Source organism: Oncorhynchus mykiss, chromosome 22 (genome assembly GCF_057628025.1).
Source record: "Oncorhynchus mykiss isolate SJ-2025 chromosome 22, ASM5762802v1, whole genome shotgun sequence".
In the NCBI taxonomy this organism is placed as follows: Eukaryota; Metazoa; Chordata; class Actinopteri; order Salmoniformes; family Salmonidae; genus Oncorhynchus; species Oncorhynchus mykiss.
Genome location: NC_143043.1, coordinates 29,127,223 through 29,371,015, shown reverse-complemented (window position 1 = coordinate 29,371,015; position 243,793 = coordinate 29,127,223). Strand labels below are relative to the sequence as shown.

At 42.9% G+C, this 243,793-nt stretch overlaps 6 protein-coding genes and 1 long non-coding RNA gene across 29 annotated transcripts; 4 read left to right on the top strand and 3 right to left on the bottom strand.

Annotated features, from left to right (window-relative positions):
- Window positions 1-349: 349 nt before the first annotated feature.
- On the bottom strand, window positions 350-35,765 carry LOC110502017 (ankyrin repeat domain-containing protein 10). Of its 8 annotated transcripts, XR_016490584.1 has the most exons (7): window positions 34,643-35,765; window positions 30,135-30,287; window positions 27,315-27,406; window positions 26,116-26,217; window positions 8,997-9,265; window positions 7,293-7,388; window positions 4,016-5,062 (listed from the first exon to the last, which is right to left on the bottom strand). XR_016490584.1 is itself a non-coding variant. In XM_090215792.1 (6 exons), exons 1-6 carry the CDS (start codon window positions 34,838-34,840, stop codon window positions 438-440), a joined length of 1,050 nt encoding a protein of 349 aa, XP_090071918.1. In that variant the 5' UTR covers window positions 34,841-35,765; the 3' UTR covers window positions 350-437. The 8 variants fall into 8 exon arrangements, 6 of the variants coding, with proteins under 6 accessions (XP_090071918.1, XP_090071916.1, XP_021435594.2 ...); XM_090215792.1 differs by lacking the exons at window positions 7,293-7,388; window positions 26,116-26,217 and adding an exon at window positions 350-676 and having other exon boundaries at window positions 4,964-5,062; XR_016490583.1 differs by lacking the exon at window positions 7,293-7,388 and having other exon boundaries at window positions 1,676-5,062.
- A 10,834-nt stretch (window positions 35,766-46,599) lies between these two features.
- On the top strand, window positions 46,600-67,980 carry LOC110502071 (uncharacterized). Of its 2 annotated transcripts, XM_090215754.1 has the most exons (14): window positions 46,600-48,319; window positions 48,654-48,779; window positions 49,099-49,197; window positions 49,296-49,358; window positions 49,461-49,619; window positions 49,812-49,961; window positions 50,078-50,236; window positions 52,304-52,459; window positions 52,565-52,689; window positions 52,759-52,977; window positions 53,255-53,726; window positions 59,671-59,777; window positions 61,354-61,419; window positions 61,703-67,980. In XM_090215754.1, the coding sequence occupies exons 1-14, from the start codon at window positions 48,289-48,291 to the stop codon at window positions 66,332-66,334; spliced, it is 6,564 nt and encodes a 2,187-aa protein (XP_090071880.1). In that variant the 5' UTR covers window positions 46,600-48,288; the 3' UTR covers window positions 66,335-67,980. The 2 variants fall into 2 exon arrangements, with proteins under 2 accessions (XP_090071880.1, XP_090071881.1); XM_090215755.1 differs by lacking the exons at window positions 46,600-48,319; window positions 48,654-48,779; window positions 49,099-49,197; window positions 49,296-49,358 and having other exon boundaries at window positions 49,549-49,619; window positions 61,350-61,419.
- A 1,074-nt stretch (window positions 67,981-69,054) lies between these two features.
- On the top strand, window positions 69,055-97,516 carry LOC110502010 (sushi-repeat-containing protein SRPX). 6 transcript variants are annotated; one of them, XM_021579903.3, is made up of 10 exons: window positions 69,055-69,507; window positions 78,467-78,523; window positions 79,849-80,043; window positions 83,154-83,330; window positions 87,209-87,335; window positions 92,028-92,146; window positions 92,445-92,624; window positions 95,269-95,402; window positions 96,284-96,405; window positions 96,526-97,516. In XM_021579903.3, the coding sequence occupies exons 1-10, from the start codon at window positions 69,432-69,434 to the stop codon at window positions 96,704-96,706; spliced, it is 1,368 nt and encodes a 455-aa protein (XP_021435578.1). In that variant the 5' UTR covers window positions 69,055-69,431; the 3' UTR covers window positions 96,707-97,516. The 6 variants fall into 6 exon arrangements, with proteins under 6 accessions (XP_021435578.1, XP_021435579.1, XP_090071906.1 ...); XM_090215780.1 differs by having other exon boundaries at window positions 69,348-69,507; window positions 78,467-79,670; XM_021579906.3 differs by lacking the exon at window positions 69,055-69,507 and adding an exon at window positions 70,715-71,088.
- Window positions 97,517-97,688: 172 nt separating this feature from the next.
- On the bottom strand, window positions 97,689-163,274 carry LOC110502003 (synaptotagmin-like protein 5). 4 transcript variants are annotated; one of them, XM_021579888.3, is made up of 18 exons: window positions 163,117-163,266; window positions 121,622-121,762; window positions 120,746-121,161; window positions 119,882-120,097; window positions 119,382-119,624; window positions 117,331-117,492; window positions 112,423-112,540; window positions 111,927-112,071; window positions 111,129-111,226; window positions 106,785-106,880; window positions 102,671-102,739; window positions 101,960-102,138; window positions 101,345-101,447; window positions 100,863-101,024; window positions 100,672-100,780; window positions 100,417-100,552; window positions 99,849-100,057; window positions 97,689-99,711 (listed from the first exon to the last, which is right to left on the bottom strand). In XM_021579888.3, the coding sequence occupies exons 3-18, from the start codon at window positions 120,862-120,864 to the stop codon at window positions 99,569-99,571; spliced, it is 2,307 nt and encodes a 768-aa protein (XP_021435563.2). In that variant the 5' UTR covers window positions 120,865-121,161; window positions 121,622-121,762; window positions 163,117-163,266; the 3' UTR covers window positions 97,689-99,568. The 4 variants fall into 4 exon arrangements, with proteins under 4 accessions (XP_021435563.2, XP_021435562.2, XP_090071897.1 ...); XM_021579887.3 differs by lacking the exon at window positions 121,622-121,762 and having other exon boundaries at window positions 163,117-163,268; XM_090215771.1 differs by lacking the exon at window positions 102,671-102,739.
- A 933-nt stretch (window positions 163,275-164,207) lies between these two features.
- LOC110502070 (uncharacterized) lies at window positions 164,208-168,886 on the top strand. The gene is made up of 5 exons (XR_016490585.1): window positions 164,208-164,353; window positions 165,572-165,613; window positions 165,784-165,898; window positions 166,055-166,229; window positions 166,613-168,886. It is a non-coding gene; the product is annotated as an uncharacterized LOC110502070 (long non-coding RNA).
- A 12,054-nt stretch (window positions 168,887-180,940) lies between these two features.
- On the top strand, window positions 180,941-186,044 carry LOC110502014 (gastrin-releasing peptide receptor). Its single transcript, XM_021579917.3, has 3 exons — window positions 180,941-181,582; window positions 183,763-184,108; window positions 184,240-186,044. The coding sequence occupies exons 1-3, from the start codon at window positions 181,176-181,178 to the stop codon at window positions 184,627-184,629; spliced, it is 1,143 nt and encodes a 380-aa protein (XP_021435592.2). The 5' UTR covers window positions 180,941-181,175; the 3' UTR covers window positions 184,630-186,044.
- Window positions 186,045-215,553: 29,509 nt separating this feature from the next.
- On the bottom strand, window positions 215,554-225,443 carry LOC110502009 (phosphatidylinositol N-acetylglucosaminyltransferase subunit A). Of its 7 annotated transcripts, none has more exons than XM_036959556.2 (8): window positions 225,302-225,437; window positions 224,258-225,009; window positions 220,551-221,064; window positions 219,755-220,025; window positions 219,481-219,613; window positions 219,264-219,396; window positions 218,791-218,997; window positions 215,554-218,632 (listed from the first exon to the last, which is right to left on the bottom strand). In XM_036959556.2, exons 3-8 carry the CDS (start codon window positions 220,995-220,997, stop codon window positions 218,366-218,368), a joined length of 1,458 nt encoding a protein of 485 aa, XP_036815451.1. In that variant the 5' UTR covers window positions 220,998-221,064; window positions 224,258-225,009; window positions 225,302-225,437; the 3' UTR covers window positions 215,554-218,365. The 7 variants fall into 7 exon arrangements, with proteins under 7 accessions (XP_036815451.1, XP_090071902.1, XP_036815450.1 ...); XM_090215776.1 differs by having other exon boundaries at window positions 220,713-221,064; window positions 225,302-225,432; XM_036959555.2 differs by lacking the exon at window positions 224,258-225,009 and having other exon boundaries at window positions 225,302-225,443.
- Window positions 225,444-243,793: the final 18,350 nt, after the last annotated feature.

Below are 243,793 nucleotides of genomic sequence, written 5' to 3'. Positions count from 1 at the left end.
TTGAATTTACATTCAGACTAGTTTTAGCCCCAGAACAAGATCAATGGGTAAAATAAACAGTACATGACTAATTACAGGATAAATGAACAGTTTTTTTTAAGTATAAACATTAAGTTGAAAATCAAAAGATAATACATTATATGCATTTAATCTAGCGTTTTCTTTAATCACTCGAAATCAACTTTTCACATTAGAAAACTGTATCAAAAACAAGTTACTGTTTTACAGAACATTTCATATCCAAAAACTAAACATCCCCTTTAGAAGAGGGATAGGCCTTCCCTTTACATTAAAAATATATATAAAAAAATCACAATGACCATATGAAAAAGGAACCACTCACTCCATGGTTTTAAGGCATATGAATGCTTGTTTACATCAAGCATAAATGACAGGCAAACCGAGGGACGGCCTGACACCCGGGTCCTTCCAACTCCTTATGAGCCGTGGTAGAGGAGGATGATGCTGAACAGGGAATGGTTATACTGCTGATGGTAGTACTGCTGCTCTGCCTTCACCGACGTCTGGTGTTCCACCTGGCTGCCTGAGTTACCAGTAGCAACCATGTGCTCCGCTGTATCCCCGTAGACGTGGTGGTGTACGATGTCGGCGGGGGCGATGGTAGAGCCGCTCGACCGGGTCCCCTCACACCCTAAACCTGCTGCTAGAGGGTCACCTGCCATTGGAAATGGGACACCTGGTCAAATAATTTCAATGCTGGTTTTGCCAGTGCGGGGCCAAATCTTCCTGCTCACAGATGAGCAAAGATTTAATAATTGATTTTGCACAACTATTACTGATGGAGATGAACATTTCAGAAACGGAAAACCTGACTACAGATTGCCAAATAGGTTCCAGTAAACCTCACAATCTTGTGTTACATCACTGTACATCCTGGTTACATCGACACACAAACCCTGCTCGCGGCTGCACTAGGGATTTGTTCGTAGATTCATTCTGGAGCTATACGGTTCTGCCCGTTCGTAAATTCAGGGAGTTTTGCTCTCGGAGCGTTCAGAGCGAACAGTCTAAGATCTGGCAGATGAGTAGGGTTGACCCGAGCGTTCTGACTTAACATCTTTAGTTCCAAGCTAACTGGCTAACATCTCAAGCTTCCAAGCTAACTGGCTAATGTTGGCTAGCTACTTTCAGACACAAATGAGAGAACATCTCACTCCATTTTACTCGCACTAGCAGAGCTGGTTAGGCTGTTTCCATGTTATCCAGAGTGTTGGCGACTAACTGTGCTGCTGGCAACAACTTAATTGTGCTTTTTTGCAGACGTTTACTGACACCGGCCATAATCAACGGGTGTTGAGCGTTCGTAAATTCATAAATTATTCTGCACTCTGGCACACTCAGATGATAGTGCTCTGAAATCGGAGTAGATAGCCAGAGTGAATTTACGAACGCACCCCTAGTTCCACCCCCTTCCCGCTCCCATTGGAGCTGTCTATATGACAGCATAATCTTTAGAAATGAGACGGCACAATTGAGGGCCTGCACAGCCTTCTCAATATCACTAGAGGGCACCAAACTACTCAGATATTCAGGTGAACTATAGAAAATATGAAATAATATTGCTTCTGTGTTTTCAGACGATTGTAGATAATTTTGTGTGTGCATGAGAAAGTAACAAATTAAGAGAAAAATCATAGCCCCACCATCATAATTTTATTCAAAATAATTACCTTTTAATGAGTTTAAACCGTACAAAACTACTCCACACTGAGTGTCAGCTCTAATTTGCATCAATCTATGCCATCTACTCATTAACATTTGTGATTCTGTACAGACTGAATAGTACTGCTGAGCGGATTGCTCGACCGAAAAATTGTCATGAAGCAGATGTATGCAGGGAGGGATTTAAAGTTTGTGACCAATAGATTTATGAAGGTTCCTGTTTTTCCTTCTTAAAAAAATGCCTTGGGCAAGAGTAGCTTTGCCTTGCTTTATAAAAATTGTAGCACTACTAATCACGCTCATTTGTCATAGATCAACGTCTACATTTTGTCATTACTGCAGTTAGCAAAGCAATACAACAAAACACAAGCAAAATAAAGCTGCAAAAACTTAGAAAAACAGTCAAAATAAACTCACAATTTTCAACACCAGACACAATAGATAGGCTATACAGAAAAGCGTACAAAGTCCTTTCCTAGAAAAGTAGAATGAGAGAAGATGAGGGCACTAGGAGGGGTTAATCCAACCAAAGTCTCCAGTCTGCTAGCTAATAGGACAGGGTCAGGCCATATAGCACACCTTGGAAATACCTAAAAGCTCACATAATACAGAAAAGTTGCACAGTAAAGATTAACGTAAAGATATGCTTTGGCATAACAAGGGAGTTCTTGTATAAAAAAAATAGCTATGAGACAGAGTCACCACCAGAAATGTCCAAAAAGGTAGATTTTCTCAGGGGGAATAAAAGAAAAAGCAGATAAAACAAAATATGCTTTCCCTTATTTTTACTTTAAGGGCAGGAACATTCTCTAGTAGTCTCTTCATTCTGACATGATGGACAAATTATGTCTTTATCCCCTTATTGGCCAAAGTGGTGCAACAACATTACTACCACTAAATGCAGTACTGGATGTCTTAACTCAGTGGCCACCAAACGATGTTTAACACGCACTTATAAAACGGGACCTGTGGAATGCACATGGAATTTTTACTTTGGCGCACTAGAGTCGGTTATATAATTTGTATCACTTTACTTAGTCTGTGAAAACCATTAAAACAGGAAAGTCTGATTAAATTTAGCCGGAGTCACTGTGCTATAGAAACAAACAGAGCATGGCTTTGTGTCCTTGGTAGCACCTTTATAATGCAGAAACCCGCCTGTTTGTAGCGCAAACCGTTAAAAACTAAAATACATATTTAACCAGTGCTACATTTTGTTATTTCTGGTGCAGATTCGGGGACGCCCTTAAACCGGTAGAGGCCTTCACGGGTCAAAAAAGATGGATCCATTCTAAAATGGACCTGGGGTTTCCCATCCGGACCCGATATGCATAAATAAAATACAACTATATAGAGAGACCTGTTCTGAACAGAACCGAGGACAACTAGACCCGTTCGGTATAGACCTGATCGATACAGACCCGGTCCTGAAGCAACAGACAAGTACATTTTTAAGCTACTTTATTAACCGGAGCTGATAAAGCCCAAGGGAAGAGGTAGAGAGTAATGACGCTATAGCAGGGGCCATGCTGTGTGGTAGGCTACTGTGTGCGTGAATGAGCGACACAGGAACAGTGGCGGGAGAGACCGCAACCAACCAATCCGACTTGAGCTATAGTAGACTAATCGCTGCCATAGCTAGGTTATTTATCATCATATATGATTAAGTACTGGTACCTATATTGACTGCATCAAACCGGGAGAAGCTAGTTAAGAGCGCAAGCTACATTATTTGATGCTGCATACGCTTTCCCGTTCTAGTTACAAACAACTCCCAGAGCTGTAGTGAAGGAAGTTGTCAAGGAAGTCAGTTTGTGTTTATACAGGACCTCCCGCCCTCACCTAGTCAACCAATCAGTCAACGCGGCGCTATACGGAGACCTCCGCATTTGAGTGGCGCACGGCGATGCGGTACAGAGCTCAATTTGGCCTGTGCGTGCCCCCCGAGGCTCCGCAATTGTGTCACACCATCCATATCGTGCCTTGACCACATTTTCGGACCAAGCATACATTGGCTCTTATGATTGGCCAACAACAAGCTACACGTACCACTTTCATGAAAAACAAAGAGCAGCAGCAAAATTTATACAACTTCTCTGTCTCTCTCTACTGCAGCATTCGTGTTCGAATTTATGTGGGTCCTAGCAAGTCAGTTAAAAATTACACATACCCAAGGCAATCATATCAGAGCCGACCCAGACCCTTGATATTATTAAGAATTCTCGATCCGGACACGCTTGCATCCCAGATCTGGTCTCGGGGATTCGTGTACAGCTGGATTCACGAAGACCTCTAGTACACACACACAATGACAATCATGAGTAAGGAACTATTTCAAACAAACCATATTTAATGTATAAAAAACGTGTCACAGAAAATATATTTGCTGTATGGATCAGATAAAATAAAGAGGTCATTACCACTAAATAAATTAATAGTGAAATGCTATCCCATCAAGGTGTGCCACGGTTAAAAAACAGTTGGGAACCACTGGTCTATCTTCGTAAAGGTCAGAATTCCGCCATTGCATATTCATGATGCGGAGGGAAACTTCAGTGCAGCCTCTAGGATTTGAACTAACCAAAGTCTAACCTTCTCCCTATTCTTCTCCGGAAACCAAGTGAGGCTGGTTTCAGTAAGTTGTTCCCAAGGTGTGGGCGTTTCTACATCAAAGGAATGTAGATTAGAATTTTACAACATTATTACAGTTACCATTGGGCAATGTAGGGTGTGGAGGGATAATTGTGCAAAACAGAAGTCACTCATCGTAAGGGGCTTTGCCAAAAACACAAGACTATTTAACAAGAATTGTGTGGATCATTCAAAGAACCTGGTATAACAACAAAACATAAAACTAATGTTTCTCTATCAATTAAGTATGGTAGCAAGGCAATGGATTTCTTAACATGTATGTAGAATACAATAAATTAACTATTTATGCCTTTATTTCTAGAACCCGGGAAATATATCATTATCATGCCAAGAACCCAACAATGGCACTAAAATTAATTCCATCAGTGAGAGAACATGGCCAGAGAGGGCCTGATGGACATTCTACCAAGATACAATGACTAGGAGGGTCAACACTCAACACATGCACTCTAAGGTCTCTACAGGTAGGCATAGGAGTTAGTGCAGCGACAGGGGATCTGCATGGAGGCCACAGTGAAGATCTCCAGCTCCTTAGGGGCCGGTGTGGACACCTCCACTCCCCCCTGGTCCACCAGGCCTGGCACCGGCGCAGACCCATTCATCCCAAATGCCAAGGGTCCTGGCCCACCTGAGCTCACTGCCGGTGGCGCTGACTCCATGCTCTCCATCAGGAACTCTCCGACGCCGCAGACCGACCCATTCAGCATCCCCAGCGGCAGGCCCATACCTAGTTAGAGCAGTGGATGTAGTGGATGAGCATGTTGGGCTACCATCTAGAATACAACTAAATAAGAATACAATGACATACAGGTCAGAATACTCCACAGTCCCAAAGAGGCCATTCCATCATGCACAGGCTGTCTGGGCAGAAGGGGAGACACTGGTATTTAGCATTCTAGAATAATCAACCTTACTCAGCAAGTCCAACGTCCAATTTTAGGCTTTATCATTTAGCAATAAAAATTTTAAAAAATCAGCCACTGCCCCATTTTCTGATTCCCTACAGCCTTTATCAACTTCCTGGCAACAGCTCAAAACTCTGCTACAGAGTCTAATAAAACAAGCAGATGCTTTTACATGTCAACATCAGAGGCCTGGCAAACAGCAAAGGGTAAGTCCCCACCCTTCTTCCTCATACTGCTCGTTCTAACGCTGCACAATTAAGTAAACAATGTATTCTACCAGGTTCTCATATGGGCTAGGCCAGTTTAATCATGGTTTTACAACAGGATTTTAGAATCGGAAAGGTTTTATGACACTCTTTGCTTTATTACGCATAATTAGGTGAGGAGAACATTCAGTCAGGAATAGGGCTGCAAATGGATGCTATACTACGGGAAACTTTCAAAAGTTTACCAACATTTTGGTAACGTAAAGTATTTTATTTTATCAGGTGACATCTAGTGACCTTTTTTGGGTACTTCAGATTACCACAGGTGTCCATCTCTGGCCAACAAACATATATCAAATAAGATGATTTTCAAACAAAAAGGGTATGACAAAGCTGTAATCATTATCCTAAATATAACCCATCAACTTAATGAATACCATTGGTGTTAAATGAGGGCTTCAGCATGATATATCCATAATATACACATCCAGTTAAACGTTTGGACACACCTCTGGTGTGGGTTTTTCAAGGGGTTTTCTTTATTTGTAATATTTTCTACATTGTAGAATAGAGAATACTTTAAAACTATGAAATAACACAAAATGGAATCATGTAGTAACCAAAAAAAGTGTTAAGCTTTGCACACTCTTGGCATTCTCTTAACCAGCTTCACGAGGAACCATTTTCCAAAAGTCTTGGAGTTCCCAAATATGCTGAGCACTTGTTGGCTGCTTTTCCTTCACTCTGCGGTCCAACTCATCCCAAACCATCTCAATTGGGTTAAGGTTGGGTGATAGTGGAAGCCAGGTCATCTGATGCAGCACTCCATCACTCTCCTTGGCAAAATAGCCCTTACACAGCCTGGTGGTGTGTTTTGGGTCATTGTCCTGTTGAAAAACAAATGATAGTCCCACTATGTGCAAACCAGATGGGATGGCGTATCGCTGCAGAATGCTCATGTAGCCATGCTGGTTAAGTGTGCCTTGAATTCTAAATAAATCCCAGACAGTGTCACCAGCAAAGCACCCCCACACCACCTCCATGCTGCACGGTGGGAACCACACATGCAGAGATAATTCGTTCACCTACTCTGCGTCTCACAAAGACACGGAAGTTGGAACAAAAAACATCAAATCTGGACTCCAGATCAAAACGACAGATTTCCACCCGTCTAATGACCATTGATCGTGTCTTCTTATTATTGGTGTCCTTCAGTAGTGGTTTCTTTGCAGCAATTCGACCATGAAAGCCTGATAACAAACCTCCAGATGAGCTTCAATGACATACAACACTCCTTCGTGGCCTCCAACTGCTCTTAAATGCAAGCAAAACTAAATGCATGCTCTTCAACCGATCGTTGCCCGCACCCGCCCGCCCGTCTAGCATCACTATTCTGGACGGTTCTGACTTAAAATATGTGGACAACTACAAATACTGAGGTGTCTGGTTATACTGTAAACTGTCCTTCCAGACTCACATTAAGCATCTCCAATCCAAAATTAAATCTAGAATCGGCTTCTAATTTCGCAACAAAGCATCCTTCACTCATGCTGCCAAACATACCCTCGTAAAACTAACTATCCTACCAATCCCTGACTTCGAAGATGTCATTTACAAAATAGTCTCCAACACTCTACTCAGCAAACTGGATGAAGTCCATCACAGTGCCATCCAATTGTATCACCAAAGCCCCATATACTACCCACCACTGCAACCTGTATGCTCTCGTTGGCTGGCCCTCGCTACATATTCGTCGCCAAACCCACTGGCTCCAGGTCATCTATAAGACTTTGCTAGGTAAAGCCCCGCCTTATCTCAGCTCACTGTTTACCATTGCAGCACCCACCTGTAGCACGCGCTCCAGCGGGTATATTTCACTGGTCACCCCCAAAGCCAACTCCTCCTTTGGCCGCCTTTCCTTGCAGTTCTCTGCTGCCAATGACTGGAATGAATTGCAAAAAAAAAAAAAAAAATCACTGAAGCTGGAGACATATCTCCCTCACTAACTTTAAGCATCAGCTGTCAGAGCAGGTTACCGATCTTTGCATCTGTACATAGCCCATCTGTAAATAGCCCACCCAACTACCTCATCCCCATATTGTTTTTTAATAAAAAAAAATTAATTTGCACCCCAGTATCTCTACTTGCACATTAATCTTCTGCACATCTATCACTCCAGTGTTAATGCTAAATTGTAATTATTTCGCCACTACGGCCTATTTACTGCCTTACCTCCCTAATCTTACTACATTTGCACACACTGTATATCAATTTTTCTATTGTGCTATTAACTGTACGTTTGTTTATCCCTTGTGTAACTCAGTTGTTTGTGTTGCACTGCTTTGCTCTATTTTGGCCAGGTCGCAGTTGTAAATGAGAACTTGTCCTTAACTGGCCTACCTGGTTTAATAAAGGTGAAATAAAAAATAAATAAAAACTGTACACAGTGTCCTCTGAACAGTTGGTGTTTGGTCTGTTACTTGAACTCTGTGAAACATTCATTTGGGCTGCAAATCAGAGGTGCCGTTAACTCTAATGAACTTATCTTCTGCAGCAGAGGTAACTCTGGGTCTTCCTTTCCATTTGGCGGTCCTCATGAGAGCTAGTTTCATCATAGCGATTGATGGTTTTTGCAACTGCACTTGAAGAAACTTTCAAAGTTCTTGAAATGTTACGGATTGACTGACCTTCATGTCTTAAAGTAATGATGAATTGTTGTTTCTCTTTGCTTATTTGAGCTGTTTTTAGCATTAATATGGACTTGGTCTCTTACCAAATAGGGCTATCTTCTGTTTACCACCCCTACCTTGTCACAACACAACTTATTGGCTCAAACGTGTCAAATAAATCAATTCCACAAATGAACTTTTAACAAGGCACACCTGTTAATTGAAATGTATTCCAGGTCACCTCATGAATCTGGTTGAGAGAATACCAAGAGTGTTCAAAGGGTGGCTACATTGAAGAATATCAAATATATTTTGATTTGTTTAAACCTTTTTTGGTTACTACATGATTCTATGTAATTTCATAGTGTTGATGTATTCACTATTATTATACAATGTAGAAAATAGTACAAATTAAGAAAAAACCTTGAATGAGTAGGTGTCCAAACTTTTGACTGGTACTGTATATTTTACACACTTATTTTACTATGTCAATAAGTCTTTGTTGTAAACATTTTGGCTCCAAACTGGTGGTGAAAAAAGTAAATCAGTAGTTTATAGAATAAAACAAAATGTTCATTTTACCCAAACACATACCTATAAATAGTAAAACCAGAGTAACTGATCATGTTGCAGTGGTCTCAATTTTTTCCAGAGTTGAACATGAATACATTTTTTTAAAAGTATAAATTAGCAAAATGACCAGATTGCAGAAGATGCCGGTAACTTTGGTAAATGGCCAGTTCTCTTTGCAACCATAGTCAGGAGATTAATCACCCTAAAACTCTTGCTCATTTAAAAAAAAAAAAAACACTGGAATACGTTAATAATCCCTCGCAAATTGAAGTTATTTTTTACAGAGTATTAAAACTGCAAAAATCTACCGTCAGTTCTGGCCTTCTTGATTTGATTGGCTTCCATGTTATCAAACGATCTCTTTCTATTGGGTGCCCCGTTAAGGAGGCTCCGCCCTAGGATGAGAGGGTGGGAGTGGCCTCCGTTCTGGGTGGTACCGTTCAGACAGAAGCCGTTAAGCTGGGTCTGGGTCAGGTTCTGCTGCAGGTTCTGCGCATTGGAGAGCATCTCAGCACATTCGCGGAACCCCTGGGCATGGGCCAGGTCAGCGGCGGACAGCCCACTAGCGTTCCTCATACTGCGCAATAAGAGAAGAGAGCATTAGAGAAACCTACGCCCGGCCATAGCCAGGGATCTCACACACACACACACACACATACATCCCTGACTGCCTCTATTACACTAACCTTGCACATCTACACTACCATTATCTCTTTGAGGGAGAGATGACAACTGATCCTTTTAGATATTTTTTCCCTGAAATTAAATGCATCTGGAAATAAAAATCTCACATTTTTTTTAAATGAAAATGTAGAGCTGTCCACTGCAAGAGAACATGATAAATAACTATCAATATGCACACATTTAAAAAATGTCTGAATCAGGAGACCAAAGTCATTCCCACATCCCAGAAATGTTGATACATTTCAAAGATGCAAAACATTGAGTGGAAGAAATGCACATCCTTGGAGATAACGGACAAGTTCGTTCTGATTGACGGTGACCTCAAAGAAATATATAATAGTCAAAAAGAGGAAAAGTTACACAAGGTGGTGTTCTGAAAACAGCACTTGATTTTCAGGTACAGAGGTTGAACAGGGTCAAAATCATGGTATCAAGTCATCAAGTCCACCTTGCAGAAAATGTATGTGTGTGTATGAGACGTAAATGAGACGTAAATATGAGTGAGTGGGTGTGTGTGTGTGAAGCTAACAAAGTGTCTCTAAAAAAAAAGCTGAATAATAGTTAAATTCTTGCTAAAGTGAGTAGAGACTGGCAACAGAGGATCAAAGTTCTGCTTATTTGGTCCAAAGGCAGTCCTCAAGACAGGCTTCAGGGTCCTCCAACTCTTTCATCGGTCACAGGGAAAGCTAGTTTTTTTTTCAGTACATCCATGTTCATGATTTGATGCAGATGGAAGAAGAGACAGAAAGAAGACAGGGATAAAAATGGAAAAGCATAAGAGAGAAGAAAAGAGATTCAGCAGAGTAACCTTCAAGGAACAGGGATGATGAAAGGTGTCCTTTCTTCCAGGAGAGAAAAGCAGAAATTAGACAATATGTTGGAGCTCTACAGTGGCACTCACTGTTTAAGAAGAGGGAGAAAAAAGATTGTCTGTTTTCAATGTCAAAGCAGCCTGCATCCAATCAGAAGGAACCAATAAAGGTTATGAAAACAACAACCCTTCATGTTGGTATCACAGCAGACACCAAAAAGACCTATGGTTGATTTGGTCTCAGATTCAGGCGTGTGCATAACAGATAGTCTGTTTAGTCATTTCCTGTTGCCACTATAAACCTGTAATAAACCTACAGTAGGACTTTATGAATGAGCGAACAGCAATGCAGTGAGCATAGTTGATCATGATTTCTGATCACGATTTCCATAATGCTTATAGATATGCTAGAAAAAAGACAAGGATGTCACTGGGTGGGTAACAATTCAGAGCATCAGTGTTTGAGCTGTTTTCTGTGTCTGGACTTCTAAAATCAGTTGGGTAAAAAGTAAAAAAAGTGAGCATCAAAGCAAATTAGTCTAAAAAGATAGGACTACTCTAACCTGGCTACTAAGCCAAAATTGGCCATCTAAAGCGATCAGACAGGGCCAAACCAGTGACCTGCTTCCAAGCAGGTCATAAATAAAAACAGACACCAGGTAGAGAATTGCCTGGTCACTGTTCCTGTCCTGGCATGTGCTGTAGCAGACCAAAAAGATTCCCTTGTAAGAATTGAGGTCTGCTCTGCTCTGCCATGGAAATGGTTCAATTCATTTCCAGGAAGTATCTAAAAAAATACTCTAAGCTAACAGAGGCCCAAAACTTGACTGTTTGGATGCTAATCGCCAAACATTTCTGCTGGCTAATGGGAGAACCATTCTGCACTTGTTGTTCCGAGGCTAAACACCATTGGATTCCATGGCAAAATAATTTCCCAAGCTGAACAACCAGGTCTTTGTAAGGGGAAGAGGGCATTCGAGGCAGGTCCCCCGTATTGATTGAACTTGTTTTGTTGTATTATTTAGAAATGAGAAACACTTGACCTTGTGGGCAGTCTCTGCCTCATATAGATTGCAATGATGCACTAGGCAAATAACCTGCTACTGCAGTGTTGCTGTAAGGGGTTGTAGGACGTTAAAGACGTGTAATATACATACTTTCCAGACGTTGAAGTTGGGTTCAATTTAGGTTCTGTATGAAAGATGAAAATATGTATTTTCCGTATGTTGAAATCAGGCAATTTTTTGGTTCTAAATTAAAGTTGAAAATATGTAATTTATAGATGTCTATGATTGTTTCAGATTTTGGACTTTACAAAAAAAATAAAAAATAAAAAAAGAGACGACCAAAAAGGCATTAGTGTTGGTCCGTGCTTACTGACATATAGCCTACAGTTTTGCCTGAGATTTAAGTTTATGAATGCCCATCTATCTGTGTGGTAAGCCCACCACTTGTAAAACACACAAAAAAAAGACATTTTGTCCAGACAGGAACAAAGAGAGACGTTGGCTCGTGCTTACTGGGGTGTAGCCTGCCATGACAGCCACAATGGAATTGTATGAATGCCCATCAAGTTGTAGGCCCACCATTAGTAAAACAGGCCATTGCATAGGCTTTATTAGTCATAAATGCGCTGACTAATCAATTTGGCAATTTAAGCTCTGAATATCAGATATCCAACTTTATCAGGAGTTAGTGAGCCTATTTGCAATGTGTTTACACTGCGGGAAATGCAGAAGTATTTAATTTTTTGCTATAACCAGCTTGTCAAACATTGACGGATACAAACTTGAAACTACTGATCATGTCAGTGGGGTGAAACTCCTGGACAACAGTTGTACAGCTGTTTTTAGGATTGTTTGTTAACATGATAACGCATATTTTATTTGATTGGGTGTCATTTAGGTTAGGCTATTTGATAGGAGAGACCTGCATGTAAAAACTGTCAGTCTCATTACATTGTCATACATTTTATCTACAGCCTGTAGGCTACAGAAAAGACCATCTAACATATTCTATATTTACTACACGATTTAATTAAGTCAAAAATTGCCGTAATGTTGGTGCAACACCGCAGCGAGGGGTCTCTAGATGAGCACCCTGAAGAGGCACGCTTCAAATATGAGTTTTAAATGTGAATAAAGTGAAAGGTGTAGCAACCCAGTGACATCCATGAAGAAACATATACTCTCCAGTTTAGATACTGCTGTTCACTCATTCATAAACTCAGTGCTTTGTCTTTCTTACGATCCCTAGAACTATCTTAATGTGTACAAAGTCAAAACAATAAATTAAATCAAAATGCACTGTAATTAACGTGCTTAAGATCACATTCCTCTGTTGAATAAAATTTTTAAAAATCACACATGATTAACTTGCATACATATCCCATTCCCCCCATTCTGACTCAGGTTGAAAAAACACAAATTAACGCTTCCAAGAGATCCCACCTTAAAGCAAAAGCTTAGTTTATATAGAATTTGTGAGCATGTACTGTAGACTGACGGGTCTCACTAAGAGGAGTAACAATCCTTCAGGGTGCCAGAGAATCTAATACAACCAGTGTAGGGAACATTATGTGCACAAAGAACATGACACCAAAGTATTCTGCTCTGGCTTCTGAAAAATGGCCTATTTTTGTATTAGTTATCAGGTAACATTTCAACCCAACACTAAGTGAATTTGTTGAAGGGACAAACAAGATATACTGTAGTTTATTATCAACAAAACGTAATTATACTATGCGTATGTCATGTGTATTATATGTCTAAGTAGATCAAAGGCCCCATTGCCAAAAACCCAAACTATCCATTTAAAGTAAAGGGATTTTTTTTTTTTAAGAGAAAAAAAGGATAGCTAGCAACTCCATCTCCTTGAACTAGACTAATTTATTATGGATCAAATTAGACTGACTGAGATCCTTTTAAAAAAGGTTGCTTCTCTTTTTCTTAGAACAAACTGCAAAAGTGTTCTTCATTACAAGAAAAACAATTGGTTAGAAAAGTAGAAAACATGGGCTTGAAGAAGGAATCCTGGAAATAACATCCCGAAAAGATTAATGAAAGTGACTTTTGGTTGAACATAATCACACAGAATGTTTGCTAATTGTATGTTAGCAGATGCTGAAGTAACTGATAGGCTGGAGTGGCGCCCAAAAGTATCAATGTGACAGGTTAGAAGCTATTTTTAAGCCACACAACCACAACACTAATATAGGCTTAACCCATCAGTTTACTGGTTTTAAAGAACTAGAGAACTTAGTCCAATAAGTTAAAAGGACTGAAAATGTAAAAATAATAGCTCAAATATAAGAATTATATAATATTATGAATTACCAGTAGAACCACATGTTCCCATTCACTTAAATAATAAACACTTGTAAAAATCCTAATTATGTTATTACAATCAATTATCTCCATAATAAAGTTAAAGATTTGGATGCAACACATTAGATATAAAGACACAGTAAGAATCAAAATATTATGGATTTGTTTTATGTGGTGCCTTGTTCCTTTGTACACATAGTGCCCCTCATTAGATCTTTCATAGGGCTACAGTTTAAATCAGATTTCTGGCCAGACTTGATGCCAGTGTGTTTATGGTTTAACTCCTCATTTGTCAGTATCATGCCATGTTGTTTGGAATGACAACAACAATGCGAGTTGGATATGGCAGAAACAGACTGGCATCCAGTCTAGCTTCTGGCACCAAACATATGAAAAACTTCCAACATAGGCAATGGAGCCATTGTGAACAACCATTCAAGTAAAGTGTGCTTGAATCATGAACCCTCAAAGTGAATACCAGCATTCCGAAGATTAGTTTATGAAATCCTGCTGGACGATATGCTTTTAACACTACATACATGACCTCTAGCTACTGAAATACAACTGTAGAGACAAACCGAAAATATATCAAATGTCTCTTGAAAATTTGTGTCAATGTAGCAATTCATTATTACACTTGAATGAGTCTGTAGATTACGTTACAATCTTAGCATAATGGCCCTTTGACTCAAGCAGAGTTATGGACAGATGATCCATCCAGACGAAGCGATAATGTCTAAAACGGACCTTTGGAGCCTCAATAAGTTCAGCTGGATCAGATGTTTCATTTTAAATTCACCATTATTAGAGTAGATAAAAATCTTACATGTGTAGTTTTAAGCGTATGAAAATCTATACTATGCATTTCATAACAGAACACATGCTTATTTGTATGTTAACGAGAAATATCTTAAAATATAGGGGGGAAAATAAATAAATCAGCCACAAGAGCATTAGTGAGGTAGGGCACTGATGTTGGGTGATTAGGCAGTCGGCGTAACAATTCATCCCAAAGGTGTTCGATGGGGTTGAGGTCAGGGCTCTGTGCAGGCCAGTCGACTTCTTCCACACAGATCTAGACAAACAATTTCTGTGTGGACCTCGTTGTGCACAAGGGCATTGCCATGCTGAAACAAGAAAGGGCCTTCGCCAAACTTTTGCCACAAAGTTAGAAGCAGAGAATCGTATGGTGTAGCGTTAAGATTTCCCTTCACTGGGGCCATAGCCTGAACCATGAAAAACAGCCCCAGACCACTATTCCTCCTCCACAAAACTTTACATTTGGCACTATGCCGTCTCATTCAGGCAGGTAGCGTTCTCCTGGCATCCGCCAAACCCAGAGTTGTCCGTTGGACTGACAGATTGTGAAGCGTGAGTTTCCACTGCTTCCACTGAGCTTCACACCACTCCTGCCGACTTTTGGCATTGCGCATGGTGATCTTAGGATGGTGTGCGGCTGCTCGGCCATAGAAACCCATTTCATAAGACTCCCGACTAACAGTTCTTCTGCTGACGTTGCTTCAAGAGGCAGTTTTGAACCTTGGTAATGAGTTGCAACCGAGGACAGACGATTTTTACACTCTGCGCGCTTCAGCAATCCCGTTCTGTGAGCTTGTGTGGCCTACCACTTCACGGCTGAGCCGTTGTTGCTCCTAGGTTTCCACTTCACAATAAAAGCACTTTCAGTTGACCGGGGCAGCTCAAGTAGGGCAGAAATTTGACAAACTGACTTGTTGGAAAGGCGCCACATTGAAAGTCACTGAGCTCTTCAGTAAGACCATTCTACTGCCAATGTTTGTCTATGGAAATTGCATGGCGGTGTGCTCAATTTCATACATCTGTTAGCAATGGGTGTGGCTGAAATAGACAAATCCACAAATTTGAAGGGGTGTCCACATGCAAATACTTTTGTACTATATAGTGTAAGGGTCTCCATAGAAAACCCTCTATTTTGGGAACACTGTTCTGAGAGTTCTGTTAAAGCCTGAATGTAGCATTTCCCTTCACAGGATCAGAGCGGCACTGGAGAAACTCTATTTTAGTTGCTCTAACTGCATTTGTCATCTTGGCTTTAAACCGTCAATGGACAAAAGGAAATCCCCCTTCCCCCTGTGAATTATATTTGGAGACAGGTCCCACAATAATGGTAACCTGGTTTCTGGGATGAGTCAAAAACATCCAGTGGCCAAATTGATTAATATACCAACATATGTCAGGACATTTGATTTTGTGCATTTTAGTGGTTTTTCTTAAACTCAGATCTCACATCACGGAATGTTGTAAATGTGCCTACTAACGATGAATGTCCAATTGAAACGTAAAAACATACTCAGTTAAGCTAAGTGGGTTTTTGATCCTGCAGCTCTTATGAAGTTTTCAGCTATGGTTCTTAGTCTCTGGCGTAACTCATCACATAGCTCAGCACGGGAGCCAATCGAATGACGCCAGAGCTGACATGAACAACAATAGACTGATTGCAGTCTTGCTCAGGGCAAATCCCTTAGATAAGGGAGGCCTTGCATTCCCCCCACTCTTCCTGCCCCTGAATTCTAGCCAACTACATTCTATCTCCCACACTCTCCCATTTGGTTCCTGTAGTTACAAAGTGATCCATTTAGATTTTTTGTTTAACTGCAAAGTTTGACATAGTTCAGGTCGAGAAGAGTGGTAAATGAACACCAACTTTATTTGAAACACAATGATATCTACAATCACATTCATGTCCTGTTATTGAGACCCGTCATATGTGTGTGAATGCTAAAGGGTGATACAGTACCTTGAATAATCAGCCTGTTGGATTCTAAATGGTCTATAATTAAGCAATAAGGCCCGAGGTGGTGTGGTATATGGCCAATATACCACAGCTAAAGGCTGTTCTTATGCACAACGCAACGAGGAGTGCTAGAACACAGCCCTTAGCCGTGGTAGATTGGCCATATATCACAAACCCCTGAGGTGCCTTATTGCTATTATGAACTGATATCAACATAATTAGAGGAGTAAGAATAAATGTTGTGTCATACCCATGGTATTCGGTCTGATATACCACGGCTTTCAGCCAATCAGCATTTAGGGCTTGAACCACCCAGTTTATAATACAGGATGACCATGTCCAAAACTGAGTAGTAAGTAAGGAAGCGTTAATTTCTCTTTTAAATGCCTGGTATGCTTTGCTTTTCAGTTGTGAACACACAACCACTGCCTTCTGTTGCTAGCCTATCACCTTCGAGAGAGATCCTAAAACTCATGCTGACCTGTAACTTTACATAGGACTAATTAAAAGATCACTAATCATAAAATGGGTCCTATGGTTAGTTTACAAATAAAATACAGGGACAGGTAATATTAAGCAAAGCATGCAGGTCTAAACATGTCTAAAGAAATCAAACTATTTAAAAGATATTCATAATCATAAATGTCCTAGCATTAAAACCAATCACCGCATGAAATACCTCAACAGTTTGCCAGTTTGTAGATAGGAAGCGATAGTGAGAACACTCAATGCCACAACAGTACGGCTATCCCAGGGAACGGGGCAGACTCTGCAGTGTCTATTCTCCCCCTTTTCTAGGATTACTTGAAAAAATCAAGTCATTTCGAATTCAATGGCTGCAAAACATTGAGATGTGGAGGTTTCTGAGTCTTATTTGTTGACAGTACAAAAAAGAAGAGATCATACGTTTTTCTATTAAGTATTTTTTCTCTCTTCTCATTGCCACTTTCATAAGAGAAAATGTGACAGAATATCAGATAATCAAAACAGATCTTACGGTATATCATAGAAATGGGTTAATATTGAAGGTGACATTCAAAAACAGAACAGGTTCTTTTATACAAGCAAAATATTTATAGCATTATAATGTTAGCATTATATACAGTTAAATAGTATGACCCTGGTGACTGCTCTACTCTGGACTATTCTCTATCCACTACACTACCCAGAGTGATTCTCTATTCACTAATCTACTGAGCTTACCCCCTAGAGTAGCTCATTGTAAAACCCTAAAAGTGCTAGAGGCTCATGACAAGAAATTCAAAAGGAGAATCCAAAAAGTGAAATGAAATAAAGTTTGATGTTTTAGGTTCAAAACGATCTACGCATGTTTCTAGATATTTAAGGTTTTGATTGAGAATTATGCTATTTTTTCCCCACGTCAAAATCAAAATGGATAACTATTTGATTGAGTTTTGATTGAGAATTATGCTATTTTTTCCCCACGTCAAAATCAAAATGGATAACTATTTGAATGAGTTTTGATTGAGAATTATGCTATTTTTTCCCCACGTCAAAATCAAAATGGATAACTATTTGATTGAGTTTTGATTGAGAATTATGCTATTTTTTCCCCACGTCAAAATCAAAATGGATAACTATTTGAATGAAACAAACACTAATTCATATTCATTGCCCTATTATGATGGTGACGTAAAACCATACATTTAGGGTTCTACACCTGTATTGTTAAGCCGTGCTTCTACACCTGCATTGCTTGCTGTTTGGGGTTTTAGGCTGGGTTTCTGTACAGCCCTTTGAGATATCAGCTGATGTAAGAAGGGCTTTATAAATAAATTTGATTTATATATTATATATATTATATTGGAATAAACCAGAACGTTTGGCTTGAAATTCCCTAACAAGGAAGATACCACTTGCTGCTCCATGCATGTATTGTTGAAGAATATCTGTGAATAGTGATACCAAGAGATTTGGTTAATGATCTGGAAAGATCATGTAAACGTTGATGGGAGAAAAAAATAACTGAACCAACAATAGAAGACAACCAAGCTTCTGTGAGTAAGTACGCCAGCTGAAATATTCATGGTTTGTGCAGGATGATTCATCATGATCAGGTCACAAGAAAAGAACCTGTCCAGAATAAATGGGCCAAGGTCCTTGTCAATGTACTGCCACTGACAAACAACAAGAAAATAGGTCATCGTCTTAATACGTTGAACTTGAGTCTTGAGATGCAGAAAACACTATGATAGACGGTTGAACTATCATTTTTTTTATTTGAAAATGATCCTCTTTCAGATAGGCTATTCGAGGTGGTTCAGGGACAAACCCACAAACAAGGACATGCTCCATGGCTTCAGAGATTTCACAAGAAAATGAAAATATTTCATTAAAATCACACATATTGGGTGATAAGATGACGCAGACAGATATGGCAGCTCTGCTTCTAGCTCCTAAGCACAATCATTTTGCTACACCTACAATAACATTTGCTAAAAATGTGTACAGTGGGGCAAAAAAGTATTTAGTCAGCCACCAATTGTGCAAGTTCTCCCACTTAAAAAGAGGAGGCCTGTAATTTTCATCATAGGTACACTTCAACTATGACAGACAAAATGGAAAAAGAAATTCTCCAGAAAATCACATTGTAGGATTTTTTATGAATTTATTTGCAAATTATGGTGGAAAATAAGTATTTGGTCACCTACAAACAAGCAAGATTTCTGGCTCTCACAGACCTGTAACTTCTTCTTTAAGAGGCTCCTCTGTCCTCCACTCGTTACCTGTATTAATGGCACCTGTTTGAACTTGTTATCAGTATAAAAGACACCTGTCCACAACCTCAAACAGTCACACTCCAAACTCCACTATGGCCAAGACCAAAGAGCTGTCAAAGGACACCAGAAACAAAATTGTAGACCTGCACCAGGCTGGGAAGACTGAATCTGCAATAGGTAAGCAGCTTGGTTTGAAGAAATCAACTGTGGGAGCAATTGTTAGGAAATGGAAGACATACAAGACCACTGATAATCTCCCTCGATATGGGGCTCCACGCAAGATCTCACCCCGTGGGGTCAAAATGATCACAAGAACGGTGAGCAAAAATCCCAGAACCACACGGGGGGACCTAGTGAATGACCTGCAGAGAGCTGGGACCAAAGTAACAAAGTCTACCATCAGTAACACACTACACCGCCAGGGACTCAAATCCTGCAGTGACAGACGTGTCCCCCTGCTTTAGCCAGTACATGTCCAGGCCCATCTGAAGTTTGCTAGAGAGCATTTGGATGATCCAGAAGAAAATTGGGAGAATGTCATAAGGTCAGATGAAACCAAAATATAACTTTTTGGTAAAAACTCAACTCGTCGTGTTTGGAGGACAAAGAATGCTGAGTTGCATCCAAAGAACACCATACCTACCGTGAAGCATGGGGGTGGAAACATCATGCTTTGGGGCTGTTTTTCTGCAAAGGGACCAGGACAACTGATCCGTGTAAAGGAAAGAATGAATGGGGCCATGTATCGTGAGATTGAGTGAAAACCTCCTTCCATCAGCAAGGGCATTGAAGATGAAACGTGGCTGGGTCTTTCAGCATGACAATGATCCCAAACACACCACCCGGGCAACGAAGGAGTGGCTTCGTAAGAAGCATTTCAAGGTCCTGGAGTGGCCTAGTCAGTCTCCAGATCTCAACCCCATAGAAAATCTTTGGAGGGAGTTGAAAGTCCGTGTTGCCCAGCAACAGCCCCAAAACATCACTGCTCTAGAGGAGATCTGCATGGAGGAATGGGCCAAAATACCAGCAACAGTGTGTGAAAACCTTGTGAAGACTTACAGAAAACATTTGACCTCTGTCATTGCCAACAAAGGGTATATAACAAAGTATTGAGAACTTTTGTTATTGACCAAATACTTATTTTCCACCATAATTTGCAAATAAATTCATAAGAAAATCCTACAAATGTGATTTTCTGGATTTCTTTTCTCATTTTGTCTGTCATAGTTGAAGTGTACCTATGATGAAAATTACAGGCCTCTCCCATCTTTTTAAGTAGGAGAACTTGCGCAATTGGTGGCTGACTAAATACTTTTTTGCCCCACTGTATGTGACCAATGAAATTATATTTTATTTGATTTATATCAAGGTTATGGTCAACATACTTTGCTCTTTTTTCAGGTGAAGTCATTCTAGCTGCTCTTCATGTTGTGGAGGTTTGAGAAGCCTAATTTGCTTAGCCTCTGAAGAAAATCATGTAGCACATTAATGCAGCGGTACTGGTCAGTTAAATGGTAAAGGTCAGTCTGGGAGGGAGCAATGGGCAGCAGACAGGAGCTCAGATGTCCAAGGAGAAGGTCATTCTAAGTTTAGGTCACAGCGACGACCAGTAGTGACATAAAGCGGGAGGGAAAGAGTACTGGGGCAAAGTGACGAAGCAGAAAAAACCCAGCGCCACAGTCATGATGGCGACTTCTGTGATTGGTAAAGGTTGAAATGTCCTCTTCAGAAGTGAGAAAGAGCTCTGTTTATGACAGTGAGAGATATGATACTAGAACTGTGAATGATGTGTGCAGCAGCAGACACAGGGGGATGAGTTTGACCAAGGAATATCAGATCAAATCAGTTTGATTAAGAACAAAAGCAAGTTTTAGAGTATTTTAGTAATTTTGAAATAAATAGTGTTAGCACAATGACTGGAAGTCTATGGGATCTGGTAGCATTCTGGAGATGCTGTGGCTCAACGATTGTGAATGTCACAGTGAAGGGAAAGAGGATGGGCTGTTCATGTATAGACAAGGGAACATTCTCAGAATGGAATCATCCTTGTGGAACTGTGCCATGTAACACAGTGAGAGTGCCTCGCTAATGGTGGTGGTTGGTACGGGAGGCATCCATTACTAGAGCATCAAAGAATGTGTGTGCGCGCGCGTTTGTCTGACAGTCACACCAGACAGCAGCTTAGACAAAGTATTTTGAGAGTAGGATAACAGGTTTAAAATGGTTGGGTGCATTTAATAGTTCAATATTCTCCCTATTCTACAGAAAATTATTTTAAAAGGTAAACTTATAGTTGGTAACAGTGGGAAATTGCAATATTGCGGCATATGATTCATACAAATATTAATCTGCCTGGCACAGACATAACTTCCAGAATTCAAAGGAAGCAGCTGCGGAAACCTGGCACAAATGGCACCAGTCTGTATTGGAATGTCTGTGTGCAACTAAGAGCTATGTTTACAGTAGCTAGAGCTGGCTGGTCAACTACAGGCCCAGTAACAACCTTATGTTTGTAGAAGCTATTTAAAAGCTGAATGCATTTATGTAGCACTGTCATTTATATACCAGTAAGTAAACATCTGAACATAAAAAAATAAAAATAAGAGATTTAGTAATGTTATATTTCATAAAACCAATATGCACATTTTGTTAAGCCTTCTTTGCATACAACTGGCTGATGCTTCAATTACTATTAGGCTAGATTTACTCAAACTACAGCTGCCTTTAGCAGCATAGAAAACCCCAGTCAAATGTGTTTCCATTGCAGTTTTATCAGCTCCCTCTGGGTACTGAGAGCAGATAGGGAAGCAACCACTAAGCACAGGAGAAAATGGCTCTATTCAAAATAGTTTTTCGAAAGCAAAAAATAAAAGCTGGTTTCATATAGATTAGCCTATATTTTACAACTTGTTTGCTATTGGTCAAAACCTTTGGCCTTTTGAAGCACCATAGGGCAATAGAAGATTGCAGGGAACAAAAAAATGAAGACAACTAACAATAATACTTTTAAAGGCTTTAAATCATTTTAATTTCACCTATAATTTCTTAATACGTCACTGTTTAGAGGGCAATGTTTTTGAATTTGAGAATGTATAGTAAAGAAAAATGAAAATCTGTTGCCATGAGCCTCCTGTCTAGTTTGCCTTTTTCTTCCATACTCTAGAATAGTGGACCATCAGAATCAAACATGAGCTACAGCTGTCAAAGGAAACAACATTGTGACAAACAGTAACTCAAACAGCTGCACAATAGCATTTCTAGGACCTTTAGGGAAAAACAAACAGCTTTCAAAATTGTTCAGAGGCTAGCGACCATATGCACATTTCATCATAATGAATAGAATGAAAATAATCTAGAAGTGATTTTTTTCTCCCCACTGAAATTGTCACCAGTGATTATAAATGCCATAGACCACCAACCCAACCCAATACAAAGCGTTTTCCATTTTTTTACCTGGGTTAACAATATTACCATAACAATATAGTCTAAATCTGTTCTACAATGCTTGTTGGAATTTGGGTTTGTATGACTATAATTTATACTACGTTTGGTTAGGTCGCAACTCTACATGATGAGAATTGAGAATCCTAAAAATTGTCATAGCGCCTGCCAGAAATTAAAATACAATTCACCTCAATGAAGTATGGCATAACTCACGGTGTCAGCTGAAATAAGGAGTAGAGTACCCTATAGTCACCTGAAGATTACATTTCACTAGCTCAGGGATGTAGAACTCAAATTCTCAAGTGCTACAGTGTCATGCTGGTTTTTGTTTCTCCCTGGCAATAAAAGTAGTTTCTTCCTGATCAGAAAGGTTTTTGTAAAAGTTATATAGTAAACCCAGGTAGTGGTAGAAGTTAAAATATAAACATGGCATATAAACTCACTGGTGTTTCTGGTTTAAGGTGTGTGCGTTGGGGTTTTAACGGACAGATGAAAAAGGTATAGGCTACAGGTTGTCCCACAGATGACACGAAGAGGGTACTGTAACTAAAACACCTATTTCTGCCTTAAATGTTGAACTGTCCTTCAGGGTGAATCTTTCCAACACTTGCTAAGAATTTTGGGGAGCAAAAACATTCCCTTGAGTGAATCGGACTATGCGTGTTTGTGAGCAATTTGTCCTTGAGACAGATAAAAGGTATAATCAATTTAAACAGACAATGATTATCATTTAGTAACTAATTTAAAATATGCTGTGAAATAATTTAATCCCTGTTAAATTGAGGCAGTCTCTGCGGTCTGCTGTCAACAATGTGTCTTGCCTATGCTAACAGATGTGTATTTGTCAAAGTTTCAATACTGCTCTTGTAGAAGTTAATGGTTCTAGTATTTCTGTCGACCTAAACACGATGGCACTTGGTCATACAATGAGGAGCACCCTAAAACTGTTGGTAAAGCACTATTTGCAGGGCATGGTGGTGGCCTTGACTAAATGTATGCTCTAACATTCAGTACGTACAGTGCATTCAGACCCCTTGACTACTTCCACATTGTTACATTTAAGCCTTATTCTGAAATTGATTAAATAATTTTTTCCCCCTTATCAATCTACACACAATTTCTCATAATGACAAAGCAAAAACAACTTTAGGGAAAAAAAACGAAAATATTTAGACTCTTTACTCAGTACTTTGTTCAAACACCTTTGGCAGTGATTACAGCCTTGAGTCTTCTTGGGTATGACGCTACAAGCTTGGCACACCCGTCTTTGGGGAGGTTATTCCACTCTCCTTTGCAGATCCTCTCAAGCTCCGTGAGGTTGGATGGGGAGCATCGCTGCACAGCTATTTTCAGGTCTATCCAGAGATGTTTGATCGGGTTCAAGTCCGGGCTCTGGCTGGGCCACTCAAGCACATTCAGAGACTTGTTCTGAAGCCACTCCTGCATTATCTTGGCTGTGTGCTTAGGGTCATTGTCCTGTTGGAAAGTGAACCTTCGCCCCAGTCTGAGTTCCTGAGTGCTTTGGAGCAGGTTTTAATCAAAGATCGCTCTGTACTTTGCTCCGTTCATCTTTCCCTCGATCCTGACCAGTCTCCCAGTCCCTGACGCTGAAAAACATCCCCACAGAATGATGCTACCACCACCAAGCTTCACTGTCAGGATGGTGCCAGATTTCCTCCAGACGTGACGCTTGGCATTCAGGGCAAAGAGTTCTATTGTGTTTCTCATGGTCAGAGTCCTTCAGGTGCCTTTTGAACAAACTCCAAGCGGGCTGTTCCTTTTACTGAGGAGTGGCTTCCGTCTAGCCACTCTACCATAAAGGCCTGATTGGTGAAGTCCTGCAGAGATGGTTGTCCTTCTGGAAGGTTCTCCCATCTCCACAGAGGAAATCTGGAGCTCTGGCAGAGTGACCATCGGGTTCTTGGTCACCTCCCTGACCAAGGCCCTTCTCCCCCAATTGCTCAGTTTTGCTGGGCGGCCAGCTCTAGGAAGAGTCTTGGTGGTCGCAAACATCTTCCATTTAAGAATGATGGAGGCTTTTGCACTGACATGCCCTGTTAACTGTGGGACCTTATATAGACAGGTGTGTGCCTTTCCAAATCCTGTTCAATCAATTGAATTTACCAGAGGTGGACTCCAATCAAGTTGTAGAAACATCAAGGACGACCAATGGAAACCGGATGCACCTGAGCTCAATTGAGTCTCATAGCAAAAGGTCTGAAAACTTAGGTAAATAAGGTATTGTTTTTTTATTTGTAATAAATTAGCAAATTTCTAAAAAATGTTTTTTTTTGCTTTGTCATTATGGGGTATTATTTAGAAAAAGAATGTAACGTAAAAAAATGTGGAAAAAGTGAAGGGGTCTGAATACTTTCCGAATGCACCCAGAACTTCATTGAGCATCTGACCAATTACGCAAGACATTAGTTCTGGGTTAACTGAGATTAGGCAGCGTCTAACCCACAGAAGAGCAAATGTAGGCCTATATTAAAAATCCATCAGTGTTATACCATGCCTTCTAAAATAATCTCTCTCCTCTTTGAGACTGTTCATTTTACATCTGTCATTTGTGGGAAACTGCAGACATAGCCTCTAAAACTTTTGATTGGGCACTTTTGTTTCAGATCACAATATGAACCCATTTACTTGCAAGGAGATAAAGTAGCTGGCACGGAAAGCGTTTTTAGAAGCACATCCACATTATGGCAAGCAGAACTTCATCTGTATCTATTTTAATCATGTCAAACACAGACCTTTCAAGCCCTGCTAGTTGTGGGATTATGCAAGTATTGAGTCATAGTCCAATTCCTCTTAGGTATATCAAATGCACTCAATCAAAACACAAAACAGGACTGGCAGGTTGTATGTTTCTGTATTTGTCCATTTATTAGTCTCTCTGGAAAACATACTGAGGGGGTGAGAGATTAAGAACGGAGGGTGTTAACGATAATTATTTAATGGTTCTTTCTGGAGTTATGCTAACCTAACATATGGCTAAACTAAAAACACAGGACTTGGGTGAGGTGTGTAGTTCACGTCAGGTAAACGACTTATCAGCTTTCTGGAACTTTGGGCACCTGCGCTGAATGGCTGGAGTAGTTTATCTGTGTGTGGTCTGTTATCACCAAACAAGCCTTTTTCAAACGGCAACTTTGTTCGGATCATAGGAGCTGCTGCACAACATATTCTCTATTTCTATTAAGAAAGGTTGCACATTTCTCTTGGATTGTGCATTTAATGTTTCAACCAATCTGCTGACAAGAACAAATGGGGGTAATTAACACTACAGTGTTCATACTTTGTCAGTGTGTCCCTCTCCATATTTCTCGCTCACCATTTACCTGCATGCACTGCACCAGCCCTTTATAGTGATGGGAGACCAGGCTGGCTACATCCTGATATGATAAACAAATTCTCAACTAGATGTTTTTTTATTTATGACAAATGGTCAGAAAGGGACTGGACAGGTGAAACCAGTTTGTTATGTGGCGTTTCTGCCACATTGCCTAAAAGTTTAACCGATCCAATCCTTTCACATGGTTTGGTTCAACGAGGACAGAAACTCAATAAGGGGTTTTGGGACATCATTTGATGTGTTTTCAGTGTCATCTCCAAGCAAGTAAAAAAGATTTTAAAAACACATTTTACCTCCATTTTGTTCAAATCTACCAGGAATTGTCCGTTTCTCCTCTTCAGGTTCGTAATGAGGAAATGTGCATTTGGTCAGGCGCTACAGCTATAAGAAAAACACTTACCAAAGCAAACGTGAACAAAGAGACAGTAATGCTATATTAATTCTACAAATAATAATCTACAGTTTAAACATATCAAAATAATTTGCAGATGGTAAAGCTTATCAACCTGGGTCACATTTGCAGGAAATCTCCACCAAAAACAATAGAGGTATCACAAATATTTTTCTCTGAAAAGACACCGCTCCATGATCAGACTGACTAGTGCAGGAGGGAGAGATTCTCACACACCAGTTTATAGACTAAGGTATTCATCCCTGGCCCGGAAGAGCTACTGCGTATGTAGGCTTTTGTTCCAGCCCTGAACACACACATTCAGTTCAGGTAATCATCGTCCAAACAGAAGACCATGATTAATTGAGTCAGGTGTGTACAGGTCTGGAACAAAAGCCTGCACCTTCCCGTACCTCTCCAGGAATAGAGTTAGAATCCCTTGGAGTAGGGAGTGTTTTGACGTCAGATGGCCCAAATTGAGGAACAGCAGCGGATTGCGGAGCAACATGTTGGGATTCAGCATGAATTTATCAGGAATTGTATTATTGTTCTCCATTTATCTGGAAACATGCATCCTTCCAAAGACATGTTGTTCTGCTTTCCTTGTCTGGTTGCTACAGTAACAGGACTCACACGGAGGAGGAAATCTCAGCAACACATTACTTTTCATAGGCGTAATTTCAGGGTAACTACTAACTAAGGGTATAACTCCTGTAATTACCTTGTAACAAAGTCTAAGTACAGGCAGCTATATTTCTTACCTTTATTAATCTAGTTTTGAAACAAAAAAAATAAGTTCTAAACACAGCATATCTGCACATTAATAACTTGTTACAGGGTAAGAACATGTTATTCCACTGGTAGTCCCTGTGCAGTTATTCTACTTCATTATCTATCCAGAGAACCTAAGAACCATTCCCGAAAAATCCACACCAATTTTCACAGTTTGAACATGGAGCACAGTGTCAACTGTCCTAAAAAAAAAGCACAGCTTGTTTGGGTTTTGATGGAGTCCTCCTGTAAATGTGTAGGTATAGGAGATTTTGGGTGTTACAGTGAGGGGAAGACAGAGCACACAGGGGGTGCAGTAGCACGACTTACTCAGCTTTCGCCCCCTGAATCAGGAGAGCGTTGACACAGTCCAAACTGCCTGCACGGGCAGCCTTATGGATGGGTGTCTCACCCACATAGTCCTGAGAAAGAGGTTATAGAGAAAGAGAAGGAAAGAAATACATTACACACTGTATTTACACAAACTGAAGCAGTTGCTCACATTGGTTTCTTGTGCTGCAATAATATGCAGCAGGTTAGCCTCCCCCCTCTCATTTCCCTTAGAGCAGTGTCTGGTGAGGTCTGCCAGACACCAGGGTAAAGTTCTCCAGAGGCAGAGTGAACTCTTCACCCCAGCTGCACGGCGGGCCACACGGATGTAGAGTATCACGCATGAGAGAAAGAGAGAAGGCAGTAGAGAGAGAGGGAGAGAGATGTAGAAGGCTGTGGCAAGAGCGAGCATTGTTTTTATAAATAGATCCCTCCTCCATGAGAGAGAAAGTGAGGGAGGAGCTGAAAGAGTGGTAGAGAGAGAGAGAGATTGAGTGTTTTTCCAACATATCCCTCCTCCATACATAACCGCTGTTCTTCACATCCAGAGAATGTAGGCCATTTGACATGCTGTAGTGGTGACCCACCCTGCACCTCATCCCTGGGTGTCTCTATTCATTCCCATACAAGGGAGGGGTTAAAAGAGGGTGATGGGTTTAATGAAGGGGAAACTGTATGGCTATTTTTGAAATGGGTGTTGAATGTTTTAATGTAAGCTGTATTAAAGCTCTATTAGAAACAACAGTAACATTCTGCAGCAAGCCAAGAGTAGAGGTAGGAGTTATGCCATCATGACCTACTATTCAGATGTCTCTGAGTGGTGCAGTGAAGCGTCAGATGGTCAGTGAAAATGTGTGCACACAAGACAGGAGCGTAAACCAAATAACATGTCAGAAGAACAAACACCAATGACATCAAGTCTAAATAAAAACAATAGTCTATTCATATGTAGATAAGCGTACATGTGCACTCACACACACCGACTAGTGGTTTTCTGTCAGTCATTAATAGAACAGCGCGGAGATAAAAGCAGGCTAGCTGGGGCTCGTAACAAACACTGGGTTGAGGAGGTTTTATAGATGTAATAACCATGGCCACAAAACAGAATGGATATCTTTCCTCTTAAAATATACAGTACCAGTCAAAAATTGACACCAACTCCTTCAAGGATTTTTCTTTACTTTTACTTATTTCTACATTGTAGAATAATAGTGAAGACATCAAAACTATGAAATAATACATACGGAATCACGTAGCAACCAAAATAAAATGTATATTTGAGATAGAGGCAAACCCTTTGTCTTGATGACAGCTTGGCACACCCTTGGCATTCTCTCACCCAGCTTCATGGGGTAGTCACCTGCAATACACTTCAACTAACAGGTGTAACCTTGTTAAACATGACATGTGGAATTTCTTTCCTTCTTAATGCGTTTGAGCCAAACAGTTTGTTGTGACATGGGTGGTATACAGAAGATTTGATTAAAGACCAAGTCCATATTATGGCAAGAACAGCTGACATAAGCAAAGAGAAACGACAGTCCATCATTACTTTAAGACATGAAGGTCAGTCAATCCGGAACATTTCTAGAATTTCGAAAATGTCTTCAAGTGCAGTCGCAAAAAACAATCAAGTGCTATGATGGAACTGGCTCTCATAAGGACCGCCACAGAAAATACCCAGTTACCTCTGCTGCAGAGGATAAGTTCCTTAGTTCAGAAATTGCAGCCCAAACAAATGCCTCAGAGTTCAAGTAACAGACAGTCTCCTCTTGAGATGTGAGTCAGGCCTTCCTGGTTGAATTGCTGCAAAGAAACCACTACTGAAGGACACCAATAATAAGAAGAGACTTGCTTGGGCCAAAGAAACCCGAGCAATGGACATTCGACCGGTGGAAATCTGTCCTTTAGTCTGATGTGTCCAAATTTTAGATTTTTGGATTCCAACCGCCGTGTCTTTGTGAGATGCAGAGTAGGTGAACGGATGATCTCTGCATGTGTGGTTCCCACCGTGAAGCATGGAGGAGATGCTTTGCTGGTGACACTGTCTGTGATTTATTTAGAATTCAAGGCACACTTAACCAGCATGGCTATCACAGCATTCTGCAGCGATAAGCCATCCCATCTGGTTTGCACTTAGTGGACTATCATTTTTTCCCCAACAGGACAATGACGCAACATACCTCTAGGCTGTGTAAGGGCTATTTGACCAAGAAGGAGAGTGATGGAGTGCTGCATCAGATGACCTGGCATCCACAATCACCCAACCTCAACCCAATTGAGATGGTTTGGGATGAGCATTGGGGTTGGGACCCACAGAGTGAAGGAAAAACATATGTGGGTACTCATTTAAGACTGTTGGGAAAGCATTCCAGGTGAAGCTGGTTGAGAGAATGCCAAGAGTGTGCAAAGCTGTCATCAAGGCAAAGTGTGGCTACTTTGAAGAATGTCAAATATATTTGGATGTGTTTAACATTTTTATGCTTACTACATGATTCCATGTGTTATTTCATAGTTTTGATGTCTTCACTATTATTCTACAATGTAGAAAATAGTAAAAAATAAAGAAAAACCCTTGAATGAGTAGGTGTGTCCAAACTTTTGACTTGTAATGTACGTTCAATCTAAATGTGTAACTGGTACCAATTCAAATGGGTCAAGGGTCAGGTGGCCCAAAGACAGGATGATCCCTTTGATTGGATCAGTCTGAGCTCAGCCCCTCTCACAAACACTGGCTGCTGTCATTTTTACTAAGTCTGTTCCCCTTTTCCTACTGTGTGTGTGTGTTTTGGTAAGTGTATGCATCCATGTGCACTGTACCTGTCTGTTGATGTCGGCGCCAGCTTGCAGCAGCCACAGCAGGCATTCTGGGTGGCCCCCAAACGCAGCGATGTGAGTGGGTGTCTGAGCAAACCTTGTGGTCACCGCGTTGACCCCACAGCCCACCTGCACCAGACGCATCACACACTCCAACTGAGAAGAGACAGAAATATATAGTTGTACACACACACACACACACACACACACAGTTGAAGTCGGAAGTTTACATACACCTTAGCCAAATACATTTAAACTCAGTTTTTCACAATTCCTGACATTTAATCCTAGTACAAATTCCCGGTCTTAGGTCAGTTAGGATCACCACTTTATTTTAAGAATGTGAAATGTCAGAATAATAGTAGAGATAATTATTTAATTCAGCTTTTATTTCTTTCATCACATTCCCAGTGGGTCAGAAGTTTACATACACTCAATTAGTATTTGGTAGCATTGCCTTTAAATTGTTTAACTTGGGTCAAATGGTTCAGGTAGCCTTCCACAAGCTTCCCACAATACGTTGGGTGAATTTTGGCCTGTTCCTCCTGACAGAGCTGGTGTAACTGAGTCAGGTTTGTAGGCCTCCTTGCTCGCACAAGCTTTTTCCAATTCTGCCCACAAATATTCTATAGGATTGAGGTCAGGGCTTTGTGATGGCCACTCCAATACCCTGACTGTTGTCCTTAAGCCATTTTGCCACAACTTTGGAAGTATGCTTGGGGTCATTGTCCATTTGGAAAACCCATTTGTGACCAAGCTTTAACTTCCTGACGGATGTCTTGAGATAGTGCTTCAATATATTCAGATAATTTTCCCTCCTCATGATGCCATCTATTTTGTGAAGTGCATCCGTCCCTCCTGCAGCAAAGCACCCCATAACATGATGCTGCCAACCCGTGCTTCACACTTTGGATGGTGTTCTTTGGCTTGCAAGCCTCCCCCTTTTTCCTCCAAACATAACGATGGTCATTATGGCCAAACAGTTCTAATTTTGTTTCATCATACCAGAGGACATTTCTCCAAAAAGCACGATCTACATCCCCATGTGCAGTTGCAAACCATAGTCTGGCTTTTTTAATGGCGGTTTTGGAGCAGTGGCTTCTTTCTTGCTGAGCAGCCTTTCAGGTTGTCAATATAGGACTCGTTTTACTGTGGATGTAGATACATTTGTACCTGTTTCCTCCAGCATCTTCACAAGGTCCTTTGCTGTTGTTCTGAGATTGATTTGCACTTCTCTCACCAAAGTACATTATTCTATAGGAGACAGCACGCGTCTCCTTCCTGAGTGATATGGCGGCTGCGTGGTCCCATGGTGTTTATACTTGCGTACTATTGTTTGTACAGATGAACGTGGTACCTTCATGAGTTCAGAAATTGCTCCCAAGGATGAACCAGACTTGTAAAGGTCTAAAAAAAATAAAAAATGGATGTCTTGGCTGATTTTTTGATTTTCCCATGATGTCAAGCAAAGAGGCACTGAGTTTGAAGGTAGGCCTTGAAATACATCCACAGGTACACCTCCAATTGAGTCAAATGATGTCAATGAGCCTATCAGAAGTTTCTAAAGCCATGACATCATTTTCTAGAATTTTCCAGGCTGTTTAAAGGCACAGTCAACTTAGTGTATGTAAACTTCTGACCCACTGGAATTGTGATACAGTGAATTAGAAGTGAAATAAATCGGTTGGTAAACAATTGTTGGAAAAATGACTTGTGTCATGCACAAAGTAGATGTCCTAACCGACTTGCCAAAACTATAGTTTGTTAACAGGAAATTTGTGGAGTGGTTGAAAAACTAGTTTTAATGACTCCAACATAAGTGTATGTACATTTCCAATGCAGTGTGTCAAAGCCCCCTGCTGTGTCTGTCCTGCTATGAGGAAATCCACAGGCATCAAGCAAAACAGTATAGTGAAGAAATACAAAAGAAAAGGCCTACAGTATCAGTATTTCCTGCAATCAAATACCTCCCTGTGGTTATTTTACAACCGGTACACATCACACTAGGCTGGGGTGGTATCCAGATTGTCATACCGACCTTCAGCCATACATGGATATTTGGTAATACCACCACTGAACACAAGGGACGCTATTTTCAAACACCACTGAGCCTTTTTAATACGAAGGTTAGCAATGCTAACAAGTGCATGCAAGGCTCTTGATCCACGAGGCGATTTTCTGCTGTTACTGGCAAGCGAAGCTTGATTTTCAAAGACGCTAACCACTTAGCTAAATAGCTAACTAGCTACTAATTTAGCACACCAAATGCACAACTGCAGAGAATTTAGAACATTTTAGACAGTTAACTTAATAGTTATAAGAAATCTTAGCTGGCAAACATTTAGTTGTGAATTCCATTCTGTAACTAGATCACCTGGCTCGTGCTGCACAATGAGTCACAAGGCTCCGGTCTCTCATTGTTGTGTGCTTGTAAACAAACACCACGTGAACGGGTACTACCGGTAAGCTTCATAATGAAAAATTATGTGACCGGTGAAATGAAGAAGGCAATCTTCTTTATCTCCGAACATATTGCACAAGTTGGCTGCAGGTATTTACTTAAAAAGTAGCTTCAACATTCAAATGTATATCAAAATGTAAAAAATTGTTAACGGTATTGAAAAACAATTTGTAGTTATTTCCAAATACTCCGGTATATGGTATACCGCCAAAGCCTAAATCAGACCCAGTTAACCACCACCAGGGCAATATAATAATGCATCAATCCAAATAACTATACTATATTTACATTTGTGTAATGCATCTTATCCAGAGTGACTTACAGTACTGAGTACAAACATTTTTGTACTGGTCCCTCGTGGGAATCGAACCCACAACCCTAGTGTTGCAAGCACCATGCTCTACCAACAGCCTCATGGGACCTACCACCTCACTTGGTGTTAAACCAACCTATAAAAGGGTATTTTTAATGGTTTTATTTTTTTTATTCAAACTATTTGACATGTCAAATGCTGATTTCTGCAAGAGTGAGGTGTGATTTAAAGTGCCAATCCAGTCTTCTTTTCACCTCATTTAACACCTGATTTACTCACATCGCAATAGGTGGTGCAGGTAATTCATGGAGCAATTGGGGGGGATTTCCTTACCCCTATGCAAATACAGTCTGACCCTCCGTGGGAGTGGCTTGATCAAACATCTCTTTTTTGCAGCAATAGTAACAGTGCTGTAGCAGGACATTTATTAGACAAGGATGTAACCTGGAAGTTGGCCATGCTCCATTTTGTTTGTATATTGTGTTTGTGCAAGTTAGTTTTTTATGATCAACACAAGTAAGAAAACTATGCTTCTCACAACCACAAACTGCCTTGTGTTCAGTCATCGAGTCAGGCAGAACATGCCTCAGAGCAGGGTTTTACAAATAGCCCAACAGTAACAGGATACAGTAACAGTGTGAATACTAACTCAGTAGCACAGAGGAGAGTCAACAGCTAGCATACTGTCACTAACCAGGCAGGGACAGGGAAATAGAGAGGGCAGAATGTGTTGTTCTCAGTGTGTGCTGAAAATAGATTGACAATTTATACAGTGTAGCTATTGTACTTTCACTTCTCTCAAATCGATCAGCATCCAGTCAGTGATGAGGCTGATTTGTGCAGCAATAAGGCACTGCGTCCCAGTGCCAGAGGCGTCACTACAGACACCCTGGTTCGAATCCAGGCTGTATCACAACCGGCAGTGATTTGGAGTCCCATAGGGCGGCGCACAATTGGCCTAGAGTTGTCCGGGTTTGGGCGGTATTTTAAATAAGAATTTGTGCTTTAACTGACTTAGTTAAATAAATAAAAAACATGGATTTATAATGTTCCTCTTAGTTAAACAATCAGGTAGGCTGGACTGGGGCTCACCCCGTCCTTCGGTTGACTTGTTTACAATGTTTACGTATACACTTACACATGGGAAGGAGTCCTGTGTGCTTACAAACCGCCTTTTGACGCGTTACAGGTTATTGGTTTTCCAACGCAACCAATCGAGCCCGCCACACTGTAACCGGTGCACATATCAAAGAAACCACACTTACCGAGTTAAACTTACACACAGGTGTTCGGAGCATGCTAGATAGCTAATTAGTACAGGTGGTCGGTCACCTCTTGGCTTCCATCTGTTTTCCGTAAACAAGCGCTGTAACGTGGAGATATGCCCGTGTGGGAACACGTTATCAAGGTGTGTATCAAATTGTTATTTCTGGCTGATATGAATGATACGGTCCTTATGCTTCCAACCCCGTACCGCAAGAGACACATGTTAATGTTCAGACCGAACCGTGTCAGGGAGGGACCTTAACAAAACTCCCCCTGAAGACGCCTTCGTCCAATGACTTGTGTAATCTAATGGAACTAAAGAGTAATGATCAAGGGCTAGCTAGCGTTACCTAGATATTTATAATTCAGTCAGTCCGTCTTAAAATGGCAGCTGGAAACCTCGGCCAAAGATGGTTAGAAACTCTGTGCCTCGGCCTTTTCATTTCTTGGTAATAAAAAAAATCCCATTACCTTTCCAAAATGAGCAGCCCAATGTATGGGTGTCCAGCCATAGAAAGAGTCCTCCACGGCTAAATCCGCCGGGTTTGAGGTGCACTGAAGAAGCGAGCACAACGCACCGATATCTCCATCCCTGCACGCCCGGTGGAGTGGGAAGCGAACGTTCAGAACCTCTTCACTTGAAAATCCCGACTGAATGCCCACCGACATTATCAAACTAATATAAAATACTATTTTAGCAAGGTACCGGTAAACGCAGTCGCCTGTTTCCAAATGTAATTATTGTGGTAATGCTTCTTTGAGTGCCTTTTCAGTAAGGCACCGTCACCCTGCTTGCTTGCAACATTGAGCACACAGAGACAGTGATGAGGCTCGAGTTTCTTGTCCAATGCACCGAGAATAAAACTTGAAGCGACTTGCAAATTCAGGAATGGAGTTTTGTACGCATGACTCGGCACTAAATTCACACCTTATTATCTGATACATGTAATAGAAATACGGCCAATCTCTGCCTGTATCCTAGGCTATTATACCTGCAAAACGTCATGCATGGCTCTTTGCAATTAGATTGCACAAAAACATCTGCCTAAATAACTTTTTATTTCAACAATGAAACATAAGATTGGGTTACATACTGTAGTCTACGATTCACAAAATAAGCTCAGATAGTCTACTATTCAGTATGAACATTTTTTAAACAATGGATTGTAAGTAGCCTATATTCAGCTAAGGTAGGTCAAAACATCCACATATACCAGTTGGGCTATTTTGACTGTGATTTCTGTATGTGCATGGCTTATGCATAAATACGTGTAGCACTTCCTGCTAAGGAAAACTTTTATCCTACTTACTATTACTGTGCGAGGGGATAAGCAGTTTTCCTCTTGTCATGTCAGTCATTGCATACATTAGAGAGCTATTTATAACTTCTCAGAAATGTCCAGATCAACTAGCCCATGTCAGCAAACGTTATTTAGCTAGTTTTTTAGCCCATTGATTTTGTTGTAACGCTTGAGTCACTCAAATATAATGAAACATTGGGGGTCACCAGTTTACAAGGACACACGGGTGTCTAATCACGGCCAGATGTTTTCTTTTTTTAATCTTTATTAAACTAGGCAAGTTAAGAACAAATTATTATTTACAATGAAGGCCAAACCCTAACCCGAACGACCCTTGACCAATTGTGCGCCACCCACTCTAGCAGTGCCTTAGACCGCTGCGCCATTCGGGAGCCCACATGAACACATAAGACATGGCAAAATGTCTAGAATTGCAGGAAATTTGCTTTAAAATGGTGAAAAAAAGTATCCATCCTATGGCAAAATGTATTGAATTGCAGAAAATAAGCGTTAAACATGCTAAATGTTATCTCTACCAACGAGGTGTGTGAACAGTTACAAACAGACTTCTGCCCATAGAAGTAGACCTGGCGCGCGCGCAGAAGGGCGGGGCGCGGGATGTTCGCCAATGCTGGAATAGTGGCCTGAGTGAAAACGTTTGGGAACTCCTGGCCTACTACCAAAAATACTGGTGATTAACTATACCCTATTCTATTCAATTCAAGGGGCTTTATTGGCATGGGAAACATATGTTAACATTTCCGAAAGGAAGTATAGTATATGTGCTCATACTCAGTATTGTTGTGGATGAAGTAATGAGATACTGTCTCTCCTCCATATCTGGGGGTTGTATCCCACCCTGTGGTCGATGGTCTAATTGCAACATGTTTCACAGAGCGCAGAACACAAGCACAGTAAAACACACTCTTGTGATATCCGACAGACGTTTTAGATATTAAAAAGTCAATGTATAGGTAGGTGATTTCTATCGTGTTGCATGATTAATAGTTTTTCCACTGTTCTGTCCGCAACTGCGTTCATAAACGCCATGAAACCCTGAATTTCAAACACAGATTCAACCACAAAGATCGGGGAGGTTTTCCAAAGCAAGCTACACTGTGATTAGGGAGGATAGCCCTATTTCGCCTGCCCCCCGCAATTCTGGAAATATATTTCTCAAAACTATGGATCCGTTCTGCGCATGTATTATTTTACGCACACATTTTATTCTACGTAGCTTTTGCTGCTCACGCCACCTCCCTTCACTCACGTCCATCCTTTTCTGAATAATGATGATGTAGCCTATGTCTCTGCCTCATAACTGAACAAAAACTTCGCACAGATGTAGGCTAATCTTTGTAGTTGTTTTGGGCTTTGTTGGTATGCTTTCTAATGTTTGGCTATGTGTAAAATGGAATACACCTTTTTCAATTCAAAGAGTGCTGACCTTCTCTCTACTGATGATTTGAAGTCAATAGGCTACACCAGCTAACCATCTAAAAAATAATACTTTAATGATTCCTTACACAGGTGGTGTGTGTATACTCTAAAAGTTCAACAAAGGTTCTTCTAAAATCCTCAATGTTCTTTGAAGAACTTTAGGGTTCTTGGCACTGAAAATGACCCCCAAAAAGTTATTCCAAGTACACCATAGGAGGTAGGGTTCATAGAGAAACCTGCTTAGTTGGTGTGGGTTCTTGCAGGAACCTAACTGCCCCACTGAAACATGTGGGTTTGGATTTGAAAGGACAGCAGGTGAAGAACACATTTAAATTAATATCAATCAACAGAGGTAAGAGTATGTCAGCTATAAGAATATGTTGCAGGCTAGCTATTTTGGGTGCAGATGACTGAACTTTTCACTGTTGTGTCTGTGCAGGTATACAGACAAGGAGGCGTGCAAAGGTACGTCAATTGGTATGTTATGCAGATCACATTTACCATCCTCAAACCTTACATCTTCAACGAATATCCCATAGGCCTCTACATTATGGACAAGGTATGTGTATGAAAACAATTATCAATTTAAAAAAAAAATTGTTTTATTCACCTTCACCACAAAAACAAATGTATGAATACTGTTGTGTGCATGTTTTCTTCATCTGTATTTTTGGGGGGATTCAGACTTCACCCTCCCTACACCTCTGATTAATATAACAGGAAACCTGTTCAATCACCATGCACTGCAAAATCATTCTGGCTATGGATACGGAGAACATCAACACATTAACATCAACACACCAGAGGATAAACCCATTGTTCTTGGGGCTCTGCTGGGAGTTTACCTCATATTTTGATTTTTATATTCTGCTTTGACACTAAAACCATAATAAACACTGAAAACTAAAAGTGTGTTATTGTTTACCCCAAAAGGTTATGAGGATCCATTAAAAGGGGTTCTTCAAAGGACTTATAGGGGTTCCCCCACATTTTCAATTTGAAGAACCCCTAAAGGATACTCCAGGAATCTTTTATTTTTAGAGTGTATACCTGCAACTGAATTGTAATAGCTATCTACCCTGTTTCAGTCAGAGGTTGCCGTCAAGTCCCCTCACACGCCCGTCCGCAGGGTCAGGAGGGAAGACAGCCAGTATTAGAGAACCCATGCATGGGATACCAGAGAGGATGTACAATGTTATCTTTTGCCTATTTCTGCCAGCAGGAGGTGCCATTGTATAATTATAGAGTAAACAGTTTATACAGTAAACAGTTTGATCAAAGATTTGTATTACTAAATTAAGATTGAACACAGCCTGTCGTTTCCAATGGGAACAAATTAGTCATTGTGGGCAGAACAAGCAATGAGGTGGGCAGAGCCAAGCACGAGCTAGCGAGATACTATTGGCCCGTTCTGACATGCATCTGCATATTTACGTTAGAGACCGCCTACTGTGTGACGTGCGCAATAACTAAATTTGCCTTTGCACTCCTTCTAAACAACACAATTTAAAACAACTTTGCCAAAGGGTAAAAATCCATCACCGTCCATCTTCAACCACTGCCGGCCGCTATCATCCTAACCAACTTGCCCTCTAAATACACCGCTGCTGTTTTCAACCAAGATCTCAGCGATCACTGCCTCATTGCCTGCATCCGTAATGGGTCAGCGGTCAAACGACCTCCACTCATCACTATCAAATGCTCCCTGAAACACTTCAGCGAGCAGGCCTTTCTAATCGACCTGGCCCGGGTATCCTGGAAGGATATCAACCTCATCCTCATCAGGATGCCTGGTTATTTTTTTTAAATGCCTTCCTCACCATCTCAAATAAGCATGCCCCATTCAAGAAATTTAGAACCAGGAACAGATATAGACCTTGGTTCTCTCCACACCTGACTGCCCTTAACCAACACAAAAACATCCTGTGGGGTTCTGCATTAGCATCGAACAGCCCCCGTGAAATGCAACTATTTAGGGAAGTTAGAAACCAATATACACAGGCAGTTAGAAAAGCCAAGGCTAGCTTTTTCAAGCAGAAATTTGCTTCCTGCGACACAAACTCAAAAAAGTTCTGGGACATTGTAAAGTCCATGGAGAATAAGAGCACCGACTCCCAGCTGCCCACTGCACTGAGGATAGGAAACTGTCACCACCGATAAGTCCACTATAATTGAGAATTTCAATGTAAAAATTCTACCGGCTGGCCATGCTTTCCAACTGGCCACCCCTACCCTGGTCAACAGCAACTCGCCCAAGCCTTCCCCATTTCTCCTTCTCCCAAATCCAGTCTGCTGATGTTCTGAAAGAGTTGCAAAATCTGGACCCCCACAAATCAGCCGGGCTAGACAATCTGGACCCGCTCTTTCTAAAATTATCTGCCGAAAATGTTGCAACCCCTATTACTAACCTGTTCAACCTCTTTCGTGTCGTCTGAGATTCCCAAAGATTGGAAAGCAGCTGCGGTCACCCCCCTCTTCAAAGGGGGACACACGCTTGACCCAAACTGCTGCAGACCTATATATATCCCTGCCTTTCTAAGGTCTTCGAAAGCCAAGTTAACAAACAGATCACCAACCATTTCGAATCCCACCGTACCTTCTCCGCTATGCAATCTGGTCATGGGTGCACCTCAGCCACGCTCAAGGTTCTAAACGATATCTTATAACCGCCATCGAAAAGAAACAATACTATTCAGCCGTATTCATTGACCTGGCCAAGACTTTCGACTGTCAATCACCACATTCTCATCGGCAGACTCAACAACCTTGGTTTCTCAAATGATTGCCTCGCTTGGTTCACCAACTAATTCTCCGACAGAGTTCAGTGTGTCAAATCGGAGGACCTGTTGTCCAGGCCTCTGGCAGTCTCTATGGGGGTGCCACAGGGTTCAATTCTTGGGCCTACTCTCTTCTCTGTATATCAATGATGTCGCTCTTGCTGCTGGTGAGTCTCTGATCCACCTTTATGCAGCCAACATCACTCTGTATACTTCTGGCCCTTCTTTGGACACTGTGTTAACAACCCTCCAGATGAGCTTCAATGCCATACAACTCTCCTTACATGGCCTCCAACTGCTCTTAAATACAAGTAATACTAAATGCATTCTCTTCAACCGATCGCTGCCCACACCTGCCCACTCGTCCAGCATCACTACTCTGGACGGTTCTGACTTAGAATATGTGGACAACTACAAATACCTAGGTGTCTGGTTAGACTGTAAACTCTCCTTCCAGACTCACATAAAACATCTCCAATCGAAAGTTAAATCTAGAATTGTCTTCCTATTTCGCAACAAAGCATCCTTCACTCATGCTGCCGAACATACCCTCGTAAAACTGACCATCTTACCAATCCTCGACTTTGGCGATGTCATTTACAAAATAGCCTCCAACACCCTACTCAACAAATTGGATGCAGTCTATCACAGTGCCATCTATTTTGTCACCAAAGCCCCATATACTACCCACCACTGCGACCTGTATGCTCTCGTTGGCTGGCCCTCGCTTCATACTTGTCACCAAACCCACTGGCTCCAGGTCATCTACAAGACCCTGCTAGGTAAAGTCCCGCCTTATCTCTCCTCGCTGGTCACCATAGCTGCATCCACGCGTTCCAGCAGGTATATCTCACTTGTCATCCTCAAAGCCAATTCCTCCTTTGGCCGCCTCTTCTTCCAGTTCTCTGCTGCCAATGACTGGAACGAACTACAAAAATCTCTGAAACTGGAAACACATCTCCCTCACTAGCTTTAAGCACCAGCTGTCAGAGCAGCTCACAGATCACTGCACCTGCACATAGCCCATCTATAAATAGCCCAAACAACTACCTCTTCCCCTACTGTATTTATTTATTTATTTAGCTCCTTTGCACCCCAGTATTTCTACTTTGCACACTCATCTACTGTCAAATCTACCATTCCAGTGTTTTAATTGCTATATTGTAATTACTTTGCCACCATGGCCTATTTATTGCCTTTACCTCCCTTATCTCACCTCATTTGCTCACATTGTATATAGACTTATTTTTCTACTGTATTTTTGTTTGTTTACTCCATGTGTAACTCTGTGTTGTTATATGTGTCGAACTGCTTTGCTTTATCTTGGCCAGGTCGCAGTTGTAAATGAGAACTTGTTTTCAACTTGCCTACCTGGTTAAATAAAGGTGAAATAAAAAATAAATACAAAACTGCCGGCCGCTGAGCTTCCTCTCATTACCATATTTGGATGTTTCACATTTATACATCCGGTGAAATATCTGGTCTCATTGTTCTATCTGTGGTGTTGTCACATTTTATGCTTTAATTCATATGGAATTCAGGATTTGGGTCGTTGTCAATCAAGTATTTGACCCAGCTCTGCTTTGTAGTGTTGCAAATGCTCATAAAGCTGTAAACTAAGGACGCCCTTGGCAGGTAGTGCTAGAGTTAGAATCTTGGCAAGGGGATCTGGGGGGAGTAGTCAGTCAGCAGAGAGACCATCAGACCCTGGAGAGATAGAAAGCATGAGGCACAGATAAATAAGGGAAATGTTAGAATGTCTCCTTGAGAATAAGAACCTGGACACACCTACTCATTCCAGGGTTCTTCTCAATTTTTTACTATTTTCTACATTGTAGAATATTAGTGAAGATATCATCACAATGAATTAACACATATGGAATCATGTATTAACCAAAAAAGTGTTAAACAAATCCAAAAATATTTGATATGAGATTCTTCAAAGTATCCACCCCTAGCCTTTGACAACTTTGCACACGCTTGGCATTCTCTCAACCAGCTTCATGAAGTAGTCACCTGGAATGCATTTCAATTAACAGGTGTGCCTTGTTAAAAGTTACATTTGTGGAATTTCTTTCCTTAATGCATTTGAGCCAATTAGTTGTGTTGTGACAAGGTAGGGGGGTATACAGAATATATCCCTATTTGGAAAAAGACCAAGTCCATATTATGGCAAGAACAGCTCAAATAAGCAAAGAGAAACGACAGTCCGTTACTTTAAGACATGGTCAGTCAATTCGGAACATTTCAAGAACTTTGAAAGTTTCTTCAAGTGCAGTCGCAAAAACCATCAATTGCTATGATGAAACTGGCTCTCATGAGGACCGCCACAGGAAAGGAAGACCCAGACTACATGCTCTCTGCTGCAGAGGAGAAGTTCATTAGAGTTAACTGCACCACAGATTGCAGCCCAAATGAATGCTTCACAGAGTTCAAGTAAAAGACATATCTCAACATCAACTGTTCAGAGAAGACTGTGTGAATCAGGCTGTCATGGTCGAATTGCTGCAAAGAAACCACTACTAAAGAAACACCAATAAGAAGAAGAGTCTTGCTTGGGCCAAGAAGCACAAGCAATGGACATTAAACTGGTGGAAATCTGTCCTCTGGTCTGATGTGTTCAAATTTGAGATTTTTGGTTCCAACCGCCGTGTCTTTGTGTGACGCAGAGTAGGTGAACTAATTATCTCTGCATGTGTGGTTCCCACTGTGCAGCATGGAGGACGTGGCGTGACGGTGCTTTGCTGGTGACACTGTCTGATTTATTTAGAATTTAAGTCACACTTAACCAGCATTGCTACCACAGCATTTTGCAGCGATACGCTATCCCATCTGGTTTGGGTTTAGTGGGACTATCATTTGTTTTTCAACCTGACAACGACCCAAAACACACCTCCAGGCTGTGTAAGGGTTTTTTGACCAAGAAGGAGAGTGGTGGAGTGCTGCATCAGATGACCTCAACTCAATTGAGATGGTTTGGGATGAGTTGGACCGCAGAGTGAAGGAAAAGCAGCCAACAAGTGCTCAGCATATGTGGGAACTCCTTCAAGACTGTTGGAAAAGCATTCAAGGTGAAGCTGGTTGAGAGAATGCCAAGAGTGTGCAAAGCTGTCATCAAGGCAGCGTATTTGTTTATTTAAGCAATATGATATGGAATGGAGTTCCATGCAATAATGGCTCTATAAAATACTGTATGCTTTCTTGAATTTGTTCTGAATTTAGGGACTGTGAAAAGACCCCTGGAGGCATGTCTGGTGGGGTAAGTGTGTGTGTCAGAGCTGTGTGTAAGTTGACTATGCAAACAATTTGGGATTTTCAACACAATGTTTCTTATATATCAGCCCTCTGATTACAATGAAGAGCAAGACATGCCGCTCTGTTCTGGGCCAGATGCAGCTTAACTTGGTCTTTCCTTGCAGCACTGGACCACACGACTGGACAATAATCAAGATTAGACAAAACTAGAGTCTGCAAGCAGAGCATCTCTTTATTACGGACAGACCTCTCCCCATCTTTACAACCATTGAATATACAGTGGGGAGAACAACTATTTGATACACTGCCGATTTTGCAGGTTTTCCTACTTACAAAGCATGTAGAGGTCTGTAATTTGTATCATAGGTACACTTCAACTGTGAGAGACGGAATCTAAAAAAAAATCCCCAAAATCACATTGTATGATTTTTAAGTAATTAATTTGCATTTTATTGCATGACATAATTATTTGATCCATCAGAAAAGCAGAACTTAATATTTGGTACAGAAACCTTTGTTTGCAATTACAGAGATCATACGTTTCCTGTAGTTCTTGACCAGGTTTGCACACACTGCAGCAGGGATTTTGGCCCACTCCTCCATACAGACCTTCTCCAGATCCTTCAGGTTTCGGGGCTGTCGCTGGGCAATACGGACTTTCAGCTCCCTCCAAAGATGTTCTATTGGGTCAGGTCTGGAGACTGGCTAGGCCACTCCAGGACCTTGAGATGGACCTTCTTCTTACGGAGCAACTCCCTGGCTGTGTGTTTTGGGTCGTTGTCATGCTGGAAGACCCAGCCACGACCTATCTTCAATGCTCTTACTGAGGGAAGGAGGTTGTTGGGGCAAGACCTTGCGATACATGGCCCCATCCATCCTCCCCTCAATACGGTGCAGTCGTCCTGTCCCCTTTGCAGAAAAGCATCCCCAAAGAATGATGTTTCCACCTCCATGCTTAACGGTTGGGATGGTGTTCTTGGGGTTGTACTCATCCTTCTTCTTCCTCCAAACACGGAGAGTGGAGTTTAGACCAAAGAGCTCTATTTTTGTCTCATCAGACCACATAACCTTCTCCCATTCCTACTCTGGATCATCCAGATGGTCATTGGCAAACTTCAGACGGGCCTGGACATGCACTGGCTTGAGCAGGGGGACCTTGCGTGCGCTGCAGGATTTTAATCCATGACTGCGTAGTGTGTTACTAACGCTTTTCTTTGAGACTGTGGTCCCAGCTCTCTTCAGGTCATTGACCAGGTCCTGCCGTGTAGGTCTGGGCTGATCCCTCACCCTCCTTATTATCAATTTCTTTCAAACATCAGTAAATTGTGTCAGTGCAGTACACGTTGTGTGTCGTTCTCAATAAGCATGCTAAACGTCTTAATTTGTTTACAGAGAAATAGCATTATATTTGGTCTAACAATTTTTTACACAACAGTTTGCTAAGAGGTGGCAGCAGACTTATAGGTCTGCTGTTAGAACCAGTAAAAGGCTGGTTTACCACTCTTGGGTAGCGGAATTACTTTGGCTTCCCTCCAGACCTAAGGACAAAGACTCTCCTCTAGGCTCAGATTTAAGATATGACAGATAGGGGTGGCTATAGAGTCAGCTACCCCCCTTAGTAGCTTTCCATCTAAGTTGTCAATGCCAGGAGGTTTGTCATTATTGATCAATAACTATTTTTCCACCACTCCCACACTAACTTTACAAAATTCAAACTTGCAATGTTCTTCTTTCATTGTTATTTTTTTATGCTTGAATACGATGGCTCACTGTTCGCTGTTGGCATTTCCTGCCTAAGTTTTCCCACTTTGCCAAAGAAGGAATCATTAAATGGTTTTGTGATGAATAAGCCATCTGATTCGATGAAAGATGGTGTTGAATATGTCTTTCTGCCCATAATTTCCTTTAAAGTACTCAAGTTTTTTCCTATCATTCTTTATATCATTGATCTTGGCTTCATATCAGTTTCTTCTTCTTTTTGATGAGTTTAGTCACATAATGTCTCACATAATGTCTCAATAAGTCAGATGTGTAGCCAGACTTATTAGCCACTCCTTTTGCCCCATCTCATTCAACCAAACTGTTGTTCAATTCCTCAATCAATCCATGGACCCTTAAAAGTTCTAACAGTCAGTTTCTTAACAGGTGCATGTTCATCAATAATTGGAAGATGCAATGTCATAAGTGCAGCGTCTGGATGCTCCTCATTAATCACATCAGACCAACAAATATTTGTAACATCATCCACATAAAAATCACAGCAAAATCTTTTGTATGATCTCTTACACGCTATTTTAGGCCCAGCTGTTGGAACTTTGGCATTCCTGGATATATCCACTATATTGTGATCACTACGTCCGATGGGTATGGATACAGCTTTAGAACGAAGTTCTACAGTATTAGTAAAAATATAAAATCAAATTTTATTTGTCACATACACATGGTTAGCAGATGTTAATGCGAGTGTAGCTAAATGCTTGTGCTTCTAGTTCCGACAATGCAGTAATAACCAACGAGTAATCTAACCTAACAATTTCACAACAGCTACCTTATACACACGCAGTCGTGGGTGAACAGGGAGTACAGGAGAGGGCTCAGAACGCACCCTTGTGGGGCCCCAGTGTTGAGGATCAGCGGGGTGGAGATGTTGTTACCTACCCTCACCACCTTGGGGGCGGCCCGTCAGGAAGTCCAGTACCCAGTTGCACAGGGCGGGGTCGAGACCCAGGGTCTCGAGCTTGAGGACGAGTTTGGAGGGTACTATTGTGTCAAATGCTGAGCTGTAGTCGATGAACAGCATTCTCACATAGGTATTCCTCTTGTCCAGATGGGTTAGGTCAGTGTGCAGTGTGGTTACGATTGCGTCGTCTGTGGACCTATTGGGGCATTTTTTTGAATGGGGCATGCTTATTTAGGATTGCGAGGAAAGCACTTTTAAAGAACAACCAGGCATCCTCTACTGACGGGATATGGTCCATATGCTTCCAGGATACCCGGGCCAGGTCGATTAGAAAGGCCTGCTCGCAGAAGTGTTTTAGGGAGCGTTTGACAGTGATGAGGGGTGGTCGTTTGACCGCGGACCCATTACGGACACAGGCAATGAGACAGTGATCGCTGAGATCCTGGTTGAAAACAGCAGAGGTGTATTTAGAGTGCAAGTTGATCAGGATGATATCTATGATGGTGCCCATGCTTACGAATTTAGGATTGTACCTGGTAGGTTCCTTGAAATTTGTGTGAGATTGAGGGCATCTAGCTAAGATTGTAGGACGGCCGGGGTGTTAAGCATGTCCCGGTTTAGGTCACAAAACAGTACGAACTCTGAAGATAGATGAGGGGCAAACAATTCACATATGGTGTCCAGGGCACAGCTGGGGGCTGAGGGGGTCTATAACAAGTGGCAACGTTGAGAGACTCATTTCTGGAAAGGTGGATTTTTAAAAGTAGAATCTCAAATTGTTGGCACAGATCTGGATAGTATGACAGAACTCTGCAGGCTATCTCTGCAGTAGATTGCAACTCCGCCCCCTTTGGCAGTTCTATCTTGTCGGAAAATGTTGTAGTTGGGGATGGAAACTTCATAATTTTTGGTGGCCTTCTTAAGCCAGGATTCAGACACGGCTAGGACATCAGGGTTGGCGGAGTGTGCTAAAGCAGTGAATAAAACAAACTTAGGGACGAGGCTTCTGATGTTAACATGCGTGAAACCAAGGCTTTTACGGTTACAGAAGTCAACAAATGAGAGCGCCTTGGGAATGGGTGTGGTGCTGGGGGCTACAGGGCCTGGGTTAACCTCTACATTACCAGAGGAACAGAGGAGGAGTAGGACGGCTAAAGGCTATAATAACTGGTCGTCTACTGTAGTGCGTTGGGGACAAAGAATAAAAGGAGAAGATTTCTAGGCGTGGTAGAATAGACTCAGAGCATAATGTACAGACAAGGGTATGGTAGGATGTGAGTATAGTGGAAGAAAACCTAGGCATTGGGTGACGAGGGCTGTCGCGTCTCTTGAGGCACCAGTTCAGCCAGGTGAGGTCTCCGCATGTGTAGAGGGTGTGACAAAATAGCTATCGAAGGCATTTAGGGCGGGGCTTGGGGCTCTACAGTGAAATAAAACAATAATAACCAACCTAAACAGCAGTAGACAAGGCATATTGACATTAGGAAGTGGCATGTGTAGCCGAGTGATCATAGGGTCCAATGAGCAGCAATAGGTGAGTCGGAGCAGTTCGGTAGGTGCTACTACGCTACGCGAGCTGGAGCTAGCGGGCCATGGCCAGCAGATGGGTCTTCGGCGACGTCACAATGGAAAAGCCTGTTGAAACCACCTCGGATGATTACGTCGGCAGACCAGTCGTGATGGATCGGCGGGGCTCCGTGTCGCCAATAAAGGGTACAGGCCAATTGGCATAAGAGGTATTGTAGCCTAGGAATTAGCTGGTAGACCTCTTTGGCTAGCTGGAAAATGGGCCTAGCTCGAGGCTAGCTCAAGGCTAACTGCTGTTTGCTTCGGGACAGAGACAGGAGTAGCCACTCGGATTGCAGCTAGCTAGCTGCGATGATCCGGTGTAATGGTCCAGAGCTTACGCTAGGAATCCGGAGATGTGGTAGAGAAAAAAGCAGTCCGATATGCTCTGGGTTGATATCGCAGGCTGTGCAGACTGGCAGGTATTGACCGAACTGAGGCTGGCTGGTGTCCGAGTTAACTGTGAAGACCGCTAGCAGTGGCTAACTGACTAATGGGCCTAGCTCAAAAGCAAACAGATAGTAACAGATCCATACCATGTTGGGTGAGGCGGGTTGCAGGAGAGTATATTCAGTCCGTAGATGGAAAGTGGGATTAAAATATATACCAAATATATACGGGAGGAAAACTATTATTTACACGGGACAAGACAAAACACACGTCCGACTGCTACGCCATCTTGGGAAAAAATGAGCATGTGTAGGGCTGTGACTTCAATCAAATCAAATGTATTTATAAAGCCCTTCTTACATGTCATAAAGTGCTGTACAGAAACCCAGCCTGAAACCCCAAACAGCAAGCAATGCAGGTGTAGAAGCACAGTGGCTAGGACAAACTAGCCAAAGACTTGAATGGAATATGACTGAAGGAGTGGGATATTTATTTTTCATGTGTCTCTTTTTTAAATTTTGTATATCGTTTTTTCCCCTTTCCAACTATCGATATTTGTTCCATAGTTTACCATCCGTACAGTAGGTGGCGGCATGCATCTCTAACGATTATTTGCGGACCGCCATAATACCATAGAAGAAGAAGGTTATTTCGGTCGAGGAACGTCACCTGCGTCTGTCTGTAAGGTGTTCCGAAGCCAGGGAAGGGATGACCGGCGAGACGGAGGCTGATATACCTGGTAAGAAAACCTGTCAAGTGTCTGTATCTCGCTTTTTTAAGCATATGGCTGTTATTTAGATAGTGTAGCACCAGTAATGTGTGGTGGTGAGCATTCGCTAACCTGTTGCTATTTCTGGCTTGCTGCGACTTAACGTTTAAATAGGTAGCTGACAACCGCTTGGCATTAGGATTTACCTACTCCTGTAACGTTAGCCTAGTGAAATCAGGGTCATTTTAGTACAACCAGACCTTGTAGGCTATATTAGACCTGTTATATTCCTAAACCCCAATGAAATGTCATAGTCTCTCTCCTGTCTGAAGGTAGTTTTTTTTTTTTTTTTTTACCGTAACAGAAACGGGAGCAGTCTTCACCTTTGGGAAGAGCAAGTTTGCTGATAATATGCCCAGTAAATTCTGGCTGAAGAATGACCATCCAGAGGAAATCTCATGTGGGGGGGATCACACTGCTGTCATAACAGGTACTACTCAGTTTGTAGCCAACTCTCTCCCATGGGAGTGGGTGACTTGGAGATGCTGTATAAAACCATAAATTATCTGTCTGTTGTTTATAAAATGACTAAGTTATTATAAATAGTTATTAACAGTTTATTGATGCTATATTGAACCTGTAATTAGTTATTGCGATGAAAAAAGGTTTTATACTTCAAGACGTGTAGTATTTAGGCATTCAAATAAAAATAATGTTTTTACAAAAAATGCATAAAAACAGTGTAATTAAGAGTTTTTTTAATAGCAGTTTATGAAATATAAGTGTAATGCCTTTTCTCCTACCTGTAGGCCATGGCAGGCTGTTCATGTTTGGAAGTAATACCTGGGGTCAGCTAGGACTTGGGTCAGAGATCAATGTCAACATCAACAAGCCCACCGCTGTGAAAGGTCAGTCAGTCCATCATGTACTAGGATTATGTTTGACTCATGTTTTGTCGAAGTTTTGCTACGTTTTGTAATGTTAAAACCTATGTTTTTTCCTTTAGCGTTGAAGTCTGAAAAAGTTAAGTTTGCATCATGTGGGAGAGACCACACAATAGTGTGCACATGTAAGAGAACCATGTTATTTTACTCTGCATTACTTGAGAGGATGTTATGAATGAATATCTGCTGTTATCATTACTTATGAGTCTTTCCCCCATGATTGTCAGGGAGTGGGCGTGTTTATGGTGCTGGCAGTAACCAGGAGGGGCAGCTTGGTTTGGGACACTGTGACGACACAAACACCTTCCACCTGCTTCATCCTTTCTCCGACCATGCACCCATCAAAATGCTTGCTGCTGGCTGCAACACCTCAGCTGCCCTAACAGGTAAGGATGATGACAGATGGGTTGTTTACTGGCATCATCAGTGTAGAGCAGTCCTATCTGTCTATCTGTCTATCTGTCTATCTGTCTATCTGTCTGTCTGTCTGTCTGTCTGTCTGTCTGTCTGTCTGTCTGTCTGTCTGTCTGTCTGTCTATCTGATCTTTCACATGCCGTCTGTGTGCTGTATTGTTAAGAGGACGGCAGGCTGTTCATGTGGGGTGATAACTCTGTGGGCCAGATCGGTCTGGGCACAGAGAGCTACACCTCAGAGCCCAGAGATGTGATGGTGGGACAGCCAGTGGCCTGGGTGTCTTGTGGATACCACCACTCAGCGTTTGTCACAGGTACACTCACACGTGCATGGTTATTTTATATTGGGATCTTAACCTTATGCATACCACATCCTGTTGTTATATAATAACGCGGCTGGGTTATTGTTGTTGGTTTGGGCTTGTTCCAGTGGATGGGGACCTCTACACGTTTGGGGAGAGTGGGAGCGGAAGACTGGGGGTATTCCCAGACCAGCTAGCCAATCACAGAGTCCCTCAACGTGTGGAAAGCATCCAGGACCCGGTCATCCAAGTGTCCTGTGGAGGGGAGCACACAGTGGCACTCACAAGTAAATACCTCTGTGAAAGACTATTACTATTAACCTTTACACATGTGAGTTCCAAATATCTCTAACGGTCGCCCCAGTGTGAGATGTTTTAATGCGCGTGATGTCAGAATGCATCACTGTTCCAAAATATGATTGTTACGCAATAGGACAGTTAACCCGTGCTGCCCTCAAACCAAGGCAGACTGCCTGCTAATCTATAGGCTACGAATTGAGGTCTGTTCCGTCTCCTCGTTAATTCACATAAGAATTAGCCCATTTCACTGTTGCTGACAATTTATGTTTTAGGCTTTACTGAGCCGGACAAACTTCTCTCTTCGACAAGAGCCCAAGCACTTCCCCAGTGTTTCCCCCAAGTAGGCATCTCTAGTCAGAACAGGCCCTGCACAAACTTTTTCCCCCTGGCAAATTTTCTGACTGGCGGCCGCGTTGTATTCATTGTTGTTTTCCTTACAAATAATAACTTTGGACATGTGTGCATTCCTATCCAAGTAAGTGCCTTATTTTCTGTATATTGTGTTGTCATTTCTACTGTAACATATTGTATGTATGTATGGAGCAAAATATATTTACTGTATTCCGATTCTTGCATAGATTGTAATGGACACAAATGATGTGTGTAAAATACTTTTTTGAAGGTTGTACTGATTATGATGAGCTAATGCTAAGCTATTTTCCAGCTATTTGTGGTGCCATGTTTGTTGACACCATACAATGCATTCTGATTGTCACATAAAGATGTCAGACAAATATGCTATAAAAAACAAGGTGAAGGGATAGTTCACTCGACTGACTTATGGTGCTTTGAAGACAACTGAGAACTGAAAAATACGAGGTCAAATCATGATGTCAGTGATCTTTAGGTCGGAAAGAGGCCCGAGTTCCTGAGTTGGAATTCTGAGGTGGATGACCGTTCAAAAATATTTTTCCCAGTCGGAGCTCTTTTTTTCCCGAGTTCCCAGTTGTCTTGAACGAAATGAAGGCGGAAGTCAGAGATATCTAGTTGTTTGAACATCAGATTGTAACTATGGTATATCAGGGTTGCCAACTTAGACCTTTCCAGGGGTTTTATTTTTATTTAACGTATAAACTTCTCCTGTGTTTGCCCCCCATTTATTGATAAATCCCCCCATCGTAGTAATATTTCCTGCATGATATGCCCCCACGATACCTTCCCCCATTTCTTCCGCCCATAGACTTAAACTCCCCACAAATGAAATGAACCCCCGCAACAAACGGTTTCATCCCTGTTTAGCTTTCACACTATGGTTAGGCTAGGCAGTAGGCTTGTATTTGGGGTAATGATCTGTGAGGTGATAACATTTTATTTGCTTTGTGATTTGTCAAAAATGGTAAATTCATGTGCTCTGGTTATTGTATACACTGTAAAAAGTACATCAAAGATTTGTAATATGCTGAAAGTTCATATTTTTCACGCATTGGGCGCAGCCATCTTCGACTTTGACTTTGACTTCAAGCATAAACAAACCTGGCTGCCAGCATAAAGAATTTAGCTGCTGTTAGTTTAGCTCACACGCATCTATTTTCTAAACAATATTACATTTCTCCCTTCTGCTCACCAGATATGTGGTATATTGTAAACAAGTTTAGTTGTTAGGTCGCTAACTTATGTTAATTTTTTTGTCAGCACAACCTGTTATTTAGACTGGTTTATGGAATGAGTTTGGATGTGTTCTGTGTGATGTTTGGATGATGAAGTTTGCATTTATCTTTTACAATAAAAGACGAAATTGAGGAATTAAGTTGTGAAGACCTTTTATTTATCATCAGTACAAAAACATTGTTTAGATGCTTTTCAGACAACAATGCTGTTTAGACACGTTTGTTGCATCATACGTTCTGTTGCCACTGTTCCAATCACATATTTGCGAAGGTACTCTGCAGGGACCACTCAACAATGATCACAAATATGTGATCGTACGTGTCAAAGGGTTAATACTAACTAAAGATACAGTACTGTTAATGAAATAAAATAGTCTGTCTACTGTTCCTAGCTGGTAACTGTCTCATCTTCTTCTACACCTCTTTCTCTTCCTCTCCATGTTCCAGAGGACAATGTGTACGCATTTGGGCGGGGGCAGCATGGGCAGCTAGGCCATGGGACCTTCCTGTTCGAGGTACCTTTGCCAAAAGCACTGGACCACTTCCGGAATGGCAGAGTCAGTCACGTAACCTGTGGAGAGAACCACACTGCAGTGATCACAGGCAATCTTCCATACTATTCTACTAGTATACACTGTTGAATGGATGTTATTCAGAAATTTGAAGCCTGAGCATTTTTCCATTGAGACCTCATTTCTCTCACTCCAGACAGTGGGATTCTATACACCTTTGGGGACGGTCGCCAGGGTAAACTAGGACTGGGGGAAGAGAACTTCACCAACCAGTTCAGACCAACACTGTGCCCACGCTTCCTCAAATACAGTGTCCAGTCAGTAAGTCAAGTAGTGTCTGTGTCTGTGTCTATGTTCGTGCACCTGCTAATACTGTGTATGTGTGTTCAGGTGGCATGTGGCGGCTCTCACATGCTGGTGCTGGCTATGCCCAGACTCCCAGAGGTTGAGGAAGTGGTGATAGAGGAGGATGATGTTACAGAGAGCATTCTGGAGTCTCTGGAGACCTACACCGAGCTGCTCCTGATGGACCCCTCCTTCCTGATGCCCAACTCACAAACCACACCTCCTCTCTGGACCCTGTCTGCTAGGGCCCGCCGCAGGGAGAGGGTGAGTACTGCCAAAACATCTGACAGTTCCAGAAAGGAGATCTGAAGTGTTGATTACAAAGGGTGACGAGTTGTGGTGTTTTGGTTGCCTTCACTGGCGACCAGTGTTGCATCACATTGCTGCACCTCAGTAATGGTCATGTGTAGTAGCCGACTTTATATGAACCAGTCTAAGTAACTACTCTTTAATACTATTATTATGGTCTGAGGGAGCAATTTAGCCCTTATGAAGCCATTATTTAGTAGATGTATCTACTTTTCTGTGTTGTGTGTTTCAGGAGAGTTCTCCAGAGCAGTTTGGCCAGATGTTCCGTAACCTTCCGCCTCTGATGTCAGGCTTCCTCAACACCTCCCTGCCCCTGTCCAGAAATATCCGCATCTCCAGAACACCATCTGAAGACCTCTGCACCTCCTCACTGTCCTCCAATCCCTCCTCAAACGACCCCCCCAGCCCCTCACTCTCCCTTAAATCCAGATCCAAAACCCCATTAACACCGTCACCCAAGTTCATATTCCCAGACCCTCCTAGCCCTTCACTCTCCTCCAAGTTCTCCCCTAAGAAGAGGCTCAGCCCATCAAAATCCCCCAAATATGCATCTAAAGAACACCTCACCCCCCCACAGTCCTTTAAATCCACACATAAACTCATCCCCACCTCCTCAGTGTCCCCTAAACCCTCCTCTGTAAAGCCCACAGATGACAAACAATCCTCCAAAATGCTGTCTGAGGGTCCCACCACACCACAGACAGGTAGCTGAATCCTACAATGCTGTCTTTCCTTTTCACCACAGTACAGTGCCTTCGGAAAGTATTCAGACCACTTGAATACTTTTGTCTTAGAATTAATTTATTTTTTATCCATTCTAGAATAAGGCTTTAACGTAATGTGTAAAAAGTGGTCTGAATAAGGCACTGTATACAGGCATAACTGCTTCCCATATTCTATGACCTATCCAGACCTGGGTTCAAATACATGGATTTCAGTATCTGGTATTTCAAATACTTTTTCTGTGTATTTGTGTATTTTCAACTACACAGCCCAAAACAATCATTCATAAAACTTAAATTAATCGCAGTCTCAAATAGCCACCTATCCCTTTTAATAGCCAGGCAACTGCACACATTTCAGCAAATAACGCCTAATTCAAATAAATACAGGGCCTATGTGAATTTTTTATGAGGTAACCATGAATTACCATGACATTTACAAGGTTTAATATTTGAATTTGGTAAATAAAATAATTCAGTGATGACTTGAAAAAATTGTCAATCATCCGATTTTTATCGCCAGTAAGAAACTGCTAGCCAATGGCTACTAACAGCTGAGAGCTGCAACTAACTGGCAGGCACAAAAACCATCAACATTCTAGGGAGAACAGACCCCCAGAAATTGGCCGATCACATTCTAGTGGAGAAAGTAAAAACTGCCAAAAATGCACAGTCAAGAGGAGAATAATTATTCTGTCAATTAAACGTTTTTATTTTTCGAATAGAGGCATACTAAGACAAAACGTGACACAACGTGTAAATGATAACACATTAGTGCAGGAAATGAAGACATTTATTAAAATGCTGGAAGTGCATGCTGGAATTCAACAATTAACAATGCAAATGAGCAAACGTTGTGTTAATTATGGAAGTAGACGCCTGGCTCAAACAGAAGCCTTTCTCTAATAAACAGCTGTTGTGATCAGTGATTCAAGCAAATAAATGTCTGGGCTATTAATTGAAGTTTTACAGACTTTTATTTGTAAAAACCAAATAGTCTGCCAAATTGTATTTAACAGTATGTTCAAGTACTTATTTCAAATAGTATTTTCAAATACCTGGGTTAAAAGTATTTGAGTGTATTTGAGTCAGTGTATTTTAGTTTTCAAATACTTTCCAAGTGTATTTCCAAATGCATTATAATATTTTTTTAATAAAATACCAGTCAAAAGTTTGCGCTCAACAGTGCATCCCACTTGTAAAGCCATCCGAAACGGTGAATCCCACTTGTAAAGCCATCTTTAAGACTAAACTTTGGCTAGCCTATCCTTCCTCCTAGACTTTAATTGTTGCTTTTATATATTTGATTCTTGCCTTTATTTATTTATACATACACACACACACACACACACACACACACTACCATTTAAAACTTTGGGGTCACCTTGTTTTCCATGAAATATAGTCAAGACGTTGACAAGGTTATAAATAATGATTTTTAATTTAAATAATAATTGTGTCCTTTGCTTTCGTCAAATAATCCTCCATTTGCAGAAATTACAGCCTTGCAGATCTTTGGCATTCTAGTTGTCCATTTTTTTGAGGTAATCTGAAGAGATTTCACCCCATGCTTCCTGAAGCACCTCCCACAAATTGGATTGACTTGATGGGTATTTCTTACGTACCATACGGTCAAGTTGCTCCCACAACAGCTCAATAGGGTTGCGATCCAGTGACTGTGCTGGCTACTCCATTACAGACAGAATACCAGCTGACTGCTTCTTTCCTAAATAGTTATTGCATAGTTTGGAGCTGTGCTTTGGGTCATTGTCCTGTTGTAGGTGGAAATTGGCTTCAATTAAGCTCCGTCCACAGGGTATGACTTGGTGTTGCAAAATGTAGTGATAGTCTTCCTTCTTCAAGATCCCTTTTACCCTGTACAAATCTCCCACTTTACTGCCACCAAAGTACCCCCTGCTTGACAGATGGCGTCAAGCACTCCTCCACATATTTTACTTTTTTCTGCGTCTCACAAATGTTTTTCTTTGTGATCCGACACCTCAAACTTAGATTGGTCTGTCCATAACACTTTTTTACAATCTTTTTCTGTCCAGTGTCTGTGTTATTTTGCCCATCTGAATCTTTTCTTTATATTGGACATTCTGAGATAGGGCTTTTTCTTTGCAAATCGGCCTAGAAGGCCAGCATCCCGGAGTCGCCTCTTCGCTGTTTACGTTGAGACTGGTGTTTTGCGCGTACTATTTAATGAAGCTGCCAGTTAAGGACTTGTGAGGTGCCTGTTTCTCAAACTAGACAGTCTAATGTACTTGTCCTCTTGCTCAGTTGTGCACCGGGGCCTCCCACTCCTCTTTCTATTCTGGTTAGGGCCAGTTTGCGCTGTTCTGTGAAGGGAGTAGCACACAGCATTGTACGCTGTTTCTTGGCAATTTCTCGCATGGAATAGCCTTAATTACTCAGAACAAGAATAGACTGACGAGTTTCAGAAGAAAGTCTTTGTTTCTGGCCTTTTTGAGCCTGTAATCAAACCCACAAATGCTGATGCTCCAGATACGCAACTAGATATGCAACAGATACGCAAAAAACAAGGACATTTCTTAGTGACCCCAAACCTTTTAACGGTAGTGTATATATATATATATATATATATATATATATATATATATATATATATATATATATATATATATATATACAGTTGAAGTCAGAAGTTTACATACACTTAGGTTAGAGTCATTAAAATTAGTTTTTCAACCACTCCACACATTTCTTGTTAACAAACTATAGTTTTGGCATGTCGGTTAGGACATCTACTTTGTGCATGACACAAGTACTTTTTCCAACAATTGTTTACAGACAGATTATTACACTTATTCACTGTATCACAATTTCAGTGGGTCAGAAGTTTACATACACTAAGTAGACTGTGCCTTTAAACAGCATGACAAAATGATGTCATGGCTTTAGAAGCTTCTAATGGGCTAACTGACATAATTTGAGTCAATTGGAGGTGTACCTGTGGATGTATTTCAAGGCTTACCTTCAAACTCAATGCCTCGTTGCTCGACATCATGGGAAAATCATAAGAAATCAGCCAAGACCTCAGAAAAATATTGTAGTCCTCCACAAGTCTGGTTCATCCTTGGGAGCTATTTCCAAACGCCTGAAGGTACCACGTTCATCTGTACAAACAATATTACACAAGTATAAACACCATGGGACCACGCAGCCATCATACCGCTCAGGAAGGAGATGCATTCTGTCTCCTAGAGATGAACGTACTTTGGTGTGAAAAGTGCAAATCAATCCCAGAACAACAGCAAAGGACCTTGTGAAACTGCTGGAGGAAACAGGTACAAAAGTATCTATATCCACAGTAAAATGAGTCCAATATCGACATAACCTGAAAGGTCGCTCAGCAAGGAAGAAGCCACTGCTCCAAAACCGCCATTAAAAAGCCAGACTACAGTTTGCAACTGCACATGGGGATGTAGATTGTACTTTTTGGAGAAATGTCCTCTGGTCTGATGAAACAAAAATAGAACTGTTTGGCCATACTGACCATCGTTATGTTTGGAGGAAAAAATGGGGGGACTTGCAAGCCGAAGAACGCCATCCCAACCGTGAAGCACGGGGTGGCAGCATCATGTTGTGGGGGTGCAAGGCTGCAGGAGGGACTGATGCAATTCACAAAATGGATGGCTTTATTAGCAAGGAAAATTACATGGATATATTGAAGCAACATCTCAAGACATCAGTCAGGAACTTAAAGCTTGGTTGGAAATGGGTCTTCCAAATGGACAAGCATGTCAACTGTGTGTGTATATATATATATATATATATATATATATAAGAAAACCCTTGAATGAGTAGGTGTGCCCAAATGTTTGACTGGTACTTTATATGTAAGTTTGGACACACCTACTTTGGACTGGTACATATATATTATATGTGTATGTATGTATACAGTCCCAGTCAAAAGTTTGGACACACCTATTCATTCAAGGGTTTTTCTTTATTTTTACTATTTTGTACATTGTAGATTAATAGTGAAGACATCAAATGTGAAATAACACATATGGAATCATCTAGTAACCAAAAAAGTGTTAAACAAATCCAAATCTGTTTTACATTTTAGATTCTTCAAAGTAGCCACTTTGCCTTGATGACAGCTTTGCACACTCTTGGCTTTCTGTCAAACAAGTTCATGAGGAATGCTTTTCCAACTGTTTTGAAGGAGTTGCCACATTACCTGAGCACTTGTTGGCTGATTTTCCTTCACTCTGCGGTCCAACTCATCCCAAACCATCTCAATTGGGTTGAGGTCAGGTGATTGTGGAGGCCAGGTCATCTGATGCAGCACTCCATTACTCTCCTTCTTGGTCAAATGGCCCTAACCCAGCCTGGAGGTATGTTTTTGGGTCATTGTCCTGTTGAAAAACAAATGATAGTCCCACTAAGCGCAAACCAGATGGGATGGCGTATCGCTGCAGAATGCTGTGGTGCCATGCTGGTTAAGTGTTCCTTGAATTCTAAATAAATCATAGACAGTGTCACCAGCGAAACACCCCAACAATATCACACCTCCTCCTCCTCCATGCTGCACGGTGGGAACCACACATGCAGAGATCCTAGCATTCACATACTCTGCGTCTCACAAAGACACGGTGGTGGGAACCAAAAATTTGGACTCATCACACCAAAGGACAGATTTCTACCAGTCTAATGTCCATTGCTCGTGTTTCTTGGCCCAAGCAAGTCTCTTCTTATTATTGGTGTCCTTTAGTAGTGAATTCTTTGCAGCAATTTGACCACGAGGACCGGATTCACGCAGTCTCCTCTGAACAGTTTTTGTTTAGTGTTTGTGTCTTTTACTTGAACTTTGTGAAGCATTTATTTGGGCTGCAATCTGAGATGCCGTTAACTCTAATGAACTTACCTCTGTAGCAGAGGTAACTCTGGATCTTCCTTTCCTGTGGCGGTCCTCATGAGAGCCAGTTTCATCATAGCGCTTGATGGTTTTTGCGACTGCACTTGAAGAAACTTTCAAAGTTCTTGACATTTTCCGGATTGACTGACCTTCATGTCTTAAGATCGGTGTCCCTAAACCGGAACGGTTGTTGTTAATATGCGCTAATGTGACTAGAATGACATTGTAAATAGCAGCCAACTTTCCAGGACATATACAGTAGACATGTCTTATGTGGGCAGAAAGCTTATATTCTTGTTAATCTAACTGCACTGTCCAATTTACAGTCGCTATTAGAGTGAAAAAGACCATGCTATTGTTTAAGGAGAGTACTCAACAACAAAACACTTATCATGGCAACTGGTTTGATATATTCACCTCTGAAGGTAAATAATGTACTTACATTCAGTAATCTTGCTCTGATTTGTCATCCTGTCTTAATGTAATGATGGACTGTCGTTTCTCTTTGCGTATTTGAGCTGTTCTTGCCATAAAATGGACTTGGTCTTTTAACAAATAGCGATATCTTCTGTATACTACCCCTACCTTGTCACAACACAACTGATTGGATCAAACACATTGAGATGGAATGAAATTCCACAAATTAACGTTTAACAAGGCACACCTGTTAATTGAAATTCATTCCAGGTGACTACCTCCTGAATGCCAAGAGTGTGCAACGCTGTCATCAAGGCAAAGGGTGGCTACTTTGAAGAATCTCAAATATATTTTGATTTGTTTAACACTTTTTTGTTACTACATGATTCCATCTGTGTTATTTGATAGTTTTGATGTATTCACTATTATTCTACAATGTAGAACATAGTAAAAAATAAAGAAAAACCATTGAGTAGGTGTGTCTAAACTTTTGACTGGTACTGTATATCTGAATTCTTACATTGAATGTATGTGAAAGTAATTGAGATTTTTGAAATAGTATTTTAACCCAAGTCTGGACCTATCCCAGTGCAGCCATGTTCTCAGTATCTGTATTTACAGAGAGGACCAAGGACACTGTGATAGAAGCAACTGACAACCGGATGCTCATTGAGAATTTGGAGAAGAACATGGATGAAGAGGACAATAAAGACATGTTGCCAGACCTGGTGAGTACATTGGTTTTATTATAGAATATTACAATTTGTAGCATGTGTTATGTGTAGGTAGGTATGCTGTCTTGCTTTCTTCTGAGGTACAGTATGTGGGCTCCATGTCTTTGGCCTGGGATCATAATGATCTCTGTTCCCCTCTACGTTTGTCTGGGTTTTCTGTTCTCCTTTACTTTGGTCTGTGGCCTGGGTGCTCCAAGGCAGGAAACAGTGTTTGCAGGCAGTCTTTGAGTATTCCAGGAAAATGTGCATAGCTCAGCGTGTGTGTGTGTGTGTGTGTGTGTGTGTGTGTGTGTGTGTGTGTGTGTGTGTGTGTGTGTGTGTGTGTGTGTGTGTGTGTGTGTGTGTGTGTGTGTGTGTGTGTGTGTGTGTGTGTGTGTGTGTGTGTGTGTGAGATAGGGGGGGCATTTTCCATTTGGTGGAACACAGGGGGGAAACCCAAAACCATTCATTTTAATTGTACTTGTTTTGGGATCTCTCCATCTGTTTCTGTATCTGTCTTACGCTCATTTGCTTTTCCAAGAAAACATGTCATAAGTCTCCTCAAGGCAGCTTCAGTGCTACAGATGGCTCCTGCCAATAAACAAATGTGTTTGAGCTTAACCCATGTCCCTGCCACCATCTCTCCCATCACCATACACACACAGAACAAGTATACACATGCACACACACATACAGCACCTCCTTGTGTGTAGCTAATCCATAGTGTTGACTTGGCTGGGATGACGACACACTTCACGTCCATGTTTCCATGACTCCTGCTGAGGGAGACTGTGAGGGAGTCTCCTGTGTTCAGATGAGAAGCGTATTTAGCTACACATAGCCAAACACTGCCACAGAAGCTGGATGCTTTTAGTGATACAAGCACAATGTTTTTACCAACAATATCTTCATCACAGTCTTCATCAGACCATGCTTGTTGCAGCACACAATGACATCCAGCACTGTGAACAACAGACGTGGAGGAGAGAGAGCAGCTAGAGAAACACATGATATTGGGAAGACCAGGCTTTTCTTTTCGTTGTGCTTCCTCTCCCATGCATCTGAGGTCATTCTTTACACAGAGCCATTACAGTGTCTTGCGTGCTATGAGCCTGAGTGTATACTGTACAGGTTTTATCTAGTCCATGAGAGCCTCTGAGGTGTAGTATATGAGAAGTTATGAGATGGATGAGTTTGGCACACATTGATGAAGGTGCATATGTTAATGAATTGTATGGAAAATCTTCTAATAAAGGTTGCCTTGGCAATGAGCACCCTCTCATTATCTTAGATTATCATTTATTTCCAGCAGAGATGGGGAAAAAATAGAGGGATTGAATCGCCATGCGTCTTAGTTCTTCCTACCGGCCTCTAGTTATGTGGTTTGTAGGCTCATGCTTGCCTGCAGGAAAGCTGATTACACACACTTTGTTTACATTCCTGATGGAAAGAAGATTATAGCTTTTGTGTTGTAACCCTTTATAGTGGTTTCATTGTAAGAACTTCTATGTAAGTATTGCCGTATCTCTATATAGTTCAATGAGATGTTGAGTTTGGTTGTGAGACTTGTGTCCCGTTCTCTTTGAGGCAGGCATTACCATCAGGAGGAGATTTTGGCGATGAGACTGGGACTACATCTGCAGAACAGAAGGATAAGGTATGTTATTGTATTTACTGGAAGGGAGAGGAAATAGTCTTTCTCCTTTTGTCCTTTACTACACTCTACCTTTAGCTACTTTATTCTGCTTTACACTTTACTGTCTCCTCTTTATGTTTCAAATCCTTCTCTCTTTTTCTCTACTCTTTGAATATTCTCTCTTTTTGCAAAACCTTATCCTGTTTTCATCTAATTCTTCCTTTGCTCTCTTACTTTTATTTCTCTTTACAACTTTCTCTGTCTTTCTCTTTCTGTCTCCTTCACTCTTTCTCTATCGCTCCAGGAACATAAAAAGGGTCGGGCTCTGAGGAGAGCTGTTAAGGAGGCAGAAATGGAGGTTGAACAAGCCCGGGCCAACAGGAAGCCGCAGCTACTTTCTCATAAGGCCCTTCCCACCGAGCTTCTGAGAGGCTCCAGCTTGAGTTCATTAAAGGCAGAGGGCACGCCCCCAAAGAGCCCCAAATGCTTAATGAACCCTCAGACCCCAGCCAGCGGCAAGGAAAACATTGTCTTGACAGGAGAAAATTCTGGCATCAAAGTGAACACCAGTAAACTGACAGGTAGTAATCTGCAAAGCACAGGTAAAGCAGGGTCTAAACCAATTTCACCAGCAAAGAAACAAAGCAAGTTATCCGTATCGAAACCTAGCACTCCTACACACAGCCAGATCCAGATATCTGTGTCTAAACCCAGCGCTCCAAAACATGGTCAAAACAAACTGTCTGAATCTAAACCCAGCACTCCAAAACATGGTCAAAACAAACCTTCTGAATCTAAACCCAGCACTCCAAAACATGGTCAAAACAAACTGTCTGAATCTAAACCCAGCACTCCAAAACATGGTCAAAACAAACTGTCTGAATCTAAACCCAGCACTCCAAAACATGGTCAAAACAAACTGTCTGAATCTAAACCCAGCACTCCAAAACATGGTCAAAACAAACTGTCTGAATCTAAACCCAGCACTCCAAAACATGGTCAAAACAAACTGTCTGAATCTAAACCCAGCACTCCAAAACATGATCAAAACAAGCTGTCTGAGATGAATAAAGGTACAGAGATGAAAGGTAAAGGCCCTGTAAAAGTTCAAGGTAAAGAGGCTTTCAAAGACAAGAAATCTAAAATTACAGCAGAAGATACTAAAACAATTGAAGTTCAAAATAAACCACTTCAAGAGATCGTGTCCCCTCCAGTCAAAGTTAAAGGTAAACCTGTGGAAAAGGAAACAACTCCAATTAACGCTACTGCTGAAACCATTCCTTTGAAAGTAAAGAGCATTCCCAAGAAGATTGTAGATGATAACAAACCATCTGAATGTAAAGGCACTCCAATAAAAGCAAAAAAGAAGGCAAAAGAGGTGAATGAAGAGAAGATGGAAGAGTCTATTACTTTCAACGAGTCAGGGACAACAGTGGGGAACAAAATGGCAGTTAAAGATAAAGGCAAAGAAAAAGAAAGTGCACCCACCAAAACAAAAAATGTGCCCAAACCAAAAGATGTTGAAGCGAAACTAACTGAGTTAGAGGGAGCCCCAGTGAAACTGAAAAGCAAGCCAACAGAGGTTTCCAGCCAAGCAGTCTTAGTAGAACCTACCTCAAAGGCCAAATCACCAGTCACATCACTCTCATTATCAGATGCACTACCTCAAAATGCTGGAGATAAGAAGTCAACAAAGTCACTTGTTGTCTGTCAGGTCAGGGATAGAGTGGAGGTCCCAGGGGAAGATGCCTTTGATGAATCCCAGGAGGGGAAGCCTAGCTGGGGAGGATTTCTCAGCGATGCAGCCTCTCTCCTTCCAGATGTGGGGATGGCGGGGACAGCCATGGGGGTCCTGAGTGAGGCGGTGACCAGCGTGAGGGGGATTCAGTCGGAGAGTGACACAGACACTTCTATCCCTCCTCGGCGGTCCAGCCGGGTAGAGAGGTTCACCAAACAGAGCGCCATCACCCAGCCTTCCTCCACATCACCCTCTTCTTCAACATCAGATCCAAGCACAGCTGAGCAAAGCAAGAGGACTGACACCCGCATCGGCACCCTCAGGAATTCTGATCGGGAAGTGGGGAGCAGGATTTTTGAGAAGGACCCAGAAACCACAGAGGCTGCTAGCGAGAGGTCAGGAGGTCAGGCCAAGGTCGATTATGATGAGAACTCTAGTAGTCAAAGTTCGGGAGCTGAGGATGATGAAGATAAAGAGTCCACAAAGAGACATGGAGATGGGACAGAAATGGAGAGCACCAAACAAGAGGAAAAAGAGGATTACAGAAGTGTTAAGGGTCTGGAAGATAACAGTGAAGACAGTGATACTGTGGCCAGCGGAGAGGGAGAGGAGGGTAGAGAAGAAAAGAGTGAAGACAGCGAGGGCGCGGAAGAAGAAAAGAGTGAAGAGAGCGAGGGCGCAGAGGCAGAAGAAAAGAGTGAAGACAGCGAGGGCGCGGAAGAAGAAAAGAGTGAAGACAGCGAGGGCGCAGAGGCAGAAGAAAAGAATGAAGACAGCGAGGGCGCGGAAGAAGAAAAGAGTGAAGAGAGTGAGGGCGCGGAAGAAGAAAAGAATGAAGAGAGCGAGGGCGCGGAAGAAGAAAAGAGTGAAGAGGATGCGGAGGCGGAAGAAGAAGAAACGAGTGATAGTGTGGGGACAGGAGGGGGGGAGGAGGAAGACGAGAGGTGTGAGAGTGAGGGGACAGGAGGGGGGGAGGAGGAAGACGAGAGGTGTGAGAGTGAGGGGACAGGAGAGTGGGAACAGGGAGAGAAGAGTGATAGTGATGTGACTATAAAGGGGGAGGAGGAAGAAGAGAAAATTGATGAGGGCACAGTACAGGGGGAGGAGAAAGAAGAGAAGAGTGATAGTGAGGGGACAAGTGATGGGGAGGAGAGCAAAGAGAGTGATTCTGAGGCAAGCCTAGAGGAGGAGGGAGACGAGACGAGTGCACAGAGTGAGGGGGAAGGAGAAGAGGGCGAAAGTGGTTCTGGGACAAGTAGAGAGGAGGAGATGAGTGAAGAAGAGTCCAGTGATGAAGAGAGTGGGGATAAAGAGGAAGAGGAGGAGAGCAATTCGAGTGAGTATGAAAATGAGGAGAGTGGTGATGAATCCAGAAGTGAGGCTGAGAGCAAGAGTGAGGTATCAGCAGAAGAGAAAGAAGATAAACAAGCAGAAAGTAAAGCCACTGAGTCAGCAGAGGAGGAAGGAGAGAACCAAGAAGAGGAAGAGAGTGGAGCAGAGGAGGAAGGAGAGAACCAAGAAGACGAAGAGAGTGGAGCAGAGGAGGTAGGAGAGAACCAAGAAGAGGAAGAGAGTGGAGCAGAGGAGGAAGGAGAGAACCAAGAAGATGAAGAGAGTGGAGCAGAGGAGGAAGGAGAGAACCAAGAAGACGTAGGGAGTGGAGCAGAGGAGGAAGGAGAGAACCAAGAAGATGAAGGGAGTGGAGCAGAGGAGGAAGGAGAGAACCAAGAAGATGAAGAGAGTGGAGCAGAGGAGGAAGGAGAGAACCAAGAAGACGTAGGGAGTGGAGCAGAGGAGGAAGGAGAGAACCAAGAAGATGAAGAGAGTGGAGCAGAGGAGGAAGGAGAGAACCAAGAAGATGAAGAGAGTGGAGCAGAGGAGGAAGGAGAGAACCAAGAAGACGTAGGGAGTGGAGCAGAGGAGGAAGGAGAGAACCAAGAAGATGAAGAGAGTGGAGCAGAGGAGGAAGGAGAGAACCAAGAAGAGGAAGAGAGTGGAGCAGAGGAGGAAGGACAGAACCAAGAAGAGGAAGAGAGTGGAGCAGAGGAGGAAGGAGAGAACCAAGAAGAGGAAGAAAGTGGAGCAGAGGAGGAGGGAGAGGAGAAGGAAAGTAGTGAAAGTAAAGAAAATGAGGAGGAGGCAGGCGTAAGTGAGGAGGAGGGGGAGGAAGATGAAGAAAGTGGAGAAGGTGAGGATGATGCAGGAGAGGGGGAAGCAGTTGAGGGTGAGGATGAAAAGGAAGGTGAAAAGGATGAGAACAACGAAGTTGAAGAGGGTGAGGAGGGACGAGAAGATGATGAGAAAGAAGCCAGGGGAGAGGAAGAGGTTGAAGGTGGAAAAGGTGAGGAGGAGGAGGAAGAAGAAGAAGAAGAAGAAGAAGAAGAAGAGGGAGACAAAGAAGCAGAAGGAGAAAAGGAAGGAGAGGAAGAGGGAGAGGAGGAGGAAGAAGAAAGACAGCAAGGAGAGGGGGAGGATGAAGGAAAGGAAGAGGGTGAAGAAGAAGAGGAAATTAAGAATAGAGAAGATCAAGGAGAAGGAAAGGATGAGGATATGAAAGAAAGAGAAGAGAATAATGAGAAGAAAGGAGAGGATGAGAGTGAAAAGGGGGATGGTGAAAAACAGGAAGAGGAGAAAGAGGAAAGAAGAGTGCATGAAGAGAGAGATGAGGAAGCAAATAAACAAAAAGAGGAAAGGGAGTGGCAAGAGGAGGAAGATGAGGAAGTGAAGGGAAAAAACGGGGAGGGGGAGGAGAAGGGGGGAGGTAAAAAAGAAGGGAAAGAAAATAAGACAAGTGATTTGGAGGTAGAACAAGAGGAGGAAGAAGAGGGCGCATGTGAACAGAAAGGGGAGATGGATGAGGAGGAAACGGGAGAGGAGGAAGGGGAAGGAGAAGAAGAGGAAGAGGAGAAAGATAGTAAAGGAGAGGAAGAGGAGGAAGAGGGAGAGGAAGAAGAAGAGGGAGAGGGGGAGGAAGAAGAAGAGAGAAAATCACAGAAAGGGATAAAGAAAGGGTCACAGAGCGTACCACCTAAAGCAGCTCCCCCCAGCAGGAAAGGGAAGGAAGAGCCCCCAATGGAGAAACCCAAACCACCGGCCCGCACCAAGCTGAGGACCACAGGGGGAAAACAGGCCAATGGAACCCAAGAATCCCAACAGTTCTGGAACAATGTCTTACCCCAGTACCTGGAGCTGAAGTGAAATATACTGGACATCAATGGTTCCCAATTTTATTTGGGTCAGAACCCATAACCTGACTGTTAATAACAGCTGGAATGGGTCTGGACCTCAGAAAACTAAGCCAGGTGCTCAATATACAGCACGACCCTACGTAAACTCCTTGAATTTAATCAATATCTGCATACAATTTACACAATATGCCCACTGTACTGTAAGGTACTGAACTGAGTGTACTCATGCACTATACTGTACTGAATTGTAATATACAGTGCCTTGCGAAAGTATTCGGCCCCCTTGAACTTTGCGACCTTTTGCCACATTTCAGGCTTCAAACATAAAGATATAAAACTGTATTTTTTTGTGAAGAATCAACAACAAGTGGGACACAATCATGAAGTGACATTTATTGGATATTCTGATTTATTGGATCTCTGAATGATCCAATGTTGACCTAAATGACTAATGATGATAAATACAATCCACCTGTGTGTAATCAAGTCTCCGTATAAATGCACCTGCACTGTGATAGTCTCAGAGGTCCGTTAAAAGCGCAGAGAGCATCATGAAGAACAAGGAACACACCAGGCAGGTCCGAGATACTGTTGTGAAGAAGTTTAAAGGCGGATTTGGATACAAAAAGATTTCCCAAGCTTTAAACATCCCAAGGAGCACTGTGCAAGTGATAATATTGAAATGGAAGGAGTATCAGACCACTGCAAATCTACCAAGACCTGGCCGTCCCTCTAAACTTTCAGCTCATACAAGGAGAAGACTGATCAGAGATGCAGCCAAGAGGCCCATGATCACTCTGGATGAACTGCAGAGATCTACAGCTGAGGTGGGAGACTCTGTCCATAGGACAACAATCAGTCGTATATTGCACAAATCTGGCCTTTATGGAAGAGTGGCAAGAAGAAAGCCCTTTCTTAAAGATATCCATAAAAAGTGTTGTTTAAAGTTTGCCACAAGCCACCTGGGAGACACACCAAACATGTGGAAGAAGGTGCTCTGGTCAGATGAAACCAAAATTGAACTTTTTGGCAACAATGCAAAACGTTATGTTTGGCGTAAAAGCAACACAGCTGAACACACCATCCCCACTGTCAAACATGGTGGTGGCAGCATCATGGTTTGGGCCTGCTTTTCTTCAGCAGGGACAGGGAAGATGGTTAAAATTGATGAGAAGATGGATGGAGCCAAATACAGGACCATTCTGGAAGAAAACCTGATGGAGTCTGCAAAAGACCTGAGACTGGGACGGAGATTTGTCTTCCAACAAGACAATGATCCAAAACATAAAGCAAAATCTACAATGGAATGGTTCAAAAATAAACATATCCAGGTGTTAGAATGGCCAAGTCAAAGTCCAGACCTGAATCCAATCGAGAATCTGTGGAAAGAACTGAAAACTGCTGTTCACAAATGCTCTCCATCCAACCTCACTGAGCTCGAGCTGTTTTGCAAGGAGGAATGGGAAAAAAATGTCAGTCTCTCGATGTGCAAAACTGATAGAGACATACCCCAAGCGACTTACAGCTGTAATCGCAGCAAAAGGTGGCGCTACAAAGTATTAACTTAAGGGGGCTGAATAATTTTGCACGCCAAATTTTTCAGTTTTTGATTTGTTAAAAAAGTTTGAAATATCCAATAAATGTCGTTCCACTTCATGATTGTGTCCCACTTGTTGTTGATTCTTCACAAAAAAATACAGTTTTATATCTTTATGTTTGAAGCCTGACATGTGGCAAAAGGTTGCAAAGTTCAAGGGGGCCGAATACTTTCGCAAGGCACTGTACAGATATTTGTATTAAATAAAGAGAAATTGAGAATTTCACAGGACTGTCAGGAGCAAAGACTGTTTTTCTAGTAGATATAGTAAACATAGTTAAAGATGATTGTTCTGTCTCTATACCTAGGCGATAGGGTATCATTAACCCCTAGAGTTCAGTATACTGTAATTATAGATGAATGTACTATGACTGTCTGGAAGGGCACTTGGAGCCAGCAGAAGACATGGGATCCACTTCTAGAATCTAAAACATCCATTTCTGCAGTACATGTAGGAGAAACAAACACGTGCACAGTCACGCGCACACACATGCAGTTTTTTGTGTTTCAGCCTAGTTCAGTCTGGTTTGGTGTTATTGTTATTATAGTTCCTGAGAGGCTACTGCACAGAAGCTCTGTTTGACTCACACTACCCTCTCCTGTTTCCTGTGAAGACAAGGAGCACCTTAACACCTTCATGTGGAGACTCGCTCCTAAAGAGACCAGAGAGGAGAACTGGCAGGCAGGCAGCCAAAGGTGTGTGTGTGTGTGTGTGTGTGTGTGTGTGTGGTGGAGAGTCTTTCATCAGCTGTATACTTTCTCTCACCACTCATGTGCGAGTGTCTGTGTGAGATCTCTTTCTGTGTGTGTGGACGTGAATGGACATGTTTAACTATACTTGTGGGGACCAGAAGAATAGTAAACAAACCACATTTGACTAACTGGGGACATTTGACTAATTTTGTTAGTCCCCACGAGGTCAAATTCTATTTCTAGGGGGTTTAGGGTTAAGGTTAGAATTAGTGTTAGGATTAGATTTAGGGTTAGGATCTAGGGTTAGTTTGGGGGGTTAGGAGCTAGTGTTAGGGTAAGAGTATAGGTTAGGAAAATAGGATTGTGAATGGGACTGAATTGTGTGTGTGTGTGTGTGTGTGTGTGTGTGTGTGTGTGTGTGTGTGTGTGTGTGTGTGTGTGTGTGTGTGTGTGTGTGTGTCCAGCAATGATGTATCACTTTGGTGTTTGAGATGCCTTTATTTGGTTGTGCTTTTAGATTTTTTTCTTGGGGAATGTATTTCCCCAGCAGCCTTGGCAAGTGGCAACTAGACCTAAATGCGTAAGCTATTGTATGAAAACAAAGTCCCTTTGTTGCAGGTTAAAATGTCTACTATAATTTGTTAGAGTTGTTTGCAGTGTTTAGTTCAGTGTTGCTGCACTTAGCTGTGACGCGCGCGCCGTGGCTCAGGCCAGATTCGATTAGGATCCTGGTGGAGTATCCTCTCGTGTTTCTGGAGCAGGAGGCGGGTCTTTGGAAAGTTGGAATGCCTTGGAAGTTTTCCTGTACTTTACAAAGATGTTGAATATGGACACCTGGCTGGTAGTGTCCCTGTTCGTGTTTGTCCAGCTCTTCTTCAGTTTAGCGTATGAAGGTAAGGAATTGCAAATATTTATCCATCCCGCGGATCAGAGGGATTTAGTTAACCCACTAGTGTCCAAAATGACACCGTCCATTTTAATTTACATTTCTCAAATGTAACGTTTTTAGATATTTGCATAACATAGTTAGTGGTTGTTGCAATTTGTTCTGTTATTACGTATTCATTATCGGTTAGCCTATATCCCACCGCTACTTTTTGAGAGACACATTTTATGTTTACGTGGAGGGGGGTGAGGCTAGGGTAAAAGGGGGAATGCAGTGCGCATCTGGGGGACGTCTCCCGCAGAATTCATGAGAGACACTAAAGCCAGCATTATGTACATGGTGCCTGCTATAGCTTGTAAAAAAAAAACATTTATTAATTAAGTCCTTTGTTCAAGTTATTTTGCCATGCAAAGTAAGGACGCTATCCCACTGGGCACAGACGTCAATTCAACGCAGCTATTCCACGTTGGTTCAACGTAATGTCGTGGAAACAACATTGATTCAACCAGTGTGTCCAGTGGGTAATGAGTTTGACAGTTGTACATTCGTTTAACAAGGGGATATGTACGTTGAACGTGCCAAAATGTAACTAATCTTTACCTAGCTAATGGTCTATGATTTCAGTCAACAGAGTGGCGAATCACATCGAAGTTGTCAATAGCCTAGATAATTCCACGTCCCCAGTAAATATTTCCCGACTACAGTCCACCCCAGTGTGACCGGCATTGGAGCTCCGTGCTCTGCAATCAGAGCCCATAGCTCCGGGATGTCGGAGCCGTCACCGGCCACAAGCCACACAAGGGCTCCTGTGTTCGGACTAACTGCACATTTGCTCGGGCTGCCTCCTCCCATTTCCTAGCTTTCCTAGACCCACAGATCTGTGGAGTCAGTGTCTGTCCAGTGCTGGGTGGTTTTGTTTAATAAGATTGTAGGGTCTCTTTGGAGGGTGACAGGAGGACTGTACCAGTTGAATGGAACCGTCAACAGGCCATACCATTGATTTAAAGGTAGACAGACACCATGATGGGATAGAGAGACCATTATAGTTGTTTTATTTTTTGCTGGTCGATTGATTTGATTCCATGTGGTGTTCTCTCATCTTAGCTTGGTTACACAATAATTTCACACAAAGTCACACACACATATATGCAAGCACTTACACACACACACACACTGAGAGAGAGTTTTCCAGATGGCTGGGTGCCAACAGGGCAGGGACAGTATCCTGCAGAGGAACATTCACTGAAGAGTAATGAGAAGCTGAAATAAGTTCAAGACGAGATGGGACTGTATAATAGTTTGGATGCATGGGTGTATACGTGTGCGTTTATCATGGAGTGTATGTGCATGTGTATGTCTGTATCAAGGTTAGAGATGTAATGTGTGAGAGAGATTGTGTGGGTGTGTGTGCTTGAGGGTGTGTGAGGGTGTTGATTTGGAGATGTATGTGTCTTGTCCAGTGGCGGCGCGGCTCACCACTTCTGTCTGAGAAACAGGCTGAAACATGTGCATACGCTACTGGAGTTAGATTTACACTGACAGGGTAAACACAGCTTGTCAAACTGATGCTTATAGCTGGAGGTCACTGGTGAGTCTGTGTGCTTGTGAGTGTGTGTGTGTGTGTGTGTTTATGGGGGTTGATTTAACAGGGGTCTTTGTATTTATTTGCGGGTTGTTAGACTTTATGTGGCGTAATTTATGTGTGTGTGTGTGTGTGTGTGTGTGTGTTTTAAAGGGGGTTGAGAAGGGTGGATGGTTTGGGTTTTAAGTAGCCTTAGTAACCTTTCTTTGCTTTGGTGTTATAGAATGCATTGAGGTGTCTACTGAGAGACAGGCTGAGTGTTGTTACTTTACATGCATTGAGGTGTCTACTGAGAGACAGGCTGAGTGTTGTTACTTTACATGCATTGAGGTGTCTACTGAGAGACAGGCTGAGTGTTGATGCTACCTCCAGGGCATATGAAGATGGGTGGTAACTGGCAAGGGAAGGGTTTGATGGTTGTTTCTCTCCGGAACTCGGTATGTTTCTGTCTCGGCTGCTGTCTCAAAAAACAAGATGGTTGCCGCTGTCTCCTTTGTCCCGTCTCATTACTATTTTCTCTGTCAGCACAAGCAGACACTCACACAGACACACGTACACACTCAGTGACGCCTTCTCCTTTATTGCTCGCTCAGCATGCATTTCTACTTACAGTGAAACCCAGTCATAATGACTCTATGAATCATTCATATTCTACGAATGGACTGCTGTGCTGTTGGTCTATGGTAGGTGAGTGACCTTGTATGTATAGTTAATTGTCAGAAAGCTCAAACATGCCGTCTTGCCACTGGAGTAGCAGTAATAATGGTTCTTCTCATTTTCCATGGTGAGAGAGAAAGAGAGCATGACGGTAAGCGAGTCAGGGATTGATGCGTTAAGAAAGGTGTTGTGAGCATGTGATGTTGGAGAGAACACGAGTTAAAGTGGTTGGTTGAGGAAGAAATCTATTAAAGGGAAGTTGTGCACAGAGGCAGTGCGAAAAATATGGTCAAATCACTTCACTGTCTTTAGTCTGTGTGTTTCTAATGCCCAGATTAAATAACAGATGCCTGTACTGCCTGTTCAGTTCTCCTCCTGGCATGTTTCTACATTAACCCTGTCATGGATTCCTATTACGCACAGCTCAGCTGAATAAAGCTGACTGGAACCTCAGTTTGTGTTCCCTCTGGCCCTGTTGTTCTCATTGAGCTTGGCAGGAGAGCCTCTCTCTCGCTCTCTCTGTTTTATCAACACCGTGTTCTCTCTGACGTCTTCCCACCCTCTGAGGAGTCATTTTCACTGTGAGAGAGAGGAGAAAAGAAGAGAGAGGCTGTTAGGGATTCTGTCTGATTCCAAACCTCAGTGCACTGACAGAAAGACTGTTGGGACCGGGACCATGTTTATGTGGATGAATGACAACTTGTAGGTTTTCTCTTTCTTTGTTATTGAAAACTCTGGATCTGGCCTTCATTCACACACTGATGTTAAGCAAATAAGAAATAACTTTATACTGCCAAGTTGAGTGTCAACTTCTCAGCATATCAGCTTTTATTCAAGGCTGGCTCAATTTGATGATGTGGATGAGATCGTTTCAAGTTAATCATAGTGTTATTTTATCCCTGGCTGTTCTGGAGACCGCTTTGAGTGGAAAAGGAACAGTACTGCGGTATTCTAAGATCCCTCTAAGATCCCTTAGGAAAGGAGAGAGACAAGTCTATAATAATGTGTTATGCCCTCTGCTGCAGATTGCTGGATGGGATGTGAGTGTCAGTCTAACTGGCTGCCTTTGTCTCTAAGGATGTGTATGTGGAGAAGATGGACTAGCTCTGCATCTGGGAAATATCCCCTGCTATAGGCTATGAGGCTCTCTGCTGGTATGGTGTATGTCAGTAGAGCCCCCTAGGATTCAATTTATTACAGAATAACAAAACCAAAAAATCAGAGCAGAACTTTAGTTGTTGTAGCAGGATAGTAATCTGTAGAACAGTCTCGATAGAGAGAGAAAGGAAGGCCTACGTGTGTGTGTGTGTGTGTTAGATTTACTCTGTTGTCTGTTGTCTATTATGGCTCCATAACAAAGCCCAGTAGAGATGTGTGGTAAGTTCTCCATGTGCACTCTGGTGTTGGGCCATATAGCGGTAGTACTCTGTAGTCATATATAACCTCACTGTAGGCAGTGAATTGACTGCAAGCTTGTTATAGAACTGATCTGAAGCGGCAGCACACACCTGTGATTAGTTTCCCAGATATGTCTGTTTCCCTCTGATAGACTTCCTTGGCTGTGTGCCCGTGAGTTTTCCCCTCAGTCAGCCAAATCAGATTCAGGGTCTGTATAAGGATGTGCTCAGTAGCAGTGTGATCTGACTGCTAAAACCGCAGTGCACGTTAGGCATTTGGCTGACGTGTATGTACGCCCGCCGGGCTGGGAGCGTGTAGCTGTAGCAGGAGTGAAAGACTTCTCTGTCTGTTTTGTCCCTCATGGATCCTGAACAGAGAACACATTCACACTGGGTTGGAGTCCACAACATCCTCCTCTGGTAGCGATTGGGCCTATCTGAGCTCGCTCCTCACTCCTCTCCCATTTCACACCCCTTTCCTTCCCTCACCCATTCTCTCTCCCGCTCCCTTCACTATAATCCTCACCTTTTTCTCTCTCCCTCATGTCACTCCTTTATCTTGTATTGTGAATTGAAAGGTTATGTATCATTTTGAAGCAGAAGGCTCTAGATCATGCAGTAATTTTGCTGTGACAGCGAAGCATTGTCTGCCAGACAAGCAACGTCCCAATACTCATATCTGCTTTCCTTTTGACAACTGATATCAAATATATTGACAGATGAAAGCAATAAGCCAGATTTCTATTGGAAGGGACATTCTTTTTCTAGCTCTCTCACATAGAGGTCGACCGATTAATCGGAATGGCCGATTAATTAGGACCGATTTCAAGTTTTCATAACAATCGGAAATCGTTATTTTTGGCCCCCCGATTTGGCCGAATTCTTCTTTTTTTTGTACACCTTTTTAACTAGGAAAGTCAGTTAAGAACACATTCTTATTTTCAATGACGGCCTAGGAACGGTAGGTTGACTGCCTTGTTCAGGGGATTCAATCTTGCAACCTTACAGTTAACTAGTCCAACGCTCTAACCACCTGCTTTACATTGCACTCCACAAGGAGCCTGCCTGTTACGCGAATGCAGTAAGAAGCTAAGGTAAGTTGCTAGCTAGCATTAAACTTATCTTATAAAAAACAATCAATCAATCATAATCACTAGTTAACTACACATGGTTGATGATATTACTAGTTTATCTACCGTGTCCTGCGTTGTATATAATCGATGCGGTGCGGGAAAAGGACTGCCGTTGCTCCAACGTGTACCTAACCATAAAAATCAATGCCTTTCTTAAAATCAATACACAGAAGTATATATTTTTAAACCTGCATATTTAGCTAAAAGAAATCCAGGTTAGCAGGCAATATTAACCAGGTGAAATTGTCACTTTTTTTGCGTTCATTGCACGCAGAGTCAGGGTATATGCGATAATAATAAACGTTTTGTTTTCGAAATGATAGTTTCCGGATTCGACCATATTAATGACCAAAGGCTCGTATTTCTGTGTTATTATGTTAAGATTAAGTCAATGATTTGATATTTGAAAGAGCAGTCTGACTGAGCAATGGTAGGCAGCAGCAGGCTCGTAAGCATTCATTCAAACAGCACTTTCGTGATTTTGCCAGCAGCTCTTAGTAATGCTTCAAGCATTGCGCTGTTTATGACTTCAAGTTTATCAACTCCCGAGATTAGGCTGGTGTAACCGATGTGAAATGGCTAGCTAGTTAGCGCGCTAATAGCGTTTCAAACGTCACTCGCTTTGAGACTTGGAGTAGTTGTTCCCCTTGTTCTGCAAGGGTTGCGGATTTTGTGCAGCAAAGAGAAATGCTGCTTCAAATGGTGGCTGTTGTCGATGTGTTCCTGGTTCGAGCCCAGGTAGGAGCGAGGAGAGGGACGGAAACTATACTGTTACACTGGCAATACTAAAGTGCCTATAAGAACATCCAATAGTCAAAGTTATATGGAATACAAATGGTAAAGAGAGAAATAGTCCTATAAATATAATATTAACTACAACCTAAAACCTCTTACCTTGGAATATTGAAGTCTCATGTTAAATCTTCTTAGGGCTGCAATCCCGTTAACGGGATCGACATGACAACAGCCAGTGAAAGTGCAGGGTGCCAAATTCAAAACAACAGAAATCTCATAATTACAATTCCTCAAACATGCATGCATCTTATACCATTTTAAAGGTAATCTTGTTGTGAATCCCACCACAGTGTCCGATTTCAAATATGCTTTACAGCAAAAGCAACACAAACGATAATGTTAGGTCACCTCATAGCCACAGAAAAACACAGCCATTTTTCCAGCAAAAGATTTTCCAGCCAGTCACAAGAACCACAAATAGAGATTAATCACTTTGATCATCTTCATAAAATGACACTCATAGGACTTCATGTTACACAATACATGTATGTTTTGTTTGATAAAGTTCATATTTATCAAAATATGAGTTTACATTGGCGCGTTACATTCACTAGTTCCAAAAACATCCAGTGATTTTGCATACCCACATCATTCAACAGAAATACTCATAATAAATGTAGATGATAATACAAATTATACACATGGAATTATAGATATACCTCTCCTTAATGCAACCGCTGTGTCAGATTTCAAAAAAACTTTACGGAAAAAGAAACCCATGCAATAATCAGCGACGGTGCTCAGAAGTAAACGTCATAATAGCCGCAATGATGGCGTCAATATAAACAAGAAATTATATGATAAATATTCCCTTACCTTTGATGATCTACATCAGAAAGCACTCCAGGAATCCCAGGTCCACAATAAATGTTTGTTTTGTTCGATAATGTCCTTTATTTATGTCCAAATACCTTCTTTTGTTAGCGTGTTTGGTATACATAACCAAACGCTCATTCTTGTCAGCGTTACATCGGACAAAAACTTCAAAAAGTTATATTACAGGTCGAAGAAACATTTCAAACTAAGTACAGAATCAATCTTTAGGATGTTTTTAACATATAGCTTCAATAAAGTTCCAACCGGAGCATTCCTTCACGTCTTCATGAGCAATGGAACGCAAGTGAATACCATGAGAAATAAGCGTGATCAGAAAATGGCTGACTGCCAGACATCTGATAGATTCTGCTCTCATTCACTCCCACAACACCGTAGAAGTCTCATTCAAATTTCTATTGATGGTTGACATCTAGAATAACACCTGGAACCCCTAGGCAGTGCAACATCATTAATATCTCAAGGGGATTTCATTGGGGACTCTGGTGAATACATACAAAGCTCAGATTTCTCACTTCCTGTTTTGATTTCTCCTCAGGATTTTGCTTGTCATATGAGTTCTGTTATACTCACAGACATCTTTCAAACTGTGTTTTCTATCCAATACTAATAATAATATGCATATATTAGCAACGCAGACCGTTTACTTTGGGCAACTTATTCATCCAAGCTACTCAATACTGCCCCCCAGCCATAAGAAGTTAATGCAACCGCTGTGTCAGATTTCAAAAAAGCTTTACGGAAAGAGCAAACCATGCAAAAATCTGAGAATGGCGCTCAGAAATTATTATTTTTTATCCGCCATGTTGGAGTCAACAGAAATCAGAAATTACATTATAAATATTCCCTTACCTTTGATGATGTTCATCAGAATGCACTCCCAGAATCCTAGTTCCACAATTAATGTTTGATTTGTTCGATAATGTCCATTATTTATGTCCAAGTAGCTACTTTTGTTAGGGCATTTAGTACTCAAATCCAAACGCTCGTGCAGGTCCAGCCAAACGTCGGACGAAAAGTTCAAAAAGTTATATTACAGGTTGTAGAAACATTTCAATCTAAGTATAGAATCAATCATTAGGATGTTTTTATCATAAATCTTCAATAACGTTCCAACCAGAGAATTCCATTGTCTGTAGAAAAGCCATGGAACTCAGGTCGCTCTCATGTGAAATGCGCTGACCAGGACCAGGCTCTCTGCCAGACCACTGACTCAAAGAGCTCTCATTCAAGCTTCTAAAGACGATTGACATCTAGTCATCCCTAGGAAGTGCAACATGAACCATACCCCACTGTGTATTCGATAGGGCTGTTCAAAAACTACAAACCTCAGATTTCCCACTTCCTGTTTGGATATATTCTCAGGTTTTTGCCTGCCATATGAGTTCTGTTATACTCACAGACACCATTCAAACAGTTTTAGAAACTTCAGAGTGTTTTCTATCCACATGTACTAATAATATGCATATATTTGCAACTGGGACTGAGGAGCAGGCCGTTTACTCTGGGCACCTCTGGACACCTTATTCATCCAAGCTACTCAATACTGCCCCTGCAGCCATAAGAAGTATAAAAAGGAACCACCAGCTTTCATATGTTCTCATGTTCTGAGCAAGGAACTTAAACATTAGCTTTTTTTACATGGCACATATTGCACTTTTACTTTCTTCTCCAACACTTTGTTTTTGCATTATTTCAACCAAATTGAACATGTTTCATTATTTATTTGAGGCTAAATTGATTTTTATATATGTATTATATTAAGTTAAAATAAGTGTTCATTCAGTATTGTTGTAATTGTCATTATTACAAATAAATAAATAAAAAATTGTCCGATTTAATCGGCTTATTTTGGTCATCCAAATTATCGGTATCAGCGTTTGAAAAATCATAATCGGTCGACCTCTACTCTCATAGTGACCAAGAAGGAGAGAAGGAAAGGAAACCAATATTGGAGCACTAGTCACATATCACAGTAAGTATGTTGGTGACCTCACAACAAGACCCTGAGTCACATTTCAGCAAGAACAAGCAGGAGAAAACATTTTGGTATGGAGAAAAGGTTTAGGTAGTTCCTCCTCCGTTCCAAAACGTTTCCTTCAGTTTCATACTTACTGAATGTGACCCCAGTGTGAGGTTGCCATTGCACCACTGGTTTTAGAACAAGGTTGCAGTAAAAGTGATTTATTGTGCCAAAACCAGCTGGGGAGAAAGGCTCCCTTGGGGTTCTTCTTCTCTGCATGTGTTAAAGAGATTTCTCTCATTCCTCTTTGGAGGAATAGTTTAGCAACGTTTTCCAACAGTGATAATCTTGATTTAATAATGACCTCTTGCAAAACACTAGTAAAATCCAACCCAAATCTTTTGTTGAAGGATTAGGCCCACATCATGTTTTGAAACGTTGATAAACCCTTTCAATCAAATGTATTTATAAAGCCCTTTTTACATCAGCAGATGTCACAAAGTGCTATACAGAAACCAATGCAGCCCTACTCTTATCTTGAATGCAGCCTTGCTCTCTCCCTGCCTTGGTCACTAGCTGCTTTCTTCTCCCTCTTACTTTCTCAGGGTCGGGATACTATGGCTATGGAGATGATGAAGATGCATATGCTCGTAGAAACGGAGGTGAATGCTTTGACCAAGCTCTGCTGCCACACGCACGCACGCTTTTTACACACTCTGGCACTCGCTTTCAACACGCAGGAAAGTTTAGGGTTGAAATAAGCCTTTTAAACTCAAAGCATTGACTTCACTTTTTATCAACATTGAAAACATTTATTTTATTTGAAAAGCCAATCAAAGTTAGCTGTGTGTCTTTCACTTCAATGTGATGTACATAACTGTTATTTTCTTCTCCACAAGATAGCGATATGCTTCATCCCATGTTTTACAAACCTACACAATTATGTCAAACTAACTTTCAACTTTTCTTTGAGGTCAGTTAGACATGGAATTTTACCCTCTGGGCCAAACCAAACTCCTGGACTATTTCTCTTCTGTAGAGACTCAAATATAGTATTGTGTTATTTTACTCAATGACAGTGGAGACTGGAGTTACAGCCAACACACACACACAAACTGTCCAGCTCCTGTCCAGCTGGTGTAAGTTTGTGTGTGTGTGTGCGTGCGTGCGTGTTTGCGTGCGTGCGTGCTTACAAGAAAGTGTGTGTTCTGAGCCAGTGGGGAAAAGACTGCAGATTTTATTTCCCTGGAATACAAACCTGCTGGCCCCTCAAACTTGGCATTCCCAAAAGGAATCTTTAGGTAAGCTTTTGAGGGATGGATAGAGCCATCCAACTGGTCGAGGAAAGTTGGAGGCAACTTCAGTGTTCTTCTGACAAATCTTTATCCCTCATGCTGTAAATCAGCTCTAGATCATCATCCACTTCAGCCTCCATTCTGAAGGTTATATTTATTAATAGTTCTATTGATGGGGTTTAGTAGCTCTAATCAACAGTATGATTGAGTGATCCCGTTTAAATCCACTCTCAACCTCTATCTTTTCTTTACTCAAGCAAGTACTTCTTATTGTCAGTATGGATTATGGTAAGTGACAAAGCCATTGTATCATTCTACCTGTGATAAGATGATGGATGGGTTTACACCAGCACTCCAGATTTCATCTCTTTAGTCTGCTGTAAACACTGTGTCCTGTGGTAAATCAGTATGGATTATGTATGTTGCTATGGGAAACTCACTGCCTGACTTACACTCACAGCCTCTCTTCATTTTAGCAGTAAGGTGAGAAAACACATGGATGTCCAAAACACTGGTAAATAACCCCCGGCCCCCAATAGTTAATTTACATTGCGGCACAAACAGACAATGTCTATCTCTATCCTGTATAGGAAGATGTCTGTCCAGCATCTGAACCAGAAGGACATTTATTTCAATCTTTTATGTGAATGCTATAACTCTCCCTCTTATTCCCCACTCAACCCCATTTTTAGGGACCCCTTGGTGCGCGCCCATCAAGGTGAAGCATGGCGACGTGAGTTGTCGGAGTCCTGGGGGGCAGTATTATAAGAACGTGATGGGATCGCGCTGTAAGATCCGCTGTAAGAGGGGTTACGAGATGCAGCAGGGACACCCAGAGGTGGTGTGTATGGCCAGCAAACACTGGTCAGGAAACTACGCCTGCAGGGGTGAGACCACCACACACACACACACACAAACTCGCACACCTGGCCTACTGGCGAGACTCAAAATCACTGGACACCTTTACACCAAACATACAGTACCAGTCTGTACCAGTCAAGTTTGGACACACCTACTCATTCAAGGGTTTTTCTTTTTCTTTATTTGTAAATTTTTTTACATTATAGAAATAACACACGTTATAACCAATCATGTAGTAACCAAACAAGTGTTTTACAAATCTTTTACAAAATCTGGACCCCTACAAATAAACTGGGCTAGACAATCTGGACCCTCTCTTTCTGGACCCTCTCTTTCTGCGGCAATTGTTGCAACCCCTTTTACTAGCCTGTTCAACCTTTCTTCCCTTCTTTAAAGGGGGAGACACTCTAGACCCAAACTCTTATAGACCTATATCCATCCTGCCCTGCCTTGCTAAAGTCTTCGAAAGCCAAGTTAACAAACAGATCACCAACCGTTTTGAATCACACCGTACCTTCTCCGCTATGCAATCTGATTTTCGAGCCTCCTTCACTCATGCTGTCAAACATACCCTCGTAAAACTGACTATCCTACCAATCCTTGACTATGGCGATGTCATTTACAAAATAGCCTCCAACACTCTACTCATCAAATTAGATGTAGTCTATCACAGTGCCATCCGTTTTGTCACCAAAGCCCCATATACTACCCACCACTGCGACCTCTATGTTCTCGTTGACTGTCCCTCGCTTCATGTTTGTCGCCAAACCCACTGGCTCCTTGTCATCTATAAGTCTTTGCTATGTAAAGCCCCGTCTTATCTCAGCTCACTGTTCACCATTGCAACACCCACCTGTAGCTCGCGCTCCAGCAGGTATATTTCACTGGTCATCCCCAAAGCCAACTCCTTATTTGGCCGCCTTTCCTTCCAGTTCTCTGCTGCCAATGACTGGAACGAATTGCAAAAATCACTGAAGCTGGAGACACTCCCTCACTAACTTTAAGCATCAGCTGTCAGAGCAGCTTACCGATCACTGCACCTGCACACAGCCCATCTGTAAATAGCCCACCCAACTACCTCCTCCCCATATTGTTATTTATTTTTGCTCTTTTGCACACCAGCATCTACTTGCGCATCATCATCTGCACATCTATCACTCCAGTGTTAATGCTAAATTGTAATTATTTCGCCACTATGGCCTATTTATTGCCTTACCTCCCTAATCTTACTACATTTGCACACACTGTATATATATATATTTCTATTGTGTTATTGACTGTATGTTTGTTTATCCCATGTGTAACTCTATGTAGTTGTTTTTGTCGCACTGCTTTATCTTGGCCAGGTCGCAGTTGTAAATGAGAACTTGTTCTCAACTGGCCTACCTGGTTAAATACAGGTGAAATAAAATTTTAAAAATCCCAAACCATCTTAATTGGGTTGAGGTCGGGTGATTGTGGAGGCCAGGTCATCTGATGCAGCACCATCACTCTCCTTTTTGGTTAAATAGCCCTTCCACAGTCTGGAGGTGTGTTTTTGGGCCATTGTCCTGTTGAAAAACAAATGATAGTCCCACAAAGCGCAAACCAGATGGGATGGTGTATTGCTGCAGAGTGCTGTGGTAGCCATGCTGGTTCATTGTGCCTTGAATTCTAAATAAATCACTGACAGCGTCATCAGCAAAGCATTCCCACAACATCCCACCTCCTCCTCCATGCTTCACGGTGGGAACCACACATGCGGAGATCAAGCGTTCACCTACTCTGCATCTCACAAAGACATGGCACTCAAATTTGGATTCATCAGACCAAATGACAGATTCCTACAGGTTTAATGTCAATTGCTTGTGTTTCTTGGCCCAAGCAAGTCTCTTCTTTTTATTGCCGTCCTTTAGTAGTGGTTTCTTGCAGCAATTCAACCTTGAAGGCTTGAACAGTTGATGTTGAGATGTCTGTTACTTGAACTCTGTGAAGCATTTATTTGGGCTGCAATTTCTGAGGCTGGTAACTTTAATGAACTTATCCACTGCAGCAGAGGTAACTCTGGGTCTTCCTTTCCTGTGGCGGTTCTCATGAGAGCCAGTTTCATCATAGCGCTTGATGGTTTTAGCGACTGCATTTGAAGAAACTTTCAAAGTTCTTGATGTGTTCGGTATTGACTGACTTCATGTCTTAAGATCGGTGTCCCTAAACTGGAACGGTTGTTGTTAATATGCGCTAATGTGACTAGAATGACATTGTAAGTAACAGCCAACTTTCCAGGACATACAGTAGACATGTCTTATATGCGCAGAAAGCTTAACTTCTTGTTAATCTAACTGCACTGTCCAATTTACAGTAGCTATTACAGTGAAAAAAGACCACGTTATTGTCTGAGGAGAGTGCAAAACAACAACATGCTTTTATCAAGGCAACTGGTTTGATACATTCACCTCAGAAGGTAAATAATGTACTTACATTCAGTAATCTTGCTCTGATTTGTCATCCTGAGGGTCCCAGAGATAAAAGGTAGCATAGTTTTGTTTGATCAAATCCATTTTTATATTCAAATGTAAGAACTGGGTTCTACAGTTTGAACCCCTGCCGTCTCTGGCCCCACACCCACCCTGCCCGGCAATCTAGTTGCGAAAGTTGAAAAAGAGGCTGTGATACTTGCTTATTTAAGCTGTTCTTGCCATAATTTGTGTAAGACTAAGTCCATATTAACTTTTAACAAGGCACACCTGTTAATTTAAATGAATTCCAGGTGACTACCTCATGAAGCTGGTTGAGAGAATGCCAAGAGTGTGCAAAGTTGTCATCAAGGCAAAGAGTGGCTACTTTGAAGAATCTCAAGTATAAAATATATTTTTGATTTTGTTTAACACTTTTTTTGGTTACTACATGATTCCATATGTGTTATTTTATAGTTACGATGTCTTCACTGTTATTCTACAATGTAGAAATGTAGTACAAATAAAGAAAAACCCGTAAAAGAGTAGATGTGTCCAAACTTTTGACTGGTACTGTATGTAACCACTGAAGATACACACAACCAATAGTATCATTGTCAGATTCATCAGCTACCTGCTAATCATACACCCTCTTTGTGAAAATACATGTACATTTTTGGACTTGATTTGTGTTTCCCTGTCAGAGATCCGGTGTCCTAAGCTACAGATGCCTGCTAATGGTGGCTATAAGTGTTCAGATGGATCCTACTTTAACTCCCGCTGTGAGTTCTTCTGCTCCCTTGGATACACTCTGAAGGGGTCCAAGACTGTCACCTGCCAGTACCACAAGACCTGGACCTCAGGGGAGAGTGCCTGCATAGGTGAGTCAGAGAGTGCTTGTGTGGATGTGTGTGCGTGCGTGCGTGTGTGCATTTACCGATGTACAGTATGTGTATGGCGTTTGTGTGTGTGGTGTTTGTCTGTAGCTGTCAAATCAAATTGATTTTTTCAACAGTGAAATGCTTACAAGCCCTTAACCAACAATGCAGTTTTTTTTAAGTGTTTAGAAAATATTTACTAAATAAACTGAAGTAATCCATAAATAAATAAAAAGTAAAAAATAAGAAAATAGAAAAATAGCAATAATGAAAGAGCAACAATAAAATAACTGTAACAAGGCTATATACAGGGGGTACCGGTCCATGTGTGGGGGCACTGGTTAGTCGAGGTAATTGACGTAATATGTACAGTCGTGGCCAAAAGTTTAGAGAATGACACAAATATTAATTTTCACAGTCTGCTGCCTCAGTTTGTGTGATGGCAATTTGCATATACTCCAGAATGTTATGAAGAGTGATCAGATGAATTGCAATTAATTGCAAAGTCCCTCTTTGCCATGTAAATGAACTGAATCCCCCAAAAACATTTCCACTGCATTTCAGCCCTGCCACAAAAGGACCAGCTGACATCATGTCAGTGATTCTCTCGTTAACACAGGTGTGAGTGTTGACGAGGACAAGGCTGGAGATCACTCTGTCATGCTGATTGAGTTCGAATAACTTTTTTTTATTTTTTTATTTTACCTTTATTTAACCAGGCAAGTCAGTTAAGAACAAATTCTTATTTTCAATGACGGCCTGGGAACAGTGGGTTAACTGCCTGTTCAGGGGCAGAACGACAGATTTGTACCTTGTCAGCTCGGGGGTTTGAACTCACAACCTTCCGGTTACTAGTCCAACGCTCTAACCACTAGGCTACCCTGCCCTAACAGACTGGAAGCTTCAAAAGGAGGGTGGTGCTTGGAATCATTGTTCTTCCTCTGTCAACCATGGTTACCTGCAAGGAAACACATGCCATCATCATTGCTTTGCACGAAAAGAGCTTCACAGGCAAGGATATTGCTGCCAGTAAGATTGCACCATAATCAACCATTTATCGGATCATCAACAACTTCAAGGAGAGCGGTTCAATTGTTGTGAAGAAGGCTTCAGGGCCCCAAGAAAGTCCAGCAAGCACCAGGACCGTCTCCTAAAGTTGATTCAGCTGCGGGATCGGGGCACCACTAGCACACAGCTTGCTCAGGAATGGCAGCAGGCAGGTGTGAGTTCATCTGCACGCACAGTGAGGTGAAGACTTTTTGGAGGATGGCCTGGTGTCAAGAAGGGCAGCAAAGAAGCCACTTCTCTCCAGGAAAAACATCAGGGACAGACTGATATTCTGCAAAAGGTACAGGGATTGGACTGCTGTGGACTGGGGTAAAGTCATTTTCTCTGATGGATCCCCTTTCCGATTGTTTGGGGCATCCGGCAAAAAGGTTGTCTGGAGAAGACAAGGTGAGCGCTACCATCAGTCCTGTGTCATGCCGACAGTAAAGCATCCGGAGACCATTCATGTGTGGGGTTGCTTCTCAGCCAAGGGAGTGGACTCAATCACAATTTTACCTAAGAACACAGCCATGAATAAAGAATGGTGCCAACACATCTTCCGAGAGGAACTTCTCCCAACCATCCAGGAACAGTTTGGTGATGAACAATGCCTTTTCCAGCATGATGGAGCACCTTGCCATAAGGCAAAAGTGATAACCTAAGTGGCCATAAGGCAAGGTGGTCCATCAGTGATGGACCTAAGTGGCTTGGGGAACAAAACATCGATATTTTGGGTCCATGGCCAGGAAACTCCCCAGACCGTAATCCCATTGAGAATGTGTGGTCAATCCTCAAGAGGCGGGTGGACTAACAAAAACCTACAAATTCTGACAAACTCCAAGCATTGATTATGCAAGAATGGGCTGCCATCAGTCAGGATGTGGCCCAGAAGTTAATTGACAGCATACCAGGGTGGATTGCAGAGGTCTTGAAAAAGAAGGGTCAACACTGCAAGTATTGACTCTTTGCATCAACTTCATGTAATTGTCAATAAAAGCCTTTGACACTTATGAAATGCTTGTAATTATACTTCAGTATTCCATAGTAACATCTGACAAAAATATCTAAAGACACTGAAGCAGCAAACTTTGTGGAAATTAATATTTAGTGTCATTCTCAACTTTTGGCCACGTCTGTACATGTAGGTAAAAATGGGGGTTCACTGCAAATAGTCCAGGTAGCCATTTGCTTAGTTGTTCAGCAGTCTTATGGCTTGGGGGTAGAAGCTGTTAAGAAGCCTTTTGGACCTAGACTTGGTGCTCTGGTACTGCGGTAGCAGAGAGAAAGGTCTATTACTAGGGTGGCTGGAGTCTTTGGCAATTTTTAGGGCCTTCCTCTTACTGGTATATTTTTGTTTTATTTTTATTTAACCTTTACTTAACTAGGCAAGTCAGTTAAGAACAAATTCTTATTTACAATGACAGCCTAGGAACAGCGGTGTAACTGCCTTGTTCATGGGCAGAACGACATATTTTTTACCTTGTTCTTATTCGATCTAGCAACCTTACGTTTATTGGCCCAATGCTCTAACCACTAGGCTTCCTGCCATCCAGTATAGAGGTCCTGGATGGTAGGAAGCTTGGACCCACTGGTGTACTGGGCTGTACGCACTACCCTCTGTAGTGCCTTGCGGTCGGAGGCTGAGCAGTTGCCATACCAGGAGGTGATGCAACCAGGATGCTCTCAATGGTGCAGCTGTATAACTTTTTGAGGATCTGAGGACCCATGACAAATATTTTCAGTCTCCTGAGAGGGAATAGGCATTTTCGTGCCCTCTTCACGACTGTCATGGTGTGCTTGGACCATGACAATTCGTTGGTGATGTGGACACCAAGGAACTTGAAGCTCCCAACCTGTTCAATGACCTTGACTAACCGGTGCCCCCGCACATTGACTCTGTACCGCTACCCCCCGTATATAGCCTCGCTATTGTTATTTTAATGCTGCTCTATAATTAATTGTTATTTGAATTTTTTACTAAAGACTTATTTTTCTTAACTGCTTTGTTGGTTAACAGCTTGTAAGTTATCATTTCACTGTAAGGTCTACTACACCTGTTGTATTCGGCGCATGTGACAAATACAATTATATTTGATTTGTAAGCAGGAATCAGGAGGATAGAGTTATGGTCAGATTTTCCAAATGGAGGGTGAGCTTTGTATGCATCTCTGTGTGGAGTAAAGGTGGTCTAGAGTTTATTCCCTCTGGTTGCACATGTAACATGCTGAAGAAATGAGGTAAAATGGATTTAAGTTTCCCTACATTAAAGTTCCCGGCCACTGAGAGTGCCGCCTCTGGATGAGCATTTTCTTGTTTGATATGGCCTTATACGGGTCGTTGAGTGCGGTCTTAGTGCCAGCAACGATTTGTGGTGGTAAATAGACAGCTACAAAAAATATAGATAAACTCTCTTGGTAAATAGTGTTGTCTACGTGTTATCATGAGATACTCTACCTCAGGTGAGCAAAACCTTGAGACTTCATTAATATTAGATTTTGTGCACCAGCTGTTATTGACAAATAGACAGACCGCCACCACTTGTCTTACCAAAGGCAGCTGTTCTATCTTGCCGATGCATGGAAAACCCAGCCAGCTGTATGTTATCAATGTCGTCTTTCAGCCACGACTCGGCGAAACAGCACTCCATCACAGCAGCTTCTCTAGTCTAAAATCACCCCAATTACACAGACAGGACATAACATAACACAACATAACATGACAGAACAGAACAGGGAAAATCACATTCTGTTTCTCTCTTCCTGTTTCTCTTCCCTCCACATCTGCTGACCTTTTTAACCACTCTTTCCCCCATCTCCTCTCTCCTTCTCTGGTAGATGTGGATGCCCCAGTAATAAAGTGTCCTAACCTGAAGGACAAGATGGCAGAGCCTGGCAAGCTCACTGCCAGGGTTACCTGGGACACACCGGAGGGCAAGGACACGGCCGATGGCATCCTCACTGAGTCAGTCTGACCCCTGATCCTTAACCCCTAACTCCACTGAACCTTCATTTATAACATCTAGTGGCAGTTAGGCTTGGGCTGTATACCGTGTATTAGAGGTCGACCGATTATGATTTTTCAACACCGGTGCCGATTATTGGATGACCAAAAATGCCGATACCGAATAATCATCCTAGATCTGAATGAATGAAATATTCTTATTAAATACTTTTTTCTTTACATAGTTGAATGTGCTGACAACAAAATCACACAAAAATTATCAATGGAAATTACATTTATCAACCCATGGAGGTCTGGATTTGGAGTCACACTCAAAATGAAGGTGGAAAACCACACTACAGGCTGATCCAACTTTGATGTAATGTCCTTAAAACAAGTCAAAATGAGGCTCAGTAGTGTGTGTGGCCTCCATGTGCCTGTATGATCTCTCTACAACGCCTGGGCATGCTCCTGATGAGGTGGCGGATGGTCTCCTGAGGGATCTCCTCCCAGACCTGGACTAAAGCATCCGCCAACTCCTGGACAGTCTGGTGGTGCAACGTGGCGTTGGTGGATGGAGCGAAACATGATGTCCCAGATGTGCTCAATTGGATTCAGGTCTGGGGAATGGGCGGGCCAGTCCATAGCATCAATGCCTTCCTCTTGCAGGAACTGCTGACACACTCCAACCACATGAGGTCTAGCATTGTCTTGCATTAGGAGGAACCCAGGGCCAACCGCACCAGCATATGGTCTCACAAGGGGTCTGAGGATCTCATCTCAGTACCTAATGGCAGTCAGGCTACCTCTAGAGAGCACATGGAGGGCTGTGCGGCCCCCCAAAGAAATGCCACCCCACACCATGACTGACCCACCGCCAAACCGGTCATGCTGGAGGATGTTGCAGGCAGCAGAACGTTCTCCACAGCGTCTCCAGACTCTGTCACGTCTGTCACATGTGCTCAGTGTGAACCTGCTTTCATCTGTGAAGAGCACAGTGCGCCAGTGGCGAATTTGCCAATCTTGGTGTTCTCTGGCAAATGCCAAACATCCTGCATGGTGTTGGGCTGTAAGCACAACCCCCACCTGTGGACGTCGGGCCCTCATACCACCCTCATGGAATCTGTTTCTGACCGTTTGAGCAGACACATGCACATTTGTGGCCTGCTGGAGGTCATTTTGCAGGGTTCTGGCAATGGTCCTCCTGCTCCTCCTTGCACAAAGGCGGAGGTAGCGGTCCTGCTGCTGGGTTGTTGGCCTCCTCCACGTCTCCTGATGTACTGGCCTTTCTCCTGGTAGCGCCTCCATGCTCTGGACACTGCGCTGACAGACACGGTGTCCAGTCCGGAGCCTCCAGCGATGGTGTCCAGTCCGGAGCCTCCAGCGACGGTGTCCAGTCCGGAGCCTCCAGCGACGGTGTCCAGTCCGGAGCCTCCAGCGACGGTGTCCAGTCCGGAGCCTCCAGCGACGGTGTCCAGTCCGGAGCCTCCAGCGACGGTTTCCAGTCGGGAGCCTCCAGCGACGGTTTCCAGTCCGGAGCCTCCAGCGACGGTTTCTAGTCCGGAGCCTCCAGCGACGGTCCCCAGTCCGGAGCTTCCAGCGACGGTCCCCAGTCCGGAGCTTCCAGCGACGGTCCCCAGTCTGGGGCCTCCGGATGGCCTCCAGCGACGGTCCCCAGTCCGGGGCCTGCGGCGAGGGTCCCCAGTCCGGGGCCTCCGGATGGCCTCTAGCGACGGTCCCCAGTCCGGGGCCTGCGGCGAGGGTCCCCGCACCAGAGGCGCCACAAAAGTGCGTGGAGCCAGAGGTGGAGCGGGGTCTACACACCGAACCGAAGCCGCCGCCGCCAAGGGTAGATGCCCACCTGAACCCTCCCCTATAGGTTCAGGTTTGCGGCCGGGTGTCCACACCTTTGGTGTGGGGGGGGTACTGTCACTCCCTGACCTTGGAGAGACGTTTTATTTCTCTACTTGGTGAGGTCAGGGTGTGATGTGGGGTGGGCATTCTATGTTTTGTATTTCTTTGTGTTTGGCCGAGTGTGGTTCCCAATCAGAGGCAGCTGTCTATCATTGTCTCTGATTGGGAATCATACTTAGGTAGACTTTTTCCCACCTATGTTGTGGGATCTTGTTTTTGTACAGCTCTTGTAGCCTACGGAACGGTACGTTCATTTTGTTTTCACTTTGTTATTTTGGTGCTGGTTCTCATTGAAATAAATATGATGACGACAAATTACGCTGAGCCCTGGTCTCCTTCAAGCAAAGCACAGTCCGTGTAAAATGTACATGCCATGTAAGAAAGCTAACGTTTAAGTTCCTTGCTCAGACCATGAAAACATATGAAAGCTGGTGGTTCATTTTAACATGAGTCTTCAATATTCCCAGTTAAGACGTTTTAGGTTGTAGTTATTATAGGAATTATAGGATTATTTCTCTCTATACCATTTGTTTTTCAAATACCTTTGACTATTGGATGTTCTTATAGGCACTATAATATTGCCAGCCTAATCTCGGGAGTTGATAGGCTTGAAGTCATAAACAGCGCTATGCTTCAAGCTTTGTGAAGAGCTGCTGGCAAACGCAGGAAAGTGCTGTTTGAATGAATGCTTACGAGCCTTCTGCTGCCTACCACCGCTCAGTCAGACTGCTCCATCAAATCATAGACTTAATTATAATATAATAAACACACAGAAATATGAGCCTTAGGTCATTAATATGGTCAAATCCGGAAACGATCATTTCGAAAACAAAACGTTTATCACTGAAATACGGAACTGTTCCGTATTTTATCGAACGGGTGGCAACCCTAAGTCTAAATATTGCTGTTACATTGTACAACCTTCAATGTTATGTCATAATTATGTAAAATTCTGGCAAATTAATTACGGTCTTTGTTAGGAAGAAATGGTCTTCACACAGTTCGCAACGAGCCAGGCGGCCCAAACTGCTGCATATACCCTGACTCTGCTTACACTGAACGCAAGAGAAGTGACACAATTTCCCTAGTTAATATTGCCCGCTAAAATGATTATTTTTAACTAAATATGCAGGTTTTAAAAAATATACTTGTGTATTGATTTTAAGAAAGTCATTGATGTTTATGGTTAGGTACATTGGTGCTACGATTTTGCTTTTTTCGCAAATGCACTTTTGTTAAATCGGCACCCGTTTGGAAAAGTAGATCCCAAGTACTCACAAGTTACAATAGGTACCCTAGTTAGCGAGCTCGGTGAAACTTTAATACATCTTTATATTGTCCACATTGTGTAACATTACCACGGTTTATATTGAACAATTTCCGAGCCACGGACAACATACTTTGCTTGCCGAATGTCAGGCAAAAGAGAACAATAAGGGGGTATGGAAATACAGATAACCCTCGATGGGCCAAACCAAAATATGCAAAACTTTTACAATCACGTGTATGTACAATATAGATATGAAAAAACATTTGTACACCAACAACTAACATTAGCTATGCAGCTGTAATTAAGTTTAAAAAACACACTGAATTATTATTATTATCCCCTCTTGACCTGGCCTATTTTGAATTGGTCCTTGTGTGCAACTTGGTGCATAATCTAGGGGAACAACATGACACTGCTACACTAGCTAGAAACTTACCTTGGCTCCTTGCTGCACTTGCGTAACAGGTGACCAGCCTGCCGTACAGTCTCCTCGTGGATTGCAATGTAATCGGCCATAAACGGCGTACCAAAATGCAGATTACCGATTTGTTATGAAAACGTGAAATTGGCCCAAATTAATCAACCATGCAGATTAATCGGTCGACCTCTACCATGTGTATACCGGGATATTTGGAAATGGCCGCAGGATGTTTTTTCAATATCGTTTAAACTATTTATTTGAAGGTTTTGTATACATTTGAATATTTGTAGTTACTTTTTAAGTAAATACCTGCAGTCAGCTAGTGCAATATGATAGGCAATAAAGAAGATTGCGTTCTTTATTTTACCTGTCACATATTTTTTCTTACCGGTAGTCCTCCTTCACGTGGTGTTTGTTTACAAGCACACAACAACAAGAGACTTGTGAGTCACTCACTGTTGTGCAGCACACATCTAGTTACAGTATGGAATTCACAACAAAATGTTTGCCAGCTAGATATTTTATAGCTATTAATTTAACTGTCTAAAATGTGCTAAATGTTCTGCAGTTGTGTATTTGGTTTGCTAATTTAGTAGCTAGTTCGCTATCTAGCAAAGTGGTTAGCTTGGCTTAGTAACAGTAGAGAATCGCCTCCTGGATCAAGAGCCTTGCTGTCTAGTATTTGTTTTGTGCCTGCAGCAAACTGTTAAGTAGCTTTTTGAGTTACTTGTATAGCTTTATGAGCTGGGACGTTTGTCCTGGAAATAATTTAGATCAGAGGCTGTATAAAATATTTGCAAAGAACTTGTTAGCATTTAGTTTGCATTCTCTATGAGATTTTACATGTACTTGTTAGCATTGCTAACCTTAGGATTACAGAGGCTGTGGATTTAGAAAACAGCTCCCCTTGTGTTCAGTGCCGGCATTACCGAATATCACGGTATAGCACAAGGTTGGTATGAAGGTATTACCATCTGGATACCGCCCAAGTCTAGTGGCAGTAGCAGTAATAGTAGTAGTCATGGTAGCCTTAGTAGTACGGTAAGTCTTTAGTTAAGCTTCAGTACTATTGACACAGTGTAGTATTTGACTGAGGTTGTGTTTACAGTGTGATCCTGAAAGGGAAGCCTCCTGGACACTTCCCCGAGGGGCTCCATAAGATGTCCTACACCGTCTATGACCGCGCCGGGAACAAAGGCAGTTGCCGCTTCTCTGTCAGAGTACGAGGTGATCCCCCAACATTTTTACAGTGTTTCTAGTCAGACAGCAATGTTCTGACAACATTCGAAGGAACAAACACAGAACACTTACACATTTATGCCTGTTAGGCTGCTTTTACACAATCAGACAATTTTTATATTCCACTAATTGGTCTTTTGACCTATCACGTCAGATCTTTTCACATCAGATCTTTTTTAGAGCTGAAATGATTGGTCAAAATACAAAATTAACAAAAACAGTATCAGAATTGGGATGCATGAACACAGCCTTAGAGTGTGTGCCTGAATCTATTTTGTGCCACCAGTGCGTCGCTGCAGCCCCATCACCCCTCCAGAAAATGGCTATATGAAGTGTGACAGTGATGGAGATAACTACGGAGCCACCTGTGATTTCAAATGTACAGGAGGGTATGAACTCCAGGGCAGTGCTGCCAGGGTGTGCCAGTATGGACTCACCTGGTCAGGCACGGAAACCAACTGTGCAGGTACATATCTGTGCACACACACACACACACACACACACACACACACGTATGTATACACACACACATACACACATATTGTTCACATCACATAAGCACACCTCACAGACACACATACAGTACTTTACACTTCACATAAACCAATAGGGCTGGGATTTGCTAAGGACCTCCCGATACAATATCATCACGATACTTAGGTGTCGATACGATATGTATTGCGATTATCACGAATCTATATGTATTGCGATTCAATACTGTGTTTATATTGCGAATCGATGTTCCAAACATATTGCTCACCATCTGTCTGCTGCAGAGGGACAAGAGAGAGCCATGAGAAAGTGAGTTTTGATCAGACATGGAAATAAAAGTTCTGAAAAACAAATTGGCTCCCTATTTAAAAAGAAGAATGAGAACATGCAGGCACATCAAACCAGCACAATAATGATATTGTGATATTTTCAAAATGATACGATATATCGTCAAAAATAATATCCCGATATGTAACTATTGATTTTTCCCCCATCACTATAAACCACACACACATACAGTTGAAGTCGGAAGTTTACATACACCTTAGTCAAATACATTAAAACTCAGTTTTTCACAATTCCTGACATTTAATCCTAGTAAAAAGTCCCTGTCTTAGTTCAGTTAGGATCACCACTTTATCTTAAGAATGTGAAATGTCAGAATAATAGTAGAGAGAATGATTTATTTCAGCTTTCATTTATTTCATCACATTCCCAGTGGGTCAGAAGTTTACATACACTCAGTTAGTATTTGGTATCATTGCCTTTAAATTGTTTAACTTGGGTCAAATGTTTCAGGTAGCCTTCCACAAGCTTCCCACAATAAGTCAGGTGAATTTTGGCCCATTCCTCCTGACAGAGCTGGTGTAACTGAATCAGGTTTGTAGGCCTCGTTGCTCGTACATGCTTTTTCAGTTCTGTCTACAAATGTTCAATAGGATTGAGGTCAGGGCCTTGTGATGGCCACTCCAATACCTTGACTTGGTTGTCCTTAAGCCATTTTGCCACAACTTTGGAAGTATGCTTGTGGTCATTGTCCATTTGGAAGACCCATTTGCGACCAAGCTTTAACTTCCTGACTGATGCCTTGAGATGTTGCTTCAATATATCCAAATAATTTTCCCATCCTCATGATGCCATCTATTTTGTGAAGTGCACCAGTCCCTCCTGCAGCACAGCACCCCCACAACATGATGCTGCCACCTCCGTGCTTCACTGTTGGGATGGTGTTCTTCGGCTTGCAAGCCTCCCCCTTTTTTTTCTCCAAACATAACTAATGGTCATTATGGCCAAACAGTTCTATTTTTGTTTCATCAGACCAGAGGACATTTGTCCAAAAAGTACGATCTTTGTCCCCATGTGCAGTTGCAAACTGTAGTCTGGCTTTTTTATTGCAGTTTCGGAGCAGTGGCTTCTTCCTTGCTGATCGGCCTTTCAGGTTATGTCGATATAGGACTCGTTTTACTGTGGATATAGATACTTTTGTTCCTGCTTCCTCCAGCATCTTCACAAGGTCCTTTGCAGTTGTTCTGGGATTGATTTGCACTTTTCGCACACCAAAGTACGTTCATCTCTAGGAGACAGAACGTGTCTCCTTCCTGAGCGGTATGATGGCTGCGTGGTCCCATGATGTTTATACTTGCGTACTATTGTTTGTACAGATGAACGTGGTACCTTCAGGCATTTGGAAATTGCTCCCAAGGATGAACCAGAATTGTGGAGGTCTTGGCTGATTTCTTTAGATTTTACTATGATGTTATGCAAAGAGGCACTGAGTTTGAAGGTAGACCTTGAAATACATCCACAGGTACACCTCAAATTGACTCAAATTATGTAAATTAGCCTAATAGAAGCTTCTAAAGCCATGACATATTTTTCTGGAAATTTCCAAGCTGGTTAAAGGCAAAGTCAACTTAGTGTATGTAAACTTCTGACCCACTGGAATTGTGATACAGTGAATTATAAGTGAAATAATCTGTCTGTAAACAATTGTTGGAAAAATTACTTGTCATGCACAAAGTAGATGTCCTAACTGACTTGCCAAAACTATAGTTTGTTAACAAGACATTTGTGGAGTGGTTGAAAAACTAGTTTTATTGACTCCAACATAAGTGTATGTAAACGTTTGACTTCAACTGTACATTACACATCCACCATGCTGTGTGTTTAGCAGCATTGAAGTTGTGATCAGGGGTGCTGAGGGGTTCGCTGGAGGTGAAAACAGGGATGTCTCCCTCGGCCAGGGTGGGCTGTCGATCGATCACAGAGATCCAGCAGATCAATACCGCCTGCTCTGACATCGACCAGCACTGTCTGTGACACATACTTAAGTGGATTATTGTCTAATAGAAGAGACAGTATTATACTGCTATCATATTTTAAAATACAGTGACACTCCATATAGCACTTCTGATATATGCTGTGGAAGGAACAAGTCATAGCAAACTTTATAGCAACAAGACCAGTAAAGACAAGTAAAACAGAGCAATGAAATTAACATTTTGAGTTTTTTTGGGCAATTGCAAATCAAGTTACATTATTTGCTTTCATAGAATGTGATGATGTGATATGTTGCAATGATGTAGTGTTTTATTATGTCATAACATGTTTTGTCACAGCTATGAACATCAACGTGGGGGTGCGTACAGCCTCAGGTCTGCTGGACCAGTTCTATGAGAAACGACGCCTCCTCATCATTTCTGCTCCCACAGCTGCCAATCATTACTACAGGTTCCAAATGACTAATCTACAGGTGAGGGAGTAGGAGGGAAGGATGGAGGGAGGGAGAGGGAGGGGAGAAAGGCAGAGCGTGAGGAAAGAGAGAGACCGAGTGGTGGAGTAGGTCAAGTTGTCTGTGGTTCTGCTGATGGGGTGTGTAGTTTCTGGTAAACAGAGAAAATGTCACCGCGCAGCATAAACAATGCCGGTGTGCTCTGTAAATTCAGGCTATTCTGGGTTTGGATGATTTTCTGCCTGTCAAAAGATATTAAAAGGGAGCAGCCTTTAAAAAGCTTGACCTTTAAAGTGTCAGGAAAGAGGTGACTCTTGTCATACGCGGTGAGTCATTACAACCTCGCCTTTAAAGGTCCAATGCAGCCAATTTCATCTCGTTATCAAATCCTTTATGGGAAACAATTAAGTACCTTACTGTGATTGTTTTCAATTAAAATGGTCTAAAAGAGCAATTTCTAAAGCAAGAATAGTACGAGGACTGTCTGGGAGTGGTCTGAGTGGGGAAGGTAAAACTAGCTGTTAGCGAGAGGTTTGGAACTCTCTCTCTTATTGGTCTATTAACTAATTTACCGCCTGGTGATGTCACCAAAACTCAATCTCACTCAAGTAGGCTGAAATTTCAGGCAGTCTTTTCAAACACCTCTTACACTACAAGGGCATTTTCACAATTTCACAGTATTATTCCAACTTCATAGTGTGGAAATATATATAAAAAAACAGAATGTTTTTTCATGTTTTTTACTGCACTGGGCCTTTAACAGGCCAGGTGATGGATTCTGTGAACTTTGTTGACATTACTTGAATTTGTATGTGAGTGCATTTTCATGTTCTGTGCTTGTGTGTACAATGCTATTTGTGTGTTTTTGGTGTGGTTATAATGTAAATGTGTGTGTATTCCAGCATGCCCAGTGTGGTCTGGATCTCAGGCATGTGACGGTGATTGAGCTGGTCGGGATTTACCCGGCACAGATCGGCCGTATCAGCCACAGACTCATCCCCCCAGGGCTGGCTCTACAACTCCGGTACACACACACATACACACACCGTCATCATCATTCATAACAAACCTATAACTCATTCTTCAGACCTACCATTGTGTGTTCAGCCTTGACCTAATGGAAGTGTTGATGTATATTGCCTAGGTTACTGCTCCAGATCTCCCATAATAACTTCAACATGGTGATGATTGACAAGCAGGGGATGGACAAGGAGCGCTACACATATCCCATCACCTCAGCCCAGATCTTCACCACCATTGACACCTGGCAGGGACGCATGGATGAGATGGTGCTGCAGCAGGAGGCAGGCCACACCTGCCAGTAGTACAACGCCTCAACAACACCCCTCACTAACACCCCCACCCCAACACCATCTCCCCAAAAAAGCCCACCATTCCCAATTGTACTCCTCAACGCACCCTATTTCCTTCACCCTATGGACAGTCCTTCTCACCCCCTCAATATCCCTCCAAGTCAATAATTAAACCCTACCGTTGCTTAATATTACTTCCTGAACCCAACTCCCATCCTCCAGTTCCCCATAGCAGACCACAGCTAGTTAACGTATCCATCAATAAGTCATTGAACCCTCTATTTCCCACCAATGTGATGTCTTTCAGTTGAAGTGCCATTCTAATTGTAAGAAGACAGGGGGTTCAATAGTCACTACTAAGTATGAATCATTAGTATCGGAATGTCTGATTGGAGTTTGGAGCTGTGGAGCATTGGGACCAGGCTAATTAGAATGGAAATATAACTCACTTTCATCACTGCATCCTACAGCAGTTAGAGGTCCTGGGCAGAGTGGGTCATCACAATCATATTGATTCTTGTACTCGTCAGTCTTGTTTTTTGTTTGTTTTTTAAAGCTTGGACACATTTTACTATTATTATGATGTTTTGTATAATAACTATTTTCTTTTTTTTTAAGATATGAAACTGGAAAAATCCTTTAGCTGTTTTATATTTATGTTTCTCAATTCTGGTAGCAGTGTTTTAATTAGGACATTAATAATAAGCACTCGGGAATGTGTGTGTGTGTGTGATGTGACAGCCAGTGATGCTGGTCCATCAGTACACTGCTGTTCGTTCCCTTTGATTTCACACAACCATGATTAAATAGCCCTCTTAAAAAGAGTGACCTCGTCCTTCTGTTGTTACAGTTAGAACCAGAACTATGTTTTACGACAGTCTAGTTTAACGCTCAGGAGAGATGGCTGCTGTGTGAATGCCAACACACACACGTGCACACACACACACACTGACCCGGTCAGACACGCTCAGAAAGTCTGTTCTAAACATAGAGATCTGATCTGTGTGGTTTATTACTTCAAAATATTCTGATAACACATTGCAATCAAAAGAAGAGATGGATTCAGTCACATTCTAAAGTCAAATCAATCTAGTTTTGAAATGAGAGGACATTAAAACAGAGACCGTAACATGCTGTTAGACACGTCTTGTGTTTCTTCAGTAGCAGCAGGGTATTGCGCACAACTCATCTATACAGTAAATGCCATTTTAATAGTATCATTATTATTATGCACTTTTCAATGGTTGTTGAGCATAACAGAAACTTAGACAATGGCGAATGTGCAGACTTGTCATTCCACAGAAAGAATGGCACCACACTAGGATATGACTGTATACAGAGACATAGTCTGCGGTCAAATGGTACCCCATTCCATTTCCATTTATTTTCATTTAGCAGACGCTCTTATCCAGAGTAACTTACAGGAGCAATTAGGGTTAAGTGCCTTGCTCAAGGGGACATCGACAGATTTTTCACCTCAGCGATTCGAACCAGCGACCTTTGATTACTGGCCCATTCTCTTTATAGTGCTCTACAAGTGCACTTTAAAGGGAAAAGGTTACCATTTGGGACGCATGCCAAGACACCGGAACCCTTTACGGGGGGATACTAGAAGTGTTATTACTCATCCAGGGAGGTTACAAGGACCGAGGGGTCACAGTGGCCTGAGTTACAGGGACAGACACTCTGACAGATGTGCTTTATTCAATGAGTCACAGACAGAGGGTGGACTGGACACTGACTCATCGTGGAACATGCAATCCTCCTCCCATCTCCTCAAGGCTCCTGGGGCAAAACATTTCCAGTGTTGCAGATAGAACTGCCCTGACTCTCTATTCCACATTTGACACAATACATTTTGATCAGCAATTTGGTGCTGATAGATCTCTGGTTAGATTTCCGCCTTCATCTGTTTCCACACAAGTTAGGTCCAAAAACGTCTGTTGATGAAGTGAGTATTGTTTGTGCTGTTCTACTCTTAAAATGTGCTTTATCAAGACAACAGTAAAACTATTGGTGCGTTCAAGATCAGTTACAATGCAATTGTGCAACAATTTGAAACAGGTGATTATCAGTTCAGAATGTTGCATAATACAATTATTGCATGAAACATCTCAGTCTTGAACATACCCTAATTGTCATTGTACAGTATTCTATTGGAATGTTTAAATCTCCTCAGCAATGCAACAAACCCAAAGTGCCTTTGGAGTAGTTACCTTATGAGAGTAGGTAGAGGCTATCCTGAACCACTGATACAGGGTCAGATATGTTAACTTCCCACTAATGGTTATAGTTAGGAGCAGGTCAAGACAATCTGATCCTACATCTGGGAATAAGGACAACTTCTAACTCGTGGTCTCATCACAGGGAGAGGAGAGTGTTGTAAATAAACTACAGAGACAAGGACAGGTTCCCCCACACACCCATAATGTATGTGCATAGTGGAAACCAGGAGTCAGATCAGATCATACAATGGCACGTGCTTGTTCATTATGTTACATATATGTCAATGTACAGCGGTATTAGTAGTTGTTGTAGCAGTGCTTGGTCTTGGCTGGATGCTTTGGAGGGCAGGGTGTGTGTGTGTAAGGCATGACTGGTTGTCCACTTAACCAGGTAGAGGGCCACGAACCCCAGTGCAGGATCAGGGTGGCTCAGTGGTTTGGGTTCAAAGTTCAGGAAGTGGGGTGATGTCATCAGCTCTTTATTGCGGGGATAGAGCAAGGCCATGGAGCACTCTCAACCTCTGTCCCTCTCTTTTGTTCATTTTATTTCCCTCTTTCTTAACTTCCACTTTTTCTCCCCTCTCTGATACCTTTCTGTTTCCCCTCTGTCTTTCCAACTGCCTCTCTCCTTTTTCTCCCTCCCGCCATGTCATGTGTTGTGCTTGCACATGCTGGACCTCAGCATCAGTGTGCACTCCTGGGGGACCTCTGGGTTGTCAATCATGCGTTGCCATAGCCGCTGTTCCTCTCCGTATGAGTCCATCCAGTCCACCTGGTTCCCATAGCTCTGGTCTGGAGGGAGACAATAGGTCATCACTATCTGTTCCATACACTCCATATCCCTACAGCATTATGCTGACTGAATATGCTACAAATCACCCTAAACCTCTGAGAGGAGAAAGAGAAAATAATTGAAAAGACAGACAGACCTGTCCCTCCGTTGAGTCGGACTCCCCCCAGGAAGACGTTGCTGGCCAGAGCCTCCTTGTCCCAGACGGTGAGCTCCAGACACACATTGTTCAGGTCTCCGGCCTGTAGGCCACAGTAGGTAAAGGTGTGGTTCCACTGGGGGTTGACCGTGCGACGCAACACCGCCGTCTTGTGCTTGGTGGACTTACTGTTGTCAGGGAGCAGGTACCTGGACAGATGGGGAGACAGGAAACAAGAAATACAAAACTGTCAGAGGAATATTTAACTAGGCAAGTCAGATAAGAACAAATTCTTATTTACAATGACGGCCTACCCCGGCCAAACCTGGACGACGCTGGGCCAATTGTGCGGCGCCCTATGGGACTCCCAATCACAGCTGGTTGCGTTACAGCCTGGAATTTAACCAGGGTCTGTAGTGTACCTCTAGTGCTGAGATGCAGTGCCTTAGACTGCTGCGCCACTCGAGACCCATTGAATAGGAAGAAGGTAGATAGTAGGTCCTAGAAATGTAGGCTGATTGAAATAAATGGGTCTCCACATGAAACTAAATGGGTGCACCCGTCTCACCCTTTCACAAAGGGGTCCGAGGTGCCTCCAGACTTGACAGCGGTCAGGTTCTTGGCCTCCTTGACCAGCAGCTCCACCATTCCTCCTTTGGGCAGCTTGATGCTGGTCTTCTTTCCTTTCAGAAAGCCTTTCTTCACTGAGAGGAGGAGAGGACGAAAGGGTTCCGTTTAGCAACATCTTTAGTCAATTAGTTGAATCAGGTGTGTTAGTGCTGGGCTGGGGGCAGATAAAACAGAGGGGGTAATTGTGGAGTACCTTGGACCTGGTCCAGGGGTAGCATGAGGTTCTTCTCTGCAGGGATGTACTTAAGAACGACGGTTAGCTCCCCTTTATACTGGAGCGTGGAGTCCATTCTACTGTCCAGCTGCACATAGAACAAACATACTGTACTTACAGCATTTATGACTTACATACAGTATAAATCCACACATCTAAACACAGGATACCTTGGGTTGCAGAGAGTACCACTCCTCCATGTTAGTGTCAAACTCCCAGGAGTCAAAGGTCAGCTCCACCTCCCCAAGGAAGCTGTTGTGACCGAAGCGGTCGTGGTGCCACACAGACAGCTGCAATGTCCGCGTCTCCAACTGGGAGTGGCTGATCACATACTACACAGCACAGCACAGGTGAGAGAGACGGATGGAGAGTAGGACTGAGTACCAAAACTAATTTCCTGCCGATGCTCATACAGGAATACAACACGCACACCAGGGCCTTGATGTAGGCTGAAACACTAGGTATGGTGGTGCAGGTTAATGAAAGCTTCATTTCTTTAAATATGAACACCTGCTGCCTGTCACTAGTATTGACACACACTCTTTCTTCAGGCAACGATACACATTCTCATGACCACAAAAACAAACTCATTACATTTTACTGTCTCCCAAGACATACACATTTTCATACGTGCACACAAACACTTCCTTACCCTAAGGTTCTCATTGAACACAGGGTTGATTGTGTTGGTCTTGATGCTGGTCTTCCTCTTGCTCTGGCGAGACTTGTCTGGGAGAAGGTAAGCCTTCACATAGCTGCCAATGGAAGATACAGTCATTCAGCCACACTCCAGAGGAGGACATGCATGCAGGGATCCATATGATCACCCCAGGGCTTCACTAGGGTTACTCTATCATACCATGACTGTCACAGTCATTGTGGGTCATGGTGAGTTCACACTTCAGTCATGGATTGGTTCAAGTTGAGCTGATGGTCAGTGACTGTGATAATGTAGTGTTTGTGTAAGCATACACTCTTTAGAATAAGGTTTCCAAAAGGGTTCTGTGGCTGTCCCCATAGGATAACCTTTTTTGGTACCATGTAAGACTCTTTTTGGCTCTATTTGGTTCTATGTAGAACCATCTGTGGAAAGGAATCTACATGGAACCCAAAAGGGTTCTACTAGGAACCAAAAGGGTTCTACCTGGAACCAAAAAGGGTTCTTTAAAGGGTTCTCCTGTCGGGACAGCCAAAGAACCCTTTTTTGGTTCTAGATAGCACCTTTTCTTCTTAGAGTGTAGGTTCTTCAGTGTGTGTGTGCCCTTACGCGTCTGTGCGTTGCTTCCTCTCATCCCCAGTGGCCAGGTTGCGACACTCCTTCACCAGGACATTGAGAGCGCCTGTCTTATAGCTGTAGCTGATGTTCAACAGCAGCTCCCCACTCACATTGGCGTTGCCATAGTCACCGGTCTCACTGTACATACTCATCATACTGTTCAGACTGCTCTGTGAGGGGAAGAGGAGGGGAGAGGGGGCAAGAGAAGGGGAGAAAGGGTAGATAGAATAGAGAAGATGGGTAGTGAGAGAGCAAGTGAGGGGTACGAGACAGCAAAATTAGTACAATAGTGTAATAGAAGGGGGAAATGGGAGAGGAAAAGAACAGAATGGAGAAAAGAGAAGTAGAGGATTGGGGTAGAGAATCAGAACAGATGAGGGTGAGAGAAGAGGACAGTCAGAGCAGGGGGGAACTTTAAAAAGAAGTAGAGGGAAAAGGAGGAGAGAGTAAGACAGATGTAGGCCTAGATAGCCTTTAGTCTTTCTGAAGGTAAAAATGCAGAATGGACAGATTGCGTCATTTGATGTGAGATGTATCTGGCAGGTGAATGTAATATCCTAATGATGATCTAATTCATGTCATAGAAGGAGCCCGTATGAGTGGCAGCGATTGGAGCAGAGCGGCACAGCTTGGTGGAAATATATTCACAATAAGTGGGACGCACACATGCAAGCATGCACACACAAGGAGGCAAGGACTCACAGTCTCTGCGTCCGAGTCGCCAGGGAGACTGAGGTAGCCCCATTTCCTCTCTGATCCAGGAGTAGAAGACTAGCAGCCAGAAGAAGAATAGACCCAGAGCCAGCAGTGGGACGAGGAGACGGAGAGAGGAGGGAAGAGAGGTGATACATGTGAAAGTGTAAATAGGACAGAGACAAGAGGAAAGACCCTAAGTACAAGAGCAGAAACTCCAGACACCCCATCACCAGATGCTGTGACAAAACAGAATCTAGCAGGGTTGCCATGGTGTTTATCAGATGAAGTAGGAACTGATTTGATCTCCTCCGGGGATAACATGAATAAACAGGGATGGACAAAGCAGGCTGACAACACCAGTAAATATCAAAGGCAACTACAGGTGCTTGGCCCAAAGGAACAGGTCCAGGTAGAGCAGTGGATACAATGAGAAGCAGCCTTTCTGGGCCTCAGTTATGGTTTATTTATTTAACTAGGCAAGTCAGTTAAGAACATATTCTTATTCACAATGACAGCCTACCCCGGACAATACTGTGCCAATTGTGCACGGCCCTATGGGACTCCCAATCACAGCCAGAAGTGATGCAGCCTGGATTTGAACCAGGGACTACAGTGACACCACTTGCACTGAGATGCAGTGCCTTAGACCGCAGCGCCATTTCGGGCACATTATAGAAATAATTGTTGCTGTAGATATCTATTTTGTGTGTGTATGTGTGTGTGTTTCCCTCATCCACCCCGATCTATCCCTAGTACAGCCATCAAACATTGTGTTCTATTCATACATTTTCGAGTAGGGAGATTCACAGAAGCCAGTCACCATTCATCTGAATAATCTCCTTAATCATGGCTCTCCACCTCTGCTGTTATTGAGAGCAGATCCCACTGCCAGAATTAATGCTGTTAACCATGTCTGGGGTGAAATCATAAATGTCAGACAGGCAGGGGATGCGTGTCTCTTGTTAACATAGCAATGTCTCAGAATAACACTGAGGGGGTTTCAGTGGCGTAAATACGTAGATAAGCCAGCAATGACAGTACATAGATAATTGGTTAGTGTAACCTAGTGTTGATTTTTCAGTGTAACATTTATTGTGTTGATTCAGGTGTTAAATGAACTCTGTTATTGTTACATTAACACGTATTGGTGTAAAAGAACCCCAGTGTTGGTGTTAATAAGCAGTGTTAAACCAAATCTGGTTTACTTCAAATATCATCCAGTTTCATGAAAAACATTTTGATTGTGCATGACCTTCAACACTGAAAAGTGTGGACCTGTATAGACACTGGACCAGTGTTAAAAGTGACACTCTCTGTGTTGATCTAACACTGAAGAATTTGCTGTGTATGTCCTTATACTTTAAGTGATGTATATTAAGCCGGTATTGAAAAGAATCAACCAATCGTGTCCTTTATTATCTCGGTGGCAAAATGTGTTATGAGAAAATAAATGTAAATATTGTGAAGCCAGGCATACATACACTACCGGTCCAAAGTTTTAGAACATCTACTCGTTCAAGGGTTTTTATTTTTACGATTTTATACATTGTAGATTAATAATGAAGACATCAAAACTATGAAATAACACATGGAATCATGTAGTGACCAAGCAAGTGTTAAACAAATCAAAATATATTTTCTATTTGAGATTCTTCAAATAGCCACCCTTTGCCTTGATGAGAGCTTTGCAAACTCTTGGCATTCTCTCAAACAGCTTCACCTGGAATGCTTTTCCAACAGTCTTGAAGGAGCACTTGTTGGCTCTATTTCCTTCACTCTGCGGTCCGACTCATCCCAAATCATCTCAATTTGGTTGAGGTCAGGGGATTGTGGAGGCCAGGTCATCTGATGCAGCACTCAATCACTCTTCTTCTTGGTCAAATAGCCCTTACACATCCTGGAGGTGTGTTGGGTCATTGTCCTGATGAAAAACAAATAATAGTCCCACTAAGCCCAAACCAGATGGGATGGTGTATTGCTGAGATAGCCATGCTGGTTGTAACCTTTATTTACCTAGGCAAGTCAGTTAAGAACAAATTCTTATTTACAATGACAGCCTACTGGGGAACAGTGGGTTAACTGCATTGTTCAGGGGCAGAACGACAGATTTGTACCTTGCCAACACTCTAATCAATGGGCTACCTTGAATTCTAAATCAATCACAGCAAAGCACCCCCCACATCATAACACCTCCTCCTCCATGCTTTACAGTGGGAAATACACATGCGGAGATCAACCGTTCAACTATTCTGCGTCTCACAAAGACACATCGGTTGGAACCAAAAATCTCACATTTGGACTCCAGATCAGAGGACAGATTTCCACGAGTCTAATGTCCATTACTCGTGTTTCTTGGCCCAAGCAAGTCTCTTCTTCTCATAGGTGTCTTTTAGTAGTGGTTTCTTTGCAGCAAGTCGACCATGAAGACCTGATTCACACAGTCTCCTCTGAACAGTTGATGTTGAAATGTGTCTGTTACTTGAACTCTGAAGCATTTACTTGGGCTGCAATTTCTGAGGCTGGTAACTAATGAACTTATCCTCTGCAGCAGAGGTAACTCTGGGTCTTCCTTTCCTGTGGTGGTCCTCATGAGAGACAGTTTCATCATAGTGCTTGATGGTTTTTGCGACTGCACTTGAAGAAAATTTCAAAGTTCTTGAAATGTTCCATATTGACTGACCTTCATGTCTTAAAGTAATGATGGACTGTCGTTTCTCTTTGCTTATTTGAGCTGTTCTTGCCATAATATGGACTTGGTCTTTTACGGAATGGGGTGATCTTCTGTATACCCCTTTACCTTGTCACAACACAAGTGATTGGTTAAAATGCATTAAGAAGGAAATAAATTCCACAAATTAACTTTTAAGAAGGCACACCTGTTAATTGAAATACATCATACAAGCTGGTTGAGAGAATGCTAAGAGTGTGCAAAGCTGTCAAATCAAATCAAATTTTATTTGTCACATACACATGGTTAGCAGATGTTAATGCGAGTGTAGCGAAATGCTTGTGCTTCTAGTTCCGACAATGCAGTAATAACCAACAAGTAATCTAGCTAACAATTCCAAAACTACTACCTTATAGACACAAGTGTAAGGGGATAAAGAATATGTACATAAAGATATATGAATGAGTGATGGTACAGAGCGGCATAGGCAAGATACAGTAGATGGTATTGAGTACAGTATATACATATGAGATGAGTATGTAAACAAAGTGGCATAGTTAAAGTGGCTAGTGATACATGTATTACATAAAGATGCAGTAGATGATATAGAGTACAGTATATACGTATACATATGAGATGAGTAATGTAGGGTATGTAAACATTATATTAGGTAGCATTGTTTAAAGTGGCTAGTGATATATTTTACATAATTTCCCATCAATTCCCATTATTAAAGTGGCTGGAGTTGAGTCAGTGTCAGTGTGTTGGCAGCAGCCACTCAATGTTAGTGGTGGCTGTTTAACAGTCTGATGGCCTTGAGATAGAAGCTGTTTTTCAGTCTCTCGGTCCCAGCTTTGATGCACCTGTACTGACCTCGCCTTCTGGATGATAGCGGGGTGAACAGGCAGTGGCTCGGGTGGTTGTTGTTGTCCTTGATGATCTTTATCATCATCAAGGCAAAGGGTGGCTATTTGAGGAATGACTCTCAAATTTGATTTGGTTAACACTTTTTTTGGTTACTACATGATTCCACATGTGTTATTTCATAGTTTTGTATTCACTATTATTGTACAATGTAGAAAAGAGTCAAAATAAAGAAAAACCCTTGAATGAGTAGGTGTTCTAAAACGTTCGGCCGGTAGTGTACATATGCTATATATACAGTATATAACAAAAAACCTGTGAGTTCAGACTAATGGGCCTGGCTCCAACAAGTGCTGTGTCTTTATGTGAGCTCTGCTGTGAAGTGTGTTTGTGACACTGCTCTGCTGTTCCTCAGCCCACTGGCCCTTTGACACTGTTCACACTCATCCCTCTTCTTGGGCCCTTTCTGTGTGTGTGTGTGTGTGTGTGTGTGTGTGTGTGTGTGTGTGTGTGTGTGTGTGTGTGTGCCAGAGAAGGACAGAGTAATTGTTTTGAGTGTTGTGTGTTAATGATACCGCAGGGTATTACCGTGGACATAGCGTTGCTCACGCGTCGGCTGGTGGCCTTGCTGTGTGCCGACATCAGAGTATCGATGTCCTCGTCTTTCTCAGCATTATTCAACTCCTGTGGAACACATAAACTATCAGAGGAGACATCAGCCCATTAAATCTCCATGTACATTCTCAGTAAGGAGGCCACACAGTGTCAACCTATCGTATCAGTCTGTTTCCAGTGGCAACTTTAAATTCAATCAGACAGGTCAGGACAGAGTATGTTAATTAGATGACCCACTCATCGCACATGCTGTCTTTGAGATCTTTGCAAGTGTCCGTGCACGTGTGTGAGTGTGTGTACTCACACGTGTAAACAGATCAGACTGTTTATTCAAATGCACACTTACAGTAAATACAGAGGAGTAGTGACCCTAAGCCAGTGGTTAAAATCTTTACCTGCTTCACCACACAGCCTTCAGCCCTGCTCCCCAGCCCTGCTACTGAGCAGGTGTTGATGTGAGCCTACACTCACTAATTAACTCCTAATTGGGATCCTTATTGAAGCTCATATCTCATTCATACAGTTGTGTTAATCAGACCAGACTTGATATGGATAGGATGTATAGATTAGAGCAGGGTTTCCCAAACCCCCCTAGGTGCACGTTTTGGTTTTTGCACTAGCAAAATAACAAACTCATCGTCAAGATTTGATTATTGTAATCAGCTGTGTAGCACTAGGGCAAAACCCAAAATGTGCACCCAGGGGGGAGGGGGGGGGCAAGACCGAGTTTGGGAGACCCTGGATTAGAGGACGTCCACTGTACTGTGCTGTGCACTTTCTGTATGGAGCAAATTCTCCAGTGTTAAATCAACACTGTGAGGGTTAAATTTTGTGTTTTTCAGTGTTTTTTCAGTGTTTATACGGGTCCACACCTTTGAGTGTTAAATTACCACTGTGCTTAGTGCTGACACTGTTACACTTTGTCAGTGTTAGGGAATTAACACTTTCAGTGTTATGCGATAGCACCTCATATAGTATTTTAACACTAGGAAGTGTGTACAGTTTGCACCAATGGTGTTATTGCATAACACTGAATATGTTAATTCCCTAACACTGACAAATTATAACAGCGTCAGCAATAAGCACAGTGTTAATTTAACCCTCAAACGTGTGGGCATGTATAGACACTGACCCAGTGTTACATTTAACACTGTCAGAGTCAAAAATAAAATATTCCCAGTTTAGAGCGTTCTTGATTAATTCTTACTTTTTTTCCCCTATGTTTACTGAAACCGGTCATATTCAGCGAGTGTTGCGCTTTCCTAAATTCATCAGTTATTCTGCACTCTGGCACACAGACGAGAGTGCTCTGAAATCAGAGTAGACAGCCAGAGTGAATTTGCGAACGCAAGAGATATGCTAACTGGACCAAAGTCGTTCAAGTTCTTGCTAGCTAACCAAAAACAACTTTATAAGAGATTTTATTAAAATAGGTTACATTTGACTCAACATTCTGGCGGAACAGACTGATGCACTTCAGTGCATGATTAACATAATTCACCAATACATTTCTTGGTAGTTAAAAAAATATTGCTTCTAGGTGGTAAATAACAGCTGGCCTGGGACATTGTTTTCTGCCTCCATTCAGGATGCACTGTTTCAGTTTCAATGATTCAATATTTTGGACAAAAACGGACGAATGTAACTAAGGCTGGCAATGTCAACACAATCAAACTAGCAAGGGCAATGATCACAAATCAGCCATAACACGGCTCATAGGCTAGCGTATCTATTTATGTATCAAGCTAAAAACACGGAGCCTAATTTGAGCTAGATAGCTAGCTAGCTGCTAGGAGGATGTCATGTCATTGGAGAAGTGGGTGAAGGACTGACTTTTCCCCCTCATATTGTTTTTCGGTGGCTATATACAGCTTGAGATGCAGGTCTCATTTGGTTAGCTTGAATGACTTTTGTCCAGTTAGCATATCTCTTGCATTCACAAATTCACTCTGGCAAAATAACAGATTCATTTAGGAACGTGCAACACCTGCTGAATATGACCGGATTCAATAAATGTAGGTAAAGAAAGTAATAGTTCATCACGAACGCTTTAGATAACATGTAACAGCCTAACCAGCTCTGATAGGGGGACTCTAAAATGGTCAGAGTGAGGTGTTCTCTCATTTGTGTCTGGAAGCACACTGCATGGCTAAAAGTATGTGACAATTGCTCGTCGAACATCTCATTCCAAAATCTTGCTTCCATTCAGCCACAGGAGCATTAGTGAGGTTGGGCACTGATGTTGGGCGATTAGGCCTGGCTCGCAGTCAGCGTTCCAATTCATCCCAAAGGTGTTCGATGGGGTTGAGGTCAGGGCTCTGTGCAGGCCAGTCATGTTCTTCCACACCAATCTTGACAATCCATTTCTGTATGGACCTCACTTTGTGCACGGCGGCATTGTCATGTTGAAACAGGAAAGGGCCGTCCCCAAACTGTTGGCACAAAGTTGGAAGCACAGAATCGTCTAGAATGTCATTGTATGATGTAGCATTAATATTTCTCTTCACTGGAAATAAGGGGCCTAGCCCGAACCATGAAAAACAGCCCGGGCAGGTAGCATTCGGGCAGGTAGTGTTCTCCTGGTAGTGTTCTCCAAACCCAGATTTGTCCATCGGAGTGCCAGATGGTGAAGAGTGATTCATCACTCCAGAGAACCTCTTTCCACTGCTCCAGAGTTCAATGGCAGCGAGCTTTACACCACTCCAGCCGACGCTTGGCATTGCGCAAGGTGATCTTAGGCTTGTGTGTGGCTGCTCGGCCTTGGAAACCCATTTCATGAAGCTCCCAACAAACAGTTATTGTGCTGTCATTGCTTCCAGAAGCAGTTTGGAACTCAGTAGTGAGTGTTGCAACCGAGGACAGACAATTTTTACGCACTACGCGCTGCAGCACTCTGCGGTCCCGTTCTCCGAGCTTGTGTGGCTTAGCACTTCACGCGTTGTTGCTGCTAGACATTTCCACTTCACACTAACAGCACTTACAGTTCACCAGGGCAGCTCTAGCAGGGCAAAAATTTGACTAACTGACTTGTTGGAAAGGTGGCATCCTATGACGGTGCCACCTTGAAAGTCACAGCTCTTCAGTAAGGCCATTCTACTGCCAATGTTTGTCTATGGAGATGCATGGCTATGTGCTCGATTTTATACACCTGTCATCAACGGGTGTGTCTGACATAGCCGAGTCCACTAATTTGAAGTGGAGTCCACATACTTTTGTATATATAGTGTACCACGGCTGTCAGCCAATCAGCATTCAGGGCTTGAACCACCCAGTTTATAATCCTCATTATACAACGGGTGGGTCTAATCCTGGATGTTGATTGGTTAAAACCGCATTCCAGCCAGTATCTATTCCACAAGTTACCACAGGCTAAATCTATTATATTGAAATGGCTATTTACTCTTTTCCATCTTATGTATATATATATATATATATACAGTGGGGCAAAAAGTATTTAGTCAGCCACCAATTGTGCAGGTTCTCCCACTTAAAAAGATGAGAGAGGCCTGTAATTTTCATCATAGGTACACTTCAACTGTGACAGACAAAATGAGAAAAGAAATCACATTGTAGGATTTTTAATGAATTTATTTGCAAATTATGGTGGAAAATAAGTATTTGGTCAATAACAAAACTTTATCGCAATACTTTGTTATATACTCTTTGTTGGAAATGACAGAGGTCAAGCGTTTTCTGTAAGTCTTCACAAGGTTTTCACACACACTTGCTGGTATTTTGGCCCATTCCTCCATGCAGATCTCCTCTAGAGCAGTGATGTTTTGGGGCTGTTGCTGGGCAACACGGACTTTCAACTCCCTCCAAAGATTTTCTATGGGGTTGAGATCTGGAGACTGGCTAGTCCACTCCAGGACCTTGAAATGCTTCTTACGAAGCCACTCCTTCGTTGCCCGGGTGGTGTGTTTGTGATCATTGTCATGCTGAAAGACCCAGCCACGTTTCATCTTCAATGCCCTTGCTGATGGAAGGAGGTTTTCACTTAAAATCTCACGATACATGGCCCCATTCATTCTTTCCTTTACACGGATCAGTCGTCCTGGTCCCTTTGCAGAAAAACAGCCCCAAAGCATGATGTTTCCACCCCCATGCTTCACAGTAGGTATGGTGTTCTTTGGATGCAACTCTGCATTCTTTGTCCTCCAAACACGACGAGTTGTTTTTACCAAAAAGTTATATTTTGGTTTCATCTGACCATATGACATTCTCCCAATCTTCTTCTGGATCATCCAAATGCTGTCTGTCTGTCTGTCTGTCTGTCTGTCTGTCTGTCTGTCTGTCTGTCTGTACGTACGTACGTACCGGTTCATTGAGCCCAGGGACAGAGTGGCTCCTCAGACTGAGGGCCTCATCACTGGCAGAACCAGGAACAGACAGGTCCACCTCAGAACGACTACGATCTAGAGAAAGAGAGAGATGAGAGGAGGGAGTGACAAGGTATTACCTTCCCACAGCCACACATAGAAACAGTTCTCCTCAGTACTGTCACAGCCATGCTTAATGACACTAATTGGAGTTGTTATGAAATGCTAATATGTGACAGAGCGCCATATGCTGCTACAACAGCCGGCTGTTACTGGATGAGATGAGAAAGGTGTCTGAGTAGAGAAAGGGGGAAATAGAGAAAGGGAGGAGAGAGGAAACGTAGAGAGGGAGACAATGAGAAACAAGAAAAGGAGAGTGTGTGTGAGCGTAAAAGAGCAATCGAGAGAGAAAAAGAGGAAGAGAGGAGTGAGAGAGTGAGAGAAAGAGGAAGAGAGGAGTGCGAGAGAGAGAGAGAGAGAGAGAGAGAGAAAGAGAGAGAGAGAGAGAGAGTGAGAGCAACATAAAAGTGCTTACAACCCTCCCTGACGATCGAAGGACTTGGCTCCAAAGCTCCCAATCTAATAGAACACCTCCTAACCTTCTGAAACACCTCCATAAAAACTATGATATTAAAGGCTTCATCTTCATCTTCTTTATGCTCCCCTATCAGATTAAATCTCAGGAAACAAGTAATTTAATTTGTTATTTGGGGTTTGTGAAACAGAGAGATTCCTGTCTCTCTCTATAGGTGTTCACATACACACATGGTGGAGGACTGTGTTGTCATGATGATACCTGAAGACACGGAGGCCCTGGAGACAGCGATGGTGGGGGTGGCGGTACCAGGCTCCATCCTGCCATGCCTGGTGACGGTTTCGGCCATCTTGTCAAAGACGCTGTCGCTGGAGTGGAAACTAGCCACGCTCTCTGCTCCGTCCGGCTACACACACATATACAGACACACACACAGAGGTGTGTTAAAAATCACATATTCTATGAGCGTGTTTGTGTTTATTTAACCTATATTTAACTAGGCAAGTCAGTTAAGAACCAATTCTTATTTATAATGACGGTCTACCCTGGCCAAACCCTAACCCGGAAGACACTGGGCCAATTGTGCTCCGCCCTATGGGACTCCCAATCATGGCCGGTTGTGATACAGCCTGGAATCAAACCAGGGTCTGTAGTGATGCCTCTAGCAGTGAGATGCAGTGCCTTAGACCGCTGCACCACTCGGGAGCCTATGAGAGCATGAAACTGTGTTATTGTGTGTATTTGTTGGGTTGCTGACCCTGACCCTCCTGGTCTTGCTGCTGGGTGTAGGGGACCTGTCCCTCTCCAGGGTTTGGGAGCGCAGGCTGTTGGGTACAGTAGGGAACCCTAAGGTCTCCAGAGCCACAGCACTGCCCCTGAGGAAAACACAGAATACAAACCATCACATTACACATCATACACACTGGAATAACACACATGAGATTCTGATGATTCGGGTTAGGTTTTGATCAGGGTGTGAACATGAAGCAAAGGTTTGGGTTTGGGTTATGGCTGGGGCTGTGGCCGTGGCGGACACAACATTTTGTTAGCCGGTGATTGTCAAGCAAATAACTTTTGGTCTCATGGTAATTGTCTGTTAATTAACATAAACATATTTAGCATCTCCTGGCTTCCATACATAGCCTACAAGCCACTGATGCAGACCTTTGGAACATCTATTTAAAAAGTCTAATAAATCCATGTAATATAGTCTACACCTTCACAATAAATCCATGATTTATTTTAGACAGGTCTAAAGCAGCATGATATGAAGGAAATGTAGTCCATTTCAGAAGAACAGAATAGCATACTGAGTTGTCCTTATGTTAGGTCCTGATCTGGCTATGCCAAATGGCTGTGGGCTACACTAGTTCATTTAGCAGACAAGATTTGCTTAGAATTCTGTGGCATTATTTTATATTATTTTATAGTATGAAGAATACAATTAAACAAAGCTGAATAAAATAGAAGGTATATTTTCTCTAAATAATATGAGGAATGTGCACATTCTGTGTTGAGCAATTAAGAAATAGGTACTCCTTATATGCTTAATTTAAAGGTAATGTAACTTTAGTTGTTCTACAAACTTGGGCTATATGTTTTGATTTTTAGTACATTGTAAGGCTGCATGATGTGACTAATGATGATTTGAAAAAAGTAGCTTGAAAGGCATGAGTTCTGCTTAGTTTTTTTGCACAGGCTGTCATTCACAATTTGAGAAGCAGTTGATTATGCCTGAAATTTACCAACGGCATCCCCTTTGTGTGGCCGTAATAAACCCTAAAAAAATCCATGCCTTTGGCAGCCAACCTCCCTGAGTGCTGTGTGATCCAAAGCACCGCTCACTCACAGGCTACAAGTGAAGACAGACACATCAGGGACGCAACTGCGCGCGCCAATATCCAATTCCGAGGTGCATATTGAAGAACTGACCACATTCACTTTGTCAGTAATCAAGATGAGTAGGCCTAATGAACAGCAAGAGCACTAGCCTATGTCAATCTACTATCCCCCATAGTACAACAGTTGACCTATTCTATTCTGTGCGAGAAATAAATATTCCAAACATAGTCTGGGACAATTGTGGGATGCGATCGATCCCAAATGAATACAACCACTAGCATCAAAAAATATTTTACACAATCAAGCTGACGCAACAGATTAGAACATAGCTTAAAATGTTGCTAAACTATTCGGTTATTTCTTCAAGTTATACACGCACCAATGAGCGCACGGCATTAGGCAATAAGCGTGAATGTTCCATTAGCGGGAAAACACCGTTATCAAAAGTGATCGCAAATACAATGTCAAGATCGTCGTCAGGGAAATGACCGGACCAAGGTGCAGCGTGGTGAGCGTACATTTCTTTTCCTTTATTAAGAATGCCACCAACAACCAAACAAGAACCACGACCATGCCACTTCCTCGGGCTATACAGGCCAGTAACAAAGACAACTACCCACAACTAAGGTGGCAAAACAGGCTGCCTAAGTATGATTCCCAATCAGAGACAACGATAGACATCTGCCTCTGATTGGGCACCACACTCGGCCAAACACACAGAAATACAAAACATAGAATGCCCACCCCACATCACACCCTGACCTAACCAAATAGAGAAATAAAACGTCTCTCTAAGGTCAGGGCGTGACATACGATTATGCATGCAATGTTTTTATTGTGAAAGTGCATTTAGGTGAACATTTTCTTCCCCAAACTTGAAACTCACACGCTGATTATATATGCCAGTTAGGCGCTACACCCCTTGTAAAGCAGATTAATGTGTCCCCGTGATAAACAAATTCTATTGACAGAAATCTGATTTTTGAGGTAAGAATAATTATTTTAACAAAATGTATTTTAGTGATGGCTTTGTAGTTCCATTCACCAAACTTATATCATGTTTATAATCAGTCTGTGTAGAGATATTTGATGCAAGTTAGCAATGCTAAAGTTTTAACATTTAGCTCAAATGGAAGCTAGCTAATGGCTGCAAGGGTCAGGGTTAGTTGTAACAACTTGTGAAAAAATGTTACAACTAACCCTGACTAAAACTGGATGTTTTGGTAAATGTTTTATTTTACTTTCAGCATGCCTAGATCATGGAAAAGTAAGACAGACAGGGGAGTACCTCTCCACACTTTGAAAAGAGCATCAAGTGATGTAACAGAGCAGGGGAAATCAATCCGATTGGTTGCAAAGTTGTATGGCATGTGTCATGTGACGCTGTGCAGATTCTGCAGAGAGAAATAGTAGCTGCTGGAGAAGGGGTTGAGCGAACTTGTAGGCTTCTGTAGTGGAGACAAAACATTTTTCTACCCTTCCCAAAAGAATGGCAAGAAGCAAGCCAAAACAAACCACACTGAACAACAACACATTTTTGACTGCCTTCATGACATGTGAACACTGGTGTGGAGGTAATACTTACTGCCTTTATTGTCCCCATGGGGAAATTTTGTTGCAGTGTGGAGGTAATACTTACTGCCTTTATTGTCCCCATGGGGAAATTTTGTTGCAGTGTGGAGGTAATACTTACTGCCTTTATTGTCCCCATGGGGAAATTTTGTTGCAGTGTCATGTACACATTTAAAGTGGCATTTAAATACAAAACAAAATTGACAATACAACTTTCATACCAATAAAAGAAATAAAACATTTTTTAAAGACTAGCCTGCTGGCCTTACGGAGTCAATAGGAATATTAGCCCGAGCTATTTAGGAGGGATACCACATCTGGCACGAATGATTGTCTCATTCTGTTTTTCCTGCTGAGGGGTGCCCTATACCTGCGCCCAGAGGGGAGCAGTTCAAATTCCAGGTACAGGGGGTTGCTTGGCTCTAAAATGATTTTGTGAGCCTTGCAGAGGGCCCTGAGATCTCATCCAGACCTGTCCGTTTGACTCCAAGTACCTTGCTTGCTGTGGTGATAATCCTCACCATATTTCTCTGGCTGACAGTGGCATTGCCAAACCAACAAACAATACAAAAAGTTAAAATACTCTCAATGAAAGATTTGTAAAACAGAGTCAGTATAGTACAATTAACATTAAAAGATCCCAGCTTTTTGAGAAAGTACAGTCTCTGTTGACTCTTTTCTTTAGATCAGGTCTGTGCATTTACTCCTCTGAAGCTTATTGTCCAAGAGGACACCCATACATGTTTATTCCTCTACAATTTCTATATTCTGACCTATGATAGATGTTGCAGAGGTAGGTGTACGCTTCCTGAAGTCTATGCACATCTCTTTGGTCTTAGCTACAATGCTGTTAGTCACGGCAATAGCCCTAGTTATGGCTAGGGTTACTGCTGTAAGTACAATGTATTGGGGTTAGAGTTAGGGAAGGGGTAAGGGTTAAGATTAGAGCTAGGGTTATTGATATAATTACAATGTAATGTAGTTTACGAAAGACCAATCAGGATGGCGGGTCTGAATGCTCGTTTAACTTCATCCAGTCAGCATAACAATTCACTTTGTTTACTATTTTACGGGCATTAGTGGGAGTGAAGACAAACGTATCGTCATCAGCATAACAATTCACTTTGTTTACTATTTTACGGGCATAGTGGGAGTGAAGACAAACGTATCATCATCAGCATAACAATTCACTTTGTTTACTATTTTACGGGCATAGTGGGAGTGAAGACAAACGTATCGTCATCAGCATAACAATTCACTTTGTTTACTATTTTACGGGCATAGTGGGAGTGAAGACAAACGTATCGTCATCAGCATAAAGTATTTCATTCTCCGCTTTCCTATTAGCCCTGTTCGAAATGCCAATCACCTATTTACCTAATAACCTATAAGCACGACAAAATATTGCTCATTCCTCACACTTGCTGTTTAACCTATGGGCTCCCTCTGGCAATTATCACATTCCTCTCTCTCAACCAATGGGAGAAGGCTGCAATTAGGGGCCTTTTCTGATAAAGGCGTTCCTTGATATCAAGCTACACCCATTGATGCTCGCCATTGGTCTGTGGCCTTTCTTTTGCATTGGGGACAACAGCTGTTGCATTGTAGCTAAGCCTAACCCTTTTCTTAACCTCAGTCTCCTAACCTGCGACGCAAATTCACCTAACCTGCTACGTTAATTATCCTAACCTGCTATGTAAACAATTTATGTGTCGAAAAACCATCAGTCTTATAACACCGAAACTGACCATTGACGGGTATCAATGGCCATTTCCTGATATCAGGGAACACCCACATCAAGAAACACCCCGAACTGCGTTCTGAAATTACACCATATTCACCAATGGGCGTAAATCTTTGGATTTATTCATGTCAACTACCTGCCATCACATTATCTGGCACAGAGGATCTTCCCACGGAGACGAGGCCATTCCCGAAACGATTTAATAAATTGTCATATTGCATTCCATCTTTGTTGTCCATTCAGTTAAGCCTGTGCTCAATTGAATTACCATTCAGGGTTAGTACTTTCAATTTAACCAGTGGTCATCAATCATCTAGTCACACCCAATCTCTACAGCTTTAGTTATTGCCTAAAACAGGTGTGCTGCTTTTACCTATCCTGTGACTTCAATTGAGCGTAAATGAAGAAGATGCTGACAATGGAGATGTGCCCAGTGTGCCGGTGTATGTGACAATAAAACCTTTTAAAACATTTTTTAATTGTATGGGTTTGGTGGTTTAGTCTCACCTGTGGGAGTGAGGTGTGGAGCGGGTTGTGGAGCGTGGTGCAGACCGGGCGCTGCGTACGCTGCATGGGTCTGTGTTGGGAACAGGAGGGGACACACTACCACCGTCCGCCTCGTTTTCTGGCTTCAGGCTGGGACGGCTGCCCCTCTTTTCCATCCGCATCCTGGGATTCAACACACAGCTGTTCATTTTACACATCAGCCTGTGGTGTGTGTGATACATCAGTGTGTGTGTGTGTGCACGCGTGTGTGTCGCAGGGTTGGGTACACTCTTAGAAAAAAGGGTTCTTAAGCTGTCCCCATAGGATAACTCTTTTTGGTTTCAGATTTAACATGGAACGAAAAAGGATTCTTCCAAAGGGTTTTTTATTTTTAGCTTTTTATTTCACCTTTATTTAACCAGGTAGGCTAGTTGACCAAGTTCTCATTTGCAACTGCGACTTGGCCAAGATAAAGCATAGCAATTCGACACACACAATAACAGAGTTACACATGAAATAAACATAACACAGTCAATAATACAGTAGAACAAAAGTCTATATCCAGTGAGTGCAAATGAGGTAAGATAAGGGAGTTAGGCAATAAATAGGCCATGGTGGCGACGTAATTACAATATAGCAATTAAAACACTGGAATGGTAATGTGCAAGTAGAGATACTGGGGTGCAAAGGAGCAAGATAAATAAATAAATACACTATGGGGATGAGGTAGGTAGATAGATGGGCTGTTTACAAATGGGCTGTTTACAGGTGCAGTGATCTGTGAGCTACTCTGACAGCTGGTGCTTAAAGCTAGTGAGGGAGATATGAGTCTCCAGCTTCAGAGATTTTTTTTTTTCGCTTTGTTGCGATAAAGGAAGCCAAGTCTAGATTTAATTTTGGATTGGAGATACTTAATGTCTGGAAGGAGAGTCTGGAAGGAGAGTTTACAGTCTAACCAGACACCTAGGTATTTGTAGTTGTCCACATACTGTATTCTAAGTCGGAGCCGTCCAGAGTAGTGATGCTGGACGGGCGAGCTGAATGCGGTCAGTGATCGGTTGAATAGCATACATTTCGTTTTACTTGCATTTAAGAGCATTTGGAGGCCACAGAAGGAGAGTTGTATGGCATTGAAGCTCGTCTGGAGTTTAGTTAACACAGTGTCCAAAGAGGGGCCAGAATGGTGTCGTCTGCATAGAGTTGGATCAGAGAATCACATTGCAAGAGCAACATCATTGATGTATACAGAGAAGAGTCGGCCCGAGGATTGAACCCTGTGGCACCCCCATAGAGACTGCCAGAGGTCCGGACAACAGGCCCTCCGATTTGACTCACTGAACTCTATCAGAGAAGTAGTTGGTGAACCAGGCGAGGCAATCATTTGAGAAACCAAGGCTGTCGAGTTTGCCAATAAGAATGTGGTGATTGACAGAGTCGAAAGCATTGGCCAGGTCGATGAATACGGCTGCACAGTAATGTCTCTTATCGTTTGCGGTTACGATGTCATTTAGGACCTTGAGCGTGGCTGAGGTGCACCCATGACCAGCTCTGAAACTAGATTGCATAGCGGAGAAGGTACAGTGGGATTCGAAATGGTCGGTAATCAGATTACACAAATTACGTAATCATTACGTAATCAGATTAGACAAATTAAGTAGCTGTAATCACCCCAGATGCTGATTACATTTTGGATTACTTAATCAAATATCAATATGATAATGTGATAAATATTTGTCTCCTTGAGAATATTTGTCTCATTGTTGAGTGGCCAGTGGGCCAGGTGTGTCCTGGAAGCCTACTAACCCAACCAGTCAGAATGCAATGGGAAACGCATTCTCTGATGTTGGACCATTCTCCACCTGCCTGTGTCGTGAACTAGTCATCGTATTAAATCTGTGCAGTGATCTTCTCCTGTGTCATTGGCAATTTAATCAATCTGTCATTTGCAACTTGAATTAATCCAGCTCAACCGTGTGTGTGTGTGTGTGTGTGTGTGTGTGTGTGTGTGTGTGTGTGTGTGTGTGTGTGTGTGTGTGTGTGTTTGTGTGTGTGTGTGTGTGTGTGTTTCTCACCCTTTCCCTTTCCTCTTGGCACCATCCACCAGGTTCCATACGGCGCTTCTTCCTGATTTGGACGTGTCAGGCCTCTCAGGTGTGTGGATTGTGTCGCCTGGCGCAGGAGACTTCCTGTGGGGGCTTCCAGCAGGGCTGCTCATGATAGACTGTTTGACAACGTCACTGCTGAGCACCGCACTCTGGTCAAACCGCTTGGACCGCTCCTCCAGGAACCACTCCCCGGTCACTACCTTCAGCTCTCTGTCAACCAGAGACACCATCAGACAAGAACCACTGACCCCTGTACAATAAACTAACCTCCCAACTTTAACCCTGGCTTTAACCGTCTCTAAAGGTGATGTCAAAACGCCCTGAAAAGGATGTCACAGAGCAAATGCAGAGTGATTAAAAACAAATAGGAGGCATCTGTCGCTCATTAAAAAAAACTCACACACTCACACAAAGCCATAACTGTTACTCATGCTAAACCATGGCCTGATGCCTTTGCCCAGACTCACGAGACTTTGGAGCAGATGGAGCACTTCCACTGCTTTCCTTTAGGGGGCATTACTCGGCAGTCGCTGCAGACACGCTGTAGGCACTCCTCACAGAGCTCCCCACGGTCGAAGATCAGGCCCAGGCCCTTCAGGCAGCGGGCACATTGACGCTCCCCAACCTCCTGGGGGCAGTGTGAACCCTTACGCCTGATCTCCACCAGCTCATTCTTCAGCTTCCTACAACAGGGAGAAACAGAGGAAGAACACTTAAGTTTGTCATTGTCACTAATGATTATGACCATGATTGTAGTAGTTGTGATGTTGTGGTCGTATTGTGATTGTAGCGGTAAAGAATAATCATCAGTGGCGACCCGTCATTCAGGACACGTGAGCCCCACCTGTTTTAGCTGGAAAAAAATACAAAAAATAATTTATATAATTTTTTGTTGTTACCTGTTTTGCATTAATACGTGTCACATATAATTTACATTAGAAATGCCCATCCAAAAAGGCTCAAGGTCATTGGCCACAGATAAAATGAAGTCAAATCATGTAATATCTACCGTAGCTTTGATTGGACTGGTCATGTCAACATCATACTTTCAAAATCTTAGCTAGTAAGCTAGACATCTTTAGGTAGGCCCTAACAGTTTGTTGTCACCGTTTGTCCCCGTTATAGTGCAATTAATGTATTGTTTAATGTTGTGTTGTGTAGTGGCTTTGCTGGCATGCATCAAAAAATAAATAACTGAGTAAGGCCACATCAAGACTTACATGCTAAAATTGCTACTGATCAACATCTTCATCAAGGAAGGTGTAGTAGATGTATTGTTGTAGTGTAGTGTATCCTATAATGATGATAATGATGACTTATTCTACCCTCACCGTATCCTCTTTTCCTCTCTCTTCCTCAGTTTCTCGTCCTTCTGCAGGACACTGAGGATCATCTCTCTCTCATGCTCCAGCAGGAACGAGAGGTTCAGCTCCTCAGCACTCTTCTCCATTGGTCCGTCACTCTATAAACCAGCCAATCAGAGAAGCCGAGGCGATGCAGGAAGAGTGGTCACATGCAGGGCGTTCCGAGTGCAGCTACATGACCTCGCTGAGTGTTCCGTTAAGATTCCGTTAACGTTTTGTTAGCATTCTCATGGTTTCTATGTGTGAAGCAAGACGTTCTCCACGTTCCCCAAGGTTTCTCTGTGTTCTTCTCCTTATCTTGTTTCTCTCTAGCGTCTAATACAAACCTCGAATCACACAGCAGTTACTCTATCCCCAGAGACTTGTCCACAGCCATTCTGATCCTGTGCAAAACACAACACAGCACAAACTGTTGTTAGGGAATATCTCTGAAGTGAGAGACTGTGGCTGACCCTTGATGTTAAGAGTCTGGTCTCACTTCCTATTGAGCTCATAGTTCATCTGCTGGTCTATTCACATTGCCACAGTGTTGAAGCTCTTATGAACAGACAGTTGATGTTGATTGTCAGCAGGATTACCATAATAACTTCTACAGTCTGACAGCCCCTGACCATCCCCGCATCACCCAGTCAGTCCATGCCTCACACCTCGGGCTTATCACACCATCACCTTAATACAGCAATCACGCTATACCAGTTAACCTTATCAAATCACCTGCCAAATAAGTCTAATAGTGGCTTATACTCATTTAAGACGGCCCTAATGGCTACACACATGCATTCAAGCCCCCATGCATGCACACACACACACACACACACGCACAAAGTGTTAATTTGCGTGCACCTGTCTTCTCCACTGATAATAAGTCCACTGGGTACTTGGCGTTCAGCGACGGTGCAAATGTCAGCCCATCCCCCTGTTGCAGTGCACCATGGGAATGCTAACTGGCTCATTACTGCATGCCACTGTCAACACTGAGTCCTGCTGTTATTTCAAAGACACACACACACACACACACACACACACACACACACACACACACACACACACACAGAGGATGGTCTTCTTTGATTGGTTCTAAAAGCAAAAGTATTCAGATGTTTTTGGCTATACAGCAGCTGTGCTATCTGTGTTGAGTCTGTAGTTGAGAAGAAACTGATTGCCTTTCCCAATTCGTTTCAGCAACATTCATCATACGTTTGTTGTCTAATCTATATGCACCCTCTATCCTGCTGGGGGGAGATAGATACGGAAAGGAATACGGTATAATGATTTTGTTTCAAATGTTACGTTCGTTTGATCGTTCTCTGAATTACAACGGAGAATAATTGTGACTGAAGTGTCATAGGTTTATCCTCTAATGATTCAGCTTTTCAAGGGCAGATGTTCTGTTTTTAAGTGGCTGACAGAGAGAGATGGAGAAGGTGATTGAGGAATAAAATAATACAGGACAGACGGGTCAGAGAAGAGGAGGAAGGACTGAGGGTGAAAAAGAGGGTGAAATTGATGTAGATAGAAGTGGAGGAATTAATCAGGGGGCAGACAGACTGAAAGGAGGGTGGGAGAGGGGAAAGATGGAGGAGAGATAACATGGGGAATAAAAAGGAATTAATCAGGGGGCAGACAGACTGAAAGGAGGGTGGGAGAGGGGAAAGATGGAGGAGAGACAGAGTGAGAGAATGGAAGACAACAAACAAGAGAGAGAGAAGTTGCAAAACGTAGAATGTCTTCTGTCTCTGCGAACTAGAGGGGTGTGAACAATTTGCGTCATGAACAGTTCTTGTGCCCATAGAAATAGACGTGGCGCAAGCGCAGGATGTTCCCCAATGCTGGAAGGGGCATCTGAGGGAAAAAGTTTAGGAACCCCTGCAATAAAGAACATTTCTTAATATGAAATGTTCTTTTGTAGATCCTTTTAATGAACCATAGAGTTTTTTTTATTCTGGTCAGCCGTATTATATTGTTCAAATTCTATAGGTGTTACTATTGCATCAATTAAAACGTTTAATCAAGTGAGCTACCTCTGGAACAGCTGGGGATTCCCAAGAAGAGTATTGCAAACCACTGAGTGATTTAGTCAACCATTCTCAATTAACACAAAGTCTTTCACAAGACACTGTCACTGGCCATAGATTTATGCGGGGGTGCGGACAATGACCTCGGGGTGTTTTGCGGGCCTGCCTGCTCTGCCCGGAGAAGAAGGGGGGGAGCAGATGGGCTGAGAATGGAGAGGAGAAAAAACAAGGAAATCAAGATAGCAGTGGCAGCTGTACAAATAACTAATCCAAAGGGTTTGCCTTCTCAAACACAGCAGAAAGCTAACACAATATGATGCCCCATCACCTTATTACAGTTTTTTTCGATTGCTAAACGACAGTGGACACAACTGGAGTCACATGTGCAAAACTCTAACTACAGTCTGCACAGCAGCTGTTCATGTGGACCAAACTCTAGTTCGTTTTTCATTGCTTGAACACAGTTTTCAAAACTCTACACACTTATCCCATGACTTTAACCACAACCTGCACAACACTGTGGATTTACAGCACTTTGTTCAAATGCTAACACACTGCTGTCAAAACTGTGAACCACACATTCAAAACGGAATAGATTTCAGCCTTGTGCCTTTCAAACACTGCTGATTGCAATTTCAGCTGAAAGGCTAAGCAGGTGTCTTGTTTTAGACTTGTTAGTGAACACACACACATATTACAGTATATATAGGTAGAGCTCAGAAAGACTTATTTTGGAAATGGAACAAGGAAGATGGGTTTGTGGAGGGAGAAGGGTGGCAGGGAGAGGGCGGATGCGTAGAGGAAGACAAAGAAGTTATTTCAGATGAAATAAGGGCTACACTTATAGACCATGTCGTGAACCATGGTCTCTCATTGAGAGAGGCAGGGTTGACCAATCTGCAAAGATCCACAGTGGCATCTGTAATGCGAATTTTCCACCATGCAAACAGGTGAGAGTTACATCCTTACAGTAAATGAAAACCTTACAGGAATCTATTTTGTATTGCAATTATAGAATATTTACACAGATATATATTACAGTAAGTTTGACTGTAAAGTATATTTTTACAACAGGACCCAAAGGCTGCCCCCAACAGGGGGAAGAGGAAAAATATTTTCAGATGCGCAGGAAAATGCCATTGTTGACATGGTTGTTGTCAACAATGCAATAAAACTGCGGGAGATTCAAGATAGAGTGCTGGCTGATAATGATATATTTGAAAATGTTAATTCTGTCAGCACAACAACTATTGCTTGAGTCCTAAAGAAACACCAAGTTACAATGAAACAGTTATACACTGTACCGTTCGAGAGAAACAGTGAACGGGTAAAAGAGCAAAGATACCAATATGTCCAGGTAAGACGTCTAAGACGTACACAGCTATACAAAATATTTACAGTAAAAAAAAACACTAGCATTTCTACAGTAAAACTGTGCACTTACTGTTTTTCAGAAAGTAATGGAGGTGGAAGCACTGGAAAGACCACATTCATTTGTATTTATCGATGAAGCTGGATTTAACCTTGCCAAAACACGGCGCAGAGGAAGGAATGTTATAGGTCAAAGGGCCACTGTGGAGGTTCCAGGCCAAAGGGGGGGAAATATCACCATGTGTGCTGCAATGGCCAATGATGGTTTGCTTCTCAACACACCACTCATTGGCCCATACAACACAGAAAGGCTTATAGCTTTCCTATAACAACTCTATGCTCAGCTAGTGCCAGCAGAACAGGGGGAGCCAGTAAGAAAACCCCAAGTTTTTGTCATAGTTTGCGATAACGTTGCTTTTCACCACTCTGCAGCTGTCACAGATTGGTTTGCAGCACATCACAGATTTATGGTTTTGTACCTGCCTGCATATTCACCCTTCCTCAACCCAATAGAGGAGTTTTTCTCTACCTGGAGGTGGAAAGTGTTTGGTCACCACCCACATGACCAAATGTCTCTTTTGGAAGCCATGCGTGCCGGATGTGAGGACACGAGTCCAGAGGACTGCCAGGGATGGATAAGGCACTCCAGAAGGTTCTTCCCCAGGTGCATGGCAAGAGAAAACATTAGATGTGATGTTGAAGAAAACCTGTGGCCTGATGCTAGAGAGAGGCAGGATTAGCCCCTCAATTATTTGTTTGAATTACAGTATGTACTTTTAGTTTCTACCTTTTTTTTCTCATTACTGTAATTCCGTAAATTACTACAGACTATTGAAGCAAACTGCTAATTTTCATTTACCTTAAAGAATTGTTATGTTCTAAAAATTTTAATAAATCATGTGAAAGAATGTCACTCTTTTCTTTGAAGAAAATATTTATTTGTATGAAGTCACTGAAATTGTTCAAACTGTAAAGATGAAAAGTTTGTATTTTCTGTATTGGTGTTTGATGCTAGTGTTTTTACTCTCAGTGTGTTCTGAGTGACAGTGTGTGTTATCTCAGTGAGGGTTGTGCATAGTGTTTGGCTGCACTGAGCGTGTTTTGAGCCATGTGTTAAGAGTTGTGTTGCTTGGAATGAGTTTTGCAGGTGATGTGAACTGTTTAGCTCAGGTGACTGTTGGTAGTGCAGACTGTAGTTAGAGTTTTGCACATGTGACTCCAGTTGTGCCCACTGTCGTTTAGCAATCGAAAAAAACTGTAATTCAGCCACTTAGATAGCAAGTTAAACTTAGAATTCTGCGTCTTTCTCGCAAAGAAATATTAAACACAGAAATAGCTTGCAGCGTTTTGTAAACGCAGATCTAATATGCTTCTTATTGTAATTTCTGCTTGGCATCAGACAAATGTTGTGCTTCAGTTGCACTTCTAAACCCGGATTGACAATTCACGAACAGGCATTCTGGAATTCTCCAGCAGGTATATATCTCTGGTCACCCCCAAAACCAATTCCTCCTTTGGCCGCCTCTCCTTCCAGTTCTCTGCTGCAAATGACTGGAACGAACTACAAAAATCTCTGAAAATGGAAACACTTATCTCCCTCACTAGCTTTAAGCACCAGCTGTCAGAGCAGCTCACAGATTACTGCACCTGTACATAGCCCATTTATAATTTAGCCCAAACAACTACCTCTTTCCCTACTGTATTTATTGTATTTATTTATTTTGCTCGTTTGCACCCCATTTTATTTCTACTTTGCACATTCTTCCACTACAAATCTACCATTCCAGTGTTTTACTTGCTATATTGTATTTACTTTGCCACCATGGCCTTTTTTTTGCCTTTACCTCCCTTATCTCACCTCATTTGCTCACATTGTATATAGACTTGTTTCTACTGTATTATTAACTGTATGTTTGTTTTACTCCATGTCTAACTCTGTGTTGTTGTATGTGTCGAACTGCTTTGCTTTATCTTAGCCAGGTCGCAATTGTAAATGAGAACATGTTCTCAACTTGCCTACCTGGTTAAATAAAGGTGAAATAAATAAATACAAATAAAATTCTATCAGCAGACAGCGCTCTGACTGATGTCTAGCTACTTTTCTCCGGTACTTTTCTCAGGTGTAGCCAGCCTATTTTTCTCTGGTAAAATGTAAGATTCAATTAAGTAAAACCCAAATGCGAACCCTTTCCATACACAGCTGGACTCACCTGCTCCCGCTTTCTCCTGTTGTGCTGTTTACAAACAAACACGGGACTGGCTTAACTGTTCTGGGTAACTACATAAGCTTCATAATGTGAAATAATGAGACGGGTGAAATAAAGACCGCAATCTGCTTTATCTCCTAACGTATGTTGACTGCAGGTATTCACTTCAAAAACAGCAACAAATGTTTAAATATACTGAAAAACTTCAAAGAAATTCTTTCAACGGTACTGACGGTTTTGAAAAACCATCACGTGGCTATTTCCAAATACCTTGGCATATGGTATATACCGTATAGGTATACCGCCAAAGCCTACATTGAACCGTCACCCTTCCCAAAGCACCCTTGAGGAACCCACATATTTTTGTGTGCAATGAAGACGCACAGCCACCTCCAGCAGATGTGTCTCAGCCCAGACACCGAGGTGCTTGTGATCAGCATATCAAGTGGCACTGCGCTGCACCTCCACAACAACTGATAGATGAATCAATAGTCTGACACTAAATGGCTGTTTGCTTGAGCGACAGACACTGAACATCAACGAGGTTTACCTTTGGTGTGAGTCGATCTAAGAATCCAACAGTACAATGAACTGAAGCATTTCTCCTGGATTCTAAAAACACACACACTTCACAGTGTACACCATGAGTTAGCATATCATGCTTCACTTGTGGGGAATTCTTTGAGTTACCCAGAAATGTTTTCCGCCAAGATTAGATCTGCAATGTCTTGTGTATTTAAACATGTGTGTGCAATGTATTCCAACTTTGTGAGATGAAGGGTGTGTATGGATGAGTGAGAGTGTGTGTGTGTGTGTATGTTTGTGTGTATGTATGTGTGTGTATGTGCACCAGTGTGTGTGCAGTCTGTGCACCCTCTTATACGGCAGGACTTATGGCACAAGCCAAGCAAATATAGTTAAGCAATAAGGCCCGAGGGTGTGTGGTATATGGCCAATGTACCGCTGCTAAGGGCTGTTCTTAAGCACAATGCAACGTGGAGTGCCTGGATACAGCCCTTAACCGTGGTACATTGGCCATATACCACAAACTCCCGAGGTGCCTTATTTCTAACGTAATTAAAGCAGTAAAAATAAATGTTTTGTCATACACAGGGTATACGGTCTGATATACAGTACACTACCAAAAGTATCTGGACACCTGCTCGTCAAACATCTCATTCCAAAATCATGGGCATTAATATTGAGTTGGTTCCCCCTTTGATGCTGTAACAGCTTCCACTCTTCTGGTAAGGCTTTCCACTAGATGTTGGAACATTGCTGCGGAGACTTGCTTCCAATCAGCCACAAGAGCATTAGTGAGGTCGGGCACTGATGTTGGGCGATTAGGCCTGGCTCACAGTCAGCGTTTCAATTCATCCCAAAGGTGTTCGATGGGGTTGAGGTCAGGACTCTGTGCAGGCCAGTCAAGTTCTTCCACACCGATCTCAACAACCATTTCTGTATGGACCTCGCTTTGTGCACGGGGGCATTGTCATGCTGAAACAGGAAAGGGCCTTCCCCAAACTGTTGCCACAAAGTTGGAAGCACAGAATTGTCTAGAATGTCATTGTATGCTGTAGCGTTAAGATTTCCCTTCAATGGAACTGGCGCAGGAGAAGAAGGCAGACGTTTTACGTGTCCCCAACTGATTGTGTTTTTTGGTTCGTTTATTTGCGTTGTTTGTAACTTATTTTATACTTGTTTTGTACATAATGTTGCCGCTACCATCTATTATGGCCTTAAATAACTTCTGGACATCAGGACTGCAATTACTCACCACGGACTGGCAGAATCCTTTTTCTTCTTTTAATGAGTCTGATGAGCCCGATGCGAATGATATACTGCTTTCTCGGTAACAGGCCAAGATCCCTGTGATTTGCGTGAAGAGGAGACGGAGAAAAAGGGTCCAGAGGGCAGGCTGCCTTCTGAGGATTCGTAGGCGATCGAATAAACCCCCACTTCCTTACATTCTGCTTGCAAACATGTCATCTTTGGAGAATAAAATGTATGACCTACACGCAAGATTAAACTACCAACGGGACATTCAAAACTAGAATATCTTATGCTTCACGGAGTCGTGGCTGAATGACGATACCATCAACATACAGCTTATTGGTTATTTGGTGTACCGGCAGGATAGAACAGCGGCGTCTGTTAAGACGAGGTGTGGCGGACTATGTATTTTTGTAAATAACAGCTGGTGCACGATCTAAGGAAGTCTCAAGCTATTGTTCGCCTGAGGAAGAGTATCTCATGATAAGCTGTAGACCACACTATCTACCTAGAGAGATTTCATCTGTATTTTTTGTAGCTGTTTACATACCACCACAGTCAGAGCCTGGCACTAAAGACAGCATTGAATTAGCTGTATTCGCCATAAGCAAACAAGAAAACGCTTACCAAGAGGCGGCACTTCTAATAGCCGGGGACTTTAATGCAGGGAACCTTAAAAACGTTTTACCAAATTTCTATCCGCATGTTAAATGTGCAACCAGAGGGGGAAAAAAACCTAGACCACCTTTACTCCACACAGAGACGCATACAAAGCTCTCCCTCACCCTCCATTCGGCAAATCTGACCATAATTCTATCCTCCTGATTCCTGCTTACAAGCAAAAATTAAAGCAGGAAGCTCCCGTGACTAGATCAATAAAAAAGTGGTCAGATGAAGCAGGACTGTTTTGCTAGCAGAGACTGGAATATGTTCCGGAATTCCTCCGATGGCATTGAGGAGTACACCACGTCAGTCATTGGCTTCATCAATAAGTGCATCGATGACGTCGCCTCCACAGTGACTGTATGTACATACCCCAACCAGAAGCCATGGATTACAGGCAACATCCACACTGAGCAAAAGGCTAGAGCTGCCACTTTCATGGAGAGGGACTCTAACCCAGAAGCTTATAAGAAATCCCGCTATGCCCTCCGAGAAACCATCAAACAGGCAAAGCATCAATACAGGACTAAGATTGAATCGTACTACACCAGCTCTGACGCTCATCAGAAGTGGCACGGCTTGCAAACCATTACAGACTGCAAAGGGAAGCACAGCCGAGAGCTGCCCAGTGACACAAGCGTACCAAACGAGCTAAACTACTTCTATGCTCGCTTCGAGGCATATAACACAAACATGTCTTCAATGACATTTTCAAACTCTCCCTGTCCGAGTATGTAATTCCAACATGTTTTAAGCAGACCACCATAGTGCCTGTGCCCAAGAACACTAAGGTAACCTGCCTAAATAACTACTGACCCTGTTCAAGGGCATTATCACTTAATTACACGCCTGCTCTGTATGAGTTTATGCTCAGACTTCACAACACACACACTGTCATGTATGTACATGTGATCATCTGTACTTGCACTTGACCCATGATATCAGATACACGTTCTTTTACCCCATCACTGCCTCATATTATACACACAGATGAACATGAGTACGCGCACACGTACACCCACTGATAAACATGATTACACACACACACACACTGATACACACACAAACATGCACTCACACAAACATACATTATGTCATCTATAGTAAGACACTCCAGACTACTTCACAACCTGGCAGCCATAGAAATCTATAGCGTATAAAATGTGACTCCAGTAAGAAGCCTAGAAGAACAACGATGTCTGTTGACTCAATACATTAATTAATTTGATTTGACCTTGTGCTATTAATTCTGTTATTGTGTCACACGACTGTGTCTACAGTACCTGTCTCTTTACGTTGCACCCCTAAATGTCACAAAAGCAGGTGTTGTGTTGTGTGGGAGTGGGAGCCCTCCTTCAGCACACTGCTAAACCGTAAACACACTAATAGCAAATACAACATCCAGGAATGTCCAAAATTCAGCCTCTAACATGAGGTACCGCACTCTGCACTAACATGCTGACTACACCGCTCGAGTTGCAAAATAAATTTAAACACACGTTATTCAATTATTACGACAACGAGCGTCTGCGTTGCCAAGTGCTAAAATAGGAGTCAGTTCTAATTGTGACGCTGATAACGGTGCAAGTCCTGCCTCTCCCATCTTCTCATGTTTATAGAAGTAGATACCCACGTGCCATCTCCTCATTGGTTATACCCACGTGGACGATTGAAAGGCAACTGAATTCGTTGGTTGTTGTGGTAATACAATGAAAGTTTAGATGACAATCGCCATTTAAAGTCCAAAGAAGAAAAAGCCTGGAAGGAGGAGAGATGACAAGAAATTATTTGGTTGACCGTTTTATGTGTGGATTAATTGTTGGAGTAGAGGACCTTGTGCATTTCAGGTAAAATAACAATTCAACTTTATATCCCAGGACAAATTAGATAGCAACTGCTAGCTAGCTAGCTAAATTGACATAAATGTTTAATGCTTTTCGACCTGTCCCCGAATTAATATAATTGGCTCAGAGTTTGTTTTGATATTTTAACCTGCTTGTCATGATCGCGTTTGGTGTGGGGGGACAAAATCAAGTTGTGCACGATGGCGCACCGGTTTGGATACGGTGTGCTGAACTCTTCATACTCATCCATTTTATAACACTTGATACTCGTAATCGGATTTACTTGTGATCGTAAAACCCCAAAGTGTGCTTTAAATGCCGATAAAGCCTATACCTCAAGTGCCTTTTACTGCGCTATCACTCAGAGTGACTTATGTTCCTTCACACACTGTTCAAAGGTAAACGATCCCGACAAATGAAGATGCACATGATTTACTTACTTAGTCCTATTCATTTGTCAACGAAATAGGCTGATACTACTGCCTGTATTTATTCCAGACACAGATTTAGATGAAGGTAGGCTAATTCGCTTGCCCCATGCTGTTTCATGTTTGAGAGGAGCATAACTTCTCTCCCGACACTTATGCGATAACATTTGCACAATTAAAATAAACAATCTACATTTGTCCTTTTATTTTCTAATGATCTGTCGCTCGGTAAACATGCCTGGACGAGAACAAATAATAATAGCAAGCGAGCGTGGGCTTGGATCACGAAATAACGACAGACGTCATCAGCAATTATATATGGACAGACAAAGTAACCTACTAAACAGCACCAAGTAGACAGACAAAAACAACCATATGGCCTCAGCAAAGTCGCCCGGAAATAACTAAATTTAACAACAATGACTAGTTACGGATTCTGATTTATACACAATAGTTGGAGAAGGGGAGACTTCTGCCCTGATACGAGTGAGTGAAACAACTCCGCTCGTGTCTGTTTGGGGAAATGAGAGCAGAGGGAGTGCGGTTTGTTCTAATCCAATCATTGCAGCAGGCTCAACCGCTACCCCGACCGTTTCTTTACTGACACAATAACTAAACAATAGTTGTTAGAGCACACAGCGCTTCACACTGTTTGAGTGCAAGAGAGATGTGTGCTGGCAGCTGAAAATTACTTTTTTCTTATCGCGGAGAACTACAAAAAATATGTGTCGTAATTGTATTCTGAAAATTCACCATATCCGTTACAATACTCATTTTGTCCGAGTACTCGGCACACCCCTAATCTGCTCTCAACCGATAAAGCCAGAGCTATGGCAAGTGCTTTTAAATCTGACACGAGTCCGCAGTGCTGTTGCTTTTGCAACTCTTCTATTATCTTTCTCCTTTCTACTTCAACTTTATCGTGATTCTGTTTCTCAAACTTCTGTCTCCAACACAGCAAATTCACCAGTGTTAAATCAACACTGAGAGTGTTACATTTAACACTGGTCCAGTGTCTATATGGGTCCACACTTTTCAGCATTAAATTAACAAAGTGTAAAGCCTTATTTGCACATTTCCCAGAATAACCATTACTGTATTTGTTAGTGGCAGAGAAATATGTGATTAGACCATTTTTATTATTTAATATAATACAACATATTTTTTAAGGCCTTATTTTGAGGTGTGCTGAAACTCATGCTTTACAGGCAAATTCAGACATATACTGTATGTCACATTATGCTGGCTTGCTAAGTGACGCGTAATTCCTATTGGAATCCAGACAGAGTGGGGCTATCCAACACTTTGAATGTTCATTCACCCACGACATGCATTCCGAATGATTGCTGGGTTGGGAAGGGTAAGATATGATACTACGTAAAGCGTCTAAACTTGAACAACCATTTCAGTAAAGGGAGCAATAAATACAAGTAACAGATTAGGTTAGTTATAAAAAATGTTATTTATATTTGAGTAGCATCATTTTAATTAATAAATTAACGTACATGCATAGATACATAGATATTGAAACAAACAATTCTAAAAAGCAACCTGCGCTAAACACGCTAGGAATTGTGATGATGAGCGTGGTTTTGGTTTAATACTAGTTATTAACACCAACACAGGGATTATTTTACACCAACAAGTGTTAATTTAACACCTGAATCAACACTAGAAATGTTATACTGAAAAATCAACACTAGGTAACAGGCCAATTTGCTGTGAATGGTTAACTAATTGATTCATGTCATTGATTTTTCCACTAATCTATTGTTCCAGGTCTAAATCAGTTCCTTACAAGAGGGGAAGGATAGAAACCAGCAGAGCAATGCTGCAGACCTGTAGGCCCAGATCTGAATACTCTGGGTCAAGACATAAAATAAATACTGAGATTTCTTGGTTTAGCGTGGGAGTAGCAGTGGAGGGAGTTTCCTACCCTTTTCTGCATTATGCGGTACAAGGCTACAGTTCATGGTCTGACTAATGGTTTATCAATAGCGTCCTTTCCACTGTGGGTAGGCAGAAAGGAATGAGTCACCAGAACATGTGTGACTTCTTGAATGGGGATCTATGCTAACAGAATTCAGAATATAGAAGCGAAGTATCCAGTGTCTCTTGTTTCATCATGTGGGACTACATTTACGTCAGAGAGGGAAAGGACTGTGCCGATATCTGGGTGACTAGCAGGTGATACCTGCTGATGAATTGGATTTATGTAGCTGTTTTCGAAGGGCTCAGTCATTTACAGGCGGGTCACCTCCTCCACTCCCAATGTGTAGCATCTGCCTAGGTGACGCAAGGCAGCCTTGTTAGCGTCAGACTACTCACCCACTACATACGTATCATCTATCAGCAGGGCCCATCTCTGGGCCCATCGCAGTGTGATTTTGAGCCAAGGGTATGGAGTTATTTTTGGTTCCATTATGTGGTTTAAAACTACATTCACTATCTGAGAGAATGGACTGTGGACACCTGGGAGACATTTTGTTTCACTGCAGCAGGTGCAAGTGCAGAAAGCTGCATCCATCTACCTATTACACACCACAGGAGTGTCAGAGTGACCATGCTCCAGTTGACAAGAAGCAGAAGAACCAGATTATATTTGGTGTAAAGTAGAGTAAAAACAATCCAACTATCAATGTGAACAGGAGATAACTTAGACATCCAGTACATTATGACACACATACACGAGCACACACACAATTAAAAACAAAATAAAAACTATGAAAACTTATTAAGATTGATTGTGTCTATATCCCATCAAATGTAATACACTTTTTAAAGAGCATTTCAACCCTTCCCCCTACCCCAGTTCTCTCTCTCCCCTTCCTACTTTTATTTTCCCTGCTTTTAGCCTTTGGGCATAGGCAGGGGAGGACTGGCCATCTGACATTTCGGGCAAATGCCAGATGGACTGTTCCAGTTTTAGCCTAGTGGACCTGTCTTACTTGTTAAAAAAAAAAAACTAAATTATAATTATCTGGCTAAAAATGTCGGTCTCAAGGAATAAAATAGGCCTGTGTGGGGGCCTCGAGGGAAAAAAATGGGCCGTTGTTTAAGAAATGCCCGAGCGGATTTCTGATCCCAGTCCGTCCCTGGGCACAGGGCTGTTGTGTAGAGAGCTCTGGTATTAGGATCAGTGTTACAGTGATACAGACAACAATAGCACACTATCCTCTATGTGCGTGTGTTTGTGTGATAGTACTGTGTATGTGTGCCAGTGTATGCATGTGTGCCCATAGTGTTAGTTTGTATGTGTCACTACTAACGTGTACGTACTGCTTTTGTGTGTGTGCGCACCTATGTGTTTGTGCATACGTGTGCATGTGCGTGTGTACTGTAAGTGTGGGCGTGTGTACTGTAAGTGTGTGCATGTGCGCAATGCGCATTTGTGCTTGTGTGTGTACCCTAAATGTGGGTATGTGGGTCACCCTGCGTCGTCTTCCCATGGATCCCATGGAAAACATAGCAGATCCCACCAAGGCATCAGCGTCTCAGCCTCATTATTTCAGCACAAATTTATCAGACTTTAGAGACTTTCTTTGGCCTTAAATCAGTGGGTTTTTCGTTCTAAATAAAATATATTTCAGCTCACAGATTTTTCCCCATTCATCAGCAGATCCAGCTTCAGAGAAGCAGATCTCTCTTACCAGATAATTTCATTGTGTTGACACACAGATGTATAATGTAATGCTCAAGGGTTTAAGGGTTTGTGAAGAGCTGCTTGAGGGTCATGGTGGTCTGTCTGTCTCATTAATATTTATCACACAGGAAAGCATTCTCTCCTTAATGCATAACTCAGTCCTTGAACAAGATTCTGCTTTTTCTTACTGTTCATGTTTTTGGTTTAATTCTGGCTATTAATACCAACGCTGGGGTTATTTTACACCATTACACCAAGCAACTCTAGGTAACACATGCCAATTTGCTGTATATTGTTATTAGCGTAGCCTATGTTCTAAATGTATAACTGGTCTAACTCTATTTTCATGGTAGTGTGTAAGAAATCATTTTCTGACTGTATGGCTGTACAGTCATGGCCAAAAGTTGAGAATGACACAAATATACATTTTCACAAAGTCTGCTGCCTCAGTTTGTATGATGGCAATTTGCATATACTCCAGAATGTTATGAAGAGTGATCAGATGAATTGAAATCAATTGCAAAGTCCCTCTTTACCATGCAAATGAACTGAATCCACAAAAAAACATTTCTACTGCATTTCAGCCCTGCCACAAAAGGACCAGCTGACATCATGTCAGTGATTCTCTCGCTAACACAGGTGTGAGTGTTGGCGAGGACAAGGCTGGAGATCACTCTGTCATGCTGATTGAGTTCGAATAACAGACTGGAAGCTTCAAAAGGAGGGTGGTGCTTGGAATCATTGTTCTTCCTCTGTCAACCATGGTTACCTGCAAGGAAACACGTGCCGTCATCATTGCTTCGGGGCGCCAAGAAGGTCCAGCAAGTGCCCGGACCATCTCCTAAAGTTGATTCAGCTGCGGGATCAGGGCACCACCAGCACAGAGCTTGCTCAGGAATGGCAGCAGGCAGGTGTGAGTTCATCTGCACGACAGCAAAGAAGCCACTTCTCTCCAGGAAAAACATCAGGGACAGACTGATATTCTGCAAAAGGTACAGGGATGGACTGCTGAGGACTGGGGTAAAGTAATTTTCTCTGATGGATCCCCTTTCCGATTGTTTGAGGCATCCGGCAAAAAGGTTGTCTGGAGAAGACAAGGTGAGCGCTACCATCAGTCCTGTGTCATGCCGACAGTAAAGCATCCGGAGACCATTCATGTGTGGGGTTGCTTCTCAGGCAAGAGAGTGGACTCAATCACAATTTTACCTAAGAACACAGCCATGAATAAAGAATGGTGCCAACACATCTTCCGAGAGGAACTTCTCCCAACCATCCAGGAACAGTTTGGTGTTGAACAATGCCTTTTCCAGCATGATGGAGCACCTTGCCATAAGGCAAAAGTGATAACCCAAGTGGCTCGGGGAACAAAACATTGATAGTTTGGGTCCATGGCCAGGAACCTCCCCAGACCTTAATCCCATTGAGAACTTGTGGTCAATCCTCAAGAGGCGGGTGGACTAAAAAAAAAACACAAATTCTGACAAACTCCAAGCATTGATTATACAGGAATGGGCTGCCATCAGTCAGGATGTGGCCCAGAAGTTTATTGACAGCATGCCAGGGCGGATTGCAGAGGTCTTGAAAAAGAAGGGTCAACACTGCAAATATTGACTCTTTGCATCAACTTCATGTAATTGTCAATAAAAGCCTTTGACACGTATGAAATGCTTGTAATTATACTTCAGTATTCCATAGTAACATCTGACAAAAATATCTAAAGACACTGAAGCAGCAAACTTTGAAAATTAATATTTGTATCATTCTCAAAACATTTGGCCATGACTGTAATGTGTTGAAGGTCTGAGCTATATGGCCAAAACATTATGTCAAACCCCAAAATAATGCTGTTATTTGACCGTTTCTGAATTCTAAACGTCTTAAAATGGCAAGTTTTATGAGTTGTGGATGACCCTAGGATTGCAAAAAATGAATTTAAGTAGTTTTAATGGTCTTTCTCCATTTTGATTGTTTTATACTCAACCAAAATAGGGCAAAACTGACAGTAAAGTAGTGAAATTGTAGAAGTTTTGATTTATTGAGCACTGCATCAAAATATCGTAATAGATGGTATTGTAAAGTGATGCATACCTCTATACTTTAATATACAATATGTCATCCATTTTACTGAGTTGTGTATTAAAATAATGTACTGCTCCGCTCCATTGCATTCTCTGCTGTTAATAAATTAATATACTATACATTCTCTGTGTGTGTGGTGAGAGTTTCCAGGCTGTGTCTCTCGCTGCAGTGGTTTCCTCCTAAATATTTAATGCCACTCTGACATGGACACAGATCGATGGTGAATGTCAGAGCATCTCAATCCAGTGGCAACACCAGGAGAGCACTAAACACTCCACTTAACCAACGTCACTACACTACTCATAAATCAGCATTCTGTACGGATGGAGTATACTTCAACAGTGGATGATATTACAGACCATTACACTCAGAGAGATTGTGGAATCAGGCGCAGTATTGGTTACGGTATGATTTAATTGTGCATCTTAACAATTTCCAACTCAACTATTTCTGGTCTAAGGATGAGGAGTGATGTCGAATATTCTAATTCTGTCAAAGTGCCAGAAAGCACACAATTTCAGTTCAGAGTAGTGAAAAAAATCACATTTCGAAGCCTGAAAAGGTGAACGTGTGTATATAGTTGTGACTATATACTACAGATATAATACTGTGGATAACGGTCACAGCCGTCGAAAGAAGTGGACCAAAGTGCAGCGTGGTGAGCGTACAGTTTCCTTTTATTTAAAATGTAACAAACGAAGAACAAATGTGAAGCTTACAGGGCTAATGTGCCACTAACAAAAGTCAACTACCCACACTGAAAGGAGGGAAAAAAAAAGGGCTACCTAAGTATCATTCCCAATCAGAGACAACGACAGACAGCTGTCCCTGATTGAGAACCATACGAGGCCAAAACATAGAAATAAAGAAACATAGAAAACAAAACATAGATTGCCCACATCACACCCTGACCTAACCAAATAGAGAAATAAAACGTCTCTCTAAGGTCAGGGTGTGACAATAACACTGCAGTGATCTACATCTTTGGGTCATTGCACACTGACACAGATTAAAAGAGACCTTGAATGAGTACCACACCACATCTCCCCTCTCTAACCACAGTGACTCAATGTACAGAACACAGGGGCTGGATTTAGTTATTGGAACAGAACACATAAAGCTCAGAAAGTTATTTGAGATGGGAGGCTGTGACACGGTGTCAACATGACTGAAATGGGCCTCTATGGGCAAGCCAGCCAGTCAGTGTGTTTTATGAATGGGTTACCACCATAAAAAGGCTGCTGTATGTGAAACTGACGGACATCGGATACTGTGTTGTAAACTCAGCAAAAAAAGAAACATCCACTCACTGCATTTATTTTCAGCAAACTTAACATGTGTAAATACTTGTATGAACATAACAAGATTCAACAACTGAGACATAAACGGAACAAGTTCCACAGATATGAGTAACAGAAATGGAATAATGTGTCCCTGAACAAAGGGGGGGTCAAAATCAAAAGTAACAGTCAGTATCTGGTGTGGCCACCAGCTGCATTAAGTACTGCCTTGCATCTCTTGCTCATGGACTGCACCAGATTTGCCAGTTCTTGCTGTGAGATGTTACCCCACTCTTCCAGCAAGGCATCTGCCAGTTCCCAGACATTTCTGGGGGGAATGGCCCTAGCCCTCACCCTCCGATCCAACAGGTTTCAGACGTGCTCAATGGGATTGAGATCAGGGCTCTTCGCTAGCCATGGCAGAGTACTGACATTCCTGTCTTGCAGGAAATCACGCACAGAACGAGCAGTATGGCTGGTGGCATTGTCATGCTGGAGGGTCATATCAGGATGAGCCTGCAGGAAGGGTACCACATGAGGGAGGAGGATGTCTGCCCTGTAATGCACAGCGTTGAGATTGCCTGCAATGACAACAAGCTCAGTCCGATGAAGCTGTGACACACCACCCCAGACCATGACGGACCCTCACCTCCAAATCGACTCTGCTCCAGAGTACAGGCGTCAGTGTAACGCTCATTCCTTCGGCAATAAACGCAAATCCGACCATCTCCCCCGGTGAGATAAACCGCGACTCGTCAGTGAAGAGCACTTTTTGCCAACCCTGTCTGGTCCAGCAACAGTGGGTTTGTGCCCATAGGCAACGTTGTTGCCGGTGATGTCTGGTGAGGACCTGCCTTACAACGGGCCTACAAGCCCTCAGTCCAGCCTCTCTCAGCTGATTGCGGACAGTCTGAGCACTGATGGAGGAATTGTGCGTTCCTGGTGTAACTCGGGCAGTTGTTGTTGCCATCCTGTACCTGTCCCGCAGGTGTGATGTTCGGATGTACCGATCCTGTGCAGGTGTTGCTACACGTGGTCTGCTACTACGAGGACGATCAGCAGTCCGTCCTTTCTCCCTGTAGCGCTGTCTTAGGCATCTCACAGTACGGACATTGCAGTTTACAATGAAGAGCTGTGAACTTATTTTGGATTTTTACGTCCTGAAAAGGGAAAAAAAATGTTTTTGCACACACGCACTTAATATTAACTTTATCTGAAATTTTTGGGTAAATGCACTGAATCTAATTTCTGCTGTCTATCTAACGGCATATAATCCACTTCCTGTAGATAGGATGTCAGTCTCTCTGCACAGCGAGGTGCAATCGATGGCCAGACAGCCTCTTTCCAGTCAGCCAGAGATAAGACCTTGCATGCTGAAGGGAAATTGGGAATGTTTGCGAGAAGACCGTCAACCTCTCTGCTAGTCCAACAATCAAGCTCCAAAATCAAAACAGACAAGATCTACTCCAACACACTGTGGAAAACTTTTCATATAAACTGTGAAAAGACCATTTTTATTTTTCCAATTGTATTTTTGTGTTGATCTTAATGATATTTGATTTGATCTGCTTAGTTTTGCTTTGATGTATTGATTTGATTGTTTATTTGTTTAAAAAAAAAGTTATTACTTTTTATTGAAATATTAGTTTGGATTGAATTATGTACAACCTAATAAAATTACCTAAAAACTCAGTGGTGTTAGGAACCTCCTGGTTTACAGGCCACATCAGGCCTGCAAATCACATTTATTCGCAATCTGTATTCAGCACGACTGTCAGGATTAGAAACATGGATAAATATCCATATCCATCAATATCCATATCCATCAATCTCACTCACTCCTTTGGTTAGACATGCATGCCAATACCTGTTGAGAAATACTGCTAATTATTATTTCATGGCAATCACAATCCAATTAAGCTTGACAATCACTGAAGATGTCTGAGAAAAATAGCCATGGTGCATGTGCTGTCCTAAGACAGAAGATGTGTGGGAAACCAATTATAAAAGACACAACATTCTAATTCAATTAGTAGAAAAATATTTTCAGTCATCATGTGACCTTCAGACATTCCAAAAACACACATTACACTTTTGCAGCTCATTTCATTTTGTGATGAAATAACTGCAAGTGGAGTAGGATAAAGTTTCCCCCTAGACACTGATCTCAGACCAGTCTTGAGTTTCCCTCCCTAATATTAAACATTATGATTGGGGAGAGTACACTGACTCTACATCTGCATGCTGGGACAGGTTCTACCCATCTCATTTATAGAGGGCACACCTACCCATAATTCCCAGCACTCTGTATACTGTCTGCAGCTCCAATTCATTAGACACACGCTGGGACAGGGGGCAGAATAAAGAGTTCCACAACACAAGCACATACTGTACACATACACACACTGGTCTGGATAGGGTTACTTGCACAACAAATATGTTATACGTATATAATAAAGCACACACAACAGCCGTAACGATACAACATCACTACCCTGCAGCAGTATCGCTACAACCCATCATACTGAGTCTGAGTAATCACCAAACCATGCCCAAGGCTGCTGCAACTTCCTGCGGGGCTCAATGGAGCAGAAAATGAGAAATAGATTCAACCATCTGAGCCTTTGTCTCTATAGACTTACCTCCCCCCTCCTTTCCACTTCTACCTGTTCTCTCAATTCCTCATCACGCCACTCCTCCTTTCCCCCTTTCCCTCTCAAACCTGTCCTTTCAATTCCTCATCACTCCACTCCTCCTTTCCCCTTTTCCCTCTCAAACCTGTCCTTTCAATTCCTCATCACTCCACTCCTCCTTTCCCCCTTTCCCTCTCAAACCTGCCCTTTCAATTCCTCATCACTCCACTCCTCCTTTCCCCCTTTCCCTCTCATCACCCCTGCTTCATCCCCCTGTTCCTCCTCTCCTGTTATCTGCTCTCCTCCTGCCCCTGAAGGAATGCATCTCCACGTCCATGCTGTTAATGACCTGCGTGTGTCTTTTGTCCTCTAAATGAGATATGCCACCATGCACAGGCCAAGATTAGCATGGAAACACAAAGCCCATCCACAGAGATGACAGTCCCCTTCAATAAAACACACCCACAGAGAGAGAGGGAGGAGGAAGTGAGGGATGGAGAGAGAGACGTGAGAGAAAAGAATGAAGGAATTACAAGAGTGGAGGAGGGAGGAGAGATCACCTTTGACCTTAAACGTTGATAGTATTGTTGTACGTGTCATATTCGGTGACATTGTGAATGCCAGGGAGAGATTGGTTAGGAATCCTTGAGAAGAAGCTTTCGCAATGATGACACAGAAATAAACCAAGCCATGCTGAGCGGAGGCAGGGGAACAAAACACAAAGAGATGATATCATTATCAAACAATGATTGCGTTTTCACTGCCGCTGTCATATCTATCATGACAGGTTGTTATACTCAATGAGTCATCATGATGGTTGAGTCACAATCAAAGAGAGATTGTGGTTTGAAGGGTTTATTCTACGCCTAAGACACTGTCATGACTGTCCACGAGAATCCAAATAGGTCAGATCAGGTTTGCAATGAATAACTTCAATCAGACCCCCTCTCACCCTAGAGGGGGAAGGAAAGAACTAGTGGGGGTTAACAACTCACGCCCTGTTGTAAATCAAGGGAGAAGAGTCAGGCCTGCGCTCTCAAGATTCACCAAAAGGAAAGTGCTTTGTTTCAACATACTTTTTCCTGCTGAAACTAACACGTTCAAAAGGGAATACTGGAACAATATTTCTAACATAGAACATGGGGAACGGTCAGAGGTGATCTATAGAACACTGTCGTTTTGTTTGTTATTTTGTGATGTCATAAAAATTGTTATACAGGAAATACTGTAACTTGGAAAGTATACCCACTACATACAGTGGCAAGAAAAAGTATGTGAACCTGGATTTTATCTGTATTTCTGCATATATTGGTCATATATTTTGATCTGATCTTCATCTAAGTCACAACAACAGACAAACACAGTCTGCTTAAACTAATAACACACAAATTCATGGATTTTTCATCTAAACATTCCCAGTGTATCTCTAAAAGCCTTGATGTTCATCAGTCCACGATAAGACAAATTGTCTATAAATGGAGAAAGTTCAGCAGTTGTTACTGTCCTTGGGAGTGGCCGTCCTGCAAAGATGACTGCAAGAGCACAGCACAGAATGCTCAATGAGGTTAAGAAGAATCCTAGAATGTCAGCTAAAGACTTACAGAAATCTCTGGAACATGCTAACATCTCTGTTGACGAGTCTCTGATCTCTGTTGGCGAGACACGTAAAACACTAAACAAGATAGGTGTTTACGGGAGGACACCACGGAAGCCACTGCTGTCCAAAATAAACATTGCTGCATGTCTGAAGTTCGCAAAACAGCATGCTGCATGTCTGAAGTTCGCAAAACAGCATCTGGATGTTCCACAGCGCTAGTGGCAAAATACTCTGAGGACAGATGAAACTAAAGCTGAGTTGTTTGGAAGGAACACACAACACTATGTGTGGAGAACAAAAGGCACAGCACACCAACATCAAAACCTTATCCTAACTGTAAAGTATGGTGAAGAGAGCATCATGGTTAGAAGCTGCTTTGCTGCCTCAGGGCCTGGACAGCTTGCTATCATCGACGGAAAAATGAATTCCCAAGTTTATCAAGACATTTTGCAGGAGAACATAAGGCTATCTGTCTGCCAATTGAAGCTCAACAGAAGTTGGGTGATGCAACAGGGCACAACAACCCAAAACAAAGAGGTAAATCAACAACAGAATGGCTTGAACAGAAGAAAATACGCCTTCTGGAGTGGCCCAGTCATAGTCCTGACCTCAACGTGATTGAGATGGTGTGGCATGACCTCAAGAGAGCGGTCCACACCAGACATCCCAAGAATATTGCTGAACTGTAAAGAGGAATGGTCCAAAATTCCTCCTGGCTGTTGTGCAGGTCAGATCTGCAACTACAGAAAACATTTGGTTGGGGTTATTGCTGCCAAAGGAGGGTCAATCAGTTATTAAATCCAAGGGTTCACATACTTTTCCCACCCTGCACTATGAATCTTTACACAATGTGTTTAATAAAGACATGAAAACATATAATTGTTTGTGTGTTATTAGTTTAAGCATATTGTGTTTATCTATTGTTGTGACTTAGATGAAGATCAGGTCAAATTGTATGCCCAATTTATGCAGAAATCCAGGTAATTCCAAGGGGTTCTCATACTTTTCCATACTCATACTGCATTCTACATGTAACATGAAAAATGATGAAAGTGTTTTTGTTAAGAGAGGGATGTGATTTGAGAAGTTATTTGAGATAATTGTTTTACCTAACTTTGCACAGTGAGTAGCCACCACCCGGAGTGAGGTCAGGGAGCATGCCAGCCTGCCGGAACTGCCCCTTTCGAGCAAACTAAATAAATTATGAGTTAAGAAAAAAACATCAGACCAGAAAAGCGTGAAGCTGTAGCTGTACGTTTAAAGTGGTTTGAACTTTGAATCTCAACATGAGGTGGAGACGATAAACTCACCTCCCGGACAATCACTGGTAATGCTGATTAGCTGTCCACAGTAAAGTATCTTTGAAAGCGAATTTAAGTAGGACCATCCTGTGTTACTCTCCTCAAACCACCGATATGGCTGGCTAGCCTATCTTCAAAAAAGCCTCTTCAAGAGTGAATGGAAGGAAAGTCAACTCTGTAGTTCTGTTCAGGACTCCACGACAAGTCACCCGGATACCGGACAACAGACTTCTTGGAACCATTTCGGACAATCAGAGCCTTACAAGCGTGTCGCAAAAAGGCCCAACCTTCTTTCCAAGGCTGCTCTGTTCACCAAGAGATTCCTCCGAACCCAGGCATTTCACGTAACTACATAAATTATTTCTTCCTCAAAGCGGGCAGCTGTTCGTGTGCAAAGTATATGGTTACTGTAGGTGAGAGTAGTTTCTGAATGTACTAATGTTAAGTGTATCTGTCCCTCTCTCCCCCTCTCTTCTTTAACAAGCATCCATGTTGTTGTCATTCCGCTAGGGACCTGTTTTCAGTGTATTACCTCTCTAGTCAATAACCGGTGCAGAGTGTGTATGTTTATCCTGTGTTCCCATTTAATTAGCTAGTAAATAAATAATTAAACCAATTTGTGTAGTACTGAATCATAAGTAAGGCTCGGGTTTTTGCAGATACAAGGAAGTTACGACTGTTCAGAATGATGATATGATACGAGGTTATGATTAATAAGTTTACAGTTTATAGATGTGATAGGTTTTAGAGTTTAATTTGGGAGATGGTAACTCTTTAAATAACCTCTCCCGTGGTGCCCCAGATCCTAATGAGTTAATTGTTACATGATAAAGTTAATCGGGTAATAATTAAACAGTTTGTTATTCATCGGATTAACTGTCTTCAGATTAATGTTAATCTTCTCTAGGGTAGGGGGCAGCATTTGGAATTTGGGATGAAAAGCGTGCCCAAATTAAATTGCCTTATACTCAGGCCCAGAAGATAGGATATGCATATAATTGGTAGATTTGGATAGAAAACACTCTAAAGTTTCCAAAACTGTTAAAATAGTGTCTGAGTATAATATATATTTTGGCAGGTGAAAACCTGAGAAAAATCCATTCAGGAAGTAGGAGTTCTTTTTTTTTTTTTTTTTTCTATTCAATGCCATTACCGTATCCATTGACTTAGGACTCAAATTGCAGTTCCTATGCTTTCCACTAGATGTCAACAGTCTTTAGAAATTGATTCAGGCTTGTATTCTGAAAAATGAGGGAGTAAGAGTAGTCTGAATGAGTGGACCCTGCCGTGTCACAGAGCTTTTTCATGCGCGCGACCGAAAGAGTGCCTTTCTTGTTTACCTTTTATATTGACGACGTTATTGTCCGGTTGAAATATTTTCGATTATTTAGGCTAAAAACAACCTGAGGATTGAATATAAACATTGTTTGACATGTTTCTATGAACTTTACGGATACAATTTGGATTTTTTTGTCTGCCTGTTGTGACTGCGTTTGAGCCTGTGGATTACTGAAGAAAACGCCAACCAAACGGAAGTTTTTGGATATAAAGAGAGACTTTATCAAACAAAAGGAACATTTATTGAATAAATGAATGTCTTCTCAGTGCAATCATATGAAGATCAAAGGTAAGTGATTAATTTTATCTCTATTTCTGACTTGTGTAACTCTTCTACTTGGCTGGTTACTGTTTGTAATGATTTGTCTGCTGGGCGATGTTCTCAAATAATCGTAAGGTATGCATTCGAAAGGAGAATGTTCTTAGTTAAGGCTGTATTGTTTCAATCTTTCCCCTCGGAGTCATGACAAGGAGTGATGAGGTCACTGTGACTGGAAATGGCTTTCTGGATCCGCTGGGTTCCGGAAATCTGTCATCTGTAGTCCAGAGGTGAGCGTAAATATTTATCGGTTTATCAAATTAAATCAAATGTTATTGGTCACATACACATATTTAGCAGATGTTATTGTGGGTGTAGTGAAATGCTTGTGTTCCTAGCTCCAACAGTGCAGTAGTATCTAACAATTCACACAAATCTAAAAGTAAAATAATGCAATTAAGAAATATATAAATATTTGATTGAGCAATGTACGAGTGGCATTGACTGAAATACAGTAGAATAGAATAGTATATAATAGTATACAGTATACATATGAGATGAGTAATTCAAAATATGTCAACATTATTAAAGTGACTAGTGTTCCATTATTAAACTGGCCAGTGATTCCAAGTATATAGGGCAGCAGCCTCTAAGGTGCAGGGTTGCGTAATCAGGTCTGATGGGATTGAGATAGAAGCTATTATTCAGTCTCTTGGTCACAGCTTTGATGCACCTGTACTGACTTCGCCTTCTGGATGATAGCGGGTGAACAGGCTGTGGCTCGGGTGGTTGATCTCCTTGATTATCTTTTTGACCTTCCTGTGACATCGAGTGGTGTAGGTGTCCTAGAGGGCAGGTAGTTTGCCCCCTGTGATGCGTTGGGCAGACCGCACCACCCTCTGGAGAGCCCTGCGGTTGCGTGCGGTGCAGTTGCCGTACCAGGCGGTGGTACAGCTGGACGGGATGCTCTCAATAGTGCATCTGTAAAAGTCTGTGAGGGTTTTAGGGGCCAAGCCACATTTCTTCAGCCTCCTGAGGTTGGGCGTTCTTCACCACACTGTCTGTGTGGGTGGACTATTTCAGATCGTCAGTGATGTGTATGCCGAGGAAATTGAAGCTTTCCATTTTCTTCACTAAGGTCCCGTCGATGTGGATAGGAGCATGCTCCCTCTGCTGTTTCCTGAAGTCCATTGAATGATGGACTTCAGTTGAAGTCATCAACCTTCACAACCAACAAACGGAGGAGAATAAGTACGTGCTTGCCAGAATTATAGCATGCATTAAATTGTGTGGCAATTGTGAGACAGCACTGAGGTGAAATAACGAGTCGGCTGACTCCTTGAACCCAGGCGTTTTCAGTGCTATTTTTGGGACCATGCATGGAGATTACAGACTACAAAAGCATTATGACAACCAACCAAGTTTTAAGGGTACATCGAGCACGATCCAAAACAAACTTTTGGATTGTATGTATGAAGTGTACAGAGAAGCTATACTGTAGTTAAGGAGGTGTCTGAGACTCCTTTTGCGTCTGTATAGGCAGACGAGACCACTGACGTCTCCTGCAAATCATAGATGGTAATAGTGCTGCACTACATGTTACCAGACAACAGTGTGTGTGAGAGGTTTTTGGAGTTCGTAGAGGTGAAGGACAAAACTGGTGTTGGCCACTCCAACACTATCAAACAAGTCCTAGCGCCACTGGATGTCAAGGAGAAGCTGGTTACACAAACCTACAACGGGGCAGCGGTGATGAGTGGTAATGTACGTGGTGTCCAAACGCTACTGAAGGAGACTTACCCAAACGCGCAATTGGTGCACTGTTACGTACACCAACAGAATCTAACACCAGAAACTTTGTACTGGGAGAGTGAGCATGCTTGAAGTGTTTTTTGCAGGCCTATCCTCATTTTCCACCTTTTTCACAGGCTCACCCAAAAGACTCTCCGCTATTGCGGAATCAACGAACAGACGGGTCCCCAAGCCACCGGGTACATGATGGAACTTCAAAAGCAGAACCGTCAATGCTGTGTTGGAGGACCGTAAGATACTGGCCCAGTGCATGGAAGACATCCGCACTCAGCCTGGATGGGATGAGATCACCATCAGCGAGGCATATGGCCTGTCCATGAAACTCAAGGATCCCACATTTCTGAATCTGCTCGAGTTCTTTTCCTAGGTCAATCCAAAGGTGGATGTTTTGTACAACATAATGCAGAAACGAACCATTGATGCAGTAGGAATCGCCGGAGCAATCAACAACTTCAAGGTGAACATTCCAAACATTTGCAAGCAAACTATTGCACTGGCCAATGGACATGTTGATGCCACTGAACAAAGAGAGAGATGAAGGAAGCATGCGACACAATCGCTGCTCATGTGCAAGAAAGGTTTTCTAAAAGTGACCACTTATTGCAGCAAAGTTGGTGGACAGCTCATTTTCCCCCCAGTATGTACATTCCTTTCTGATCGCAGCACTCCAGTGTGCTACCAAGCTATGGCCTGTGGGCAACCAGGAGAAGCTGAAAACGAAGCTGTCCACTCTCTACCTGTATCCTTAGCTGGACACTAGAAAGACCGCACATTCTTTATTGAAATCACTCTTTTTTGCATAATCAACTTATCCACAGCTCTGACACACACACTTATCCCACCAGACATGCCACCAGGGTTATTTTCATTGTCCCCAAATCTAAAACAAATGTACAGTATTATATAGAGCCCTTATTGCATGGAACTTCCTTCCATCTTATACTGCTCAAATAAACAGCATACCTGGTTTCAAAAAACAGATAAAGCAACACCTCACGGCACAACGCCTCTCCCTTATTTGACCTAGATTGTTTGTGTGTATGCATTGATATGTAGGCTACGTGTATGTAGATAAAAATGTATGTAGTTCTGTCCTTGAGCTGTTCTTGTCTAATGATGTTCTGTATTATGTAATTCTGTATTATTATGTTTCATGTTTTGTGTGGACCCCAGGAAGAGTAGCTGCTGCTTTTGCAACAGCTAATGGGTATCCTAATAAAATACCAAATACCAAATACAGTGCCTTGCGAAAGTATTCGGCCCCCTTGAACTTTGCGACCTTTTGCCACATTTCAGGCTTCAAACATAAAGACATAAAACTGTATTTTTTTGTGAAGAATCAGCAACAAGTGGGACACAATCATGAAGTGGAACGACATTTATTGGATATTTCAAACTTTTTTAACAAATCAAAAACTGAAAAATTGGGCGTGCAAAATTATTCAGCCCCTTTACTTTCAGTGCAGCAAACTCTCTCCAGAAGTTCAGTGAGGATCTCTGAATGATCCAATGTTGACCTAAATGACTAATGATGATAAATATAATCCACCTGTGTGTAATTAAGTCTCTGTATAAATGCACCTGCACTGTGATAGTCTCAGTGGTCCGTTAAAAGCACAGAGAGCATCATGAAGAACAAGGAACACACCAGGCAGGTCCGAGATACTGTTGTGAAGAAGTTTAAAGCCGGATTTGGATACAAAAAGATTTCCCAAGCTTTAAACATCCCAAGGAGCACTGTGCAAGCGATAATATTGAAATGGAAGGAGTATCAGACCACTGCAAATCTACCAAGACCTGGCCGTCCCTCTAAACTTTCAGCTCATACAAGGAGAAGACTGATCAGAGATGCAGCCAAGAGGCCCATGATCACTCTGGATGAACTGCAGAGATCTACAGCTGAGGTGGGAGACTCTGTCCATAGGACAACAATCAGTCGTATATTGCACAAATCTGGCCTTTATGGAAGAGTGGCAAGAAGAAAGCCCTTTCTTAAAGATATCCATAAAAAGTGTCGTTTAAAGTTTGCCACAAGCCACCTGGGAGACACACCAAACATGTGGAAGAAGGTGCTCTGGTCAGATGAAACCAAAATTGAACTTTTTGGCAACAATGCAAAACGTTATGTTTGGCGTAAAAGCAACACAGCTGAACACACCATCCCCACTGTCAAACATGCAGCATGCAGCATGGCAGTATCATGGTTTGGGCCTGCTTTTCTTCAGCAGGGACAGGGAAGATGGTTCAAATTGATGGGAAGATGGATGGAGCCAAATACAGGACCATTCTGGAAGAAAACCTGATGGAGTCTGCAAAAGACCTGAGACTGGGACGGAGATTTATCTTCCAACAAGACAATGATCCAAAACATAAAGCAAAATCTACAATGGAATGGTTCAAAAATAAACATATCCAGGTGTTAGAATGGCCAAGTCAAAGTCCAGACCTGAATCCAATCGAGAATCTGTGGAAAGAACTGAAAACTGCTGTTCACAAATGCTCTCCATCCAACCTCACTGAGCTCGAGCTGTTTTGCAAGGAGGAATGGGAAAAAATGTCAGTCTCTCGATGTGCAAAACTGATAGAGACATACCCCAAGCGACTTACAGCTGTAATCGCAGCAAAAGGTGGCGCTACAAAGTATTAACTTAAGGGGGCTGAATAATTTTGCACGCCCAATTTTTCAGTTTTTGATTTATTAAAAAAGTTTGAAATATCCAATAAATGTCGTTCCACTTCATGATTGTGTCCCACTTGTTGTTGATTCTTCACAAAAAAATACAGTTTTATATCTTTATGTTTGAAGCCTGAAATGTGGCAAAAGGTCGCAAAGTTCAAGGGGGCCGAATACTTTCGCAAGGCACTGTACCTGCAGGAGGCCTTGTCTGAGACGGTCTCTCTTCTCAAAATAATTATCACCACTCCAATGACAACCCGCCAAGTCAGAGAGACTTTTCCACCCTTAAAAGGATAAAAACCTTCACAAGCAATTCCATGGGCCAGAAAAGGTTAAATGCATTGGCCTTCATCCAGAGAATGCCAGACTTGGATGACAAAGTAATTGAGAAGTTTGCCCACAAGGACCACCCTGTCAAGTTACTGTTCAAGTGAGCACAGCACAACAATGGTGAGTCCATAAATATGTCTAGTATTATGCTGCGTAAGTGATGTAATATGTCAGGGAGATATGTATACTGTAGCTAAGAAAGTAATACTAAGTGTATGTTGTGTGGTAAGCAGTTATTAGCCTATGTGTCTCACCCTAAGAATGTGGTCCCTTTCCCTCTTAGAACTTATCCTACTGTTCTCAGTTGGTGGTGCGCATGTAGCCTATAGCCTGTTTTAGAGAAATGTCATCATCAAATATTATAACAGCTTTCATTGCCTGCTTACCTGCCCCCATTGCAAGAGCTTTCATCATCTGCACATGTGGTCTATAGCCTGTTTTCGAGAAATGTAATGATCGAATATTGTAAGTGCTTTCATTGTCTGCTTATGTGTCCCCATTATTTACCCTACGGTTCAGACTTGGTGTACAGGGAGAATACTGTAAGAACGGCCCATGTTCTGAATTATGTCGCTGTCAATTTCAAAAGTGCTGAACAAATAGGCGGCATATAGGCTACATCTGTCTCAGCTCGCTCATGTCTTAATCAAAATTACAGCTTGCCTCTTAACCGCTTATCGTCATATATGCCACAGTTTGTACATCTGCATTGTTATATTGCTTATACAGGTCTATTTCATCAGTATCTTACTAATAATTTTAGGAAATGTCAGAATGATGCATTTAATTGTTTTTCTTACTTTGTGTGTTGTAATTAGCTAGGCTGCTTTTCTCCACGAGGAGGGTGATAAGTTACAGACCCAACAACATTATATTGTAGTATCCCCTCCTCGTAACCATGTTTGCCAGTGACAGTCTCTTCCCATTCAAATATTTTTGTTCAACAAAAAGTTCAGTAATAGACCCATCTAATTCCAGTTCATATTTCGAGGGTTGTGGGTCAGTGTGTGTGTATATTGTCTATAAAAGCGGATCCTCGTGATTGTATTGACCTTTTTTAGATCAAATAGGCCGAATAAAATACTTTGAACAGTAGTCTAACCTCTAAGTCTCGGTCTCTCTCTCTCTGTGGTGACTTAAAGAAGAGTAAAGGCCTCAACATCTTGCTGAATTTATCTGAACTAACATCTGATTTTCTGTCGCTGTCCATTTCGAAATGCTGAACGAATAGGCCTACCTCCTCGCAACTCGTACAGAGCTAATTGTTAATTATATAAGAACAAACATTGTGAATTTACTGAACATAAATGTACTAATGTTTGTGTATGGTTCAAAAGTCACAACTCATGTCGACATTCATTATTATTGAAGGAGAATGAGTTCTTCTCCAGTTACACAAATCAACAAGGAGTCAATAGAGACCATATTAATTTAAGCAAGTCAGCCACAAGCTCCACTCTCGGGACAGCTTTATGTAGACCCTAAACGGCACCGTTTGTCACAGATATAGTGCATTTAATGTATTGTTTAGAGTTGTGTAGTGGCTTCGCTGGCATACATGTAAAAACAAATGCTTGTTTGCCCCATCAAGATTGGCATGCTAAAATCACGACTGATTAGTTGACCATTTGGTTGACCTCATTTGAATTGATTGCTTATTGTTTGAATGTTTTATTATTTAGAATTGTTTATTAATGATTGCATTTTAATTTACTTGACACATTGCCTTTAAATAATTTTTGGAACCAAATAAAATTACCTATAATATTAAGATGATTTATTATAATAAGGTACCTCCACATTATTATTGCCCAACAATGGGTTTTACATACACATTTAGGAATCTCCTATCTATCAGCGTCATTGACACTACATACATTTTCATGTTAGTCATTAAGACATGATAAGTATGCAACAGAACAAATGAACAGGAATGACATTTACTCTCAGTCTGGAAAGGGTTCCCAAGGGCTCCACTGAACCAGTCAGAGCCATATTGTCCAAATGGCGAAAGTTTGGTACAGAAGTGACTCTTCCCAGGAGTGGCCATCCTACCAAAATCTCTCCAAGAGCTAGGCATAAAATCGTCCAGGAAGTCATAAATAACTCTAGAAAAAACATTGCTCACGAAAAATAATATGTATGCTCATCTCAAGTTTGAGATGTTGTAGCAGGATCTGAAATTAGCAGTTTATGCTCGAAAACCCACAAATGTCACTGAGTTGAAGTAGTTCTGCATGGAGGTGCTGTGAGAGACTAATTGATAACTACAGGAAGTGTTTGGTGGCAGTTATTGCAGCTAAAGGTGGCATAACCAGTTGTTGTCTAAGGGGGTGATTACATTTTCACACAGGGGCATTGGGTGTTGCATTTCTTTCCTTAATAAATATGTACACATTTGTTGTGTTATTTGTTCACTCAGCGTCCCTTTAATAAAATACTTGTTTTTGGTCGAAGATATAACATCCAGTGTCAATAATGTGCAAAAGTGAACTAAATCTAACGGGGTAAATACTCTTTCACAACACTGTACAGCACATAGAGTACCAGTACCATATCAATGTGCAGAGGTATGACATATTTGAGGTAGATATGTACATGAAGGCAGGGTAAAGTGACTAGGGATCAGGACAGATAATATATAATAAGAATGAAATAAAGAACAGAGTAGCAGCAGCAAATTAGGAAAAGTGTGTGTAATGTGTCTGTGTGTGTGATTGTGATTGTGTTGTGTCGGTCTGCGTGTGTGTTAAGTGTGTGTGGGCGTATGTAGTGAATGTGTGTGGGTTTTGGTGTGGGAGTGTCAATGTAGTGTGTGTGACTGAGTTTGTGTATATGGTTTGTATGTACAGTCTAGTGACTGTGCGTAGGGTGAGTGCAAGATAAAGTCAGTGCAGATCGTTTGGGTACCATTAATTGTACTATTTAGCAGTCTTATGGCTTAGGGGTAGAAGCTATCTCGGAGCCTGTTGGTCCGAGAGCCGATATTCCGGTACCGTTTGCCAGACAGTAGCAGAGTGAACAATCTATGGCTTGGTTGGGTGGAGTCTTTGGCCATTTTTCTGAACTTCATCTGACAACCCCCTGATGTAGAGGTCCTGGATGGCTGGGAGCTCGGCCCAGTGATGTACTGGCCTGTCCGCATCACCCTCTGTTGTGCTTGTGTTGGAGTCGTGCGAGGCTAAGCAGATGGGGGTGAACAGGGAGTACAGGAGTGGACTAAGCACACAACCCTGAGTGGCCCTCATGTTAAGGGTCAGCATGGCAGAGGTTTTGTTGCCTACACTCACAGATGTTTTCGAAAGACCACTTTAGCGTGTGGAAATGTTGTATCATCACCTTCCGCTGTAAAAGAAAAACATGGAAATTAAAAACAAAAAAATATGTTTAAAGTGATAAGTAGGCATTGGTCTGAAGCAGGAAAAGGAAATTCATAAGTACCACAATGCCTACTCCACCCATGATCTAACAAGGTTTTCTAGCAAACAGCTTTGAGTAGCTATGAGTAGCTATGTTGTTCTTTTTTACTTCAAACAATATGTGTGCAGGTTGCTTAGGATTAAAACCTTCTTCAACAGCCTAATTCATACTCTTCTGAGGAATAATGGACTTCACAGAGTCCTGCTATTTAAATAATATATATACAGTACCAGTCAAAAGTTGACACAGCTCCTCATTCAAGGGTTTTTCTTTTTCTACATTGTAGAATAATAGTGAATACATCAAAACTACGACATAACACATATGGAATCATATAGTAACCACAAAAAAATTGTTAAATAAATCAAAATATATTTTATATTTGAGATGCTTTTCCAAAAGTCTTTGAAGGAGTTCACTCATATGCTGAGCACTTGTTTTCTGCTTTTCCTTCACTCTGCGGTCCAACTCATCCCAAACCATCTCAATTGGGTTGAGGTCGGGTGATTGTGGAGGCCAGGTCATCTGATGCAGCACTCCATCACTCTCCTTCTTGGTCAAATAGCCCTTACACAGCCTGGAGGTGTGTTGGGACATTGTCCTGTTTAAAAACAAATGATATCCCATCTGGTTCGGGCTTATGGGACTGGCGTATCGCTGCAGAATGCTGTGGTAGCCATGCTGTTTTTGCTTTGTCATTATGGGGTATTGTTTGTAGGTGAATGAGGAAATTGTTTTATTTAATACATTTTAGAATAAGGCTGTAATGTAACAAAATGTGTAAAAAAGTGAAGGGGTCTGAATACTTTCTGAATGCACTGTATATTACACTTCAAATTAGTGGATTCAGCTATTTCAGCCACAAAATCGAGACAGGTGTATAAAATCGAGCACACAGCCATGCAATCTCCATAGACCTCAGTGATTTTCAACGTGACACCTTCATAGCATGCCACATTTCCAACAAGTCAGTTCGTCAAATTTCTGCCATGCTAGAGTGTCCCCGGTGAACTGTAAGTGCTGTTATTGTGAAGTGGAAATGTCTAGGAGCCACAACAGCTCAGCCACAAAGTTGTAGGCCACACAAGCTCACAGAAGGAGACCGCCGATTGCTGAAGCGCATAGCACGTAAAAATGCTCTGTCCTCGGTTGCAAAACTCACTACCGAGTTTAATACTCTGACTACACCGCTCGCGTCGCAAAATAAATATAGGAATCTATGTTATTCAATTATTGCACCCACACTGGTCATGCGCGCCAAAGAGCGTCTGTGTTGCCAAGGGCTAAAATAGAAGTCATTCCTATTTCAAATCAAATCAAATCAAATTTTATTTGTCACATACACATGGTTAGCAGATGTTAATGCGAGTGTAGCGAAATGCTTGTGCTTCTAGTTCCGACAATGCAGTAATAACCAACAAGTAATCTAGCTAACAATTCCAAAACTACTACCTTATAGACAAAAGTGTAAGGGGATAAAGAATATGTACATAAAGATATATGAATGAGTGATGGTACAGAGCGGCATAGGCAAGATACAGTAGATGGTATTGGGTGCAGTTTATACATATGAGATGAGTATGTAAACAAAGTGGCATAGTTAAAGTGGCTAGTGATACATGTATTACATAAAGATGCAGTAGATGATATAGAGTACAGTATATACATATACATATGAGATTAATAATGTAGGGTATGTAAACATTATATTAGGTAGCATTGTTTAAAGTGGCTAGTGATATATTTTACATCATTTCCCATCAATTCCCATTATTAAAGTGGCTGGAGTTGAGTCAGTGTGTTGGCAGCAGCCACTCAATGTTAGTGGTGGCTGTTTAACAGTCTGATGGCCTTGAGATAGAAGCTGTTTTTCAGTCTCTCGGTCCCAGCTTTGATGCACCTGTACTGACCTCGCCTTCTGGATGATAGCGGGGTGAACAGGCAGTGGCTCGGGTGGTTGTTGTCCTTGATGATCTTTATGGCCTTCCTGTGACATCGGGTGGTGTATGTGTCCTGGAGGGTAGGTAGTTTTCCCCCGGTGATGCGTTGTGCTACCCTCTGGAGAGCCTTACGGTTGTGGGCGGAGCAGTTGCCGTACCAGGCGGTGATACAGCCCGACAGGATGCTCTCGATTGTGCATCTGTAGAAGTTTGTGAGTGCTTTTGGTGACAAGCCGAATTTCTTCAGCCTCCTGAGGTTGAAGAGGCGCTGCTGCGCCTTCTTCATGATGTTGTCTGTGTGGGTGGACCAATTCAGTTTGTCTGTGATGTGTACGCCGAGAAACTTAAAACTTACTACCCTCTCCACTACTGTTCCATCGATGTGGATAGGGGGGTGTTCCCTCTGCTGTTTCCTGAAGTCCACAATCATCTCCTTAGTTTTGTTGACGTTGAGTGTGAGGTTATTTTCCTGACACCACACTCCGAGGGCCCTCACCTCCTCCCTGTAGGCCGTCTCGTCGTTGTTGGTAATCAAGCCTACCACTGTTGTGTCGTCCGCAAACTTGATGATTGAGTTGGAGGCGTGTGTGGCCACGCAGTCGTGGGTGAACAGGGAGTACAGGAGAGGGCTCAGAACGCACCCTTGTGGGGCCCCAGTGTTGAGGATCAGCGGGGTGGAAATGTTGTTGCCTACACTCACCACCTAGGGGCGGCCCGTCAGGAAGTCCAGTACCCAGTTGCACAGGGCGGGGTCGAGACCCAGGGTCTCGAGCTTGATGACGAGCTTGGGGGGCACTATGGTGTTAAATGCCGAACTGTAGTCGATGAACAGCATTCACATAGGTATTCCTCTTGTCCAGATGGGTTAGGGCAGTGTGCAGTGTGGTTGAGATTGCATCGTCTGTGGACCTATTTGGGCGGTAAGCAAATTGGAGTGGGTCTAGGGTGTCAGGTAGGGTGGAGGTGATATGGTCCTTGACTAGTCTCTCAAAGCACTTCATGATGACGGAAGTGAGTGCTACGGGGCGGTAGTCGTTTAGCTCAGTTACCTTAGCTTTCTTGGGAACAGGAACAATGGTGGCCCTCTTGAAGCATGTGGGAACAACAGACTGGGATAGGGATTGATTGAATATGTCCGTAAACACACCAGCCAGCTGGTCTGCGCATGCTCTGAGGGCGCGGCTGGGGATGCCATCTGGGCCTGCAGCCTTGCAGCCTCACATATTTCTGACGCAGATCACGCTGCAAGTCCTGCCTCTCCCATCTCTTCATTGGTTTATAGAAGCAGGTACCCACGTGCCATCTCCTCATTGGTTATACCCACGTGGGTGATTGAAAGACTAACTGTTTTGCCAGTTGTCGTGGTAATACTATGAATGTGTAGATACCAATCACCATATAAGTTCAAAGATGAAAAAGCCTGGAAGGAGGAGAGAACTAGAAACTATTCGGTTGACCGTTTTATGTGTGGATTAATTATGTGTGGACCTTGTGCATTTCAGGTAAAATAACAACTCAATGTTTATATCCTAGGACAAATTAGCTAGCAACAGCAAGCTAGCTAAATAGGACAAATTAGATAGCAAGTGCAAGCTAACTAGCTAAATTGCCATACATGTTTAATGCTTTTCGACCTGTCCCCAAATTAATGTCATTGGTTCAGAGTGTGTTTTGATATTTTAACTTGCGTGTCGTGATCGCGTTTAGTGTCGGGGGACAAAATACATTTATACACGAGGGCAGCCGGTTTGGATTCCGTGTAACTGCCTCTGGAAGCAACGTCAGCACAAGAAATGTTCGTCGGGAGCTTCATGAAATGGGTTTCCATAGCCGAGCAGCCGCACACAAGCCTAAGATCATGTGCAATGCCAAGCGTCGGCTGGAGTGGTCTAAAGCTCGAAGCCATTGGACTCTGGAGTGATGAATCACGCTTCACCATCTGGCAATCTGGGTTTGGCAGATGCCAGGAGAACGCTACCTGCTTGAATGCATAGGGCCAACTGTAAAGTTTGGTGGAGGAAGAATTATGGTCTGGGGCTGTTTGTCATCGTTAAGGCTAGGCCCCTTAGTTCCAGTGAAGGGAAATCTTAACGTTCCAGCATTCTAGATGATTCTGTGCTTACATTCTTACATGTGCTTACGATTCTGTGCTTCTGTGCTTTGTGGCAACAGTTTGGGGAAGGCCCTTTCCTGAACTAGACTGGCCTGCACAGAGCCCTGACCTCAACCCCAATTGGAACGCCGACAGCGAGCAAGGCCTAATCGCCCAACATCAGTGCCCAACCTCCTAATGCTCTTGTGGCTGAATGGAAGCAAGTCCCTGCAGAAATGTTCCAACACCTAGTAGAAAGCCTTCCCAGAAGAGTGGAGGCTGTTATAGCAGCAAAGGGGGGACCAACTCCATATTCATGTCCATGATTTTGGAATGAGATGTTAGACAAGCATGTGTCCACATACTTTTGGCCATGTAGTGCCTATACATATATATAGCATTAAGCTCTATGTATTTTTAGATATAGGCCTATTGTAAATGTGGTATTGTAGCGTAATCATCTTTTCTGCAAAAATAAATACAAATACCCACAACTTTAAGCTACAAACTCATTTGACAGAGGTAATGAACTGCCCATTGTTCAGCACAGCAATTAATAAAACAGGACCATGTTTGCAAAACAAGTGTTTCTGAGCTTATGTCAATATTACACAGGTAAGCTAACGGTTACAGAAATCAGAATTTTACACAGGTTCTATATGAGTGACTGTGTCCAACAACACACCTGTTGTTATGTTGGGCACTTACTGAACAAAGAAATATGTTATGAAATGTATTTTTTTCTGAATTACATTTATTGCTAAAATAAAGGTTTAAGAAAATACAGGCAGGCATCACTTTACTACAAGACAAAACAGCTCAATCAAGGACGATGGTCTTGTAAGTATAAAAGCAGAAAGTATTCACACCCCTTGACCTTTTCCACATTTTGTTGTGTTAAATTGAGACTGAGATGTTTTGTCACTGGCCTACACACAATACTCCATAATGTCAAAGTGGAATTATGTTTTTTTATTTTTTACAAATTAATTAAAAAAATTCAAGCTGAAATGTCTTGTCAATAAGTTTAACCACTTTGTTATGGCAAGCCTACATAAGTTCAGGAGTAACTGTGCTTTCAAGTCACATAATAAATTGCATGGACTCTGTGTGCAATAATAGTGTTTAACATAATTTTTGAATGACTACCTCATCTCTGTACACCACACATACAATTATCTGTAAGCCGAGCAGTGAATTTCTAAAACAGATTCAACCACAAAGACCAGAGAGGTTTTCCAATGCCTCACAAAGAAGCCACCTATTTGTAGATGGGTAAAAAATAAAGCAGACATTGAACATTTTGAGCATTGTAAAGTTATTAATTAGACTTTGGATGATGTATCAATACACCCAGTCACTACAAAGATATACAGTGGGGGGAACAAATATTTGATACACTGCCGATTTTGCAGGTTTTCCCTACTTACAAAGCATGTAGAGGTCTATCATTTTTATCATAGGTACACTTCAACTGTGAGAGACGGAATCTAAAACAAAAATCCAGAAAATCACATTGTATGATTTTTAAGTAATTCATTTGCATACCAAAAGGCAGCGGCGTAGCGGCGAGACATACACACTTAATAGGGGGATTGGGGATCAAAGCCAGTGAGTGGGAGGGAGGGAAACCCAGCACAACACAACTACATAGCACATCACAGGCACAGCTCTATGCAGCATTTCACCACCAACTTGGTGTAGTAAGTGCAACATAACATTACTCCAGTCCACAGCTCCGAACAGCCTGTGCTGCAGTTCCACACTCTAAAAAACAACCCAATTTGGGTAAATATTGTACAGAACACATGTTGGGTTATTTTGACCCAGCCAGTTCTTTAAGTTGGGTTGTTGATGCTTGGTTATTGAGCTATGATACACCAGGTCAGATCGGGAGGATGGAGGCGTAGCTTAGTAGGGGCGTGGCTTTCAAATAGTTATTTTTTGGCCACCCATGAGAGAATTGTCATTCAGGTTAGCACTGACTCTTTTGTAGCTTTAATAAAGTTTCTACAAGTGTATGAGTTTTTACATTTGATTTATTTAACCTTTATTTGACTAGGTAGGTCAGTCAAGAACAAAGTCTTATTTACAATGACGGCCTAGGAACGGTTCCTTAAAAACATATCCCAATGTTGGGATAGTTACCACTTCGTTATCATAGTATTGTTATACATTTTATATAAGCCACACCCCTAATAGGCCACACATTTAGATTACCCAAACTTGGGTTAATTTAACCATCAGTTTAGTTTTTATTCAGTTTTATGCTGGGTTGACCCTGCAGGCATGGCATATTGGTAGCGTGGCTTTGAGATAGGTATTTTTGCCCACCCGTGAGAGTAAATGTAATTCCTGTTCAACTGCACTTGAACAATATAACTTTATGCAGGGTTGTATTGTGTAGGCCTTTGCATTTGTAATTCAAAACTTACTCACACAGCATGCCATCACTATTGTATTGATTAAATCCAGTCAATCATTTTGCATTGATAAGGTCTAGGTAGCCTAGCTACTCCAAGTTTGAATATAAACCAAATTTGAATACATTCACATTGTCTCCTGACACAAATAAATAATAATAATAATAAATAGGCCTATTTTAGGCTATAAATAAATGACTTTAGCCTGCAGCTGTGTTTGTTATCAGTAGTCTACAGTTGATCAGACTGAAGCACAGATTTATTGTGCATGAGGCAAATCAGAGGCAAATCAGTCTAAACAAATGTACTTTGTCCCTATTTTCGATGCTTGTGTGTCAATATTTTTTATCAAACCAAATGAAAAGTGTTGGGCCATATGCCAGCTTGCCACACATTTGCCGGTGACCCTGTTGTGTTGATGTCTGCAACATGGATAAATCAAAATCACCACATAATGCTACAAATGAAGAAACATATCCTATCCTGTTCTACTATCTTGAAACTTTGAACTTGAAACTCAATCATACTTTGGTCTGATTTCATCCAAATATCATCCAATCTAATCAAAAACGTGATGTTGACTGTTCATTACTATCATGCCCTAACCACAGAGAGCTTTTTATTCTCTATGTTGGTTAGGTCGGGGTGTGACATCTAGGTGATTATATTTCTATGTTGGCCTGGTATGGTTCCCAATCAGAGGCAGCTGTTTATCGTTGTCTCTGATTGGAGATCATATTTAGGCAGCCATTTCCCCTTTGTGGGATCTTGACTATGTATAGTTGCCTGTGAGCACTATAGCAGCCAGGAGTGGAGAACATCCTGGACGTGGGAAGAGATTATGGCAGGAGACAGAAGCCTGCCATGGAAGCAGGCGGAAGCAGCGAGGGAGCAACAACAATGACACCGGGGTTCGCGGCCACGACGGAAGCCTAAGAGGCAGCCTCAAAACGAGAGGCAGCCTTTTTTGGGGGAGGAGGCACACGGAGTGGTCGGCGACGCTGAGGGGTGAGTCAGAGACCGAGGAGGAATATTGGGACAGATTGAGCGAGGAGTGGGTGGCGAAAGTTGAGGGGAGTAAACCAGAGACTGTCAGTGAGTTGAGGGAGAATGTGGAGGAGAAAGAAATGAGAGAGTTATTGAATTGGTGGACGATGCACAACATTTGCCCTAAGGAGCGTGTTATCGATTTAAAGCCACCTGAGTCAGCTCTCTGTACTCATCCTGAGAAGTGTGTTAAAGTTCCGGTTCAAGTAATGCCGGTTATATTCACCAGGTCTCCAGTACGCATCCACAGTCCAGTATGTCCTGTGCCTCCTCCCCAAACTCGCCCTGAGGTGCGTGTCACTAGCCCGGTGCCACCTGTACCGGCCCCACGCATCAGGCCTCCACAGTCCAGCGCTTCCGACGACAGTTCCCAGTCCGGAGCTTCCGGCGATGGTCCGGAGCCTCCTGAGACGGTCGGCGGTCCGGAGCCTTCCGAGACGGCCCGGCTCATCCGGCGACGATCTGCGGTCCGGAGCTTCTGGCGACGATCCCCGCACCAGAGCCGCCATTGAGGATGACGTATCCACGAGCGGAGTGAGTACTTCGCCCCGCACCGGAGTTTCCCCCAACGGTAGATGCCCACCCGGACCCTCCCCTATTGAGTCAGGTTTTGCGGTCGGAGTCCGCACCTTATCGTTGTCTCTGATTGGGGATCATATTTAGGCAGCCATTTCCCCTTTGTGCTTTGTGGGATCTTGACTATGTATAGTTGCCTGTGAGCACTATAGCAGCTTCACGTTTGGTTTTGCATTTATTGTTTTCTTTGAGTTTCACTTCAAAATAAAGAGGATGGAACCATACCACGCTGCATCTTGGTCCACTTATTACGAACCAACGTGACAATTACCTTTAAGACAATCTAGTATTCATTAATATGCAATTGCCTGCAGCCAACCTGCTTCCTTTAATCACTTGTGATTACAGTAAAATACTATAGAAACAATTTTCTTAGATTTTAATAGTCACTTTTACTGTATTGTACTGTTTCATTGCTCTGGTATCAAGTTACCTTTAATAGTTCAGTATTGTATTGACACTATTCAGAAATAGGCAAAGATATCTTGTTATAATTTTAAAAAATTGGAAGACCAATGTATCCTTAACTACAACAACATTTTCAGTAAAGGTAACAAACGTTTTACTTGCTATGACTGTGATATGTCATTTGTTTAATCAACCTTGTAAGTTGCTAAGGACAAATGTGCCCACTAAATGACCAATATGTAAATGTGAAAAAAATGAAGTTGCAAAGAACACTGGGTGATATGTCACCATATAATGCTGCTATCTCAAAATGTCTCAATGTTGACATACATTTCTTCAAAATGTTGACTTACTTATCTCAAAATGTTGCCTTACTTATCTCAAAATGTTGACTTACTTATCTCAATGTTTTGATAGGTTTTAAAAACATTTTGGTGGCAGGAATGTGCTTCAATAAGCCTGTAACTTTGAAGCAGCATTAGTTTAAGACGTGCTAAGTGAATATGAAACATTTTGATGAGTTCAGTTCATGCTATTGCATTAAATCCAACATATGTCTCTGTGGCCATAGTCTACTAATTACTAAGTTAGTACATGCAAAATGTGTAAATTGTTTCACAGTATCCTAATAATAGCCCATTGAAATAATATTTTTTAGAATTAGCCTATATTTCACAGCTCTGTCTAGACAACAAAAACGGTCAGATAAATTGAACATCTTCGAACCAGTTTCTAGTGTTACATGCACGGAGAGCACAAAAAATGCCTTTTGCTGCATTGCACCTGTACAAACAAACGCTGCTAACTTTACATGCAGCTGTATGGTAGTTGAGACCTCACCTGAACAGAAACGTTTTATTTTATAATTACTCTACTGAATTATTTGTCCATAATACAATTATTTAGAAGGTTATGCAACAATACAAAATAAATGTTTAAAATCTATCGCAATTTTGCAAAAACAGCATGTAGCCTATGAGTTTTAAGAATTAGCTTATGATGATGGTTATTCGCTATGGAAATGGCTTACTGGTCTCTTGTCGCTTGTTACCTCCTCGTCGGGAATCTCCCTTTCAGAATCATTATGGGACATTCACCGCAGTTCATGTTTCACACAGATAGAACCACCAACATAAAATTACAATGGTTTCTCTTAAGATTGTAACAGAAAAGCCATCATACCTGAAAGCAACACTCCAGAAAGTGGTGGCTTGGTGACTCCTGAGAGTGGATGCTATGGGGGAGCTTGTGCAGTTAGTCCATCTCTTTGCGCGTCTCTCTGATCACAGCTGTAGTGTCAACTGCTCTGCTCCGCATAGCAGCCCAGTGCTCTCGTGTGTAAGGGGGCGTGGTCACATTTTCGGGAAAACAGCTGGGGCAGCTACTCTGCAGTCTATCTACGAACCCGATTTAGTAGGCTATTATTTATCCAGTGGCAATATACCGTGATACTGAAGATAGGCTAATAATTTCCTATTGACTCAATAAGTCATGCTGCAGTGGCAAAGAAGCAGTTTAGATGTCTTCCTGTGCGTCTCTCTCTTTCTGTGTTTCTCTGTTTTTTTCTTTGTGTGTGTTGTCCTTGAGTCCTAGAGTCAAATTGTGGTACCATACCCCAGATCTAACCTTAGCTGCTACGAGGATAAAATGACAGAATTACATAACACTGAATTACAAAACAATATCTGATCGTTTATTAGTGGTTATGATCAGTCCACTTCTTACACTTACTACCATACAATTCCTAATACCTCCCTCCGCAAGGAGGCAGGAAATAATCTACTGCTCTCATTTGCAGTCGTGGGTGTATCTTGCCTCGCTGAGTCTGTCACAGATGAGACAGACATTTCACCAGATGTATAAATGTGAAGCATCCGCTTGACGTTCCCCCTCGCAACCAAATTTGGTAGTGAGAAACCCAGTGCCGGCAATGGGGAGAGGATGGAATGAGATGGATTTTGGCCGAGATTCTGCACATTTTCTCATCGATTAAACATTTGATCTTAATACGGTTCTGTTCCCAAAACTACAATATGTTATGAACAGAGTGGACTAAGTTTTGTACACTTTGCCAAAGTTGTAAAAAAATCGCGTTGTTAGGAAGGAGTGCAAAGGCGAATTGAGTTATTGCACCACTTCAGAGTATGCGTTCCTTTATGCGAATATGCAGATATGTGCAAGAACAGGCCAATAGGATATCGCTAGCTCGCCCACCTCCTTGCTTGTTTTGCCAACTATGACTCATTTATTCACGTTGGGTGTGGTTTAGCTATAAAACAATTCAATTATCTCTGCCTTTGATCATCTCCGTCTCGTTGACAGCTAAACAGGAATAACAGCAGGGTCGGCGAAAAGGCCTTGTTTAAATAAGACATTCTTGCTTTTAAATCAAATGGTGGAGTACAATTCCGGAGAGGAGGTAGATTTAGCATTTAGCTATACATATCAGACTTCAAAGCATTTAGCCCAGTTAGCTAGCTAACATTTGCATGTACTGCATAGATGCTGTTTCGAAAACGTCACAAGCCAGTACTTGAGGGGGTTCGTTTATTTGGCACGGATTACCCCAGTGGGAGGAGTTTGATTCGGGAGAAAAGTGATTGTGTTGGTTTAGGAACCGGACTGCTTCACCGGCGTGAGCCAGGTGCCCAGCTCTGACCGACCACGAAATCGGCTCAAAACAAAAGTGTAATTAAGCACGGAGTGATTAATAGGAATCAGATTTTTTTCACATGCACACGTGATTGCTTTGGATAAAAACGCTGCCTTCCCAATGTAACCTATTTAAAAAATTAAATGAAAAAAACATGCTGTGTTTTTCTGGATGATGCACCATGCTGCCTTGTTGACAACATGACAGAGCGGGGCCGATTAATGTTTGATTTGAGATTTCGTCTGATGACTTGTGCATTTGCCCGGTTCAACGCGGGCCAGTGTAATATAGACCCTCCATTAGTATTTGAAAAGTCAAATGAAACTGACAAGATAATATAGACCTTCTTGTAAACATTTGTCAGGTAAATGTCATATCAATACATGTAGTTGTGTGGGGGATTTATCAGTTTAGCAGCTAGCCAATTTACTGGGTATGATCAAATCAACTGGGCTGAGCATCTGTCAAAAACAGCATAGCTAGCGAGCTTACAGTATTATGCAGTCGAAGTAACCCAGTGTATGAATGTAATGTTTCAGCTACTTCGAAATCTTCCAGAAATCACAATGCTCTTTCATACTTTAACAGGCTGCAATACCCATAATCTCAGTGCAAATTATTCTAAAGATCCTATGAACAGACTAATAGTTAGATAATGAATTATTGGTGCAGCAGCCCCCTTCTCCTCCCTGGGTTTGCCTGAAAGCAGCCTTTGATGTCCAGCCTCCACAGCACTAGTGTTGACATGACCTCTAAGATCTCAAAGTGGGGTGTTTGTCTATGTACCCTAGTTCGTTGTGAGAACAGCCGGGAAAATCTAGGTCCACACCAGCTCCTTTTGTTTTGTATGATTCCAAGCACACAACTGTGTGAATGAATGCCGAACACTCAACAACTTTTGTTTGACTTTACATTATAACTAAGTAATACCCTCTATTTTGTTCATGTTTTTCATAATGAGCCTTTTTTATATATATTTGGAAGGTGTCTTACAACGCAGAGGAGGCCAGTGTCTCTGTTAAAGAGGTAGGTAAGAGGATCTTGGAAACATGTTTTTCAACAGCCTTATTTGTTGGCTGGTAAAGATGGTCAAAACCACTGATTATCCCCTTCATAGTTGCTTGATTGTGTCGTTTCTCGTTGCAATCTCATCTCCTATGATATTATTGCTCTTACTGACTGTCTGTGTATCGAAGGTATCATTGGAGAAATAGGCTACAACCAGAACAAAGTGAACCAATGGACTGCCAGCATCGTGGAGCACTCTCTCACCCAGTTGGTCAAACAAGGGGAGACCATTCAAGTTCATAGGTGTGATGTTAAGATATTTTAACACAACTGAGCTATGGTATTACAAGAGTCAGTCACAAATTGGTCACGTCGAAGTAGCGAGAAAACATAGACACACGAAAAGTTGAAGTTGTTAGTATACCTTAAACCTCATTCTATCTTCTCCACCCTTAACAGGCTGGACGATGGGCCCTTTGTGACCGGGAGCAAGGCTCTGTGCATGACAGAATGCTTACAGCAGGAAATTCATCATCAACATGGTCTTGTGTTCCAGTGAACTGTGTCATCATGCAGAAGACTGGTGCTGGTCTCCACACGGCCAACTCTTGCTACTGGGACACTGCTACTGATGGTGAGATAAAGGAAAACACCACACTGAACTACTCTACTACTAACTGTACAAACCATTGAACAGTCATTTGCTTTATTGTGCTAATGAACAGTGTATCACCCTTTGGTTAAATCAGGAGGGTGTAACATGTAGAACTTTAAGATAGAAGTATATTGAATTTTACTGCCGTGATTTTCTGTGATATTCTGAGAACAGGGAATATTTCCCACTCTGTACATTGAGTTTCTATCTGTATATGTTTTTTGAACATTGCACTGCACTCAAGAAGCCGCGTGTGTGGAACTATATTTTACGAGTCTAAATTAGTTCTGATGTTGTGTTCCCTTTGATTGGTTGAGATCTTGTAGGTTGACCTGATTGGTTTTTGTGGTGTCCTCCCACAGGAAGCAGCACAGTCAGGTGGGAGAACCGCACCATGTACTGTGTGGTGTGTGTTTTCGCTGTGGCCGTGACCTGTTAACTTGGGACCCTCAATTTCCCTTCCCAAAACCCCCTCTCGAACACGGCCAGGCATGCACCAGGACTACCAAGCCTTGAAGATCCTATGCTGATTACCTATGAACAGAAATGTCTGTTGTACAAAAACACTTCTTAACCCCACAATTACAAACTGACCACCTACAATGGGAACCATAGGATGGGAATTCAGTGTTCTTGCTATATGTGGTGAATGTATAGTGTTGTTTAGTGTTGTCTGTGTGTAAATGTAAATACAGACCAATAGTTAGAGAGATATGCTCAGTATGGATTTAAGAAATGGCACTACCCATACTGGTAAATGTTCTTCTTTGAACAATCACATAATATCTTCAACTAGGCTATACATGTGTAATAATAGTATTAACTAAATCAATAAATCACAATTATAGTTACAACTGTAAACAACAGGCTTATCAATAGTGTGCCATCATTGTACCACAATCTAAAATGTTTTCCCTGAGGCTCATAGCAGAGGGACCAGGTTCAGTACATTCCTAACAGAGTTCAGAGAGAGACAGATTGGAGGTTCCATTGAGCATTGTAGTTTTATGAAGGTCTATGTTTAATTTAAGAATATGTTAAGACATAATAATTAAACATACTCCATTTATATTTATTTTCCATTTATATTTATTCTAAAACTATTTCTTGTAGATTTCTGAAATTGTAGCATTGTTTTTGTATTTATCAGGATCCACATTAGCTCTCCCCAATTAGCCCATTAGCTCTCCCCAATTAGCCCATTAGCCCATTAGCTCTCCCTGTTGGTCTAGTGGTTAGGATTTGGAGCTCTCACTACCGCAGCCCGGGTTCGATTCCGGGTCAGGGAATGCAGAGGTCTAATGCACTGCATCACAGTGCTAGAGGCGTCACTACAGACCCGGGTTTGATCCCAGGCTGTATCACAACTGGCCGTGATCAGGAGTCCCATAGGTTGGCGCACAATTGGCCCAGCGTCGTCTGGGTTAGGGGAGGGTTTGGCCATTGTAAATAAATAAGAATTTGTTCTTAACGGACTTGCATAGTGAAATAAAAAAGCTGCCAAGGCAGCAACTACTCTTCCTGGGTTCCAAACACATTAAGGCACATACACACACACATCACATATAAAACAAAAGATAAAACATTACAACATGTAACATTACTACACCACTACATATCTACAATAGAAAATGTATAATACCACCATACAACAATATTACAATGTGCGTGTGTGGAGAGTGTATGTGGTAGCGCTTGTGCGTATGAGTGTGTGTCTCTTCACTGTCTTCAGCTGTACTTTAATCTGTTTTTAAATCTGATTCTACTGCTTGTATCAGTTACCTGATGTGGAATAGAGTTTCATGTAGTCATGGCTCTATGTAGTACTGTGCGCCTCCCATAGTCTGTTCTGGACTTGTGGATTGCGAAGAGACCTCTGGTGGCATGTCTTGTGAGGTATACATGGGTGTCCGAGCTGTGTGCTAGTAGTTTAAACAGACAGCTCTGTACATTCAGCTTGTTAAAACTTCTTACAAAAACAAGTAGTGATTAATGAAAATGTCTGCACTCACTACTGTAAGTCGCTCTGGATAAGAGCGTCTGCTAAATGACTCAAATGAAAATGTATGTCAAATTCTCCTCTATTTTTAGCCATGAGATATTGACATGCTTATTATTAATGTTAGCTCTACGTGTACATTTAAGAGCTAGCCGCGCTGCCCTGTTCTCAGCCAGTTGTAATTTTCCCAAGTCCCTCTTTGTGTCACCTGACCGCACTACTGAACAGTAGTCCAGCTGCGACAAAACTAGGGCCTGTAGGACCTGCCTTGTTGATAGTGTTGTTAAGAAGAACTGCGCTTTATTATGGGCAGATTTCTCCCCATCTTAGCTACTGTTGTATCAATATGTTTTGACCATGACTTGCTCAATTTACATATTATTCATTACAAGATTTAGTTGTTTAGAGAAATGATTTGTCACAAATACAATGCTTTTAGTTTTTTTTTTTTACATTTAGGACTCATTTATTCCTTGCCACCCATTCTGAAAATAACTGTAGCTCTTTGTTAAGTGTCCTTGCAGTAGATGTAGGCTTTTTGTTTCAATTACTCATTATACTGTAAATATGACTTGTGAGCTGTGACTGACATCTTTGTCCATTGACATTTCAGTCATTAAATGCATTATTTAACTAACATCATCATTTTCTGGTGTTTATTTGAGACGTCTCACCTGTAAAGCAGGTTGACAGAATAGCTAGTGAGGTTTAGGATGGGGTGAATCTGCTAGTTTCCTACCTTGTACATAGGGGGATTGTGAGGTAGTAGTGGCGTTAGACAATTTGTGACAACGAAAGGTTATCCTATTTGCTGCATTGTTTGTTGTTCTAATCTAGGGCAAAGCCTTGTACAAGATGGCATTTTAAAAGAAGATCAGGTGGAATTAGATTGTATACAGACACAAGCTACATCATTGGTCTATGTAATTACAGATGTTTAAAGCGAATAGTGAAACTTGTAAGACTTTAATGCCTTTAAACATACACACACACCTCAACTATTAAAACTCATATGACAAGCGTGTCTCAAAGAGTTTATTACTTTTATATTTAGGCAAATGTTGAGTGTGAAAAGAGGCCAAAGTCAACACATGAGAATATATCTGTCCAAGTCTGATGAAGCAAGGCTATCCATAGCCTGAGAGTGAGTGACAGTTTATGGCTGGTGAAACTAGACATTTACATCAGAGAAGTTCTGAAAATGACTACCTTGGATGAATTTGTCCCTCTTTTTAGCATCCTTTTGTCCCTCACCTGAGTTAATTATTGATTGAAGCGGTTTCCATTCTATTCTATTCACCAACCAAGACTTAGTAGATCAATTACTTCAAGGTGAGAAGGACAAATAGTTTTTTAAAGAATTTTCTCCCAGCCTAACAAACTAGAGGAATATTCTTGGCTGGATTTCATTTCGAAAACTTCCTACCTCTCCTCTGTCCTAATCTGAAAATACTTGATAGGAAAAAGTCAAATGGTGAACATTTGAAAGGAAAGGGAGTTTGTAATCGTGTTGGAAACGAAGGGATAAAGAAAACCCGGAATCCTTCATCTCTCCTACAACACTGAATGCTCTCAAGGATTCATAGTCACATCTGCTTACATCAGGTTCACAGTCAAGGCTACAACATCTTTCTGTCATATTTTTTTGATTAATGGATGAAATTTACAGTCAGTTTCTATATTGTGCCACTAGAGGTCAGTATAATTCCATGGTCTGATTATGTTATAACACACAAAACACAATTACTCGATAAATCACATATAAATATACAAGTAATTCACATATTGTTTGAATTCCATCTTTAAAATACCACTTTTAATAATCATTTTCTCTGTGAGATTGATTCACAACACTGTGTTATTTACATTTGATTATTTTTATTACAAACATTCTGTTTGGCTTCAAAGACTGTTTGTATTTTTAATACAAAATATATGGAGCATTCATGTGACACTAAATTCTGTCAAGCCCTGTGCAACAGCATTGCAAAAGAAGAGCTAGTGTAAAAGAAACATACAACATTCCAAAACAATACATTTAAGGTTCAAGCTAAGGAAAGACTCTTCTCACCATTCCAAATATTTAATACTTTTCAAATAGATATTGTGCAAGTCTGTGCTTAGATTAACATATATAATAAATCACCAGAATTGAAGTGGCCAAAGAGACTCGGGGACACAATAGCACAACACACATCCAATCAAAGTATCTCACTGTGGCAACATAAACAACAACAGCTGCTGCTGACTGCTGCGCTTAGTTACAAAGCTGAACCAAAGTGACAGAAATCTTTCATAAACATGCAAAGGTGTGAGACAGAGTCTGTCGGTGGTCGTGGTCATGCGGTGGGTTCAGTACATACAGTTGTGTTTAGTAAGAGATATGATCTGTTTATTTCACCTTTATTTAACCAGGTAGGCCAGTTGAGAAAAAGTTCTCATTTACAACTGCGACCTGGCCAAGGTAAAACAAAGCAGTGCGACACAAGCAACACAGAGTCACACATGGAATAAACAAACGTACAGTCAATAACACAATAGAAAAAATAATCTATATACAGTGTGTGCAAATGAAGTAAGATTAGAGAGGTAAGGCAATAAATAGGCCGTAGTGGCGAAGTAATTACAATTTAGCAATTAAACACTGGAGTGATAGATGTGCAGAAGATGAATGTGCAAGTAGAGATACTGGGGTGCAAAGGAGAAAAAATAAAACAAACAATATGGGGGATGAGGTAGTTGGATGGGCTATTTACAGATGGGCTATGTACAGGTGCAGTGATCTGTGAGCTGCTCTGACAGTTGATGCTTAAATTTAGTGAGGGAGATATGAGTCTCCAGCTTCAGTGATTTTTGCAATTCATTCCAGTCATTGGCAGCAGAGAACTGGAAGGAAAGGTGGCCAAAGAAAGAATATGCTTTGGGGGTGACCAGTGAAATATACCTGCTGGAGTGCTTGCTATGGTAACCAGTGAGCTGAGAGAATGCGGGACTTAACCTAGCAAATACTTATAGATGACCTGGAGCAAGTGGGTTTGGCGATGAATATGAAGCGAGGGCCAGCCAACGAGAGCATACAGGTCGCATGTGTTACGGTGCGTGAATGAGGACCCAAAAGCGAATTAACTTAAACAGAGCTTCTTTAATTACCAAACATAGGTAGGCTCAGACGGACCGGCAGATTCCGACAGGACAAGACAAGGTTACAGCAAACATGACGACAGTCTGGTTCAGGCATGAAACACAACAAACAAGAATCCGACAAGGACAGGAACAAAAACAGAGAGAGATATAGGGACCTAATCAGAGGGAAAAAGGGAACAGGTGGGAAACGGGGTGAATGGGTAGTTAGGAGGAGACAAGGAACAGCTGGGGGAAAGCGGGGGAGAAAAGGTAACCTAAGACGACCAGCAGAGGGAGACAGGGTGAAAGGAAAGGACAGAGACAAGACACAACATGACAGTACATGACAGTACCCCCCCACTCACCGAGCGCCTCCTGGCGCACTCGAGGAGGAAACCTGGCGGCAACGGAGGAAATCCTCGATCAGCGCACGGTCCAGCACGTCCCGAGAGGGAACCCAACTCCTCTCCTCAGGACCGTACCCCTCCCAATCTACGAGGTACTGGTGACCACGGCCCCGAGGACGCATGTCCAAAATTCTACGGACCCTGTAGATGGGTGCGCCCTCGACAAGGATTGGGGGGGGGGGGGGAAGACGAGCGGGGGCGCGAAGGACGGGCTTGATGCAGGAGACATGGAAGACCGGGTGGACGCGACGAAGGTATCGCGGAAGAAGAAGTCGAACTGCGACAGGATTAATGACCCGAGAAATACGGAACGGACCAATGAACCGCGGGGTCAACTTGCGAGAAGCCGTCTTAAGGGGAAGGTTCTGAGTGGAGAGCCAAACTCTCTGACCGCGACAATATCTAGGACTCTTAGTTCTACGCTTATTAGCAGCCCTCACAGTCTGCGTCCTATAACGGCAAAGTGCAGACCTGACCCTCTTCCAGGTGCGCTCGCAACGTTGGACAAAAGCCTGAGCGGAGGGGACGCTGGACTCGGCGAACTGAGATGAGAACAGCGGAGGCTGGTACCCGAGGCTACTCTGAAAAGGAGATAGCCCGGTCGCAGACGAAGGAAGCGAGTTGTGGGCGTATTCTGCCCAGGGGAGCTGTTCTGACCAAGACGCAGGGTTACGAAAAGAAAGACTGCGTAAGATGCGACCAATAGTCTGATTGGCCCGTTCTGCTTGACCGTTAGACTGGGGGTGAAAGCCGGAAGAGAGACTGACGGAAGCCCCAATCAAACGGCAAAACTCCCTCCAAAATTGAGACGTGAATTGCGGACCTCTGTCCGAAACGACGTCTGACGGAAGGCCATGAATTCTGAAAACATTCTCGATGATGATTTGTGCCGTCTCTTTAGCAGAAGGAAGCTTAGCAAGGGGAATGAAATGAGCCGCCTTAGAGAACCTATCGACAACCGTAAGAATAACAGTCTTCCCCGCTGACGAAGGCAGTCCGGTGACAAAATCTAAGGCGATGTGAGACCACGGTCGAGAGGGAATAGGAAGCGGCCTGAGACGGCCGGCAGGAGGGGAGTTACCGGACTTAGTCTGCGCGCAGACCGAACAAGCAGCCACGAAACGACGCGTGTCATGCTCCCGGGTGGGCCACCAAAAACGCTGGCGAATGGAAGCAAGCGTACCCCGAACGCCAGGGTGGCCGGCTAACTTGGCAGAGTGAGCCCACTGAAGAACGGCCAGACGAGTAGGAACGGGAACGAAAAGAAGGTTCCTAGGACAAGCGCGCGGCGACGGAGTGTGAGTGAGCGCTTGTTTTACCTGCCTCTCAATTCCCCAGACAGTCAACCCGACAACACGCCCCTCAGGGAGAATCCCCTCGGGGTCAGTGGAGGCTACTGAAGAACTGAAGAGACGAGACAAAGCATCAGGCTTGGTGTTCTTAGAGCCCGGACGATAAGAAATCACGAACTCGAAACGAGCGAAAAACAGCGCCCAACGCGCCTGACGCGCATTAAGTCGTTTGGCAGAACGGATGTACTCAAGGTTCCTATGGTCAGTCCAAACGACAAAAGGAACGGTCGCCCCCTCCAACCACTGTCGCCATTCGCCTAGGGCTAACCGGATGGCGAGCAGTTCGCGGTTTCCCACATCATAGTTACGTTCCGACGGGGACAGGCGATGAGAAAAATACGCGCATGGGTGGACCTTGTCGTCAGAGAGGGAGCGCTGAGAAAGAATGGCTCCCACGCCCACCTCTGACGCGTCAACCTCGACAACGAACTGTCTAGAGACGTCAGGTGTAACAAGGATAGGAGCGGATGTAAAACGATTCTTGAGGAGATCAAAAGCTCCCTGGGCGGAAACGGACCACTTAAAGCACGTCTTGACAGAAGTAAGGGCTGTGAGAGAAGCTGCCACCTGACCGAAATTACGGATGAAACGACGATAGAAGTTCGCGAAGCCGAGAAAGCGCTGCAGCTCGACGCGTGACTTAGGGGCGGGCCAATCAATGACAGCTTGGACCTTAGCGGGATCCATCTTAATGCCTTCAGCGGAAATAACAGAACCGAGAAATGTGACGGAGGAGGCATGAAAAGTGCACTTCTCAGCCTTCACAAAAAGACAATTCTCTAAAAGGCGCTGGAGGACACGTCGAACGTGCTGAAGATGAATCTGGAGTGACGGTGAAAAAATCAGGATATCGTCAAGGTAAACGAAAACAAAGATGTTCAGCATGTCTCTCAGGACATCATTGACTAATGCCTGAAAGACAGCTGGAGCGTTAGCGAGGCCGAAAGGAAGAACCCGGTATTCAAAGTGCCCTAACGGAGTGTTAAACGCCGTCTTCCACTCGTCCCCCTCCCTGATGCGCACGAGATGGTAAGCGTTACGAAGGTCCAACTTAGTGAAAAACCTGGCTCCCTGCAGGATCTCGAAGGCTGAGGACATAAGAGGAAGCGGATAACGATTCTTAACTGTTATGTCATTCAGCCCTCGATAATCTATGCAGGGGCGCAGAGACCCGTCCTTCTTCTTGACAAAAAAAAACCCCGCTCCGGCGGGAGAGGAGGAGGGGACTATGGTACCTGCGTCAAGAGCTACAGACAAATAATCCTCGAGAGCCTTACGTTCGGGAGCCGACAGAGAGTATAGTCTACCCCGGGGGGGAGTGGTTCCCGGAAGGAGATCAATACTACAATCATACGACCGGTGTGGAGGAAGAGAGATGGCCCTGGACGGACTGAACACCGTGCGCAGATCGTGATATTCCTCCGGCACCCCTGTCAAATCACCAGGCTCCTCCTGTGAAGAAGAGACAGAGGAAACAGGAGGGATAGCAGACATTAAACATTTCACATGACAAGAAACGTTCCAGGAGAGGATAGAATTACTAGACCAATTAATGGAAGGATTATGACAAACTAGCCAGGGATGGCCCAAAACAACAGGTGTAAAAGGTGAACGAAAAATTAAAAAAGAAATGGTTTCGCTATGATTACCAGAAACAGTGAGGGTTAAAGGTAGCGTCTCACGCTGAATCCTGGGGAGAGGACTACCATCCAGGGCGAACAAGGCCGTGGACTCCCTTAACTGTCTGAGAGGAATGTCATGTTCCCGAGCCCAGGTCTCGTCCATAAAACAGCCCTCCGCCCCAGAGTCTATTAAGGCACTGCAGGAAGCTGACGAACCGGTCCAGCGTAGATGGACCGACAAGGTAGTGCAGGATCTTGAAGGAGAGACAGGAGTAGTAGCGCTCACCAGTAGCCCTCCGCTTACTGACGAGCTCTGGCCTTTTACTGGACATGAAGTGACAAAATGACCAGCGGAACCGCAATAGAGACAGAGGCGGTTGGTGATTCTCCGTTCCCTCTCCTTAGTCGAGATGCGGATACCTCCCAGCTGCATGGGCTCAGCACCCGAGCCGGCAGAGGAAGATGGTAGTGATGCGGAGAGGGGGGCGACGGAGAGCGCGAGCTCCTTTCCACGAGCTCGGTGACGAAGATCAACCCGTCGCTCAATGCGAATAGCGAGTTCAATCAAGGAATCCACGCTGGAAGGAACCTCCCGGGAGAGAATCTCATCCTTTACCTCTGCGCGGAGACCCTCCAGAAGACGAGCGAGCAAGGCCGGCTCGTTCCAGCCACTGGAGACAGCAAGAGTGCGAAACTCAATAGAGTAGTCTGTTATGGATCGATTGCCTTGACATAGGGAAGACAGGGCCCTGGAAGCCTCCTCCCCAAAAACAGATCGATCAAAAACCCGTATCATCTCCTCCTTAAAGTCCTGATACTGGTTAGTACACTCAGCCCTTGCCTCCCAGATTGCCGTGCCCCACTCACGAGCCCGTCCAATAAGGAGAGATATGACGTAGGCGACACGAGCGGTGCTCCTGGAGTAAGTGTTGGGCTGGAGAGAAAACACAATATCACACTGGGTGAGGAACGAGCGGCATTCAGTGGGCTCCCCAGAGTAACACGGCGGGTTATTGATTCTGGGCTCCGGAGATTTGAAAGCCCTGGAAGTGGCCGGTGGATCGAGGCGGAGATGGTGAACCTGTTCTGTGAGGTTGGAGACTTGGGTGGCCAGGGTCTCAACGGCATGTCGAGCAGCAGACACTTCCTGCTCGTGTCTGCCTAGCATCGCTCCCTGGATCCCGACGGCTGAGTGGAGAGGATCCGAAGTCGCTGGGTCCATTCTTGGTCGGATTCTTCTGTTACGGTGCGTGAATGAGGACCCAAAAGCGAATTAACTTAAACAGAGCTTCTTTAATTACCAAACATAGGTAGGCTCAGACGGACCGGCAGATTCCGACAGGACAAGACAAGGTTACAGCAAACATGACGACAGTCTGGTTCAGGCATGAAACACAACAAACAAGAATCCGACAAGGACAGGAACAAAAACAGAGAGAGATATAGGGACCTAATCAGAGGGAAAAAGGGAACAGGTGGGAAACGGGGTGAATGGGTAGTTAGGAGGAGACAAGGAACAGCTGGGGGAAAGCGGGGGAGAAAAGGTAACCTAAGACGACCAGCAGAGGGAGACAGGGTGAAAGGAAAGGACAGAGACAAGACACAACATGACAGTACATGACAGCATGGTGGGTAGTATATGGGGCTTTGGTGACCAAACGGATGGCACTGTGATAGACTGCATCCAATTTGCTGAGTAGAGTGTTGGAGGCTATTTTGTAAATTACATCGCTGAAGTCAAGGATCGGTAGGATAGTCAGTTTTACAAGGGTATGTTTGGCAGCATGAGTGAAGGATGCTATGTTGCGAAATAGAAAGCCGATTCTAGATTTAATTTTGGATTGGAGATGCTTAATGCGAGTCTGGAAGCAGAGTTTACAGTCTAGCCAGACACCTAGGTATTTGTAGTTTTCCACATATTCTAAGTCAGAACCGTCCAGAGTAGTGATGCTGGACAGGCGGGCAGGTGCAGGCAGCGATCGGTTGAAGAGCATGCATTTAGTTTTACTTGCATTTAAGAGCAGTTGGAGGCCACAGAAGGAGAGTTGTATGGCATTGAAGCTCGTCTGGAGGTTAGTTAACACAATGTCTAAAGAAGGGCCAGAAGTATACAGAATGGTGTAGTCTGCGTAGTGGTGGAACAGAGAATCACCAGCAGCAAGAGCGACATCATTGATGTATACAGAGAAAAGAGTCGGCCCAAGAATTTAACCCTGTGGCATCCCCATAGAGACTGCCAGAGGTCCGGACAACAGGCCCTCAGATTTGACACACTGAACTCTGTCTGAGAAGTAGTTGGTGAACCAGGCGAGGCAGTCATTTGAGAAACCAAGGCTGTTGAGTCTGCCGATAAGAATGTGGTGATTGACAAAGTCGAAAGCCTTGGCCAGGTCGATGAATAAGGCTGCACAGTATTGTATTTTACTGATGATGGTTATGATATCGTTTAGGACCTTGCGCGTAGCTGAGGTGCACCCATGACCAGCTCAGAAAACAGATTGCATAGTTGAGAAGGTACGGTGGGATTCTAAATGGTCAGTGATCTGTTTGTTAACTTGGTTTTCGAAGACTTTAGAAAAGGCAGGGCAGGATGGATATAGGTCTATTACAGTTTGGATCTAGATTGTCTCCACCTTTGAAGAAGGGATGACCGCGGTAGCGTTCCAATCTTTGGGGATCTCAGACGATACGAAAGAGAGGTTGAGCAGGCTCGTAATAGGGGTTGCAACAGTTGCGGCAGAATTTTAGAAAGAGAGGGTCCACATTGTCTAGCCCAGCTGATTTGTAGGGGTCTAGATTTTGCAACTCTTTCAGAACATCAGCTATCTGGATTTGGGTGAAGGAGAAATGGGGAAGGTTGGGCAAGTAGCTGTGGGGGGTGCAGGGCTGTTGACCCGGGGTAGTGGTAGCCAGGTGGAAAGCATGGCCAGCCGTAGAAAAATGCTTATTGAAATGATCAATTATCGTGGATTTATCGGTGGTGACAGTGTTTCCTAGCCTCAGTGCAGTGGGCAGCTGGGAGGAGATGCTCTTCTTTTCCATGAACTTTTCGGAGTTTGTGCTAAAGGATGCAAATTTCTGTTTGAAAAGCTAGCCTTAGCTTTCCTAACTGCCTGTGTATATTGGTTCCTAACTTCCCTGAAAAGTTGCATATCGCGGGGGCTATTCGATGTTAATGCAGTACGCCACAGGATGTTTTTGTGCTGGTCAAGGGCAGTCAGGTCTGGAGTGAACCAAGGGCTATATCTGTTCCTGGTTCAAAATGTTTTGAATGGGGCATGCTTATTTAAGATGGCGAGGAAAGCACTTTTAAAGAATAACCAGGCATCCTCTACTGACGGAATGAGGTCAATATCCTTCCAGGATCCCTTGGCCAGGTCGATTAGAAAGGCCTGCTCGCTGAATTGTTTTAGGGAGCATTTGACAGTGATGAGGGGTGGTCATTTGACCGCAGACCCATTACGGACGCAGGCAATGAGGCAGTGATCGCTGAGATCCTGGTTGACCACAGCAGAGGTGTATTTAGAGGGAAGGTTGGTCAGGATGATATCTATGAGGGTGCCTGTGTTTACAGATTTGTGGTTGTACCTGGTAGTTTCATTGATAATTTGTGTGAGATTGAGGGCATCATAGATTGTAGGACGGACGGGGTGTTAAGCATGTCCCAGTTTAGGTCACCTAACAGTACGAGCTCTGAAGATAGATGGGGGGAAATCAATTCACATATGGTGTCCAGGGCACAGCTGGGGGCAGAAGGTGGTCTATAACAAGCGGAAACAGTGAGAGACTTGTTTCTGGAAAGGTGGATTTTTAGAATTAGAAGCTTGAATTGTTTGGGCACAGACCTGGATAGTATGACAGAGCTCTGCAGGCTGTCTCTGCAGTATATTGCAACTCCGCCCTCTTTGGCAGTTCTATCTTGTCGGAAAATTTTATAGTTAGGGATGGAAATTTCAGGATTTTTGGTGGCCTTCCTAAGCCAGGATTCAGACACGGCTAGGACATCCGGGTTGGCAGAGTTTGCTAAAGCAGTGAGTAAAACAAACTTAGGGAGGAGGCTTCTAATGTTAACATGCATGAAACCAAGGCTTTTACGGTTACAGAAGTCAACAAATGAGAGCGATTGGGGAATGGGAGTGGAGCTAGGCACTGCAGGCCCTGGATTAACCTCTACATCACCAGAGGAACAGAGGAGGAACAGAGGAGGAGTAGGATAAGGGTACGGCTAAAGGCTATAAGAACTGGCCGCCTAGGGCGTTTGGAACAGAGAATAAAAGGAACAGGTTTCTGGGCGTGGAAGAATAGATTCAAGGCATACTGTACTAACAAGGGTATGGTAGGATGTGAATACAGTGGAGGTAAACCTAGGCATTGAGTGACGATGAGAGAGGTTTTGTCTCTAGAGACATCATTTAGACCAGGTGAGGTCACCGCATGTGTGGGAGGTGGAACAAAAGGGCTAGCTAAGGCATATTAAGCAGGGCTTGAGTCTCTACAGTAAAATAAGACAACCACTAACCAAAACAGCAATGGACAAGACATATTGACATTAGGGAGAGGCATGAATAGCCGAGTGATCATAGGGACCAGTGGGAGGCTAGGCGAGCTGGAGACACGGCGATTCAGACAGCTAGCTGGCCGGGGCTAGCAGAGGGGCCTTAGGGCGGGACGTCGCAACGGAAGAAGTCTGTTGTAGCCCCCTTGGACGGTTACGTCGGCAGACCAGTTGTGTTGGATTGGCAGGGCTCCATGTAGGCAGTAAAAGATGAGTCTCTTTACATATACACTAGTGCTGGCTTATAGATCAGTCACCAGGGCTGTAAATCAATAAAATATCTTTGGTAGCAAAACAATTTGGAACACAACATAAAATCTAGGATCACCAGAAAGCAGATTTGTATATTTATTGTTATAAAGCCTATATTGGGCCTATATGAATTCAAGCTACTTCTGAAGCACATATTGTGCCCTTGAAACTAATAACTCTTTAAAGCTGCAAATGGCTTAAGGACAACAAAGTCAAGGTATTGGAGTGGCCATCACAAAGCCCTGACCTCAATCCTATAGAACATTTGTGGGCAGAACTGAAAAAGCGTGTGCAAGCAAGGAGGCCTACAAACCTGATTCAGTTACACCAGCTCTGTCAGGAGGAATGGGCCAAAATTTACCCAACGTATTGTGGGAAGCTTGTGGAAGGCTACACGAAACGTTTGACCCAAGTTAAACAATTTAAAGGCAATGCTACCAAATACTAATTGAGTGTATGTAAACTTCTGACCCACTGGGAATGTGATGAAAGGAATAAAGGCTAAAATAAATTATTCTCTCTACTATTATTCTGACATTTCACATTCTTAAAATAAAGTGGTGATCCTAACTGACCTAAGACAGGGAATTTTTACTAGGATTAAATGGCAGGAATTGTGAAAAACAGAGTTTAAATGTACTTGGCTATGGTGTATGTAAACTTTTATTTTACTTCACTACATTACTAAAGAAAACAATGTACATTTTACTCCTTACATTTTCCCTGACACCCAACAGTATTTGTTACATTTCGAATGCTTAGCAGGACAAGAAATGGTCCAATTCACACATGTATCAAGAGAACATCCCTGGTCATCTCTACTGCATCTGATCTGGCGGACTCACTTAATAACACAACTGCTTCATTTGTAAATTATGTCTGAGTGTTGTGGTGTGCCCCTGGCTATCCATAAATAAAAAAACAAGAAAATTGTGCCATCTGGTTTGCTTAATATTAGGAATGTGAAATTATTTATATTTGTACTTTTACTTTTGATACTTAAGTATATTTTAGCAAATACATTTACTTTTGGTACTTCAGTATATTTAAAACCAAATACTTTAGACTTTTACTCAGGTAGTATTTTACTGGGTGACTTTTACTTTACGAGTCATTTTCTACTAAGGTATCTTTACTTTTACTCCAGTATGACCATTGGGTACTTTTTCCACCACTAAACCTATTGATGTTACATTTAATGGAATATGAATGACTGTCATCCAATATGCTGTAATAGAAATAAAGCCATGCTCATAAAAAAAAAATCGTCTTCCCTACAGCAACTGTGACTTCCACCAAATGGGGCAGGGAGTGAATGACGCATGCCATCAGTGATGCCATCATTTATAACACCCCCCCCCCCCCCCCCCCCCCCCCCCCTCACATTGACTCTGAATCAATGTACAATGAGGGGTGACGAGAGAAGCCTCAACATTGGCTAGCAGTGTGTCAAACGGCATCATAAAAATAAGCTTTTTATGATGGTTATTAGGCTATGCATAATTGGTTTTGGTAACAATACAATTATGAGCCACACCATTTAATTTAACAGGAAGCCATTGCAAGGGCTACTTTAAGAATATTTTTTTACAAACTTTCAAGAAAGACACCAACTATGTCTTTGGAGGACTCCTTAATTTTAAACCCCGATAACATATTGATGTTTAACTTGTCGCGGGCATCCGGTATCGAGACAGGGGTCCAGGAGCCCTACATTTGGCTGCCCGGTATCGTTATCGCCACCGTCTACGGACTTCTAATCATTATTGGAATTATCGGTAACGTCACGCTCATGAGAACGTTTATCGCCGTTAAATCCATGCGGACGGTGCCCAACCTATTAATGTCCAGCCTCGCGCTCGGTGACCTTCTGCTGCTTGTCACGTGCGCTCCGGTGGACGCAAGTCGGTACCTCGCTGAAGAGTGGCTCTTCGGCCGGGTGGGATGCAAACTCATCCCTTTCATCCAACTCACCTCCGTCGGGGTTTCTGTTTTCACACTCACTGCGCTCTCTGTAGATAGGTAAGGGTTGTATCATTGATTGTGTTGTTTTCTCGATCACTCTGATGGGAAGCGAATTATTATTATTATTTTTTTACCTATACATACATACATTTGTAAGTAAAAAAGTAACCTTTATTTAACTAGACAAGTACAGTTGAGAACAAAGTCTTATTTACAATGATGGCCTACCAGGGAACAGTGGGTTAACTGCCTTGTTCAGGGGCAGAATGACAGATTTAGTTTCTTGTCAGCTGGGGGATTCGATCCAGCTACCTTTAGGTTACTGCCCCAACGCTCTGACTATACTCAAACTAAACTTTGGCATGGTAGCATGAGCAGGCAGGTGTGTAATGATTACAGTACATGTTCAACCTGGTTGCAGATTATTTTCACCGCAGAAAATAACCCCACATAATATAAAAATGGATCCAGTTTAAGCATGAGAAATTCATTCTGTGTTATTGAAGTCCAACAGTTTCCTTTTCTATTTATTTCAATTCACTCCTGAAAAGTATGTTTTCCTAGCTGTTTCTGATGACAACAAACAATGTGTGTATGTGTTTTTTTAACCAGGCAAGTCAGTTAAGTACAAATTCTTATTTACAATGACTGCCTACACCAGGCAAACCCGAACAACTCTGGGCCAATTGTGCATTGCCCAATGCAACTCCCAATCACGGCCAGTTGTGATACAGCCTGGAATCGAACCAGAGTGTCTGTAGTGACACCTCTAGCAGTGAGATGCGGTGCCACTCAGGAGTCCAAGATGTGGCACCATTTGCGGCATTGATTGCACTAATAAATATATCATGACAGAAATGGTCCTTAAATTGACACTTTTGGCTCTTAGCAAGTGTCTTGTCAGGCCACACAGAACATCAGAATTGCCATCAGGAGATAAAGAAAACAGTTTTTGCCTTTGGTGAAGACAGTACACTAAATGGGTTTGACTGTTGAGCTGCCTGCAATACTGTGCTCTGTTCTATTATATTCCACTATTATCATCTCCTCTGTCTCTGTTCTGCAGGGTTCTTTCTCCATCAGAGTTACATATTACAGGTAGACTCAGAGAAACTATGTCACTAAGAGCAGCATGGCAGATATTGCGATGAGCGAGATGACAGACTTCACTCCCACACAGTCACACATATGCTGCGTTCAGGACATGTCGGAAACTCTGACATTTCCGATTTGCTAACCTAGGTAGAAGAGTCGGGTCCCGAGTTTCTGACTAGGGAGGTTTCAGAATCAAACAATAGGAAGATATACGCAACTAACTTCGGTTCATTTGAACTTGGAGGTCCCGAGTTTCCGACATGAATAAACGCAGCAACAGTAGCTGCAGATGTGCATGGGTTATCGTCACGCTGTTAGAGCGTTATTGGTACCGGACCAAAACAGCTGAGACGTTAATAAGCCTCGCACTTCAACGCTCTTAGTTGTTGCGGAAATTGACCCACTATGTTGTTAACTTTGTGCACCTACGTCATATCGCTGAGTCTATTGGAACCTTGAAAAGAGTTAAGAGGGTTATACGAAGGGTATTAGTCAGAGCTAAGAGAGAGAGAGCGTGAATGTGCCTTTAGTGAAGTGCCGACAGATCAGACTGGCCTACAGTATATAGGTTAAATAGCCACCAGAGAAGTCAATTCTGTTTCTTAATTTCTTATTGAACACAGATCCAGACAACCCACTAATACATTACACATTAAAACATATCTGTCACTGCAGTTCCCTGCCATGCTCACTCTTTTAAAAACACAATTTCAGGGAAATATCAATAATGTAACCAATCTGGGCAGATAGCTATTACTTTTACATTCGTCACACACCACCTGTTATTAAAGTTGAATAATTATTATCAGAGCTTTGATGTGCCATATAATCAATGGACTTTGATTCAGGGAATATATGTTTTCTTAGGAGAGTTGTTCGTTTCTGTTCACGACTGACCAAATTTCATACATTTCTAGCAGTCTTTGATGTTCCTGAAGTACCCTTATGTATGTTGTGTCCCTATTCTCTCATTATAGATATGATCAAACTCCATTAACCAACACCTGCTGCTTTCATTGAATTCTCTCGCTTTTTTCATCCTGATCCATTTGAGCCACTTGTTTCTTTAATGATAAAGGATCCTTAAAAAAGTCTGCTAAATGATGTAGCATCAGTGAATTTGAATGTTCTTCTCATCCCAGGTACAAGGCCATTGTCAAACCCATGGACATTCAGAGGTCCACAGCTAAGATCTCCTTCCGAGCAGCAGCCATCTGGCTGTTCTCCATGACCCTGGCCATTCCTGAGGCAATCTTCTCCGATCTTCACACCTTTAACATCGGCCAGACCAATGACACCTTTGTGACATGTGCCCCCTACCCCAACGCCGGGGAACTGCACCCTAAGATCCACTCCATTGCCTTCTTCCTCATCTTCTACATCATTCCACTCATCATTATCTCTGTGTACTACTGCCTCATCGCATGCAGCCTGATCCGGAGCGCCTCAGACATACCCGTGGAGGCACACTTACATATCCAGAAACAGGTTTGTGAATGTGTGTCTGGACACTGGACGGTTTCATTTAATGAAACATGGGGAATAGGTCAATTAAATATGTCTGTATTTCAGTGCTTCGGAATTCAAACTGAATGATGTTCTCTCTACCATCCCCACAGATTGAGTCTAGGAAACGTCTGGCTAAGACAGTGCTGGTGTTTGTGGTTCTGTTCGCTGTGTGCTGGCTCCCAAGTCACGTGATCTACCTGTACCGCTCCTACCACTACGGCCAGGTGGATACGTCCCTGGGTCACTTCATTGCCAGTGTGTGTGCCCGCGTCCTGGCCTTCATCAACTCCTGCATTAACCCTTTCGCCCTCTACCTGCTCAGCAACAGCTTCCACAAGCAGTTCGACAAGCAGCTCCGCTGCTGCCGCCGCCCACGAATCAGGTGTAACGCTCAGGGCACGAGGCGGACCAACATGCGACTGACTTCGGTCAAGAGCACCAATCACTCACTGGATAACTTCAGCCATGGGGCTCATGTTTGTCAGGAAGGCTGTGTGTAGCGACAATGCTCCAGACTTGTAAATGTCCCATTCCAACACTGACACACTGCTAGCAACATCATTTATGACTGTAACCCATATAGTGGGACTGTGTTTTATATCCCAGTGTTGATATTGAAGCATCATACATCATTCTAATTCTATGGTTGATATGTTGGTCTATATGCATCCAATGATCCATGATTGATACAAATCCGTGTTTTATTTTAAATTTAGAATGTATAATCTAAACAGCTGCCACGTATGTAAACCAATGTGGCAGAACTGGACTCTGTCCTCTGGAGATGCAGTTCTATTCTGGTTACTCATTTGAACCAAATTGATCCATGACAACCCAACCAGGTGTAAATGATGAGTTGGTAATGACGAGTGAGAGAAACAGACACCTACAGTATGAATGTACAGTGCCACCTACAGTGCCAACTGCCAATGTGTACACACTTCGACCCCTAAAGGACAGTTCTGTAGGGATAACTCCAGCTGATGTAAAAGACCAACAACTTTGGTGATTTGATAGATACTGTAGCCGACATTGAAGGATCAATTTCCTCAAGAACAGTTGCCCAGGAGTAGTCACCGCTGCCTCAAAGGCTTGGAAATGTTCTATCTACATACCCATATACATCTCAACACATAGACATATCAGCATTGGTGGAAGAGGAGATGTAAATATCTGTATACAGTTTATTGTACACATCAGAGTACAGTATCTGTTTGGGTCGAATGTTAAAATGGCCAAATACACTATTTACCATTCATTTCTATTGTGCACAACATAATCCGAAACACAAGAAAAACAAACTGCAAATGAGTGTAACAAGTTTGTAGTCACAAGCTTGATGTAGTTCATTGTGTGCTAGGAATATTGGACCAAAGACTAAATGTAATACACTATAAGTGCATTTGCCCAAATACTTATGATACCCTCTAATGGGGGGACTAGAAACACAAAGTGCTTTCATTTCTAAACAGTAAAACAGATATGCATGAAAGTACCCTCAAATAAAAGATGACATTCTGTACTGTCGCCTCATATAAAATATTTGATCTAAAATCAAAAATGCTGGAGTATAGAGCCAAATTAAAAGTTTCAGCTTCACTGTCCAAATAAATATGTAGGGGAGTATGTGTCCAAGAATAGTTCTATGTTGTCCAAAGTGATACATATGTTTCTCAGTGTTTGATAAACATAAAAAGTAATTCTCTATGGATTAATGGAACATTATGTTGTTGTTTGAGCATTTTCCGTCCTCTCAAATGGCCTAAATTGTTCCTTTATAGAACATGTTTATGTGCTGTCTCGTTCAATGAAAACGTTTTTATTGTGTTACAATTAAGTGGCTATATTTTTTTGCTGTAAAATTGTTTTTCAATGTATATTATGATGTTTATTGTTGATTAAAGGATTACAAGATGGTGGTGTGCGGTGTTTCAATGTGCTGCACCGCTGTCTTGTCCTCTTCCTCGGCACCTAGCATGTCCCTCCAGTGAACATGCAGTATTCACCATTCTAACCACTGGCTTTGTTCTGCATGCAGGACATCCTCCCTTAGGACTGGATTCAGGGCCATGCACAGACCTTTGGTGGGGCAGGTGCTTAAAGTGAAATAAGGGTTTTAACATTGTACTTCATTTTCTGACAAAACACTCACTGATCACACGTTAGGCTAAGCAAGCTAGAACCAAAGACGAAAGGAGTTAGTTAAGTACGGTATATTTGCTATAATGACTGCTGGGGTGGGCTATATCATCTGATCATCGCTAATGTAGGCTATATGAATCAGCTAGTTAGCTAGACTATGCTGTCAAAACAAGCTAACTAGTCTTTACTTTATTTAAATTGGTTCTGCTACAGACAAACAGTCAAACTGCATTTGCCCCTGCCCCTGTCCCTGACCGTGAGACAAGACTAGCAAGCAACTCCAAAGTAACCTACTATTGGCTGTATTAATTTCAAACTCACTGCTCAGCGCCGGTGGGTAACTTGTGCGTGCGAGGAGGACAAGCACAGCTGCAGCAACGCGCTGCAGTGCTTGTGGTGGCAAAATATTCATGAGTTTATGAGAAATTATCTAGTTTGATGGGCAATTCGTTTTTTTCTCTCTTTTCTCGTAACATTAAAAAAACACCCTTTTCTCATTGGAGGGCAAAGGGGCAGGTGCTCCAGCATACCTAGTGCTCTATCGGTGCATGTGCCTGACTGGACTGGAATAATACATTGAACAAGGGGCCACTGAAACATGGTTACAAGAGCAGAACACAATGTACAAAACCCCTTTAAGGCCAATCAATGAAGCTCTTGTTTAATTTGAATCAATTACCTTAGATGGCAGACACTAGCAATCACTGTCAGGTGCGTGAATGAGGACCCAAAAGCGAATTAACAAACAGAGTTTCTTTAATGATGAACACACGTGGGCTCAGATGGACAGGCAGATTCCGACAGGACAGGACAAGGTTGCAGCAAACACGATGATAGTCTGGTTCAGGCATGAGACACACAAACAAGAATCCGACAAGGACAGGAACAAAAACAGAGAGAGATATAGAGGACTAATCAGAGGGAAAAAGGGAACAGGTGGGAAAAGGGGTGACGAGGTAGTTAGGAGGAGACAAGGAACAGCTGGGGGAAAAGAGGGGGAGAAAAGGTAACCTAAAACGACCAGCAGGGGGAGACAGGGTGAAGAGAAAGGACAGAAACAAGACACAACATGACAATACATGACAGTACCCCCCCACTCACCGAGCGCCTCCTGGCGCACTCGAGGAGGAAACCTGGCGGCAACGGAGGAAATCCTCGATCAGCGCACGGTCCAGCACGTCCCGAGAGGGAACCCAACTCCTCTCCTCAGGACCGTACCCCTCCCAATCTACTAGGTACTGATGACCACGGCCCCGAGGACGCATGTCCAAAATCCTACGGACCCTGTAGATGGGTGCGCCCTCGACAAGGATGGGGGGGGGGGGGGGGGAGACGAGCGGGGGCGCGAAGAACGGGCTTGATACAGGAGACATGGAAGACCGGGTGGACGCGACGAAGGTATCGCGGAAGAAGAAGTCGAACTGCGACAGGATTAATGACCTGAGAAATACGGAACGGACCAATGAACCGCGGGGTCAACTTGCGAGAAGCCGTCTTAAGGGGAAGGTTCTGAGTGGAGAGCCAAACTCTCTGACCGCGACAATATCTAGGACTCTTAGTTCTACGCTTATTAGCAGCCCTCACAGTCTGCGTCCTATAACGGCAAAGTGCAGACCTGACCCTCTTCCAGGTGCGCTCGCAACGTTGGACAAAAGCCTGAGCGGAGGGGACGCTGGACTCGACGAACTGAGATGAGAACAGCGGAGGCTGGTACCCGAGGCTACTCTGAAAAGGAGATAGCCCGGTCGCAGACGAAGGAAGCGAGTTGTGGGCGTATTCTGCCCAGGGGAGCTGTTCTGACCAAGACGCAGGGTTGCGAAAAGAAAGACTGCGTAAGATGCGACCAATAGTCTGATTGGCCCGTTCTGCTTGACCGTTAGACTGGGGGTGAAAGCCGGAAGAGAGACTGACGGAAGCCCCAATCAAACGGCAAAACTCCCTCCAAAATTGAGACGTGAATTGCGGACCTCTGTCCGAAACGACGTCTGACGGAAGGCCATGAATTCTGAAAACATTCTCGATGATGATTTGTGCCGTCTCTTTAGCAGAAGGAAGCTTAGCAAGGGGAATAAAATGAGCCGCCTTAGAGAACCTGTCGACAACCGTAAGAATAACAGTCTTCCCCGCTGACGAAGGCAGTCCGGTGACAAAATCTAAGGCGATGTGAGACCACGGTCGAGAGGGAATGGGAAGCGGCCTGAGACGGCCGGCAGGAGGGGAGTTACCGGACTTAGTCTGCGCGCAGACCGAACAAGCAGCCACGAAGCGACGCGTGTCATGCTCCCGGGTGGGCCACCAAAAACGCTGGCGAATGGAAGCAAGCGTACCCCGAACGCCAGGGTGGCCGGCTAACTTGGCAGAGTGAGCCCACTGAAGAACGGCCAGACGAGTAGGAACGGGAACGAAAAGAAGGTTCCTAGGACAAGCGCGCGGCGACGGAGTTTGAGTGAGTGCTTGCTTTACCTGCCTCTCAATTCCCCAGACAGTCAACCCGACAACACGCCCCTCAGGGAGAATCCCCTCGGGGTCAGTGGAGGCTACTGAAGAACTGAAGAGACGAGATAAAGCATCAGGCTTGGTGTTCTTAGAGCCCGGACGATAAGAAATCACGAACTCGAAACGAGCGAAAAACAGCGCCCAGTGCGCCTGACGCGCATTAAGTCGTTTGGCAGAACGGATGTACTCAAGGTTCCTATGGTCAGTCCAAACGACAAAAGGAACGGTCGCCCCCTCCAACCACTGTCGCCATTCGCCTAGGGCTAAGCGGATGGCGAGCAGTTCGCGGTTTCCCACATCATAGTTACGTTCCGACGGCGACAGGCGATGAGAAAAATACGCGCAAGGGTGGACCTTGTCGTCAGAGAGGGAGCGCTGAGAAAGAATGGCTCCCACGCCCACCTCTGACGCGTCAACCTCGACAACGAACTGTCTAGTGACATCAGGTGTAACAAGGATAGGTGCGGATGTAAAACGATTCTTGAGGAGATCAAAAGCTCCCTGGGCGGAAACGGACCACTTAAAGCACGTCTTGACAGAAGTAAGGGCTGTGAGAGGGGCTGCCACCTGACCGAAATTACGGATGAAACGACGATAGAAGTTCGCGAAGCCGAGAAAGCGCTGCAGCTCGACGCGTGACCTAGGGACGGGCCAATCAATGACAGCTTGGACCTTAGCGGGATCCATCTTAATGCCTTCAGCGGAAATAACAGAACCGAGAAATGTGACGGAGGAGGCATGAAAAGAGCACTTCTCAGCCTTCACAAAAAGACAATTCTCTAAAAGGCGCTGGAGGACACATCGAACGTGCTGAACATGAATCTGGAGTGACGGTGAAAAAATCAGGATATCGTCAAGGTAAACGAAAACAAAGATGTTCAGCATGTCTCTCAGGACATCATTGACTAATGCCTGAAAGACAGCTGGAGCGTTAGCGAGGCCGAAAGGAAGAACCCGGTATTCAAAGTGCCCTAACGGAGTGTTAAACGCCGTCTTCCACTCGTCCCCCTCCCTGATGCGCACGAGATGGTAAGCGTTACGAAGGTCCAACTTAGTGAAAAACCTGGCTCCCTGCAGGATCTCGAAGGCTGAAGACATAAGAGGAAGCGGATAACGATTCTTCACTGTTATGTCATTCAGCCCTCGATAATCTATGCAGGGGCGCAGGGACCCGTCCTTCTTCTTAACAAAAAAAAACCCCGCTCCGGCGGGAGAGGAGGAGGGGACTATGGTACCGGCGGCAAGAGCTACAGACAAATAATCTTCGAGAGCCTTACGTTCGGGAGCCGACAGAGAGTATAGTCTACCCCGGGGGGGAGTGGTTCCCGGAAGGAGATCAATACTACAATCATACGACCGGTGTGGAGGAAGAGAGATGGCCCTGGACCGACTGAACACCGTGCGCAGATCGTGATATTCCTCCGGCACCCCTGTCAAATCACCAGGCTCCTCCTGTGAAGAAGAGACAGAGGAAACAGGAGGGATAGCAGACATTAAACATTTCACATGACAAGAAACGTTCCAGGAGAGGATAGAATTACTAGACCAATTAATGGAAGGATTATGACAAACTAGCCAGGGATGGCCCAAAACAACAGGTGTAAAAGGTGAACGAAAAATTAAAAAAGAAATGGTTTCGCTATGATTACCAGAAACAGTGAGGGTTAAAGGTAGCGTCTCACGCTGAATCCTGGGGAGAGGACTACCATCCAGGGCGAACAAGGCCGTGGACTCCCTTAACTGTCTGAGAGGAATGTCATGTTCCCGAGCCCAGGTCTCGTCCATAAAACAGCCCTCCGCCCCAGAGTCTATTAAGGCACTGCAGGAAGCTGACGAACCGGTCCAGCGTAGATGGACCGACAAGGTAGTGCAGGATCTTGAAGGAGAGACAGGAGTAGTAGCGCTCACCAGTAGCCCTCCGCTTACTGATGAGCTCTGGCTTTTACTGGACATGAAGTGACAAAATGACCAGCAGAACCGCAATAGAGACAGAGGCGGTTGGTGATTCTCCGTTCCCTCTCCTTAGTCGAGATGCGGATACCTCCCAGCTGCATAGGCTCAGCACCCGAGCCGGCAGAGGAAGATGGTAGTGATGCGGAGAGGGGGGCAACGGAGAACGCGAGCTCCTTTCCACGAGCTCGGTGACGAAGATCAACCCGTCGCTCAATGCGAATAGCGAGTTCAATCAAGGAATCCACGCTGGAAGGAACCTCCCGGGAGAGAATCTCATCCTTTACCTCTGCGCGGAGACCCTCCAGAAAACGAGCGAGCAAAGCCGGCTCGTTCCAGCCACTGGAGGCAGCAAGAGTGCGAAACTCAATAGAGTAGTCTGTTATGGATCGATTACCTTGACATAGGGAAGACAGGACCCTGGAAGCCTCCTCCCCAAAAACAGATCGATCAAAAACCCGTATCATCTCCTCCTTAAAGTCCTGATACTGGTTAGTACACTCAGCCCTTGCCTCCCAGATTGCCGTGCCCCACTCACGAGCCCGTCCAATAAGGAGAGATATGACGTAGGCGACACGAGCAGTGCTTCTGGAGTAAGTGTTGGGCTGGAGAGAAAACACAATATCACACTGGGTGAGGAACGAGCGGCATTCAGTGGGCTCCCCAGAGTAACACGGCGGGTTATTGATTCTGGGCTCCGGAGATTCGAAAGCCCTGGAAGTGGCCGGTGGATCGAGGCGGAGATGGTGAACCTGTTCTGTGAGGTTGGAGACTTGGGTGGCCAGGGTCTCAACGGCATGTCGAGCAGCAGACAATTCCTGCTCGTGTCTGCCTAGCATCGCTCCCTGGATCTCGACGGCTGAGTGGAGAGGATCCGAAGTCGCTGGGTCCATTCTTGGTTGGATTCTTCTGTCAGGTGCGTGAATGAGGACCCAAAAGCGAATTAACAAACAGAGTTTCTTTAATGATGAACACACGTGGGCTCAGATGGACAGGCAGATTCCGACAGGACAGGACAAGGTTGCAGCAAACACGATGATAGTCTGGTTCAGGCATGAGACACACAAACAAGAATCCGACAAGGACAGGAACAAAAACAGAGAGAGATATAGAGGACTAATCAGAGGGAAAAAGGGAACAGGTGGGAAAAGGGGTGACGAGGTAGTTAGGAGGAGACAAGGAACAGCTGGGGGAAAAGAGGGGGAGAAAAGGTAACCTAAAACGACCAGCAGGGGGAGACAGGGTGAAGAGAAAGGACAGAAACAAGACACAACATGACAATACATGACAATCACACAGTTCTTCTGGTGTATATGCAGGCATGGTGCTTAGACGTGCATAGCCTATTATCATTTTACATCGATCGTTTCAATAGTAGCTGTGTGTTCTTTAGTATTGTGTGCCTTCCAATGGTTGTTTTCACTTTTCGTGCAGCGTAACCTTCTGTCTTTAAGGCTGGACACAGCCCTATGTAGGTCTATTCATTCGCCATTTAAATTCCCTATTTTCCATTCTTTTTTTCTCAAATTCCAATGTGGTGATAGAGTGAAGATGTGATTCCATCAACTCTTACTAATTATTTTCTGTTATTCAGCACTTTGATTGTCAAATCGATTTAAACTTGCTCTGTTGTACTTTCATTTTCACAACTCTCAGAACATTTCATAAAACATTGTCAGGCAAATCAATACATCATGTAGCTAAAGCCTAAATTGTGATTTACAGCACATTCGGAAAGTATTCAGACTCCTTGACTTTTTCCACATTTTGTTACGTTTCAGCCTTATTCTAAAATGAATTCAATGTTTTTTTTTACCCCATCAATTGGGGCACTGTTGACAGCGATTACAGCCTTGAGTCTTCTTTGATATGCTGGCTGGGCCACTCAAGGACATTCAGAGACTTGTCCCAAAGCCACTCCTGCATTGTCTTGGCTGTCTACTTAGGGTTGTTGTACTGTTGGAAGGTGAACCTTTGCCCCAGTCTGAGGTCCTGAGCGCTCTGGAGCAGGTTTTCATCAACGATCTCTCTGTACTTTGCTCCGTTCAACTTTCCCTCAACCCTGACTAATCTCCCAGTCCCTGCCACTGAAAAACATCCCCACAGCATGATGCTGCCACCACCGCGCTTCACCGTAGGGATGGTGCCAGGTTCAATCCAGACGTGACGCTTGGCATTCAAGACAAAGAGATCAATCTTGGTTTCATCAGGCCAGAGAATCTTGTTTCTCATGGTCTGAGAGTCCTTTAGGTGCCTATTGGCAAACTCCAAGCGGGCTGTCATGTGCCTTTTACTGAGGAGTGGCTTCCGTCTGGCCACTCTACCATAAAGGACTGACTGGTGGAGTGCTGCAGAGATGGTTGTCCTTCTGGAAGTTCCTCCCATCTCCACAGAGGAACTCTGGAGCTCTGTCAGAGTGACCATTGGGTTCTTGGTCACCTCCCTGACCAAGGGCCTTCTCGCCCGATTGCTCAGTTTGGCCAAACTTCTTCCATTTAAGAATGATTGAGGCCAATGTGTTCTTGGGGACCTTCAATGCTGCAGAAATCTTTTGGTACCCTTTCCCGGATCTGTGCTTCGACACAATCCTGTCTCGGAGCTCTACGGATAATTCCTTTGACCTCATGGCTTGGTTTTTGCTCTGACATACGTTGTCAACTGTAGGACCTTATGTAGACAGGTGTGTGCCTTTCCAAATCATGTCAAATCAATTGAATTTACCCCAGGTGGACTCCAATCAAGTTGTAGAAACACTTCAAGGACGATCAATGGAAACAGGATGCACCTGAGCTCAATTTTTTTTAAATTCGCTTTATCATTATTGTGTGTAGATTAATGTGGGGAAAAATGAATGTAATAAATTTTAGTTTAAGGCTGTAACATAACAAAATGTGGAAAAAGGGAAAGGATCTGAATACTTTCCGAATGCACTGTATATGTTCAGTTCATCCAAGGCAGTTGGACCTGCTGGGAGGTGTTCAGTTGATGTCCTGTGATCTGGTATGTCACTCTTCTGCAGTGGAGGCTGCTGAGGAGAGTACAGCTCATAAATATGAATGGAATGGCATCAAACACATGGAAACCATGTGCATGATGTATTTGATACCATTACTGTTATTGCACTCCAGCCATTACCATTCTCCAACTAAGGTGCCACCAGCCTCCTGTACACTCCTTTAGGGAAACACTCAGAAACCCCCACGGAGCAAATAACAGTGTTTACTAGTTCATGGAAATCTATTTAGTAGTTTTACATTGGCTGGAGTCAAACTGAACTAACTGCAAGTAGAAGTATGAGACACACAGTACAAAACAACAACGAACAAACTTTCTTAGAGTGGAAGACTCAGAGTGCACCAGAGTGATTCCGTACTGTGAATGATACTTGACTTTAGATCAACTCTGTACTGTAGATATATGAAATGAAATTTTATTAGTCACATGCACAGAATACAACAGTTGGAAAAACTGAATTACTGTGAAATGCTTACTTTACAAGCCCCTATTAACCAACAATGCAGAGTAAGAAAATATTTGCTTTAAAAAAAAAAACACAATAATAACGAGGCTATATACAGGGGGTACCGGTGCCGAGTCAATGTGCGGGGGTACGGGTTAGTTGAGGTAATTGAGGTCATATGTACGTGTAGGTAGGGGTAAAGTTACTGTGCATAGATAATAAACAGTTAGTAACAGCAGCTTAAAAAAGTGGGTCAAAGAAAATAGTCCGGGTGGCCATTTGAATAACTGTTCAGGAGTATTATGGCTTCTGGGTAAAAGCTGTTAAGGAGCCTTTTGGACCTAGACTTTGTGTACCGGTACCGCTTGCCCTGCGGCTGCAGAGAGAACAGTCTATGACTTGGGTGGCTGGAGTCTTTGACAATTTCTAGGGCCTTCCTCTGACACCGCCTGGTATAGAGGTCCTGGATGGCAGGAAGCTTGGCCCCAGTGATGTACTGGGCCGAACGCACTAGCCTCCTCCTGAGGGGGAATTATATCATAGGTCATTCTCTCTTGCATGCTGTCAAGTCCTTTTGCAATGCTCACTTCATTAGATTGTTATTTGTAAAAGTACATTTGTTAATAAATGTGCATGAATGTCCTGCTCTGCATGACTGAAAATCCAGAATTTTCAGATGTCCTAAAGATACTAGAGAACAGTATCAAGAGAACCATATGATACTACAGAACAGATTGACACCAAATTGAAGCTGCCTCTACCCAGAAACCCAAGTTACATCAGCAGGCCAATATCCACCATGCAGGGTGTATCTCTTTCATCCAACACCTGCTTCTGGACACTGTTACAAAGGCACAGTAGCGCTTGGCAGCACACTGGCTCTTCAACAAAAACTCCTCCATCCCGTAACTGCTGCAGGATATTTAGAGTAGCACCCTAATCACTTTGGGAAGAAAAGAACGGTCAGTGTTCCAACGCAAAAACCAGACCACGAGCAGAACTGCCAAAATCAACTGCCTATTTTTGTTATGTGAATGGAAAACCAGAGTTTAGCTACTTGCTCTTTTCTCTACACTCTTAGAAAAAAAGGCATCCAAAACAGTTCTTTGCAGAGGGGTCTTTTTGGAAGACAAGGTGTAAGGGATTTCCTCCTCTTCGTCTGAGGAGGAGTAGCAAGGATCGGACCAATACGCAGCGTGCTAAGTGTCCATGTTACTTTAATAATCACTGAACACGACAAAATACATAAATAACAAAGTGAATGAAAACGAAAACCGAAACAGTCCTGAATGGTTACACAAACAACAAAACAGGAAACAATCACCCATGAAACACAGGTGGGAAAAGGCTACCTAAGTATGATTCTCAATCAGAGACAACTAACGACACCTCCTCTGATTGAGAACCATGCCAGGCCAAACACAAAACACAACATAGAAAAACGGACATAGACAACCCACCCAACTCACGCCCTGAACATACTAAAACAAAGACATAACAAAAAAAGGAAGGGAAAGGGTTCTTTGTTGATTCTTTGGGTGCATCAAGGATTCCTTGGAAGGCAAGAAGGGTTCTACATAGAACCTTTCTGAATCTGAACAAAACATCTTATTGTATTTTTTCTCTCCTTTTAAAAAAATAGTGCCTGAGCATTAGTGTTTACCTCAGAGTTAAAACTTCAACCCTCCAGTGTTTAAAAGGATAGGTGTGAGACTGTTTTAAAATGTAACCAACAGTTGAAGTCGGAAGTTTACATACACCATAGCCAAATAAATTTAAACTCAGTTTTTCACAATTCCTGACATTTAATCAGATAAAAAAATCTCTGTCTTAGGTCAGTTAGGATCACCACTTTATCTTAAGAACGTGAAATGTCAGAATAATAGTAGAGAGAACAATGTATTTCGGCCTTTATTTCTTTCATTACATTCCCAGTGGGTCAGAAGTTTACATACACTCAATTAACATTTGGTAGCATTGCCATTAAATTGATTAACTTGGGTCAAACGTTTTTGGGTAGCCTTCCACAAGCATCCCACAATAAATTGGGTGAATTTTGGTCCATTCCTCCTGACAGAGCTGGTGTAACTGAGTCAGGTGTGTAGGCTTCCTTGCTCACACACGCTTTTTTTTTTTTCTGCCCCAAAAAATTATACAGGATTGAGGTCAGGGCTTTGTCATGGCCACTCCAATACCTTGACGTTGTTGTCCTTAAGCCATTTAGCCACAACTTTGGAAATATGCTTGGGGTCATTGTCCATTTGGAAGACCCGTTTGCGACCAAGCTTTAACTTCCTGACTGATGTCTTGAGATGTTGCTTCAATATATCAACATAATTTTCCTTCCCTCATGATGCCATCAATTTTGTGAAGTGCACCAGTCCCTCTTGCAGCAAAGCACCCCCACAACATGATGCTGCCACCCCGCAGCATCTTTGCGATCTTTGTCCCCATGTGCAGTTGCAAACCGTAGTCTGGCTTTTTTTATGGCGGTTCTGGAGCAGTGGCTTCTTCCTTGCTGAGCGGCCTTTCAGTTTATGTCGATATAGAACTCGTTTTACTGTGGATAAATACTTTTGTACTTGTTTCCTCCAGCATCTTCACAAGGTCCTTTGCTGTTGTTCTGGGATTGATTTGCACTTTTCGCACCAAAGTACATTCATCTCTAGGAGACAGAACGCGTCTCCTTCCTGAGTGGTATGATGGCTGTGTGGTCCCATAGTGTTTATACTTGCGTACTATTGTTTGTACAGATTAACATGGTACCTTCAGGCGTTTGGAAATTGCTCCCAAGGATGAACCAGGTCTACATTTTTTTCTGCGGTCTTGGCTGATATCTTTTGATTTTCCCATGATGTCAAGCAAAGAGCCACTGAGTTTGAAGGTGGGCCTTGAAATACATCCACAGGTACACCTCCAATTGACTCAAATTATGTCAATTAGCCTATCAGAAGCTTCTAAAGCTATGACATAGTTTTTACAGCTAATGCCGGTTTGCCTGAGGCTGATGCCGTGCAGGTGATTGTGCACATGCACATACACACACTCTCATTCAAATACATACATAGCGGACACACACATATGTAAATAGTGCCAGATATGCACTCAAACATATACAGTTGGCCTTGCTGTTATGATTTTAGTTGTCCTTGATGTCCTTTGTTTTTTTTTTGCATTGTTGTTTTCTGTTTTCTTTTGTCTTTTTCTTTTTTCTCATCAGTTAATTTTCTTGGTTGTTGGTGCATTATCCTTCTTAGGGGTGGGGAATGGAATTAATTTTCTTTTTTATTATTTACTTTTTCTTTTTCTTTTGGGCGGTGACTGTGGGAGGGGTCTCAGATGGTTGAGTGACAGCTATGGGGAACTGTGGGGGGGATCTTGGAGGGTTCACTTCCCCGTTTTTGGGGGGGAGGGCCTTGTGGGAGATCTGTTGACGTGCCTTTGAGCAGGGTGTTGTCCCTGGATGCTTCTGTATGTCGCTCTGAATGGGAGTCTGTTGGATGACAGGTGTTGTGTAGTTGTTGAGCGGCTTCGCTGCAAGTATATTGTATGTTTTGAATATTCAATAAAAAAAAATATAAATTAATTTATTCTTTTCACGCCAGTTGGCTGTTCCTGAACCAAAACTCCAGTACTTTCCCTTCAAAGCTTGTTCTCCATCTTCATTTTAAATAGGTAGCCAATTTGTTTTCAGCGCTTTTATTTCCATGATGGATTAAAATTGGTTTTCTCATGGCTCTCGTTTGTCCCTCTGCAGCATATGGTAAGCAACCAACTTTAAATGTAGTTATCCTAACAATTATATTATAGAGATTTTAGTAGGGAACATTATGCTCCCATCTTGCTCATGTGCGAGCTTTCTCGAAAGTTTCAAAACTGGCAATGCATTTAAGTAATAAAATTTTTAGCAAAATGCAAACTGACAGCCGCAGCCAACCATAGGACTGGCAGCCATTGCTAGTGTGCCCATGAATTTACCGGTCAAATTGCCAGGGTTCGAGTTGCCAAATCCCTTCAATAGATTATCCTAAAATTGCATCCCTCACAACCTGTATGTACGATAATAGCATTTGCATTTTTATTAAATCTGTTCGGCCCCTCCGTCTCCTCCATGCCTCATACCCTCAGATCTCATCAGCAACGTCCATCACCTCGCTGATGAGGAGGCCAGAGTGAGAATTTGAAATTTATTGGAACTTTTGCATTTTAATAGTTTAAAATGCATTCTACATGTTTTTTAAAATCCTGTTTTAATATGTTTGCACTGGAAATACCTTTTTTTTTTGTATGTGACAAATGAAAAAAAAGGAACCTCAAACTTTGCTATTTTCTTTAGCACTTAGAACTACCCACCAAAAAAGGACCAAGCAGCGTGGTCACCAGGAGCAGCGTAGAATGGACTCATGGACATGGGAGGACATTCTGGACGGGAAGGGTTCCTACACATGGGAGGATATCCTGGCTGGAAGGGATCGCCTCCCATGGAAACAGGTGGAGGCAGCCAGGAGAGCGGAGGCAGCAGGTAAAGGGAGCCAGCGCTTTGAGGGAACACGGCTGGCAAGGAAGCCTGAGAGGCAGCTCCAAAAAATTATTGTGGGGGGTGGCACACGGGGAGTGTGGCTAAGTCAGGTAGAAGACCTGAGCCAACTCCCCGTGCTTACCGTGGGCTGGCATTGTGTTATGCCGTGAGGCGCAGGGTGTCCCAGTGCGCAGGCATAGCCTGGTGCGCTACATCGCAGCTCCTCGTATCGGCCGGGCTAGAGTGGGCATCGAGCCAGGAATAATGAAGCCGGCTCAGCGCATCTGGTCTCTAGTGAGTCTCCTCGGCCCTGTTTATATGGCACCAGCCCTACGCACGGTGTCCCCGGTACGCCAGCACAGGCCTGTGTGGTCTGTTACACCCCGCCGCACTTGCCGGGCTACAGGGAGTATCCAGCCAGGACAGGTTGTGCAGGCTCGGTGATGGTGCCTCCTCCACGCACCAGGCCTCCTGTGGCAGCCCCACGCACCAGGCTGTCTCTCCGTCTCCTCCCTCCAGGTGCTCCCGCCTGTCCAGCGCTTCCAGTACTGGGTACTGTCACATCCTGACCTTAGTTCCTCTTTCATGTCTCTGTTTTAGTTTGGTCAGGGCGTGAGTTGGGGTGGGCATTCTATGATTTGTAGTCTAGGTTTTGTATTTCTATGTGTTTGGCCTGGTATGGTTCCCAATCAGAGGCAGCTGGCAATCGTTGTCTCTGATTGAGAACCATACTTAGGTAGCCTGTTCCCACCTGTGTTTGTGGGTAGTTGTTTTCTGTCTTTGTGTGTCTGCACCAGACAGAACTGTTTCATTTGTTCCGCTTTGTTGTTTTTTTGTTCTAGTGTTCAGTTTCTTTATTAAATCTACCATGAACACGTACCACGCTGCACTTTGGTCCTCTTCACCTTCTTCCACCTATGGCAACCGTTACAAGCACAGGCTGAGCTGGTTTAACAATCACTTTATAATCAAAGAATAACATGAATCATCTCATTTTGAGAAGAACACAAAGACTCATTAAGGAATTATAGGTATAATGTAAGGTTGAAGCAAACTGTTGCCCATTACAGGATTCATTTTCTCAGCAGTCCTCTTGAGAAATCAGCATATTTGATTTGCACATTGTAGTCCACTCCCTATTCCCATAGGTGAATTGTCATTCAGACTCTGTATTCAGACTCTGTATTCAATGGTCACTTTGTCTTCATAGCATAGAGCGCAGTATATTTCAAAAGACCAGTCAGTGAATCATAGAGAAGATACCAATTGAAGTCTCAATAAGCCAACATTCATTCCATCTCTTTCATTCCTTTGAGTGCCAGAATGCGGTGCTCTATCAAAGTTAAGGGGAACAACAGTATGCAAAATAAATGTGTAAAATTGAAGAGATTTTAAGAAAAAAGTGGAAAGGTTATTGGAAAGTATGGAATACTCAACAATGTAGCAGTCAAGGCTGTACTTTGAATGGCTGGCATTTAGGAGAGCTCATTCACCTGCTATGTATACACAAGACACTGACTGGACACTTACGTTTAGGTGTTCATCATTTAATGAGAAATGTGAAATGTCATTGTGTCATCTTAGTCAATGTGTGTGTGATGAATATTCACCATTCACCATTATTCCATTATTTCAGCTCAATTGTTGCCCACTGGGTACAAACTGTTTAAATCTACATTGTTCAACGTAATTTGTCAACGTATTGTGATGTGGAATCTTCGTGAAAAATAAATTGGATTTGAAAAAAGTCAGCAACTGTTTTGTTTTGGGGGTAAAATTTATATCGCAGGATTATGTCATCATGGTAACCAATTTCCGACATAGACAATTTTAAAACATTCGCATGGGAAAAAAAGCACCAGGAATGGACGGCTTGCAATTTGTACTTTTTTTTTACCCCTTTTTCTCCCCAATTTCATGATATCCAATTGGTAGTTACAGTCATGTCCCATCGCTGCAACTCCTGTACGGACGAGGGAGAGGCGAAGGTCGAGAGTCATGCGTCCTCTGGAACACAACCCAACCAAGCCTCACTGATTCTTTTTTTCTTCTTTTTTTTCTTAAAATTTTACCCCCTTTTCTCCCCAATTTCGTGGTATCCAATTGTTAGTAGTTACTATCTTGTCTCATCGCTACAACTCCCGTACGGGCTCGGGAGAGACGAAGGTCGAAAGCCATGCGTCCTCCGAAACACAACCCAACCAAGTGCTTCTTAACACAGCACGCATTCAACCCGGAAGCCAGCCACACCAATGTGTCGGAGGAAACACCGTGCAGCTGGCGACCTGGTTAGCGTGCACTGCACCCGGCCCGCCACAGGAGTCGCTAGTGTGCGATGAGACAAGGATATCCCTACAGGCCAAACCCTCCCTAACCCGGTCGACACTAGGCCAATTGAGCCGCACTGCTTCTTGACACACAGCTCGCTTAACCTGGAAGGCAGCCGCACCAATGTGTCAGAGGAAACACAGCACAACTGCCGATCGAAGTCAGCTTGAAGGCACCCGGCCCGCCACAAGGAGTCGCTAGAGTGCAATGGAACAAGGACATCCTGGCCGGTGAAGCCCTGCCATAACCCTGACGATGTTGGGCCAATTGTGCGCCGCCTCATGGCTCTCCCAGTCATGGCCGGCTGTGACATAGCCTGGGATCGAACCCGGGTCTGTAGTGCCACCTCAAGTACTGCAATGCAGTATGTACCGCTTTCTGATCAAATTCTATTTAACATTTTAGGACAAAGTAGCGCCCATATTTACACAAATGACAACACACGTCACTCAATTCAATGCTTCCTAGTTCCATGTATCAACAGTTTTTTCAGTCCTATTAAAATCAGGAAAGTCTGGAGAGTCTCCTGCTGATTACAAACCCATACATTTGATAAATTGTGACAATAAAATAATAACAAAGCTCATAAGCAATAGAATGGCAAAGTCTTCCCAGACTTGATACATGTCAACCAAACAGGGTTTATTAAAAATACACACTTACAAAGACAACATGTTTCAGTTTAATACAACATCCTAAAAAAACAGATATAGATTTATCAATAATGGCTGTTGATGCCAAAAATGCTTTAGACTGTCGTGAATGGCCTTTTCTATTCAAAACTTCGGAAGATTTCAACTTTCAAGCTGAAATAATACATTTCATATAAATATTATATAAATGTCCTAAAGCAAAAATAGAGACAAATAATACATTATCTGATGAAACTGCTTTAGAAAGGGGTACAAAACAGTGATATCCTCACTCCGCCCTTCTGTTTGCACTGGCAACTAAACCACTTGCAGAAAGAATTAGACAGGACCCAAACGTATCAGTATTGGTAAACATGAATATAAACTCAACCTATTTGCAGAGGATCTCCTGATATACCTGACCGACATTGAAAACTCAATGCTTCCCTTGCTAAAAATATTTTCAGAATACTCTAAAATCTCAGTACATATACAGGACCAGTCAAACGTTTGGACACCTACTCATTCAAGGGTTTTTCTTTATTTGTATTATTTTCTACATTGTATAATAATAGTGAAGACATCAAAACTATGAAATAACATATATGGAACCATGTAGTAACCAAAAAAGTGTTAAACAAATCAAAATAGATTTTAGATTCTTCAAAGTAGCCACCCTTTGCCTTGAAGACAGCTTTGCAAACTCTTGGCATTCTCTCAACCAGCTTCACCTGGAATGCCTTTACAACAGTCTTGAAGGAGTTCCCACATATGCTGAGCACGTGTTGGCTGCTTTTCCTTCACACTGCGGTCCAACTCATCCCAAACCATCTCAGTTGGGTTGAGGTGGGGTGTTGGTGGAGTCCAGGTCATTTGATGCAGCACTCCATCATTCTCATTCTTGGTCAAATAGCCCTTACACAGCCTGGAGGAGTGTTGCGTCTTTGTCCTGTTGAAAAACAAATGATAGTCCCACTAAGCACAAACTAGATGGGATAGCGTAGCGCTGCAGAATGCTGTGGTAGCCATGCTGATTAAGTGTGCCTTGAATTCAAAATTAATCACAACAGTGTCACCAGCAAAGCACCCCCACATCATCACACCTCCTCCACCATGCTTCACGGTGGGAACCACACATGCAGAGATCATCCGGTCAACTACTCTGCGTCTCACAAAGACATGGCGGTTGAAACCAAAAATCTCACATTTTTACTCATTAGACCAAAGGACAGATTTCCACCGGTCTAATGTCCATTGCTCGTGTTTCTTGGCCCAATCAAGTCTCTTCTTCTTAGTGGGACTATCATTTGTCATTTGGTAGTGGTTTCTTTGCAGCAATTTGACCATGAAGGCCTGATTCACGTCGTCTCCTCTGAACAGTTGATGTTGCAATGTGTCTCTTACTTGAACTCTGTGAAGCATTTATTTGGGCTGCAATCTGAGGTCCAGTTAACTCTAATGAACATATCCTCTGCAACAGAGGCATAGCGCATAGTGCTTGATTGTTTTTTGTGACTGCAAAAGTTCTTGAAATGTTACGGATTGACTGACCTTCATGTCTTAAAGTAATGATGGACAGTCATTTCTCTTTGCGTATTTGAGCTGTTCTTGCAATAATATGGACTTTGTCTTTTACCATATAGGGCTATCTTCTGTATACCACCCCTACCTTGTCACAACACAACTGATTGGTTCAAACGCATTAAGAAGGAAAGAAATTCCATAAACTAACTTTTAACAAGGCACACCTGTTCCTTAAAATACAGGTGACTACCTCATGAATCTGGTCGAGAGAATGCCAAGGGTGTGCCAAGCTGTCATCAAGGCACAGGGTGGATACTGTGAAGAATCTCAAATATAAAATATATTTTAATTTGTTCAACACTTTTTTGGTTACTACATGATTCCATATGTGTCATTCCATAGTTTTGATGTCTTGTCTATTATTCTACAATGTAGAAAATAGGACAAATAAAGAAAAAACATTGAGTAAGTGTGTCCAAACTTATGACTGGTACTGTATATATTTTTAGACCTGTATTTTATATCAAAGACAATATAATGAACAAATATTATCTTGTATTGCAGTTCACAGCAGCACCTACAGATGTGTTGACTTGACAACTGCATCAGAGTTTTGAATGACCCTCGCCCCCTTTTGCTCCATGCTGGCTGAAGGACTAGCTAGCCAGTAACTAGCTAACACCAGACACAGATGAAAGGGGAAACATCTAAGTATCTTGGCCATAGATGAATAGGGTAAACTTTTAAATATATTTGCTACAATCAAATTTTGGCACCAGTAGAGTAGCTATCTAGCTATATAAACCATGCCCCTCTGCAAACACGCCTTCTCCGATGTTGGTTACAAGGCGATAATTATATAAATTAGGTAAGAGAATATCATGTTACCAAAGGTGTATTAAAATGATAGTTAAGGTGATGTCACCTTGTCCACTTAATAATGTATCCTTAATAATGTATCCAAGTGTTTAAAATGGAGGAAGGGAACAGTAACTTTATGTTCAACCTTTATCAATTTAGAAGAAGCAACAGTCATTTTTCATACTTTGGTCTTCAAATATCATCCAATTTCATGAAAAAACTGATTTTGACTGATGAAGACTTTTAACGATTTTCCGAGCCTTCCTTTCACACCGCCTGATATAGAGGTCCTGGATGGCAGGGAGCTTGGCCCCCGTGATTTAGTGTGCTGTCCACACCATCCTCTGTTGTCCACTTGATCGAGGGCGGTAATGTTGCCATAGCAAGCAGTGATGGAGCCAGACAAGATGCTCTCAGTGGTGCAGTTGTAGACCTTTTTAATGATTTGAAAGCCCATGCCAAACATTTTCAACCTCCTGGGGGGGAAGAGGCACGGAGTGTGTACCATTTTATGTCCTTAGTGATTTGGACACAGAAAAACTTGCATCACTCGACCCGCTCCACTGCAGCCCCGTCAGTTCCTTGGCCTTACTGATGTTGAGGGAGAGGTTGTTGTCCCGGCACCACATTGCCAGGTCATCCTCCCTGTAGACATTCTCATCAAAATAACTAGGGCTTTACAACTTGGAGACATGTTGGGATTAAGTGGGTTAAACTCTTCCTTGAAGTGACACAGAGTTGGCAGAGGGACATTTCAAAATGAGGAATTTTGGTACTTAAGCAATCCTTTATTTATATTTAAAAAATCTGATTTATTGAATTCTCCATGTGATCTATATTAAAGGGCACTTCCTTTAATATAACAGGCTTTTAAAATTCAGTATTGATGGACAATTTCTAATTAAAATGTCAAAGGCTCTTTTTTCGTGGAGCAACCCAGGAAACCATTGGCGACTGTTGAGATGCACTCACAGTGCCTTGCCTTTTGAGTAAATTGTAGAGGTAGTCATTATGGCATGAAGCCTTAGAGTACCACTACTGTTTTAAAAACATGTCTATCTTGATTTCACAATTCAAAACAATCACAATCACTTTTTTGTCTTTTAATAATTATAAGCATTTTTTAACACAGGCAGGATTAACACCTAACAAACACTTTGTACTTTAAAACAAACTTTTAACATAGGCCAGGCCCTGTTTCTACCTCATATCGTAGCGGTAATGCCTTGCATTACGCCTAGGAAGAAAACACGTCAATATGCTCAACTTATCCCAAGGCAAACATTTTGACTATACTAGCCTACACAGCTACAAGGGTGCACTTTCATTGTAGGTTTAGGATCTCATATTGAAGCTTCTAGAGACCCTAACTGACGTACAGAACTAACTTTAAATGATCTACTTTGGTTTAGATACAAACATCATGAAACCTCTAACACAATCAATTAATTTGACTTGGTGAAAATCCTTCTTTTTTTTTTTTACATAACCAGTTTACCACTTTTTCCATGTGGTTTCTCCATTAAATGATGAACTCTTCCTAAATATTTTGTAAAATTATTAATTTTGTGTATGGTTTCATAGAAACAAGGGTGGCTCAACTTGCGCCTTTGGCTCAGCTTACTCCACTCCCCCCTATAGCCTATTTGCCCGACTTTTTTTTATTTTTTGCGTTGGGGCTTTCGAGTGGATTTTCGACATAATACAGGGCCAAAACTAATAAAGCACACACAAACCTGTAATTCTAATAATTACCACTATTACAGACTCCCTGAATGTCATTATTGCTGTATTGTATTGCACTTTCAAAAGCTGTATATAGACAGGATACATACTTATTACATTATCAATACAATCATTGTTGTTATGGTTACTGTTGCATTCAGTGATGCCTAATGTGATGATGAACTATTGATGACCTCTGTTTCAGGACGGTAGGCTGAAGGACTCTCCCTCTAATGAGACTTAATGAGACCTGATTGGCCATCAGGCATTTGATGATATGACCTTTTCCTTTTCAATCTAAACTGGCATAAGAGGAGCACAGGAGAGGAAACACCCTGCAGCCACACCAGGTATGTACACACACTTCTCCTCTGCTCCTCTCCACCCCCACTCTCCTCGCATCCCATCTCATCTTTTATGCCTCTTCCATTTGATTTCGCCTAATTACATTCTGTCATAAAAGAGCACATGTTCAACTTCATAAAAACATGTTTTCCCATCGCAAGAGGTTAAATCAAAAAATATACTATAGTAAGTGCCTATTAAGTGTCAAATAAAGTAACAGGGTTGAAGATTTCTTCTTGTGACACGAGGAATGGAAGTTTGTTGTGTGCAACAGGGAGTTGCAATTGAATGCAAAAATTGTTTATACATTTCTAGCCTGTCTATCTATACCCGACACACTCAGTTTTACACCACAAAACACCAGAACATTGCCAAAAACAGTAGAACAAGCTCGCCTGCTTTTACTCTATCATTTGGCTAATCGATGTTCAATGTTTATTTTGAAATACATATTTCAAATGGAATAGTTTCACCAAAATGAGAGTTCAGTTCATGTAACAGGGTTGACCTTAAAATGAGGGACAGAAGTAAATTAATCACTAATCAAATGAAATAAATAATAATCTTCAAGAAATGACTTTGTCAAAGCAACAAAATAACTAGGGCTTTACAACTTGGAGACATGTTGGGATTAAGTGGGTTAAACTCTTCCTTGAAGTGACACAGAGTTGGCAGAGGGACATTTCAAAATGAGGAATTTTGGTACTTAAGCAATCCTTTATTTATATTAAAAAAATCTGATTTATTGAATTCTCCATGTGATCTATATTAAAGGGCACTTCCTTTAATATAACAGGCTTTTAAAATTCAGTATTGATGGACAATTTCTAATTAAAATGTCAAAGGCTCTTTTTTCGTGGAGCAACCCAGGAAACCATTGGCGACTGTTGAGATGCACTCACAGTGCCTTGCCTTTTGAGTAAATTGTAGAGTTACCACCCATGACTGTATTGGTTAGTGACAGAGACATGGTTGTTGCATTCATCAAATGTCTGTCCTATAGACTTCACCCGGTGAGATACTAAGTTAATATGTTATTATTATAATACCATACCGTACATAATCCATAAGTCCTTATTTTGAGGGCCGATTTTTACCCTAATAAATGGGCCTGGAATTCATACACATCACTTTGAACTAGTGATGGGGAAACAAGGCTTCCTGAAGCATTGAGGTTTTCCAGCCAATTGTGTCGAAAATAGGTTCATTACTTGAGGCTTTGATTAACACAGTGGACACTGGTGTCACCTGCTGGTGAATATAATTTAAAGCAGCCAAATTATTATAGATGACGTGCGCAGCGTAGACTTTTTGTCTTCTACCAAACTAATATCAAACCAATCAGGTGATTGTTCGATGAAACAAAGCTTCAGACGTTATTGATCACATGCTTCTGATGAAGTGATACAGGCATCGGCACACTGCTTTGAAGTACACTGCTTAGCGATTTAAAAGCATGCCTCAGAGCTCTGGTATCAAACAGAACATCACTACTTTGAACCAAAAACTACAATCAGCATTAGTATATTTCCCAGCATGCTACATTGCAGGTTGTTTTTTAGAATTGCTTATTTCAATATCTATGTTTGTGCATGTCCACTGATTGATAGATTAATTAATTAATGAATCTTACACTAGTAAAATATCAATTACAAACATTTTCTAAATTAATCTAATATGTTACTTGGACTTATTGCACCCTTTACTAAAGTGGTTGTTCCAGTGTAGATGCTTTAGGTTGTCTTATAGCCTAGTCATACCAACCCTGGCAAGCCTACAGTTTGCGGGTGATAAAAAAAATCCCCAAATTGGCAGGATTCCAATAGGAATTAATTCCACATCATCTTGCAAGCCAGTGTAACAGTATAGCTTCCGTCCCTCTCCTCGCCCCAACCTGGGCTCGAAACAGGGACCCTCTGCACACAGACAACACAGTCACTCACAAAGCATCGTTACCCATCGTGCCACAAAAGCCACGGTCCTTGCAGAGCAAAGGGAACAACTACTTCTAGGTCTCAGAGCGAGTGACGTCATCGACTGAAACACTATTAGCGCGCACCATAGCTAACTAGCTAGCCATTTCATATCGGCCACACCAGCATAATGTGATATTCAGGCCTGATGTGGTCTGTAAACCATGAGTTTCATGCCATTGTATTATACTTTCAGAATTTATTTTGGGGAGGGAGGGGTGGGGGTTGTTCCTAAAAGCAGAGCTACAACTTTCACTGAAATTGCATTTTTCTCCCTCCCAGTTTTATCATTGGAATGTGATAGAAAACGAGGCAACAGTGTGCTTTAGGACCGTGCGGAAGCCTCCAAACAGTCAGGTAGGCTGTTTGGAGTGTTTATCCGACTGGATAAAACATTTAAATACTAAATATGCCCCCCCTGCACCCCTGCCTAAAAGGATACAAACACTTGTCACTGTGGTGGTACCCTTAGGTCATCCTTTATACCATTAGTTATAAGGGAAAAACCCCAGTTCATACCTCAGGTCACATCAAGACTGCAAGTAGGGTGTTAATTTAACACTGTTCTGGTGTCTATATGGGAACACAGACTTAACTCTTTCACGGTTTAGTGTAAAGCCTTAATCAAATGTTTCCAAGAGTGCCTTTCCTTTTGAGTAAATTACACAGTTACCACCCATTCATGTTTTTGAGACATGGTTGTTCCTTTCATTCACTTTAAATTAAATGGACTTCACCAAGTGAGATCTTCAGCAAAACATTTTTCAAAATATGTGCCAATCTTGTCATACTCTGTTTTCGGATTTAGTGGTGATCAGAAAACCCTGAAGTGTGCTTTAAAAGCCGATAAAGCCTATACCTCAAACATGTATTGTTATGTTCTTTCACTCATTCACACACATTGTTCAAAGGTAAACAACCCGACAGATGAAAATGCACATGATTTACTTACTTAGTCCTATTCAATTATCAACTAAATAGACTAATAAATAGCCTAATGCATGGCTGGCTACTACTGTCTGCATTTATTCCAGACACAGATTTAGATGAAGCTAGGATAATCAGTGGCATGTATTCATGGTTGCCAAGGGAACACACATAACGACAGACAAAGTAGCCTAATAAACAACGCTAAGTAGACAGACCAAAACAACAATATGGCTTCAGCAAAATCGACAGGAAATAACTAATTTGAACAACAATGACTAGCTACGGATTCTGATTAATACACAATGTTTGGAGATGGAGAACTCCAAACGTTGTGTATGAATCAGAATCCGTAGCTGGTCATTGTTGTTCAATCTAGTCATTTCCCGTGAGTGAGTGCAACAGAGGTGCGCGTGTCTGAAAAGAGAGTTGCTGTGGAGGGAGAGCCGCTTGTTCTAATCCAATCGTTGCAGCAGGCTCAACCGATACCCCGCTCATTCTTTACAGACAGAAGACTAGCCACTAGTTGTTTAGAGCACACAGTGCTTCACACTGTTTGAGTGAAAGCAAGATGCTGTCAGCACGCAGCTGAAAATAATTTTGTTCAGTTAACAGATAATTACAAAGAATACTTGAGTCATAATCATATTGAGAAAATATCCAGTTACTATACTATTTTTTCCCGAGTACTGGGCACACCCCTAGTGTAAACTTGAGACATCTGTGGAATTATGTTGTGTGACAAAACTGCACATTTTAGAGTGTCTTTTTCTTGTCCCAAGCATAAGATGCACCTGTGTAATGATCATGCTGATTAATCAGCTTCTTGATGTGCCTCACCTGTCAGGTGGATGGATTATCTTGGCAAAGGAGAAATGCTCACTAACAGGGACTTAAACAAATTGGTGCATACAATTTGAGAAAAATAAGGTTTTGGTGCGTATGGAACATTTCTGGGGTCTTTTATTTCAGCTCATGAAACATCGGACCAATACTTTACATGTTGCGTTTATATTTTTGTTCAGTATAGTTGCCTGAAACTGTGTAAACTATAGTCGATTAAATTTAGTATTTAAAAAAATCTAATTTTCAAATTAACTACTAAAATATAACTAGACAACTTGCCTTTTGTCCAAGAGATCCAGCAGGGGAATGGACCAGGGTCAGATACAGTATGTGATGGGGCTCCCTCTGCCGGTAATATTACTCAATTACATAAACACAAATCCACTACAACATAAGGGGTTTATGACAAAACAAAACAATTTTGATGAATAAAATGATTTAGTTAGAAAAATACAGCAACCTCATAAAAGATAAAGGCTACAAAACAGTCAACCCAGTATCTATAAACCCAAGATTTACAAAACCATCTGACATTCATTCATTGTTCAGTCACCAACTCACTGCTCAAAACATTGAAAAGTTGAAAAGTCAATTACAATAGCTATGTCATGAGATAACACAGTAAGATGAAATGTTTTGTAAATGTTCCAGTGTTACTGTTAAAGCAGGAAAGCCTGGAATCTGGTAGAGGCCTGGTAGAGGCCTGGTGTTCTGTGCAGACAAGTTCGTCCCAAACTCTTCCGAATGCAGAACTGACACAGCTGAGAGAGAGTGCACGGACCTGGGTAGAAAGACATGAGGCGGAAAGGAGGAGAGAGGAGTTAGAACGAAAAAGAGGATGGGAAGAAGGAGATAGGTTAGACATGGAAAATATATTGATAGCCTTCCATCAGTACATAAATGTTCATACTGGAAGAAGTTTGGGTAGACTCATGCATGTATTTGTGTGTGAATGTGCATATTCTTACCCCTTTTCTGTATTGTAGTTCTGACTACTTTGCCAGCTCCACAGGAGTCTTCCCATCTGAATTCCTACAACTCCCATCAAACCTGTAGTCCATCAGTAGTTCCACCTCTGACTCCTCCCCCTTGTATTGCTGTGTTTAACAATGTGTCCTGACCACACCCACCTTGGTCATCAACACCTGATTGCAGCGGTCTCACAGTAGGTGGCCTGAGCCAGACAGGCAGCATACAGAGGGGTTCCCACACCAGGCAGTTCCTGGTCTATGTGAGCCCCATGAGACAGCAACACCTCCAGACACAACTGAATACAATGTTTACCATTACACCATCATTCTGCATGAAAGGACCATTCTGATTCTGCATAATAAATGCATGCGCAAAAACACATATGTAGAATACAACCACATACACAGTACCACTCAGGGCTCCTGAGTGGCGCAGCAGTCTAAGGCACTGCATCTCACTGCTAAAAGGTGTCACTACAGTCCCTGGTTTGAATCCAGGCTGCATCACATCCGGCTGTGCTTGGGAGTCCCATAGGGCGGCGCCCAGCGTCATCCGGGTTTGGATGGGGTAGGCCGTCATTGTAAATAACAATTTGTTCTTAATTTGTTCTTAACTAACACCTAACCTGTACCCCCGCACATTGACTCGGTACTGGTACCACCTGTACATAGCCTCGTTATTGTTACTTTTTATTTTACTTTAGTTTATTTAGTAAATATTTTCTAACTCTATTTCTTGAACTACATTGTTTGTTAAGGGATTGTAAGTAAGCATTCCTATAGGTTGTATTCGGTGCATGTGACAAATACAATTTTATTTTATTTGAATGTATTTTAACAAAGCAGCAGAAGAAAATGAGAAAATCATACCAGCAATGAGTGAGTTGCACGGCAGTCCCCCGTAGATGTGGAAGGGGTCACTCCAAGGCCGACTGCAAAGGGCAATCGCAGTCTGAACAGCACCCATGGTCAAACAACAGCAGCCTCCTCCACAGTGACTGAAACATGGTATTAGCCTGTCTGAGTGGGATCCACAAACCTGTCTGGCTGCTGGCTTTCCCAGAACTCTTATCAGGCCCCAAGCTACCTCCTCCTCCGATGAGTATCACCTCCACAACCCCCCTGTCCATGGGATAGGGGTGACTGTTGCATGACAATAGAGGTAAGCATAGGTAAGGCGATGGACTGATGCACACACACAAACAGAAAATTCAGTTTTTTTCATAGCGCAAAAAACACCAACATGTTTTCATCAAACCATGGTTCAGATTTCACAAACAGTCTGGATGTAAACTACATACATACTGTACAGTCAGACTACATGCTGCGCACAGGGCGCTGCGGGCGCTAGGGGGCTCCAAATGGTTGTTGTTGGGGGAACTCACAATAAAAAAAATCCTGGGCCTCCTGAGTGGTGCAGTGGTCTAAGGCACTGCGTCGCAGTGATTAACGTGTCACTACAGACCCAGGTTTGATTCCTGCCGACTGGGAGACCCATGAGGCGGTGTACAATTGTCCCAGCGTTGTCCCGGGTTAGGGGAGGGTTTGGCCTGCCGGGATTTCCTTGTCCCATTGCGCTCTAGCGGCTCCTTGTGGCGGGCCGGGCACCTGCAAGCTGATTTCAGTTTCCGGCTGGACGGTATTTCCTCCAACACATTGTTGCGGGACTGGCTTCCACGTTAAGCAAGCAGTGTGTCAAGAAGGAGTGTGGCTTGGCAGGGTTGTGTTTCGGAGGACGCATGGCTCTCAATCTTGTTCTCTCCCAAGTCCATAGAGGAGTGGCAGCGATTGGACAAGACTGTAACTCCCAATTGGGGGAAAGTAAAGAAAAATGTTTTATATATACAGTACCAGTCAAAAGTTTGGACACACCTACTCATTCATGGGTTTTTCTTTATTTTTAATAGACCAGAATAATAGTGAAGACATTAAAACTATGAAATAACACATATGGAATCATGTAGTAACCAAAAAAGTGTTAAACAAGTACAAATATATTTAACATTTGAGATTCTTCATTCTCCACCCTTTGCCTTGATGACAGCTTTGCACACTCTTGGCATTATCTCAACCAGCTTCATGGGGTAGTTACTTGGAATCCATTTCAATTAACAGTTGTGCCTTGTTAAAAGTTCTTTTGTGGAATTTCTTTCCTTCTTAATGCGTTTTTGAGCCAATCAGTTGTGTTGTGACAAGGTAGGGTTGGTATACAGAAGCTAGCCCTACAGTGCCTTGCGAAAGTATTCGGCCCCCTTGAACTTTGCGACCTTTTGCCACATTTCAGGCTTCAAACATAAAGATATAACACTTTATTTTTTTTGTGAAGAATCAACAACAAGTGGGACACAATCATGAAGTGGAATGACATTTATTGGATATTTCAAACTTTTTTAACAAATCAAAAACTGAAAAATTATTCAGCCCTTTACTTTCAGTGCAGCAAACTCTCTCCAGAAGTTCAGTGAGGATCTCTGAATGATCCAATGTTGACCTAAATGACTAATGATGATAAATACAATCCACCTGTGTGTAATCAAGTCTCCGTATAAATGCACCTGCACTGTGATAGTCTCAGAGGTCCGTTAAAAGCGCAGAGAGCATCATGAAGAACAAGGAACACACCAGGCAGGTCCGAGATACTGTTGTGAAGAAGTTTAAAGCCGGATTTGGATACAAAAAGATTTCCCAAGCTTTAAACATCCCAAGGAGCACTGTGCAAGCGATAATATTGAAATGGAAGGAGTATCAGACCACTGCAAATCTACCAAGACCTGGCCTGATCAGACTGATCAGAGATGCAGCCAAGAGGCCCATGATCACTCTGGATGAACTGCAGAGATCTACAGCTGAGATGGGAGACTCTGTCCATAGGACAACAATCAGTCGTATATTGCACAAATCTGGCCTTTATGGAAGAGTGGCAAGAAGAAAGCCATTTCTTAAAGATATCCATAAAGTGTTGTTTAAAGTTTGCCACAAGCCACCTGGGAGACACACCAAACATGTGGAAGAAGGTGCTCTGGTCAGATGAAACCAAAATTGAACTTTTTGGCAACAATGCAAAACGTTATGTTTGGCGTAAAAGCAACACAGCTGAACACACCATCCCCACTGTCAAACATGGTGGTGGCAGCATCATGGTTTGGGCCTGCTTTTCTTCAGCAGGGACAGGGAAGATGGTTAAAATTGATGGGAAGATGGATGGAGCCAAATACAGGACCATTCTAGAAGAAAACCTGATGGAGTCTGCAAAAGACCTGAGACTGGGACGGAGATTTGTCTTCCAACAAGACAATGATCCAAAACATAAAGCAAAATCTACAATGGAATGGTTCAAAAATAAACATATCCAGGTGTTAGAATGGCCAAGTCAAAGTCCAGACCTGAATCCAATTGAGAATCTGTGGAAAGAACTGAAAACTGCTGTTCACAAATGCTCTCCATCCAACCTCACTGAGCTCGAGCTGTTTTGCAAGGCGGAATGGGAAAAAATGTCAGTCTCTCGATGTGCAAAACTGATAGAGACATACCCCAAGCGACTTACAGCTGTAATCGCAGCAAAAGGTGGCGCTACAAAGTATTAAATTAAGGGGGCTGAATAATTTTGCACGCCCAATTTTTCAGTTTTTGATTTGTTAAAAAAGTTTGAAATATCCAATAAATGTCGTTCCACTTCATGATTGTGTCCCACTTGTTGTTGATTCTTCACAGAAAATACAGTTTTATATCTTTATGTTTGAAGCCTGAAATGTGGCAAAAGGTTGCAAAGTTCAAGGGGGCCGAATACTTTCGCAAGGCACTGTATATGCTAAAAGACCAAGTCCATCTTATGGCAAGAACAGCTAAAATAAGCAAAGAGAAACAAGTCCATCATTACTTTAAGAATGAAGGTCAGTCGATCTTGAACATTTCAAGAGCTTTGAAAATTTCTTCAAATGCAGTCGCAAAAACCATCAAGCACTATGATTACATTGGCTCTCATGAAGACCACCGCAGGAAAGGAAGACCCAGTGTTACCTCTGCTGCAGAGGATAAGAAAATCAGCAATTAACTGCACCTCTAATTGCAGCCCAAATAAATGCTTCAGAGTTCAAGTAACAGACACATCTCAACATCAACTGTTCAGAGGAGACTGAGTGAATCAGGCCTTCATGGTCGAATTGCTGCAAAGAAACCACTACTAAAGGACACCAATAATACGAAGAGACTTGCTTGGGCCAAGAAACACAAGCAATGGACATTAGGTGGAAATCTGTCCTTTGGTCTGATGACTCCAAATTGGAGATTTTTGGTTGCAAGCACCGTGTCTTTGTGTGATGCAGAGTAGGTGAACGGACCGTGAAGCATGGAGGAGGAGGTGTGATGGTGCTTTGCTGGTGACACTGTCTGTGATTTATTTAGAATTCAAGGCACACTGAACCAGTATGGCTACCACGGCATTCTGCAGCGATACGCTATCCCATCTGGTTTGCGCTTAGTGCGACTATCATTTGTTTTTCAAAAGGACAATGACTCAAAACATACCTGTGTAAAGGCTATTTGACCAAGAAGGAGAGTGATGGAGTGCTGCATCAGATGACCTGGCCTCCACAATCCCCCGACCTCAACCCAATTGATTTGGTTTGGGATGACTTGGACTGCAGTGTGAAGAAAAAGCAGCCAACAAGTGCTCATCAGCATATGTGGGAATTCCTTCAAGACTGTTGGAAAAGCATTCAAAACAAATCAAAAATCAAATCACATTTTATTGGTCACATACACGTGATTAGCAGATGTTATTGCGGATGTAGCGAAATGCTTGTGCTTCTAGCCCCGACAGTGCAGTAATATCTAAAAAGTAATATCTAACAAATTACACAACATATACCCAATACACACAAATCTAAGTAGGAATGAATTAATGCTGTATACATATGGACGAGCGATGTCAGAGCGGAACAGACTAAGATACAGTAGAATAGTATAGAAAAACAGTATATACATGAGTAATGCAAGATATGTAAGCATAATTAAGTGAATGAGATACCAAAGAATAGTATAGAAAACAGTATATACACATGAGATGAGTACATTCAAAAGTTTATGGAAACGTAGGGCTGTGCTTGCTATGGGAGTGTCCAGCACCTCTGGAACCTCTCTGCATACAGTACTCTCTCTCCTACATCTCTTTTAAACATTCGGGGCTCATGAATACCCTGAACCTACACTGGAAGACTACTGTCAAATCAAAGGTTTATTATATGTTAACATTTCATATTTGCATCATTTATTATTGGCTAGCTATCACTAAAGCGGGTAGCTTGGTTTGTTAGCCATTGCCAGCTAACGTAGCCTGCTAACTAACATTGGCTAGCTAGCTAACCCATTTAGTCAGCTAGCTACAACATGGAAGGGAAAGTGAAGCCAAATGACAATTTTTTTCTTCTCAATTTGACAGAATAAAATATAGACAACCTTGTTGTTTGTTTAACTTAATCACCAAACAGCAACAAAGCAGACAGTACCTAGGGTTCAGTCCTCTTTTTCTCTGATACTGTTTTTAACTGTTTGAATGTATGTATGTCTGTGCGTGTCTGAGAGGTTTGTTGTATTCTGTTTGTATGTCCTTCCTTCCCCCTGCTCTGTTCTCGTCACTTTGTAGATGAAATTGGCCCTTCATTTCAGTGATGTAAATGCACACCTGGGGGAGGAGAGATGGGGATAGGGAGGGGGAATGGGGAGAGGAAATTAGCCTTTACGGTTTGTTAGGGCCCTGCACTGTTTTGATGCTAAGCACAAGCTTTTGTACATCCTGTTTGAGAGGTGTGTGTATGTGTATGGAATGGAATGGGGTCAATCTGCGTGGTCAGATGGTAACAACGGCACACCACACACTGAGAGCAGAGGTGGATATGCAAAGATGGACCCTTTTAGTTTATGGATTCACAAAGATCAAGAAGAGGACACGTTTTTTTCTCTCCCGAAAACCAATGATTCGAAAACGCAATGGTTGGAGAATTGGTTTTGCTTTCCTGTTTTTTTTGTAGATGCATACAAAAAGTTTTGAATCTTTGAGTTTGTTTATTTGGAAGACGATGATTAATAAATAACCATGTATAAAAAATATTCCATCACACTGTTCACTATGTTCACTTCACTTGCTTTGTGATTTGGTTATATATTAAATTCCTCTACCCCACATGTCGAACTCATTCCACAAAGGGTTGAGTTTCCGCTGGTTTTTGCTCCACCCTTGTACTTGGTGGATGAATTAAGGTCACTAATTAGTAATGAATTTCAGGGATCCCGAGTGGCGCAGCGGTCTAAGGCACTGCATCTCAGTGCTAGAGGTGTCACTACAGACCCTGGTTTGATTCCAGGCTGTATCACAACCGGGCGTGATTGGGAGTCCCATAGGGCGTTGTCCAGGTTAGGGTTTGGCCAGTGACAATAATCGATGTGCATTACCCAGTCTACGCCCCTAATGATGTGTGAATGGTGGCCTATCCTTAGACTTGAAAATAAAGGAATTACCAGCCACATCTCCTCCCCTTTCAGCTATGCGTTTTGTCTGGTCAGCTGTTTACAGTGAAAACTGTGTTGTTTTTGTTCCTATTTACAGTGGGGCAAAAAAAGTATTTAGTCAGCCACCAATTGTGCAAGTTCTCCCACTTAAAAAGATGAGAGAGGCCTGTAATGTTCATCATAGGTACACTTCAACTATGACAGACAAAATGAGATTTTTTATAAATGTATTTGTTTGCTAGACTGTTCTCTCCACTACCGCACGGCAAGCAGTACCGGAGCGCTAAGTCCAAAGGGCTTCTGAACAGCTTCTACCCCCAAGCCATAAGACTGCTGAACAACTAAGCAAATGGCTACCTGGACTATTTGCATTGACCCCCCCCCTCACTATTTATTATCTATGCAGTCACTTTACCCCTACCTACATGTACATATTACCTCGACTAACCTGAACCCCACACATTGTATCGGTACCGGTACCCCCTGTACATAGCCTAGTTGTTATTTTATTGTGTTACTTTTTTTAAACTTTAATTTATTTAGTAAATATAATACTCTTATTTTCTTAAAACTGCATTGTTGGTTAAGGGCTTGTAAGTAAGCATTTCACGGTAAGGTCTACACCGGTTGTATTCGGCGCATGTGACAAATAAAATTTGATTTGATTTGATTCTGCCACTCAGAAGGATTTTAAAAAATAATAAAGAAATAACATTACAAAAGATACATAACTACAAAGTATTGATCCTTTTGATCATATCAAGTTTAAGAAATAATACATTAAATATATAGAGGAAAACAAAACAAAAAAATAATTTAAAAAAACAAACAATCCTATTGAAAACACACGGGTTCCTCCTGAAACATCCTGCAACGGGTGGTCAGTCTCCACAGGCCATAAGGTAAGTGCGGTCAGATATCAAGTAAAAAAATGTTTTAAAAACTTGTATTTTCAGGAGTTATATAACAATTGAGGATAAGGATTTGTGCCTGCTTGGAGTTGTGATCAGAGCTTGGTCTTGTGACCACTTGACTACTCCTTTGTCAAGACGGCACTTTTAGAGCGAGTTCCTTTCCTATCGCTCAAGCCCCGCCTCCACAACCCCTGAGGGCCCGTGGCGTCCATGGCAATATCTATGAGGCGGTCTGGGAGGAGCCAGCGGAGGAGGAGCAGGAAGAGGAAGTCGAGAACAGCAAAGAGGGCAAAGATGGAGCCTGCCACGGGGCCACAGTGGGCCCTCAGTCTGAGCAGCCGTCTGTCCAGAGGAAGAACCTCCTTCCCAGCGACGCAATCATACACCTGACAGAACATAGAGCATAGACACAGTGTTAGTATCAATTAATTAGACCTCATCAGTATCTCAGTCGGAGTCAATGAAAGGTATTATGAAAGTGTATCACAGTGTAGATTTATGAAACATAATAATATAGAGAGTATGTAAGCATGAATGAGCCTACCTTCTCTGTTCTCTCTGCGACGTTCCTCCAGGTGTACAGGGTGCGGACGTGGGCGTGGATGGTGGCGGGGGAGGCAACGCAGCCCGATAGTTGCCTAGCGATGACACTCTCCAGGCCGGCACACAGAGAATGCACGGTTGGCTCGCACAGGGTGATCAGATGCTCAGGCAGAACCTCTGGGATCCCTCCAACACGCGTACTTACCACCTACACGCACACACACAAAATTATCAGATCTCAAACTCCCTCACATTACAAGCATACTATACATCTAAACACCCACACATGTACAAAGTTCACCTCGTTGCCCCATTCATCTTAATGGACAAACACCCACTCAATCCACCACTGCTTTTCATTAGACAATCCCTGACTTACACCCAACCAGTTCCAGGTATCAACCACTTTATCTCACAGTGCACCAGCTAACATATACTATACCTGGCCTGTGTTGTGATAAGGGTTGAACCCACCTGTAGTCCACAGCTGGCTCCCTCCACTATGGCCATGCAGAAGGCCTCAGTCAGGGAGGTGTTGAGGAAGATATGTCCCTGGACCAACACCCCACGCACATCCTTATGCTCCAGGGCCCCCAGGAGATGCACCCTTGGGAGAGAGAGAAGCAAATCAGACACATGCAGTACATATAAACACATACAACCACATACACACACCACTGTATAATTGTACCTGTCGTGTAGTTGGTATTTCTCTCTCACTTCCTCCAACACGATTCTCTTTGGTCCCTCTCCACCAATCAAGAAATGTACATCTGGATGTTTCAGACAGAGCTCTGGGATGATCCTTCCCAGAAGATCTATTCCTTAAAAAAGGGAAAGAGCAGGAAATGACACTTCACACTCCTACAATCATACCTACAGGAACTGTATGTAATAATAAATGACGTAGATCAAGTTTTTGCTACATTTATCATTATATACAGTATAGTCTCACCCCACCCTACCTTTGCGGTAGACGAGACGGCTGATCACAACGATGGTGATCCTGTCGTCATGCCGTTGGGAGGGGTCGGGGGTGAAGTCTCTGGGGTCGACGGCATTGGGGATGACAGAAACAATCTCGGGGTCGAGCCCTGCCCTGAGCACTGTGTTCTCCTTACTGGTGTATGACACGCACACAATGTGATTGGTATCGCACAGAGACACAGCCAGCAGCTTATTGGTCAGCACCGAGCTTACGTCAGCAAAACCGAAGAGGGAGTGGTCAGTGAACACCTGTAAACAGAAAACAACCTTTAGTTATTTATACTAGATGGACACATAAAAAGCTATTTCAGGAATGTGATATGTTACCGCCTTGCCCATGGTTACCCACCGTGTTGAGGCCCATGGTTACCCACCGTGTTGAGGCCCATGGTTACCCACCGTGTTGAGGCCCATGGTTACCCACCGTGTGGAGGCCCATGGTTACCCACCGTGTGGAGGCCCATGGTTACCCACCGTGTTGAGGCCCATGGTTACCCACCGTGTTGAGGCCCATGGTTACCCACCGTGTTGAGGCCCATGGTTACCCACCGTGTTGAGGCCCATGGTTACCCACCGTGTTGAGGCCCATGGTTACCCACCGTGTTGAGGCCCATGGTTACCCACCGTGTTGAGGCCCATGGTTACCCACCGTGTTGAGGCCCATGGTTACCCACTGTGTTGAGGCCCATGGTTACCCACCGTGTTGAGGCCCATGGTTACCCACCGTGTTGAGGCCCATGGTTACCCACCGTGTTGAGGCCCATGGTTACCCACCGTGTTGAGGCCCATGGTCTTGGCGTGGAACAGTGCATCGTGTCCCATAGCGGAGAAGGAGCTGTGGGCGTGCACCACGGTGATGCGTTCCCTGACGAACACACAGCGCAGAAGTGGCAGGCTGTGGAAGCAGGTGGTGACGGTGGACTGGTTGTACATCACCTGCAGGGGCAGGTAGTAGACCTTGAGTCCATTGGTCAGGTAGCGGACCCCCTTCCTGCAGCCGTAGGTGTGGGTGGCGATCACCACCTTGTGGCCCTTCTCGATCAGACACTGGGATAGCTGGTAGATGTGGCTCTCCACCCCTCCCATATTGGGGTAGAAGAAGTCTGACACCATGCAAATGTTGTGTTTCCTGGTTGGGGCCTGGGGAGCTACTGTGAGCCCGTCATGGTGTCTGTTTGCTGGGGGAGCATGGGCAGCCGCCCCCCTCCTTCGCTGGCCCATGGTGGTGGAGTGCTGTGGTTGTGTGCGTCACTCATACAGGCGTTTCACATGTAGAGCAACCATGCACCTGTGTAAATAATGAAAAATATATAAATTACAATGGCTAGCTACAACACAATCTGCTCAGACTAGCCTAGGACTCAATCTAATTACTATATCATACACTTTGGTAATGAAGCTTATCGAAAGATGATCTTATGAATAAGCGGTTGCAAGCTAGCTAGTCGAGATATCATCTGGCCGCATACACTGAGTGTACAAAACGTTAGGAACACCTTCCTAATATTGAGTTTCACCCCCTTTTGCCCTCAGAACAAACTCAATTTGTTGAAGCATTGACTCTCGGTGTCGAAAGCGTTCCACAGAGATGCTGGACTATGTTGACTCCAATGCTTCCCACAGTTGAGTCAAGCTTGCTGGATGTCCTTCAGGTGGTGGACCATTCTTAGGGGCGGCAGCCTAGTGCTTAGAGAGTTGGACTAGTAACCGGAAGGTTGCAAGTTCAAACCCCCGAGCTGACAAGGTACAAATCTGTCGCTCTGCCCCTGAACAGGCAGTTAACCGTAGGTTAACTCAAGAACTGCAATGGCACCTACTACAGTTCAAAGGAACTCAAATCTTTTCTTTTTTTTAAACCCCTTTTTCTCTCCAATTTCGTGGTATCCAGTCTTGTCTCATCGCTACAACTCCCGTAGGGACTCGGGAGAGGCGAAGGACGAGAACTATGCGTCCTCCGAAACACAACCCAACCTAGCCGCACCGCTTCTTGACACAACGCACATCCAACCTGGAAGCCAGCCGCACCAATGTGTCGGAGGAAACACCGTACACCTGGCGACCTAGTCAGCGTGCACTGCGCCCGGCCCGCCACAGGAGTCGCTAGTGTGCGATGAGACAAGGATATCCCTGCTGGCCAAACCCTCCCTAACCCGGACGACGCTGGGCCAATTGTGCACCGCCCCATGGGCCTCGCGGCCAGCTGCGACAGGGCCTGGGCTCTGGTGGCACAGCTAGCACTGAGATGCAGTGCCTGAGACCACTGTGCCACCCGGGAGGCCCATAACTCACATTTTTGTCTAACCTATTCACCGTCTGAATGGCACACACACAATCCATGTCTCAATTATCTCAAGGCTTAAAAATCATTATTTAACCTGTCAATCTACAAGGATTGAAGTGGATTTAACAGGTGACATCAATAGAGGATCATAGCTTTCACCTGGTCAGTCTATGTCATGGAAAGAGTAGGTGTTCCTAACAGTGGTGGTAAAATCACTGGGGAAGCCAGAAAAGAAGGCCATATTACAACCTGTGTAGTGACAATTGCGTTGTTTGCTCTTATAACCTGTTAATTCATATGCCTTGCGACCGTGATATTTAGGCCTAAAGGCTGAAACAATTAGACACAGTGGTAAAATAAATTCAAAGACACCTTTGTTTTATCACAAAATCGGATAGCATCCTCTGTCCCGTTTTGTACACAAATCATGAACTCAGCAAAAAAAAATAAATGTCCCCTTTTCAGGACCCTGTCTTTCAAAGATACTTCATAAAAATCTAAATAACTCCAGATGTTCATTGTAAAGGGTTTAAACTCTGTTTCCCAAGCTTGTTCAATGAACCATAAACAATTAATGAACATGCACCTGTGGAACGGTCGTTAAGACACTAACAGCTTACAGACGGTAGGCAATTATGGTCACAGTTATGAAAACTTTGGACACTAAAGAGGCCTTTCTCTGAAAGACACCAAAAGAAAGATGCCCAGGATCCCTGCTCATCTGCGTGAACGTGCCTTAGGCAATGCTGCAAGGAGGCATGAGGACTACAGATGTGGCCAGGGCAATAAATTGCAATGTCCATACTGTGAGACGCCTAAGACAGCGCTACAGGGAGACAGGACGGACAGCTGATCATCCTTGCAGTGGCGGACCACGTGTAACAACACCTGCACAGGATTGGTACATCCGAACATCACACCTGCGGGACAGGTACAGGATGGCAACAACAACTGCCCGAGTTACACCAGGAACGCACAATCCCCCCATCGGTGCTCAGACTGTCCGCAATAGGCTGAGAGAGGCTGGACTGAGGGCTTGTAGGCCTGTTGTAAGGCAGGTCCTCACCAAACATCAGCGGCAACAACGTCACCTATGGGCACCAACCCACCGTTGCTGGACCAGACAGGACTGGCAAAAAGTGATCTTCACTGACGAGTCTCGGTTTTGTGCGCATGGGGTGATGGTTGGATTCGTGTTTATCGTTCAAGGAATGAGCGTTACACTGAGGCCTGTACTCTGGAGCGGGATTGACTTGGAGGTGGAGGGTCCGTCATGGTCTGGGGTGGTGTGTCACAGCATCATCGGACTGAGCTTGTTGTCATTGCAAGCAATCTCAGCGCTGTGCGTTACAGGGAAGACATCCTTCTCCCTCATGGTGGTACCCTTCCTGCAGGCTCATCCTTACATGACCCTCCAGCATGACAATGCCACCAGCCATACTGCTCGTTCTGTGCGTGATTTCCTGCAAGACAGGAATGTCAGTACTCTGCCATGGCTAGCGGAGAGCCCTGCTCTCAATCCCATTGAGCACGTCTGAAACCTGTTGGATCGGAGGGTGAGGGCTAGGGCCATTCACCCCAGAAATGTCCGGGAACTTGCAGGTACCTTTGTGGAAGAGTGGGGTAACATCTCACAGCAAGAACCGGCAAATCTGGTGCAGTCCATGAGGAGGAGATGCACTGCAGTACTTAATGCAGCTGGTGGCCACACCAGATACTGACTGTTACTTTTGATTTTGACTCCCCCTTTGTTCAGGGACACATTATTCCATTTCTGTTAGTCACATGTCTGTGGAACTTGTTCAGTTTATGTCAGTTGTTGAATCTTGTTATGTTCATACAAATATTTACACATGTTAAGTTTGCGGAAAATAAACGCAGTTGACAGTGAGAGTAAGTTTTTTTTCCTGAGTTTATTACATGTAACATGACCAACAGCATGGTCAAGCAAGTTAATGTTTCCGGATTTTACGGACCACTAAAGAACTATTGATTTAGAACCACAGTGAGTTACCGCAAGTCGCAAAGAAAACAGCAGCTGCCTCCACCATTCCATCACCTCTGCTTAGTCTAATACAGTAACAACTAAAAGATACCATTTTTTTTTATTGCAATCAACGTAAGCAAAATAAAATGTGGCTGTCCATGGTTCTGTCTGCATGAGTATGCGTGAACGCAAGTAGAAAATATGTTGACTCACCCTACTTGTAGAGAAACGCCAATGCCATCCTCCTTTCTTTCATGTTGATGAAACAGTCTATCACTCAGCCATACAGTACACGTGTTTATTTTTTGTTGTCCTAGGCTACCTGGCTAAAATGCTTACTTGCAAGCCTAATTCCATTCATGGAGAACTTTAGCTGGTTAACATTAGCCTGTTACATGCTGAATGTCCATCCTCTCAGGCTAGGGCACAACAATGCATGAATTAATGGTTTAATCAGAATCGTCATTATAATCATTGTCTAGTATGGAGAATTAAGTAAAACCACAAGACCAACTCCCTATCTCCATCCATGGATAATTTAGTTAAGGGCCAATTTTAGCAAGCAATCTAGCCACCAAAGGGCTACAACACAACGGGATGCAACAATTCAAGTTGTTCTGTCAATGATGAATGATCTCATTGCGATTTGATGTGAGGGATGCCAAAATCCAAGCTGGCTTTCCTTGACACTTTTTTGGGGTGAGCCAGGACCATTCACAGTTGAACTGGCTCAGTTTAGCTTAATTAACGCTGATAAAAAAATATATAAAAAATTGACGATCAAGGGAGGCCAAATGCTCGCTGGCTTCCGTTGCATTCCAATCAAGTATGGGCAGCAACAATGTCATACTCGAGTGAGAGTTTAGACCAGACAGCATCAGATAGATGGCATACACGTAGGGAGACAGATGTTCGCTGTTTAGTTTGCTCGGATGCTTTTTTTTCCGGTGAGATACATTCAGCCTCTGCGAATTGAAGGACAATTATGAAACACAGAGAGACGAAATATATATTGTTATATGCATTTTTTTCTCCAATTTAGCCTGGCTTCCCTTGGCATCTATGAATACATCCATGGTTCCTAATCTTTGTACAGTGTAGATAACCCATTCGTTTGTAGCTTGGAGGTAACGTTAACTAGCTGCTGTAACTTTTTAGTTGGCTAGTTAACGTTAGAAATTAAGCTAGGTAAGCTAGTATGTTTGCTATGATGCTGCAAAGGACTTTGAGGGTTCAGACTTGAGACTATGACCTTACCTTCAGAGCAAAGAGAAATGTATTTTTGTTTTATATAAATCAACAATTTTGTCTCAGTTCATCGTTATTCAACCATATTCCGTCAATCAAAACAACACACACTTCCTGCTCCGCGTCATCATGTCAAAGATAGAACAACAAGACAGATATTTCACTGGATGTATAAATGTGAAGCAACCGGTTGGCGTTTCCACTCACAAGCAAATATGGTAGTGAGAGGTGCCTACTGGCGCGTAGTGGGAGAAGAGGGAACGAGATGGATTTTGGCCGACACGGCAAATTTTTTAATCGATGAAACATTTGATCTCAATACACTTGTTATGAAGTGTTATTCTTTGAAATTTTAAATTTCGCTGTTTGGGAGTGCAAATCCGAATTGAGTTACTGCACAAGGGAATTCATAGTAGGCGTTCCCTAACGAAATATGGAGACGTCTACTACAACGCGCCAATAGGTTATCGCTAACGCGTGCATGGCCCTGCCCACCTCCTTGCTTGTTCTGTTCACTATGATAATTCGTTCCCATTGGAAACGACAAGATGTGGTCTATCTTGATTTCGTTATAAAATCTTTGATCATGTCTTCATCTTCTTCTTCTTCTTATTATTATTATTAGTCTTCTTCGTTGGATTTATTGGCGAGCTACATGCAAAAATGTTTGTCGCCTCTAACTGGACGGGGATTAAATAAATAATTGATATTGATAAAATAAATGTTTATTCCACTACGGGGAAAATAAAATTAAAATTAAAACACAAACTACGAAAGAATTTACCCCCCCTCCCCAAAAAACAACAATTTGTATATATAGGGTGGGACTGCACGAGTCAATAATCCATGTAGCTCCTCGGATGTTAAAAGGAAAGGTTCACCCATTTTGAATGTTATATGTTTTTGTGGTGTCCTATCGCTTCCCTGGGTCATTTAATGTTTTCCTGTGTATCTGAGCTATTGGGGCTCTAGCAGGCAGAACTATGGCTGGTATGACAATGCACTGCGATAAAGTCACTCTCACTAACCTATAAATTAATAAGAATATGACTTTTATATTGAAAGACTCTATCATACATGCCAGATTTTAATATTCCTACCTCGAGAAATGTGTCATTTAACATCTAGCACATTTGTCCTATGTGCCTGCCTCTTTACGCCTCGTTCACACCGACAGCATTTTGGTACACCAGAAGTGCATTTCCAATGGAATGCTGCATTTGCCTTGCAGTACTGCATTGCAGAGGCAGAGTTCTCCTTCCTTCCATTGACCAAACGATTCATCCTACGAATGTCGACCACTCCAGGAATTTTCTTTAGCATGTTAATGTCAACATTCTCAGACACTCCAGAACTTACTCCTTTGACAGGCACCCACCCTGCTCCGTAGGTCAATACATGACATAGCATAATCATTAACTCAATTTTGAGGCCCAGAAAATTATCCTTCTGATCAGCATAAACACACAAAATCAACACAAGCCCAGCCCTTGTGATTTTCACTGACTGTACTTTACTCAAGGCTTTCTTTACCATTTTGGATACTTCCCACGGATCCACCAAATCGGGACCCAATTCTCCCAGAAAACGAACTCCTACCAGATTCAACCGGGTAATACCTTCACTAAAAGTTAACTTTCCTACATTAGTTTAACATACTTATTTCCACCATTATCAGATTCAAGCTCCATCTCGCATGACCTTCACATAGAGATAGATAGAGGACTCATCTTTGTACTGTATCTGTGCCATTTTAGCATCAGACTGGAATATGTTACGGGGGTTTTCCGATGGCATTGAGGAGTACACAACATCAGTCACTGACTTAATCAATAAGTGCATCAATGACGTCGTCACCACAGTGACTGTACGTACATACCCCAACCAGAAGCCATGGATTAAAGGGTAGAGCTACCACTTTCAAGGAGCTTGACTCTAACCCGGAAGCTTATAATAAATCACGCTATGCCCTCCGACGAACCATCAAACAGGAAAAGCGTCAATACAGGACAAAGATCGAATCGTACTACAATGGCTTCAAACCTCAACAGATGTGGCAGGGCTTGCAAACTATTACAGACTACAAAGGGAAGCACAGCCGCGAGCTGCCAGTTGACACGAGTAGAGGTCGACCGATTAATCAGAATGACCGATTAATTAGGGCCGATTTCAAGTTTTCATAACAATCGTAATCGGCATTTTTGGACACCAATCATGGCCGATTACATTGTACTTCACGAGGAGACTGCGTGGCAGGCTGACTACCTGTTATGCGAGTGCAGCAAGGAGCCAAGGTAAGGTGCTAGCTAGCATTAAACGTATCTTGTAAAAAACAATCTTAACATAATCACTAGTTAACTACACATAGTTCATGATATTACTAGTTTATCTAGCTTGTCCTGCGCTGCATATAATCGATGTGGTGCCTGTTAATTTATCATTGAATCATAACCTACTTCGCCAAACGGGTGATTTAACAAGCGCATTCGCGAAAAATCACTGTCGTTGCACCAATGTGTACCTAACCATAAACATTAATGCCTTTCTTAAAATCAATACACAAGTATATATTTTTAAACCTGCATATATAGTTAATATTGCCTGCAAACATTAATTTATTTTAACTAGGGAAATTGTGTCACTTCTCTTGCGTTCTGTGCAACAGAGTCAGGGTATGTGCAGCAGTTTGGGCCGCCTGGCTCATTGCGAACTGTGAAGACTATTTCTTCCTAACAAAGACAGCCAACTTGCCAAACGGGGATGATGTAACAAAAGCGGATTTGAGAAAAAAGCATAATCGTTGCACGAATGTACCTAACCATAAACATCAATGCCTTTCTTAAAATTAATACACAGAAGTATAGTATTTCTGTGTGTTATTATGTTATAATTAAGTCTAGGATTTGATATTTGATAGAGGCAGTCTGACTGAGCGGTGGTAGGCAGCAGCAGGCTTGTAAGCATTCATTCAAACAGCACTTTCGTGCGTTTGCCAGCAGCTCTTTGCTGTGCTTCAAGCATTGAGCCGTTTATGACTTCAAGCCTATCAACTCCCGAGATTAGGCTAGTGTAACCGATGTGAAATGGCTAGCTAGTTAGCGGGGTGCGCGCTAATAGCGTTTCAAAGTCACTCGCTCTGAGACTTGGAGTAGTTGTTCCCCTTGCTTTGCTTTTGTGGAGCGATGGGTAACGATGCTTTGAGGGTGGCTGTTGTCGATGTGGTAGGGGCGAGGAGAGAGACGTAAGCTATACTGTTACACTGGCAATACTATAGTGCCTATAAGAACATCCAAAAGTCAAAGGTATATGAAATACAAATTGTATAGAGAGAATTCCTATAATTCCTATAATAACCTCAACCTAAAACTTCTTACCTGGGAATATTGAAGACTCATGTTAAAAGGAACCACCAGCTTTCATATGTTCTCATGTCCTGAGCAAGGAACTTAAACATTAGCTTTTTTACATGGTACATATTGCACTTTTACTTTCTCCTCCAACACTTTGTTTTTGCATTATTTAAACCAAATTGAATATGTTTCATTATTTATTTGAGGCTAAATTGATTTGATTGATGTATTATATTAAGTTAAAATAAATGTGTTCATTCAGTATTTTTGTACTTGTCATTATTACAAATAAATACATTTAAAAAAAATGTAAATCAGCCGATTAATCGACATCGGCTTTTTTGGTCCTCCAATAATCGATATCGGCGTTGAAAAATCATAGTCGGTCGACCTCTAGACACGAGCCTAACAGACTAGCTAAATTACTTCTACGCTCGCTTCGAGGCAAGTAACGTGGAAACATGCATGAGAGCATCAACTGTTCAGGACGACTGTGTGATCACGCTCTCCATAGCCGATGTGAGTAAGACCTTTAAAACAGGTCAACATTCATAAGGCCGCGGGGCCAGACGGATTACCAGGACGTGTACTCCGAGCATATGCTGACCAACTGGCAAGTGTCTTCACTGACATTTTCAACATCTCCCTGTCTGAGTCTGTAATATCAACATGTTTCAAGCAGACCACCATAGTCCATGTGCCCAAGAACACCAAGGTAACCTGCTTAAATGACTACAGACCCATAGCACTCAGGTCTGTAGCCATTAAGTGCTTTGAACGGCTGGTCATGGCTCACATCAACACCATTATCCCAGAAACCCTGGACTCACTCCTATTTGTATACCGCCCCAACAGATCCACAGATGATACATTCTCTATTGCACTCCACACGGGCCTTTCACACCTGGACAAAAGGAACACCTATGTGAGAATACAATATTCATTGACTACAGCTCAGCGTTCAACACCATAGTGCCCTGAAAACTCATCACTAAGCTAAGGACCTTGGGACTAAACACCGTTCAACTGACGACTGAAGTCAGCCTGCAAGCGCCGGGCCCGCCCAAGGAGTCGCTAGAGCACGATGAGCCAAGTAAATTTCCAAGCCATTTCTTAAAGATATCCATAAAAAGTGTTGTTTAAAGTTTGCCACAAGCCACCTGGGAGACACACCAAACATGTGGAAGAAGGTGCTCTGGTCAGATGAAACCAAAATGTAACTTTTTGGCAACAATGCAAAACGTTATGTTTGGCGTAAAAGCAACACAGCTGAACACACCATACCCACTGTCAAATATGGTGGTGGCAGCATCATGGTTTGGGCCTGCTTTTCTTCAGCAGGGACAGGGAAGATGGTTAAAATTGATGGGAAGATGGATGGAGCCAAATACAGGACCATTCTGGAAGAAAACCTGATGGAGTCTGCAAAAGACCTGAGACTGGGACGGAGATTTGTCTTCCAACAAGACAATGATCCAAAACATAAAGCAAAATCTACAATGGAATGGTTCAAAAATAAACATATCCAGGTGTTAGAATGGCCAAGTCAAAGTCCAGACCTGAATCCAATCGAGAATCTGTGGAAAGAACTGACAACTGCTGTTCACAAATGCTCTCCATCCAACCTCACTGAGCTCGAGCTGTTTTGCAAGGAGGAATGGGAAAAAAAAATCAGTCTCTCGATGTGCAAAACTGATAGACATACCCCAAGCGACTTACAGCTGTAATCGCAGCAAAAGGTGGCGCTACAAAGTATTAACTTAACGGGGCTGAATAATTTGGCACGCCCAATTTTTCAGTTTTTGATTTGTTAAAAAAGTTTGAAATATCCAATAAATGTCGTTCCACTTCATGATTGTGTCCCACTTGTTGTTGATTCTTCACAAAAAAATACAGTTTTATATCTTTATGTTTGAAGCCTGAAATGTGGCAAAAGGTCGCAAAGTTCAAGGGAGCCGAATACTTACGCAAGGCACTGTATATTTTGCCTTCAGTCAAAAGCCTTCATGACACCAAATCCCTTACCCACAAGTTTCCTTGCCATAGAACTACTATGATTGATAGCAGAACTACTGAAAATCCTTACTCTTTGTCACTGATGCATATTATATGGGATCAGAGAGGATTATTTCTGGTGAAACTTTGAATTGATCTAGGTTGATGAGTGATAGTATTGACAGTTTAGGGCCAGTTTCCAACAATTATCATTTCATGTTTTTAACGGAATACACTTTTGATGTGTGAGACAAAGTTGTGACACACCCTGAGCAGATCAGATCTCTGCATGTTCAAACCAAATCCTCCCATGCTTGACAAGTAATGTAATGAAAACAACAAATATCCTATCTGTACCCAACATTATTGACAGGGAAGGCTCAAACACTGAGCATACCAAACATGAGGAACACCTTCCTATTATTCAGTTGCATCGCCGCAGCAGAGTTGCAGTACTTGGCACAAACCATTACACCTGTCACTTACTACCATCCCCCATTCACAGTGTGATTTATTTGATGCTGTAGATCAGGGATGGGCAACTGGTGGCCTGGGGGACGACACCAAAAATAACTTTCTCTGTGTGTAGTACCAGTCAAGAGTTTGGAAACACCTACTCATTCAAGGGATTGTCTTTGTTTTTTCTATTTTCTACATTGTGGAATAATGGTGAAGACATCAAAACTATGAAATAACGCATGTGGAATCATGTATAAACCAAAAAAGTGTTAAACAAATGAAAATATATTTGATACTTTAGATTCTTCAAAGTAGCCACCCTTTCTTTGCCTTGATGATAGCTTTGCACACTCTTGGCATTCTTTCAACTAGCTTCAGCTGGAATGCATTTCCAACAGTCTTTAAGGAGTTCCCACATATAATGAGCACTTGTTGGCTGCTTTTCCTTCACTCTGTGGTCCAACTCATCCCAAACCATCTCAATTGGGTTGAGGTTGGGTAATTGTGGAGGCCAGGTCATCTTAAGCACAAACCAGATGGGATGGCGTATTACCACAGAATGCTGTGTTAGCCATGCTGGTTAGTTGTGCCTTGAATTCTAAATAAATTACAGACAGTGTCACCAGCAAAGCACCCCCACACCATCATACCTCCTCCATGCTACACGGTGGGAACCACACATGCAGAGATCTTCCGTTCACCTACTCTGTGTCTCACAAAGACACGTCGGTTGGAACCAAAAATCTTTCATTTGGACTCATCAGACGAAAGGACGGATTTCCACTCGTATAATGTCTGTTGCTCGTGTTTCTTGGCCCAATAAAGTATCTTATTCTTATTGGTGTCCTTTAGTAGTGGTTTCTTTGCAGCAATTCGACCATGAAGGCCTGATTCACGTAGTCTCCTCTGAACAGTTGATGTTGAGATGTGAACTCTCTGCAGAATTTATTTGGGCTGAAATGTATGAGTCTGGTAATTAATAAACTTATTTGACAGGATTTGGAAAGGCACACACAGTGCATGTCAGAGCAAAAACCAAGCCATGAGGTCAAAGGAATTGTCTGTAGAGCTCCTAGACAGGATGGTGTCGAAGCACAGATCTGGAAAAGGGTAACAAAACATTTCTGCGGCTTTGAAGGTCACCAAGAACACAGTGTCCTCCATCAATCTTAAATGGAAGAAATTTGGAACCACCAACACTCTTCCTAGAGCTGGCTGCCCAGCCAATCTGGGGGAGAAGGGTCTTGGTCTGGGAGGTGACCAAGAACCAGATGGTCACTCTGACAGAGCTCCAGAGTTCCTCTGTGGAGATGGGAGTACCTTCCAGAATGACAACCATCTCTGCAGCACTCCACCAATCAGGCCTTTATGGTAGTGGCCAGACAGAAGCCACTCCTCAGTAAAAGGCACATGACAGCCCACTTGGAGTAAAAGACTCAGACCATGAGAAACAAGATTCTCTGGTCTGATGAAACCAAGATTGAACTCTTTGGCCTGAAAGCCAAGAGTCATGTCTGGAGAAAATCTGACACCATCCCTATGGTGAAGCATGGTGGTGGTAGCATCATGCTGTGGGGATGTTTTTCAGTGACAGGGACTGGGAGACTAGTCAGAGAGCTCAGGACCTCAGACTGGGGCGAAGGTTCACTTTCCAACAGGACAACAACTCTAAGCACACAGCCAAGACAACGCAGGAGTGGCTTCGGGACAAGTCTCTGAATGTCCTTGAGTGGCCCAGCCAGAGCCCAGACTTGAACCCGATTGAACAACTCTGGAGAGGCCTGAAAATAGCTGTGCAGCGATGCTATCCATCCAACCTGACAGAGCTTGAGATGAGGGAAGAATGGGAGAAACTCCCCAAATACAGGTGTGTCAAGCTTGAAGCATCATACCCAATAAGACTTGAGGCTGTAATCACTGCCAAAGGTGCTTCAACAAAGTACTGAGTAAAAGGTCTGAATATTTCCATTTTTTATTTGTGTCACGAACCGGCTCAAAGCCCGTAACAAAAGGGAGACAACGTGGAGATAAGGCGTAACAAAATATATACTTATTAACTAAAGCAACTAAGGAAAATATACAATGGTGTGTGTAATCAGTAGTGTAAGTGAGTGTTTTGCATGCATGAATGTGAAAATGCAGGGTGTTGAAAAGATGCTAAAGTAAACAACTCAAAAACCACCAAGAACCACAACACAATCTACAAAGGTGTCTGCATGGAGAGAGTCTCCTCCATGAATGTGGAAGAGGTCTATTTATCCTGGGAGACACCGGGCCCAGGTGTTTCCCATGAAGCTGACGACCCTCTCAACTCCGCCCACCGGCATCCTAATAAGGAAACAAGAACAAAGACAGAATACGGCAGACAGAGTGGGAGGGTCGTCACATTCCCCCCCATAAAACCGGGGACCAACAAGGACCCCGGAACAACATACCAGCCTCTGCGTCCCAAATTGACACAGCCTCTGCGTCCCAAATTGACACAGCCTCTGCGTCCCAAATTGATGAGGGGTTATCTGTTCACACCTCCACATGCACCAACCAACCTCCTCCTCCCCAGACCTCAGCAACCTTTGCACATAGGAAGCAATATTTAAGAGGAAAGAAGAACACAAGACCAGGAGGGAACAGACAGGAAAGATAGAACATGACAACCCCAACCAATGGTCAGTCACGTAAACATTCAGGAACATGGCACACGAGAGAGAGCATCAGCAATCACGTCTTCAGTCCCCCGGATGAGCCGCACATCGAGATGGAATGATTGTAAAAATAAACACCATCACATTATCCTCTGGTTTGGACACATCATGGACCTCAAAAAAGTGAGGGGGTTATGGTTGGTGTAGACCACAATAGGTATTACCCCCGACCCGACATACACTTCGAAGTGTTGTAGCGCCCAAATGAGTGCTAGTGCTTCCTTTTCAATAACCGAATAGTTCAACTGATAATCATTAAACTTTTTGGAAAAGAAACTAACAGGCCTCTCAACCCCAGACACATCTGCTTGCAGCAAAACTGCACCTGCCCCCACATGACTAGCATCCACCTGCAAGGTAAATGACAAATCCATGCGAGGAGCAGCCAGCACCGGAGTTGAGGAAAGCAACCTCTTTGCATCTTCAAAAGCGTGTTGACAACGAGTAGACCAAACGTAAACAGCCTTAGCTTTCAGCATATCGGTCAAGGGAGCGACCACAGTAGAGAAGTTACTACAAAAACTACGGTAATAACCAATCATGCCCAAGAAACGCATCAGTTCCTTTTTAGTAGTTGGTGGTGGAAAAACATCAATAGCCACCACTTTAGCCCGAACAGGACGCACTTCACCCTGTCCAACCACTTTTCCAAGGTATGTAACGGTTGCCTGAGCAAACTCACATTTAGCCAGATTGATTGTGAGGCGACCCGCAGCCAGATGTTCGAACAAGGCTTGAATACGGGACAGATGTTCTTCCCAAGTATCTGCATATATCACTACATCGTCCAAATAAACAGCGCACCCGGTCAAACCGGCGACAACCCTGTTCATAAGTCGCTGAAAAGTCGCAGGTACATTACGCAGACCGAAACTCATAACCGAATACGAATACAGACCAAAGGGTGTAATAAAGGCAGAGATTTCACGTGCCCTAGTCGTCGGTGGCACCTGCCAATAGCCTTTTAACAGGTAAAATTTGCTCACAAACTTAGCTGCACTTGATCAACACAGTCCTCCATCCGAGGAAGAGGAAATGAATCTGGCTTTGTGACACTGTTTACCTTACGGTAGCCGTACAGATTTGGTTTGTACCATCCGGTTTACTGACCAAGATACAGGGAGAAGCCCAACTGGAGAAAGAAGGCGCTGCTATCTTACTCTCCAGCATGTACTTGACCTCAGCATCCAGACAACGTAGTTTCTCTGAAGAAACTCTATAGAACCGCTGACGAATGGGGTCAGCATCTCCAATGTCAATATCATGTTCTATTAAGTTTGTACGTGTAGGTGTATCAGAAAACAAACCTGGAAATCTCTGAAGCAGACCAACCATCTCTTTCCGCCCATCAACAGGTAGGTGAGTGAGAAGACTGTCTAAGATATCCAGTGTTTCTGAATTTTTCAATCTACCCTGCAATATACAATCGTCAGGACCAGGAACATCTTCCTCCTCATGAACAGATCTAGCACGACAAGAACCCAAGGAAACAACGGTATCAGCCAAAAGAACAGGTTTTAGCGTCCTCTGTAGAATCCCACTGTTCAGTCTCAGAGGAACGTGCATAATAGTTTTTTTATTTTTTAATTTTTTTTTTACCCATTTTTCTCCCCAATTTCGTGGTATCCAATTGTTGTAGTAGCTACTATCTTGTCTCATCGCTACAACTCCCGTACGGGCTCGGGAGAGACGAAGGTTGAATGTCATGCGTCTTCCGATACACAACCCAACCAGCCGCACTGCTTAATAACACAGCACGCATCCAACCCGGAAGCCAGCCACACCAATGTGTCGGAGGCTACACCGTGCACCCGGCAACCTTGGTTAGCGCGCACTGCGCCTGGCCCGCCACAGGAGTCGCTGGTGCGCGATGAGACAAGGACACCCCTACCGACCAATCCCTCCCTAACCCGGACGACGCTAGGCCAATTGTGCGTCGCCCCACGGACCTCCCGATCGCGGCCTGTTACGACAGAGCCTGGGCGCGAACCCAGTACAGCGCCCTTAACCACTGCGGAGGCCGCATAATAGGGTTTTAACAGATTTACATGGCACAGCTGGTGTGCTTTCCTCCGTTCTGGAGTGGCCACTAGATAATTTTGCTCAGTGTACTGGCACACCACTGTATATGGACCTTGAAACTTGGCTTGAAAAGGAGAACCAACAATTGGCAGCAGAGCAAGAACCTGGTCACCCGGACTAAATTGACGAGGCTCAGCTCGGCGATCAAATATGCCCTTCATCCTCTCCTGTGAAGATGATAACTTCTCTTTAGCCATTTCACCAGCGGCGTACAGCCGTCGCCGGAAATCACACACATACGATAACAGGGACTGAGGAGGCTCGGGAGACTTCCAGTCATCCTGGAGAACAGATAAAAGTCCACGCACCCTATGTCCAAACACAAGGTCATTTGGACTGAAAGCCGTGCTCTCCTGTGAAACCTCCCTAGCGGCTAACAGTAACCAAGGCAACCCCTCCTCCCAATCCTTATCCATCTCAGTACAATAAGCTCTCAACAAAGACTTAAGTATTTGATGGAAACGTTCCAGTGCTCCTTGACTTTGCGCGTGATAGGCGCCACGGCTCATAGAACGTGCCACTGCACACGCAGAGAACACCTCTGGGAAACTCTGTACACTCTCATCAGGAATCCCAACAATTGACGGCTTAGTGGAAACCACTAGAGATGGAAACATGACAGGCCATACACGCTCACCAGCCAAGTTATTCCCAAGGATAACGTCGATACCCTCAATAGGCAACGAAGGACGCACCCCCACAACAACTTCACCAGCCCACAATCCAACATCAGTTTATGCAATGGAACTGACAGTGTTCAAACCTATTCCCCTAATTAGAACACAATTCCCCGAATCAGTCTTAGCAGAAAAAGGTAACACAAACTCCAACACAAATGATTCAGAGGCACCTGTGTCTCTCAGGATCTTCACTGGCACTAGGTCTTTACTTCCTAACATAGACACAAAACCTTCCGTAATGAAAGGTAAATAGTCTGGATCAATATGGACTTTCACCTTCTCCTGGGCCTGAGGAAATGAGTCATGAGTGAACTGATGTGGAACAGGTGCAGCTAACGCGGTAGGCTTAGATTTAGCGTAAGCACCCTTTGAACACCAGCGATTAAACTGTAAAGATAATTGACGTGCAAACTCAACATGAGTCTGCTTATCATTCCTTTTTAAAGTTCTAAATCGTTGGCGGTAAGCCTCAGGGACCAATTCATAAATCTGTAACACAGCTGTTTTAACTTTATCATAATTGGCACTGTCGTGTACACTAAGAGCTGAATATGCTTCCTGCGCTTTACCAGTCAGCACACACTGCAACATTAAAGTGCGGTCAGAATCAGGCCAACTCCTAGCGTCAGCAACACGCTCAAACAACGAAAAGAATGTCTCTGGGTCCCTTTCATTAAACTGAGGCAATAACCGTAAGTTCCCAACAATATCAAATGTCTCTGGGGCACGACCAAAAGAGGAACTACCCCTAGGTAAATCTGGGTCACCTTTCCAAAACAAACTCTCCCCTGAGATCTTTCCTTCCCTAACCAACTCTATACGTTCTTGTTGCAACTTGATTTTAGCACGCTCCATATCTTGTTTAAATGCCAATTCCTTTTCATACTTTACACGATCCTGCTCTAGCTTCTCACGATCATGCTCTAGCTGTAACACTTTCTGCTGTTCAAAAAGAAGGCTACTAGGACTAACCGATGGAATGGCCATTGTAACAATATGGGGAGACGACAAATTCTCAGCAGAGGCTGGCCCAGTGGTAACTTCAAGAATACCACTCTCCATCAGATTGGCTTTCAATATCAACCTAATAGAATTCTTTAGACGTTTATCACTAATCTCAACCTTGTAGTGTTCAGCAACCTTTAACAGCTGTTCTTTAGTACCTAAATCTAACAATTCCTCAGATGGAAAGCGAATGAACTCATCTATATAAGAAGCCATAGTCACAAAAAAAAAAATTCTCGCTCTTCCCCTCTGCTGAGCACACCAGACCACAACCCGAGAATTGACAATCACCCTGAGCACCACAGAAGAGAGATGAGATACAGAGCTTCCCCAAAACCTACAATAACTCAACCCTAGTCTTCGTGCGGATTTGCGGTGGGTATTTACGCACTGTAGCCCGCTGGCAAGGAAATAGAACTCCCCAGCATGCTGGCAAATTCCAACAAGCCACGGATGTGCCCCCGAGACAACTGCTCAGTCCACAGACACCACACAAAAATAACAAACATTAACCATGCCCAACATATTCCAAAATTGAAACACGTCGCTAAGCCTATCAGGGGAAAAAGGCTATAGCTCCGGATAGCAAGTTCCACTACCCTACCCAAATCTCCCACCAAGGTACACAGCTGATCACTCACCTCAGACTGATGTCCCAACAGAAAGTAGAACAAACGTTTCCAGGCTAGGCAGGGCCTGGAAACTAACCATTATACTCTCTCCAACGCAGCACACAACCCAAACAACAAAGGCAACCAATACTGGGCCTATCAAACTCAAACAAAATATGCAAACCAAACACGTACCTCCACGGTCTCCCAACCCAACAGTTCAAAGATCCCGGACGAGCCCCCACTTGTCACGAACCGGCTCAAAGCCCGTAACAAAAGGGAGACAACGTGGAGATAAGCCGTAACAAAATATATATTTATTAACTAAAGCAACTAAGGAAAATATACAATGGTGTGTGTAATCAGTAGTGTAAGTGAGTGTTTTGCATGCATGAATGTGAAAATGCAGGGTGTTGAAAAGATGCTAAAGTAAACAACTCAAAAACCACCAAGAACCACAACACAATCTACAAAGGTGTCTGCATGGAGAGAGTCTCCTCCATGAATGTGGAAGAGGTCTATTTATCCTGGGAGACACCGGGCCCAGGTGTTTCCCATGAAGCTGACGACCCTCTCAACTCCGCCCACCGGCATCCTAATAAGGAAAAAAGAACAAAGACAGAATATGGCAGACAGAGTGGGAGGGTCGTCACATTTGTAATAAATTTGCACCATTTTATTTAATCCATTTTAGAATAAGGCTGTAACGTAATAAAATGTGGAAAAAGTCAAGGGGTCTGAATACTTTCTGATTGCACTGCGTGTGTGTGTGCGTGTGTGCGCGCGTGTGTGTGTGTGTGTGTGTGTGTGTGTGTGTGTGTGGAACTATTTAGGAACTCAGTCAGGTTCTCGACTTACTGTTGAAAGTTAGAATAATAGAATGCACAAGGTGCCATTTCTAAATTTGCTAGTGCATCAGAAGTATTTCAATTAGCTCATATCATTAAAACAATTTTGCTGTCGAGCGGCCAGTTATCTAAACTTGTAGTAAGAATTGTCGAATAAGCGGTTGCAAATCCCATGACCAGACCACAGAGCCACTTCGGCCCCTCATGATGAGTTCAGTTTTTTTGTGGCCCCCACCCCCTTCCCATCCTGGCAACAGCCAAAGAGTAAATACAGGACTAAGAATGAATCGTTCTACACCGACTCCGACGCTCGTCGGATGTGGCAGGGCTTGCAAACTACTACAGTCTACAAAGGGAAGCTCAGCCGCGAGCTGCCCAGCGACACAAGCTTACCAGATGAGCTAAATTACTTCTATGCACACTTCGAGGCAAGGAACACCAAAGCATGCATAAGAGCACCAGCTGTTCTGGACGACTGTGTGATCACGCTCACTGTAGCCGATGTGAGTAAGACCTTTTTAAACAGGTCAACATACACAAGGCCACAGGGCCAGACGGATTACCAGGACGTGCACTCCGAGAAGGCAGTGTCAAATCAAAATAAAATAAAATGTATTTATATAGCCCTTCTTACATCAGCTGATGCCACAAAGTGCTGTACAGAAACCCAGCCTAAAACCCCAAACAGCAAGCAATGCAGGTGTAGAAGCACGGTGGCTAGGAAAAACTACCTAGAAAGGCCAAAACCTAGGAAGAAACCTAGAGACCAGGCTATGAGGGGTGGCCAGTCCTCTTTTGGCTGTGCTGGGTGGAGATTATAACAGAACATGGCCAAGATGTTCAAATGTTCATAAATGACCAACATGGTCAAATAATAATAATGACAGTAGTTGTCGAGGGTGCAACAGGTCAGCACCTCAGGAGTAAATGTCAGTTGGCTTTTCATAGACGATCATTGAGAGTATCTCTACCCCTCCTGCTGTCTCTAGAGAGTTGAAAACAGAATGTCTGGGACAGGTAGCACGTCCGGTGAACAGGTCAGGGTTCCATAGCCGCAGGCAGAACAGATGAAACTGGAGCAGCAGCACGGCCAGGTGGACTGGGGACAGCAAGGAGTCATCATGCCAGGTAGTCCTGAGGCATGGTCCTAGGGCTTTGGTCCTCTGAGAGAAATAAATAAATAAAGAGAAAGAGAGCATTAGAGAGAGCATACTTAAATTCACACAGGACACCGGATAAGACAGGAGAAATACTCCAGATATAACAGACTAACCCTAGCCCCCCGACACATAAACTACTGAAGCATACATACTGGAGGCTGAGACAGGAAGGGTCAGGAGACACTGTGGCCCCATCCGATGATACCCCTGGACAGGGCCACACAGGCAGGATATAACCCCACCCACTTTGCCAAAGCACAGCCCCCACACCACTAGAGGGATATCTTCAACCACCAACTTACCATCCTGAGACAAGGCCGAGTATAGCCCACAAAGATCTCCGCCACGGCACAACCCAAGGGGGGGGGGGCAACCCAGACAGGAAGACCACGTCAGTGACTCAACCCACTCCAGTGACGCACCCCTCCTAGGGACAGCATGAAATATCACCAGTAAGCCAGTAAGCCCCTGTAATATGGTTAGAAGCAGAGAATCCCAGTGGAGAGAGGGGAACCGGCCAGGCAGAGACAGCAATGGCGATTCGTTGCTCCAGTGCCTTTCCGTTCACCTTCAAGCTCCTGGGCCAGACTACACTCAATCATAGGACCTACTGAAGAGATGACTTTTCAATAAAGACTTAAAGGTTGAGACCGAGTCTGCGTCTCTCACATGGGTAGGTAGACGATTCCATAAAAATGGAGCTCTATAGCAGAAAGCCCTGCTTCCAGCTGTGTGCTTAGAAATTATAGGGACAATTAGGAGGCCTGCGTCTTGTGACCATAGCGTACGTGTAGGTATGTACGGCAGGACCAAATCGGAAAGATAGGTATGAGCAAGCCCATGTAATGCTTTGTAGGTTAGCAGTAAAACCTTGAAATCAGCCCTTGCCTTAACAGGAAGCCAGTGTAGGGAGGCTAGCACTGGAGTAATATGATCACATTTTTGGGTTCTAGTCAGGATTCAAGCAGCCGTATTTAGCACTACCTGAAGTTTATTTAGTGCTTTATCCGGGTAACCAGAAAGTAGAGCATTGCAGTAGTCTAACTTAGAAGTGACAAAAGCATGGAATAATTTTTCCGCATTATTTTTGGACAGAAAATTGCAGATTTTTGCAATGTTACGTAGATGGAAAAAAACTGTCCTTGAAACAGTCTTGATATGTTCATCAAAAGAGAGATCAGGGTCCAGAGTAACACCGAGGTCCTTCACAGTTTTATTTGAGACGACTGTACAACCATCAAGATTAATTGTCAGATTCAACAGAAAATCTCTTTGTTTCTTGGGACCTAGAACAAGCATCTCTGTTTTGTCCGAGTTTAATAGTAGAAAGTTTGCGGCCATCCACTTCCTTATGGCCGAAACACAGGCTTCCAGCGAGGGAATTTACAGTTGATTTGTCAGAGGACAAACCATCCACAGAGACAAACTGATATCTTTCTGACAGATAAGATCTAAACCAGGCCAAAACTTGTCCGTGTAGACCAATTTGGGTTTCCAATCTCTCCAAAAGAATGTGGTGATCGATGGTATCAAAAGCAGCACTAAGGGCTAGGAGCACGAGGACAGTTGCAGAGCCTCGGTCTGACGCCATTAAAAGGTCATTTAGCACCTTCACAAGTGCAGCCTCAGTGCTATAATGGGGTCTAAAACCAGACTGAAGCATTTCATATACATTGTTTGTCTTCAGGAAGGCAATGAGTTGCTGCGCAACAGCCTTTTGTAAAAATCTTTAAAGGAATGGGAGATTCGATATAGGATGGTAGTTTTTTATATTTTCTGGGTCAAGGTTTGTTTTTTTCAAGAGAGGCTTTATTACTGCCCCTTTTAGTGAGTTTGGTACACCCCGTGGATAGAGAGCCGTTTATTATTTTCAACATAGGAGGGTCAAGCACAGGAAGCAGCTCTTTCAGTAGTTTAGTTGGAATAGGGTCCAGTATGCAGCTTGAAGGTTTAGAGGCCATGATTATTATAATCATTGTGTCAAGAGATATAGTACTAAAACACTTGAGCGTCTCTCTTGATCCTAGGTCCTGGCAGAGTTGTGCAGACTCAGGACAACTGAGCTTTGGAGGAATACGCAGATTTAAAGAGGAGTCCGTAATTTGCTTTCTAATGATCATGATCTTTTCCTCAAAGAAGTTCATGAATTTATTACTGCTGAAGTGAAAACTATCCTCTCTTGGGGAATGCTGCTTTTTAGTTAGCTTTAAGACAGTATCAAAAATACATTTTGGACTGTTCTTATTTTCCTCAATTAAGTGTTCAACTGGCAAGTGTCTTCACTGACATTTTCAACCTGTCCCTGGCCGAGTCTGTAATCCCTACATGTTTGAAGCAGACCACCATAGTCCCTGTGCCCAAGAACACCAAGGTAGCCTGCCTAAATGACCACTGACCAGTAGCACTCGCGTCTGTAGTTATGAAGTGCTTTGAAAGGCTGGACATGGCTCACAACGACATCATCATCCCAAAATCCCTAGACCCACTCCAATTTGCATACCGCCTCAACAGATCCACAGATAACGCAATCTCTATTGCACTCAACAATGCCCTTTCCCACCTGGACAAAAGGAGCACCTACGTGAGAATGCTGTTCATTGACTACAGCTCAGTGTTCAACACCATAATGCCCTCAAAGCTCATCACTAAGCTAAGGACCCTGGAACTTAACACCTCCCTCTGCAACTGGATCCTGGACTTCCTGACGGGGCGCCCACAGGTGGTAAGGGTAGGCAACAACACATCTGCCATGCTTGTCCTCAACACAGGGGCTACTCAGGGGTGCATGCTCAGTCCCCTCCTGTACTCCCTGTTCACCCATGACTGCGTGGCCAAGTACGACTTCAACACCATCATTAAGTTTGCAGACAACACAGCGGTGGTAGGCCTGATCACCGACAACGATGAGACAGCCTATAGGGAGGAGGCCAAAGACCTGGAAGTGTGGTGCCAGAACAACAACCTCTCCCTCAACATGATCAAGACAAAGGAGATGATCGTAGACTACAGGAAAAGGAGGGCAGAGCACGTCCCCATTCTAATCGAGAGCAGGTTGAGAGCTTCAAGTTCCTTGGTGTCCACATCACCAACAAACTATCATGGTCCAAACACACCAAGACAGTTGTGAAGAGTGCACGACAACGCCTATTCCCCCTCACGAGACTTAAAAGATTTGGCATGGGTCCTCAGATCCTCAAAAAGTTCTACAGCTGTACCATCGAGAGTATCCTGACTGGTTGCATCACCGCCTGGTATGGCAACTGCTCTGCTTCCGACCGCAAGACGCTACAGAGGGTAGTGCGTATGGCCCAGTACATCAAGGGGACAAGATTCCTGCCATCCAGGACCTCTATACCAGGCGGTGTCAAAGGAAGGACCTAAAATGGCCAAAGACTCCAGCCACACTAGTCATATACTATTCATACACTAAACTCGCCCTTAACCCGGACGATGCTGGACCAATTGTGCGCCGCCTCATGGGTCTCCCGGTCACGGCCGGCTGCAATACAGCCCGGGATCGAACCCAGATATGTAGCCTTTAGACCGCTGCGCCACTCAGGAGGCCCAAATGGCTTCTTAACAGCTTCTACCCCCAAGCCATAAGCTGCT

What these genes read in the sequence shown, in the direction of transcription:
- LOC110502010 (XM_021579903.3), top strand. Translation starts at nt 69,432, where the DNA reads ATGTTGAATATGGACACCTGGCTGGTAGTGTCCCTGTTCGTGTTTGTC. An exon ending in GCCGATGGCATCCTCACTGA is followed by an intron (nt 87,336 to 92,027) that starts GTCAGTCTGACC and finishes TTGTGTTTACAG; the next exon opens with TGTGATCCTGAAAGGGAAGC. An exon ending in GGGCTGGCTCTACAACTCCG is followed by an intron (nt 96,406 to 96,525) that starts GTACACACACAC and finishes TATATTGCCTAG; the next exon opens with GTTACTGCTCCAGATCTCCC.
- LOC110502014 (XM_021579917.3), top strand. Translation starts at nt 181,176, where the DNA reads ATGTCTTTGGAGGACTCCTTAATTTTAAACCCCGATAACATATTGATG. An exon ending in ACTGCGCTCTCTGTAGATAG is followed by an intron (nt 181,583 to 183,762) that starts GTAAGGGTTGTA and finishes TTCTCATCCCAG; the next exon opens with GTACAAGGCCATTGTCAAAC. An exon ending in ACTTACATATCCAGAAACAG is followed by an intron (nt 184,109 to 184,239) that starts GTTTGTGAATGT and finishes CCATCCCCACAG; the next exon opens with ATTGAGTCTAGGAAACGTCT.
- LOC110502003 (XM_021579887.3), bottom strand. Translation starts at nt 120,864, where the DNA reads ATGGAGAAGAGTGCTGAGGAGCTGAACCTCTCGTTCCTGCTGGAGCAT. An exon ending in CAGGGCCTCCGTGTCTTCAG is followed by an intron (nt 111,227 to 111,926) that starts GTATCATCATGA and finishes CTCTTTCTCTAG; the next exon opens with ATCGTAGTCGTTCTGAGGTG. An exon ending in TCGGACCCCTTTGTGAAAGG is followed by an intron (nt 100,058 to 100,416) that starts GTGAGACGGGTG and finishes CCATCTGTCCAG; the next exon opens with GTACCTGCTCCCTGACAACA.
- LOC110502017 (XM_090215792.1), bottom strand. Translation starts at nt 34,840, where the DNA reads ATGTCGGTGGGCATTCAGTCGGGATTTTCAAGTGAAGAGGTTCTGAAC. An exon ending in GGGCTGCTCATTTTGGAAAG is followed by an intron (nt 30,288 to 34,642) that starts GTAATGGGATTT and finishes GTCTCTTCTCAG; the next exon opens with TTGGAGTGTGTGATGCGTCT. An exon ending in GCGCCGACATCAACAGACAG is followed by an intron (nt 27,407 to 30,134) that starts GTACAGTGCACA and finishes CCTCTTTCTCAG; the next exon opens with GACTATGTGGGTGAGACACC.
- LOC110502009 (XM_036959555.2), bottom strand. Translation starts at nt 220,997, where the DNA reads ATGGGCCAGCGAAGGAGGGGGGCGGCTGCCCATGCTCCCCCAGCAAAC. An exon ending in CCGTCTCGTCTACCGCAAAG is followed by an intron (nt 219,614 to 219,754) that starts GTAGGGTGGGGT and finishes CCCTTTTTTAAG; the next exon opens with GAATAGATCTTCTGGGAAGG. An exon ending in TCGCAGAGAGAACAGAGAAG is followed by an intron (nt 218,633 to 218,790) that starts GTAGGCTCATTC and finishes ATGTTCTGTCAG; the next exon opens with GTGTATGATTGCGTCGCTGG.
- LOC110502071 (XM_090215754.1), top strand. Translation starts at nt 48,289, where the DNA reads ATGACCGGCGAGACGGAGGCTGATATACCTG. An exon ending in CAAGCCCACCGCTGTGAAAG is followed by an intron (nt 49,198 to 49,295) that starts GTCAGTCAGTCC and finishes TTTTTCCTTTAG; the next exon opens with CGTTGAAGTCTGAAAAAGTT. An exon ending in TCCCACCACACCACAGACAG is followed by an intron (nt 53,727 to 59,670) that starts GTAGCTGAATCC and finishes CTGTATTTACAG; the next exon opens with AGAGGACCAAGGACACTGTG.